Source organism: Phyllobates terribilis, unplaced genomic scaffold (assembly GCF_046119375.1).
Source record: "Phyllobates terribilis strain yellow unplaced genomic scaffold, ASM4611937v1 Scaffold_4__5_contigs__length_816908805, whole genome shotgun sequence".
NCBI lineage: Eukaryota > Metazoa > Chordata > Amphibia > Anura > Dendrobatidae > Phyllobates > Phyllobates terribilis.
In genome coordinates this window covers 791,958,173-792,246,530 of record NW_027362764.1, presented here as the reverse complement: position 1 = coordinate 792,246,530, position 288,358 = coordinate 791,958,173, and the positions used below count along the sequence as shown (strand labels likewise).

General features: G+C 49.1%; 1 protein-coding gene across 1 annotated transcript; it reads left to right on the top strand.

Annotated features, from left to right (window-relative positions):
- Positions 1 to 54,125: 54,125 nt before the first annotated feature.
- Positions 54,126 to 215,227, top strand: LOC141264727 (uncharacterized). Its single transcript, XM_073676988.1, has 13 exons — positions 54,126 to 54,224; positions 55,816 to 55,937; positions 57,105 to 57,202; positions 83,646 to 83,760; positions 90,606 to 91,279; positions 91,507 to 91,775; positions 103,324 to 103,471; positions 104,042 to 104,116; positions 130,864 to 130,924; positions 134,693 to 134,782; positions 145,920 to 146,017; positions 155,901 to 156,006; positions 211,127 to 215,227. The coding sequence occupies exons 2-13, from the start codon at positions 55,853 to 55,855 to the stop codon at positions 212,584 to 212,586; spliced, it is 3,279 nt and encodes a 1,092-aa protein (XP_073533089.1). The 5' UTR covers positions 54,126 to 54,224; positions 55,816 to 55,852; the 3' UTR covers positions 212,587 to 215,227.
- Positions 215,228 to 288,358: the final 73,131 nt, after the last annotated feature.

Sequence of the window (288,358 nt, the reverse complement as noted above, 5' to 3'; positions counted from 1 at the left end):
TCTCTGACAAAGACGGTGGTCCATACGGATGGCCAGAGACTTGGCCACCTCAAGGGAGACAGGAGTCTCATGCAGGCCAAAGGCATTCTTTACCCTTACAGATAACCCTTGATAGCACTGGCTACGAAGTTTGGGGTCATTCCACTTAGTATCGGTGGGCCACCTCCGAAACTCGGACCAATACTCCTCCACCGGCCGGTCTCCCTGCCAAAGCTGACGTAGTGTAGACTCGATCAGGGAGATGCGGTCGGGGTCGTCGTATATGTGACCCAGCACCTGAAAAATTCCTCAACCATCCGAAGTGACTGAGAGTCGGCCGTAAGAGAAAATGCCCAGGCTTGAGGGTCACCCTAGAGGAGCGAAATCACGACCCTCACCTGTTGCTCCTCAGTTCCAGAGGAGTGAGGACGTAACTTAAAGTACAGTTTACAGGCCTCCCTGAACATGGACTTGTCTCGCCCCCCAGAGAACCTGTCTGGCAAAGCGATCTTGGGCTCCACCTGGGTTTGCTTGGGAGTAGCGTTCCCCAAACCAGCAGTGTTTTGGTGTTGTAAAGCAACAGAATGAAGATCTGCCACCTCCAGGCTAAGTTGCTGCACTTGCCCAGCCAGAGCAGTAATAGGATCCATGATGGATCAAAAATAGTATAGGCCAGTGTTAATGTCCCAACTCTGTTGTCAGATCTCCCAGGTCCAGGGGCTCCTCCACTATCTCTAACGCTAGGGGCGCCCTAGCTATCTCTACTTCCCAGATTACTTCTGATGGTGAAGATGCCGGGGCAGTGTACCTTGCTGAACTCCTGAATCAGCCCTATATCTGTCCCCCACCCAGGGGAGTGGGGAGTAATAGTGTATGACTATACAAAAACCAGACAAACAAGGGAAGACATACAGGGATAACTGAAAATACCAATCATACAAATATGCACTCACAGACAGGAACATCAGGGATAAAAGGAAGGAATACCAAATTGGAGAGTACAAGCATTTGCACAAAGCTGAAACACCAAGCAACAGTCACAGATCAACACTCCAAACGCCTCTACCATCACCTCCACTCCACACCAGGCAGTATGAAAAAAGTAAAACTGGCAATCCAGGTTGCCAAAGGCAATATATATATTTGAGAGGGGAGTGGCCAATACTGAACAGCTAAAGAAAAGTGTGCAAAATAGGGATCACCTATTTTAATATTTATTTATTGTACAAAAAATATCTATAAGCACAAAGCACATGATTAAAAACACTTAAAATTGAGCAACAAAGCTATATATTTTAATATATAAAATATATATATTTTGTCTGTTATTTAACCTGCATGTTGCATATTTGATGCACAGCACTGATAGAATAGGGAGGGCCATAGTCCTATTTTGGATCATTTGGTCTGTGTCTTGGAGCTTTTGTTGCTCAATTTTAAGTGTTTTTAATCATGTGGTTTGTGCTTATACATATTTTTTTGTACAATAAATAAATATTAAATAGGTGATCCCTATTGTTTGCACACTCTTTTTCCTTTGACTTATGGTATTTAGTATGCATTAGGCTGATCCCTAGATGATATGGTAGTGCCCACTGCTCTTGTTTCACAATACCGAACAGCTAAGATCATCCAGGAAAGATTCAGAGACTCTAATCTGAACAGTTTAATATGGAGAATTGCTTCTGATCAGTGTAGGAGTACGTGAGATCAGACGCTGCGTCTTCTGGCCCTTCTCTGTCGTGGTAAACCCGTGACACCCTGTAAGAGTGCGCTCCCATAAACCATCTAAACAGGGTGAGCACCGGACCCCCCAGTTTTCCCAGGAAACCTAAGATGGAAGGCCCTGACCAACCTCCCAGTGGATGGCCATGGAACAATGAGGTGGAATAAGATTCTACAGGTGAACAACTGGCTACGTCGATGGTGCCGTCAACAAGGATTTGGATTTCTGGATCACGGAATGAATTACCTATACGATGGACTACTTGCTAGAGATGGGGTGCACCTTACGAAGACTGGAAAACATGTATTTGGAAGTCGCCTTGCTACACTCATCAGAAGAGCTTTAAACTAGAACAATGTGGGAAGGGAAGCAAAAGGCCAGAAAAAGCCATACAGCTGACAAATACTATTGAGATCTCTGCTACTGGAAGTGGAAAGGAAGAACAAAGACAAAACAATTTAAATAATAAAAATATGGGAGGAAGAGAAACCAATCACAAACTAAAATGTTTTTATACAAATGCACAAAGCATGGGCAACAAACAAGGAGAATTGGAACTACTAATGCAGGAAAAGGAATATGATGTCATTGGAATCACTGAGACTTGGTGGGACGATACACATGATTGGAATAAAAGGCTAAAAGGATACAACTTATCTGCAAGAAACAGACTTGATAAACGAGGAGGAGGTGTCGCATTGTATGTTAGAAAAGCGTATATCTGCACAGAGATTGAAGCTTCAGAGACTGGGAGTTCTGTGGAAACTGTTTGGGTAAGAATACAAGGAGAGAACAACGGAAAGGACACCATTGTAGGCATTTACTACAGGCCACCTGGGCAAGCTGAAGATATGGATGAACTCTTTATGTATCAAATGACCAAGTTCTCCAAAAAATATGACGTAGTGGTCATGGGAGATTTCAACTATCCAGACATTTGTTGGGAATCTCTCTCAAGTAAAACTAACAGGTCAAGCAAATTCTTATCCTCTCTTGCTGACAACTTTATCTTCCAAAAGGTAGGGGAGAAAACAAGGGGATCTGCTACTTTGGATCTAATCCTTATAAACAGGGAGGAAATGGTTGAGGAGGTAAAGGTGGCTGGGACCCTAGGAGGCAGCGATCATGCTATTATAGAATTTTGGATAACTAGAGGAGGAAGACATGTGAAGACTCAAACTTCAAGGTTAGATTTTAGAAAGGCAGATTTTAAGAGACTCAGAAAGAGAATAGGAGGGATCCAATGGCTGGATGTCCTTAAGGACAAAAATGTCCAGGAAGGATGGGAAATTTTTAAAAATGAGATTCTCAAAGCACAATCGTTAACAATCCCGAAAAGTAGGAAGAATGGGAAGCATTTAAGGAAACCAGGATGGATGAACACAGAACTTAAACACATGCTAAAAAGAAAGAAAGAAATGTTTATTAAATGGAAAGAGGGAGGCATATCTAAAGAAGATTATAATACAGTCTGCAGATCCTGCAGGGCACGTATCAGGTTAGCTAAAGCTGACAATGAATTAAGGCTTGCAAGAGATGTCAAAAGCAATAAAAAAGGATTTTGGGGGTATGTCAAAAGTAAAAGAAAAGTCAAAGATGCTATAGGATTTTTACAGGATGAAAATGGAGAAATGGTAAGAGAGGATGTTGAGAAGGCCGAACTTTTTAATTCCTATTTTGCATCTGTTTTCTCTCAGAAAGAAAATGTAACATCAACTGATCTTCACTGTCCTTTTAAAGGAATAGAGGAATCCAAGTTATCTGTAAACAGAAAGATTGTGAGGGAATATTTAGCTAACATAAATGAGTTCAAGTCTCCAGGTCCAGATGAATTACACCCCAGAGTACTGAAGGAGATCGTAGAAGAAATTTTATAACCACTCTCCATAATCTTTGAAAATTCTTGGAGAACAGGAGAAGTCCCAGAAGACTGGAGAAGAGCAAATGTTGTTCCTGTCTTCAAAAAGGGGAAGAAGGTGGACCCAGGGAACTATAGGCCGGTGAGTCTGACTTCTATACCAGGAAAGATCTTTGAACAAATTATTAAACAACATGTATGTAAGTACATGGATAAGAATGAAGTGATTAACCAGAGTCAGCATGGGTTTGTAACTAACAAGTCATGTCAGACTAACTTAATTTCCTTCTATGACAGAATCACTGACTGGGTGGATCAGGGAAATGCTGTAGATATAGTATATCTTGACTTCAGCAAAGCATTTGACAAAGTATCTCACACCATCCTTATTGAAAAAATGACCAAGTATGCAATGGACCAGGCAACTGTTAGGTGGATTCATAACTGGCTTAGTGATCGGACTCAAAGGGTGGTTGTAAATGGCTTCACATCCAGCTGGATGAATGTCTCAAGTGGGGTACCACAGGGCTCCGTCCTGGGACCTGTATTGTTCAACATCTTTATCAATGATTTAGATGAAGAAATTGAGGGTAAACTGATTAAATTTGCTGATGACACAAAGCTAGGAGGGATAGCTAATACTAGAGAAGAGAGAGAGAGGATTCAAAAAGACCTAAATAAACTGGAGCAGTGGGCAGCAACCAACAGAATGGTTTATAACAAGGAGAAATGAAAAGTACTACATCTGGGCAATAAAAATGAAAAAAGCATATACAGAATGGGAGGAATAGAGCTAAGCAACAGTACATGTGAAAAAAGACTTAGGTATACTAATAGATCATAGACTGAACATGAGTCAACAGTGTGATGCAGCAGCAAAAAAGGCAAATACAATTCTGGGATGTATTAACAGAAGCATACAGTCTAGATCACGTGAAGTCATTATCGGTCTTTACTCCTCTTTGGTCAGACCTCATCTGGAATACTGTGTACAGTTTTGGGCACCACATTTTAAAAAAGACATAGACAAACTGGAGCAAGTTCAGAGAAGAGCGACCAGAATGGTGACCGGTCTGCAAACCGTGTCCTATGAGGAACGGTTGCAGGATTTGGGAATGTTTAGCTTGCAAAAAAGAAGACTGAGAGGAGACTTAATAGCTGTCTACAAATATGTCAAGGGCTGTCACATTGTAGATCTTTATTCTCATTTGCACAAGGAAAGACTAGAAGCAATGGGATGAAACTAAATGGGAGGAGACACAGATTAGATATTAGAAAAAACTTTTTGACAGTTAGGGTAATTAATGAGTGGAACAGGCTGCCACGAGAGGTGGTGAGTTCCCCTTCAATGGACGTCTTCAAACAGAGGCTGGACAGACATCTGTCTGAGATGATCTAGTGAATCCTGCTTTGAGCAGGGGGTTGGACCAGATGACCCAGGAGGTCCCTTCCAACTCTACCATTCTATGATTCTATGATAACCACCAATCGGTCTTCACAGAACAAGCCGGAACCCAGGATCTCTCCTCGGGTACGTATCCCCTCCAATGACCAAGATATTGGTTGGACTTTTGGAGCCTACAAGAATCCATGATCCTCTGCACCTTGTACTCTAAGGCTATGTGCCCACGATGCAGAAATGAAGCAGAAAATTTCTGCAGCATTTCTGCATCTCCCTGTCAGAAAAAACGCATGCAGATTGTGCATGCGTTTTTCCTGCAGAATACATGCGGATCCACATGCGGATTTACATGCGTTTCCGCATGCAGATTGACAAGCGCTTTCCAGGCGATAGCATCACTTGGAAAGTGCTTGACAACTAGGTCACACTATATAAATCCATGCAAACGGCATGGATTTATACAGTGTGAACCGTAAAAATTAAAACAAATAAAGCTATACTCACCCCCGATGCCCGGCGTGGCTGCAGCGCTCATTTCTGTCTGGTTCCCGGCTGCCGGCATATCGCGAGACAGAGCGGTGAAGGGCCTGCGGTCACATGACTGTGACGTCACCGCAGGTCCTCAAGCGATGCCGGCATTCAGAGAGAAGCCGCCGGACAGGTGAATATAATCTCTATTTATTATTTTATTCTTTTTTTACAGGTACAATGGTACCCAGGTCTGGATGTCTGGTCCTCTCCTCCAGAACTGGGTACCATCCGCACATAGAGACGCATAGAATTCGCTTGTAGAAATGTACAGACGCGCATGCTATGCGTCTCAATGCAAGTCAATGGCGGGATTTCCGCTGCGCTTCCGCAAAATTAAATGACATGCTGCGGATTTTTGTACGCAGCATAAACGCTGCGGAAAAATCCGCAGCGTGTGCATAGAACATGCGGAATCCCCTTGGGGACCATGGGGTGCAGATTACCTAGCGTTTCACAAGCGTTTACGGTGCGGAAATTCCGCAGCATAAACGCTTGAAAAACGCTACGTGGGCACCCAGCCTTAACCTCCATTGACAGAAACTGGAGGAGGCAGACAACAATGATGGTACAAGTTCTTTTAACAGGGATCTGTGGAACACATTTAGGAACACAAAAAGAGTGAGGAAGTTTTAATCTGAAATCAACTGGATTGACTACCTCCAGAGTCTCGTAAAGGCCAAGAAATTTAGAACCCAACTTCGCTGATGGTACTTTCAGCTTAATATTTTCGGAAGATAATCAAACCTTATCCCCTACTGTGAAGGCAGGATCTAGTGAACATTTCCTATCGGCATTCTGTATTTGACGAAGTTAAGTCACCTCAATATTCCTTTGAACATCTTACAGACATCCCTAAGTTTCTGTGTAGCCACTTCTACTCCAAGACACCCAAAACTCATCCTGGAAAATTAACCAAAATGAGGATGAAACCCATAGTTGCAAAAAAAAAGGCGAGATTCCATTGGACTGATTGACCCGACTGTTAATAGCGAACTCAGCAAGAGGTAAAAATGAGGACCAGTCCTCCTGTTGAGCCGCAACGAAACATCTTAAAACTTGTTCCAATGATTGATTTGTCCTGTCTGACTGTTGGTTTCAGGGTGGTAAGCAGAGGAGAATGACAAATCAATCCCCAATTTCTCACAAAACGCTCTCCAGAATTTGGAGACATATTGCATCCCACCTATCAGATACAATGTTCAAAGGAATACCATGCAATCTCACCACATAATTAATAAACAACCTGGAAAGCGTTTCATCATTAGGTAACCCCGACAATGGAACAAAGTGCGCCTGTTTACTGAATCGGTCAACTACCACCCAAATAACAATGTTCCCACAAGACCGAGGCAAATCATTAATGAAATCCATGGACATATAAGTCCACAATCTTTATGAAATTGGCGGTGGAGCTAATTCCCCAGCCAGCCGGTTATGACAGGCTTTAGCGCGTGCACAAGTTTCACAAGCGGATACAAAATTCTTAATATCATTATACATGGATGGCCACTTAATATGTGCTCCATGGACAATGCTACCAAGTGTGCGTCTTGTGAGATGTATGTGTAGCACCCTGAGGACTCGGCTGCTACAGGGGTATTACACCTCGACCCAGAGGTGTGGTATTCCACTCCCGGGTAAGGATGGAGTGTGGAACTGAGCTTAGTAGGCTGCATGCACTACATACATCCCATTTCCGGGGGACAGAACAACGGTACTCCCACCAGTATATGTGCAGGTACGACAGCGTCTGTCCCTGGCTGGAGTGGGAGGGGGGTGGAACATCCCAGTAGTGTAGGGGCAGATAGGGGGAGTAGTCTGGGTAAAGCTAGGAGCCCATTGGGTGCTGGTCACCTGGGTTCACACATAGAGGGAGTATATAAGGTGGGCACCATCTTAGAATAGGGTCTTTAGTCAGAGAGAGGAGGAGCAGAGCAGAGGAGCTCAGCCAGGAGGGCTGACAGGGAACTGTGGCTCCGGCTGGGCCCAGCTCCAGAGCAAAGCCTGCAGTGGAGAGAGGAGAGGAAGAAGGAAGGCCCAGAGACGCAGAAAAGAGGGAACCCTAAGATCCCAGAATCAGACCAGAAAGGGTGAAGGGTTGGCAGAAAAGGGCACCGGATCCCAAGCTGGCAGAGGCAGGAGTAACCCTTAACCAGGAACCGGAGGTCGTGGTCAAGTTTTGCCACGACCCTCACCATATCCACCAGGAAGGCACACCACGAGTAGGGCCAGGGAAGCCAGAGAAGGTTCAACCACTAAGAGGCCCGAGGGAGCTGGACAGAGGTGGATCCCTGGTGGGGACGGCCAGGAGAAAGAGAGTGAGAGGGAAGCTCAGGACCACGCTCCGGAACTGCCTGGGGGTTGGCCGAGTCCAGGACCTGGTGGACGCAGCACGGCTCGGGTGGTCACTCAAGGCCAGAGTGACTAAAGCAACATCAGTGAGTAAAAACCCTGAAACTGCATCTCCTGACTCTGCCTCTCCTTCCTGCATCATCACAACCCCCATCATCCACACCTGCTGCCCTGAGGCCATACCCCTCCCGTTGGGGGTTATACCATCACTGCTGCACATATACCACCGGCCTCAGCGGACTGCTCTGCAGCGGCGGCTTCAAAGCCGCACTCAACGGGTGGCGTAGTCGACACTTAAACAACATCTACAAAGACTGCCACACACTTAGTTTGACACCCTGGGCACGGACCGGGTCACCGCCACAAGGACTACTACCCCCATACAGATCCGGCTCCGGGTATCCCTTGAACATGGCCCAGGGGGCGCGTCAACTTTGGCGTAGTCGGCAGGATAACGTGCCCGCAACCACCGGGTACTGCGTGCCTGAAGAAAAGTTCATATTTACCGTAAAAAGAAGTCTCCCGCCAATTCCGGAGGGTCCCCGCCATCGGACGCCATCTCGGATCGGTTCCCGCCGTTTGCCCGCCATCTGCAGTCTTTTCCCCCCATCCACAGAGTTTCCCGCCATTGGGAAGCGGTTCCCGCCATCTGAGAAGATTTCCCGCCTTGGCAGAGCGGACGCCATTATGGGCGTGCCAGAGGGTGGCAAGAGGCCACCTCCCATCGTGGGCCAGGACCAAGAATGGCGCCAAAAACGAAGACCGCCCCCACCAGCAGAGACTGCAATGATTGAGATGTCCATCAGCGTGGGGGGTCTGCCCCTGGAACTGACAATCACCAAGTGGCCCCAGGACTGCCCTCAATGGGGGCGGAGAGAGAACAAAAGAGAGAAGATGGGAGCAGCTTGGAGGAGTCTAGAGAGAACACACCCGGAGATGGAGGGAGAGTCAGGCAGCACCGACCCTGTGGTCAGGAGCCTGTTGCAGGCCGCCACTCCAGAAGGCCTGCTGGAGATCCTGGCGCAGCTCCCCGGAGATCGGGAGCGTGCACAGACCGCGCTGGAGGGCCTCGCACGGAAGATGGCCCGGGTACAGCAGGAAGCGCTGGCGGAGTGGAGCAAGGAGATGGCCCAGCAGGCTGGAACCCGCCAGCGAAGCACGCCACCCACGACAAGGAGCATGTCCGCCTCTGAGGAAGGTGCAGGAGGGACGACGGCCGGAGACGACGCCGCGGAGGGAGTTGAAGAAAAGGGAGCAGGTAATTGGGACAACAACACCCCGTGCCCGATGGTCGCAAGCCTGCCCCAGCTCCCCGTCGCAGAGCCCGAGACCCCACTCACCACTCACGTTGCTGCATCGTCACCGCTCCGAGCTAGGCCTCAAGCGGCAGGAGCCGCGGCCACGCCCCCTGCTACGTCATGTGCCTCGACTCAGAGCGCGGCCAAGCAAGAAGCGCCCCCGGCCTGGTCGCAAGGCCAAGTACCCCCAGGCGCCGCCGTCTTCACAGCGCCCTCTACCTCCATCATGCCACCTGGCTGGTCGCAAGGCCTGGTAGACCCGGGCGCCGCAGCCTTTAAAGCGCCCTTTGTATTCAGACTACCTTCGGCCCGGACGCAAGGCCAGGAGCCCCTGGGCGCCGCAGACACCACAGCGCCCTCTGCCTCCACAGCACCCCGTCTGGGCGAAGACTGCTCCGCACAAAACACCACCCAGGACGGGCTGCTCTTCGTGTGGCCACCTGAATATATTCACCCTCGATTCCGGAGGGAACGGCCTCTGGATGAGCCTCTAATTCCGTCTCCTGCGCCCGCCAAACTCGATCCGCTTCCGTTGGAGGACACCCAATTTGAGTGGGACCCTACCGGTGAGGACCTGATGGGATTCACCGAGGAGACCCGGGCAGCCGCAGCCCAGCGTATGGAGTGCTGCCGGCAACAATTGGAGGTTTTTGCTAAGGAGCGACGAGAGAGGCGGGTCCGCGAGGAGCGGCTCCAAGTCCAGAGCGCCGAGCAAAAGCGCCGGGCCCGCAGAAACCCCTGTACTGCCCACGGTCCCCGTGCCAGCGGGACTGTAATAAAATTCCAAATGGAGCACGGGTGGGGTTTTATACGGGACCACAGAACCCCCGGCGACGTCTTTCTCACCCGCAGAGACGTAGAAAGCCATCTGCCGGAGGGACACAGAGGTCGTGACCTTTACCTGGGAGATGAGGTCACCTTCACCCGGCACCAGTGTGCCAAAGGACCCTATGCCCTTCATGTACATCGCCTGACTGAGGAGGAGCTGCAGTGTGAGGAGGAACAAGAGGACCCAGACGGGTCTGAAGATTACCCTCAGGCAGGAGCAGGAGGACGTCGCCACTGATGTACAGTAGGAGCACTGTAAATAGTTACCCGTGAAGGTACAATAACTGTTGCCAGTAAGATATAGTCCCCGTTGGGACCAGTGAACTGTTCCAGTGTGTCCCATCTCCCCACAGGCTGAGGACTGTGAACAGCCATTCCTTTTCCCCACTGGCCGAGGACTGAGAGCGGCCATATCCCTTGTAAATAGTTGCGCTTCTTAAAGCGCCCCCTACTGGTTTTATAGGAAACTGTTTTTTCTACCAGAGACTGTGGCACTTACCTGGTCGCAATTTGCACAAGTGGCCAGAGGTCAAAAATGTTTTATATGAAAAGTTTTATTATGATGAAAGAGTTAATATTATTTTATGATGTGTTCGTAACATTTTAAAAGAGAAGTACCTCCCATAAAGGGATGATTGAAGGTTACTGTTTATATATTTTATATGTAGTGCACTTTAAAAAGCTTGTATGTTTTATGTTTTTGCTCTTTTACAGCCCGAGGACGTGCTGTGATTTACCAGGGGGGAATGTAGCACCCTGAGGACTCGGCTGCTACAGGGGTATTACACCTCGACCCAGAGGTGTGGTATTCCACTCCCGGGTAAGGATGGAGTGTGGAACTGAGCTTAGTAGGCTGCATGCACTACATACATCCCATTTCCGGGGGACAGAACAACGGTACTCCCACCAGTATATGTGCAGGTACGACAGCGTCTGTCCCTGGCTGGAGTGGGAGGGGGGTGGAACATCCCAGTAGTGTAGGGGCAGATAGGGGGAGTAGTCTGGGTAAAGCTAGGAGCCCATTGGGTGCTGGTCACCTGGGTTCACACATAGAGGGAGTATATAAGGTGGGCACCATCTTAGAATAGGGTCTTTAGTCAGAGAGAGGAGGAGCAGAGCAGAGGAGCTCAGCCAGGAGGGCTGACAGGGAACTGTGGCTCCGGCTGGGCCCAGCTCCAGAGCAAAGCCTGCAGTGGAGAGAGGAGAGGAAGAAGGAAGGCCCAGAGACGCAGAAAAGAGGGAACCCTAAGATCCCAGAATCAGACCAGAAAGGGTGAAGGGTTGGCAGAAAAGGGCACCGGATCCCAAGCTGGCAGAGGCAGGAGTAACCCTTAACCAGGAACCGGAGGTCGTGGTCAAGTTTTGCCACGACCCTCACCATATCCACCAGGAAGGCACACCACGAGTAGGGCCAGGGAAGCCAGAGAAGGTTCAACCACTAAGAGGCCCGAGGGAGCTGGACAGAGGTGGATCCCTGGTGGGGACGGCCAGGAGAAAGAGAGTGAGAGGGAAGCTCAGGACCACGCTCCGGAACTGCCTGGGGGTTGGCCGAGTCCAGGACCTGGTGGACGCAGCACGGCTCGGGTGGTCACTCAAGGCCAGAGTGACTAAAGCAACATCAGTGAGTAAAAACCCTGAAACTGCATCTCCTGACTCTGCCTCTCCTTCCTGCATCATCACAACCCCCATCATCCACACCTGCTGCCCTGAGGCCATACCCCTCCCGTTGGGGGTTATACCATCACTGCTGCACATATACCACCGGCCTCAGCGGACTGCTCTGCAGCGGCGGCTTCAAAGCCGCACTCAACGGGTGGCGTAGTCGACACTTAAACAACATCTACAAAGACTGCCACACACTTAGTTTGACACCCTGGGCACGGACCGGGTCACCGCCACAAGGACTACTACCCCCATACAGATCCGGCTCCGGGTATCCCTTGAACATGGCCCAGGGGGCGCGTCATATGCATGCCTTGAACAGTCGTTTGAGGGTGAATATGTCTGCGCTCGATGTCAGCGAGTTACATGTTTGGAGGCCCATATACTGGACCTAAATGTGCAGCTAACAACACTCAGGAGCATTGCAAACCTGGAGAGGAGTTTACAGCTCACTGAGCTTGCATTGGCTGGGACCAGTGATAATGGAGGAGGGTGGAGGTGGGGAAGATCAGGACCCAGAAGTAGGTAACAGTTAAAAGAAGGGGTAGGGGGAAAAGTGCCAGGGAGCCCAGTCCTGATCTGGCAAAACCTAGTAAATATGCCTGTTTGGCTGATATTAGGAATGCAAGCCCAGGACTGGGATCACTGCAGCAGGACGTTGCTCCTAGCAACCAGGAAGACGACTGCTGTAGGAAGGAAGGAAAAAGGAGAGCAGCAAAGGCCAGACAGATGTTGGTGGTAGAGGACTCTATAATTAGGTGGACAGACAGGGTCATCTGCCGCTGAGACCGTGAATGCCAAACAGTGTGTTGTCTGCCGGGTGCTCGGGTTCGACATATTGTGGATCGAATGGACAGATTGCTGGGTGGGGCCAGCGGTGATGGTACACATCGGTACCAATGACAAAGTTAGAGGGAGGTGGAAGGTCCTTAAAAATCATTACAGGGAACTAGGAGAGAAGCTGAAGGCCAGCACCTCCAAGGTGGTGTTTTCAGAAATAAGGACGGTGCCATGTGTGTCACTAGAAAGACAGCGGGAGCTTAGGGAGATAAATAAGTGGCTTATAAATTGGTGCAGGAAGGAAGGGTTTGGGTTCATGGAGAACTGGGTCGACTTCGCTGTCGGCTACAGACTCTACAGTAGGGACGGGCTGCATCTCAATGGGGAGGGTGCAGATGTGCTGGGGGAAAAAATGGTCAGACAGATGAAGAAGCTTTTAAACTAAGATCTGGGGGAGGGAGGGTATTTGTGCTAATAAGGGGATAGAGTAGACAGAGAGAGTGGGACAGCAGGGGTTATAGAGGATCTAGGGGGGGCTGGGATACCCAAGGAAAGTAAGTAGCTGAGTAGGAGTAACAAATGTGCTAATAGCATTAAATGTTTGCTGGCAAATTAAAGAAGTCTCGCAAACAAAATGAATGAACTGGAGACTCTTATGTCGGTCACGAAATATGATGTGGTGGGTATTACGGAAACCTGGCTGGATGAAAGCCTTGACTGGGTGACAAATGTGAAAGGATATACTACATTTAGAAAGGACAGGGAAGACAAAAGGTGGAGGGGTGTGTCTTTTCAGAAGATCCAACTTAAAGCATGTGCTCAACGACAACATTGGGGGAAGCTGCGACAATGTCGAGTCAGTCTGGGTTAATTGTCATGGGGATGGCATTAATGGAAAGCTTTTAATGGGAGTTTGTTACAAGCCTGCTAATATAGCTGAACTGGTAGAGGATGAAATGCTGCAACAAATAAAAAATGCAGCAAATAATAATAGGGTCCTTATTATGGGGGATTTTAACTATGCAGATATTCAATGGGACATAGAATCGTCCAGTTGTGCTAAAAGCTGCAAGTTCTTATCCACAGTTCAGGACAATTATCTTTCTCAGCTGGTAGATGATCCCACCAGGGGAGGTAATCTGCTGGATCTGGTTCTGTCAAATAGACCAGAAACAATTTCAGATCTACAGGTCCAGGGGCATTTGGGAAACAGCGACCATAATATGGTAAGTTTCAATGTAATGTTCAATAAAACATTTCAAAAAGGAAATGGAAAAACCTGGAACTTTAGGAAAGCTGATTTCAACAAATTAAGGGAAGAGCTTAATCGAGTAGACTGGGAGCATGTCATGGTAACTGGAGATACCGAACATAAATGGGGCATGGTTAAGGAAATACTAAAAGAATCCTGTAGAAAATGTATATCCTCTGGTAATAAAATGTCCAGGAATAAAGAGAAACTATTATGGATAAATAAGACAGTACAAAGTTTAATAAGACAAAAACAAAGGGCATTCAAAATCTTGAAGGCCAAGAATACAGAAATAGCATTTCAGGAGTATAAAGATATAAATAAGAAATGTAAAAAAGAAATCAAGCTAGCAAAATTATCTACAGAGCAACAAATCGACAGCGACATTAAAATAAATCCCAAAAATTTTTATACATCAATGCCAAAAAGAAAAAATCAGATGGTATCGGCCCCTTAAAAGACAATAACAAGATAATTATAGAGGACAAAGAAAAGGCTGAGATATTAAACAGGCACTTTTCATCTATGTTCACCAACAAACCGTCTGTTCCAGGGATCTTTCAACAGGGCAAAAATCAAAGTTCACCACCTGATATAACTAGTTTAACACAAAAAGAAGTACGCCTGCGTCTGAGCAAATTAAACACTGAGAAATTTCTCGGCCCAGATGGTATTCATCCACGGATACTGAGGGAATTAAGCTCAGTAATTGACAAACTGCTGAATCTGATTTTCTTAGACTTCCTTGTAAGAGGGGTAGTGCCACAGGATTTGGAGGATAGCTGATGTGGTACCTATATTTAAGAAAGAAGGTGGAGCCAGGTAACCACCGTCTGGTAAGTCTGACATCAGTAGTGTGCAAAGTTTTTGAGGGTATCATAAGAGATGACCTGCAGAGTTATATAAAGAATAATATAATAAATGATAATCAGCATGGATTCATGAAAAATAGGTCATGTCTAACCAACATGTTGTGGTTCTATGAGGAGGTAAGTGCAGATCTGGATGTCGGTAATGCGGCTGATGTAATTTATCTGGACTTTGCAAAGGCATTTAATACTGTACAACATAGCAGCCTTATACTGAAGCTACAGAAGCCGGGACTGGGGGAACTATATGTAGATGGGTAAGGAATTGGCTAAATGATAGGAAACAAAGGGTCGTCATAATTGGTACATTCTCTAAATGGGATATAGTCAGCAGTGGGGACCGCAGGGATCTGTACTGGGAGCAGTGGGGACCACAGGGATCTGTACTGGGAGCAGTGGGGACCACAGGGATCTGTACCGGGAGCAGTGGGGACCGCAGGGATCTGTGCTGGGACCGATTCTTTATAACCTCTTTATTAATGACCTTGGGGATGGGATTGAGAGTAAAGTGTCAGTTTTTGCCAACGACACCAAACTATGTAGGATATTAAAATCTGATCTTGACATTACGATAATGCAGAATGATCTGGATAAGACGATTGAATGGGCAAACACTCGGCGGATGAGGTTAATGTAGATAAATGTAGAGTAATGCACCGAGGACGGAGTAATCCTATTGCTGCATACATATTAAATGGGAGGATACTCGGGACTACAGAACAGGAGAAGGACGGGGGATTCTGGTTACAAGTAAGCTGAGCAGCAGTACTCAATGTCAGGCAGCTGCCACAAACGCAAATAAGATTTTAGGATGTATAAAAAGAGAAATAAAATCCTGCGATCCCAATGTATTGTTACCCCTTTATAAATCACTGGTGAGGCCACATCTGGAATATTGGATCCAGTTTTGGACTCCACATTTTAAAAAGGATATTCAGAAGATAGAGCCAGTTCAAAGGTGGCAACTAGATTATTACAAGGGACGGAGGCCTCTCCTATGATGAGAGGTTGAAAAAGTTGAGCTTGTTTAGCTTAGAAAAACGACACCTCAGGGGGAATCTCATTTACATGTATAAATATATGTGTGTTCAGTACAGAGGACTTGCACATGACTTATTCCTTCCAAGGACCATACTAAGGACAAGGGGGCTCATTACAGGTGGAAGAAAGGCGATTCCGGCACCTAAACAGGAAAGGGTTCTTTACATTCGGACTGTGGAATGCCGACCACTCGAGATAGTGATGGCCGACACTATAACAGCTTTCAAAAAAGGGCCGGATGATTTCCTCGATACACAAAACACTGTGGGTTACAGTTAAATTAGACAAAATGTTACACCTATAGTAGTACATTTAATATGATAATAGTAATTACATAACTAGTATCATAATTAGGATGATCCGGGGTTCTAGGACTGATCGCCTTTTCTCGGGGTCAAGAAGGAATTTTTCCCCGTGATGCAAATTGGCTGAATGTGTCCTGGGGTTTTTGTAATACCATTATTAGAATCACAAGAGTAATACAAAAGATAAAACTAAGTAAAAAAAATTATAAACAGGTTAATTTTTAATTGTAATAGTGCAGCAATAATACAAATGGTAATATTGTGAGGCCAAGTCCCAATAAGTTAGTAAGTTAGTGCAGGGAGTACAATTGGGGGAGAAAGGTTGAACTGGATGGACCTAGGTCTTTATTCAACCTACGTTACTATGATACCATAGAGACCACAATACCGAGGAAAAATAGAGAATATGTATTCGTAACCACCCTTGCACCCCCACTTCCTGGTCACGTGCCTCTCAATATCTCTCTGCATGTACAGCCAGAAGAAACGTTCTCGGATCAAGTTGGTTTTCCTTTCCACTCCCAGGTGTCCCATGTTTTCATGGAGTTCTTTGAAGACCAACCTACGGAATACTCTGGGTAGTACCAACTGCTGGTTTTGTCCTCCTTTACGATACTGTCTTCACTGAGGTAGAGCTTCGTTCATTCGTTAACTAAAACAGATATTGCTGGTGACTCATTATCTCCCGTTTACTTGGAAACCGATTTTGGTCCACATAAAGTAGTATTCTACCAATTATCTGATCTTCCCGTTGTGCTCTATGGATTTTTCCTTTTGGTAGTTGTTGAATGGACAGGGGGTGATCTTGTTCTCTGGCTTTTATGGTGGTTTTCACCGTCAACGGACACCACAATGGTGTGTCTTCCTCTTGATAGGCTTGTACTGCTTGGGTAGTGCTCTTAATTGCTTCCAGACTGACTTCCTCCGAGCATTCTTGCATGAATTCCTCAGGCTCTAGTGGCATTCTCGACAATCCATCAGCATCCGCATTGCATTTTCCTGGCCTGTACTTGATGCTGAAATTGAAGTCAGCTAGTTCAGCGACCCATCTCTGACCCTTTGAATTCAGTTTGGCTGTAGTGAGGACATAGGTCAAAGGGTTGTTGTAAGTGTATACCTAAAACTCATTGCTGTAGTAGAGATAATCTCTAAATCGTTCACAGATAGCCCATTTCAATGCCAGGAACTCCAATTTTCCGGAATGTAGATGGTAATTCTTCTCGGCGTCAGTCAACGTTCTAGAACCATAACCGATGACTCTCAACTTCCCATCTTGATGCTGGGCAGCTCTCAGTCCAACTTGAGATGCGTCACAATGAAGAACAAATGGTAAGTTGAAATCAGGATATCCCAAGATGGGTGGTTTTACCAGGTAGTCTACTAGTTCTACTAGCCATTTCAAAGGTGGCAACTAGATTATTACAAGGGATGGGGGCCTCTCCTATGATGAGTTGAGCTTGTTTAGCTTAGAAAAACGACACCTCAGGGGGAATCTCATTTACATGTATAAATATATGTGTGTTCAGTACAAAGGACTTGCACATGACTTATTCCTTCCAAGGACCATACTAAGGACAAGGGGGCTCATTATGGGTGGAAAAAAGCTGATTCCGGCACCTAAACAGGAAAGGGTTCTTTACAGTCGGACTGTGGAATGCCGACTTCAAGAGGTAGTAATGGCCGACACTATAACAGCTTTCAAAAAAGGGCTGTATGATTTCCTCGATACACAAAACATTGTGGGTTACAGTTAAATTAGACAAAATGTTACACCTATAGTAGTACATTTAATTTGATAATAGTAATTACATAACTAGTATCATAATTAGGATGATCCGGGGTTCTAGGACTGATCGCCTTTTCTCGGGGTCAAGAAGGAATTTTTCCCCGTGATGCAAATTGGCTGAATGTGTCCTGGGGTTTTTGTAATACCATTATTAGAATCACAAGAGTAATACAAAAGATAAAACTAAGTAAAAAAAATTATAAACAGGTTAATTTTTAATTGTAATAGTGCAGCAATAATACAAATGGTAATAATACATTGTGAGGCCAAGTCCCAATAAGTTAGTATGTTAGTGCAGGGAGGACAATTGGGGGAGAAAGGTTGAACTGGATGGACCTACGTCTTTATTCAACCTACGTTACTATGATACCATAGAGACCACAATACCGAGGAAAAATAGAGAATGGCGGCTCCGGAAAAGAAACCGAATCAATGCGGAGAGATAAAGCGCCAGCCCTCACATTCTTGGATCCAGGCCTGAAAGTGAAAAATTGAAGCTAGAAAAGAATAAGGAACATCTGGCCTGTCTTGGGGTTAACCGTTTAGCTGATTCAGTATAGGCTAAATTTTTATGATCTGTCACCACCATGACTTGATGAACTGCCCCTCCAAAAAATGTCTCCATTATTCAAAAGCTAATTTAACCACGAGCATCTCGTAATTCCCAACATTTTGCAATGGCATGTAAAAGTTGGGCACCCCCTGGTCAAAATTACTGTTATTATGAACAGTTAAAGGGAACCGGGCACCAGAAATAATGCTGTTAACTTGCAGATATGTGGTTAATCTGCATGTTAATAGCATTATTATGCTGCCCGGCGCCTGCACGCAGCCAAATGCAGCGGGGAGAAAATTAACTTTAATTCTCCCCGCCAGCATTCGGATTCAGTCATGGGGGCGGGGGCAGCGCCGCAGATTCAGTCACCGCTCTGAAAATACAGAGTGGCCACTGTAACCGCGCCCCGACCCTGACTGACACTGGCTCTGCATTGCGGCTGACTGTCAGTCAGAGCTGGGAGATCGATTACAGCGGCCAGTCTGTATTTTCAAAGCGGTGACAGAACCAGCGCTGCCCCCACGACTGAATACCGAATGCTGGCAGGGAGCAGAGGAATCGTGACACTAGCTCTATTCAGTGTACTATGTCTCTATGACTGCACTGTGAGCTCCTCTCTCCTGTCTCTTCCTCCTCACATATCTGTATTCTCTGTACTATGTCCCTATGACTGCACTCTGAGCTCCTCTCTCCTGTCTCTTCCACTTTCCTCCTCACATACTATCTGTATTCTCTGTACTATGTCCCAATGACTGCACTCTGAGCTCCTCTCTCCTGTCTCTTCCTCTTTCCTCCTCACATATTATCTGTATTCTCTGTACTATTTCCCTATGACTGCACTGTGAGCTCCTCTCTCCTGTCTCTTCCTCTTTCCTCCTCACATACTATCTGTATTCTCTGTACTATGTCTCAATGACTGCACTCTGAGCTCCTCTCTCCTGTCTCTTCCTCTTTCCTCCTCACATACTATCTGTATTCTCTGTACTATGTCTCAATGACTGCACTCTGAGCTCCTCTCTCCTGTCTCTTCCTCTTTCCTCCTCACATATTATCTGTAGTCTCTGTACTATTTCTCTATGACTGCACTCTGAGCTCCTCTCTCCTGTCTCTTCCTCCTCACATACTATCTGTATTCTCTGCACTATGTCCCTATGACTGCACTCTGAGCTCTTCTCTCCTGTCTCTTCCTCCTCACATATCTGTATTCTCTGTACTATGTCCCTATGACTGCACTGTGAGCTCCTCTCTCCTGTCTCTTCCTCCTCACATATCTGTATTCTCTGTACTATGTCCCTATGACTGCACTCTGAGCTCCTGTCTCTTCCACTTTCCTCCTCACATACTATCTGTATTCTCTGTACTATGTCCCAATGACTGCACTCTGAGCTCCTCTCTCCTGTCTCTTCCTCTTTCCTCCTCACATATTATCTGTAGTCTCTGTACTATTTCTCTATGACTGCACTCTGAGCTCCTCTCTCCTGTCTCTTCCTCCTCACATACTATCTGTATTCTCTGCACTATGTCCCTATGACTGCACTCTGAGCTCTTCTCTCCTGTCTCTTCCTCTTTCCTCCTCACATATTATTTGTAGTCTCTGTGCTATGTCCCTGTGACTGCACTCTGAGCTCCTCCCTCACATAATGTCTGTATTCTTTGAACTATTTCCCTATTACTGCACTCTGAGCTCCTCTCTCTTCCACTTTCCTCCTCACATACTATCTGTATACTCTGTACTATGTCCCTATGACTGCACTCTGAGCTCCTCCCTCCTGTCTCTTCCACTTTCCTCCTCACATATCTGTATTCTCTGTACTATTTCTCTATGACTGCACTCTGAGCTCCACCCTCCTGTCTCTTCCACTTTGCTCCTCACATAATATCTGTATTCTCTGTACTATGTCTCTATGACTGCACTCTGAGCTCCTCTCTTCTGTCTCTTTCATCCCCACATACTATCTGTATTCTCTGTACTATTTCTCTATGTCGCTCCTGTCTCACACTACTTGTATCCTGTGGCCATCTGTAGTGGCTTTGAGCAGTCAGTCACCTTCGTTGTTAGTGGCTGATGTAAGGCATCTAGGGGAATGTTATACACACGCCGCTAGGTTCAGATAGGGTGAGATGGGTTTCATGAATTCTTTGGAATCCTGGGGGAACCATTACTCAGGGCGACCATAGGCTGCAGCTTCTCTCAGGCACACGATAGATTCAATTGCTGACCAGACACATCTGACAAGAGTCTCCTGACTTAGTTCTCATCTGACTTAGTTCACTCTCCTGAGGATAGTAAATCCCTCCCCTCGCCGGTCCAAGAAATACAACGGTGTGCTCTTCTTCATCGGAACTTTCAAGGTTCACCTTGGATGGATCCACCACCGGAGCTTCAATCTAGGGGCGGTCTCTTAGTCGATCTCGGTCGATGTCGGTCTGCTTCTGGGAAGTCTTGTGGTGGGAGATAATCACAGGGTAGTAATAAATTCCGATGGACTATTCTGGCTTTCTTGTCCCCGCTTTCCAATCGGATTTCATACTCTGGACTGGCATCGGCTTTCCTCTTTACGACCACATACACCTTGTCTTCCCAGTACGAACGAAGTTTTCCTGGACCACTTTTCTCACGTACGTTCTTGACTAGAACCCGGCTTCCCGGTGCCAATTCTGCACCATAACTTTTTCTATCATAGTACTCCTTACTCTTGCTCTGTCCTTGCTTAACCACTTTGGACGCTATGTTGTATGCCTCTGCCATCCGTTCCTTCCATTTCTGAACGTACTCCAGATACGTTCTGTAAGTCTCTGACAACGGAGTATTGAACATGATGTCACTTGCCAGTCTTGGCGATCGTCTATACAATAGGAAGAAGGGTGAGTAACGCATTGCATCGCTCTTTGTGCAGTTATAGGCATATACCACTTTTGACAGAGAATTCTTCCAGTCTTTCTTCTCGTCAGCTGTTAAAGTGCACATCATCGACAATAATGTCCAGTTAAAACGTTCCACTTGTCAATTACCCTCTAGGTGATAGGGCGTTGTGTGGGATCTTTGAATTATACAGTACTTTCCTAGCTTGGCAAAGAGCTAGTTTTCAAATTCTCTTCCTTGGTCGTGGTGTAACCTCGTAGGGAACCCAAACCTCAAAGCAAAATCATTGAAGATCTTCTCTGCCGCTGTTCGACCAGTTTTATTGGTGGTGGCATATTCTTGGGCAAATCGAGTAAAATGGTCCATCACTACCAATATGTATTCATAACCACCCTTGCACCCCCACTTCCTGGTCACGTACCTCTCAATATCTCTCTGCATGTATGGCCAGAAGAAACGTTCTCGGATCAAGTTGGTTTTCCTTTCCACTCCCAGGTGTCCCATGTTTTCATGGAGTTCTTTGAAGACCAACCTACGGAATACTCTGGGTAGTACCAACTGCTGGTTTTGTCCTCCTTTACGATACTGTCTTCACTGAGGTAGAGCTTCGTTCATTCGTTAACTAAAACAGATATTGCTGGTGACTCATTATCTCCCGTTTACTTGGAAACCGATTTTGGTCCACATAAAGTAGTATTCTACCAATTATCTGATCTTCCCGTTGTGCTCTATGGATTTTTCCTTTTTGTAATTATTGAATGGACAGGGGGTGATCTTGTTCTCTGGCTTTTATGGTGGTTTTCACCGTCAACGGACACCACAATGGTGTGTCTTCCTCTTGATAAGCTTGCACTGCTTGGGTAGTGCTCTTCATTGCTTCCAGACTGACTTCTTCCGAGCATTCTTGCATGAATTCCTCAGGCTCTAGTGGCATTCTTGACAATCCATCAGCATCCGCATTGCATTTTCCTGGCCTGTACTTGATGCTGAAATTGAAGTCAGCTAGTTCAGCGTCCCATCTCTGACCCTTTGAATTCAGTTTGGCTGTAGTGAGGACATAGGTCAAAGGGTTGTTGTCAGTGTATACCTAAAACTCATTGCTGTAGTAGAGATAATCTCTAAATCGTTCACAGATAGCCCATTTCAATGCCAGGAACTCCAATTTTCCGGAGTGTAGATGGTAATTCTTCTCGGCGTCTGTCAACGTTCTAGAATCGTAACCGATGACTCTCAACTTCCCATCTTGATGCTGGGCAGCTCCCAGTCCAACTTGAGAAGCGTCACAATGAAGAACAAATGGTAAGTTGAAATCAGGATATCCCAAGATGGGTGGTTTTACCAGGTAGTCTACTAGTTCTTCCAATACCTCCTGGTGGTCTGCTGTCCATTTGTATTTCCACATCCATTGCAGCTAGTGAGTTTTCTTTAGGGCTGGTCCCCTTTAACTGGTGTAGCAGAGTTGAATTGAGGTGCTTTGCTGCTGTGTTTTTCCAGACACTTTTCCTCTTCTCCCTCTACACGCTAATTGCCGCTCAGGATTACCCGTACAGGCCACCAATGGTAAACACACGCCGCTAGGTTAAGATAGGGTGAGACAGGTTTCATGAATAGTGTTGAGCCACCCCCGTAGTGTTCGGGTTCGGTTCGGTTCGTCGAACACCGGGATGTTCGAGGAACTGTTCGTCGAACACCTTAGAACACCGTCGAACACCGTTAAAACCAATGGCAGGCAAACAAAAACACATAGAAACACATAGAAAACACCTTCAAAGGTGTCCAAAAGCTGACAAACTGCTCAGAAGACGCTTTCTTTAAAAAAGCCGGCCGGCAATTCAGCAGCGGCATACACCGGTACCCGACAATTTAGACAAGAAGGAATAGAGCCTCACACATAGATTAGATAGATAGAAACATGTCAGTCACATATATATGAAGTACAGTGACAGTGTTGCTTACTGTACTTGTCATTTAGTGTAAAGGATTTATTAAAAAATATAATAGTGTTTTCATGCACTGTCTCTTTAAAAAAGCCGGCCGGCAATTCAGAATCTGTACCCGACAATTTATAACAGACAGAATAGAGCTTCACACATAGATTAGATAGATAGAAACATGTCAGTCACATATCTATGAAGTACAGTGACAGTGTTGCTTACTGTACTTGTCATTTAGTGTAAAGGATTTATTAAAAAAAATAATAGTGTTTTCATGCACCGTCTCTTTAAAAAAGCCGGCCGGCAATTCAGCATCTGTACCCGACAATTTATAACAGACAGAATAGAGCTTCACACATAGATTAGATAGATAGAAACATGTCAGTCACATATATATGAAGTACAGTGATAGTGTTGGTTACTGTACTTGTCATTTAGTATTAAAATAAAGGATTTATTATTAAAAAAAATTGGCGTGGGGTTCCCCTTAATTTTAGTCTCTAGCGGAGGTTAAGCAGACAGCTGGGGCAGATGTTTGAAGCCTGGGAAGGGGGTAATACCCACGGAGCTTCCCAGGCTACTAATATGAGCCCCCAGCTGAATACATAGCCTTTACTAGCTATTAAAATGGGGGACCCCCCCAAAAAAATGACGTGGGGTCCCCCCTAATTTAATAGCTAGCAAAGGCTAGGCAGACAGCTGGGGGCTGATATTAATAGCCCAGGAAGGGTGCCATGAATATTGGCCCCCTCCCAGGCTAGAAACACCAGCCGTCAGCCGCCTCAGAAATGGCGCATTCATAGGATGCGCCAATTCTGGCACTTAGCCTCGCTCTTCCACGTTGCCCTGTAGCGGTGGCAGGGGGTAATAGGGCTGGGGTTGATGTCAGCTTATAATGCCAGCTGACATCAAGCCCAGGTTAGTAATGGAGAGGCGTCTATAAGACACCCCCATTACTAACCCCATAGTCAAAGTTAAAAGAAAACACAAACACCCAGAATAAAGTCCTTTAATTGAAATAAAGACACAATCCTTTATTGTTCTAAATTAAACCATACTTACCATCACGCCCATTCCAGCTGAAGCCAACGATCTCCTGCAATAAAAGAAAAATAATAAAGCAACATCATCCTTACCTTTCCATGGTTCCCACGACAGCTTCAGCTCTGCTACATCGAGATGACAGGCTGGACCGCAGCAGAACGCTGCCATCCAGCCTGTCATCCCGCAGACACTGAGAAGCGCAGGCTTGCTTGCGCTCTGCAGTGTCTGGCTGTGACGGCATAAAGATGAGACGAGTTCATGTCCAATGAACTCGGCGCACCTCATGCACGTCACTGACAGCGTGGGAAAATTCTCACGCTGAAGCGCTGAGTGCAGGAGAATTCTCCCACGCTGTCAGTGACGTGCATAAGGTGAGCTCATGTCCAATGAACTCAGCTCACCTCCTGCACGTCACTGACAGCGTGGGAGAATTCTCCTGCACTCAGCGCTTCAGCGTGAGAATTCTCCCACGCTGAAGCGCTGAGTGCAGGAGAATTTTCCCACGCTGTCAGTGACGTGCATAAGGTGAGCTCATGTCCAATGAACTCAGCTCACCTCCTGCACGTCACTGACAGCGTGGGAGAATTCTCCTGCACTCAGCGCTTCAGTGTGAGAATTCTCCCACGCTGAAGCGCTGAGTGCAGGAGAATTTTCCCACGCTGTCAGTGACGTGCATGAGGTGAGCCGAGTTCATTGGACATTAACTCGGCTCATCTGGATGCCCTCACAGAGAGACACTGTGGAGCGCAAGCAAGCCTGCTCTTCTCAGTGTCTGCGGGATGACAGGCTGGATGGCAGCGTTCTGCTGCGGTCCAGCCTGTCATCTCGATGTAGCAGAGCTGAAGCTGTCATGGGAACCATGGAAAGGTAAGGATGATGTTGCTTTATTATTTTTCTTTTATTGCAGGAGATCATTGGCTTCAGCTGGAATGGGCGTGACGGTAAGTATGGTTTAATTTAGAACAATAAAGAATTGTGTGTTTATTTCAATTAAAGGACTTTTTCTGGGTGTTGTGTTTTTTTTAAATACTTTACTAGAAATTCATGGTGGTCATGTCTAATATTGGCGTGACCCCATGAATTTTGGGCTTAGGGCCAGCTGATAATGCCAAGCTGGCCCTAACCCCTTTATTACCCAGTGAGCCACCGCATCAGGGCCCTGGATGAGTTGGGTACAGCGCCAGAAGATGGCGCTTCTATGAACGCGCCATTTTCCGGGGTGGCTGCGGACTGCAATTTGCAGCGGGGGTGACCCAGAAAGCTTGGGCCTCCCTGCGCTGCGGATTCCAGCCCCCAGCTGCATAGTTGTACCTGGCTGGACACAAAAACAGGGCGAAGCCCCACGTCAATTTTCTTTAAATTATTTCATGAAATAATTAAGAAAAAAAGGGCTTCCCTATATTGTTGTGTCCGGCCAGGTACAAATAGGCAGCTGGTGGTTGGGGGCAGCCCGTTCCTGCCTGCTGCACCTGACTGGACACAAATATAGTGCGAAGCCCCACGTCAATTTTTTTTTAATTATTTCATGAAATAATTAAAAAAAAAATACGTGGGGCTTCGCCCTATTTTTGTGTCCGGCCAGGTACAACTAGGCAGCTGGGGGCTGGAATCTGCAGCGCAGGGAGGCCCAAGCTTTCTGGGCCACCCCCGCTGCAAATTGCAGTCCGCAGCCACCCCGGAAAATGGCACGTTCATAGAAGCGCCATCTTCTGGCGCTGTACCCAACTCATCCAGGGCCCTGGTGCGGTGGCTCACTGGGTAATAAAGGGGTTAGGGCCAGCTTGGTATTATCAGCTGGCCCCAAGCCCAAAATTCATGGGGTCACGCCAGTATTAGACATGACCGCCATGAATTTCTAGTAAAGTATTTAAAAAAAACACAACACCCAGAATAAAGTCCTTTAATTGAAATAAACACACAATTCTTTATTGTTCTAAATTAAACTATACTTACCATCACGCCCATTCCAGCTGAAGCCAACGATCTCCTGCAATAAAAGAAAAATAATATACCAACCTCATCCTTACCTTTCCATGGTTCCCACGACAGCTTCAGCTCTGCTACATCGAGATGACAGGCTGGACCGCAGCAGAACGCTGCCATCCAGCCTGTCATGCCGCAGACACTGAGAAGAGCAGGCATGCTTGCGCTCCTCAGTGTCTCGCTGTGACGGCATCCAGATGAGCCAAGGTCATGTCCAATGAACTCGGCTCACCTCATGCACGTCACTGACAGCGTGGGAAAATTCTCACGCTGAAGTGCTGAGTGCAGGAGAATTCTCCCACGCTGTCAGTGACGTGCATGAGGTGAGCTCATGTCCAATGAACTCAGCTCACCTCATGCACCTCACTGACAGCGTGGGAAAATTCTCCTGCACTCAGCGCTTCAGCGTGAGAATTCTCCCACGCTGTAAGTGACGTGCATGAGGTGAGCCGAGTTCATTGGACATGACCTCGGCTCATCTTTATGCCGTCACAGAGAGACAATGTGGAGCGCAAGCATGCCTGCTCTTCTCAGTGTCTGCGGGATGACAGGCTGGATGGCGGCGTTCTGCTGCGGTCCAGCCTGTCATCTCGATGTAGCAGAGCTGAAGCTGTCGTGGGAACCATGGAAAGGTAAGGATGAGGTTGCTTTATTATTTTTCTTTTATTGCAGGAGATCGTTGGCTTCAGCTGGAATGGGCGTGACGGTAAGTATGGTTTAATTTAGAACAATAAAGAATTGTGTCTTTATTTCAATTAAAGGACTTTATTCTGGGTGTTTGTGTTTTTTTTAACTTTGACTATGGGGTTAGTAATGGGGGTGTCTTATAGACGCCTCTCCATTACTAACCTGGGCTTGATGTCAGCTGGCATTATAAGCTGACATCAACCCCAGCCCTATTACCCCCTGCCACCGCACCAGGGCAGCGTGGAAGAGCGAGGCTAAGTGCCAGAATTGGCTCATCCTATGAATGCGCCATTTCTGGGGCGGCTGACGGCTGGTGTTTCTAGCCTGGGAGGGGGCCAATATTCATGGCTCCCTTCCTGGGCTATTAATATCAGCCCCCAGCTGTCTGCCTAGCCTTTGCTAGCTATTAAATTAGGGGGGACCCCACGTCATTTTTTTGGGGGGGTCCCCCATTTTAATAGCTAGTAAAGGCTATGTATTCAGCTGGGGGCTGATATTAGTAGCCTGGGAAGCTCCGTGGGTATTACCCCCTTCCTAGGCTTCAAACATCTGCCCCAGCTGTCTGCTTAACCTCCGCTAGAGCCTAAAATTAAGGGGAACCCCACGCCAATTTTTTTAATAATAAATCCTTTATTTTAATACTAAATGACAAGTACAGTAACCAACACTATCACTGTACTTCATATATATGTGACTGACATGTTTCTATCTATCTAATCTATGTGTGAAGCTCTATTCTGTCTGTTATAAATTGTCGGGTACAGATGCTGAATTGCCGGCCGGCTTTTTTAAAGAGACGGTGCATGAAAACACTATTATTTTTTTTGATAAATCCTTTACACTAAATGACAAGTACAGTAATCAACACTGTCACTGTACTTCATATATATGTGACTGACATGTTTCTATCTATCTAATCTATGTGTGATTCTCTATTCCTTCTATTCTAAATTGTCGGGTACCGCTGCTGAATTGCCGGCCGGCTTTTTTAAAGAGACGGTGCATGAAAACACTATTATTTTTTTTGATAAATCCTTTACGCTAAATGACAAGTACAGTAAGCAGCACTTTCACTGTACTTCGTATATATGTGGCTGACATGTTTATATCTATCTAATCTATGTGTGAAGCTCTATTCTTTCGGTTCTAAATTGTCGGGTACCGGTGTATGCCGCTGCTGAATTGCCGGCTTTTCATGTTTCACTGTTGGCACTGTTCCCATCGATTTGGGCAATCACTGTAATGCCACAACCACCATGGCTGTGGCATTACAGTGAGTGGCAGACAATCCCTGCATGATTGGTGCTCTAAATAGCACCAGACATGCAGGACACGCTTTTGGTGCACGAACAGTTATCGAACATAACCTCGAACAGCCGAATTTTTTGCAAATCGTTCGGGTTCGTCGAACAACTCGAACACCGCCCAAAACAGCTCGAATTTGAGATTGGCGAACAGTTCTAGTCGAACACCGCTCATCTCTATTCATGAACTCTTTGCAATCTTGGGGGAACCGTTACTCAGGGCGAACATAGGCTGCAGCTTCTCTCAGGCACACAATAGATTCAATTGCTGACCAGACACAGCTGACAAGAGGCTTTTTCAACAGTTTAACAGTGGAATTTAATCTGAAGCATGGCCAGTGCAATTCAGAGATATTACAGCAACAATCTTCAGTACGATACAGTCTGAGTTTCTTGAGCAACCGGCTCCAGTAACAATACAGTAGTTTCTTCACAAGGCACAGTATTACAGTCTCTTCAGTAGCATAATTCAGCACAGATTAGATCTCTTAGCAGCACAATTCTATGCAAACACAACCACAGGCTTTTCCTTCACAAGGACACAATAGTACACAGCATTCTTTATCCTGCTGGAGATGGGGGGGAGTTGATGAAGCAGATGATCCCTGTGACACAATTCCTTCCAGTCCTTATCTTCCTGCCTGATAATACTCTGCACTGTTAGTTCATAGAGTTTATCTGACCTGTGTTTAGTTTCTCTCCTGATCTGAATCCTGTTCAGTTGCCTCCTGTCAGATCCAGATAACACAATACCTTTCTCTTCGGATTCAGCCAGACTACAATAACAAGTTCCCTACAATCCCCCTGGGGCTCTGCTAAAACTCTCCCTGTCTCCTGTGACTGTGTTAACCCCTCTAGTTGCTGGATGCTTTTGGAGCACAACACTTCCTGTCTCTTGTGACTGTGTGCTGACTCTTATAGTTGCTGGATGCTTTTGAAGCAACAGCACTACTTATGCATGTCACAGGAAGCCATCGGACCACTATCAAGATGAAGTGATCAGTAATCACTATCTGATGCTCTCTGTAACATGGTAGCAGCCAATTTAGGCTCTGCAGATTAGGAATCCATTCACTAATGTGTACGGGGAGAAGGGTCTGTATACGGGAAGGGTCTGTTTACAGGGAGAAGGGTCTGTATATGGGGAGAAGGGTCTATATACAGGGAGAAGGGTCTGTATACAGGGAGAAGGGTCTGTATACGGGGAGGAGGTTCTGTATATGGGGAGAAGGGTCTGTATACAGGGAGAGGGGTCTGTATACAGGGAGAGGGGTCTGTATACGGGGAGGGGGGTCTGTATACGGGGAGGGGGGTCTGTATACGGGGAGGGGGGTCTGTATACGGGGAGAGGGGTCTGTATACGGGGAGAAGGGTCTGTATATGGGGAGAAGGGTCTGTATACGGGGAGGGGGGTCTGTATACGGGGAGAAGGGTCTGTATACGGGGAGAAGGGTCTGTATACGGTGTGAGGGGTCTGTATACGGGGAGGGGGGTCTATGTGGGGAGGGAGGTCTGTATGCGGGGAGGGGTTCTGTATGCGGGGAGGGGGGTCTGGATACGGGAAGGGGGGGGTCTGTATTCGGGGAGAAGGGTCTGTATACGGGGAGGGGGGTCTGTATACAGGGAGGGGGTCTGTATACGGGGAGGGGGTCTGTATATGGGAAGGGTCTGTTTACAGGGAGAAGGGTCTGTATACGGGGAGAAGGGTCTGTATACAGGGAGAAGGGTCTGTATACGGGGAGGGGGTTCTGTATACGGGGAGAAGGGTCGGTATACGGGGAGGGGGGTCTGTATACGGGGAGAGGGGTCTGTATACGGGGAGGGGGGTCTGTATACAGGGAGAAGGGTCTGTATACGGGGAGGGGGGTCTGTATACGGGGAGAGGGGTCTGTATACGGGGAGGGGGGTCTGTATACGGGGAGAGGGGTCTGTATACGGGGAGAGGGGTCTGTATACGGGGAGGGGGATCTGTATACAGGGAGAAGGGTCTGTATAAGGTAAGATAATAAGATAAGATATACTTTATTTATCCCGGAGGAAATTGCGGTATCAAAGCAGCAGAACACAGATCTCGAACATGACACATATGATAACATAACATTTGGAATGCTTTAGACATTGCTTTTCAGACATTTGTTAAACACCCCCATAGCTGTTGGAACAAACGATCTCCTGTATTTTTCCTTTTTACACCTGAGTTGTATTAGGCGATTGCTGAATGTGCTCTTCTGTTTCGCAAACAGTTCATAAAGCGGGTGTGTGTTGTTGCCCATTATAGCTCTGCACTTCTTCTTAATCCTATCCTCTACCACCTCTTCAAAAGTCCCAAGCTGTAGGCCCACCGTCGCGCTAGCCTTCTTTATAAGTTTGTTGAGCTTGTTGGCGTCAGCAACACGCACACTGTTACCCCAGCAAATTATTGCCGCAAAGGTGGCACTAGCCACAATGGATTGGTAGAACACCTCAAGCATTTTGCCACACACATTAAAAGACCTTAACTTCCTTAGGAAGTACAATCTACTCATCCCTTTCTTGTAGACCTTCTCCATGTGGCACTTCCAGTCTAGCTTGCTATCCAGGTAAACCCCCAAATATTTTAAACTGTCCACCATCTCCACATCCTGACCGTCAATGGTAACAGGTAGGCATACCTTCTTGCACCTTCCATAGCTCAACAGGGAGGGGGGTCTGTATACGGGGAGAAGGGTCGGTATACGGGGAGGGGGGTCTGTATACGGGGAGAGGGGTCTGTATACATGGAGGGGGGTCTGTATACGGGGAGGGGGTCTGTATACGGGGAGAAGGGTCTGTATACAGGGAGAAGGGTCTGTATACGGGGAGGGGGTTCTGTATACGGGGAGAAGGGTCGGTATATTGGGAGGGGGGTCTGTATACGGGGAGAGGGGTCTGTATATGGGGAGAGGGGTCTGTATACGGGGAGAAGGGTCTGTATATGGGGAGAAGGGTCTGTATACAGGAAGAAGGGTCTGTATACAGGGAGAAGGGTCTGTGTGCGGGGAGAAGGGTCTGTGTGCGGGGAGGGGGGTCTGTGTGCGGGGAGAAGGGTCTGTATACGGGGAGAAGGATCTGTATACGGGGAGAAGGGTCTGTATACAGGGAGAAGGGTCTGTATACGGGGAGGGGGTTCTGTATACGGGGAGAAGGGTCGGTATACGGGGAGGGGGGTCTGTATACGGCGAGAGGGGTCTGTATACGGGGAGAGGGGTCTGTATACGGGGAGGGGGGTCTGTATACGGGGAGGGGGGTCTGTATATGGGGAGAAGGGTCTGTATATGAGAAGGGTCTGTATACGGGGAGAAGGGTCTGTATACGGGGAGAAGGGTCTGTGTGCGGGGAGAAGGATCTGTGTGCGGGGAGGGGGGTCTGTGTGCGGGGAGGGGTCTGTATGCAGGGAGAAGGGTCTGGATACGGGGAGGGGGGTCTGTATACGGGGAGAAGGGTCTGTATACGGGGAGGGGGGTCTGTATACGGGGAGGGGGGTCTGTATACGGGGAGGAGGGTCTGTATACGGGGAGAAGGGTCTGTATACGGGGAGAAGGGTCTGTATACGGGGAGAAGGGTCTGTATACGGGGAGGGGGGTCTGTATACGGGGAGAAGAGTCTGTATACGGGGAGAAGGGTCTGTATACAGGGAGAAGGGTCTGTATACGGGGAGGGGGGTCTGTATACGGGGAGGGGGGTCTGTATGCGGGGAGGGGGGTCTGTATGCGGGGATGGGGGTCTGTATGTGGGAAGGGGTTCTGTATGCGGTCAGGGGGGTCTGTATACGGGGAGGGGGGTCTGGATACGGGGAGAAGGGTCTGTATACGGGGAGGGGGGTCTGTATACGGGGAGAAGGTTCTGTATACGGGGAGAAGGGTCTGTATACGGGGAGAAGAGTCTGTATACGGGAGGGGGGTCTGTATACGGGGAGAAGAGTCTGTATACGGGGAGGGGGGTCTGTATACAGGGAGGGGGGTCTGTATACGGGAAGAAGGGTCTGTATACGGGGAGGGGGGTTTGTTTACGGGGAGAAGGGTCTGTATGCGGGGAGGGGGGTCTGTATGCGGGGAGGGGGGTCTGTATGCTGGGAGGGGGGTCTGTATACGGGGAGGGGGGTCTGGATACGGGGAGAAGGGTCTGGATACGGGGAGAAGGGTCTGGATACGGGGAGGGGGGTCTGTATACAGGGAGAAGGGTCTGTATACGGGGAGAAGGGTCTGTATACGGGGAGAAGGGTCTGTATATGGGGGGGTCTGTATACGGGGAGAAGGGTCTGTATACGGGGAGGGGGGTCTGTATACGGGGATGGGGGTTGTATACGGGGAGAGGGGTCTGTATACGGGAAGGGTCTGTTTACAGGGATAAGGGTCTGTATACGGGGAGAAGGGTCTGTATACAGGGAGAAGGGTCTGTATACAGGGAGGGGGTTCTGTATACGGGGAGAAGGGTCGGTATATTGGGAGGGGGGTCTGTATACGGGGAGAGGGGTCTGTATATGGGGAGAGGGGTCTGTATACGGGGAGAAGGGTCTGTATATGGGGAGAAGGGTCTGTATATGGGGAGAAGGGTCTGTATACAGGAAGAAGGGTCTGTATACGGGGAGAAGGGTCTGTGTGCGGGGAGAAGGGTCTGTGTGCGGGGAGGGGGGTCTGTGTTTCGGGGAGAAGGGTCTGTATACGGGGAGAAGGATCTGTATACGGGGAGAAGGGTCTGTATACAGGGAGAAGGGTCTGTATACAGGGAGGGGGTTCTGTATACGGGGAGAAGGGTCGGTATACGGGGAGGGGGGTCTGTATACGGCGAGAGGGGTCTGTATACGGGGAGAGGGGTCTGTATACGGGGAGGGGGGTCTGTATACGGGGAGGGGGGTCTGTATATGGGGAGAAGGGTCTGTATATGAGAAGGGTCTGTATACGGGGAGAAGGGTCTGTATACGGGGAGAAGGGTCTGTGTGCGGGGAGAAGGATCTGTGTGCGGGGAGGGGGGTCTGTGTGCGGGGAGGGGTCTGTATGCAGGGAGAAGGGTCTGGATACGGGGAGGGGGGTCTGTATACGGGGAGAAGGGTCTGTATACGGGGAGGGGGGTCTGTATACGGGGAGGGGGGTCTGTATACGGGGAGGAGGGTCTGTATACGGGGAGAAGGGTCTGTATACGGGGAGAAGGGTCTGTATACGGGGAGAAGGGTCTGTATACGGGGAGGGGGGTCTGTATACGGGGAGAAGAGTCTGTATACGGGGAGAAGGGTCTGTATACAGGGAGAAGGGTCTGTATACGGGGAGGGGGGTCTGTATACGGGGAGGGGGGTCTGTATGCGGGGAGGGGGGTCTGTATGCGGGGATGGGGGTCTGTATGTGGGAAGGGGTTCTGTATGCGGTCAGGGGGGTCTGTATACGGGGAGGGGGGTCTGGATACGGGGAGAAGGGTCTGTATACGGGGAGGGGGGTCTGTATACGGGGAGAAGGTTCTGTATACGGGGAGAAGGGTCTGTATACGGGGAGAAGAGTCTGTATACGGGAGGGGGGTCTGTATACGGGGAGAAGAGTCTGTATACGGGGAGGGGGGTCTGTATACGGGAGGGGGGTCTGTATACGGGGAGAAGAGTCTGTATACGGGGAGGGGGGTCTGTATACAGGGAGGGGGGTCTGTATACGGGAAGAAGGGTCTGTATACGGGGAGGGGGGTTTGTTTACGGGGAGAAGGGTCTGTATGCGGGGAGGGGGGTCTGTATGCGGGGAGGGGGGTCTGTATGCTGGGAGGGGGGTCTGTATACGGGGAGGGGGGTCTGGATACGGGGAGAAGGGTCTGGATACGGGGAGAAGGGTCTGGATACGGGGAGGGGGGTCTGTATACAGGGAGAAGGGTCTGTATACGGGGAGAAGGGTCTGTATACGGGGAGAAGGGTCTGTATATGGGGGGGTCTGTATACGGGGAGAAGGGTCTGTATACGGGGAAGGGGGTCTGTATACGGGAAGAAGGGTCTGTATACGGGGAGGGGGGTCTGTATACGGGGAGGGGGGTCTGTATATGGGGAGAGGGGTCTGTATACGGGGTGAGGGATCTGTATACGCTGAGAAGGGTCTGTATACAGAGAGAGGGGTCTGTATACGGGGAGAGGGATCAGTATACGCTGAGAAGGGTCTGTATACAGAGAGAGGGGTCTGTATACGGGGAGAGGGATCTGTATACAGGGTGAGGGATCTGTATACGCTGAGAAGGGTCTGTATACAGAGAGAGGGGTCTGTATACGGGGAGAAGGGTCTGTATTCGGGTTGAGGGATCTGTATACGCTGAGAAGGGTCTGTATACAGAGAGAGGGGTCTGTATACGCTGAGAAGGGTCTGTATACGGGGAGAGGGGTCTGTATACGGGGAGAGGGATCTGTATACGGGGAGAGGGGTCTGTATACGGGGAGAGGGGTCTGTATACTGGGAGGGGGTTCTGTATACGGGGAGAGGGGTCTGTATACGGGGAGAGGGGTCTGTATACAGGGAGGGGGTCTGTATACGGGGAGAAGGGTCTGTATACGGGGAGAGGGGTCTGTATACGAGGAGAGGGGTCTGTATACGGGGAGAAGGGTCTGTATACGGGGAGAAGGATCTGTATACGGGGAGGGGGGTCTGTATACGGGGAGAAAGGTCTGTATACGGGGAGGGGGTTCTGTATACGGGGAGAGGGGTCTGTATACGGGGAGAGGGGTCTGTATACGGGGAGGGGGGTCTGTATACGGGGAGAAGGGTCTGTATACGGGGAGGGGGGTCTGTATACGGGGAGAAGGGTCTGTATACGGGGAGGGGGTCTGTATACGGGGAGAAGGGTCTGTATACGGGGAGGGGGGTCTGTATACGGGGAGAAGGGTCTGTATACGGGGAGAGGGGTCTGTATACGGGGAGGGGGATCTGTATACGGGGAGGGGGGTCTGTATACGAGGAGAGGGGTCTGTATACGGGGAGAAGGGTCTGTATACGGGGAGGGGGGTCTGTATACGGGGAGGAGGGTCTGTATACGGGGAGGAGGGTCTGTAAACGGGGAGAGGGGTCTGTATACGGGGAGAGGGGTCTGTGTACGGGGAGAGGGGTCTGTGTACGGGGAGAGGGGTCTGTGAACGGGGAGAAGGGTCTGTATACGGGGAGGGGGGTCTGTATACGGGGAGAGGGGTCTGTATACGGGGAGAGGGGTCTGTATACGGGGAGAGGGGTCTGTGTACGGGGAGGGGGGTCTGTGTACGGGGAGGGGGGTCTGTGTACGGGGTGAAGGGTCTGTGTACTGGGAGAAGGGTCTGTGTACGGGGAGAAGGGTCTGTGTACGGGGAGAAGGGTCTGTGTACGGGGAGAAGGGTCTGTATACGGGGAGAGGGGTCTGTATACGGGGAGAAGGGTCTGTATACGGGGAGGGGGGTCTGTATACGGGGAGAAGGGTCTGTATACTGGGAGAAGGGTCTGTATACTGGGAGAGGGGTCTGTATACGGGGAGAGGGGTCTGTGTACGGGGAGAGGGGTCTGTGTACGGGGAGAGGGGTCTGTGAACGGGGAGAAGGGTCTGTATACGGGGAGGGGGGTCTGTATACGGGGAGGGGGGTCTGTATACGGGGAGAGGGGTCTGTATACGGGGAGAGGGGTCTGTATACGGGGAGAGGGGTCTGTGTACGGGGAGGGGGGTCTGTGTACGGGGAGGGGGGTCTGTGTACGGGGTGAAGGGTCTGTGTACTGGGAGAAGGGTCTGTGTACGGGGAGAAGGGTCTGTGTACGGGGAGAAGGGTCTGTGTACGGGGAGAAGGGTCTGTATACGGGGAGAGGGGTCTGTATACGGGGAGAAGGGTCTGTATACGGGGAGGGGGGTCTGTATACGGGGAGAAGGGTCTGTATACGGGGAGAAGGGTCTGTATACTGGGAGAAGGGTCTGTATACTGGGAGAGGGGTCTGTATACGGGGAGAGGGGTCTGTATACGGGGAGAAGGGTCTGTATACAGGGATGGGGGTCTGTATACGGGGAGAAGGGTCTGTATACGGGGAGAAGGGTCTGTATACGGGGAGGAGGGTCTGTATACGGGGAGGAGGGTCTGTATACGGGGAGAAGGGTCTGTATATGGGGAGGGGGGACTGTATACGGGGAGAAGGGTCTGTATACGGGGAGAAGAGTCTGTATACGGGGAGAAGGGTCTGTATACGGGGAGAAGGGTCTGTATACGGGGAGGGGGGTCTGTATACGGGGAGAAGGGTCTGTATGCGGGGAGGGGGGTCTGTATGCGGGGAGGGGGGTCTGTATGTGGGAAGGGGTTCTGTATGCGGTCAGGGGGGTCTGTATACGGGGAGGGGGGTCTGTATACGGGGAGAAGGGTCTGTATACTGGGAGAAGGGTCTGTATACTGGGAGAGGGGTCTGTATACGGGGAGAGGGGTCTGTGTACGGGGAGAGGGGTCTGTGTACGGGGAGAGGGGTCTGTGAACGGGGAGAAGGGTCTGTATACGGGGAGGGGGGTCTGTATACGGGGAGGGGGGTCTGTATACGGGGAGAGGGGTCTGTATACGGGGAGAGGGGTCTGTATACGGGGAGAGGGGTCTGTGTACGGGGAGGGGGGTCTGTGTACGGGGAGGGGGGTCTGTGTACGGGGTGAAGGGTCTGTGTACTGGGAGAAGGGTCTGTGTACGGGGAGAAGGGTCTGTGTACGGGGAGAAGGGTCTGTGTACGGGGAGAAGGGTCTGTATACGGGGAGAGGGGTCTGTATACGGGGAGAAGGGTCTGTATACGGGGAGGGGGGTCTGTATACGGGGAGAAGGGTCTGTATACGGGGAGAAGGGTCTGTATACTGGGAGAAGGGTCTGTATACTGGGAGAGGGGTCTGTATACGGGGAGAGGGGTCTGTATACGGGGAGAAGGGTCTGTATACAGGGATGGGGGTCTGTATACGGGGAGAAGGGTCTGTATACGGGGAGAAGGGTCTGTATACGGGGAGGAGGGTCTGTATACGGGGAGGAGGGTCTGTATACGGGGAGAAGGGTCTGTATATGGGGAGGGGGGACTGTATACGGGGAGAAGGGTCTGTATACGGGGAGAAGAGTCTGTATACGGGGAGAAGGGTCTGTATACGGGGAGAAGGGTCTGTATACGGGGAGGGGGGTCTGTATACGGGGAGAGGGGTCTGTATACGGGGAGAGGGGTCTGTATACGGGGAGAGGGGTCTGTGTACGGGGAGGGGGGTCTGTGTACGGGGAGGGGGGTCTGTGTACGGGGTGAAGGGTCTGTGTACTGGGAGAAGGGTCTGTGTACGGGGAGAAGGGTCTGTGTACGGGGAGAAGGGTCTGTGTACGGGGAGAAGGGTCTGTATACGGGGAGAGGGGTCTGTATACGGGGAGAAGGGTCTGTATACGGGGAGGGGGGTCTGTATACGGGGAGAAGGGTCTGTATACTGGGAGAAGGGTCTGTATACTGGGAGAGGGGTCTGTATACGGGGAGAGGGGTCTGTGTACGGGGAGAGGGGTCTGTGTACGGGGAGAGGGGTCTGTGAACGGGGAGAAGGGTCTGTATACGGGGAGGGGGGTCTGTATACGGGGAGGGGGGTCTGTATACGGGGAGAGGGGTCTGTATACGGGGAGAGGGGTCTGTATACGGGGAGAGGGGTCTGTGTACGGGGAGGGGGGTCTGTGTACGGGGAGGGGGGTCTGTGTACGGGGTGAAGGGTCTGTGTACTGGGAGAAGGGTCTGTGTACGGGGAGAAGGGTCTGTGTACGGGGAGAAGGGTCTGTGTACGGGGAGAAGGGTCTGTATACGGGGAGAGGGGTCTGTATACGGGGAGAAGGGTCTGTATACGGGGAGGGGGGTCTGTATACGGGGAGAAGGGTCTGTATACGGGGAGAAGGGTCTGTATACTGGGAGAAGGGTCTGTATACTGGGAGAGGGGTCTGTATACGGGGAGAGGGGTCTGTATACGGGGAGAAGGGTCTGTATACAGGGATGGGGGTCTGTATACGGGGAGAAGGGTCTGTATACGGGGAGAAGGGTCTGTATACGGGGAGGAGGGTCTGTATACGGGGAGGAGGGTCTGTATACGGGGAGAAGGGTCTGTATACGGGGAGGGGGGACTGTATACGGGGAGAAGGGTCTGTATACGGGGAGAAGAGTCTGTATACGGGGAGAAGGGTCTGTATACGGGGAGAAGGGTCTGTATACGGGGAGGGGGGTCTGTATACGGGGAGAAGGGTCTGTATGCGGGGAGGGGGGTCTGTATGCGGGGAGGGGGGTCTGTATGTGGGAAGGGGTTCTGTATGCGGTCAGGGGGGTCTGTATACGGGGAGGGGGGTCTGTATACGGGGAGAAGGGTCTGTATACTGGGAGAAGGGTCTGTATACTGGGAGAGGGGTCTGTATACGGGGAGAGGGGTCTGTGTACGGGGAGAGGGGTCTGTGTACGGGGAGAGGGGTCTGTGAACGGGGAGAAGGGTCTGTATACGGGGAGGGGGGTCTGTATACGGGGAGGGGGGTCTGTATACGGGGAGAGGGGTCTGTATACGGGGAGAGGGGTCTGTATACGGGGAGAGGGGTCTGTGTACGGGGAGGGGGGTCTGTGTACGGGGAGGGGGGTCTGTGTACGGGGTGAAGGGTCTGTGTACTGGGAGAAGGGTCTGTGTACGGGGAGAAGGGTCTGTGTACGGGGAGAAGGGTCTGTGTACGGGGAGAAGGGTCTGTATACGGGGAGAGGGGTCTGTATACGGGGAGAAGGGTCTGTATACGGGGAGGGGGGTCTGTATACGGGGAGAAGGGTCTGTATACGGGGAGAAGGGTCTGTATACTGGGAGAAGGGTCTGTATACTGGGAGAGGGGTCTGTATACGGGGAGAGGGGTCTGTATACGGGGAGAAGGGTCTGTATACAGGGATGGGGGTCTGTATACGGGGAGAAGGGTCTGTATACGGGGAGAAGGGTCTGTATACGGGGAGGAGGGTCTGTATACGGGGAGGAGGGTCTGTATACGGGGAGAAGGGTCTGTATATGGGGAGGGGGGACTGTATACGGGGAGAAGGGTCTGTATACGGGGAGAAGAGTCTGTATACGGGGAGAAGGGTCTGTATACGGGGAGAAGGGTCTGTATACGGGGAGGGGGGTCTGTATACGGGGAGAAGGGTCTGTATGCGGGGAGGGGGGTCTGTATGCGGGGAGGGGGGTCTGTATGTGGGAAGGGGTTCTGTATGCGGTCAGGGGGGTCTGTATACGGGGAGGGGGGTCTGGATACGGGGAGAAGGGTCTGTATACGGGGAGGGGGGTCTGTATACGGGGAGAAGGTTCTGTATACGGGGAGAAGGGTCTGTATACGGGGAGAAGAGTCTGTATACGGGAGGGGGGTCTGTATACGGGGAGAAGAGTCTGTATACGGGGAGGGGGGTCTGTATACAGGGAGGGGGGTCTGTATACGGGAAGAAGGGTCTGTATACGGGGAGGGGGGTTTGTTTACGGGGAGAAGGGTCTGTATGCGGGGAGGGGGGTCTGTATGCGGGGACGGGGGTCTGTATACGGGGAGGGGGGTCTGGATACGGGGAGAAGGGTCTGGATACGGGGAGAAGGGTCTGGATACGGGGAGGGGGGTCTGTATACAGGGAGAAGGGTCTGTATACGGGGAGAAGGGTCTGTATATGGGGGGGTCTGTATACGGGGAGAAGGGTCTGTATACGGGGAGGGGGGTCTGTATACGGGTAGGGGGGTCTGTATACGGGGAGGGGGGGTCTGTATATGGGGAAGGGGGTCTGTATACGGGGAGGGTGGTCTGTATATGGGGAGAGGGGTCTGTATACGGGGAGAGGGATCTGTATACGCTGAGAAGGGTCTGTATACAGAGAGAGGGGTCTGTATACGGGGAGAGGGATCAGTATACGCTGAGAAGGGTCTGTATACAGAGAGAGGGGTCTGTATACGGGGAGAGGGATCTGTATACAGGGTGAGGGATCTGTATACGCTGAGAAGGGTCTGTATACAGAGAGAGGGCTCTGTATACGGGGAGAAGGGTCTGTATTCGGGGTGAGGGATCTGTATACGCTGAGAAGGGTCTGTATACAGAGAGAGGGGTCTGTATACGCTGAGAAGGGTCTGTATACGGGGAGAGGGGTCTGTATACGGGGAGAGGGATCTGTATACGGGGAGAGGGGTCTGTATACGGGGAGAAGGGTCTGTATACTGGGAGGGGGTTCTGTATACGGGGAGAGGGGTCTGTATACGGGGAGAGGGGTATGTATACGGGGAGAGGGGTCTGTATATGGGGAGAAGGGTCTGTATACGGGGAGGCGGGTCTGTATACGGGGAGAGGGGTCTGTATACGAGGAGAGGGGTCTGTATACGAGGAGAGGGGTCTGTATATGGGGAGAAGGGTCTGTATACTGGGAGGGGGTTCTGTATACTGGGAGAGGGGTCTGTATACGGGGAGAGGGGTCTGTATACGGGGAGAGGGGTCTGTATATGGGGAGAAGGGTCTGTATACGGGGAGGCGGGTCTGTATACGGGGAGAGGGGTCTGTATACGAGGAGAGGGGTCTGTATACGGGGAGAAGGGTCTGTATACGGGGAGAAGGATCTGTATACGGGGAGGGGGGTCTGTATACGGGGAGAAAGGTCTGTATACGGGGAGGGGGTTCTGTATACGTGGAGAGGGGTCTGTATACTGGGAGGGGGTTCTGTATACGGGGAGAGGGGTCTGTATACGGGGAGAGGGGTCTGTATACGGGGAGAAGGGTCTGTATACGGGGAGGCGGGTCTGTATATGGGGAGAGGGGTCTGTATACGGGGAGAAGGGTCTGTATACGGGGAGAAGGATCTGTATACGGGGAGGGGGGTCTGTATACGGGGAGAAAGGTCTGTATACGGGGAGGGGGTTCTGTATACGTGGAGAGGGGTCTGTATACGGGGAGAGGGGTCTGTATACGGGGAGGGGGGTCTGTATACGGGGAGGGGGGTCTGTATACGGGGAGGGGGGTCTGTATACGGGGAGAAGGGTCTGTATACGGGGAGGGGGACTGTATACGGGGAGAAGGGTCTGTATACGGGGAGGGGGGTCTGTATACGGGGAGAAGGGTCTGTATACGGGAAGAGGGGTCTGTATACGGGGAGGGGGATCTGTATACGGGGAGGGGGGTCTGTATATGGGGAGGGGGGTCTGTATACGGGGAGAAGGGTCTGTATACGGGGAGGGGGGTCTGTATACGGGGAGGGGGGTCTGTATACGGGGAGGGGGGTCTGTATACGGGGAGAAGGGTCTGTATACGGGGAGAAGGGTCTGTATACGGGGAGGAGGGTCTGTATACGGGGAGGAGGGTCTGTATACGGGGAGAAGGGTCTGTATATGGGGAGGGGGGACTGTATACGGGGAGAAGGGTCTGTATACGGGGAGAAGAGTCTGTATACGGGGAGAAGGGTCTGTATACAGGGAGAAGGGTCTGTATACGGGGAGGGGGTCTGTATACGGGGAGAAGGGTCTGTATGCGGGGAGGGGGGTCTGTATGCGGGGAGGGGGGTCTGTATGTGGGAAGGGGTTCTGTATGCGGTCAGGGGGGTCTGTATACGGGGAGGGGGGTCTGGATACGGGGAGAAGGGTCTGTATACGGGGAGAAGGGTCTGTATACGGGGAGGGGGGTCTGTATACGGGGAGAAGGTTCTGTATACGGGGAGAAGGGTCTGTATACGGGGAGAAGAGTCTGTATACGGGAGGGGGGTCTGTATACGGGGAGAAGAGTCTGTATACGGGGAGGGGGGTCTGTATACAGGGAGGGGGGTCTGTATACGGGAAGAAGGGTCTGTATACGGGGAGGGGGGTTTGTTTACGGGGAGAAGAGTCTGTATGCGGGGAGGGGGGTCTGTATGCGGGGACGGGGGTCTGTATACGGGGAGGGGGGTCTGGATACGGGGAGAAGGGTCTGGATACGGGGAGAAGGGTCTGGATACGGGGAGGGGGGTCTGTATACAGGGAGAAGGGTCTGTATACGGGGAGAAGGGTCTGTATATGGGGGGGTCTGTATACGGGGAGAAGGGTCTGTATACGGGGAGGGGGGTCTGTATACGGGTAGGGGGGTCTGTATACGGGGAGGGGGGGTCTGTATACGGGGAAGGGGGTCTGTATACAGGGAGGGTGGTCTGTATATGGGGAGAGGGGTCTGTATACGGGGAGAGGGATCTGTATACGCTGAGAAGGGTCTGTATACAGAGAGAGGGGTCTGTATACGGGGAGAGGGATCAGTATACGCTGAGAAGGGTCTGTATACAGAGAGAGGGGTCTGTATACGGGGAGAGGGATCTGTATACAGGGTGAGGGATCTGTATACGCTGAGAAGGGTCTGTATACAGAGAGAGGGCTCTGTATACGGGGAGAAGGGTCTGTATTCGGGGTGAGGGATCTGTATACGCTGAGAAGGGTCTGTATACAGAGAGAGGGGTCTGTATACGCTGAGAAGGGTCTGTATACGGGGAGAGGGGTCTGTATACGGGGAGAGGGATCTGTATACGGGGAGAGGGGTCTGTATACGGGGAGAAGGGTCTGTATACTGGGAGGGGGTTCTGTATACGGGGAGAGGGGTCTGTATACGGGGAGAGGGGTATGTATACGGGGAGAGGGGTCTGTATATGGGGAGAAGGGTCTGTATACGGGGAGGCGGGTCTGTATACGGGGAGAGGGGTCTGTATACGAGGAGAGGGGTCTGTATACGAGGAGAGGGGTCTGTATATGGGGAGAAGGGTCTGTATACTGGGAGGGGGTTCTGTATACTGGGAGAGGGGTCTGTATACGGGGAGAGGGGTCTGTATACGGGGAGAGGGGTCTGTATATGGGGAGAAGGGTCTGTATACGGGGAGGCGGGTCTGTATACGGGGAGAGGGGTCTGTATACGAGGAGAGGGGTCTGTATACGGGGAGAAGGGTCTGTATACGGGGAGAAGGATCTGTATACGGGGAGGGGGGTCTGTATACGGGGAGAAAGGTCTGTATAAGGGGAGGGGGTTCTGTATACGTGGAGAGGGGTCTGTATACTGGGAGGGGGTTCTGTATATGGGGAGAGGGGTCTGTATACGGGGAGAGGGGTCTGTATACGGGGAGAAGGGTCTGTATACGGGGAGGCGGGTCTGTATATGGGGAGAGGGGTCTGTATACGGGGAGAAGGGTCTGTATACGGGGAGAAGGATCTGTATACGGGGAGGGGGGTCTGTATACGGGGAGAAAGGTCTGTATACGGGGAGGGGGTTCTGTATACGTGGAGAGGGGTCTGTATACGGGGAGAGGGGTCTGTATACGGGGAGGGGGGTCTGTATACGGGGAGGGGGGTCTGTATACGGGGAGGGGGGTCTGTATACGGGGAGAAGGGTCTGTATACGGGGAGGGGGACTGTATACGGGGAGAAGGGTCTGTATACGGGGAGGGGGGTCTGTATACGGGGAGAAGGGTCTGTATACGGGAAGAGGGGTCTGTATACGGGGAGGGGGATCTGTATACGGGGAGGGGGGTCTGTATATGGGGAGGGGGGTCTGTATACGGGGAGAAGGGTCTGTATACGGGGAGGGGGGTCTGTATACGGGGAGGGGGGTCTGTATACGGGGAGGGGGGTCTGTATACGGGGAGGGGGGTCTGTATACGGGGAGAAGGGTCTGTATACGGGGAGAAGGGTCTGTATACGGGGAGGAGGGTCTGTATACGGGGAGGAGGGTCTGTATACGGGGAGAAGGGTCTGTATATGGGGAGGGGGGACTGTATACGGGGAGAAGGGTCTGTATACGGGGAGAAGAGTCTGTATACGGGGAGAAGGGTCTGTATACAGGGAGAAGGGTCTGTATACGGGGAGGGGGTCTGTATACGGGGAGAAGGGTCTGTATGCGGGGAGGGGGGTCTGTATGCGGGGAGGGGGGTCTGTATGTGGGAAGGGGTTCTGTATGCGGTCAGGGGGGTCTGTATACGGGGAGGGGGGTCTGGATACGGGGAGAAGGGTCTGTATACGGGGAGGGGGGTCTGTATACGGGGAGAAGGTTCTGTATACGGGGAGAAGGGTCTGTATACGGGGAGAAGAGTCTGTATACGGGAGGGGGGTCTGTATACGGGGAGAAGAGTCTGTATACGGGGAGGGGGGTCTGTATACAGGGAGGGGGGTCTGTATACGGGAAGAAGGGTCTGTATACGGGGAGGGGGGTTTGTTTACGGGGAGAAGGGTCTGTATGCGGGGAGGGGGGTCTGTATGCGGGGAGGGGGGTCTGTATGCTGGGAGGGGGGTCTGTATACGGGGAGGGGGGTCTGGATACGGGGAGAAGGGTCTGGATACGGGGAGAAGGGTCTGGATACGGGGAGGGGGGTCTGTATACAGGGAGAAGGGTCTGTATACGGGGAGAAGGGTCTGTATACGGGGAGAAGGGTCTGTATATGGGGGGGTCTGTATACGGGGAGAAGGGTCTGTATACGGGGAGGGGGGTCTGTATACGGGGATGGGGGTTGTATACGGGGAGAGGGGTCTGTATACGGGGAAGGGGGTCTGTATACGGGAAGAAGGGTCTGTATACGGGGAGGGGGGTCTGTATACGGGGAGGGGGGTCTGTATATGGGGAGAGGGGTCTGTATACGGGGTGAGGGATCTGTATACGCTGAGAAGGGTCTGTATACAGAGAGAGGGGTCTGTATACGGGGAGAGGGATCAGTATACGCTGAGAAGGGTCTGTATACAGAGAGAGGGGTCTGTATACGGGGAGAGGGATCTGTATACAGGGTGAGGGATCTGTATACGCTGAGAAGGGTCTGTATACAGAGAGAGGGGTCTGTATACGGGGAGAAGGGTCTGTATTCGGGTTGAGGGATCTGTATACGCTGAGAAGGGTCTGTATACAGAGAGAGGGGTCTGTATACGCTGAGAAGGGTCTGTATACGGGGAGAGGGGTCTGTATACGGGGAGAGGGATCTGTATACGGGGAGAGGGGTCTGTATACGGGGAGAGGGGTCTGTATACTGGGAGGGGGTTCTGTATACGGGGAGAGGGGTCTGTATACGGGGAGAGGGGTCTGTATACAGGGAGGGGGTCTGTATACGGGGAGAAGGGTCTGTATACGGGGAGAGGGGTCTGTATACGAGGAGAGGGGTCTGTATACGGGGAGAAGGGTCTGTATACGGGGAGAAGGATCTGTATACGGGGAGGGGGGTCTGTATACGGGGAGGGGGGTCTGTATACGGGGAGAAAGGTCTGTATACGGGGAGGGGGTTCTGTATACGGGGAGAGGGGTCTGTATACGGGGAGAGGGGTCTGTATACGGGGAGGGGGGTCTGTATACGGGGAGAAGGGTCTGTATACGGGGAGGGGGGTCTGTATACGGGGAGAAGGGTCTGTATACGGGGAGGGGGTCTGTATACGGGGAGAAGGGTCTGTATACGGGGAGGGGGGTCTGTATACGGGGAGAAGGGTCTGTATACGGGGAGAGGGGTCTGTATACGGGGAGGGGGATCTGTATACGGGGAGGGGGGTCTGTATACGAGGAGAGGGGTCTGTATACGGGGAGAAGGGTCTGTATACGGGGAGGGGGGTCTGTATACGGGGAGGAGGGTCTGTATACGGGGAGGAGGGTCTGTAAACGGGGAGAGGGGTCTGTATACGGGGAGAGGGGTCTGTGTACGGGGAGAGGGGTCTGTGTACGGGGAGAGGGGTCTGTGAACGGGGAGAAGGGTCTGTATACGGGGAGGGGGGTCTGTATACGGGGAGGGGGGTCTGTATACGGGGAGAGGGGTCTGTATACGGGGAGAGGGGTCTGTATACGGGGAGAGGGGTCTGTGTACGGGGAGGGGGGTCTGTGTACGGGGAGGGGGGTCTGTGTACGGGGTGAAGGGTCTGTGTACTGGGAGAAGGGTCTGTGTACGGGGAGAAGGGTCTGTGTACGGGGAGAAGGGTCTGTATACGGGGAGAGGGGTCTGTATACGGGGAGAAGGGTCTGTATACGGGGAGGGGGGTCTGTATACGGGGAGAAGGGTCTGTATACGGGGAGAAGGGTCTGTATACTGGGAGAAGGGTCTGTATACGGGGAGAGGGGTCTGTATACGGGGAGAGGGGTCTGTATACGGGGAGAAGGGTCTGTATACAGGGATGGGGGTCTGTATACGGGGAGAAGGGTCTGTATACGGGGAGAAGGGTCTGTATACGGGGAGGAGGGTCTGTATACGGGGAGGAGGGTCTGTATACGGGGAGAAGGGTCTGTATATGGGGAGGGGGGACTGTATACGGGGAGAAGGGTCTGTATACGGGGAGAAGAGTCTGTATACGGGGAGAAGGGTCTGTATACGGGGAGAAGGGTCTGTATACGGGGAGGGGGGTCTGTATACGGGGAGAAGGGTCTGTATGCGGGGAGGGGGGTCTGTATGCGGGGAGGGGGGTCTGTATGTGGGAAGGGGTTCTGTATGCGGTCAGGGGGGTCTGTATACGGGGAGGGGGGTCTGGATACGGGGAGAAGGGTCTGTATACGGGGAGGGGGGTCTGTATACGGGGAGAAGGTTCTGTATACGGGGAGAAGGGTCTGTATACGGGGAGAAGAGTCTGTATACGGGAGGGGGGTCTGTATACGGGGAGAAGAGTCTGTATACGGGGAGGGGGGTCTGTATACAGGGAGGGGGGTCTGTATACGGGAAGAAGGGTCTGTATACGGGGAGGGGGGTTTGTTTACGGGGAGAAGGGTCTGTATGCGGGGAGGGGGGTCTGTATGCGGGGACGGGGGTCTGTATACGGGGAGGGGGGTCTGGATACGGGGAGAAGGGTCTGGATACGGGGAGAAGGGTCTGGATACGGGGAGGGGGGTCTGTATACAGGGAGAAGGGTCTGTATACGGGGAGAAGGGTCTGTATATGGGGGGGTCTGTATACGGGGAGAAGGGTCTGTATACGGGGAGGGGGGTCTGTATACGGGTAGGGGGGTCTGTATACGGGGAGGGGGGGTCTGTATATGGGGAAGGGGGTCTGTATACGGGGAGGGTGGTCTGTATATGGGGAGAGGGGTCTGTATACGGGGAGAGGGATCTGTATACGCTGAGAAGGGTCTGTATACAGAGAGAGGGGTCTGTATACGGGGAGAGGGATCAGTATACGCTGAGAAGGGTCTGTATACAGAGAGAGGGGTCTGTATACGGGGAGAGGGATCTGTATACAGGGTGAGGGATCTGTATACGCTGAGAAGGGTCTGTATACAGAGAGAGGGCTCTGTATACGGGGAGAAGGGTCTGTATTCGGGGTGAGGGATCTGTATACGCTGAGAAGGGTCTGTATACAGAGAGAGGGGTCTGTATACGCTGAGAAGGGTCTGTATACGGGGAGAGGGGTCTGTATACGGGGAGAGGGATCTGTATACGGGGAGAGGGGTCTGTATACGGGGAGAAGGGTCTGTATACTGGGAGGGGGTTCTGTATACGGGGAGAGGGGTCTGTATACGGGGAGAGGGGTATGTATACGGGGAGAGGGGTCTGTATATGGGGAGAAGGGTCTGTATACGGGGAGGCGGGTCTGTATACGGGGAGAGGGGTCTGTATACGAGGAGAGGGGTCTGTATACGAGGAGAGGGGTCTGTATATGGGGAGAAGGGTCTGTATACTGGGAGGGGGTTCTGTATACTGGGAGAGGGGTCTGTATACGGGGAGAGGGGTCTGTATACGGGGAGAGGGGTCTGTATATCGGGAGAAGGGTCTGTATACGGGGAGGCGGGTCTGTATACGGGGAGAGGGGTCTGTATACGAGGAGAGGGGTCTGTATACGGGGAGAAGGGTCTGTATACGGGGAGAAGGATCTGTATACGGGGAGGGGGGTCTGTATACGGGGAGAAAGGTCTGTATACGGGGAGGGGGTTCTGTATACGTGGAGAGGGGTCTGTATACTGGGAGGGGGTTCTGTATACGGGGAGAGGGGTCTGTATACGGGGAGAGGGGTCTGTATACGGGGAGAAGGGTCTGTATACGGGGAGGCGGGTCTGTATATGGGGAGAGGGGTCTGTATACGGGGAGAAGGGTCTGTATACGGGGAGAAGGATCTGTATACGGGGAGGGGGGTCTGTATACGGGGAGAAAGGTCTGTATACGGGGAGGGGGTTCTGTATACGTGGAGAGGGGTCTGTATACGGGGAGAGGGGTCTGTATACGGGGAGGGGGGTCTGTATACGGGGAGGGGGGTCTGTATACGGGGAGGGGGGTCTGTATACGGGGAGAAGGGTCTGTATACGGGGAGGGGGACTGTATACGGGGAGAAGGGTCTGTATACGGGGAGGGGGGTCTGTATACGGGGAGAAGGGTCTGTATACGGGAAGAGGGGTCTGTATACGGGGAGAAGGGTCTGTATACGGGGAGGGGGTCTGTATACGGGGAGAAGGGTCTGTATGCGGGGAGGGGGGTCTGTATGCGGGGAGGGGGGTCTGTATGTGGGAAGGGGTTCTGTATGCGGTCAGGGGGGTCTGTATACGGGGAGGGGGGTCTGGATACGGGGAGAAGGGTCTGTATACGGGGAGAAGGGTCTGTATACGGGGAGGGGGGTCTGTATACGGGGAGAAGGTTCTGTATACGGGGAGAAGGGTCTGTATACGGGGAGAAGAGTCTGTATACGGGAGGGGGGTCTGTATACGGGGAGAAGAGTCTGTATACGGGGAGGGGGGTCTGTATACAGGGAGGGGGGTCTGTATACGGGAAGAAGGGTCTGTATACGGGGAGGGGGGTTTGTTTACGGGGAGAAGAGTCTGTATGCGGGGAGGGGGGTCTGTATGCGGGGACGGGGGTCTGTATACGGGGAGGGGGGTCTGGATACGGGGAGAAGGGTCTGGATACGGGGAGAAGGGTCTGGATACGGGGAGGGGGGTCTGTATACAGGGAGAAGGGTCTGTATACGGGGAGAAGGGTCTGTATATGGGGGGGTCTGTATACGGGGAGAAGGGTCTGTATACGGGGAGGGGGGTCTGTATACGGGTAGGGGGGTCTGTATACGGGGAGGGGGGGTCTGTATACGGGGAAGGGGGTCTGTATACAGGGAGGGTGGTCTGTATATGGGGAGAGGGGTCTGTATACGGGGAGAGGGATCTGTATACGCTGAGAAGGGTCTGTATACAGAGAGAGGGGTCTGTATACGGGGAGAGGGATCAGTATACGCTGAGAAGGGTCTGTATACAGAGAGAGGGGTCTGTATACGGGGAGAGGGGTCTGTATACAGGGTGAGGGATCTGTATACGCTGAGAAGGGTCTGTATACAGAGAGAGGGCTCTGTATACGGGGAGAAGGGTCTGTATTCGGGGTGAGGGATCTGTATACGCTGAGAAGGGTCTGTATACAGAGAGAGGGGTCTGTATACGCTGAGAAGGGTCTGTATACGGGGAGAGGGGTCTGTATACGGGGAGAGGGATCTGTATACGGGGAGAGGGGTCTGTATACGGGGAGAAGGGTCTGTATACTGGGAGGGGGTTCTGTATACGGGGAGAGGGGTCTGTATACGGGGAGAGGGGTATGTATACGGGGAGAGGGGTCTGTATATGGGGAGAAGGGTCTGTATACGGGGAGGCGGGTCTGTATACGGGGAGAGGGGTCTGTATACGAGGAGAGGGGTCTGTATACGAGGAGAGGGGTCTGTATATGGGGAGAAGGGTCTGTATACTGGGAGGGGGTTCTGTATACTGGGAGAGGGGTCTGTATACGGGGAGAGGGGTCTGTATACGGGGAGAGGGGTCTGTATATGGGGAGAAGGGTCTGTATACGGGGAGGCGGGTCTGTATACGGGGAGAGGGGTCTGTATACGAGGAGAGGGGTCTGTATACGGGGAGAAGGGTCTGTATACGGGGAGAAGGATCTGTATACGGGGAGGGGGGTCTGTATACGGGGAGAAAGGTCTGTATAAGGGGAGGGGGTTCTGTATACGTGGAGAGGGGTCTGTATACTGGGAGGGGGTTCTGTATACGGGGAGAGGGGTCTGTATACGGGGAGAGGGGTCTGTATACGGGGAGAAGGGTCTGTATACGGGGAGGCGGGTCTGTATATGGGGAGAGGGGTCTGTATACGGGGAGAAGGGTCTGTATACGGGGAGAAGGATCTGTATACGGGGAGGGGGGTCTGTATACGGGGAGAAAGGTCTGTATACGGGGAGGGGGTTCTGTATACGTGGAGAGGGGTCTGTATACGGGGAGAGGGGTCTGTATACGGGGAGGGGGGTCTGTATACGGGGAGGGGGGTCTGTATACGGGGAGGGGGGTCTGTATACGGGGAGAAGGGTCTGTATACGGGGAGGGGGACTGTATACGGGGAGAAGGGTCTGTATACGGGGAGGGGGGTCTGTATACGGGGAGAAGGGTCTGTATACGGGAAGAGGGGTCTGTATACGGGGAGGGGGATCTGTATACGGGGAGGGGGACTGTATACGGGGAGAAGGGTCTGTATACGGGGAGGGGGGTCTGTATACGGGGAGAAGGGTCTGTATACGGGAAGAGGGGTCTGTATACGGGGAGGGGGATCTGTATACGGGGAGGGGGATCTGTATATGGGGAGGGGGGTCTGTATACGGGGAGAAGGGTCTGTATACGGGGAGGGGGGTCTGTATACGGGGAGGGGGGTCTGTATACGGGGAGGGGGGTCTGTATACGGGGAGGGGGGTCTGTATACGGGGAGAAGGGTCTGTATACGGGGAGAAGGGTCTGTATACGGGGAGGAGGGTCTGTATACGGGGAGGAGGGTCTGTATACGGGGAGAAGGGTCTGTATATGGGGAGGGGGGACTGTATACGGGGAGAAGGGTCTGTATACGGGGAGAAGAGTCTGTATACGGGGAGAAGGGTCTGTATACAGGGAGAAGGGTCTGTATACGGGGAGGGGGTCTGTATACGGGGAGAAGGGTCTGTATGCGGGGAGGGGGGTCTGTATGCGGGGAGGGGGGTCTGTATGTGGGAAGGGGTTCTGTATGCGGTCAGGGGGGTCTGTATACGGGGAGGGGGGTCTGGATACGGGGAGAAGGGTCTGTATACGGGGAGGGGGGTCTGTATACGGGGAGAAGGTTCTGTATACGGGGAGAAGGGTCTGTATACGGGGAGAAGAGTCTGTATACGGGAGGGGGGTCTGTATACGGGGAGAAGAGTCTGTATACGGGGAGGGGGGTCTGTATACAGGGAGGGGGGTCTGTATACGGGAAGAAGGGTCTGTATACGGGGAGGGGGGTTTGTTTACGGGGAGAAGGGTCTGTATGCGGGGAGGGGGGTCTGTATGCGGGGACGGGGGTCTGTATACGGGGAGGGGGGTCTGGATACGGGGAGAAGGGTCTGGATACGGGGAGAAGGGTCTGGATACGGGGAGAAGGGTCTGGATACGGGGAGGGGGGTCTGTATACAGGGAGAAGGGTCTGTATACGGGGAGAAGGGTCTGTATATGGGGGGGTCTGTATACGGGGAGAAGGGTCTGTATACGGGGAGGGGGGTCTGTATACGGGGAGGGGGGTCTGTATACGGGGAGGGGGGGTCTGTATACGGGGAAGGGGGTCTGTATACGGGGAGGGTGGTCTGTATATGGGGAGAGGGGTCTGTATACGGGGAGAGGGATCTGTATACGCTGAGAAGGGTCTGTATACAGAGAGAGGGGTCTGTATACGGGGAGAGGGATCAGTATACGCTGAGAAGGGTCTGTATACAGAGAGAGGGGTCTGTATACGGGGAGAGGGATCTGTATACAGGGTGAGGGATCTGTATACGCTGAGAAGGGTCTGTATACAGAGAGAGGGCTCTGTATACGGGGAGAAGGGTCTGTATTCGGGGTGAGGGATCTGTATACGCTGAGAAGGGTCTGCATACAGAGAGAGGGGTCTGTATACGCTGAGAAGGGTCTGTATACGGGGAGAGGGGTCTGTATACGGGGAGAGGGATCTGTATACGGGGAGAGGGATCTGTATACGGGGAGAGGGGTCTGTATACTGGGAGGGGGTTCTGTATACGGGGAGAGGGGTCTGTATACGGGGAGAGGGGTATGTATACGGGGAGAGGGGTCTGTATATGGGGAGAAGGGTCTGTATACGGGGAGGCGGGTCTGTATACGGGGAGAGGGGTCTGTATACGAGGAGAGGGGTCTGTATACGAGGAGAGGGGTCTGTATACGGGGAGAAGGGTCTGTATACTGGGAGGGGGTTCTGTATACTGGGAGAGGGGTCTGTATACGGGGAGAAGGGTCTGTATACGGGAAGAGGGGTCTGTATACGGGGAGGGGGATCTGTATACGGGGAGGGGGGTCTGTATACGGGGAGGGGGGTCTGTATACGGGGAGGGGGGTCTGTATACGGGGAGAAGGGTCTGTATACGGGGAGGGGGGTCTGTATACGGGGAGGGGGGTCTGTATACGGGGAGAGGGGTCTGTGTACGGGGAGAGGGGTCTGTGTACGGGGAGAAGGGTCTGTGTACGGGGAGGGGGGGTCTGTATACGGGGAGAGGGGTCTGTATACGGGGAGGGGGGTCTGTATACGGGGAGAGGGGTCTGTATACGGGGAGAGGGGTCTGTATACGGGGAGAGGGGTCTGTATACGGGGAGAAGGGTCTGTATACGGGGAGGGGGGTCTGTATACGGGGAGAGGGGTCTGTGTACGGGGAGAAGGGTCTGTGTACGGGGAGAAGGGTCTGTGTACGGGGAGAAGGGTCTGTGTACGGGGAGAAGGGTCTGTGTACGGGGAGAGGGGTCTGTATTCGGGGAGAGGGGTCTGTATACGGGGAGAAGGGTTTGTATACGGGGAGGGGGGTCTGTATACGGGGAGGGGGGTCTGTATACTGGGAGAAGGGTCTGTATACGGGGAGAGGGGTCTGTATACGGGGAGAGGGGTCTGTATACGGGGATGGGGGTCTGTATACGGGGAGGGGGGTCTGTATACGGGGAGAAGGGTCTGTGTACGGGGAGAGGGGTCTGTGTACGGCGAGAAGGGTCTGTGTACGGGGAGGGGGGTCTGTATACGAGGAGAGGGGTCTGTATACGGGGAGAAGGGTCTGTATACGCGGAGAAGGGTCTGTATACGGGGAGAGGGGTCTGTGTACGGGGAGAGGGGTCTGTGTACGGGGAGAAGGGTCTGTATACGGGGAGAGGGGTCTGTGTACGGGGAGAGGGGTCTGTGTACGGGGAGAAGGGTCTGTATACGGGGATGGGGGTCTGTATACGGGGAGGGGGGTCTGTATACGGGGAGAAGGGTCTGTATACGGGGAGAAGGGTCTGTATACGGGGAGAGGGGTCTGTATACGGGGAGAGGGGTCTGTATACGGGGAGGGGGGTCTGTATACGGGGAGAAGGGTCTGTATACTGGGAGAGGGGTCTGTATACTGGGAGAGGGGTCTGTATACGGGGAGAAGGGTCTGTATACTGGGAGAGGGGTCTGTATACTGGGAGAGGGGTCTGTATACGGGGAGAGGGGTCTGTATACGGGGAGAGGGGTCTGTATACGGGGACAAGGGTCTGTATACTGGGAGAGGGGTCTGTATACGGGGAGAGGGGTCTGTATACGGGGAGGGGGGTCTGTATACGGAGAGAAGGGTCTGTATACGGGGAGAGGGGTCTGTATACGGGGAGAAGGGTCTGTGTACGGGGAGAGGGGTCTGTATACGGGGAGAAGGGTCAGTATACGGGGAGAAGGGTCAGTATACGGGGAGAGGGGTCTGTATACGGGGAGAGGGGTCTGTATACGGGGAGAAGGGTCTGTATACGGGGAGAGGGGTCTGTATACGGGGAGAAGGGTCTGTGTACGGGGAGAGGGGTCTGTATACGGGGAGAAGGGTCTGTATACGGGGAGAGGGGTCTGTATACGGGGAGAAGGGTCTGTATACGGGGAGAAGGGTCTGTGTACGGGGAGAGGGGTCTGTATACGGGGAGAAGGGTCTGTATACGGGGAGAGGGGTCTGTATACGGGGAGAAGGGTCTGTGTACGGGGAGAGGGGTCTGTATACGGGGAGAAGGGTCAGTATACCCAACCCATACTCCTCCCCCATATGGATAAGGCTTCACACAGGCCCCGCCCCTAGCAACATGTAACACCAAGGCAACAGGTCCTGCACCAGAGCTCATCCCGTCTCCTGCTGAGCTCCGCCCCCTCACGTGAGGGTAACATCACCACAACCTGTTATATACGCTTCACTGATAAACCCCGCCCTGATGTCTGGTCACATGTGAGTGACGTCAACACAGGTCCTTAGTGTACTCAGATTAACAGCAGCAGGTCAGACAGGAAATAAACAGATAAGGAAGGAGGTAACGACAGGAGATATAGGGGAGCTGTGGGAGGATATTGGTGTGGGGGGCACTGGAGATACAGGGGGCTGTGGGAGGTTAGCGGTGTGGGGGGCACTGGAGATACAGGGGGCTGGGGGAGGATAGCGGTGTGGGGGGCACTGGAGATACAGGGGGCTGTGGGAGGTTAGCGGTGTGGGGGGCACTGGAGATACAGGGGGGCTGTGGGAGGATAGCGGTGTGGGGGGCACTGGAGATACAGGGGGCTGTGGGAGGTTAGCGGTGTGGGGGGCACTGGAGATACAGGGGGGCTGTGGGAGGATAGCGGTGTGGGGGGCGCTGGAGATACAGGGGGGCTGTGGGAGGTTAGCGGTGTGGGGGGCACTGGAGATACAGGGGGCTGTGGGAGGATATTGGTGTGGGGGGCACTGGAGATACAGGGGGCTGTGGGAGGTTAGCGGTGTGGGGGGCACTGGAGATACAGGGGGCTGTGGGAGGATAGCGGTGTGGGGGGCACTGGAGATACAGGGGGCTGTGGGAGGTTAGCGGTGTGGGGGGCACTGGAGATACAGGGGGGCTGTGGGAGGATAGCGGTGTGGGGGGCACTGGAGATACAGGGGGCTGTGGGAGGTTAGCGGTGTGGGGGGCACTGGAGATACAGGGGGCCTGTGGGAGGTTAGTGGTGTGTGGAGCACTGGAGATACAGGGGGGCTGTGGGAGGTTAGCGGTGTGGGAGGTTAGCGGTGTGGGGGGCACTGGCGATACAGGGGGCTGTGGGAGGTTAGCGGTGTGGGGGGCGCTGGAGATACAGGGGGGCTGTGGGAGGTTAGCGGTGTGGGGGGCGCTGGAGATACAGGGGGCTGTGGGAGGTTAGCGGTGTGGGGGGCGCTGGAGATACAGGGGGCTGTGAGAGGTTAGCGGTGTGGGGGGCGCTGGAGATACAGGGGGCTGTGAGAGGTTAGCGGTGTGGGGGGCGCTGGAGATACAGGGGGCCTGTGGGAGGTTAGCGGTGTGGGGGGCGCTGGAGATACAGGGGGCTGTGGGAGGATAGCGGTGTGGGGGCACTGGAGATACAGGGGGCTGTGGGAGGTTAGCGGTGTGGGGGGCACTGGAGATACAGGGGGGCTGTGGGAGGTTAGTGGTGTGTGGAGCACTGGAGATACAGGGGGGCTGTGGGAGGTTAGCGGTGTGGGGGGCGCTGGAGATACAGGGGGCTGTGGGAGGATAGCGGTGTGGGGGGCGCTGGAGATACAGGGGGGCTGTGGGAGGTTAGCGGTGTGGGGGGCACTGGAGATACAGGGGGGCTGTGGGAGGTTAGCGGTGTGGGGGGCACTGGAGATACAGGGGGGCTGTGGGAGGTTAGCGGTGTGGGGGGCACTGGAGATACAGGGGGGCTGTGGGAGGTTAGCGGTGTGGGGGGCACTGGAGATACAGGGGGGCTGTGGGAGGTTAGCGGTGTGGGGGGCACTGGAGATGCAGGGGGGCTGTGGGGTGGTGGTAATGATTGAGTGCTCTCTTTCTCTCTTCTCCACCACACTTCCCCCTATGCTTGGACATTATACAGGACCAGCACTGGAGGATTCTGGGTAATGATGGTATCCTTGTCTGTCAGGTTCCTGTAAGGTGTCAGGACGTCACCGTCTTTCTCCATGGAGGAGTGGGAGTATCTAGAAGGACACAAGGATCTGTACGAGGACGTCATGATGGAGGGCGAGCAGCCCCGCACATCACAGGGTAAGAGGAGACTTGTATGCTGTGATCGTACTATGAGCCGCCCTTGTTATATGTAATGGAGGATGGATATAACTTTCTGTGTAGCTGGCGTCATAGTACAGATATGTTCCTCCAGACGTTCAGTGGTTAATGCTTTCCTTAGTGCCAGTTTATCCCGACATCCAGGATAACCGATATCATCACATGGAACGTTTCCCTCCCACTTGGATCTTTATCACAGATATCTGCACCAGCAGGTTTTGAGGCTTTCGTCATCAGACCTTCAGTGTGGGGCTTAAGGCCCTGTCACACTAAGCGATGCAGCAGCGATCCCGACAACGATATGACCTGTCAGGGATCGTTGCTGCATCACTAATACATCGCTGGTGAGCTGTCAAACAGGCAGGCTCACCAGCGATCAGGGGAGCAGCGATATCGTGGAAAGAATCTTTCCACGATGTCCTGCTCCCGGTTACCAGCCTGCTGCTGAAGCAGGAGCAGGCTCGTAACCATGATAAACATCGGGTTACTAAGTGCGCGTGTGCCCCTAGTAACCCGATGTTTACCATGGATACCACTCTGCTACGGTGCGCGGGAGGTTACCGTTCACCTTAGCAGAGTCGTATCCATGATAAACATCGGGTTACTAGGGGCACACGCGCACTTAGTAACCCGATGTTCATCATGGATACGACTCTGCTAAGGTGAACGGTAACCTCCCGCGCACCGTAGCAGAGTGGTATCCATGGTAAACAGCAGGTTACTAAGTGCGCGCGTGCCCCTAGTAACCCGATGTTTACCATGGATACCAGCCTGATCGTTGGTCCCGCTGGTCACACACAGCGATGTGTGCTGGCCAGCGGGAGGCCAACGACCAAAAAATGGTCCAGGACACTTTGCAGCGATCAGCGACCTCACAGCAGGGGCCTGATCGCTGCAAAGTGTCACACATAGCGACATCGCTGGTGAGGTCGCTGTTGCGTCACCAAAACGGTGACTCAGCAGCGATCTCGCTAGCGATATCGCTATGTGAGACGGGGGCTTTACTGTATGAGCCTGGCATATTTAGAAGCTCAGCATTGTTCTAAAACCCTGATAACCCAGGATCAGGAATTGATGAGTGAAGTGTCTGATTCAGATCTCCAGTCGATCATGGATTCCACCACTGTGTCCTTGTTTCACCCACAGATGGATCCAGTAGGAGAAATCCACCCGAGAGATGTCCCCGTCCTCTGTATTCTCAGGACCGTCCAGAGGAAGATCACAACGTCCGGAAGAATCATCAGGTAGATGGCTCTGAGCTCTATGTACAGGCTGTATGGGGATGTTTTGGTCCTGTAGTCATACATAAATTATTGGTGGTCTCCCATAGATGAGGGTCACGCTCGTGGTAAGGCGATGGATTGTAAGGTTTTGAACATACAAGGACAAAATGTAATAACGTTTTACGGTTTAATATGAACGGTGCAGAGTGTAATAATACACAGAGGAATCCTGGCGTCATTAAAATTAAACCCAGCCCCACTGTTCAGAAAAGCAGAAATGGTCACCTTATTTTTGCCCAGATGGATTGCGGCCGGTAGGAAAAATTTACACAGAGGAAATATGTACACCCGATTGTTATCTTCCCCGCAACCCGGACTCCTTAATTTTCCAGTGGCTGTTTACGTTGAGGTAAGGAAGGACAAGCACGAACGTAATGATCCTTCCTCCCACAATAAAAACATACTCCCCCCCCCCCCCTTTATGCCAAACTCCAGTTTGATCCCCAGAACGAGTTGCCCCACCCAACTGCATGGGCTCCTCAGCTGACTCAGAGAAAGGTTCCCTTGGCCCTTGACCTCCCGCATATTGTGGTGTTTCTTTATGTCTCTGGTGAAGACGGCAATCCACCCTGATCGCTAGAGACATGGCCGCTTCAAGAGAAACTGGAGTGTCATATAATGCAAGGGCATCCTTCACCCTTGCAGGTAGCCCTTGACAAAATTGGCTACGGACTGTGGGGTCATTCCACTTAGTGTCAGTGGACCATCTCCAAAACTCGGAGCAATGCTCCTCTGCTGGCCGGTCTCCCTGCTGAAGCTGACGTAGCATGGACTCAGCCAGGGAGACGCAGTTGGGGTCGTTGTATATATGACCCAGTGCTAGAAAAAATTCGTCCATCATCCAGAGCGACTGGAAGTCCGGCGGGAGAGAAAATGCTCATGCTTGGGGGTCAACCTGAAGGAGTGAGATTACTATACTCAACCGTTGCTCCTCGGTTCCTGAGGAGGTAGGACGTAACTGGAAGTACAGTTTACAGGCTTCCCTGAAAACTACAAATATGTCGCCCCCCAGAGAACCTGTCAGGCAAAGCAATCTTGGGCTCCACTGGGGGTTGTCTTGGAGTAACTGTCCTCAAACCAGATGGGTTAGGGTTCTTCAAAACTACAGTGCATAAGTATGCCACCTCGAGGCTGAGTTGTTGCAGTTGCCCTGCCAGAGCTGAGATAGAATCCATGATGGATCAGAAACCTGCTTCGGCCAGAGCTAATGTCACGACTCTGTTATCGGGTATCCCGGGGCCAGGGGCTCCTTCCCTGTCCCTAACGCTAGGGGGGCCTTAGCTGGCCCTGTTCCTCGGATTACTTCTGAAGGTGAAGACGCCGGGGCAACGGTTCTTGTCTGAGCTCCCCAATCCGTCCTCAGTCTGTTCCCTTCCCTCACCCAGGGAAGAGGGGAGTAGTAGTGTATGGCAATACACCAGCCAGACTAACAAGGTAATACAAACAGGGCTAAAGGAAAATACAAATCCTACAAATACACACTACCGTTCAAAAGTTTGGGGTCATTTAGAAATTTCATTATTTTTGAAAGAAAAGCACATTTTTTTTCAATGAAGCTAAAATTAAATGAATCAGAAATACCCTCTATACATTGTTAATGTGGTAAATGACTATTCTACCTGCAAACGTCTTGTTTTTATTGCAATATCTACATAGGTGTATAGAGGCCCATTTCCAACAACCACCACTCCAGTGTTTTAATGGTACATTGTGTTTGGTAACTGTGTAAGAAGGATAATGGATGTTTAGAAAATCCTAGAAAACCCTTGCACAAGTATGTTAGCCCAGCTGAAAACGGTTTGGCTGATTTGAGAAGCTATAAAATTGACCTTCCTTTTGAGCTAGTTGAGAATCTGGAGGATTACATTTGTTTGTTCTATAAAACTCTCAAAATGGCCAGAAAAAGAGAACTTTCACGTGAAACTCGACAGTCTATTCTTGTTCTTAGAAATGAAGGATTTTCCATGCGAGAAGTTGCCAAGAAACTGAAGATTTCCTACAACGGTGTGTACTACTCCCTTCAGAGGAGAGCACAAACAGGCTCTAACCAGAGTAGAAAGATAAGTGGGAGACCCCGCTGCACAACTGAGCAACAAGACAAGGACATTATAGGAGAGCACAAACAGGCTCTAACCAGAGTAGAAAGAGAAGTGGGAGACCCCGCTGCACAACTGAGCAACAAGACAAGGACATTAGAGTCTCTAGTGTGAGAAATCGACGCCTCACAGCTGCTCAACTGGCAGCTTCATTAAATAGTACAGGCAAAACGCCAGTGTCAACGTCTACAGTGAAGAGGCGACTCCGGGATGCTGGCCTTCAGGGCAAAGTGGCCAAGAAAAAGCCATGTCTGACACTGGCTAATAAAAGGAAAAGATTAATATGGGCAAAAGAACACAGACATTGGACAGAGGAAGAATGGAGAAAAGGTTTATGGACAGACGAATCAAAGTTTGAGGTGTTTGAATCACACAGAAGAACATTTGTGAAACGCAGAACAACTGAAAAGATGCTGGAACAGTGCCTGACGCCATCTGTCAAGCATGGTGGAGGTAATGTGATGGTCTGGGGTTGCTTTGGTGCTGGTAAAGTGGGAGATTTGTACAAGGTACAGTTAGGTCCATATATATTTGGACAGAGACAACATTTTTCTAATTTTGGTTCTAGGCATTACCACAATGAATTTTAAACAAAACAATTCAGATGCAGTTGAAGTTCAGACTTTCGGCTTTCATTTGAGGGTATACACATTACAATTGGATGAAGAGTTTAGCAGTTTCAGCTCCTTAACATGTGCCACCCTGTTTTTAAAGGGACCAAATGTAATTGGACAATTGACTCCACGGCTATTTCATGGACAGGTGTGGGCAATCCCTTCGTTATGTCATTCTCAATTAAGCAAATAAAAGGCCTGGAGTTGATTTGAGGTGTGGTGCTTGCATTTAGAAGGTTTTGCTGTGAAGTAAACATGCGGTGAAAGGAGCTCTCCATGCAGGTGAAACAATCCATCCTTAAGCTGCAAAAACAGAAAAAACCCATCCGAGAAATTGCTACAATATTAGGAGTGGCAAAATCTACAGTTTGATACATCCTGAGAAAGAAAGCACTGGTGAACTCATCAATGCAAAAACACCTGGGCGCCCACGGAAGACAACAGTGGTGGATGATCGCAAAATAATCTCCATGGTGAAGAGAAACCCCTTCACAACAGCCAACCAAGTGAACAACACTCTCCAGGAGGTAGGCGTATCAATATCCAAATCTACCATAAAGAGAAGACTGCATGAAAGTAACTACAGAGGGTTCACTGCACGGTGCAAGCCACTCATAAGCATCAAGAAGAAAAAGGCTAGACTGGACTTTGCTAAAAAACATCTAAAAAAGCCAGCACAGTTCTGGAAGAACATTCTTTGAACAGATGAAACCAAGATCAACCTCTACCAGAATGATGGAAAGAGAAAAGTATGGCGACGGCGTGGTCCAGCTTATGGTCCAAAGCATACCACATCATCTGTAAAACATGGCGGAGGCAGTGTGATGGTTTGGGCACCTGACCCACTCAGCTGATTTCCCCGTCCATACTTAATTGATCCCCCGTCCATACTTAACTGATCCCGCGCCAATATCTAATCAATACACTTGAACATCCCTAATTGATTCTCGTCCATACACCTATATATAAATAATTGTGTTTTGTACTTGTACATATATACTGACTGTATCCCCATATTTAGAATGATGTCCATGTTGGCCAGAGCCGTGCAGTGTACATCTTGCGCAATGTATGCATTCCCTGAGCTACCGCTCAGGGATCCATATCGCTGCGAGAGATGTGAGCATATCGTGCACTTGGAAGCCCAAATCCTGGATCTAAGTGCTCAGATAGCGGTACTGAGGAGCATCGACAACATGGAACGGAGTTTGCTGCTCACCGAGCAGACACTCAATGGGTCAACACTGGGGGTGGAGCATAGTGGGGAAGTGAAGGCTGAACAGGCAGGGAGCTGGGTAACAGTTAGAAGGGATAGAGGGAAGAAGTATAGGAAGGCTGGTTCAGAACCGGCATTATTGGAGCATGACAGATCCTCTGACCGCCGGGGGAGTGTATGCTCCAGTAATGAGGGGGAGGGGGGAAGTGTAGGGCCGGCTAGACAGGTCCTGTTAGTGGGTGACTCTATTATTAGGGGGACAGACAGGGCAATCTGTCACAAAGACCGGGATCGCCGAACGGTGTGCTGCCTCCCTGGCGCTCGAGTCCGGCACATCGCGGATCGGGTTGACAGGTTACTGGGAGGGGCTGGCGAAGACCCAGCGGTCATGGTCCACATTGGCACCAATGACAAAGTGAGTGGTAGATGGAGGGTCCTTTAAAAATGATTTCAGGGATCTAGGTAGGATGCTTAGGGCAAGGACCTCCAAGGTAGTTTTCTCAGAAATACTACCAATCCCGCGAGCCACACAGGAGCGCCAACGGGAAGTTAGGGAGGTGAATAAGTGGCTAAAGAGTTGGTGTAAGGCAGAAGGGTTTGGGTTCATGGAGAACTGGGCCGACTTCACGGTCGGCTACAGGCTCTACCGTAGGGACGGGCTGCACCTCAATGGGGGGGGGGTGCAGCGGTGCTGGGGAAGAAGAAAGCTAATTGGTTGGAGGAGTATTTAAACTAGAGACGGGGGGGGAACCAAGGAAATAGGTGGGATGTGAGGCAAGCAAGGGGGAAGGGGATAAGTGAATATAATGAGGGTGGAGAGGGGGGTGGGGATAGCACAGTTAGATCATTAGAGAAGAGTAGGATGCTAAATAACCCCAAAGTTTTATCTTGCATGCTGACCAATGCAAGAAGCCTGACCAATAAGGCGGATGAGCTGCAGGCGCTTATATCGGAGGAGAGGTATGACATCGTAGGTATAACAGAGACTTGGCTAGACGATAGCTACGACTGGGCGGTAAATTTATTAGATTATAGTTTATTTAGAAGGGACCGGAAACAGGGGAAAGGCGGAGGAGTCTGCTTATATGTAAAGTCATGTCTAAAGCCCAGACTAAGGGAAGATATAGGAGAGGGAGAAGAGGGGGTCGAGTCCATGTGGGTAGAGATAGAGGGGGCAAAAAATAATAATAAAATATTACTGGGGGTCTGCTATAAGCCACCCAATATAACAGAGGAGAATGAGAATCTGCTATTAGGACAAATAGACAAAGTAGCAAAACATAATGAAGTGATTGTAATGGGGGATTTCAACTACCCGGATATTGACTGGGAAACAGAAACCTGTAGATCTCAGAAAGGAAAAAGGTTCTTGACAAATATTAAGGATAATTATCTCTCCCAAGTAGTGCAGGAACCAATGAGAGGGAAGGCCGTGTTGGACTTAATATTGACTAATAGGCCTGATAGAATAACTGAGGTACAGATAGGGGGGCACCTAGGTAATAGCGACCATAATATTATCGACTTCAAAATGCCCTTCAGTAGGGTTATCAATAAGGGAACAACAAAAACATTCAACTTTAGGAGGGCGAAGTTTGATCAGCTGATAGAAAACCTTCAACTTATAGACTGGGACAAAGTTCTTAATCAAAGGAATACGAATAGTAAATGGGAAACCTTCAAAAGAATTCTGAATACTCAGTGCGAGAGGTATATACCGTATGGGAATAAAAGGGCCAGAAATAAGAGGAAACCAATATGGTTGAACAAGAACGTAAAAGGGGCGTTAAATAGCAAAAAAGAGGCATTCAAGAGATTAAAACAGGAAAACAGCAAGGAGGCACTAATGTGTTACAAGGAAAAAACGAGAACCTGTAAAAAACAAATAAAAATAGCAAAGGAGGAAACAGAGAGACGTATTGCTAGGGAAAGTAGATCAAATCCCAGACTGTTCTTTACGTATATAAATAGTAAAAGGATTAAATCGGATAATATTGGACCGATAAAAAGTGAGGAAGGCAAAATCATAGAGAAAGATGAGGATAAAGCTAATCTATGAAATAATTTTTTTTCGACAACTTTCACAAAGGAAATCGAACTAACAGGAGAAATGAGAAGTGACAAACTTAATCCTCCACTAAGTATGACAAATCTAACCCAAGCTGGGGTACAGAAACGCCAGGACCTGATGGCATACACCCACGGGTACTAAGGGAACTAAGTAATGTGATAGACAGACCGTTATATCTTATATTTAAGGACTCTGTTGAGACTGGGTCTGTACCACTTGATTGGCGACAGGCGAATGTAGTGCCAATATTCAAAAAGGGAGCGAAAAGTGACGCCGGAAACTATCGGCCGGTGAGTCTGACGTCCGTTGTGGGCAAAATTTTTGAAGGCTTTATTAATGAGGCGATTACGGAGCATCTTGACGCTAATAATCTATTAACCCCGAACCAACATGGATTCATGAGGAATCGCTCCTGCCAAACAAACCTGATTGACTTCTACGAGGAGGTGAGCTCTCGAGTAGATCAGGGGGAACCAGTGGATGTCGTGTATCTCGACTTCTCAAAAGCGTTCGATAGCGTGCCACATAATAGGTTGGTATACAAAATGAGAATGATGGGGCTGGGGGAAAATGTCTGCAAGTGGGTAGCTAACTGGCTAAAGGATAGAAGGCAGAGGGTGGTTATAAATGGAATATACTCAGATTGGGTAAGCGTCACTAGTGGGGTACCACAGGGGTCTGTACTAGGCCCAATGTTATTTAATATCTTTATTAACGACATAGTCAACGGGATAAATAGTAAAATATCAATATTTGCAGATGACACAAAGTTATGTAAAACAATTAATACAAAAGAGGACAGTGCAGACCTACAGAGGGATTTGGATAAGCTGGGTAGGTGGAGCATTAAATGGCAAATGAGGTTTAACGAGGAGAAATGTAAGGTCATACATATGGGAAGGAAAAATGGAAGTCACCAGTACTCACTGAATGGGAAATCATTGGGGCATTCAGAGATGGAGAAGGACTTGGGCATCTTGATTGATAGCAAACTAAATTGGAGTGCCCAAAGTCAGGCCGCTGCTGTAAGGGCAAACAGGGTAATGGGATGTATCAGAAGAGGTATAGCTGCAAAGGATGAGAACATTGTTCTTCCACTGTACAAAGCACTGGTCAGACCACACTTGGAATACTGTGCTCAGTTATGGGCCCCAATATATAGAAAGGATATAAATGAGCTTGAAAAGGTACAAAGGAGGGCAACAAAATTAATAAGGGGAATGGAGGGACTGCAATACCCAGAGAGGTTGGCAAAACTAGGACTATTCAGCCTGGAAAAGAGAAGGTTGAGGGGGGACATAATAAATGTGTACAAATATGTTAGGGGACAGTATAGAGACCTTGCCCGGGATTTGTTCAAAAGGAGGGATATTACGGTAACAAGAGGGCACTCACTAAGACTGGAAGAGAAAAGGTTTCAGCACCAGCATAGGAAGGGGTTCTTCACGGTAAGAGCAGTGAGAATATGGAATTCACTGAGTGAGGAGACGGTAATGTCGGATTCACTAAACCAGTTCAAGCGGGGACTGGATGCATTTCTAGATACCAGGCAGATTTCAGCGTATACTTAAACATAGAATAAAATAGTAAGTTGATACAGGGATTTATTCTGACTGCTGGTTTCAGAGTCGGGAGGGAATTTTTCCTCAGGTGAAGATTGGCCAAATCATTTGAGTTTTTTGCCCTCCTCTGGATCAACTTTAGCAACCACATAACTTACAGGTCGAACTTGATGGATGCAAGTCTTTATTCGGCCTTACTTTACTAACTATGTATGCATGGCTGCCAGTGGCACTGGGTCACTAGTGTTTATTGATGATGTGACACAGGACAGAAGCAGCTGAATGAATTCTGATGTACTCAGAGCCATACTGTGTGCTCAGATCCAGCCAAATGCAGCCAAACTGATTGGTCGTCGTTTCATACTACAGATGGACAATGGCCCAAAACATAAAGCCAAAGCAACCCAGGAGTTTATTAAAGCAAAGAAGTGGAATATTCTTGAATGGCCAAGTCAGTCACCTGATCTCAACCCAATTGAGCATGCATTTCACTTGTTAAAGACTAAACTTCAGACAGAAAGGCCCACAAACAAACAGCAACTGAAAACCAGCGCAGTGAAGGCCTGGCAGAGCATCAAAAAGGAGGAAACACAGCGTCTGGTGATGTCCATGAGTTCAAGACTTCAGGCAGTCATTGCCAACAAAGGGTTTTCAACCAAGTACTAGAAATGAACATTTTATCTGCAATTATTTAATCTGTCCAATTACTTTTGGTCCCTTTAAAAACAGGGTGTCACATGTTAAGGAGCTGAAACTCCTAAACCCTTCATCCAATTTTAATGTGGATACCCTCAAATGAAAGCTGAAAGTCTGAACTTCAACTGCATCTGAATTGTTTTGTTTAAAATTCATTGTGGTAATGTCTAGAACCAAAATGAGAAAAATGTTGTCTCTGTCCAAATATATATGGACTTAACTGTAAATGGGATTTTGAATAAGGAAGGCTATCACTCCATTTTACAACGCTATGCCATACCCTGTGGACAGCGCTTGATTGGAGCCAATTTCATCCTACAACCGGACAATGACCCAAAGCACACCTCCAAATTATGCATTAACTATATAGGGAAGAAGCAGGTGACGCGCCCCCTGGGCCAGTGTTGTTTGGGGGATACCCGGAGCCGGATCAGATGGGGGTTGTAGTCTCCGAGTGGCGGTGACCCGGTCCGTGCCCAGGGTGTCAAGCTCAGTGTGTGGCAGTCCTACAGATGTTGCTGGATGTTCTTTAGTGTCGACTACGCCACCCGTTGATTTGCGGTCAATACGGCCGCCGCTGCAGCAGGGTCCGCTGAGGCTGGTGGTGTGTGTGCAGCTTCTGGTGGTATAACCCCCAACGGTAGGGGTATAGCCTCAGGGGGTCAGTTGTAGAGGGTGGTGGTTGTGGTGGTGCAGTGAGGATGGTATTAAGACTCAGAGTCGGGCTGTGCAGTTCAGGGTGTTTACTTACTGCTGTTGTTCTGGTCACTCCAGCCTTGAGTGACCGCCCGAGCCGTGCTGCGTCCACCAGGTCCTGGACTCGGCCAACCCCCAGGTAATTCTGGAGCGTGATCCTGAGCTCCCTCTCTGACGTTCCTTTTCTCTGGCCTTCCCCACCAGGGATCCACCTATGTCCGGCTCCCTCGGGTCTCTTGGTGGGTACACCTCTTCTGGGTTCCCTGACCCTATGCTTGGTCTGCCTTTCAGGTGGACTTAGTGGGGGGTCGTGGCAGATCCTGCCCACAACCTCCGGTCTCTGGCTGAGGATTAGTGCCCTCCACCAGCTTGGGATCCGGTACCCTTGTGCCAACCCTTCACCCTGTTGCTTGTATTTGGGCTCTTGGGGTTCCCTCTTCTTCCCCTCTGGGTCCTTCTGACTCCTCTCTCTCTTCCTTCAGGACTGCTTGACCCTCTACAACAGACTGACTAGTTGCTGTCTGCCTGTCTGACCCTGATCTAAGATGGTTCCCACCTTATATACTCCCTCTATGTGTGAGCTCAGGTGACCAGCACCCAATGAGCTCCTAGCATTACCCAGACTGCTCCCCCTATCTGCCCCTACACTACTGGGATGTTCCACCCCCCTCCCACTCCAGCCAGGGACAGACACTGTCGTACCTGCACATTTCTCTAGTGGGAGTACCATTGGTCTGTCCCTCGGAAATGGGATGTGTGTAGTGCATGCAGCCTACTGAGCTCAGTTCCACACTCCATCCTTACCCGGGAGTGGAATACCACACCTCTGGCTTGAGGTGCAATACCCCTGTAGCAGCCGAATCCTCAGGGTGCTACACAGGCAGCTGGTATTCTATCTGTAATGGAGTGGCCAGCGCAGTCACCAGATCTCAACCCCATTGAGCTGTTGTGGGAGCAGCTTGACCGTATGGTACGCAAAAAGTGCCCATCAAGCCAATCCAACTTGTGGAGGGGCTTCAGGAAGCATGGGGGGAAATGTCTCAAGAAACCTCAGCAAATTAACAGCTAGAAGCCAAAGGTCTGCAATGCTGTAACTGCTGCAAAGGAGCATTCTGTGACCAAAGCAAAGTGTGAAGGAGAAAATAATTCTTTCTAATAAAAATCATTATTTCTAACCTTGTCAATGTCTGGGCGATATTTTCGAATCATTTTGCAACTCATTTGATAAATAAAAGTATGAGTTTTCATGGAAAACACAAAATTGTCTGGGTGACCCCAAACTTTTGAACGGTAGTGTATGCACACAAACAACAGAAAAACAAAGACAAACACAATACCCTGCAATATATAATCTTCAGGTTTTTATACAAACAGAGGTTAATACCAGGGAGTGGAGAATGGGGAAAAAAACAAAATAGAAGAGGATTACACACAACCGAAACGACACAACAGTCTTAGCTTAAATCCTCCAAACACCTTCTTAAACAACAACACAACACACTCCTAGAACCATGCAGTATAGGCTAGCTCTTGCGAGGACTCCAAGCCAAAGCCCAGAATATATAGGAGCGGGGAGTGGCTAACACTGGACAGCTGAGAGCCTAAACACAAGTAAGCTTCCAGGAGCTCACAACTGAGCAGATTCCTCCCTGCACTGCTGAAAGAAACCTGCACCGTTTAATATGAAGATGAAAGGCTTCTAGTGAGTGCATGAGAGGGAGGAATCAGACGCTGCGGTCTTCGGGCTCCTCTGTGTCGCAGTAAACCCTTGACAAATTCTATGTATGGACCTCTTTTACTGTGCAGCATTTTTCCTCACCTGCCTAAAACTTCTGCACAGTATAGTTTGTTTTCTCCTTCCCCATGAAAGCACCACGGAGAGAGGGGATCTACCCTTCAAGGACAGGAAACCTACAGAATAAAAGGGCAGTACCTCTTCCTCGCATCAGTGGGCATACCTGAAGTTAGAAGAAAGAAGATGGATGTCGTTTCCAGACTTGGCCAGGGATGCCCCTGTCTCAGCTGGTGCAGTGCCCTGAAGCGCCACCACTGGGTCCAGGGGGCCATCATGGGTGTGCGAAGGAGCACAGGCGCAGCACCACACTTGTGGTGCCGGCTTCCTGGCGTCCTGTCTACGCATGCACGGGGACACACTGGAGGCGCTTCTTGATGACGCACTCGTGGGGGTAACATGACCAGAAGTAGTTTCTGGCAATGGAGGCGGGAAACTTTGGAGGGACACGCCTGAGGTTGCTTTGCCTTAAAAAGGCGGTTGAAACACCAGGAAGGCGTTCTGTGGTCCCTTCTGAGTATGAAGGTATCCCAGGAGCCGGAGGAACAACTGCAACAGCAGCAGCAGAATCAGCGGCAGCAGCAGCAGGAGGTGCGGCAGCACAAAGAGACATCCCGTCATCATGAGCGTGGTAGCGGACGTTCCGGAGGCAGCAGGTCTACTCAGCACAGCAAAGGCTCCAGCGTGGTGGACAAATCTCCGGCCTCCAGAGGAGATCTATCTGCTGATATGTTCCCTCCTAAACCGGTACCCCTGTTTGCATCTGATTGGTAAGTGATCTTCGTGAAAGTTCACTTTGTAATTGGGTCCCTTTTCTTCTCATTTATTTTAGGGAAGAAAGTGTCTAACAAAGGCCAAACACAGGAATAGTGCACTCTGTAACGGAAGAGTTGCCTGCTACCTGGGTGAAAAAACTCTGCCAGTCATGCATTGAGCAGATGTTATGTGAGGAAATCACAAAGTTCGGCGATCCATAGTTAAAATGGAAGTCAAGAACACCTTTACACTGTGTTCCAAATTATTATGCAAATAATATTTTCCCAAATTACCTATATGAATTGCAGTCATTGTAATTTTCCAGTCAAATAACTATTAGAGTTCAATTGAAAGGTTTTTGTACAAACTGCCTATGATAACAGGATATTTTTTTAAAACAAAAAACTCAAACTGCACTCAAAATGCATGTTCCAAATTATTATGCACAGCAGAGTTGTCAACCTTTTCATTTTAATAAAGAACAAAAAATGGTCATTTTTGAAATTATAAGCATTAGCAGGTTATTACACACTGAAATCAAACAGTTTTAAACTCAAAACGTTATTCTAGGTGATGTTACAATTGCACATAGGACCCCTTGTTGGAAAGGAGCTTCTGAACTCTCTCGTCCATTAAATTTGTCAGGTTTTGGATGGTTTCTGCTTCAATTGTTTTGCATGATGACAGAATACCCTCCCAGAGCTGTTGCTTAGATGTGAACTGCCTCCCGCCATCATAGACGCTCCTTTTGATGATGCTCCAGAGGTTCTCAATGGAGTTGAGGTCAGGGGAGCATGGGGGTCACACCATAAGTTTGTCCCCTTTTATGCCCATAGCAGCCAGAGATGCAGATGTGTTATGTGCAGCATGAGACGGGGCACACTACAGTACCCCCCCCTTTAGGCCCCCCCTTTTTTAGGCCAGAGAGAAATTTATCAAGGATGAGAGGGGCATGGATGTTCTCCCGGGGCTCCCACGTTCTCTCCTCAGGACCAAACCCCTTCCAATCTACCAGAAAAAAGGTTTTTCCTCTTACCCTTTTGGTGGCCAGAATGTTCTCTACCTCAAACTCGTTCTCAGCGGAAACCGGAGCAGGAGGCGTACCTGTAGACTTGGAAAAAGAGTTAAGCACCACGGGTTTGAGGAGAGATACATGGAAGGAGTTAGGGATCCATAAGTTGGCCGGGAGTTTCAATTTATAGGCCACCGGGTTGATCTGTTTGATAACTTCCAGTGGGCCGATGAACCGAGGCCCTAACTTGTAGGAAGGAATCTTGAGCCGGACATATTTGGACGAGAGCCAGACTTTATCTCCAGGACGGAATTGTGGAGGATCCAGGCGTTTCTTGTCAGCATGTTTTTTCATCCGCTTGGACGACTGAAGGAGTGCGGATCGGGTACTCTCCCAAATGGAGGAGAATTCGCTAACGAGAGATTCCGCAGCCGGATTGTCCACCGAGGTGGAGACGGGAAATGGGATCCGAGGATGCTGACCGAAGACTACAAAAAACGGGGATTTGGAGGAAGATTCGCTCTCGTGATTAGTGTAAGAGAACTCGGCCCATGGTAGGAGATCCACCCAGTCCGAATGGTGGGCATTAACGAAGTGCCGGAGGTAACTGGTCAGGTTCTGATTGATCCGCTCCACTTGACCATTGGACTGTGGATGGTAAGCGGAGGAGAAGTCCAGAGTGACGTCAAGCAACTTACATGTGGCTCTCCAGAAGCGTGAGGTGAACTGAACCCCACGATCTGACACGATGTGGAGGGGCAGGCCATGGAGACGGAATATGTGGCGGATAAAGTCTTTAGCCAGTTCGGGTGCAGACGGGAGACCCGGCAGGGGAATGAAGTGCGCCATCTTGGAGAAGCGATCAGCGACCACCCAAATGACCGTACAACCGGCAGAGACAGGAAGATCCGTTATAAAGTCCATAGCAATATGCTGCCACGGGGCAGCAGGTCCTGGAAGAGGAAGAAGGCGACTGGCTGGCAGGGGTCCGGAACTTTGTTGCGGGCGCAGGACACACAGGCAGAAACAAAGTCTATTACATCCTTGTGCAGGGTAGGCCACCAGTAATGCCGGGTAATGAGCTGGAGGGTCTTTTTCTGACCGGCGTGGCCAGCTAGCTTAGACGAGTGACCCCAGTGTAGGACCTTCTTCCGATTAGGTACTGTTACGAACGTCTTACCGGGAGGGAGACGATTTAGATTCACGGGAGCCACTTGCATTACTCTGGCGGGATCAATGATGTGCTTAGGCTCCTCCTCTAGATCAGACACCAGGAAGGATTGGGACAAGGCATCAGCTTTGATGTTTTTGTCTGCCGGGCGAAAATGAAGAACAAAATCAAAGCGGGCAAAAAACAAGGACCACCGGGCTTGGCGCGGGTTAAGTCTCTGGGCGCTCTGAAGGTAAGCCAAGTTCTTGTGGTCCGTGTAAATTATTACCGGGTGAAGAGCCCCCTCGAGCAGGTAACGCCACTCCTCCAGTGCCAGCTTAATGGCTAACAATTCTCGGTCTCCAATAGAATAGTTGCGCTCAGAAGAGGAGAAGAGTTTGGAGAAAAAAACGCAGGTTACCATTCTTCCGGAAGATGACTTTTGGGTAAGTACCGCCCCGGCTCCGGAGGAGGAAGCGTCAACTTCTAGGAAGAATTGTTTGTTGCTGTCCGGACGATGCAGCACCGGGGCGGAGGAGAAGGCCTGTTTTAAGGAAAGAAAGGCCTCCTCAGCTTCGGGCGGCCATCTTCTGGGATTAGTACCCTTACGGGTGAGCGCAGAGATAGGGGCAGTCCGGGAAGAGAAGTGCGGTATGAAGAGGCGGTAATAGTTGGCGAAGCCCAGGAATCGCTGAATAGCCTTCAACCCCTCTGGTCGGGGCCACTTCTGGATGGCAGACAGTTTCTCAGGATCCATTTGTAGGCCGGTCTGAGAGATTATGTAGCCCAGAAATTGAAGAGAGGTCTGCTCAAAGATGCACTTCTCATATTTAGCGTAGAGGTGGTTCTGCCTGAGCCTGAGCAGGACCTGACGAACATCCCTCCGGTGAGTAGGAAGGTCCGGAGAGAAGACCAAGATGTCGTCCAGTTACACCACCACGCAGGAGTAGAGAAGGTCACGGAAGATGTCATTGACCAACTCTTGAAAGACGGCAGGAGCGTTACAGAGACCGAAGGGCATTACAAGGTACTCATAGTGGCCGTCCCGGGTGTTGAATGCCGTCTTCCACTCATCCCCCTGACGGATACGGACCAGGTTATACGCCCCACGGAGATCCAGTTTGGTGAAGATTCTAGCCCCCCTCAGGCGGTCAAATAATTCAGGAATGAGCGGGAGGGGGTATTTATTCTTCACTGTAATCTGGTTAAGGCCTCTATAATCTATACATGGACGGAGTGAGCCGTCCTTCTTATTGACGAAGAAGAAGCCTGCTCCCGCTGGGGAGGTAGATTTCCGGATAAATCACCGGGCCAGATTCTCCTCAATATATTCTGACATGGACCGGGTCTCTGCTGCGGACAAAGGGTATATATTCCCACGGGGAGGAGTAGAGCCGGGTATCAGATCGATTGGACAATCGTATGGTCTATGAGGGGGTAATGTCTCTGCTTCTTTTTTATTGAAGACATCCGCATAAGACCAATAGAGAACCGGTAGACCGGGTAGATTGACTGGGGTAGGAGAAGGACGAGCAGGATGAACGGGAACTAGACAAGTCTTATGGCAGTCCTGTCCCCAGCGAAGGACTTCTCCGGTCTGCCAGTCAAGCACGGGTGCATGTTTCTGGAGCCAAGGTAGGCCTAACAAGAGTGTGTGAGAGAGTCCAGGCAGAACATGAAAGGAGATGCTCTCAGAATGCAGCATTCCCACCTGCAGAGTTATGGATTCGGTGATGAGTTGGATGGGATGTGGTAAGAGGCCCCCATCCACGGCGGCGACAGATAAAGGTACGGCCAGAGGTTTGGTGGGAATGCGGTATTTCTCTACCAGAGACTGAGAAATGAGATTTCCAGCAGCTCCTGAGTCAAGTTGAGCCAGTTCGAAATAGCGGTTCTCTCCGCAGGTGACAGAGACTGACAGCATCAGGGATGGAGAGGGTTTACTTTTGTCTAGGGCGACCTCTCTGAGCGATCCTAGACACAGGCGTTTCCCGACCTCTCTGGGCAGGAACGGATCCGGTGCTCCTTACTGCCACAGTAGAAGCAGCTCCCCTCGGCACGGCGTAACTCTGGACGGGTTTTGACCATCTTGGTCTGGTCGACCTGCATAGGCTCAGGTGAGTGTGCCTGGGGAGTAACGGAGGGAGTGACGGGTTTCTGGAAGGTGGGGGCTAGACGTGGAAACCTCCTCTCACGGGTGACCTCTTTGGCGCGCTCCTGGAATCGGATGTCAATCCGGGTGGCAAGAGTTATTAAGTCGTCGAGAGTGGTAGGAATGTCCCGACCGGCGAGTTCATCTTTAATACGGCCGGACAGACCCTCCCAGAAGACAGACACCAGAGCGTCGTTATCCCAGGCCAGCTCCGAAGCAAGGGTACGGAACCGTATGGCATATTGGCCCACGGTGAGATCTCCTTGACGGAGGCGTAGCAGAGACGATGCGGATGAGGTCTTCCGTCCGGGTTCGTCGAAGACTTTCCGGAAAGCCGTGAGAAAGGCTGGCAGGTCGGACACCAGGGGATCTCCTCTCTCCCACAGAGGATTTAGCCAAGCCAGAGCCTCCCCCGTGAGGTGGGACATGATAAAGGCTACTTTGGACCGGTCGGAGATAAACTAGTGGGACAAGAGTTCAAAGTGCAGGGTGCACTGGTTTATGAAGCCCCGAGCTTGAGCGGAGTCACCTCCGAAGCGAGGAGGTGCAGAAAACCGGGGTCCGGGACAGGATACCATGGTATTGGTGGGCAGCGGCGCTGCCGGGTTGCGAGTCATGACACTAGCGGTGGTTGCTGGTGGAGCAGACAGAGTGTTCAGGTGAGAGTTGACACTCCGCAGGTGACTCAGGATGGACTCCTGTTGGGACCTCTGACGGGACAGTTCATGACATATGTCCGAGAGCGAGGGAGCTTGGGTGCCACCGGATTCCATGGCCCGAGCAAACTGTAACGGGTCTGGGAGGCGGAACCTCTGAGCAACTATACAAGGGGGCGGTCCTTGTAAGGAAGCGGGTGGCTCCCAGGGAAGACGGGCAGGTAGTCACGGCAAGTGACAGGGACAGTCTCTGGGTAGAAGGGCAGGTAGTCACGGCAAGTGACAGGGACAGTCTCTGGGTAGAAGGACGGGTACTCACGGCAAGTGACAGGGACAGTCTCTGGGTAGAAGGACAGCAGGCAGGTGGCTGGTGAGCGCTCCCAGGTGAGCGGGCGAGAGTCTTTGGACAGGCAGGTGGTCACGGCAAGTGACGGCAGAGCCTCCAGGTAGGCTAGCAGGCAGGTAGCAGGTGAGTGCTCCCAGGTGAGCAGGCAAGAGTCTCTGGACAGGCAGGTGGTCACGGCAAGTGACGGCGGAGCCTCCAGGTAGGCTAGCAGGCAGGTAGCAGATGAGCGCTCCCAGGTGAGCGGGCAGGCTGGTCCATAGACAGACTGACAGGTGTCGGAAGGCAGACCGTCGGACCGCAGGCTTGCAAGCAGGTAAACGGATATCAGGCAGGTATCAAGCAGGAATCTGACAGGTGACTGGCAGGCAACTGGTAACGGGACCTGAGGTCTGAAGCAGAGTGAAGGCTTTGCAACAACATTGCTCGGGCACCTCCATTTTGGAGGAGGTGCCTTATATATGGTGAAGTCCTCCGGCCATTGGCCGGGGACTCCTTAGGACGGCGTGCGCTGCCCCTTTTAAGAGAGGGGAAGCGCGCGTGCGCGCGCCCTAAGCACCGTGGCCGGGAAGCAGCACGCGCTGCCAGCAGAGCGGGAGGAAGACGCCGGGCACGGAGCGGAGAGGTGAGGGGAACAGCGTCCCTGCCTAGCAGGAGGCAGGGACGCCGACGCTACAGATTGAACTCCCTTAATACGGTGGGGGCTGCAGCATTCCTGGCAGATGCTTCTGCCGATTCGGTTAGATCAGCAGCTTAAATGTTGGCCGGAGGATCTTCAAACAAAATCTAAATTATGCTCCATTCCCTGTGTAGGTGAATTTTTTTTGTTAGGACCTACATTGGATGATATCCTTTAAAAGGCAGGTGATAGACAAAAGGGATTCCCCAGCCTCTCTATCCCCGCATATAAAAAGTATTTTCAGAGCAGGAAATTTAATCGCAGAAGATCCTCCCCAGAGAACAGGACAAGTGGGAGGATAGAAAGAAGAAAGGCAGTGGTTTTCGGTTCAGGGCCCCCTCCCATGACAATAGAAAGCCTTCCCAGTAATGGTTTTCCGCAGGTGGGGGAAAGGCGGCTATCTCTCTTTTTCCCGGCCTGGGAAAGGATTTCCAGCAGCGCCTGGATATTGGGCTTAATTAAAGTCAGGCCTAAAATTGGAGTCTCTCACAGTTCCCCATCCAAACTTCAACATGATGTGTCCCGCCCAAGCCACCAACACGCGATCCTCACCAGAAGAACAACTAGCCCTAGAACACAAAGTACTAAGCCTAGCAGACAAAACCGTCCTCCAGGAGATTCTCCTCTTGAAAAAAGGTGAAGGATTTTACCCCTCGCTGTTTCTAGTAAAAAAGCTGAACAGATTCTTGAGGACTCAAACCTTCAAAATGGAGTCAATAAAGACAACTGTTAAAATTATTTTTCCAGATTGCTTTATGACAGTCCTATACCTGAAGGGTGCATATTATCATATTCCCATACACAAAGCCTATTGGAAGTTCCTCAGTGTAGCGGTCTCCATCCGAGAGATAATCAGACACTTCCGTTTGGCCTAGCAATAGCCCCTCGGGTGTTTACCAAACTGACTGCAGAAGCAGTGGCACACCTGAGAGAGCAGGATATCCTGATTATTGCCTACCTAGACGACTTTTTGGTAGTAGATAGTTTGGTCCAGCACTGCGGAGGTCAGCTGGAAAGAGTCATGACTTCCTTAACAAGCTTAGGATGGCTCTTAAACTTAAAAAAAAAATACAAAAGTTGAACCAAAAAATGTACAGAAATTCCTCGGACTCATATTGAACTCGGGGGTTGTGGGGGGGGGGGGGACCGAACAGGAATGTCGCTGTCACAAATCATTAGGGAATTCGTGGCATATCTGGGTATGCTGGAATTTAAGATTTTATCGCTTTAAACGGCTTTACTAGTGGCATCAACATCGGCCCGCAGGGTTAACGATTTTCAGGCCCTATGTGCAGGCCCTCCTTCACTCAAATTCTAGAGGATAGAGTCATTCTTAGGCTGGGTCTGGTTTATCTACCTAAGGTTGTGTCACGTTTCCATAGATCCTAGGAGGTAGTCCAAACCCAAAAATACAATGGAAGGAAAACATCATACAGTCATGGCCAAAAGTTTTGAGAATGACACCAAAATTATATTTTCACATGATCTGCTGGCCTCTGGTTTTTATTAGTGTTTGTCTGATGTTTATATCACATACAGAAATATAATTGCAATCATATTATGAGTACCAATAGGTTATATTGACAGTTAGAATGAGTTAATGCAGCAAGTCAATATTTGCAGTGTTGCCCCTTCTTCTTCAAGACCTCTGTAATTCTCCCTGGCATGCTCTCAACCAACTTTTGGACCAAATCCTGATTGATAGCAGTCCATTCTTGCATAATCAATGCTTGCATTTTGCCAGAATTTGTTGGTTTTTGTTTGTCCACCCGTCTCTTGATGATTGACCACAAGTTCTCAATGGGATTAAGATCTGGGGAGTTTCAAGGCCATGGACCCAAAATCTCTATGTTTTATTCCATGAGCCATTTAGTTATCACCTTTGCTTTATGGCAAGGTGCTCCATCATGCTGGAAAAGGCATTGTTGGGCGCCAAACTGCTCTTGGACGGTTGGGAGAAGTTGCTCTTGGAGGACATTCTGGTACCATTCTTTATTCATGGCTGTGTTTTTAGGCAAGACTGTGAGTGAGCCGATTCCCTTGGCTGAGAAGCAACCCAACACATGAATGGTTTCAGGATGCTTTACAGTTGGCATGAGACAAGACTGGTGGTAGCGCTCACCTCTTCTTCTCCGAATAAGCTGTTTTCCAGATGTCCCAAACAATCGAAAAGGGGATTCATCAGAGAAAATGACTTTGCCCCAGTCCTCAGCAGTCCACTCCCTGTACCTTTTGCAGAATATCAGTCGGTCCCTGATGTTTTTTCTGGAGAGAAGTGGCTTCTTTGCTGCCCTCCTTGAAACCAGCCCTTGCTCAAAGAGTCTCCGCCTCACAGTGCGTGCAGAAGCACTCACACCAGCCTGCTGCCATTCCTGAGCAAGCTCGGCACTGCTGGTAGTCCAATCCCGCAGCTGAAACAGTTTTAAGATACGGTCCTGGCGCTTGCTGGTCTTTCTTAGGCGCCCTGGAGCCTTTTTGACAACAATGGAAGCTCTCTCCTTGAAGTTCTTGATGATGCGATAGATTGTTGACTGAGGTGCAATCTTTGTAGCTGTGATACTCTTTCCTGTTAGGCCATTTTTGTGCAGTGCAATGATGGCTGCACGTGTTTCTTTAGAGATAACCATGGTTAACTGAAGCGAAACAATGATACCAAGAACCAGCCTCCTTTTAAAGTGTCCAGTGATGTCATTCTTACTTAATCATGACTGATCGCCAGCCCTGTCCTCATCAACACTCACACCTGTGTTAATGGATCAATCACTAAAACGATGTTAGCTGCTCCTTTTAAGGCAGGACTGCAATGATGTTGAAATGTGTTTTGGGGGTTAAAGTTCATTTTCTGGGCAAATATTGACTTTGCAAGTACAGTAATTGCTGTTAAGCTGATCACTCTTTGACATTCAGGAGTATATGCAAATAGCCATTACAAAAAATGAAGCAGTAAACTTTGGAAAAATTACTATTTGTCTCATTCTCAATACTTTTGGCCATGACTGTACATTAGACATAAGAGGTTGTCTGGTTCAGTACTTATCAGCCACTCAGAATTGTAGGAAGGATTGGTCTCTATTTGTCTGTTTTCAGGGACCTAGAAAGGGGCTTAAGGCCTCAAAAGGCACATTAGCAAGATGTATTAGGGAGGCCATCTCTCTAGCCTACTGATAATGTCGTCCCGGAGGGATTAAGAGCTCACTCAACAAGAGTGGTCGCACCCTCCTGGGTGGAGAAATCAGATGTTTCCATAGAGCAAATCTGTAAGGTTGTGACATGGTAATCTCCCTCTACCTTCTGCAAACCCTATCGGTTGGATCTAGCCTCTTCCTCTGATCTCACCTTTGGGAGAAGGGTTCTGCAGGCTGTGGTCCCTTCCTAAACTGTAATACTCTGCATTTCTCTCCTTGGTGCTGTCATGGGGGAAGGAGAAAGACGTAGTTACTTACCGGTAACAGAATTTCTCAGAGCCCATAACAGCACCCTTAAATTACCTCCCGTCACGTGTGGGTGAGCACACTTTTTTTTTTTGTTGTTTATGTGTAGATCTCAGGGTGTTTTTTTTTTTATTTTTATAAGCATTATAATTATGATGTTCATTGTTATAACTTTGGAAGTCCTCTCGTGCCCTGTAAACCAACTTATGCGAGGGAGAGGTACTGCCCTTTTTATTTTGTTGGTTTCCTGTCCTTGAAGGGCGGATCCCTTCTCTCCGTTGTGCTGTCAGGGGCTCTGAGAAATCCCGTGACCAGTAAGTAACTATGTCTGTTACTGGTCCGGGTGGTGGAACCTCTGTGCCGAGGTGCAAGGAGGAACCCAGAGGGGCGTGACTAAGTATCCACCCGAACCGACCCTGGTCGTACGGCAGCTAACGACACCGTGACCAGGGAGGATCCGGGCTTAGGGACCAGGTGCTACTCTGGGGACGACCTTGTAAGAGAGCAGGTGGCTCCCACGGGTCAGACGGCTGGGACTGACCGGTATGGCGGATGGACACGACAAGCAGGCGGAAGTCTCTGGTAGCTGACAGGTGGTCACAGTTCGAGAAAGCAGGGCAAGTAGCAGTCTTTAGGTTTACCAGAAAGGTGGTCACAGCCAGTGACGGTAGGGTCTCCAGGCAGGCTGGCAGGAAACAGGCGGGTGCTCCCAGGTGAGGGGGCAGACAGACGAGGCAGGTAACTGGTGGGTGCTCCCAGGTGAGCGGTCTGACGGACACAGCAGGTAACAGGCGGGTGCTCCCAGGTGAGCGGACTGACAGCCAAGGCAGGTAACAGGCAGGTAACAGGTGAGCGCTCCAGGTGAGCAGGCTGGCAGGCTCGGCAGGTAATGGGCAGATAACAGGCTGGCAGGCAGGACGAGGAGTCAGGCTAGCAGCGGGACCTGAGGGCTGAAGCAAAGATCAGACACAGTGCAAACAACTTTGCTCGGGCACCTCCATTTTGGAGGAGGTGCCTTATATATGGGAGGTCCTCCGACAATTGGCCGGGGACTCCTTAGGACGGCGCGCGCGCGCCCTAAGCACACTGCCGGGGAAGGAGCGCGCGCCGGGAGCAGCGGGGAGAGAAGCGCTGGAGGACGCCGCGCCAGGAGCGGGGAGGTGAGAGGGACGGCGTCTCTGCCTAGCAAGGGGCAGAGATGCCGATGCTACAGTACCCCCCCCCCCGTCCTTAGGCCCCCTCTTTTTTTGGGCAGAAAGAAATTTTTCAAGGAGAAGCGGGGCGTTGATGTTCTCCCTGGGTTCCCAAGTTCTCTCCTCAGGACCAAACCCCTCCCAATCTACTAGAAAAAAGGTCTTTCCTCTTACCCTCTTGGTGGCCAGAATACTCTCTACCTCAAAGACGTCTTCAGCGGAAACCGGAGCAGGGGAGCACCTGATTGTTGGAAAAAGAGTTAAAGGCAATGGGTTTGAGGAGAGATACGTGGAAGGAGTTGGGAATCCGTAAGGTGGCAGGGAGTTTTAACTTGTAGGCCACTGGATTAATTTGCTTGAGGATTTCGAAAGGGCTGATGAAGCGAGGGTATCTTGAGCCGCACATGTTTGGAGGAGAGCCAAACCTTGTCTCCCGGACGGAATTGAGGCGGATCCAGACGTCTTTTGTCAGCAAATCTCTTCATCCGCTCGGAGGACTGAAGAAGTGCGAACCTAGTACTCTCCCAAATGGTAGAAAACTCGCTGACAAGAGACTCTGCGGCAGGATTGTCCACAGAAGCGGAGACGGGAAACGGAATCCGGGGGTGTTGGCCATAGACAATAAAGAATGGGGACTTGGAAGAGGATTCGCTCTCGTGGTTATTATAAGAGAATTCCACCCAAGGAAGGAGGTCCACCCAATCAGAATGGTGGGCATTAACAAAGTGCCGGAGGTAGTTGGTAAGGTGGTAAGGATCTGATTGATCCTCTCCACTTGACCATTGGACTGAGGGTGGTAAGCGGAGGAGAAGTCCAGGGTGACGTCCAGCAGTTTACATGTGGCTCTCCAGAAGCGTGAGGTGAACTGAACCCCTCGATCCGACACGATGTGGAGGGGTAGGCCATGGAGACGGAAGATATGACGGATAAAGTCCTTAGCCAGCTCAGGTGCAGACGGGAGACCAGGCAGGGGAATGAAGTGAGCCATTTTAGAAAAGCGGTCCGCGACCACCCAAATGACAGTACACCCGGCAGAAACAGGGAGATCGGTAATGAAGTCCATAGCGATGTGTTGCCACGGGGCAACAGTTATGGGAAGCGGCAGGAGATGACCGGCTGGTAAGTGTCTGGGAACTTTGTTGCGGCCACAAGATGAACAGGCAGAGACTAAGTCTACCACATCCTTACGCAGGGTAGACCACCAGTAATGCCGGGAAATGAGCAGAAAAGTCTTCTTTTGGCCGGCATGGCCAGATAGTTTAGAAGAATGACCCCAGGGAAGATCCTTCTCACGGTCAGGAACCGCCACGAACGTCTTGCCGGGTGGAAGGCGAGTCAAATCCAAGGGGGCCACATTTATCACCTTGGAGGGGTCGATAATGTGCATAGGCTCCTCCTCTTGGTCGGAGGACAGGAAGGATCGAGACAAGGCATCAGCTTTGACATTCTTGTCCGCCGGGCGGAAATGAAGGATGAAATCGAAGCGGGCAAAAAACAAAGACCACCGGGCCTGACGTGGATTAAGTCTCTGGGCATTTTGGAGATATGCCAGATTTTTGTGATCCGTGTAGATGATCACCGGGTATAGAGCCCCTTCAAGCAGATAGCACCACTCCTCCAGCGCCAATTTGACGGCCAGCAGTTCTCGGTCTCCTATGGAATATTTGCGCTCAGAGGAGGAGAAGATTTTGGAGAAAAAGCCACAGGTTACCATTCTCCCGGATGAAGACTTTTGGGTGAGCACAGCTCCGGCTCCAGAGGAGGAAGCATCAACCTCCAGGTAGAACTGTTTGTTGCAGTCCGGACGGTGCAGCACAGGGGCAGAGGAGAAGGCTTGCTTCAGGGAAAGGAAGGCCTCCTCAGCTTCGGGTGGCCATACCTTGGGATTTTCTCCCTTACGGGTGAGCGCAGATATGGGAGCAGTCCGAGATGAGAAGTGTGGAATGAAGAGACGATAGTAATTAGCGAAGCCCAGGAATCGCTGTATCGCCTTCAACCCCTCTGGACGGGGCCACTTTAGGACAGCAGAGAGCTTCTCGGGATCCATTCGCAAGCCTGTCTGGGAGATAACATAGCCCAGGAATGGAAGAGAGGTCTGCTCAAATAGACACTTCTCGTATTTGGCATAGAGGTGGTTCTGCCTGAGCCTAAGCAGGACCTGACGAACATCCCTCCGGTGTGTGGGAAGATCCGGAGAGAAGACCAAGATGTCGTCCAGGTATACCACCACGCAGGAGTAAAGAAGGTCACGGAAGATGTCGTTGACCAGTTCTTGGAAGATGGCGGGAGCATTGCAGAGGCCGAAGGGCATCACACGGTACTCAGTGTCCGTCCCGGATATTAAATGCCGTTTTCACTCGTCTCCTTGACGGATACGGACCAGGTTATACGCTCCACGTAGATCCAGCTTGGAGAAGATCCTGGCGCCTTTAAGGCGATCAAATAACTCAGAGATGAGCGGAAGGGAGTATTTATTTTTAACCGTGATCTGATTGAGTCCTCTATAGTCAATACAGGGGCGTAGCGAGCCATCCTTTTTTTTGACAAAGAAGAATCCGGCTCCAGCCGGGGAAGTAGACTTCCAGATGAATCCCCTAGCCAGATTCTCCTCTATGTACTAGGACATGGCCCGGGTTTCAGCTGCAGACAATGGATAAATACGCCCACGGGGGGGAGTGGTGCCAGGTACCAGGTCGATCGGGCAATCATATGGCCTATGAGGTGGCAATGTCTCTGCTTCCTTTTTACCGAAGATGTCAGAATAGGGCCAGTAAGGAGCCGGAAGACCGGATAAATTAGCTGGGGTAGGTGGTGGACGAACCGGACGAACCGGAACCAGGCAGGTCTGATGGCAGGCCGGCCCCCACCGGAGTACTTCACCGGAATGCCAGTTCAACACGGGTTCATGTGTCTGGAGCCAAGGTAGGCCTAGCAATAGGGAGTGGGAGAGTCCGGGGAGCACATGGAAGGAGATTACCTCAGAGTGCAGCATTCCCACCTGCAGGGTTATGGGTTCCGTGACGAGCAGGATGGTCACCGGAAGGAGTCTTCCATCCACGGAGGCGACTGACAATGGTTCAGCCAGAGACTTGGTGGGAATACGGTATTTCTCAACCAGGGACTGGGAGATGAGGTTACCAGCGGATCCAGAATCTGGGTAGCCGGCGACGGCTCCCACGGGTCAGACTTCTGGAACTGACCGGTATGGCGGATGGACACGGCAAGCAGGCGGAAGTCTCTGGTAGCTGACAGGTGGTCACAGTTCGAGAAAGCAGGGCAAGTAGCAGTCTTTAGGTTTACCAGGAAGGTGGTCACAGCAAGTGACGGTAGGGTCTCCAGGCAGGCTGGCAGGAAACAGGCGGGTGCTCCCAGGTGAGGGGGCAGACAGACAAGGCAGGTAACTGGCAGGTAACTGGTGGGCGCTCCCAGGTGAGCGGTCTGACGGACTCAGCAGATAACAGGCGGGTGCTCCCAGGTGAGCGGTCTGACGGACACAGCAGATAACAGGCGGGTGCTCCCAGGTGAGCGGACTGACAGCCAAGGCAGGTAACAGGCAGGTAACAGGTGAGCGCTCCAGGTGAGCAGGCTGGCAGGCTCGGCAGGTAATGGGCAGATAACAGGCTGGCAGGCAGGACGAGGAGTCAGGCTAGCAGCGGGACCTGAGGGCTGAAGCAAAGATCAGACACAGTGCAAACAACTTTGCTCAGGCACCTCCATTTTGGAGGAGGTGCCTTATATATGGGAGGTCCTCCGGCAATTGGCCGGGGACTCCTTAGGACGGCGCGCGCGCGCCCTAAGCACACTGCCGGGGAAGAAGCGCGCGCCGGCAGCAGCGGGGAGAGAAGCGCTGGAGGACGCCGCGCCAGGAGCGGGGATGTGAGAGGGACGGCGTCTCTGCCTAGCAAGGGGCAGAGACGCCGGTGCTACAATGTCTAGATTTTGTATTTATTAGGAATACAAATGTCATCAGTTGAGACGATGCCAATAATTTATAGTTTGTGTTTCATTCTTTCATAATGTCAAGAAAATCTTTGTAAGGGAAAAAAAAATTGGTACAAGAGATAGGAAATTGTCAGTCTTTGAGGTTGTAAAATGATTCCTCGGTTTGGGTAAATGTCCATTTGTCCATCTCTTAAGAGGTCGAGGTGGTAAGTTGTTCACGGATGGAAACAAACGCTTATAGAGAACAAGAGGGTGACCTATTTACAGACCACTTCCATTACACTTATTCTGATCTTTTCTCCATCTCAATGCCATATTGTACTGACATGTTACACATGGTGCATCAGGGGGAAGATATGACCGTTTTTAAAGTGGAGGTTAAAGAAGAAGCTGATGAGATGACGATTGATCCACCGAGTATGAACGAGGTGAAAAAGGGAATTCTCGTAGATGATTCCGCAGGTATGTAATATGGAACTTGGAACGAGAACTCGGCCGTTTAAGGTCAGGTTCCACCATTGTGTTACTGTAAAGTAACGTTTTGTGCAGTGATGTGCTAGACCTAAGGAAACAGTAAATGCCTAAAAAAATTCTCTGCAAGATCTTAGATAAAACCCATCATGATAACACTTGGCATTAGATTCTTATGGGAAAAATGACTGCACCGACAACTAGAGTAATGCTAGAGCTAAGAGAGGTGTAATCTAACAGAGACCGTGAATTTTATGAAGGGGAAGGGATTAAGGTCTATTAGAGACTTCTGCAAATTAAATGAATTGAACTAACAACCTTCAATGCCCATGAAACAGCTTCTTAAGGCTGGAATCACACACGCACTGTGGCAATTTTGGTGCAGTTTTTAAGCCAAAGAAAGGAGTGGATTCAATAGGAATAGAAAATATAAAGGAAGGGCTTGTCCTTCTACCAAATCCGTTTCTGACTTTGCCTCTAAAAAATGTATAAACCTGCTTGTTTCCAGCTTCCTGACCAGGCGCATTTTCAGGTTTTTTTCATATATGCGGTTTGAAGAGCTGTAAAAAAGAAAAAAATAAAGAAAAAAATGAAAAAATAAATGAAAGAAAATGAAAAATACAAAATGCTGGACTGGAGGATACTTGAGAATTTGTAATCTAGAATGGAATGTGACAGGGTACTGAACACTACTTCGTGCATTGAGATGAATATGATACGATAGCCCAGAAATAAGGATGCCCAGAGTTATAGGAGCACCTACAGACCCTCCATCGTGTTTTATGATAAACATTTGGAAGAGAAGGGGGGGTTATTAGTCATGTCATATTCAAGAATCACTGAGAAGACCGTGAGATCAAAGTCTCTATTAAGACCCTTTAGGTTCTAATGTTTTTAAGTGGTGTATCCAAAATGCTTTGCATCTTTTAAGTTGTGTAACTCTGTCTCCTCCTTGCCTACTTGTCTGGATCTTCTCAATCACTTGATATTTTAGTTGAGAGATGTTGTGACCCCTTTGCTTAAAATGATATGGAAGTGATAAAGACACATCCCAGGTTACCAATATGGTGTCATTATGTAATTCCCCTAAGGTCTTAATTTCATGTAAAGAGGCCCCTGTGTCAAGTAGAAACGAAGTTGTTCCTTTGGTTATTGCAGTAAGTACTAAGCGTCAGAAATTTCTCAGAGACACCGAGAACTATCTCAAGTCTATACACGTCTATCACACATGAAATGGGCATCCGGGCCGTACATAATCTTCTCGATCAATCAGGTACACATAGGATGGTGATAGACTTCTGTACTGACCTGAAATTTTTTTTTTCTTTCAAGACACCTTCTACCTACAGGTACAAGGCACAGCGATGGGTCCAATGTGGCCCCAGCCTACGCAAATTGCTATATGGCCTCATTTGAGGACCAATTCATGTATCCACATGACTTATTTACCATACATTGTAGATTATGGCGTCGCTACATAGATTACCTCTTTTGCATATGGGTTGGCTCATTGGACTCTTTGCTAGCCTTCAATCAACTCATAAATGGGATTTGACCAACGTTGAAACTCGAAATGCAACATAGTGAAACCAAAATTAATTTCTTGGACACTATTGTTATGAAAAGGGATTGATGGCAAACTCACCACCGACCTATTTGTTAAGTCTACGGACAGGAACAACTTGTTGCATTTTTCATGTTGTCATCCATTAGCAACTAAGATATCGATACCCATCACCCAGTTTCAGAGGGTAAAAAGGATTGTTACTGACCTCAATATTAGAAACACTCGATTAGACGAAATGTCTGACAAATTCAGAATTAGAGGTTATCCGGATGAAATTCTCAAACAAGGGAGACCATACCAGAGATAAACATGGAACACCTCAGACCAGAGAATGGCCTTTGTACATACATTCCACCCATACGCAGACAAGATACACAGTGCCATCAGAAAACACTTGGCCATTCTCACTAAGGGTTATACACAAACAATCAAATTTCAAAGCCCATTCATGCCATGCTTCCGGTGGGCATCTAACTTGAAGAACAAACTGATTCAAGCAGACTTAGGCTCGCAGATGAAATTAGACACCCATCCTTCCTCAGAACGCAAAAGAAGGGTACTTTCCCATGTCGGAACTGCTTACAGGTCAGTAATGTCCTTAAAGGCGGGGTCCTATACCACCCAGATACAGGTAAAGGGATTGAGATTAAAGGCTTTTACACCTGTGAATCTACCCACATAGTTTACATTATCTACTGTATGTGGGGGTAAACCACACAACAGGTGAAAGAGAGAATCTCACAACACAAATCCACCATTAGATGTGAACGTTTATCTTTTAAGCAAAGGGGTCACAACATCTCTCAACTAAAATATCAAGTGATTGAGCAGATCCAGACAAGTAGGCGAGGAGGAGACAGAGCTACACAATTTAAAAGACGCAAAGCATTTTGGATACACCACTTAAAAACATTAGAACCTAAAGGGTCTTAATAGACACTTTGATCTCACGGTCTTCTCAGTGATTCTTGAATATGACATGACTAATAACCCCCCCTTCTCTTCCAAATGTTTATCATAAAACATGAAACACGATGGAGGGTCTGTAGGTGCTCCTATAACTCTGGGCATCCTTATTTCTGGGCTATCGTATCATATTCATCTCAAATCATGAACTAGTGTTCAGTACCCTGTCACATTCCATTCTAGATTACAAATTCTCAAGTATCCTCCAGTCCAGCATTTTGTATTTTTTCTTTTCTTTTTCATTTTTATTACCTTTTTTACTTCATTTTTTTCATTATTTTTTATTATTTCTTTCCCCATTTTTTTCTTTATTTCTTCATTTTATTTTTTATTTTTCTGTCTTCTTTTTACTTTTCTTTGTTTTTCTCCACCCCCCCTTTTTTGTTTTTATTTTTATTTTTTTCTTTATTTTCATTTTCATTCAGCTTTACCATATATTTATATTCAGCTCTTCTCCTTGTTTCCCCCTTCTTACATGTCTTCTCTCCCCCCCTTTCCCTTTTCACCCATATCTCCCTATTCCCTCCTTTTGGCCAAATCCTGTCCATGTCTCAACTAATCTGCAATACACGCTGACATGAGTTTGAATGGCTACTAAAGTTAACATCCTCACCTGTGATCTGTTTGTTTGTAATGAGTATGTGTGCATAAAAGCTGAGTGAGTTTCTGGGATCCAGACAGACTCTTGCATCTTTCATCCAGCCACTGACGTTTCTGAATTGTGAGTCATGGGGAAAGCAAAAGAATTGTCAACGGATCTACGGGAAAAGGCAGTTGAACTATATAGCACAGGAAAGAGATACAAAAAAATATCCAAGGAATTGATAATGCCAGTCAGCAACTTTCAAACTGTGATTAACAAATGGAAAATCAAGGGCTCTGTAAAAACCAAACCACAGTCAGGTAGACCAACAAAAATTTCGGCCACAACTGCCAGGAAAATTGTTCGGGATACAACGAAAAACCCACAAATAACATCAGCTGAAATTCAGGACTCTCTGAAAACAAACGGTGTGGCTGTTTCAAGATGCTCAATAAGGAGGCAATTGAAGAAAAATGGGCTGCATGGTCGAGACGCCAGAAGAAAGCCATTACTGCGCAAATGCCACAAAGAATCTCGCCTACAATACGCAAAACAGCACAGAGACAAGCCTCAAAACTTCTGGAACATGGTAATTTGGAGTGATGAGACCAAAACTGAACTTTTTGGACACAACCATAAATGTTACATTTGGAGAGAGGTCAACAAGGCCTATGATGAAAGGAACACCATTCCTACAGTAAAGCACGGAGGTGGATCGCTGATGTTTTGGGGATGTGTGAGCTACAAAGGCACAGGAAACTTGGTAAAAGTTGAAGGAAAGATGAATTCAGCACGTTATCAGCAAATACTGGAGGCAAATGTGCACTCATCAGCCCGGAAGCTGCACATGGGACGTACTTGGACGTTCCAACATGACAACGATCCAAAACACAAAGCCAAGTCCACCTGTCATTGCCTACAGCAGAACAAAGTGAAGGTTCTGGAGTGGCCATCTCAGTCTCCTGACCACAATATCATTGAGCCACTCTGGGGAGATCTCAAGCGCGCAGTTCATGCTAGACAGCCCAGGAATTTACAGGAACTGGAGGATTTTTGCCAAGAAGAATGGGCAGCTTTACCATCTGAGAAAATAAAGAACCTCATCCACAACTACCACAAAAGACTTCAAGCTGTCATTGATGTTAGAGGGGGCAATACACGGTATTAAGAACTGGGGTATGTGAACTTTTGATCAGGGTCATTTGGATGTTTTTGGTTGTCATTAAGATTTAAAAAGAGAAAACACAGTAGTTTGACAATAAATGGCTTCACCCAACCAATAACCATGAGTGGAGGAAAAGGTTTTTTATCATTCATATTCTCTGAAACAAGACCAAGAATGGAAAAATTCTGTTGGGGTATGTAAACTTTTTAGCACAACTGTATATACAGGGTGGGTCATTTATATGGATACACCTAAATAAAATGGGAATGGTTGGTGATATCAACTTCCTGTTTCTGGCACATTAGTATATGGGAGGGGGAAAACTTTTCCAGATGGGTGGTGACCATGGTGGCCATTTTTAAGTCGGCCATTTTGGATCCAACTTTATTTTTTTCAATGGGAAGAGGGTCATGTGACACATCAAACTTATGAAATTCTCAATAAGAAGAACAGTGGTGTGATTGGTTTTAACGTAACTTTATTCTTTCATGAGTTTTTTACAAGTTTATGACCACTTATAAAATGTGTTCAAAGTGCTGCCCATTGTGTTGGATTGTCAATGCCGCCCTCTTCTCCCACTCTTGACACTGATGGCAACACCGCAGAAGAAATGCTGGCACAGGCTCCCAGTATCCGTTGTTTCAGATGCTGCACATCTAGTATCTTCACAACATAGACAATTGCCTTCAGATGACCCCAAAGATAAAAGTCTAAGGGGGTCAGATCGGGAGACCTTGGTGGCCATTCAACTGGCCCACGACGACCAATCCACTTTCCAGGAAACTGTTCATGTAGGAATGCTCGGACCTGACACCCATAATGTGGTGGTGACCATCTTGTTGGAAAAACTCAGGGAACGTGCCATCTTCAGTGCATAAAGAGGGCAACACATCATCATGGTGCAATTTCAGATATCCAGTGGCATTGAGGTTTCCATTGATGAAGAATGGCCCCATTATCTTTGTACCCCATACACCACACCATACCATCAAGTTTTGTGTTCCAACAGTCTTGAAGGGATTTCTCCACTGTGGGTTAGTGTCAGACCAATAGCGGTGGTTTTGTTTTTTAACTTCACCATTCACAAAGTCTGCCTCATCACTGTACATAATGTTCTGTGTAAACTGAGGGTCCTTTTCCAATGTTTGTTTTGCCCATTCTGCAAATTTAGTGCGCGGATCTGGGTCATCCTCGTTGAGATGCTGCAGCAGCTGGATTTTGTAAGGTGCCATTTGTGAGTAGCTAATATCCGCCGAAGGGATGATGGACTGATGCCGCTCTCTGGTGACATGCAGCGAGTTCTACGCTGTGGGCTCTCGCTGAATGAAGCTAGGACTGCCACTGATGTTTCTTCATTACTGACAGTTTTCTTGGTTCCACATTTTGGCAAATCCAACACTGAACCTGTTTCACGAAATTTGGCAAGCAGTTTGCTAACTGTATCATGGGAGATGGGTGGTCTCGTGGGGTGTCTTGCATTGAAATCTGCTGCAATGACCCGGTTACTGCGTTCACCAGACATCAACACAATTTCTATCCGCTCCTCACGTGTTTACCTCTGCGACATGTCAATGGCTGCAAACAAAGAGAAACTTGTAAATAACTCATAAAAGAATAAAGTTACGTTAAAACCAAGCACACCATTGTTTTTCTTATGAAATTCTCAATAAGTTTGATGTGTCACATGACCGTCTTCCCATTTAAAAAAAATAAAGTTGGATCCAAAATGGCCAACTTCAAAATGGCCGCCATGGTCACCACCCATCTGGAAAAGTTTTCCCCCTCCCATATACTAATGTGCCACAAACAGGAAGTTGATATCACCAACCATTCCCATTTTATTTAGGTGTATCCATATAAATGGCCCCACCTTGTATATATACACACCTATGTTCTGCTGCATGGAATATTATCTGCTGGATATTGTGGTTTCGCCATAAGCTCTTTGTTTCGTTTGCTTTAATTGTATTTCATTTCTGCATTTTGAATATGCATATTATTCTTTTTTTCCAGTGTATGTTCGGAGGGAGGTCTTTGTGACCGAAACATTTAAATAATTTTTCATATACTATTCTTTATACTTTAATTCTAAATAGATCTTCAAGAGTGCCAGAGTCCACGTTTTTTGTATTGTAAGGTTTGGGACCCTGTCCATGCACCTGATACACAATAAGGCGTGCCATACCTCCCTCTCGGGCATATTTTTAATGTTTTGATTTTCCACATTGTGCCCCATAAGGTAATGGAGAAGGCACAGACAGTAAAAAACCTATCCAGAGGAGGTTGTAATTGCTTATGACACCTTTCATGCAGGCTTATAGAAAAATTGCGTCTTTATTATTTCCTCATCATTATTGCATTGTTAGTAGCTCGTCTATTGAGTCTTTGGTCACACTAAGATGATAGGATACTAATCAAAAAACGCAAACTCCGCTCTGATGATGACATCCTAATTACCGTGGCATCACCACCTTTTATAAATGCTCTCTGTGTAAGTTATACAGTTTTAGAATTTCTTAGCATATTGATATGTTTCTATATATATTTTTTTTCAGATATACCTCGTTCTTGCATTAACAAAGCGGATAGTTTTTGCTACATATGCGGAGAAGTAATTTTTGCTTCACAAAGGCGAAACATGACTACCATGATAAGGAAAGCCTACAACCTGTATTTTGGCTGCAGAATAGGAGATCAGGACAAGAGTTGGGCTCCACACATATGCTGCAATACATGTGCATCACATCTTACGCAGTGGTTGCATGGGAAGAGGCAATCTATGCCTTTTGCAGTCCCAATGATCTGGAGAGAACCGACCAATCACACTACCAATTGCTATTTCTGCATGGTGCCCCCCATTAGGAAAGGAGTTTCAAGGAAGAAGAAGTGGACTTTACAGTATCCAAACCTTCCATCTGCAATACGCCCAGTACCACATACAGAAAAACTGCCTGTTCCAAAAGCACCAGAAACGTTTTCAGTCGAGTCAAGTGAGGAAGAAGAGGGTGCCTGGTGTCATGAAGCATCTTCTTCTCACGACCCAGACTTTCTGTCAGCAACCTCAACTGAACCACACCTTATAACACAAAGTGACCTGAATGATCTTGTTAGCGATTTGGATCTGCCCAAGATTAAGGCTGAGCTCTTAGGTTCCCGACTACAGCAGTGGAATCTCCTGGCAAGCAATGATCTTCATCAATTCGTCCAAAGCAATCCTAAAAGCCGTCTCGCTGAATAATGGCAAATGGCAGTGGAGAAACCGTACACCTGATCAAAATGTGGGGGTTGCTTTCCAGATGAACCACATCTTATTACACACGAGCAAGGTCACACAGGAGAGACGACATATTCATGTTCTGAATGTGGGAAATTTTTTACAAAATAATCAAATCTTGTTAGTCATCAGAAATTTCACACAGGCGAGAATCTATATTCATGTGCAGAATTTGGAAACAGGACACAGGGGAAAGGCCATTTCCATGTTCAGCATGTGGGAAATGTTTTATAACTAAATATAATCTTGTTAAACATGAGAGAACTCACACAGGAGAGAAGCCGTATTCATGTTCTAAATGTGGGAAGTGCTTTAAAAATAGAACTAGTCTTGGTATTGTACATGAGAGAAGCCACACAGGAGAAAAACCATTTCCATGTTCAGTATGTGGAAGACGTTCTAAATATAATTCAAATGTTGCACATGCGAAAACGCATACAGGAGAGAAGCCGTATTCATGTACTGAATGTGGGAAATGTTTTACAACAAAGATACTAGGTAAGTACAATAGGAGATTTGCTGGGAAAGACAGTCTGAGATTAATTTAGGCAGAGGCTGGGAAGTATACTTCAAAACCAAAGAGCTTTCTCTGATCAAAGCTCAGCTGTCTAGACCTTTTGGAGCCGGTGATCAGGGATGAATAATTGGGGTCTGATATTTATGAGGAATGTATTTTCGGTTTTGTAGCGAAGGCACGAACATAAGGCATTCACTCACATCACTGTAAGGCCATTCTAACCCCTTCAACTTAATAACGGCCCGATGGATGATGCTATACAGGCCATGTTTCATCTCTCTATAAAGGTAAAATGTGATAATAAGCATGATAATAATATCTACCACTTGGGACCTCCAAAGGCGAATATATCCTGTAAGTTGGGTATCTCCTACAAGACACAGCATATCCTACAGTCAGTCCCCACATGGGGAGGTATGTGGGCATAACCTTGATCTAATTAAAAGCAGATTATGGGTTTGGTCATTTGTGAATACCGGAAGGTATAGCTTGCTGTGGTTCTGTCTGTATTGCTAAGGAATAATTCCTTCGCTAAGCTCAGAGCCATTTCCATGACACAGGTTTAGTCATTTTCTTCTCTTATTATATCTTTTTTATTTTATGTAATTGTATTTACTATATTGTTTTGTTTCCATTTTGTATGATCTTTGTTTAATTTTTTTATAAACATTTCCTACCTTTCCATAACTCTGGCCCATTTGCTCTGTAAACTGCACCCCTGAAACTATATGCTGTCTGTAACTGGTGTCGAATCGACCTGTATAAACGATTGGTGGTGGCAGCTAGTAGTTGTGTTATTGTGGAGTTGGCAGTGACTTGCGAAAGTATTCAACCCCTTGGCTTTTTACATATTTTGTTACATTTTAACCTGTGTTTAAATATGTTTGTAATCCGATTTGTGTGTGATGCTAAGTTGTTGAACTGAAGTGAAAAAAATATAAACATAAATTTATGGGATCAAATAACTAAAAATTGGCATGTACATATGTATTCACCTCTTTTTGCTATGAAGCCCCTAAAAATTTCCCGTGCAAGCAATTCTCTTCATAAGTCACATGTTTAGTTAAAGGAAGTCCACCTGTGTGCAATCCAAGTGTCAAGTGGGCTGTCAGTGTACACACCTTTTCTGAAAGGCAACCAGCAACATTAAGCAAGAGGCACCACTAACCAAACAACACCATGAAGACCAAGGAAGTCTCCAAACAAGTCAGGGAAAAAGTTGTTGAGAAGTCCAAGTCAGAGTTGGGTTATATAAAAAAATATATATATATATCGTAATCTCTGATGATCACCCGGAGCACCATCAAATCCATTATGATCAAAGAATAAGAACCTTGTACCACAACAATCCTGCCAATACAAGGGCCGCTCATCAAAAACTCTCAGCCCAGGCATGGAGAGCATTAATCAGAGAGGCAGCACAGAGACCAAAGGTAACCCTGAAGGAGCTGCAGAGTTCCCAAGCAGAGAATGGAGTATCTGGCCATACGACTACCATAAGCTGTACACTTCATAGAGGTGGCCCTTATGGAAGAGTGGGCAAAAAAAGCCTTTACTTACACAAAAATTGTAAGTTTGGTTTTGAGTTTGCCAAAAAACGTGGTAGACTCCCCAAATGTATGGAGAAAGGTGCTTGGGTCAGCTGAGACCAAAATTTAACTTTTTAGCCACCAAGGTAAATGCTACGTCTGGAACCGAACCAAAACAGGTCATCGCCCCAAGAACAACATACCCACAGTGTAACATGGTGGTGGCAGAATCATGCTATGGGGATGTTTTTCAGCAGCAGGGACACGGAAAATGGTTCGAGTTGAGGGGAAGATGGATGGTATGAAACACAGGGATATTCTTGAGCAAATCCTGTTTCAGTTTGTCAGTGATTTGAGACTTGGGCATCAGTTCACCTTCTAACAAGACAACGACCCAAAGCATACTGCTAAATCAACACTCGAGTGTTTTAAGGGGAAATGTCTAAATGTTTTGGAGTGGCCTAGTCAAAGCCCATACCTTAATTCAATTGAGAATCTGTGGTCAGACTTCAAGTTTGCTGTTTACCAGAGCAAACAATCTAACTTGAAATAGCTGGAGTAGTTTTGCCTTGAGGAATGCGTAAATATTCCAGTGGCAAGATGTGGAAAGCTCATGGAGACTTATCTAAATCAACTTGCAGCTGTAATTGCCGCAAAAGAAGGCTTGACAAAGTACTGACTTTAGGGAGGTGAAAAGTTATGCTCACTGAAGTTTTCAGTTATTTTGCCTTATTTGTTGTTTGCTTCACAATAAAACAGAAAACCAAATGTTCACAGTTGTCGGCAGGTTCTTTACATGAACTGATGCAAACCCTAAAAAAAAACCATTGAAATTCCAGGTTGTGAGGTAGCAAAACATGGAAAATGCCAAGGGGGTAAATACTTTCACAAGCCACTGTATGTATGTATGTATGTATGTATGTGTATAGATAGATAGATAGATAGATACAGTACAGACCAAAAGTTTGGACACACCTTCTCATTTAAAGATTTTTCTGTATTTTCATGACTTTGAAAATTGTACATTCACACTGAAGGCATCAAAACTATGAATTACCACATGTGGAATTATATACTTAACAAAAAAGTGTGAAACAACTGAAAATATGTCTTATATTCTAGGTTCTTCAAAGTAGCCACCTTTTGCTTTGATGACTGCTTTGCACACTCCTGACATTCTCTTGATGAGCTTCAAGAGGTAGTCATCGGAAATGGTCTTCCAACAATCTTGAAGGAGTTCCCAGAGATGCTTAGCACTTGTTGGCCCTTTTGCCTTCATTCTGCGGTCCAGCTCACCCCAAACCATCTCGATTGGGTTCAGGTCAGGTGACTGTGGAGGCCAGGTCATCTGGCGTAGCACCCCATCACTCTCCTTCTTGGTCAAGTAGCCCTTACACAGCCTGGAGGTGTGTTTGGGGTCATTGTCCTGTTGAAAAATAAATGATGGTCCAACTAAACGCAAACTGGATGGAATAGCATGCCGCTGCAAGATGCTGTGGTAGCCATGCTGGTTCAGTATGCCTTCAATTTTTAATAAATCCCCAACAGTGTCACGTGCAAAGCACCCTCACACCATCACACCTCCTCCTCCATGCTTCACGGTGGGAACCAGGCATGTAGAGTCCATCCGTTCACCTTTTCTGCGTCGCGCAAAGACACGGTGGTTGGAACCAAAGATCTCAAATTTGGACTCATCAGACAAAAGCACAGATTTCCACTGGTCTAATGTCCATTCCTTGTGTTCTTTAGTCCAAAAAAGTCTCTTCTGCTTGTTGCCTGTCCTTAGCAGTGGTTTCCTAGCAGCTATTTTACCATGAAGGCCTGCTGCACAAAGTCTCCTCTTAACAGTTGTTGAAGAGATGTGTCTGCTGCTAGAGCTCTGTGTGGCATTGACCTGGTCTCTAATCTGAGCTGCTGTTAACCTGTGATTTCTGAGGCTGGTGACTTGGATAAACTTATCCTCAGAAGCAGAGGTGACTCTTGGTCTTCCTTTCCTGGGGCGGTCCTCATGTGAGCCAGTTTCTTTGTAGCGCTTGATGGTTTTTGCAACTGCACTTGGGGACACATTCAAAGTTTGCCCAATTTTTCGGACTGACTGACCTTCATTTCTTAAAGTAATGATGGCCACTCATTTTTCTTTACTTAGCTGCTTTTTTCCCCTCCCCCATGACAGCACACCTTGAGAGAGAGGATCCACCCCACCAAGGACAGGAAACCATCTGAAATAAAAGGGCGGCACCTCTCCCTCACTTCAGTTGGTTTCCTGTCCTTGATGGGGAACCTGTCTGGAAGAAAGAAGACTTACCTGGGGCTGTCCCGGTGTGGAAGAGCGGGCACTGGCCTGTGCACCGGGTTCAGTATCCCAGAAGCGCCGTCCGCAGCTTCCCCTGGGAAGGCGCATGCGGTGAGGCAGGCTCTGTCCTCCCGGAGACCGCGGCGCCGTCCTCCCCCTGCAGTGGAACGCTTCCGGGTGTGACGCGCCTGACGTCACGGCGCAGGGCACGCTGGGAGCGGCGTGCTGGGTGACGTCAGGATGCGGCGCCGATTCAAGATGGCGGCGCCCATCGAAGCGTTCCAGGCCGTTTTTTTTCGACGGAGCCCCGGCCTGAGGAAGGGGGAGGGCCCACAGACCGGAGGAGGCTGGATGGCCCTATTTTTAAGGGGGGGAGCTATCCTGGAAGCGTGGTGCGCTTCTGAAACATGGCTGATCTGGATAGCCAGGAGCAGCAGCTTACCCCCGCCCCCCCTCAGCAACAGAAAAAGCAGAGGGATGCATCGCATACAGACAGCCGCTCGAGTAATTGTAGCGGTAGCCGCAGGAGTAAGGCTTCAAGTGCCTCAGGACCATCCAGAATGGAATCATCAGTTCCGCGGCAGCCTCCGAATCCGGTACCCGTTTGTGACCTCCGGGGGTGAGTGAGCTTCGTGAATGTCACTGGTTAGTAACGGGAAGTCTCTTATGTGCTTTCTTTTTTTAGGAGCATAAGAAGAATAGTGCCAAGCAAAAGCATAGAATGTGTGCCCTTTGCCAAGCTTCTCTCTCAGTAGAGTGGCAGAAACCATTTTGCCAGAGCTGTGTGACCCAAACCATAGCTGAGAATTCCCGGGATTTTGCTGCAAATTTAAAGTCCATAGTACATGCAGAAGTTCAGGGGTCCCTGAAAGGGTTCCTTAGAGGGAAGAAAAGACCCCGTAGAGAGGTTTCCTCCGTCTCTGATTCCTCCCAGTCCGAGGAGCAGTGGGATTCATCGTCCTCTTCCTCATCGGGGGGCGGTCGACCCTGCTTCCCCATTGAGAATACAGACAGACTGGTTAGGGCAGTAAGATCAACCATGGGTCTGGAGGAAGAGAGAGCATCTAAATCCCGGGAGGACATCATGTTTGCGGGCTTGGGAGAGAAAAAGAGACGCTCATTTCCGGTTAACAGTAAGATTCAGGGCCTCATTGACCGGGAGTGGAGGAGACCAGAGAGATCAGGGGCTTTACCCTCCTTCTCCAAAAGAAGGTACCCCTTCGAAGAGAAGGATGCGGAACCTTGGGATAAGATCCCCAAGGTGGACGGGACTGTGGCAAGGTCATCGAAAAGATCTTCCCTGCCCTTGGAGGACTCTGGCGTCCTAAAAGATGCCCTGGATAAAAGAGCTGACTCCTTCCTGCACCACACGTGGGAGGCGGCGGCAGGCGGCCTAAAACCAGCGGTGGCTAGCACCTGTGTGGCGAGGTCCTTGATGGTGTGGCTCCAACAGCTGGAAGACCAGCTTAAAGATAAAAAGGTCTCCAGACAGGCAATACTTGTGGATCTACCTCTAATACAAACAGCATCGGCCTTCCTGGCCGACTCTTCAGCAGACTCGGTCAGACTGTCAGCTAGGGCAGCGGGACTATCCAACGCAGCCAGGCGGGCCTTGTGGCTCAAAGGTTGCCCAGGCGACCTACCTTCGAAACAGAAGCTGTGCTCCCTCCCGTGTGACGGTAGACTCCTGTTTGGCCAAAAGTTAGAAGACCTGTTAGAAAAAGCAGGCGATAAAAGCAAAGGGTTCCCGGGATTTTCGGGGGAACCAAGAAGATTTAGTTTTCGGAGGAGGAAATTTAACCGAGGTCGTCCTCCGGGAGACAAAAGGAGATGGGAAGCCAAGTCCAAAAAAGAGTCGTGCTACATGTTTGGAGGACCATCCTCGAGTTCGAAGAGATCCTCCCAATGACGCCAGGCTGGAAGTGGGTGGAAGGCTTTCCCACTTTCTTCCAGCTTGGAACGCGATAACAAACCCCTGGATTCTGAAAATTATCAGTGGGGGCCTGAAGATCCGGTTCAGCCAGACCCCCTGGCGGACCTTTGTGGTTACCCCCCTACGAAAGGTCCAGGAAGAACAGTTAGCCCTGGAAACAGAAGTGTTAGAGTTAGTAGGAAAGCAGGTCCTTCTCGAAGTACCAGCACCACAAAGAGGGAAGGGGTTCTATTCCCCACTATTCATGCTAAAAAAAACAAACGGGTCCTTAAGGACCATCATCAACCTCAGGAGTCTGAACCAAGTAGTAGAAAACCAGACTTTCAAGATCGCGTCAGTAAGCTCGGCAGTGAAGCTCTTACATCGCAACTGCTTTATGGCTGTAATAGACTTGAAGGACGCATATTATCACGTCCCAATCCATCCGGAGTATCAGAAGTATCCGAGGGTAGCCCTGTTTATTCAGGGGAAGCTGAGGCATTTTCAGTTTGCTGCCCTACCCTTTGGCCTCTCCATTGCCCCGAGAATATTTACGAAACTAATAGCAGAAGTGACAGCCTTCCTACCGATCAAGAATGTAGTGATCGTGCCATATTTAGACGACTTCTTGATAATAGGGAAAACAGAAGCCCACTGCTCCAGTCAGCTCCTAGTGGTCACGGAAGTGTTGCATCAGCTGGGGTGGTTAGTGAATTTCCAAAAATCAAGAATAACCCCCTCCAGGACTCAGACCTTTCTGGGTCTAATCCTAGACTCTCATCACCAAACCTGCTTCCTCCCAGAGGACAAAATCTGCAGGTTGATTGCATTAGTCTCGAAGGCCATTCAAGCTCCAGAGATGTCTCTGAGAGAGGCAATGTCCCTCCTGGGTTCTATGACAGCCTGTCTCCCAGCAGTAATGTGGGCCCAGGGGCATATGAGGCTGCTTCAGTGGGAGGTTGTAATGCACACGCCCGGGCTGAGCTGCGTGTGCGTGTGATTCCACTGGACCGTACCGGAGAGTGAATGCCTGGAGGGGCGTAACTAGGTATTCACCCGATCCGACCAGGGTCGCACGACGGCATACGACGCCAGTGCACCAAGGAGGAACCGAGCAGAGGGACCAGGTGCTACTCCAGGACAGACCCCGGACACGGCTGTTGACCCACACAGGGGAATACAGGAACAGACTGGTTAGGCTAGCACACAGACTGGTGGGAATAAGCAGGCACGACTGGTATGCAGGCAGGGGGGTACAGGCAAGCATGGCTAGAGTGCAGACAGGAAGGCACTAGCAGGTAGGAACACAGGCGGGATAGGACCCAGTACACACTGGGACTCTGGAACAGAACCACAGATGTGGCGGACAAACACAGCAGAGTGAGGCTGCCCAGAGAGGTGAGCGAGAGCAGGGCAGGACGAGACCGCCCGGAGCGGTGAGCAAGAGCAGGGCAGGACGAGACCGCCTGGAGAGGTGAGCAGGAGCAGGGCAGGACGAGACCGCCTGGAAGGGTGAGCAAGAGCAGGGCAGGACGAGACCGCCTGGAGCGGTGAGCAAGAGCAGGGCAGGACGAGACCGCCTGGAGTGGTGAGCAAGAACAGAGCAGGACGAGACCGCCTGGAGCGGTGAGCAAGAGCAGAGCAGGACGAGACCGCCTGGAGCGGTGAGCAAAAGGGTCAGAGCGGAGCAAGGCTGCCGGAGCAGTGAGCAAAAGGGTCAGAGCGGAGCAAGGCTGCCGGAGCAGTGAGCAAGGAGTCAGAGCAGGACGGACAGGGCTCTGTTCACACGGAACAGACAGGAAGGGAAAGGCAGAGCCAGATACCCACAGTGAAGTAGCAAGTGGACCACAAACTCACAAACGGGAGTACAGAGACAACAAGCAGGAGTTAGGTTCGAGTTCAGACTCTGCAGAAAAAGGAAAGGAACGGACATAGAGAAAAAACAGGTAAAAGATAGGAGAGTGTACAGACTGGAACTGAGTGTATGGAGGAGACCGTCACTGCAGCGGGATACAGGAGCGGGTCTGGGAATACGGCCCCCAGAGAGGCGGGACGAACAGGCAAGGAGCGTGTTCAGACAGGACAGACAAGATACAGGAGCGGGTCTAGGTAATCGGGCCCCTAGAAGGCAGGAGGAACAGGCTAGGAGCGAGTTCAGACAGGACAGACAAGATACAGGAGCGGGTCTAGGTAATCGGCCCCTAGAAGGCGGGAGGAACAGGCTAGGAGCGTGTTCAGACAGGCCTGGAAATACAGCCTCCAGGATAGGCAGGCAAGAGAACACAGAACGGGACCTGGCACCTTCAGAGTGCAAGCACACACTGAATGAAGCACAATGCTCAGGCAGGGATTGATTGGAGCAGCTGGGTTATATACCAGGTGACAGACAGCAATAGGCTGAGGACGCACAAGGGGTGTGACCCACAGCAGGTACAAAAAGCAGGAAGTGATCGGGCGCCGCCCTTAAGCAGCAGAAACAGACAGCATGGAGGGAAGCTAGAGAGACATTCTGGACTGGAGATCAAGTGCGCGCTCTTGCACAGTGGGAGATGGACCACTATGCAAGGACGCCGCCAGGTATGTTACAGAGGTCCTGTCAGCACAGAGGTCCTACAACGGGCATTTAGAAGGCAGGCTCTCTCTCTCCCCAGAAGTAGTAGATTCACTTTCGTGGTGGACAGTCAGGGGAAATCTGACCGCAGGCGTTCAGTGGTCCAGACCAGTAGATCGGGTAATTGCGACCGACGCAAGCAGTTCTGGATGGGGGGGTCATCTGGCAGAACTCTCATTACAGGGTCACTGGGCTTACCACGAGAGGGGAGCATCCTCAAACATAAAGGAGCTTTGGGCAGTAGAAAGATCCCTCAGGGGCTTCCTCCCTCACATCCAAAATCACCATGTCCAGGTCAGGTCCGACAACCGGAGAGCAGTAGCGTATGTGAATCACCAGGGAGGGACAAGGTCACGGCCTCTGATGGTGGTGGCAGACAGGATCCTTTGTCTAGCAGAGCGAAACCTCCCATCCCTCAGCGCCCTTCACATAAAGGGGGTAGAAAACGTGAAAGCAGATTTTCTAAGCCGCCATACCCTAAGACAGGGGGAGTGGGGTTTAAACCCGGAGGTCTTCCATCAGATTGTCCTGTTATGGGGGCAGCCAGACATAGACCTGTTCGCCACAAGGGCAAACAGGAAGGTGCAGAGACTTTGCTCCCTAAATCCGGCAGAAAATCCCCATGCCGTAGATGCCCTCCAGATTCCTTGGGGGTTCAGGAAGGCCTATGCCTTTCCGCCATTAGTGATGATTCCAGTAGTGGTGAGGAAGATCCGGGAGGAAGGCGCCAGGGTGATTTTGATAGCCCCTTTTTGGCCCAAGAGGCCTTGGTTCTCTCTGCTTCGGCTAATGTCGGTGTCAGATCCCTGGATTCTACCAGAGAGGCCGGACCTTCTCATGCAGGGACCAGTATTCCATGCCCAGGCCAGGGGGTTCCATCTTTCGGCATGGAATTTGAGAGGTCACTATTGAGTAGCAAGGGATTTTCACCAGGCTTAGTTTCTACTTTATTGGGGAGCAGAAAACCAATTACAACTAAGATTTATAGCAGGGTTTGGGGTAAATTCCTAGAGTTTATAGATATCCCGCTATCGAGCAAACCTCCGATCAGAGGGATCCTGGAATTTCTGCAAAAGGGGCGGGACCTGGGTCTAGCTACAGGGACCCTTAAGGTTCAAGTTTCAGCGTAGGGAGCACTCTACAATTGTAATCTGGCTGGGAATAGGTGGATCTCGAGGTTTATCAAGTCCTGTGCCAGAGCAGGACCGGTTAGGTCCATGGGTGTTCCTCCTTGGGACCTGAATTTAGTCTTGAACGCTCTTACTAGTGAACCATTCGAACCCCTACACAAGGTCTCTCCAAAAATTCTCACCCTTAAGACCATCCTCCTAGTGGCCTTAACGTCAGCCCGTAGGGTGAGTGATCTGCAGGCCCTCTCGGTTAATCCTCCTTACACACAAATCTTTGAGGATAGGGTCACCTTGCGGCTAGATCCAGCATACCTTCCCAAGGTGGTATCTAGATTTCACCGTAGTCAGGAGATTGTGCTACCCTCATTCTGCAGCAGACCCCAAGAACCCAGGGGAAGTCAGGTTCCATAGCCTAGATGTTAGGAGGTCCCTGCTACAGTACATTCACATGACTAGTCTGTGGAGGAAAGACTATTCTTTGTTCCTGGCCTTTCAAGGGTATAGGAAAGGTCACGGGGTGTCCAAGGGTACCATCTCTAGGTGGCTCAGGGAGGCCATTTGCTTAGCCTATACTTCCACAGGGGTTCCAGCCCCGGACAATGTGAGGGCTCATTCCACCAGAGCCGTCGCAACCTCCTGGGCAGAGAGAGCAGACGTCTCGATCGAGCAGATATGTAGGGCTGCTACTTGGTCTACACCATCCACCTTCTTTAAGCACTATCGATTGGATCTATCCTCTTCTGATCTCACCTTTGGGAGAAGGGTACTTCAGGCTGTGGTCCCTCCCTAGGGTGCTCATAAATTCTTCAAAATTCTCTCAAGGTGCGCTGTCATGGGGGAGGGGAAAACACCAAGGCTACTTACTGGTAGCCGTTTTTTCCTGAGCCCATGACAGCACCCGTAGTTTTCCCTCCCTATTTTTTCTGTTTCTCACACCCTGGTGTGCACTGTTTTGGGTGTTATATATATGTATATATATTGTAGGTGTTGGTTATATGCCTAACCTGTTTAGGGAGGTCCTCTCAATGCTCTATAAACAAGTGAAGCGAGGGAGAGGTGCCGCCCTTTTATTTCAGACGGTTTCCTGTCCTTGGTGGGGCGGAACCTCTCTCTCAAGGTGTGCTGTCATGGGCTCAGGAAAAACCGGCTACCGGTAAGTAACCTTGGTGTTTTCTTGCCATAATACAAATTCTAACAGTCTATTCAGTAGGACTATCAGCTGTGTATCAACCAGACTTCTGCACAACACAACTGATGGTCCCAACCCCATTTATAAGGTAAGAAATCCCACTTATTAAACTTGACAGGGCACACCTGTGAAGTGAAGACCATTTCCGGTGACTACCTCTTGAAGCTCATCAAGACAATGCCAACAGTGTGCAAAGCAGTCATCAAACCAAAAGGTGACTACTGTGAAGAACCTAGAATATAAGACATATTTTCAGTTGTTTCACACTTTTTTGTTAAGTATATAATTCCACATGTGGTAATTCATAGTTTTGATGCCTTCGGTGTGAATATACAATTTTCAAAGTCATGAAAATACAGAAAATCTTTAAATGAGAAGGTGTGTCCAAACTTTTGGTCTGTACTGTATATATATTTACTCATATTCCATGCATTGAAATCTCAGGTGTATATATCATACGCTCACTGTGAGTTCCCAAATAACCGGCCTAGTAGTGGAAGCGGTCTCGTCCATTACTCGTCAGTCAATTGCGAAATTGCCCTGACGATTGAAGGCAGCAAAGTTGCGTCCCCTAGCAAACTGGTGACAGCTGTGGGATAAGTGATCTCCCTGGTGTCATCCCTGACACACTTGTAACAGTGGTGGGATCTGCGTGACTCCCCCTGCTGTTATCTTTGACACAACTCTTATTGTACATGAGAGAACACACCAAGGAGGGAAACCATATTCCTGCTCACTATGTGGAAAAGGTGTTATAGTTTTGTTAGTCATGAGAGAACACACACAGGAGATAATCCATATTCATTTTCACTTTGTAGGAAATGCTTTACAGGTAAACAAAGTCTCGTTAAATATGAAAGACGCCATAGAGAGAAACCGCATTCATGTACACTATATGAGAAGTGCTTTGTAGATAGCTCAGGTCTTAGTATCATAGAAAACATTAAGATCCATAACCTAGCTCCAGTGAGGGGGCATTCACCCCTCCCTCCTCTCTCGCACCAAATTTCAAGGAGGAAGAGCTGGCAATCCAAGAGTCTCTTTGAAATAAAATTGCATAGTTGACATATGGGAAGTGAGGACATTACATATAGCTGAGAAGGGTCAAAGCTAATTAAAACTCCTTTTGAAGCCCAGACTCCCTGTAGTGCCCAGGTGACTGAAAGAGGATATCTATTGTGGGGAAGCAGCCATAGAGTCTAATATTTGAAAGGAAGGAAAGCGAATATCGAACACCTTTTAGAAGTCACTATTGTTACCTCAGAGGAAACTGGATGTCTGCAACTAGTCAGTTCGGTGCCGATTTGAAGGTTATGAATATTGGTGTTTGTATAGATCAGATATATTTATGAGATATAGATTTTTTACGTCGTTGCAAGGGTACGGACATGACACACTCACTGTGCTGTGGGTTTACTAGAATCCCTCAAATTAAATAATCATCTGATACTTGGTGTGAACCGGGTCATGTTTGATCTCTGGGTAAAGGTAAAAAGTAAAAATATGACGTTGCTATATCCCGCCTTTGACCCTCAGGGGCGGAAATATTCTGGAAATTGGAAATCTCCTAATTGCCTGAAACTGAAGCCACATCCGATAACCAACCCTGTTGTGAGTCATCAAGAGGGGGTGATCTTGGTTCCTGCAGAGAGATACTGTGACGATACAGCTTATAATAATAATAATAATATAATAGTTTTTATTTTTATAGCACCAACATATTCCGCAGCGCTTTACAAATTTTAGGGGGGACATATACAGACAATACAGAATAAGCATATCTCATATCGAAAGGTGTGAAGGCCCTGCTCGCAAGCTTACAGTCTATGAGGAAATGGGGGAGACACAAAAGGTAAAAAGTACATATATTGTATAATGCAGCCTTGATATACTGAATAGGATAAATAATAATACATGGACTGGTCGCCAGCCAGTATGTGTGCAGTCCTGACAGAGGCTTTTATGTGCATGGTTGGTGTGAACCTGAAGTTGAAGAAGATTTTAATATGGGGGAAAACTGAGACGGACAGATAGTGTGTTTAGGCGATACACCAGTCTAAAGAAATGTGTTTTTATGGTTTGCTTGAAACTGTGGGTATTGGGAATTAATCGAACTGTCCTGGGTAGTGCTTTCCAAAGAATTGGCGCAGCACACGAGAAATCTTGGAGACGGGAGTGGGAGTGGGCTTATAATCTTAATTAGCCAGACGTTTAGATTTGTTAATCTAAGAGAAATACCCTATTATCTTTGTGTATTTGTGTCTGGTCAATAAGAACAGACCAGTATTTGTATAACCTTGAATGGTGAATTCTATTCCTTTGGAAACTATCATGTTTACTATGCGAATGACAAATTGTACTAAAAGCCAGCTATTTACAACAGCCCCTATGATACAAACTATATAAATAGATTATCTCAAACAGTAATAGCTGAGCCTTGCACCTTTACCTCTTACCTGTGCCTGATGACCTCACACAGATGTAAATATAAACAGGGATATCTGTAGTGCTGGAGACAGAATGAGACTTTGGGCAGAGATTCAAGGAGCATCAGAAAGACTTTACAAAGAGAATGAGGAGCATCCTTCAGGACAGCAGATGGCTTGCATGGCATCCAAAGAGACACAGATTTGTATTCTGCATAATTCTAGCCTAAGGGTACCGGCCCTGACTGGAAAGATGCGGATCTGCTCCATTAACCATCAGAGAGACATGGATACATTTTGGGGAGTCCAGGAGAGGACGAAGAAGTCACCTGGCCCCATGGATATGTTGTTTTCTGGTTGCTAGGAGGGACCCACCATTCTCCTAGAACCCATGGAGACATTTGGAGTTTCCAGGAGGGACCCACCGGTCGACTCGCCCCATGGAAACTCTCGGAGAGGCCAGATTTGGACCCTTGGGTCTCCTGGTCTTGTACCTCGATGGACTGCTAGCTTCCTAAGCTTGCCGCTACCTTCTCTCTGTGGGGGCCCGCCAGAAGCAGGGGGCCACTGGTTGAGGTAGTCGGGTAGTCTGCCCTGGAAGTTTCCAAAGTTGCAGCTGTTCTATCCCAGGAGGGCAGAGTGGAAGGGTGAGGCTGTGTATTGTTGTACCATCTTGGGTATTTGCTGGGACTGTTCTATGTGTTTATTGTGGTTCAATAAAGTATTGCCACACTGTTTTACCATCACCCTGTGTTGTCTGAGTAGCGTTACGCCCACGGAAGACCCCGGGTCTTCACAGATACATATCAGTGTATTCATGATTCCCGTTCACTGGACGTTTCCAGTCGAAGTGCTCTCCTTTGCTAGCTGAGCCATGTGTGATCAGCGTAGTAAGTTCCTTTTGTTTCTCCTTTTTATTTTGTGTAATTGTATATACTGTATACCTTTGTTCCCTTTGTAAAATCTTTTGTATATATTTTTTATAAACACTGCCTATCGTTCTGGATTAAATATAAAATATAATGGTTGTGTTCCTTTTGTTCTGTAAACCACACTCCAGAAAGCCATACGCTACCAGAACCAAGGCGTCCAATCAGCCTGTAAAAAACGATTGGGGGTGGCAGCCAGTAGTTCTTGGGTTATCGTGGAGTTAGCAGTGACCGTACCTGGGTGTGTGTATATGTATGTATGTGTGTGTATATATTTATATATATATATATATATATATATATATATATATATATATATATATATATATATATATAATGTGTGTGTGTGTGTATATGTATATATACAGTTATATGAAAAAGTTTGTGCACCCCTATTAATCTTAAGCTTAATGTTTTCTTAAAATTGGTGTTTTTGCAGCATCTCTTTCAGTTTGATCTATGTAATAACTGTTGGACACAGTAATGTTTCTGCCTTGAAATGAGGTTTATTGTACTAACAGAAATGTGCACTGCCACCAGGTGGGATCTGCCTGGTGGCAGTGGTGGGATCTGCCTGGTGGCAGTGGTGGAATCTGCCTGGTGGCAGTGGTGGGATCTGCCTGGTGGCAGTGGTGGGATCTGCCTGGTGGCAGTGGTGGAATCTGCCTGGTGGCAGTGGTGGAATCTGCCTGGTGGCAGTGGTGGGATCTGCCTGGTGGCAGTGGTGGGATCTGCCTGGTGGCAGTGGTGGGATCTGCCTGGTCTCTCCGGAGTCATCCTCGACAGTTAGCATCAAAAAAGTCAACTGTAGAGAAGCTGCTATGATCAATGTGCGGAAATGTTTTACAAATCATATCTTTTCAGAGAATTTACATTTATAAGAAACTGTATTCTTTTTGGGATGGGGGAAATGCAAAATAAATGCGATAAGCAAAAAATATTAAACACCCAAATTTATAATTACCCGAGTTCAGCTGTGACCAGGATTCTTGGAGAAAATTATTTTGGCCATAAAGAAGAAAAGAAGAGCCTTGTTTAGTTTGTAAGCAATGAGGCTGAACTGTCCCCACTGGGGCTCAGAACTTTGCTAATATTTACCTTACTTATTTTACTCCCATATATAGCACCAGTAATCCACAGCACTGTAGACAACATCACTGCCCCCATTGGGGCTCACAATGTAAATCTAATATGTCTTTGGAGTGTGAGAGGAAACCGCGGTACCACCAGGTAACCCATGAAACACAAGAACTTGTAGACTCCTCGGAGATCTTCTCCTTTGTGTGATTTTTTAACCCAGGACCTCAGCGCTGCAAAACTACATTGCTCACCACTGACCAACCGTGCTGTAATCATAAATTCATCTACACTGCAAGAGAATATAGACAGTGAAAAAGGTAAGGAATTCGAAGCAAAAGACCATTGCCACATCCGAATGATCAATAATTCATAACATGTTGAAAGTTTTATGTTTGACGACGCATTTCGGAGTTGATCTGTTTTTTTTTCAGATAGAAACAGCAGCAAACAACCATTGACCTTTAATTCTAAACAGCAGAGTCGTAGTATTACAATCGCATCCTTTATTCAGCTGTATACTAATACTAATTAATTTTCATAAAAATGTTCTATTATAAAAATAGCAAAATAACAAAAAAATGTGCTTATGGATAAGAAAACTATTAAGGCCATCACCATGAAAACGTTCTATTCGAATGAAGATATTATGACCGATACTAATACACCACAAGATGTTGGCGTCTGGGCTAAATCATCCTTTTATCCTCCTGAAAGAGTCTCCATAAGCTTATCTTAATACATTAGCAGGATGAAACCTGAATCTAGGAAAGATGATTAACTATTAATGAACAGAAAGTCTTTTTATTTTTGAAAAACAATCAGATTGTGATACGAGCCGCAGATAAAAGTAATCTTGGACCGTTCTGCATATATCAAAGAAGCGACACGAATTCTAGGAGATGCACAATACTATCAGATGCTCTACAGACACCCTTAAACTATATTTTAAAAACTATAATCAATTAACAGGAAACAGGGTTTTTTTTTTGCATTAAAGATTTTTAGTTACCTTTTTATTTTTTTTTTTACCAAAAATTCACGAGTTTTTTTATGTTGTCTTGTAATTTCAGGGGTGTGAGCTACTACTTCACATTTATCACATATTGCATTATTTCTTCAACAAACTGTTCTCAATTTCACTTTCCTTACATCGGATGTCACGTCTCTGTACTCTAATATTGACTGCACTTTAGGATTACTGACAGCTAAACTTTATCTTATCTGGCAATAGTTCAATTCCTCAGAAACAAATTCAATTCCTTTTACTAGATAATTGATTTCATATACAACCCCTGGCAGAAATTCTGGAATCACCTGGCTCGGAGGATGTTCATTCAGTTGTTTAATGTTGTTGAAAAAAAGCAGATCACAGACATGGCACAAAACTAAAGTCATTTCAAATGGCAACTTTAGGGCTTTAAGAAACACTAAAAGAAATCAAGAAAAAAAATGTGGTACTCGGTAAGGGTAATTTTTTTCAGACCAAGCAGAGGGAAAAAATTATGGAATCACTCAATTCTGAGGAAAAAATTATGGAATCATGAAAAACAAACACACAAAAGAACACTCCAATACATCACTAGTGTTTTGTTGCACCACCTCTGGCTTTAATAACAGCTTGCAGTCTCTGAGGCATGGACTTAATGAGTGACAAACAGTACTCTTCATCAATCTGGCTCCAACTTTCTCTGATTGCTGTTGCCAGATCAGCTTTGCAGGTTGGAGCCTCGTCATGGACCATTTTCTTCAACTTCCACCAAAGATTTTCAATTGGATTGAGATCCCGACTATTTGCAGGCCATGACATTGACCTTATGTGTCTTCTTTCAAGGAATCTTTTCACAGTTTTTGCTCTATGGCACGATGCATTATCATCTTGAAAAATGATGTCATCATCCCCAAACATCCTTTCAATTGATGGGATAAGAAAACTGTCCAAAATATCAATGTAAACTTGGGCATTTATTGAAGATATAATGACAGCCATCTCCCCAGTGCCTTTACCTGACATGCAGCCCCATATCATCAATGACTGTGGAAATTTGCATGTTCTCTTCATGCAGTCATCTTTATAAATCTCATTGGAACGGCACCAAACAAAAGTTCCAGCATCATCACCTTGCCCAATGCAGATTCGCGATTCATCACTGAATATGACTTTCATCCAGTCATCCACAGTCCACGATTGCTTTTCCTTAGTCCATTGTAACATTGTATGTTTGCCTTTAACAACCTTCCCATGTTGTTTGTATTTGGTCCAGATTTTAGACACAGCTGACTGTGAACAACCAACATCTTTTGCAACATTGCGTGATGATTTACCTTCTTTTAAGAGTTTGATAATCCTCTCCTTTGTTTCAATTGACATCTCTCGTGTTGGAGCCATGATTCATGTCAGTCCATTTGGTGCAACAGCTCTCCAAGGTGTGATCACTCCTGTTTAGATGCAGACTAACGAGCAGATCTAATTTTATGCAGGTGTTAGTTTTGGAAATGAAAATTTACAGGGTGATTCCATAATTTTTTCCTCAGAATTGAGTGATTCCAGAATTTTTTCCCTCTGCTTGGTCTGAAAAAAATTACCCTTACTGAGTACCACATTTTTTATCTTTGATTTCTTTTAGTGTTTCTTAAAGCCATAAAGTTGCCATTTGAAATGACTTTAGTTTTGTGCCTTGTCTGTGATCTGCTTTATTTCAACAACATTAAATAACTGAATGAACATCCTCCGAGTCCGGTGATTCCATAATTTTTTGCCAGGGGTTGTATACACTTTTTTTTTTACTTAGAACGTTTTTTAAGAAAATCTTTTGAACAACTATATGTAAAGAGTCTTCCAAAAGTATTAATACTCCATGGACTTTTCCACAATTTTTCATGCCATGACTACAAACTTAAATGTATTTTACTGGGATTTTATGTGATATACCAACACAAAAATAGCAATTATTTAAGAAGTGTAAAGGAAATGATGCTTAACTTTCTAAATATTTAAAAAATCTAAATCTGAAAATTGTGATGTGTATTTATATTCAGTCCCTTGTATTCTGATACCCCTAAATGAAAATCCTGAGTGACCAATCGCCTCCAGAAGTCACATAATTGGTAAATTGAATCCACCAGGGTTAGGTTATAAAAAAATAGCCCAAGCTCTAAACATCTCATCCAGCACTTTTCACTCCATCATTCAAAAATGGAAGGCGCATGGAAAAACTGCAAACCTACCAAGACACGGCTGTCCACCTACTGTAAACTGTTATCCCAAGCAAGGAGAGGACTAATTAGAGAAGTAGCCAAGAGGTCCATGGTCAATTGAAGAGCTACAGAGATCCACAGCTGGGGGGGGAGAGAATCTGTCCACAGCACAACTATTAGGCCACAGCCCCACTATCAGTATTTGGTCAGTATTTTTTCTCAGCAGTGGGAGCCAAAACCAGGTGAGGAACAATAAGAGAAAAGGTATAATAGAAACAAGTCACCAATTCTGCATTTATCGTTATCACCCACTTCTGGTTTTGGCCCCCACTCCTGAGAATGAATACTGACCAAATACTGATAAAGGGGCCGTGGCCTTTGTCGTAGACTCCACAAATCTGGACTTTATGGAAGAGTGAGAAGAAAGTCATTGTAGATTGTGAGCCCTCGCGGGCAGGGTCCTCTCTCCTCCTGTACCAGCCACTATGTGTGGCAGAAAACAAATACTGCCCATCACCCTGAAAACACCATACCCACCATCACACATGGTGGTGGCAGCATCATGTTGTGGGGAGGCTTTTCTTCAGCAGTGACAAGGAAGCTGGAAGTTGATAGGAAGATGGATGAAGCTAAATACAGGGAAATCCTGGAGGAAAACCTGTTAGAGGCTGCAAAAACTTGAGACTGGGGCTTAGATTCACCTTCCAGCAGGGCAACAACCCTAAACATCCTGCCAGAGCTACAATGGATAGTTTAGATCACAGCACATTCATGTGTGTGAACGGCATTGTCACAGTCCAGACCTAAATCCCAGTGAATCTGTGACAAGACGTGAAAATTCCTGATCACAGACATCTCCGTCCAATCTGAGCGAGAGCGAGTATGCAAAGAAGAGGGGGCAAAAATGTCACCTCTAGATGAGTAAAGCTGATAGACCTTAAATGACTGCCGCAGTAATTGCAGCGAAAGGTGGTCCTAAAAAGTACTGATTCATGGGGGTTGAATACAAATGCACCTCACAATTTTCAGATATATATTTTTACAATACTTACAAAACTTTGTATCATTTCTTTTACACCTCACAAATACTTGCTACTTAATGTTGGTATCACATAAAATCACAATAATATACTGTATTTTTCGAATTATAAGACACACTTTTTCCCCCCAAATTTGGAGGGAAAATGGGGGTGCAACTAATCATCCTACCTTTAGCTTACCGGCGTTGGTGGAGCGGGGGTGTCCCAGGGTTGCTCCTGCCGGAAGCTTCTGCCTTCCGGCAGAGGCAGGAGTCGAGAGATGGCTGTGGGCCCCATGCTTCTAGTAGGAGGTGTTCAGTGGTGCAGGGGCTCTGCCAACATTTTGTAAAAGCTGGAGCCCCGCACCTTCCACACTCTTCTATGCGTTGGACTCCAAGAAAATAGCCACCGGAGGCGTGACGTGACATCAGTAACGGGTCACGTGATGCCTCTGAGCGGCCAGCGATAGCGCCGCTCAGAGGCAGAAAAGGTTCCACAAGGAATTTACAAAAACACTTCTGGGCCCCGAGGGGGATACATTGGGGGGTTCATATAAAGTAGTGGACAACTTCTTTAACATTTTTTTATGGTATAAAAATGAAAAATTATTATTATTATTATTGCAAGATGTTCGATGTTGCGATCACTATGCAAACATTTCATTCACATTTCTCGTCCTGTATAAACACTGTAGTGCGGCGGTGTTCACACTGTGCGGTAATGAGGCAGTGACCCAGTAAAGTTCAAATTAAATGTCTATATTTTCCAAAAACTCACAAAGTAAAGGTAAACAGTATTCTCCAGATCAGAATTGGGTCGTAACACAGTCCGTCTCCAAACCCGTTATCGTGGGCGACTGCACCGCTGTGTTGCGCTGAGGTGCGCCAGGAGTTTTGCTTTCCTTGGCTCTGTGTTCTCTTCACACAGACCCGTGTTGCAGGCCACCTGCTCTGCAGCTTGCAGACAAAACACTGACACCCAAACCTTTGCTGCAGGTTTTTAAATGGAATCTGTGGCCATGAGCCACTTGTAAGACTCGGCTGGAGGGAGTGAATCGCCCCACTGCCATCCTGTAGTTCACTCCCAAAGTAAAAGCCCATGCCGGGTTGTCTTAAAGGGAATCTGTCACCACTTTGGAGTTATCTATACTTTTCTATACCCTGTATGCCCATAGTAGAGGTCAGATATCTCCCAGGGGGGACAGACTCCCATCAGACCTCTACTATGGGCCATACAGGTAGGTATAGAGTTACATTTCTATCACCTGTATGCCCATAGTAGAGGTCAGATATCTCCCAGGGGGGACAGAATCCCATCAGACCTCTACTATGGCCATACAGGTAGGTATAGAGTTACATTTCTGTCACCTGTATGCCCATAGTAGAGGTCAGATATCTCCCAGGGGGGACAGACTCCCATCAGACCTCTACTATGGGCCATGCAGGTAGGTATAGAGTTACATTTCTATAACCTGTATGCCCATAGTAGAGGTCAGATATCTCCCAGGGGGGACAGACTCCCATCACACCTCTACTATGGGCCATGCAGGTAGGTATAGAGTTACATTTCTATAACCTGTATGCCCATAGTAGAGGTCAGATATCTCCCAGGGGGACAGATTCCCATCAGACCTCTACTATGGCCATACAGGTAGGTATAGAGTTACATTTCTATCACCTGTATGCCCATAGTAGAGGTCAGATATCTCCCAGGGGGGACAGATTCCCATCAGACCTCTACTATGGCCATACAGGTAGGTATAGAGTTACATTTCTATCACCTGTATGCCCATAGTAGAGGTCAGATATCTCCAAAGTGGTGACAGATTCCCTTTAAATCCAACTTAGCCAAATAACTTGACCAAGTTTAAACTTTACTTTTATTCTGCACTGCAATCACAGCTGTGTCTGTGATTGTAGTGCACTACAGCAGGTTTAATATGCCTCTAAGCACATCCTAGAAGACACATACTGTCCCTCGCATATGATCCCTCACATATCTCACATAAGTGAGAGTGTCACTTATCTTAACCTCACCCCCGGCCGCGTCCATGGCCAGTGATAGAGGGTTCCCAGACGGTACAACCGGAGTCGCATCTGTAATAAAACATTCCCGTTCCTTCCAGGCTTTTAGCAGGTTCACATGATACAGTTGTTCCGGTTTTCTCTTTCCGGGCTGGTACACTCTCTAATTCACTTAGCCTACCTTTTCCCATACTTGATATGGCCCTTGCCACTTGGCCATGAGTTTGCTCTCTGCTGTGGGCACTAACACTAACACCCGATCCCCTTCTTTAAAGGACCTGACCGTGGCTCTTTTATTATACGTGCAACTCTGCGCTGCCTGGGCATCGATTAGATGCTCTTTTACTATAGGCATGACTACCGCTATCCGATCCTGCATGCTTGTCACGTGCTCAATTACACTCCTGTGCGGAGTTGGCTCCTGTTCCCACGTCTCCTTGGCTATGTCCATACAATAGCTCAAAGGGTGAGAAGCCTGTGGTACCTGGCGGACAGCGAACATCAAGTAGGGCAGTAATATGTCCCAATCCCTCCTGCCCTTGGAGACCACCTTTTTTTAAGATAGATTTAAGTGTCTTGTTAAATCTTTCCACTAATCCATTGGTCTGTGGGTGGTACACCGATGTGTGCAACTGTTTAATCCAGAGCAGCTTACAAAGTTCCCTTGTCATCTTGGACATAAAAGGAGTCCCCATGAGCTGTAATGATCTCCTTAGGTAGCCCAAGGCGACAGAACATGGCAAACAGCTCGCGGGCGATAAGTTTTGCTGAAGTGTGGCAAAGTGGTATTGCCTCTGGGTAACAGGTGGCATAATCTATGACCACCAGTATGTGTTGGTGGCCACGAGCTGACTTTACAATGGGTCCCACCAAATCTATCGCAATCAGTTCAAAAGGTACTTCTATAACAGGCAGAGGTACCAATGGGCTACGGAAGCTTGCGGTGGGTGTGGTCAGCTGACATTCTGGGCAAGACTCACAATGCATCTATTACCCTTTCACGGGCTCGGGTAAAGGTAGGATTCTGCAGCTGAGCTGTCCCAAAAGTTCCCCTATGGAACATGTCCAGCTCTGGAATCGATGGGGTCTCCTCAACCTCTCCTGTCAATACCTCTAGGGGAAACCTATCTGGGTTACACTCTGTCCGTAGGTTGGTGACCCCTACGGCAGGTATCCCTGACTCAGGATCTTCGGGTTCCACACCCGGAATGACATTTACCCTGGGAGGGTTAATTCTATTTTTCCACGGGGACCAGAACAGGAGCAAGTCTATTCCCAAAACAGTCCCATAAGGCAGGATCTTCCCCACTCCCAATACACATGTTCCACCTCCCCACACGGAGTGGAAAAAGTAACATCCGCAGTCGAGTATTCTTGGAGGTCCCCATGTATGTAAACAACCCCGACTTTCTGTCCACTGGGGTTGTCCCCGGCAACCAGTGACCCATAGACCAGAGTCACTAGGCTCCCTGAGTCCAAGAGAGCCTGCGTCTGGTACTCGTTGACTTGTACCTAGCACTGTCGGGGTTCGCTGCATGCGGTGTCTGCAGTTGCGGTGCAGACTGTCTGGGCATACATCGAGACTCTGCGCGTAAACCCCCAGTCAATAGGTTCCGCCGTCAGTGGGCAGTTGGCAGCCATGCGTGGAAAAACAGTCTCTGTACCCGGTTGCTGAGCCACCCCATTTACCTGTATCTTGTCAGTGGGCTTGGGCTGCAGGGTGGCAGGCCTAATGACAGACATGCAGCTGGCATATGCCTCAGTTCACACTGCCTGCATTCTCCACCAAATTGTAGTGCGGCGGTGTTCACACTGTGCGGTAATGAGGCAGTGACCCAGGAAAAGTTTAAATCAAATGTCTTTATTCTCCAGAAACGCACAAAGTAATGGTAATTGGTATCCTCCGGATCGCAGCCGGGCCGTCAAAGTACAGGCCGTTTCCGCGGGCGACTGCACCACCGTATCACTCTGAGGTGCGTCAGTGTTTTGCCTTCTTGGGCTCTGTGTTCCTGTCACACAGGCCAGTATTTCAGAGCCTCCAGGTCTGCAGCTTGCAAACACAAAACTAGCACACCGAAATCTTTGTTGCAGGTTTTTAAATGAAAACTGTGGACATGAACCACTGGTAAGACCTGGCTGGAGGGAGTGAACCGCCCCACTGCCATCGTGGAGTCCACTCCAAGAATAAAAGCCCATGCCGGGTTTTACTAAATCTTCCTTGGTCAAATAGCTTGACCAAGTCCAAACTTACTTTTATTCTGCACTCCAACCACAGCTATTTCTGTGATTGTAATGCACTCCAGCGGGTTCAATATGCTTCTATGCGCATCCTGGGGGATACATACCGTCCCTTGCATATAATTCCCCTCACTGCCTCATACCCTTTCTCGTGCCCAGGCTAGAGTGGGATCCTGGAGCTGAGCTGTCCCAAACGTACCAGGTGACACTTCCAGCTCTGGAATCGACGGGGTCTCCTCAACCTCTCCTGCCAACACCTCTGGGGGAAACCTATCGGGTTACACTCTGTCCTTAGGTTGGCGATCCCTACGGCAGGTATTCCTGACTCGCGATCTTCAGGTTAATTTTGTTCTCCCACAGGGACCAGAACAGGGGCAAGTCTCTTCCCAACACAGTCCCATAAGGAAGGATCTTCACCACTCCCACCACATGTTTCATCTCTCCACATAGGGTGGAAAAAGTAACCTCTGCTGTCGAGTACTCTCGGAGGTTTCCATGTATGCAAACAACCCCAACTTTCCGACCATTGGGGCTGTCCTCGATAACCAACGCCGCATGGACAAGCGTCATCAGGCTCCTTGAGTCCAAGATGCCTCCGTCGGGTACCCGTTGATGTGTACCTGGCACAGTTGGGGTTCACTGCGCATCGTGTCTGCACTCATGGTGCAGACTGTTTGGGCATACATGGACACCCGGCAAGTAAACCTGCAGTCCATGGGTTCTACAGTCAGGGGGCAGTTAGCAGCCACATGTCCAGGCCCTTGGCATCGCTGTAACGGGTCTGGGAGGTGGAACCTCTGAGCAACGATACAAAGGGGCAGTCCTTGTAAGGAAGCGGGTGGCTCCCAGGGTAGGCGGGCAGGTAGTCACGGCAAGTGACGGGGACAGTCTCTGGGTAGAAGGGCAGGAGGTCACGGCAAGTGACGGGGACAGTCTCTGGGTAGAAGGGCAGGAGGTCACGGCAAGTGACGGGGACAGTCTCTTGACAGGCGGGTGGTCACGGCAAGTGACGGCTAAGCCTCCAGATAGGCTAGCAGGCGGGTAGCAGGCGGACGCTCCCAGGTGAGCGGGCAAGAGTCTTTGGACAGGCAGGTGGTCACAGTAAGTGACGGCTAAGCCTCCAGATAAGCTAGCAGGCAGGTAGCAGGTGGACGCTCCCAGGTGAGCGAGCAAGAGTCTCTGGACAGGCAGGTGGTCACAGCAAGTGACGGCTAAGCCTCCAGATTGGCTAGCAGGCAGGTAGCAGGTGGACGCTCCCAGCAGAGCGGGAGGAAGACGCCGGGCACGGAGAGGTGAGGGGAACAGCGTCCCTGCCTAGCAGGAGGCAGGGACGCCGACGCTACAGTACCCCCCCCTTTAGGCCCCCCCTTTTTTAGGCCAGACAGAAATTTATCAAGGATGAGAGGGGCATGGATGTTCTCCCGGGGCTCCCACGTTCTCTCCTCAGGACAAAACCCCTTCCAATCCACTAGAAAAAAGGTCTTTCCTCTTACCCTTTTGGTGGCCAGAATGTTCTCTACCTCAAACTCGTTTTCAGCGGAAACTGGAGCAGGAGGCGTACCTGTAGACTTGGAAAAAGAGTTAAGTACCACGGGTTTGAGGAGAGATACATGGAAGGAGTTAGGGATCCGCAAGTTGGCCGGGAGTTTCAATTTATAGGCCACTGGGTTGATTTGTTTGATGACTTCCAGTGGGCCGATGAATCGAGGCCCTAACTTGTAGGAAGGAATCTTGAGCCAGACATACTTGGACGAGAGCCAGACTTTATCTCCAGGACGGAATTGTGGAGGATCCAGGCGTTTTTTGTCAGCGTGTTTTTTCATCCGCTCGGACGACTGAAGGAGTGCGAATCGGGTACTCTCCCAAATGGAGGAGAATTCGCTAACGAGAGATTCCACAGCCGGATTGTCCACCGAGGTGGAGACGGGAAATGGGATCCGAGGATGCTGACCGAAGACTACAAAAAACGGGGACTTGGAGGAAGATTCGCTCTTGTGATTATTGTAAGAGAACTCGGCCCATGGTAGGAGATCCACCCAGTCCGAATGGTGGGCATTAACGAAGTGCCGGAGGTAACTGGTCAGGATCTGATTGATCCGCTCCACTTGACCATTGGACTGTGGGTGGTAAGCGGAGAAGTCCAGGGAGACGCCAAGCAGCTTACATGTGGCTCTCCAGAAGCGTGAGGTGAACTGAACCCCACGATCCGACACGATGTGGAGGGGCAGGCCATGAAGACGGAAGATGTGGCGGATAAAGTCTTTAGCCAGCTCGGGTGCAGACGGGAGGCCCGGCAGGGGAATGAAGTGAGCCATCTTGGAAAAGCGGTCAGCGACCACCCAAATGACCGTACAACCGGCAGAGACAGGGAGATCCGCGCATGACACACAGGCTGAAACAAAGTCTATTACGTCCTTGTGCAGGGTAGGCCACCAGTAATGCCGGGTAATAAGCTGGAGGGTCTTTTTCTGACCGGCGTGGCCAGCTAGCTTAGACGAGTGACCCCAGTGTAGGACCTTCTTCCGATCAGGTACTGTTACGAACGTCTTACCGGGAGGGAGACGATTTAGATTCACGGGGGCCACCTGCATTACTCTGGCGGGATTAATGATGTGCTTAGGCTCCTCCTCTAGATCAGACACCAGGAAGGATCGGGACAAGGCGTCAGCTTTGATGTTTTTGTCTGCCGGGCGAAAATGAAGAACGAAATCAAAGCGGGTAAAAAACAAGGACCACCGGGCTTGGCGCGGGTTAAGTCTCTGGGTGCTCTGGAGGTAAGCCAAGTTCTTGTGGTCCGTGTAAGTAATTACCGGGTGAAGAGCCCCCTCAAGCAGGTAACGCCACTCCTCCAGTGCCAGCTTAATGGCCAATAACTCTCGGTCTCCTATAGAATAATTGCGCTCAGAAGGGGAGAAGAGTTTGGAGAAGAAGTCGCAAGTTACCATTCTTCCGGAAGACGACTTTTGGGTAAGTACCGCTCCGGCTCCAGAGGAGGAGGCGTCCACTTCCAGGAAGAATTGTTTGTTGCCGTCCGGACGATGCAGCACCGGGGCGGAAGAGAAAGCCTGTTTTAAGGAAAGAAAGGCTTCCTCTGCTTCGGGCGGCCATTCTCTGGGATTAGTGCCCTTACGGGTGAGCGCAGAGATTGGGGCAGTCCGGGAAGAGAAGTGCGGTATGAAGAGGCGGTAGTAGTTGGCGAAGCCCAGGAACCGCTGAATAGCCTTCAACCCCTCTGGTCGGGGCCACTTCTGAATGGCAGACAGTTTCTCAGGATCCATTCGTAGGCCGGTCTGAGAGATTATGTAGCCCAAAAACGGAAGCGAGGTCTGCTCAAAGAGGCACTTCTCATATTTAGCGCAGAGGTGGTTCTGCCTGAGCCTGAGCAGGACCTGACGAACATCCCTCCAGTGAGTGAGAAGATCCGGAGAGAAGACCAAGATGTCGTCCAGGTACACCACTACGCAGGAGTAGAGAAGGTCCCGGAAGATGTCATTGACCAACTCTTGAAAGACGGCGGGAGCGTTACAGAGACCGAAGGGCATTACCAGGTATTCATAGTGGCCGTCCTGGGTGTTGAATGCCGTCTTCCATTCATCCCCCTGACGGATACGGACCAGGTTATACGCCCCACGGAGGTCCAGCTTGGTGAAGATTCTAGCCCCCCTCAGACGGTCAAATAATTCCGGAATGAGCGGAAGGGGGTATTTATTCTTCACCGCGATCTGGTTAAGGCCTGTATAGTCTATACAGGGACGGAGTGAGCCGTCCTTCTTTTTGACGAAGAAGAAGCCTGCTCCCGCCGGGGAGGTCTATTTCCGGATAAATCCCCGGGCCAGATTCTCCTCAATATATTCAGACATGGACCGGGTCTCAGCAGCGGACAAGGGGTAAATACGCCCACGGGGAGGAGTAGCGCCGGGTATCAGGTCGATTGGGCAGTCGTATGGTCTATGAGGGGGTAATGTCTCTGCCTCCTTTTTATTAAAGACGTCCGCATAAGACCAATAGGGAACCGGAAGACCAGGTAGATTGGCTGGGGTAGGAGAAGGACGGACAGGATGGACGGGAACTAAAGTCTTATGGCAGTCCTGTCCCCAGCGAAGGACTTCTCCGGTCTGCCAATCAAGCACGGGTGCATGTTTCTGAAGCCAAGGTAGGCCTAGCAAGAGGGCGTGAGAGAGTCCAGGCAGAACATGAAAGAAGATGCTCTCTGAGTGCAGCATTCCCACCTGCAGGGTTATAGATTCGGTGATGAGTTGGATGGGATGTGGTAAGAGGCCCCCATCTACGGCAGCGACAGATAAGGGTACAGCTAGAGGTTTGGTGGGAATGCGGTATTTCTCTACCAGGGACTGAGAAATGAGATTTCCGGCACCTCCAGAGTCAAGTTGGGCTAGTTCAAAATAACAGTTCTCTCCGCAGATGATAGAGACCGACAGCAACAGAGATGGAGAGGGTTTACTCTTATCTAGGACGACCTCTCTGAGCGATCCTAGACACAGGCGTTTCCAGACCTCTCCGGGCAGAAACGGATCCGGTGCTCCTTACTGCCACAGTAGAAGCAGCTCCCCTCGGCTCGGCGTAACTCTTGACGGGTCTTGACCATCTTGGTCTGGTTGACCTGCATAGGCTCGGGTGAGTGCGCCTGGGGAGTAACGGGAGAAGTGACGGGTTTCTGGAAGGTAGGGGCTAGACGTGGAAACCTCCTCTCACGGGTGACCTCTTTGGCGCGCTCCTGGAAGCGGATGTCAATCCGGGTGGCAAGAGTTATTAAGTCTTCGAGAGTGGTAGGAATGTCCCGACCGGCGAGTTCATCTTTAATACGGCTGGACAGACCCTCCCAAAAGACAGACACCAGGGCGTCGTTATCCCAGGCAAGCTCCGAAGCAAGGGTACGGAACCGTATGGCATATTGGCCCACGGTGAGATTTCCTTGATGGAGGCGTAGCAGAGATGATGCGGATGAGGTCTTCCGTCCTGGTTCGTCGAAGACTTTCCGGAAAGCCGTGAGAAAGGCTGGCAGGTTGGACACCAGGGGGTCTCCTCTCTCCCATAGAGGATTTAGCCAAGCCAGTGCCTCTCCCGTGAGATGGGACATGATGAAGGCTACTTTGGCTCGGTCGGTGGAAAACTGGTGTGCCAACAGTTCGAAGTGCAGAGTGCACTGGTTAATGAAGCCCCGTGCCTGGCTGGGATCTCCGCCAAAACGAGGAAGAGCGGAGAGGCGGGGACCGGGAAGAGATACCATGGTGTTGATGGGCTGCGGCGGTGCCGGGGTAGTAAGTGTGCATGTGGAGGCAGCTCCCGAAGAGGTAGACAATGTGTCCAGGCTGGAGTTAACACTACGCAGATGACTCAGGATGAACTCCTGTTGGGACCTCTGACGGGAAAGTTCATGACACAAGTCCGAGAGTGAGGGAGCTTGGGTGCCACCGGGTTCCATGGCCCGAGCAAACTGTAACGGGTCTGGGAGGTGGAACCTCTGAGCAACGATACAAAGGGGCAGTCCTTGAAGGGAAGCGGGTGGCTCCCAGGGTAGGCGGGCAGGTAGTCATGGCAAGTGACGGGGACAGTCTCTGGGTAGAAGGGCAGGAGGTCACGGCAAGTGACGGGGACAGTCTCTGGGTAGAAGGGCAGGAGGTCACGGCAAGTGATGGGGACAGTCTCTTGACAGGCGGGTGGTCACGGCAAGTGACGGCTAAGCCTCCAGATAGGCTAGCAGGCGGGTAGCAGGCGGACGCTCCCAGGTGAGCGGGCAAGAGTCTCTGGACAGGCAGGTGGTCACAGCAAGTGACGGCTAAGCCTCCAGATTGGCTAGCAGGCAGGTAGCAGGTGGACGCTCCCAGGTGAGCGGGCAAGAGTCTCTGGACAGGCAGGTGGTCACAGCAAGTGACGGCTAAGCCTCCAGATAGGCTAGCAGGCAGGTAGCAGGTGGACGCTCCCAGGTGAGCGGGCAAGAGTCTCTGGACAGGCAGTTGGTCACAGCAAGTGACAGCTGAGCCTCCAGGTAGACTAGCAGGCAGGTAGCAGGTGGATGCTCTCAGGTGAGCGGGCAAGAGTCTCTGGACAGGCAGGTGGTCACAGCAGGTGACGGCAGAGCCTCCAGGTAGGCTAGCAGGCAGGTAGCTGGCGGACGCTCCCAGGTGAGCAGGTAAGAGTCTCTGGACAGGCAGGTGGTCACAGCACGTGACGGCAGAGCCTCCAGGTAGGCTAGCAGGCAGGTAGCAGATGAGCGCTCCCAGGTGAGCGGGCAATCAGATCCATAGACAGACTGGCAGGGCTGGTAGGCAGACTCTTGGACCGCAGGAATGTAAGCAGATAGACAAGTATCAGGCAGGTATCAAGCAGGAATCTGGCAGGTATCTGGTAACGGGACCTGAGGGCTGAAGCAGAGTGATAGGCTATGCAACAACATTGCTCGGGCACCTCCATTTTGGAGGAGGTGCCTTATATATGGTGAGGTCCTCCGGTCATTGGCCGGGGACTCCTTAGGACGGCGCGCGCGGCCCCTTTAAGAAAGGGGGAGCGCGCGCCCTAAGCACAGTGGCCGGGAAGCAGCGCGCGCTGCCAGCAGAGTGGGAGGAAGACGCCGGGCACGGAGCGGAGAGGTGAGGGGAACAGTGTCCCTGCCTAGCAGGAGGCAGGGACGCCGACGCTACAATCGCCAGCACCTAATAGTGGAGGCACTGTTAGTCCTTATGACCGTTTTAGGGGAAATAGGTCTCCTGCCACCCTCGGTGCTGACTGTCCCCAGGAGAGGAACGCGACCCTTTCCCCGGCTCCTGGGCTTGCAGGGTCCGGCGTGACAGCCACAATGGGGCAGAGTCCCATATGAAGTCCTAAGTGACAGTGTACCGCTCGATCAGGCCAACCACCTGGTCTAGAGTGCCCGGGTCCCCTTACCACACCCAATGCTGTATAGCGGCTGGCAGAGTTCTCACCAGCCCGTCGACCACCATCTGGGCCGGAGTCAAGGTCTCAGGCTGGAGCCACCTTTTTACTAGCTGCAGCAAGTCATATGCCTGAGACCTGGCGTGTCAGGCCTCCACAAAGGTCCATGAAAACACCCGTTGGGTGCTCACATATGTATTAACCCCTAGTCGGGCAAGGATCTCACCTTTCAGCTTCCCATAGTCCTGGGCATCCTCCCGACTGAGGTCAAAGTAGGCCTTCTCCTTGTCGCCCATCAGGAACGGAGCTACCACTTCAGCCCACTGGGAGGTTGGCAAGTTCTCCCACTCCGCTGTGCGCTCATAGACGGTGAGGAAAGCTTCCACGTCATCCTCCGGACTCAACTACCTCAATGCGGAACGGACCTTGTCCCGGGCCTCATGACGTTCCAGGGTCGGTGATGGTGTCGCCTCTCGCTAAGCCACAATCTGCTGCACAATCAGTTCATTGGTGCATTGCTGCTGCTGGAACTGCTCCTGCTGTTGCCGCTGAGTAAGGACCAATTGCCTTAGCACTGCCTCCATTTTGTCTGCGGGTCTGGGCTGCAATGTGGCAGCTAGCATTGGGGTATGCCTCAGTTCACAGTGCCTGCATTCTCCACCATATTGTAGTACGACGGTGTTCACACTGCGGTAATGAGGCAGTGACCCAGTAAAGTTCAACTTAAATGTGTTTATTTTCCAAAAACTCACAAAGTAAAGGTAAACAGTATCCTCCGGATCGCAGCTGAGTCGTAACACAGTCCATCTCCAAACTCGTTACCTTGGGCGACTGCACCGCCAAGTTGCGCCATGAGTTTTGCTTTCCTTGCCTCTGTGTTTGCTTTACACAGACCCGTTTTGCAGAGCCAACTGCTCTGCAGCTTGCAGACAAAACAGTGACACACCCAAACCTTTGCTGCAGGTTTTTAAATGGAATCTGTGGCCATGAGCCACTTGTAAGACCCGGCTGTAGGGAGTGAACCGCCCCACTGCCATCCTGTAGTTCACTCCCAAAATAAAAGCCCATGCCGGGTTTTCTTAAATCCAACTTAGCCAAATAGCTTGACCAAGTTCAAACTTTACTTTTATTTTGCACTGCAACCACAGCTGTGTCTGTGATAGCAATTCTCTCCAGCGGGTTCAATATGCTTCTATGTACATTCTGGGAGACACATACCATCCCTCGCATATGATCCCTCTCACTGCCAGGCACAATTATCTGACATTGCTTGCTAGTCTTGAGTTACGATCACATTGTTCATATGATGATCTGCTTCTGTAAATGAAACAGACTGGATTTAGTAGACGTCACAGCTTTTAAGGTATTATTTATTATGTTTGCTTATATAGCGCTATCATATTCTGCAGCGCTTTTACAGACATCATCATCACTGTCCCCATTGGGGATCACAATCTAAATTCCATGTCAGTATGTCTGTGGAGCGTAGGAGGAAATCAGAGAACCATGCAAACATGGGGAGAACATACAAACTCTTTATAGATGTTGTTTTGGTGGGCTTTGAACTCTTGAACCCAGCACTGCAAGGCAACAGTGTTAACCACTGAGCCACCTTGCTGCCCAATTATGCAATTGGAAAATTCTTAGCCCCACTAGTGATGTTGTCTCTGATCACCTTATGGGCTGTCTTTGTTTCTCACTGGATTTCGTAGATATCAGAGCTGAGAAGGTGTCATCTACAATGAAGCCCCTATTTACCCTGGTCACAGTGTTTCCCTATGGGCTGTTGCCTGATCCTCTGATCAGATGGCCTAAATCAATGTAGTTGCTATCTCTACATTAACCCCTTTACCCCCGAGGGTGGTTTGCACGTTAATGACCAGGCCAATTTTTACAATTCTGACCACTGTCACTTTATGAGGTAATTACTCTGGAACGCTTCAACGGCTCCCCCTGATTCTGAGATTGTTTTTTCGTGACATATTGTACTTCATGATTGTGGTAAAATTTCTTCTATATCATTTGCGTTTATTTGTGAAAAAAATGGAAATTTGGCGAAAATTTAGAAAATTTTGCAATTTTCAAAATTTGAATTTTTATGACCTTAAATCAGAGAGATATGTCACACAAAAGAGTTAATAAATAACATTTCCCACATGTCTACTTTACATCAGCACAATTTTGGAACCAAATTTTTTTTTTCCGTTAGGGAGCTATAAGGGTTAAAAGTTGACCAGCGATTTCTTATTTTTCCAACAAAATTTACAAACCATTTTTTTAGGGACCACATCACATTTGAAGTCACTTTGAGAGGTCTTTATGACAGAAAATACCCAAAAGTGACACCATTCTAAAAACTGCAACCCTCAAGGTGCTCAAAACCACATTCAAGAACTTTATTAACCCTTCAGGTGCTTCACAGGAATTTTTGGAATGTGGAAGAAAAAAATGAACATTTAACTTTTTTCACAAAAATGTTACTTTAGACCCAATTTTTTTTATTTTCGCAGGGGTAACAAGAAAAAATGGACCCCAAAATATGTTGTGCAATTTCCCCTGGGCACGCATATACCCCATATGTGGGGGAAAACAACTGTTTGGGCGCACGGCAGGGCTCGGAAGGGAAGGAGCACCATTTGACTTTTTGATTGTAAAATTAGCTTGAATAATTAGCAGACCATGTTGCGTTTGGAGAGCCCCTGATGTGCGTAAACAGTGGAAACCCCCCACAAGTGACCCCATTTTGGAAACTAGACCCCCCAAGTCACCTATCTAGATGCACAGAGAGAACTTGGAACCCCTAGGTGCTTCACAAATTGATTCGTAAAAATGAAAAAGGGAAAAAAAAAACACTTTCATTTTTACGAATCAATTTGTGAAGCACCTGGTGGTTCCAAGTGCTCACTATGCATCTAGATAGGTGCCTTGCGGGGTCTAGTTTCCAAAATGGGGTCAATTTTGGGGGAGCTCCAATGTTTAGGCACACAGGGGCCCTCCAAACGCAACATGGTGTCCACTAACAAATTGAATGGAAAATCGGCTCAAATTGTTAGCGGACACCATGTTGCGTTTGGAGAGCCCCTGTGTGCCTAAACATTGGAGCTCCCCCACAAGTGACCCCATTTTGGAAACTAGACCCCGCAAGGCACCTATCTAGATGCATAGTGAGCACTTGGAACCACCAGGTGCTTCACAAATTGATTCGTAAAAATGAAAAAGTGGAAAAAAAAAAACACTTTTTCATTTTACGAATCAATTTGTGAAGCACCTGGGGGTTCCAAGTGCTCACTATGAATCTAGATAGGTGCCTTGGGTGGTCTAGTTTCCAAAATGGGGTCACTTGTGGGGGAGCTCCAATGTTTAGGCACACAGGGGCTCTCCAAACGCAGCATGGTGTCCTCTAACAATTTGAGCCGATTTTCCATTCAATTTGTTAGCGGACACCATGTTGCGCTTGGAGTGCCCCTGATGTGCCTAAACAGTGGAGCTCCCCCACAAGTGACCCCATTTTGGAAACTAGACCCCTCAAGGATTTTATTAAAGGGTATAGTGAACATTTTGAACCCAGAGGTACGACACAGAATTTGATAACATTAGGTCATCATATTGAATAAGTTGTCATTACTCTTGAGCGCAAGTGCTCGCTACTTGAGTTTGCATCGGGTACTCAGGTATGCACCATGTATCACGGGTGCTCAAGTGAAATGCTCGAGTCCCCGCCCGCAAGTTTCACGGTTATTAGACACCCAAAAACAAAACATGCGGGGATCGCTCGTGCATGGCAGGCAATCACCGCGAGGTTTTTTGGGCCGCGAAGCATATGGGGCGGAGACTCAAGCACCCACGATACTCAGTGCATACCCGAGCACCCGATGCAAACTCAAGTAGCGAGCACTTGCGTTCAACACTAGTTGCCATATCGTAATCTTTTCTTTTTACTTTTGAAAAAAACACCAACCCTAACCCCAACCCTAACATTAGCACAACCCCAACCCCAGCCCTAGCGTTTATTTTTTACGCCGTTCCTAGTGCGGTATAAGTGATTAGACGACCTTATTCTTCGGGTCGGTACGATTACAGAGATACCAGAATGATATCGGATTTTTATGATTGACAGCTGTCACACACTAAAAGAAACATATTTTGTAAAATCTAGTTTTTGCATCGCCATATTTTGGCCGACAGAGTCATGTGATGGCTTGTTTTTTGCGGGATGAGTTGACGTTTTTATTGGTGCCATTTTCAGACACGTGATATTTTTTGATCGCTTTCTATTCCAGCTTTTGGGAGGCAGAATAAACAAAAAACAACAATTCAGGAATTGTGTTTTTTTACATTTTTTTATTCTGCTCCGGCTGTCGTAAAATTGATAAGGCAGCTTTATTTTTCGGGCCAGTACGTTTACAGCGGTACCACATTTATATTGTTTTTCTATGTTTTGGCACTTTTACACAATAAAAGCTATTTTATAGAAAAAATTATTTTTTTTACATCGCTTTATTCTGAGAGCTGTAACTTTTTGATTTTTCAGATGATGGAGCTGTATGGTGGCTTGTTTTTGCGTGACAAGATGACGTTTTCAGCGGTACCATTTTTATTTATATTCGTCTTTTTGATCGCGTGTTATTCCATTTTTTGTTTGGCGGTATGATGATAAAGCATTGTTTTTTGCATCGTTTTTTATTTATTTTTTTTACCGTGTTCACTGAAGGGGTTAACTAGTGGAACAGTTTTATAGGTCAGGTCGTTACGGACGCGGAGATACCAAATATGTGTACTTTTATTGTTTTTTTTTCATAATATATTTATTGATGGGTACATCATATTTTTATTTTTAGTAGATTATTATTATTTTTTTTTTAAAATATTTTTACAATTTTTTAAAAAACATTTTTTTCACTTTCTGAGAGTTTTTACTTTTTTACTTTGTTCCACTGTGGGACTTTCGCTTTTTTTATTCTGATCGCCTGCATAGCATAGGGATGGAGCACCATACCTGTACCATGCAGGCTGTCAGCGCTGGACAGGGAGAAGATAGTTTGGAGATGCACTGCGCATGACCAAACAATCTGTCTGGTGACCCGGATGTTGTCATGACGACAGCGGGTCGTTATGGCAACACCCGGGAAGCCGCGGCAGACAGCGCTGGAGGCCGGAAGAGGAGGTGAGTATACCGATCACCTCCCCTTAGCTACCGCAATGCTGCGATCGACTTCGATCGCAGCATTGCGGGGGTTAATGTGCCGGGAGCAGTGCGGGACAGCGCCCTGCACATAGTACCGGGTGTTAGCTGTGACAATCAGCTGACACCCAGCGGCGATCGCGCCCGCACAGCCTGTGTGCACGCGCGATGACGTACTAATACGGGTCAGGCTCTTAAAGCCCAGGGCACAGACGCGTATTAGTACGTCATGGGCTTTAAAGGGGTTAAAATGACTTTGCTTTTGACCATCATCTTCCAAAGAACAGAATTCTTGTCAATAACAATCCTGAGATCCGACACTGAAATGTGTCATGGAAATTCCCTTTAGGGAGACACAAGGGGTCGCACACATTGCCAGTGTTGGTCAAATCATAGCGCCGACCGATCGGAGACAAGAGCGTACACGTGTCTGTGTACAAGGACTCTGACCCAACTCAAAAGGGCAGAGAGTTTATATTGTATTCGCAGAAAAGAGGAAGTTTCATTATTTTACCACAAATAGATAAATAACTTATAACAAAAAGCTGACTCCTGAAGAATGGTACAAACCGGCTTCCAACGTTTTCAACAGTTCTCAGTGAACCAATAGCCTATCTTTTTGAATTCATAAATAAAACTAGTACTTAGCATACAAAACACAAAGCTATTAAAGGTAGTTAGGTCCAAAAATATGTGGACAGTGATACAAGTTTTGGCATTTTAGCTCTTTACCAAAACATATTCAAGATATGGTTATACAGTCATGGCCAAAAGTGTTGACACCTTTGAAATTGTTGCAGAAAATTAATTATTTCTCCCACAAAATTATTGCAATTCCACGTGTTTTGTTATACACAGGTTTATTTCATTTGTCTGTATTGGAACAACACAACACAGAAAAAGGATATAAAAAGGGAAAACTGGACATTATTTCAGACAAAATCCCTAAAATGGGACGGACAAAATTGTTCGCACCCTCAATTTAAAGGGGTTTTCCCACGAACAAAAGTTGATTTTAATCAATTGATCTAGGAATAATAATAACTTCCACAATTGGATGAGTTTACATTAAATGTTCCTGTGCCGAGATAATCTTATAAATGTGCCCCTGCTGTGTACTGTGTAATGGCCGTGTCTGACTGTACAGGAACATGGTCTGATCATACCACAGCTCCTGGGCGGGAAACTATACAGACATTACACCCGGGATCACAGCTGATACTTTCTTTGAGGTAAAACATTGTTTAGAAAGAAGCAGGTACGTTTTATCTCACAGATATAATCAGCTGTGATCCCGGCTGTACTGTCTGTATACTCTTTTGCTCTCTCCCCTGCTGTCTTGTCTGTATACGCTTTTGCTCCCCCCCCCTGCCCAGGAGCTGTGGTATGATCAGACCATGTCCCTGTACGGTCAGACACAGCCATTACACAGTACACAGCAGGGGCACATTTATAGGATTATCTCAGCACAGGAACATTATATGTAAACACATCCAATTGTGGAAGTTATTATTATTCCAAGATCTATTGATTAAAATCAACTTCTGTTCATGGGAAAACCCTTTTAATATTTGTTTGCGCCCTTTGGAATAGATAACTGCAATCAATTGCTTCCTATAACCATCAACAAGCTTCTTATTGGACAGTCCTTATTTTGTAATCGTCTCCAGGTCTCTCATATGTGAAGACGTCTTCTCCCAGCAGCCATTGTAAGATCTCTCCACAGGTGTCAATGAGATTTAGATCCGGACTCATTGCTGTCACCTCAGGACTCTCCAGCACTTTGTTTCCATCCATTTCTGGGGGCTTCTTGAACTATGTTTGGGGTCACTGTCCTGCTGGAAGACCCTTGAACTAGGACACACACCCAGATTTCTGACACTGGACACTACATTACCACCCACAATCCTTTGGTAATCTTCAGATTTCATGATACCTTGTACACAGCAAGGTCCCCAGTGCCAGAGGCAGCAGAACAACTCCGAAACATCTTTGAACCTCCACCATATCTGACTGTAGGTACTGTGCTCTTTTCTTTGTAGGCCTCCTTTAATTTTTAGTAAACAGTAGAATGATGTGCTTCACCAGAAAGCTCTCATGTACATTTTGGCAAACTGCAATCTAGCTTTCAATGTTTCTGTGTCTGTGGGGTCATCCTGTGTCTCTTGTCATAGCATTACATTTCATTCACATGTGGACGGATAGTCCGCTCTGACACCGATGCACCCTGAGCCTGCAGGACAGCTTGGATTTCTCTATAACTTGATAGGGGCTGATTATCCACCATCTGGACTATCCTGTGTTGCAACCTTAAATCAATTTTTCTCTTCCATCCACATCCAGGGAGATTAGCTGCAGCACCATGGGGTGTTAACTTCTTGATTATGTTGCGCACCGTGGACAAAGGAACATTATGATCTCTGGAGATGGACTTGTAACCTTGAGATTGTTGATATTGTTCATCAATTTTGGTTCTCAAGTCCTCAGACCGTTCTCTTCTCCTCTTTCTGTTCTCCATGCTTAGTGTGGCACACATTCACACAATGCAGAGAAGGAGTCAACTCCCGTTATTATCAGGTTTCAGGTGTGATTTTCATCTTGCACACACCTGTTGCTTGCCCCGTTGCGGAGCTCGGGGGTCAGCTTTGCACCAGTCCCATCCGCCCCCACGACATGAGCAGCTGGAAGTGCAGCGGTCCGGATGTCGTCAGGCGGTTGGTGTCGGTGATCTGCGTCCGCTCGCAGCCTCCTCCGGCAGCTCTCTGCCTCCTCCAGCCGCTCTCAGCCTCCTCCGGCCGCTCTCAGCCTCCTCCGGCCGCACACACTGGATCCGACTCGTCTTCTCTCTAGATTTCCAGTTACTGCAATGGGAGCGACTGGGGTAGAACCAGCTACAAATGCAGCTCATGGCCCTTTACACTGGTAAAAGGTGGGAACTACAAGCCCCAGAACATCCAACCAACCTGTGCTATCAAAGGACATTACAGGAAGAGAATTAAAGCGAGAACTACAACTCCCAGCATGTTCAGCCTGTTATTCTATGATATGAGAAGACAACACTACAACTCCCAGCATGTTCAGCCTGTTATTATATGATATGAGAAGACAACACTACAACTCCCAGCATGTTCAGCCTGTTATTCTATGATATGAGAAGACAACACTACAACTCCCAGCATTTCCTTGCTCTCTATGGGTGAAGGGAGCCCTCAGCCGCCATCACTTCTCCACACAGCACAAGCTCCTCCCCTCAGGTCACATGGTCACCATACAGGTCCTGCATCCACCACTTACAGTGTCTACTGCTGAGCTCCGCCCACTCACGTGGCTGGTCACATGGTGATGACATCATCACAGGTCCTTCAGTTACTTAGATTACAAGCTGCAGATCAGACAGGAAAATCCACAGAGAAGAGGAAGAAGCGGAGAGAAGAGGTAATGGAGGGAGGATAGCGGTGTGGGGGGCGCTGGAGATACAGGGGGGCTGCGGGAGGTTAGCGGTGTGGGGGGCACTGGAGATACAGGGGGCTGTGGGAGGTTAGCGGTGTGGGGGGCACTGGAGATACAGGGGGGCTGTGGGAGGATAGCGGTGTGGGGGGCGCTGGAGATACAGGGGGGCTGTGGGAGGTTAGCGGTGTGGGGGGCACTGGAGATACAGGGGGGCTGTGGGAGGTTAGCGGTGTGGGGGGCGCTGGAGATACAGGGGGGCTGTGGGAGGTTAGCGGTGTGGGGGGCACTGGAGATACAGGGGGCTGTGGGAGGATAGCGGTGTGGGGGGCACTGGAGATACAGGGGGCTGTGGGAGGTTAGCGGTGTGGGGGGGCGCTGGAGATACAGGGGGGCTGTGGGAGGTTAGCGGTGTGGGGGGCGCTGGAGATACAGGGGGCTGTGGGAGGTTAGCGGTGTGGGGGGCACTGGAGATACAGGGGGCTGTGGGAGGTTAGCGGTGTGGGGGGCGCTGGAGATACAGGGGGGCTGCGGGAGGTTAGCAGTGCGGGGGGCACTGGAGATACAGGGGGGCTGTGGGAGGTTAGCGGTGCGGGGGGCACTGGAGATACAGGGGGGCTGTGGGAGGTTAGCGGTGTGGGGGGCACTGGAGATACAGGGGGGCTGTGGGAGGTTAGCGGTGTGGGGGGCACTGGAGATACAGGGGGGCTGTAGGAGGATAGCGGTGTGGGGGGCACTGGAGATACAGGGGGGCTGTGGGAGGTTAGCGGTGTGGGGGGCGCTGGAGATACAGGGGGGCTGTGGGAGGTTAGCGGTGTGGGGGGCACTGGAGATACAGGGGGGCTGTGGGAGGTTAGCGGTGTGGGGGGCGCTGGAGATACAGGGGGGCTGTGGGAGGTTAGCGGTGTGGGGGGCACTGGAGATACAGGGGGGCTGTGGGAGGTTAGCGGTGTGGGGGGCACTGGAGATACAGGGGGGCTGTGGGAGGTTAGCGGTGTGGGGGGCACTGGAGATACAGGGGGGCTGTGGGAGGTTAGCGGTGTGGGGTCACTGGAGATACAGGGGGGCTGTGGGAGGTTAGCGGTGTGGGGGGCACTGGAGATACAGAGGGCTGTGGGAGGATAGCGGTGTGGGGGGCACTGGAGATACAAGGGGCTGTGGGAGGTTAGCGGTGTGGGGTCACTGGAGATACAGGGGGGCTGTGGGAGGTTAGCGGTGTGGGGTCACTGGAGATACAGGGGGGCTGTGGGAGGTTAGCGGTGTGGGGGGCGCTGGAGATACAGGGGGCTGTGGGAGGATAGCGGTGTGGGGGGCACTGGAGATACAGGGGGCTGTGGGAGGTTAGCGGTGTGGGGGGCACTGGAGATACAGGGGGGCTGTGGGAGGTTAGCGGTGTGGGGGGCGCTGGAGATACAGGGGGCTGTGGGAGGTTAGCGGTGTGGGGGGCGCTGGAGATACAGGGGGCTGTGGGAGGTTAGCGGTGTGGGGGGCGCTGGAGATACAGGGGGCTGTGGGAGGATAGCGGTGTGGGGGGCGCTGGAGATACAGGGGGCTGTGGGAGGTTAGCGGTGTGGGGGGCGCTGGAGATACAGGGGGCTGTGGGAGGTTAGCGGTGTGGGGGGCGCTGGAGATACATGGGGGCTGTGGGGAGGATAGCGGTGTGGGGCGCACTGGAGATACAGGGGGGCTGCGGGAGGTTAGTGGTGTGGGGCGCACTGGAGATACAGGGGGGCCGTGGGAGGTTAGTGGTGTGGGGGGCACTGGAGATACAGGGGGGCTGTGGGAGGTTAGCGGTGTGGGGGGCACTGGAGATACAGGGGGGCTGTGGGGAGGATATCGGTGTGGGGGGCGCTGGAGATACAGGGGGCTGTGGGAGGTTAGCGGTGTGGGGGGCGCTGGAGATACAGGGGGCTGTGGGAGGTTAGCGGTGTGGGGGGCGCTGGAGATACAGGGGGGCTGTGGGAGGTTAGCGGTGTGGGGGGCGCTGGAGATACAGGGGGGCTGTGGGAGGTTAGCGGTGTGGGGGGCGCTGGAGATACAGGGGGGCTGTGGGAGGTTAGCGGTGTGGGGGGCGCTGGAGATACAGGGGGGCTGTGGGAGGTTAGCGGTGTGGGGGGCACTGGAGATACAGGGGGGCTGTGGGAGGATAGCGGTGTGGGGGGCACTGGAGATACAGGGGGGCTGTGGGAGGTTAGTGGTGTGTGGAGCACTGGAGATACAGGGGGGCTGTGGGAGGATAGCGGTGTGGGGGGCACTGGAGATACAGGGGGGCTGTGGGAGGATAGCGGTGTGGGGGGCACTGGAGATACAGGGGGGCTGTGGGAGGATAGCGGTGTGGGGGGCACTGGAGATACAGGGGGGCTGTGGGAGGTTAGCGGTGTGGGGGGCACTGGAGATACAGGGAGGCTGTGGGAGGTTAGCGGTGTGGGGGGCACTGAAGATGCATGGGGGCTGTGGGAGGTTAGCGGTGCGGGGGGCACTGGAGATACAGGGGGGCTGTGGGAGGTTAGCGGTGTGGGGGGCACTGGAGATACGTGGGGGCTGTGGAGGGTTAGCGGTGTGGGGGGCACTGGAGATACAGGGGGGCTGTGGGGGGTTAGCGGTGTGGGGAGCACTGGAGATACAGGGGGCTGTGGGGGGCACTTGAGATGCATTGGGTCTGTGGGGTGGTGGTAATGATTGAGTGCTCTCTTTCTCTCTTCTCCGCCCCACTTCCCCCTATGCTGGGATATTATACAGGACCCAGGGCTGTGGAGTCGGAGTCATGACACTGGAGTCCATTTTGGTGAAGTCGATATAAAATGGACCGACTCCTAAAATATATAATAAATTGGGTACAGTACTTCAATGCAGTTTGTGGGGAATATTTTTTTCATAAGAATTTGGGAACGACTTTTAGCTGAAATGAATCTGTGCTGTGGGAGGTTAGTGGTGTGTGGAGCACTGGAGATACAGGGGGGCTGTGGGAGGATAGCGGTGTGGGGGGCACTGGAGATACAGGGGGGCTGTGGGAGGTTAGCGGTGTGGGGGGCACTGGAGATACAGGGGGGCTGTGGGAGGTTAGCGGTGTGGGGGGCACTGGAGATACGTGGGGGCTGTGGAGGGTTAGCGGTGCGGGGGGCACTGGAGATACAGGGGGGCTGTGGGAAGTTAGCTGTGTGGGGGGCACTGGAGATACAGGGGGGCTGTGGGAGGTTAGCGGTGTGGGGGGCACTGGAGATACGTGGGGGCTGTGGAGGGTTAGCGGTGTGGGGGGCACTGGAGATACAGGGGGGCTGTGGGGGGTTAGCGGTGTGGGGAGCACTGGAGATACAGGGGGCTGTGGGGGGCACTTGAGATGCATTGGGTCTGTGGGGTGGTGGTAATGATTGAGTGCTCTCTTTCTCTCTTCTCCGCCCCACTTCCCCCTATGCTGGGATATTATACAGGACCCAGGGCTGTGGAGTCGGAGTCATGACACTGGAGTCCATTTTGGTGAAGTCGATATAAAATGGACCGACTCCTAAAATATATAATAAATTGGGTACAGTACTTCAATGCAGTTTGTGGGGAATATTTTTTTCATAAGAATTTGGGAACGACTTTTAGCTGAAATGAATCTGTGCTACAGTAAATTCATCACTTAAACATGACCCATGTATGAGGGAGTCGGAGTCGTGGAAATTGAGGAGTTGGAGGTTTGGCTTACTAACTCCTTAGCCTTGACGGTACCGGCACTGGGGGATTCTGGGTAATGACACTATCATTGTGTGTCAGGTTCCTATAAGGTGTCAGGACATCACCGTCTTTCTCCGCGGAGGAGTGGGAGTATCATGATGGAGGACGACCAGCCTCGCACATCACAGGGTAAGAGGAGACTTGTATGCCGTGATTGTACTATGAGCCGTCCCTGTTATATGTAATGGAGGATGGATATAACTTTCTGTGTAGCTGGCGTCATAGTACAGATATGTTCCTCCAGACGTTCAGTGGTTAATGCTTTCCTTAGTGCCAGTTTATCTCGACATCCAGGATAACCGATATCGTCACATGGAACGTTTCCCTCCCACTTGGATCTTTATCACTGATCTCTGCAGTTTCCGTACACCGGGATAACTGCATTGTGGAGTTACATTGAGGAACATCTTTTACTGGTTTTCCACAATGTGGTAATGGAGGAAAAGGGGAATCGTTACCAAACAGATTTAGAAAACCTTTATCAGGTGTTTCTTGCCATCCGCTGCAGATAACGCAGTCACTGCCGTATAGTCTGTTTGCAATGGTTAATATACACTACTCAAAAAAATAAAGGGAACACTTAAACAACACAATGTAACTCCAAGTCAATCACACGTCTGTGAAATCGACCCGTCCAGTTATGAGGCGACGCTGATTGTGAATCCATTTCTCCTGCTGTTGTGCAAATGGAACAGACAACTGCTAGAAATGATCGGCAATTAGCAAGATACCCCCTATAAAGGAGCGGTTCTACAGGTGGGGACCACAGACCATTTCTCTGCTCTCATCCTTTTTGACTGTTGTTTTGGTCACTTTTTAATTTTGCCATTGCTCTCACCCCTAGAGGTACAGTAGCATGAGGCGGTGTCTACAGTACAACCCACAGAAGTTGCTCAGGTAGTGCAGGTCATCCAGGATGGCACATCAGTGCGAGCTGTGGCAAGAAGGGTAGCTGTGTCTGTCAGCACAGTGTCCATAGCATGGAGCAGATACCAGGAGACGTGGAGGGAGCCATAGGAGGGCAACAACCCAGCAGCAGGACCGCTACCTCCGCCTTTGTGCAAGGAGGAACAGGAGGAGCACTGCCAGAGCCCTGCAAAATGACCTCCAGCAGGCCACAAATGTGCATGTGTCTGCACAAACCGTTAGAAACTGACTCCATGAGGGTGGTATGAGGGTCCGACGTCCACAGATGGGGGATGTGCTCACAGCCGAACACCGTGCAGGACGCTTGGCATTTGCCACAGAACACCAGGATTGGCAAAGTCGCCAATGGCGCCCTTTGCTCTTCACAGATGAAAGCAGGTTCACACTGAGCACATGTGACAGACGTGACAGAGTCTGGAGACGCCGTGGAGAGCGATCTGCTGCCAGCAACATCCTTCAGCATGACCGGTTTGGCAGTGGGTCAGTAATGGTGTGGGGTGGCATTTCTTTGGAGGGCCGCACAGCCCTCCATGTGCTCGCCAGAGGTAGCCTGACTGCCATTAGGTACCGAGATGAGATCCTCAGACCCCTTGTGAGACCATCTGCTGGTGCGGTTGGCCCTGGGTTCCTCCTAATGCAGGACAATGCCAGACCTCATGTGGCTGGAGTGTGTCAGCAGTTCCTGCAAGATGAAGGCATTGAAGCTATGGACTGGCCGCCCGTTCCCCAGACCTGAATCCGATTTAGTACATCTGGGACATCATGTCTCGCTCCATCCACCAACGTTGCACCACAGACTGTCCAGGAGTTGGCGGATGCTTTAGTCCAGGTCTGGGAGGAGATCCCACAGGAGACCATCCGCAACCTCATCAGGAGCATGCCCAGGCGTTGTAGGGAGGTCATACAGGCACGTGGAGGCCACACACAATACTCAGCCTCATCAGGAGCATGCCCTGGCATTGTAGGGAGGTCATACAGGCACGTGGGGGCCACACACAATACTCAGCCTCATCAGGAGCATGTCCAGGCGTTGTAGGGAGGTCATACAGGCACGTGGAGGCCACACACAATACTCAGCCTCATCAGGAGCATGCCCAGGCGTTGTAAGGAGGTCATGCAGGCACGTGGAGGCCACACACAATACTCAGCCTCATCAGGAGCATGCCCAGGCGTTGTAGGGAGGTCATACAGGCACGTGGAGGCCACACACAATACTCAGCCTCATCAGGAGCATGCCCAGGCGTTGTAGGGAGGTCATACAGGCACGTGGAGGCCACACACAATACTCAGCCTCATCAGGAGCATGCCCAGGCGCTGTAGGGAGGTCATACAGGCACGTGGAGGCCGCACACAATACTCAGCCTCATCAGGAGTATGCCCAGGCATTGTAGGGAGGTCATACAGGCACGTGGAGGCCACACACAATACTCAGCCTCATCAGGAGCATGCCCAGGCGCTGTAAGGAGGTCATACAGGCACGTGGAGGCCACACACAATACTCAGCCTCATCAGGAGCATGCCCAGGCGCTGTAGGGAGGTCATACAGGCACGTGGCGGCCGCACACAATACTCAGCCTCATCAGGAGCATGCCCAGGCGTTGTAGGGAGGTCATACAGGCACGTGGAGGCCGCACACAATACTCAGCCTCATCAGGAGCATGCCCAGGCGTTGTAGGGAGGTCATACAGGCACGTGGAGGCCACACACAATACTCAGCCTCATCAGGAGCATGCCCAGGCGTTGTAGGGAGGTCATACAGGCACGTGGAGGCCACACACAATACTGAGCCTCATCAGGAGCACGCCCAGGCGTTGTAGGGAGGTCATACAGGCACGTGGAGGCCACACACAATACTCAGCCTCATCAGGAGCATGCCCAGGCGTTTTAGGGAGGTCATACAGGCACGTGGAGGCCACACACAATACTGAGCCTCATCAGGAGCATGCCCAGGCTTAGTAGGGAGGTCATACAGGCACGTGGAGGCCACACACAATACTGAGCCTCATCAGAAGCATGCCCAGGCGTTGTAGGGAGGTCATACAGGCACGTGGAGGCCACACACAATACTCAGCCTCATCAGGAGCATGCCCAGGCTTAGTAGGGAGGTCATACAGGCACGTGGAGGCCACACACAATACTCAGCCTCATCAGGAGCATGCTCAGGCGTTGTAGGGAGGTCATACAGGCACGTGGAGGCCACACACAATACTCAGCCTCATCAGGAGCATGCCCAGGCGTTGTAGGGAGGTTATACAGGCACGTGGAGGCCACACACACTACTCAGCCTCATCAGGAGCATGCCCAGGCGTTGTAGGGAGGTCATACAGGCACGTGGAGGCCACACACAATACTCAGCCTCATCAGGAGCATGCCCAGGCGTTGTAGGGAGGTCATACAGGCACGTGGAGGCCACACACAATACTCAGCCTCATCAGGAGCATGCCCAGGCGTTGTAGGGAGGTCATACAGGCACGTGGAGGCCACACACAATACTCAGCCTCATCAGGAGCATGCCCAGGCGTTGTAGGGAGGTCATACAGGCACGTGGAGGCCACACACAATACTCAGCCTCATCAGGAGCATGCCCAGGCGTTGTAGGGAGGTCATACAGGCACGTGGAGGCCACACACAATACTCAGCCTCATCAGGAGCATGCCCAGGCGTTGTAGGGAGGTCATACAGGCACGTGGAGGCCACACACAATACTCAGCCTCATCAGGAGCATGCCCAGGCGTTGTAGGGAGGTCATACAGGCACGTGGAGGCCACACACAATACTGAGCCTCATCAGGAGCATGCCCAGGCGTTGTAGGGAGGTCATACAGGCACGTGGAGGCCACACACAATACTGAGCCTCATCAGGAGCATGCCCAGGCGTTGTAGGGAGGTTATACAGGCACGTGGAGGCCACACACAATACTCAGCCTCATCAGGAGCATGCGCAGGCGTTGTAGGGAGGTTATACAGGCACGTGGAGGCCACACACAATACTCAGCCTCATCAGGAGCATGCCCAGGCGTTGTAGGGAGGTCATACAGGCACGTGGAGGCCACACACAATACTCAGCCTCATCAGGAGCATGCCCAGGCGTTGTAGGGAGGTCATACAGGCACGTTGAGGCCACACACAATACTCAGCCTCATCAGGAGCATGCCCAGGCGTTGTAGGGAGGTCATACAGGCACGTGGAGGCCACACACACTACTCAGCCTCATCAGGAGCATGCCCAGGCGTTGTAGGGAGGTCATACAGGCACGTGGAGGCCACACACAATACTCAGCCTCATCAGGAGCATGCCCAGGCGTTGTAGGGAGGTCATACAGGCACGTGGAGGCCACACACAATACTCAGCCTCATCAGGAGCATGCCCAGGCTTAGTAGGGAGGTCATACAGGCACGTGGAGGCCACACACACTACTCAGCCTCATCAGGAGCATGCCCAGGCGTTGTAGGGAGGTCATACAGGCACGTGGAGGCCACACACAATACTCAGCCTCATCAGGAGCATGCCCAGGCGTTGTAGGGAGGTCATACAGGCACGTGGAGGCCACACACAATACTCAGCCTCATCAGGAGCACGCCCAGGCGTTGTAGGGAGGTCATACAGGCACGTGGAGGCCACACACAATACTGAGCCTCATCAGGAGCACGCCCAGGCGTTGTAGGGAGGTCATACAGGCACGTGGAGGCCACACACAATACTCAGCCTCATCAGGAGCATGCCCAGGCGTTTTAGGGAGGTCATACAGGCACGTGGAGGCCACACACAATACTGAGCCTCATCAGGAGCATGCCCAGGCTTAGTAGGGAGGTCATACAGGCACGTGGAGGCCACACACAATACTGAGCCTCATCAGGAGCATGCCCAGGCGTTGTAGGGAGGTCATACAGGCACGTGGAGGCCACACACAATACTCAGCCTCATCAGGAGCATGCCCAGGCTTAGTAGGGAGGTCATACAGGCACGTGGAGGCCACACACAATACTCAGCCTCATCAGGAGCATGCTCAGGCGTTGTAGGGAGGTCATACAGGCACGTGGAGGCCACACACAATACTCAGCCTCATCAGGAGCATGCCCAGGCGTTGTAGGGAGGTCATACAGGCACGTGGAGGCCACACACACTACTCAGCCTCATCAGGAGCATGCCCAGGCGTTGTAGGGAGGTCATACAGGCACGTGGAGGCCACACACAATACTCAGCCTCATCAGGAGCATGCCCAGGCGTTGTAGGGAGGTCATACAGGCACGTGGAGGCCACACACAATACTCAGCCTCATCAGGAGCATGCCCAGGCGTTGTAGGGAGGTCATACAGGCACGTGGAGGCCACACACAATACTCAGCCTCATCAGGAGCATGCCCAGGCGTTGTAGGGAGGTCATACAGGCACGTGGAGGCCACACACAATACTCAGCCTCATCAGGAGCATGCCCAGGCGTTGTAGGGAGGTCATACAGGCACGTGGAGGCCACACACAATACTCAGCCTCATCAGGAGCATGCCCAGGCGTTGTAGGGAGGTCATACAGGCACGTGGAGGCCACACACAATACTCAGCCTCATCAGGAGCATGCCCAGGCGTTGTAGGGAGGTCATACAGGCACGTGGAGGCCACACACAATACTGAGCCTCATCAGGAGCATGCCCAGGCGTTGTAGGGAGGTCATACAGGCACGTGGAGGCCACACACAATACTGAGCCTCATCAGGAGCATGCCCAGGCGTTGTAGGGAGGTTATACAGGCACGTGGAGGCCACACACAATACTCAGCCTCATCAGGAGCATGCGCAGGCGTTGTAGGGAGGTTATACAGGCACGTGGAGGCCACACACAATACTCAGCCTCATCAGGAGCATGCCCAGGCGTTGTAGGGAGGTCATACAGGCACGTGGAGGCCACACACAATACTCAGCCTCATCAGGAGCATGCCCAGGCGTTGTAGGGAGGTCATACAGGCACGTTGAGGCCACACACAATACTCAGCCTCATCAGGAGCATGCCCAGGCGTTGTAGGGAGGTCATACAGGCACGTGGAGGCCACACACAATACTCAGCCTCATCAGGAGCATGCCCAGGCGTTGTAGGGAGGTCATACAGGCACGTGGAGGCCACACACAATACTCAGCCTCATCAGGAGCATGCCCAGGCGTTGTAGGGAGGTCATACAGGCACGTGGAGGCCACACACAATACTCAGCCTCATCAGGAGCATGCCCAGGCTTAGTAGGGAGGTAATACAGGCACGTGGAGGCCACACACAATACTCAGCCTCATCAGGAGCATGCCCAGCCGTTGTAGGGAGGTCATACAGGCACGTGGAGGCCGCACACTATGCTCAGCCTCATCAGGAGCATGCCCAGGCGCTGTAGGGAGGTCATACAGGCACGTGGAGGCCGCACACAATACTCAGCCTCATCAGGAGCATGCCCAGGCGTTGTAGGGAGGTCATACAGGCACGTGGAGGCCGCACACAATACTCAGCCTCATCAGGAGCATGCCCAGGCGTTGTAGGGAGGTCATACAGGCACGTGGAGGCCGCACACAATACTCAGCCTCATCAGGAGCATGCCCAGGCATTGTAGGGAGGTCATACAGGCACCGTGGAGGCCGCACACAATACTCAGCCTCATCAGGAGCATGCCCAGGCGTTGTAGGGAGGTCATACAGGCACGTGGAGGCCGCACACAATACTCAGCCTCATCAGGAGCATGCCCAGGCGTTGTAGGGAGGTCATACAGGCACGTGGAGGCCACACACAATACTCAGCCTCATCAGGAGCATGCCCAGGCGTTGTAGGGAGGTCATACAGGCACGTGGAGGCCACACACAATACTCTGCCTCATCAGGAGCATGCCCAGGCGTTGTAGGGAGGTCATACAGGCACGTGGAGGCCACACACAATACTCAGCCTCATCAGGAGCATGCCCAGGCGTTGTAGGGAGGTCATACAGGCACGTGGAGGCCACACACAATACTCAGCCTCATCAGGAGCATGCCCAGGCGTTGTAGGGAGGTCATACAGGCACGTGGAGGCCACACACAATACTCAGCCTCATCAGGAGCATGCCCAGGCTTAGTAGGGAGGTCATACAGGCACGTGGAGGCCACACACAATACTCAGCCTCATCAGGAGCATGCCCAGGCGTTGTAGGGAGGTCATACAGGCACGTGGAGGCCACACACAATACTCAGCCTCATCAGGAGCATGCCCAGCCGTTGTAGGGAGGTCATACAGGCACGTGGAGGCCACACACAATACTCAGCCTCATCAGGAGCATGCCCAGGCGTTGTAGGGAGGTCATACAGGCACGTGGAGGCCACACACAATACTCAGCCTCATCAGGAGCATGCCCAGGCGTTGTAGGGAGGTCATACAGGCACGTGGAGGCCACACACAATACTCAGCCTCATCAGGAGCATGCCCAGGCGTTGTAGGGAGGTCATACAGGCACGTGGAGGCCACACACAATACTCAGCCTCATCAGGAGCATGCCCAGGCGTTGTAGGGAGGTCATACAGGCACGTGGAGGCCACACACAATACTCAGCCTCATCAGGAGCATGCCCAGGCGTTGTAGGGAGGTCATACAGGCACTTGGAGGCCACACACAATACTCAGCCTCATCAGGAGTATGCCCAGGCGTTGTAAGGAGGTCATACAGGCACGTGGAGGCCACACACAATACTCAGCCTCATCAGGAGCATGCCCAGGCGTTGTAGGGAGGTCATACAGGCACGTGGAGGCCACACACAATACTCAGCCTCATCAGGAGCATGCCCAGGCGTTGTAGGGAGGTCATACAGGCACGTGGAGGCCACACACAATACTCAGCCTCATCAGGAGCATGCCCAGGCGTTGTAGGGAGGTCATACAGGCACGTGGAGGCCACACACAATACTCAGCCTCATCAGGAGCATGCCCAGGCGTTGTAGGGAGGTCATACAGGCACGTGGAGGCCACACACAATACTCAGCCTCATCAGGAGCATGCCCAGGCGTTGTAGGGAGGTCATACAGGCACGTGGAGGCCACACACAATACTCAGCCTCATCAGGAGCATGCCCAGCCGTTGTAGGGAGGTCATACAGGCACGTGGAGGCCACACACAGTACTCAGCCTCATCACGAGCATGCCCAGGCGTTGTAGGGAGGTCATACAGGCACGTGGAGGCCACACACAATACTCAGCCTCATCAGGAGCATGCCCAGGCGTTGTAGGGAGGTCATACAGGCACGTGGAGGCCACACACAATACTCAGCCTCATCAGGAGCATGCCCAGGCGTTGTAGGGAGGTCATACAGGCACGTGGAGGCCACACACAATACTCAGCCTCATCAGGAGCATGCCCAGGCGTTGTAGGGAGGTCATACAGGCACGTGGAGGCCACACACAATACTCAGCCTCATCAGGAGCATGCCCAGGCGTTGTAGGGAGGTCATACAGGCACGTGGAGGCCACACACAATACTCAGCCTCATCAGGAGCATGCCCAGGCGTTGTAGGGAGGTCATACAGGCACGTGGAGGCCACACACAATACTCGGCCTCATCAGGAGTATGCCCAGGCGTTGTAGGGAGGTCATACAGGCACGTGGAGGCCACACACAATACTCAGCCTCATCAGGAGCATGCCCAGGCGTTGTAGGGAGGTCATACAGGCACGTGGAGGCCACACACAATACTCAGCCTCATCAGGAGCATGCCCAGGCTTAGTAGGGAGGTCATACAGGCACGTGGAGGCCACACACAATACTCAGCCTCATCAGGAGCATGCCCAGGCTTAGTAGGGAGGTCATACAGGCACGTGGAGGCCGCACACTATACTCAGCCTCATCAGGAGCATGCCCAGGCACGTGGAGGCCGCACACAATACTCAGCCTCATCAGGAGCATGCCCAGGCGTTGTAGGGAGGTCATACAGGCACGTGGAGGCCGCACACAATACTCAGCCTCATCAGGAGCATGCCCAGGCGTTGTAGGGAGGTCATACAGGCACGTGGAGGCCGCACACAATACTCAGCCTCATCAGGAGCATGCCCAGGCGTTGTAGGGAGGTCATACAGGCACCGTGGAGGCCGCACACAATACTCAGCCTCATCAGGAGCATGCCCAGGCGTTGTAGGGAGGTCATACAGGCACGTGGAGGCCGCACACAATACTCAGCCTCATCAGGAGCATGCCCAGGCGTTGTAGGGAGGTCATACAGGCACGTGGAGGCCGCACACAATACTCAGCCTCATCAGGAGCATGCCCAGGCGTTGCAGGGAGGTCATACAGGCACGTGGAGGCCACACACAATACTCAGCCTCATCAGGAGCATGCCCAGGCGTTGTAGGGAGGTCATACAGGCACGTGGAGGCCACACACAATACTCAGCCTCATCAGGAGCATGCCCAGGCGTTGTAGGGAGGTCATACAGGCACGTGGAGGCCACACACAATACTCAGCCTCATCAGGAGCATGCCCAGGCGTTGTAGGGAGGTCATACAGGCACGTGGAGGCCACACACAATACTCAGCCTCATCAGGAGCATGCCCAGGCGTTGTAGGGAGGTCATACAGGCACGTGGAGGCCACACACAATACTCAGCCTCATCAGGAGCATGCCCAGGCGTTGTAGGGAGGTCATACAGGCACGTGGAGGCCACACACAATACTCAGCCTCATCAGGAGCATGCCCAGGCGTTGTAGGGAGGTCATACAGGCACGTGGAGGCCACACACAATACTCAGCCTCATCAGGAGCATGCCCAGGCGTTGTAGGGAGGTCATACAGGCACGTGGAGGCCACACACAATGCTCAGCCTCATCAGGAGCATGCCCAGGCGTTGTAGGGAGGTCATACAGGCACGTGGAGGCCACACACAATACTCAGCCTCATCAGGAGCATGCCCAGGCGTTGTAGGGAGGTCATACAGGCACGTGGAGGCCACACACAATACTCAGCCTCATCAGGAGCATGCCCAGGCGTTGTAGGGAGGTCATACAGGCACGTGGAGGCCACACACAATACTCAGCCTCATCAGGAGCATGCCCAGGCGTTGTAGGGAGGTCATACAGGCACGTGGAGGCCACACACAATACTCAGCCTCATCAGGAGTATGCCCAGGCGTTGTAGGGAGGTCATACAGGCACGTGGAGGCCACACACAATACTCAGCCTCATCAGGAGCATGCCCAGGCTTAGTAGGGAGGTCATACAGGCACGTGGAGGCCACACACAATACTCAGCCTCATCAGGAGCATGCCCAGGCGGTGTAGGGAGGTCATACAGGCACGTGAAGGCCACACACAATACTCAGCCTCATCAGGAGCATGCCCAGGCGTTGTAGGGAGGTCATACAGGCACGTGGAGGCCACACACAGTACTCAGCTTCATCAGGAGCATGCCCAGGTGTTGTAGGGAGGTCATTACAGGCACGTGGAGGCCACACACAATACTCAGCCTCATCAGGAGCATGCCCAGGCATTGTAGGGAGGTCATACAGGCACGTGGAGGCCACACTCAATACTCAGCCTCATCAGGAGCATGCCCAGGCGTTGTAGGGGGGTCATACAGGCACGTGGAGGCCACGCACAATACTCGGCCTCATCAGGAGCATGCCCAGGCGTTGTAGGGAGGTCATACAGGCACGTGGAGGCCACACACAATACTCAGCCTCATCAGGAGCATGCCCAGGCGTTGTAGGGAAGTCATACAGGCACGTGGAGGCCACACACAATACTCAGCCTCATCAGGGTCATGCCCAGGCGTTGTAGGGAGGTCATACAGGCACGTGGAGGCCACACACAATACTCAGCCTCATTGTGACTTGTGTTAAGGACATTACATCACAGTTGGATCAGCCTGTAGTGTGTTTTCCACTTTAATTTTGGGGGTGACTCCAAGTCCAGGCCTCCATTGGGTAATAAATGTGATTGCCATTGATGATTTTTGGGTGATTTTGTTGTCAGCACATTCAGCTTCTACAGAACAAAGTATTCAATGAGAAGATTTCATTCATTCAGATCTAGGAGGGGGGATTTCAGTTTTCACTTTATTTTTTTGAGCAGTGTATTTAACGGTTGAGCAAATCAACATCAATTGGGATCATTTCATGGTAAAACCAAGTAATGGGGGATTGTTGTTCCCCTTGTGAATAAGGCCCGTGTATGAATGCATTGGCAGGTTTTGAGGCACCTGTCAGACCTTCAGTGCGGGGCTTACTGTATGAGCCTGGCGTATTTAGAAGCTCAACACCGTTATAAGACCCTGATAACTCAGGAACAGGAGGTGATGAGAGAAGCGTCTGATTCAGATCTCCAGTCGATCATGGATTCCACCACTGTGTCCTTGTGTCACCCACAGATGGATCCGGGAGGAGAAATCCACCCGAGAGATGTCCCCGTCCTCTGTATTCTCAGGACCGTCCAGAGGAAGATCACAACGTCCCGGGGAATCATCAGGTAGATGGCGCTGAGCTCTATGTACAGGCTGTATGGGGATGGTTTAGTCCTGTAGTCATACATAAATTATTGGTGGTCTCCCATAGATGAGGGTCACGCTCGTGGTAAGGCGATGGATTGTACATTTTTGAAAGTACAAGGAAAAAATGTAATAAAGTTTTGCACTTTAATATGAAAGGTGCAGAGTGTAATAATACAGAGACGAAACCGAGCAACATAAAGAAAGTACAGACTTATAGGACGTGTTATGAGCAGAAAGGGGGGTTGGTAACTGAGGGGGCTTTATTATGGTCGCTGATTGGCTGCAGGTTTTCCTGTTCAGTCCGAGTATCACTAGTCCATCCTTCTGTAGGAATAAGTAGCCATTGTTCTTGGCAGCGCAGCTTACACAGGACAATGCGCTGATGAGGACAAGTTAATTTCTCCCGATGAAGAAGCATTTTGCTTGTTCGTTGGGTGATCAGGAAACGAGCCGTACCTGAGAATGCTGATGGGGAATCTGGATTGTGGGAGCCAATGGGGACAGTGATGATGATGATGTCTGTAAAGCGCTGTGGAATTAATGGCGCTGTTTAAGTGAGGAAAATAAATGAATAAAATTCACTATAACATGTTTAGCGATAAGCACATCAGTTTGCAGGACCCTGATCCGTTGTTCTAGACATGTGGTTGTGAATCCTGCGATTGGCCTTCTACCGGCCTGCGTTGCAGACTCCTCTTGTGATTAGCCATCTTGGTGCAGCATTGTGTGGGCATCACACCGCAACAATGACGTCATGGCGGGCTGGCTAATCGGGAGGAATCGGGGATGCTGGCTCGTAGGAGGCAGTTTGTCTCCCATCCAGCGGTTGCAGAAGACAGACGGCCGTTGGTTCAGGGTACCGAAAATCAATTTACGCAATACAAAATCTTGGACCCCCTGTTCATGCATTGGTTTTCCTTGTTCGAATTGGAATGTGCACATTGTATATTCAGACTGAAGGCCGTAAAATCGCGAGGGAATACTTAAGGAAACGAAAATGCGTGAGACAAACAAGGATATGTGATGCACAGGTATTAAATTCATCATAGTACCCCCCTTACCCTTTTAGTCCAATGTCAGCCTTGGCATTCCTTCATCAGGCCGTTGCCTGGAATGGCTTCTAATGAAAAGGATCCTGTCACGTGAAAAAACGCAGAGCCCTCCTGTTGGGAAGGTAATTAACTTTACTCCCCCCCAGCAACATTTGGCGTTCAGTAATGCGGATGAGGCCAGCGCGGCTTCAGTCACTGCTCTGTGTATAGAGCGGTGACTGTAACCGCACCCTCCGCACTGACTGACAGCTCTCACAGCATTAGGACCAGCTGTCAGTCAGGGCTGTTAAAGCCGCCGCTCTCTACACGGAGTGGTGACTGAACCCTCACCGGCCCCACTCTCATGACTGAAACAGAAACAATGTCAGGAGGAATTAAAGTTAATTTCCACCCAGCAGTGAGGTTGAGTGCAGGCGCCTGGGAAGGTTCAGAACGCTATTGACCTGCATAGCCTTTTTTTTCACATGACCCGTTCCCTTTAACAGCTTTGCCTTGTTGGCGACCATCAGATGTTTTTTGCAGAGGCAGTGTTGGTACACCGCTCCATACAGTGCTGAGCCTATTCCACAAGTCACAACATGGTGAGAACTACTCAAGTAAGTTAAGAGAAACTACCGTCCTTTTTTACTGCAAGACAGGAAGGTCAATCTGGAAAATTGACGGTATCCTCAAGTCCAGTCGTGAAAACTATCAATTGATATGAGGAGACTGTCTGTTATGAGGACTGACCCAGGAAAGAAGGCCAAGAAATTACATCTGCTGCAGAGGATAAGTTCATCAGAGTTTCCAGCCTCAGAACCTGCAAAGTGGTAGCACCTCAGATAACAGCCCTCATAAATGATGCTCAGACATCAATTAGCAGTTACATTTCAACATCAGCTGTCCAGGGGAGACTGAGAGAAGGCGCCCTTTATGGATGACTTGCTGCAAAGAAGATGCTACTGAGGGCCACAAACAAGAAGAGACTTGTCCGTTCCTTTTGTTGCTTGGCCTAAACATTAGATCAGTGGAAATCTGTATTGTGCCCGGAGATTGGAAAATTTGTGTTTTTTGTTACCAGCTGCTATGTTTTTGTGAGTCGTCTAAAAGGTGAGTGGATGGTTTCATGTGTGGTGCCCAATTTGAAGCATGATGGAGGAGGTGTGATTGTTGTGGGTGCTTGCTGGTGACACTTTAGGTGATTTATTATTACAAATTCTAGGCACACTGACCCAGCATTATTACTACAGCATTCTCTAGTGACCGACATCCCGTCTAGGTTGCGATCCATGGGACAGTCATTTCTGGTACAACAGGACAATGGCCTCCATGTGAGGAAAGTGCTATATGACCAAGAAGGAGAGGTATGAATGCTGCATCAGATGACATGACCAGAACCCAATGCCGAGTGAAGGCAAAGCAGGCGACAAGTGCTGAGCATCTCTGCGAACCACTTCAGGACTGTTGGTAGCCATTACAGGTGCTGACCTGATGCAGCTCCAGGAGATAATGCCAAGATCGTGTAAGGCTGTCTTCAGAGTAATGCTGTACATGAAGAATCTACGGTGTAACATACTCTGGTTTGTTTCACATCTTCTTGTCTTCCCTTCAAATATGACCGCATCCATGAGAGAAAATTTTGCCCGATCAGAGGACATAAAGTCAAGAGCAAAAGATAAAAAGGCAACTCCCGCTTCCTCCTTCAGTGGTTTCCTGTCCTTTTTTGGAGCTGTGAATGATGGAACTCCCTTTAATATGTTCTAATACAACCTGTTTATTAACAATTGCAGTGGGTACATTGGTCCAATCAGGCACTAGAATGTTAACATCAACGTCAAGAAATCTAGGTATCGGGCCTCCAGTACCTACTGCCTCATGTTTTGTGGTTGATGTGGGAACGGCGGCCTCCTGTTTGACCTGCCGTCTTATGTCTTCTTCTTGACCTGCCTCGTGTTTTTTTTTGGCCTGCTCTCTCTGCCACTTGGCTTGATGTAGCCTATGGCCGGGTGTGACCTTTTTTTGATTTGCATTAATTTTGCCAACTGCCTCACTGTCCTAAGGAATGGGAAGCCAAGTCAGTCCTAGCCTCAATAAAATGCAGTCCAGCGGAAAGTCCCCCAAATTTCCAGCCTATCCCTCCTACTGTGCATATGACACTATATCAAATGAAACCATCCTAAGCCCCAGTCTGTCCTTACTCTGGAGTCATGAGTTGGACTTGTTGGCGTTTAAGTTGGTAAATGATCAATGTTCCAGTTTATCCTCCTATTTGGAGTGGCAAGATGAACATGGTTACACTAAGCCACATTAAACCATTGTAAGTCCAGTTACTCCTCCTAACACCCGATCAGGTCAAAAAAGTATAGATGCACAAATTCGATAAAAAGATTTTGAAACTTTTATTGAATTATTTTAAAAGAACTTTAAAAAAACACACATAAAGGAGAAGTGAACCAATGAAGGTGCCTGCAGTGCTAAAACAAGGGTAATCAATCATTTATTCTGTTTAACAAGACTAACAAAAGGAGATCATATCAATGGACCCAGTGATAAATATATGAAGAAATAAATAAATAAAGGATCAGTATCCAAAATTCATTCATCTAGTAAGCATTAGTGGATTACAAGTACCCACCTTAAAGTATCCAGCATAAAAAATGTAGTCAAAATCCTTTGTGTGTTTTTTTTTTTTTTTTTTTTTTTAATTTTTTTTAAAATAATTCAATAAAAGTTTCAAAATCTTTTTATCGAATTTGTGCATCTATACTTTTTTGACCTGATCGGGTGTTTGTTGAATAGAAGTAGTGTACCTAATAGGCTTTTCTCTTTTTGGATTAACTGTTACTCCTCCTAGTCTGGCGTCATAAAACAGACTTGTCTACGTTAAGTTGGCAAACCATCAGCGTTCCAATCTTCGTACCTTGATGTGGTAAGATGGACATGATTTTGTTCGTTTGGTGGCACCAGTCTGCCCTCCAAGTCTGAACTTGCAATTTGCACTTCGTATTAAGTTGGTAAACCAACAATATTCGGATCTATCCTTCTAGCTATATGACAAATATCGGTATATTAAATCTAAAATATTTCAATTCCAATGAATCTTCCTAGTTGGAGTTGAAAGGCGGGCACATTAGGATGAAGTTGGCTAAGCCAATATACGTAGTCAGCAGTCGTAAAACTACTAAACTAAACGAAATCTGGTGAGACCATTAAAGGTCCAGTTGATGTTCCTTTTGGAGTCCTAGAACGGCAAGTCTGCCATAAGCCTATAAGTAGAAGAGGCTAAGTCCTTCTGTGACAAACTCCTTTAGCAAAGGATGAACACATTGTCAAGATGAATGCCTTTGTCTTGAGGGAAGAATTATTACACGGGAACAGGTTGAAACATCCATTAGGTTGAGGATATAAGGTTCTAATATCCTGATACTAAGCCCATCTGAGCTTTCACCCATGCCACTTGAGGTCTTTATCTCTCTCACTACCCGAGTCGCTTCCCCCTGTGAAAGAATAGGCTGAATGGTTGGTTCTGTCGTTGAGTAATAGACAAAAAAACAAGGAATTCTAATAGAATAGATAAAGTGTCAATACGTCAGCAGGGTAGAAATTTTAAAACCTAACTTTTTAACGTATAGTGTTTAAAAAGCAATAAAGCTTAAAATAGACACAACAAGCATACAGATCCTCATGCAATTGGGTAACTCCAAAAATTACAAAGAATTGTTTATAAAAAATATAAACCATTACCAGTTGGAAAAATCTCACTGTATTCAGGTGGTGGTCTGGTAGGTAGTCATCCAGAGTGGACTGGAAAGGGGACGGGGTGGGCACCATTTCAGAAAGCTACATATTACCCCACACGAGTCCAAGGGATCTAAGATGTAGGTTCCCCATAGTGCTCCCGACGCGTTTCATATTAAAGTCATCAGGGGGGGGAAATGCCCAGAAGGCTGAATACAACAAATACTTCACCAGAGATCTATAATGTAACCTGGTGCCGTAAAGGCGTCGCGATATCTTTTAATTCGTTTTGGCGCGCAAGTAGTGGTGCCGGATATGGCGTCACATCCAATGCACTCATGGAACACACCGGTGAAATGTAAGTGTCACCATCCAGGCGTCCGGCGGTAGAGCGCATAGAAAGGACGTTACATTCGGGGTGTCCCGTGGAATAGATGGATGGAACGCAGATGTCACTTCCGGTGCTCGGGGAAAATGAATCCTTTGTAATTTTTGGAGTTACCCGAATGCATGAGGATCTGTATGTTTGTTGTGTCTATTTTAAGACGTATTGCTTTTTAACACTATACGTTAAAGCAGGGGAGGAGAACTTCAGGCCCGTGGGCCGTTTTACGCCCTTGATTAACTTTTATCCAGCCCCGGGTCAGATTGTCGGGGACCGCAGTGCTTGGGCCGGCTGCTGTATTGTGACGGCCGCCTATTGTCCTTAGGGTTAGTATGTGTGAAGGTTATCTCCTGCTTTCACGGTCTCATTGTTGTTGGGAATTATTCTAATCTACTCCAAGCATGTAGCCAGGGAAGGTCCATAAATATAGGTCCTCTCCTCAATAAAATAAAGTTCTGGTTATAAGCTGTGCGGATTACTACTTTAGCAGGTCCCGTGTCTCCAGTGAGATTGCAGGCACTTTTTAGTTGGAGCTCCTAATTAAAGCAGCTTTGTATTCTTTGGATCTTTCCTTCACAATAAGACATTACAACAGGTGTTTCCTCTTTATCAGGTTGTTGCTTTCTTTAACCTCTCTCAGGTGCTGTCATGAGTGATTAGAAAAAATGATAACTTGCCTATAATTAGATTTTCCAGAAACTTGTGACACCCCCCCCCCCCCTACTTATTCCCTCCTCTTTGCTTGTGGTTGGTTGAGGTTTTTTCTGTCTTTTTTTTTTTCTCATGGTGAAGAAGTGTATAACTAATAAGAATGATGATGATGGTGGTGGTCATATACTTGGGTGACTCCTACTTGACTACTTGGAAACCACTGAAGGAGGAAGGAATTCGTAGTTGCCTTTTTATTTTTTGCTCTTGGCTCCCTGTTCAGTGTTTGGGCAGATCCCCCCTCTCGTGGTTGCTATCCTGAAATTCCTGGAAAAGTAAATTGCTGGTAATTAAGCAGGTGGGACAGTAAGAAGCTTTTAAAAATGTAAGGCTATGTGCCCACGATGCAGAAATGCTCCGGATTTTTCCTGAACGTTTCTGCATCTCCCTGACAGAAAAAACGCATGCGGATTGTACATATGGATTGTACATGCGGATTGCGCGTGCGGATTGTACGTGCGGATTGTACATTCGTTTTTCCTGCTAGGGACATGCGGATGTGAAGCGTTCTTCACTTGTATTTCCGCATGCGGGTTATCAAGCGATTTTAGCATCACTTGGAAAGTGCTTGACAACTTGGTCACACTATATAAAGCCATGCAACCGGCAACCGGCATATATAGTGTGACCCGAGAGAATGGTAAAAAATAAAAAATAATATATACTTACCTTCCGATGGCCCCCACAGTCTTTATTCGCTTCATCCTGGCTCCCGGCAGCTCGCGGTACACTGAAGGACCTGCCGTCACATGACTATGACGTCAGCGCAGGTCCTTCAGTCCACCGCGAGCTGCCGGCAAGCGAAGACATTGAGACTGGGGGCCATCAGAAGGTGAGTATATATTTATTTTTTATTTTATTCTTTTTTTTACAGGTTCTACGGTACCTGGGTCAGGAGGAGAGTCTCCTGTCCTCCACACCCGGGTACCATCCGCACATTGAAACTCATGGAATCCGCATGTACAGACGCAGTGATGCGGATTCCATGCGTTCCAATGCAAGTCAATGGCGGCGAAAACGCAAAATAATTGGTAGTGCTGCGTTTTTTTTCCGCAATGATAATCCGCAGCAGAAATCTCCGCAGCATGTGCACAGCACATGCGGATTATCATTGGGGAACATGGCAGACCTTCTACCAAGCGTTTTTTAAGCGTTTCTGCAGCATTTTTGCCGCTGCGGAAACGCTTAAAAAACGCAACGTGGGCACACAGTCTATGGGTTGGTAATTGATAAAAATGCAACATGAATGCTCAAAAGAGAAATGTAAATCGCATCAGTATCTGGTGACCGCCCATCACCTCTACCATCAGTATCTGGTGACTGCCCGTCACCTCTACCATCAGTATCTGGTGACCGCCCGTCACCTCTACCATCAGTATCTGGTGACCGCTCGTCATCTCCATCATCAGTATCTGGTGACCGCTCGTCATCTCCATCATCAGTATCTGGTGACCGCCCATCACCTCTACCATCAGTATCTGGTGACTGCCCGTCACCTCTACCATCAGTATCTGGTGACCGCCCGTCATCTCCATCATCAGTATCTGGTGACCGCTCGTCATCTCCATCATCAGTATCTGGTGACCGCCCGTCACCTCCATCATCAGTATCTGTTGACTGCCCGTCGCCTCCATCATCAGTATCTGTTGACTGCCCGTCTCCTCCATCACTTCTCTGTCACTTGCACACAGTTTATGAAGGATTCTTGCAGGAGGTTTTTCCAAACATCTTGGAGAGCTGACGCCAGATCTGCTGTATATGATGCTTGTACATATCCTGTCTCTTACCGTGACCCCAGACAGACAGTATGATGTGGGATCAGGGCTCTGTGGGGCTTGATCATCATTTCTAGTTCTCGTCATTCTTAATTACATTGGCTGGATGTTTGGGGTCATTGTTTGGCTGCAGAAGAATAAATGTTGGGCCAATCAGACTGCTCCTTGATGGTATTACATGATGGGTATTTATCTACTTAATTCTGGACACCATAAATCTTGAAGAAATTCCCAACTCAATTTGCTGAAAAGCCGCCTACAAGCTTGCAGGACTTTCCACCTGCATCACTGCTCCTGCAGACCCTTATTAGTGTGTCGCCCTTTGGGAACACACTGACTTCTTCTGCAGTCGAATTGATATTTTGAGGCTTCGGTCAAGGGCACCTGCTGCCATTTTTCTGCTCCCCGGTTCCTATGTTTTCGTGCAGCATTGAGTTGCTCAGCTTTGTAGAAGGCTTGGACTTTTTAGCTGCAATTCTTCCCTGAAGACAACTTCTCCTAACAGAAGATGGGATTCAGTAATTGATGATTGCACTGCTGGACGTCTTATGATCTTGAAGGGTTCCTTGGCCGACCAATGTCCTGAATGTTGCCAATTTCTTGGTGTTTATCATGCAATACCATCAACCAGGAGTCTAGTTGGGTCCAAGCAGATTCTGCAGCCGGACAACGACCTCAAACATCAAGCTAATATAATTAAGAACAATCTTCAGTATTAAAAAAAAAAAAAAATGAGGAGACCTGGAATTCATGATCCGGCCCCACAGAGCCCTGATCTCCCATCATCCCGTCTGTCTGGGGTCACATGAAAAGATAGACGGATCCCCACCAGCCTCATACACAGAAGATCTGGGTTTACCTCTTCTGTGGAGTTCCTTCAGAAACTTTTAGAAACTATGTAAGTGACGAGAAGAAGTACGATATGTTTTGTATTTATTAGGAAGAAAAATGTCATCTGTTGAGATGATACCAACAATTTATAGTTTTAGTTTCTTGCCTTCATAATTTTAAGAAAAATCTTTGTTAGGCTATGTGCCCACGATGCAGAAATGCTCCGGATTTTTCCTGAACGTTTCTGCATCTCCCTGGCAGAAAAAACACATGCGGATTGTACATGCGGATTGTACGTGCGTTTTTCCTGCCAGGGACAACTGTAATTGACGCGTTTTGATCATGTGATTTCGCATGCGGGTTGACTAGCGCTTTCCAAGCGTTTTTAGCACCATTTGGAAAGTGCTTGACAACTTGGTCACACTATATAAATCCATGCAACCGGCATATATAGTGTGACCGAAAGAATGGTAAAAAATAAATATTATACTTACCTTCTGATGGCCCCCGGTGTCCTTATCTGATCCATCCTGGCTTCCCGGTGTCTCGCGGTTGTGTAAAAGGACCTGCCATGATGTCATTTAGTCATGTGACGGGTCACGCGACCGCCGACGTCAGCGGCTGCGTGACCCGTCACATCACTAAATGACGTCATGGCAGGTCCTGTTAGACCATCGCGAGCTGCCGGGAAGCCAGGACGGATCACTATGGAGACCGGGGGCCATCAGAAGGTAAGTATAATGTATATTTTTTTTTATTTTAATTCTTTTTTTTTTTTTACAGGTACTATGGTACCCGCGTCTGGATGAGAGTCTCCACTTCTCCAGACCCGGGTACCATCCGCACATTGAATCGCTTAATATCCGCATGTGCACATGTAGTCATACGGATATTATGCGATTCAATGCAAGTCAATGGCGGCAAAAATGCAGCGATTACACAAAATAATTGGTAGTGCTGCGGATTTTTCCGCAATGATAATCCGCAGTGGAAATTTCCGCAGCATTTGCACAGCACACGCGGATGATCATTGGGGAACATGGCAGACCTTCTACCAAGCGATTTTTAAGAGTTTGTGCAGCGGAATTGCTTAAAAAACGCATCATGGGCACACAGCCTAAGGGAAAAAAAAAATTCGTACAGGAGGCAGGTAATTGTCAGTCGTTGAGGGGGTAAAATGATTTCCCGGTTTGGGTAAATATATGTCCATTTGTCCATCTCCTAAATTTTGTCCTAACGAGGTCAAAGGTGGTAAGGTGTTCACTGCCGGAAACAAACGCTTATAGAGAAGAAGAGGGTGACCTATTTACAGACCACTTCCATTACCTTTATGCTGATTTGTTTCTCCGTGTCACTGCCATATTGTACTGACGTGTTACACATGGTGCATCAGGGGGAAGATCTCACTATTATTAAAGTGGAGGTTAAAGAAGAAGCTGATGAGATGAGGATTGATCCACCGAGTATGAACGAGGAAATTCCCGTAGATGATTCTGCAGGTATGTAATACGGAACTGGGAAAGAGAACTCGGCCGTTTGTTAAAGGGTTTTTCCCACGAAAGAAAGTTGATTTTAATCAATAGATCTCGGAATAATAATTTCCACAATTGGATGTTTAAATAAAATGTTCCTGTGCTGAGATAATCTTATAAATGTGCCCCTGCTGTGTACTGTGTAATGGCCGTGTCTGACCGTACAGGAATATGGTCTTATCATACCACAGCTCCTGGGCAGGGGGGGGGGAGCAAAAGAGTATACAGACAAGACAGCAGGGGAGAGAGCAAAAGAGTATACAGACAGGACAGCCGGGATCACTGCTGATTCTTTTTGTGAGGTATAACATTTCCCTGCCTGTTTTTAAACGATGTTTTACTTCAAAGAATGAATCAGCCACGATCTCCTGCTGTAATGTCTGTATACTCTCCTGCTGTAATGTCTGTATACTCTCCAGCGCCCTCCTCTGCTGTAATGTCTGTATACTCTCCTGCGTCCTCCTCTGCTGTAATGTCTGTATACTCTCCTGCTGTCCTGTCTGTATACTCTCTTGCGTCCTCCCCTGCTGTAATGTCTGTATACTCTCCTGCGTCCTCCCCTGCTGTAATGTCTGTATACTCTCCTGCGTCCTCCCCTGCTGCAATGTCTGTATACTCTCCTGCGTCCTCCTCTGCTGTAATGTCTGTATACTCTCCTGCGTCCTCATCTGCTGTAATGTCTGTATACTCTCCTGCGTCCTCCCCTGCTGTAATGTCTGTATACTCTCCTGCGTCCTCCCCTGCTGTAATGTCTGTATACTCTCCTGCGTCCTCCCCTGCTTTAATGTCTGTATACTCTCCTGCGTCCTCCTCTGCTGTAATGTCTGTATACTCTCCTGCGTCCTCCCCTGCTGTAATGTCTGTATACTCTCCTGCGTCCTCCCCTGCTGTAATGTCTGTATACTCTCCTGCGTCCTCCCCTGCTGTAATGTCTGTATACTCTCCTGCGTCCTCCCCTGCTGTAATGTCTGTATACTCTCCTGCGTCCTCCCCTGCTGTAATGTCTGTATACTCTCCTGCGTCCTCCCCTGCTGTAATGTCTGTATACTCTCCTGCGTCCTCCCCTGCTGTCCTGTCTGTATACTCTCCTGCGTCCTCCCCTGCTGTAATGTCTGTATACTCTCCTGCGTCCTCCCCTGCTGTCCTGTCTGTATACTCTCCTGCGTCCTCCCCTGCTGTAATGTCTGTATACTCTCTTGCATCCTCCCCTGCTGTAATGTCTGTATACTCTCCTGCGTCCTCCTCTGCTGTAATGTCTGTATACTCTCCTGCGTCCTCCTCTGCTGTAATGTCTGTATACTCTCCTGCGTCCTCCTCTGCTGTAATGTCTGTATACTCTCCTGCGTCCTCCTCTGCTGTAATGTCTGTATACTCTCCTGCGTCCTCTGCTGTAATGTCTGTATACTCTCCTGCGTCCTCCTCTGCTGTAATGTCTGTATACTCTCCTGCGTCCTCCTCTGCTGTAATGTCTGTATACTCTCTTGCGTCCTCCCCTGATGTAATGTCTGTATACTCTCCTGCGTCCTCCTCTGCTGTAATGTCTGTATACTCTCCTGCTGTCCTGTCTGTATACTCTCTTGCGTCCTCCCCTGCTGTAATGTCTGTATACTCTCCTGCGTCCTCCCCTGCTGTAATGTCTGTATACTCTCCTGCGTCCTCCCCTGCTGTAATGTCTGTATACTCTCCTGCGTCCTCCCCTGCTGTAATGTCTGTATACTCTCCTGCGTCCTCCTCTGCTGTAATGTCTGTATACTCTCCTGCTGTCCTGTCTGTATACTCTCTTGCGTCCTCCCCTGCTGTAATGTCTGTATACTCTCCTGCGTCCTCCCCTGCTGTAATGTCTGTATACTCTCCTGCGTCCTCCCCTGCTGCAATGTCTGTATACTCTCCTGCGTCCTCCTCTGCTGTAATGTCTGTATACTCTCCTGCGTCCTCCTCTGCTGTAATGTCTGTATACTCTCCTGCGTCCTCCCCTGCTGTAATGTCTGTATACTCTCCTGCGTCTTCCCCTGCTTTAATGTCTGTATACTCTCCTGCGTCCTCCTCTGCTGTAATGTCTGTATACTCTCCTGCGTCCTCCCCTGCTGTAATGTCTGTATACTCTCCTGCGTCCTCCCCTGCTGTAATGTCTGTATACTCTCCTGCGTCCTCCCCTGCTGTAATGTCTGTATACTCTCCTGCGTCCTCCCCTGCTGTAATGTCTGTATACTCTCCTGCGTCCTCCCCTGCTGTCCTGTCTGTATACTCTCCTGCGTCCTCCTCTGCTGTAATGTCTGTATACTCTCCTGCGTCCTCCCCTGCTGTCCTGTCTGTATACTCTCCTGCGTCCTCCCCTGCTGTAATGTCTGTATACTCTCCTGCGTCCTCCCCTGCTGTAATGTCTGTATACTCTCCTGTGTCCTCCTCTGCTGTAATGTCTGTATACTCTCCTGCGTCCTCCTCTGCTGTAATGTCTGTATACTCTCCTGCGTCCTCCTCTGCTGTAATGTCTGTATACTCTCCTGCGTCCTCCTCTGCTGTAATGTCTGTATACTCTTCTGCGTCCTCCCCTGCTGTAATGTCTGTATACTCTCCTGCGTCCTCCCCTTCTGTAATGTCTGTATACTCTCCTGCGTCCTCCCCTGCTGTAATGTCTGTATACTCTCTTGCGTCCTCCCCTGCTGTAATGTCTGTATACTCTCCTGCGTCCTCCCCGGCTGTAATGTCTGTATACTCTCCTGCGTCCTCCTCTGCTGTAATGTCTGTATACTCTCCTGCGTCCTCCTCTGCTGTAATGTCTGTATACTCTCCTGCGTCCTCCCCTGCTGTCCTGTCTGTATACTCTCCTGCGTCCTCCCCTGCTGTAAGGTCTGTATACTCTCCTGCGTCCTCCTCTGCTGTAATGTCTGTATACTCTCCTGCGTCCTCCTCTGCTGTAATGTCTGTATACTCTCCTGCGTCCTCCCCTGCTGTCCTGTCTGTATACTCTCCTGCGTCCTCCCCTGCTGTCCTGTCTGTATACTCTCCTGCGTCCTCCTCTGCTGTAATGTCTGTATACTCTCCTGCGTCCTCCTCTGCTGTAATGTCTGTATACTCTCCTGCGTCCTCCCCTGCTGTAATGTCTGTATACTCTCCTGCGTCCTCCCCTGCTGTAATGTCTGTATACTCTCCTGCGTCCTCCCCTGCTGTAATGTCTGTATACTCTCCTGCGTCCTCCTCTGCTGTAATGTCTGTATACTCTTCTGCGTCCTCCCCTGCTGTAATGTCTGTATACTCTCCTGCGTCCTCCCCTGCTGTAATGTCTGTATACTCTCCTGCGTCCTCCCCTGCTGTAATGTCTGTATACTCTCTTGCGTCCTCCCCGGCTGTAATGTCTGTATACTCTCCTGCGTCCTCCCCGGCTGTAATGTCTGTATACTCTCCTGCGTCCTCCTCTGCTGTAATGTCTGTATACTCTCCTGCGTCCTCCCCTGCTGTCCTGTCTGTATACTCTCCTGCGTCCTCCCCTGCTGTAAGGTCTGTATACTCTCCTGCGTCCTCCTCTGCTGTAATGTCTGTATACTCTCCTGCGTCGTCCTCTGCTGTAATGTCTGTATACTCTTCTGCGTCCTCCCCTGCTGTAATGTCTGTATACTCTACTGCGTCCTCCCCTGCTGTAATGTCTGTATACTCTCCTGCGTCCTCCCCTGCTGTAATGTCTGTATACTCTCTTGCGTCCTCCCCGGCTGTAATGTCTGTATACTCTCCTGCGTCCTCCCCGGCTGTAATGTCTGTATACTCTCCTGCGTCCTCCCAGGCTGTAATGTCTGTATACTCTCCTGCGTCCTCCTCTGCTGTAATGTCTGTATACTCTCCTGCGTCCTCCCCTGCTGTCCTGTCTGTATACTCTCCTGCGTCCTCCCCTGCTGTAAGGTCTGTATACTCTCCTGCGTCCTCCTCTGCTGTAATGTCTGTATACTCTCCTGCGTCCTCCTCTGCTGTAATGTCTGTATACTCTCCTGCGTCATCTCCTGCTGTAATGTCTGTATACTCTCCTGCGTCCTCCCCTGCTGTAATGTCTGTATACTCTCTTGCGTCCTCCCCGGCTGTAATGTCTGTATACTCTCCTGCGTCCTCCCCGGCTGTAATGTCTGTATACTCTCCTGCGTCCTCCTCTGCTGTAATGTCTGTATACTCTCCTGCGTCCTCCCCTGCTGTCCTGTCTGTATACTCTCCTGCGTCCTCCCCTGCTGTAAGGTCTGTATACTCTCCTGCGTCCTCCTCTGCTGTGATGTCTGTATACTCTCCTGCGTCCTCCTCTGCTGTAATGTCTGTATACTCTCCTGCGTCATCTCCTGCTGTAAGGTCTGTATACTCTCCTGCGTCCTCCCCTGCTGTTATGTCTGTATACTCTACTGCCTCCTCCTCTGCTGTAATGTCTGTATACTCTCCTGCGTCCTCTCCTGCTGTCCTGTCTGTATACTCTCCTGCGTCCTCTCCTGCTGTCCTGTCTGTATACTCTCTTGCGTCCTCCCCTGCTGTAATGTCTGTATACTCTCCTGCGTCCTCCCCTGCTGTAATGTCTGTATACTCTCCTGCGTCCTCCCCTGCTGCAATGTCTGTATACTCTCCTGCGTCCTCCTCTGCTGTAATGTCTGTATACTCTCCTGCGTCCTCCTCTGCTGTAATGTCTGTATACTCTCCTGCGTCCTCCCCTGCTGTAATGTCTGTATACTCTCCTGCGTCTTCCCCTGCTTTAATGTCTGTATACTCTCCTGCGTCCTCCTCTGCTGTAATGTCTGTATACTCTCCTGCGTCCTCCCCTGCTGTAATGTCTGTATACTCTCCTGCGTCCTCCCCTGCTGTAATGTCTGTATACTCTCCTGCGTCCTCCCCTGCTGTAATGTCTGTATACTCTCCTGCGTCCTCCCCTGCTGTAATGTCTGTATACTCTCCTGCGTCCTCCCCTGCTGTCCTGTCTGTATACTCTCCTGCGTCCTCCTCTGCTGTAATGTCTGTATACTCTCCTGCGTCCTCCCCTGCTGTCCTGTCTGTATACTCTCCTGCGTCCTCCTCTGCTGTAATGTCTGTATACTCTCCTGCGTCCTCCCCTGCTGTAATGTCTGTATACTCTCCTGCGTCCTCCCCTGCTGTAATGTCTGTATACTCTCCTGCGTCCTCCCCTGCTGTAATGTCTGTATACTCTCTTGCGTCCTCCCCTGCTGTAATGTCTGTATACTCTCCTGCGTCCTCCCCGGCTGTAATGTCTGTATACTCTCCTGCGTCCTCCCCGGCTGTAATGTCTGTATACTCTCCTGCGTCCTCCTCTGCTGTAATGTCTGTATACTCTCCTGCGTCCTCCTCTGCTGTAATGTCTGTATACTCTCCTGCGTCCTCCCCTGCTGTCCTGTCTGTATACTCTCCTGCGTCCTCCCCTGCTGTCCTGTCTGTATACTCTCCTGCGTCCTCCCCTGCTGTCCTGTCTGTATACTCTCCTGCGTCCTCCCCTGCTGTCCTGTCTGTATACTCTCCTGCGTCCTCCTCTGCTGTAATGTCTGTATACTCTCCTGCGTCCTCCTCTGCTGTAATGTCTGTATACTCTCCTGCGTCCTCCCCTGCTGTAATGTCTGTATACTCTCCTGCGTCCTCCCCTGCTGTAATGTCTGTATACTCTCCTGCGTCCTCCCCTGCTGTAATGTCTGTATACTCTCCTGCGTCCTCCTCTGCTGTAATGTCTGTATACTCTCCTGCGTCCTCCTCTGCTGTAATGTCTGTATACTCTTCTGCGTCCTCCCCTGCTGTAATGTCTGTATACTCTCCTGCGTCCTCCCCTGCTGTAATGTCTGTATACTCTCCTGCGTCCTCCCCTGCTGTAATGTCTGTATACTCTCTTGCGTCCTCCCCGGCTGTAATGTCTGTATACTCTCCTGCGTCCTCCTCTGCTGTAATGTCTGTATACTCTCCTGCGTCCTCCTCTGCTGTAATGTCTGTATACTCTCCTGCGTCCTCCCCTGCTGTCCTGTCTGTATACTCTCCTGCGTCCTCCCCTGCTGTAAGGTCTGTATACTCTCCTGCGTCCTCCTCTGCTGTAATGTCTGTATACTCTCCTGCGTCCTCCTCTGCTGTAATGTCTGTATACTCTCCTGCGTCATCTCCTGCTGTAAGGTCTGTATACTCTCCTGCGTCCTCCCCTGCTGTAATGTCTGTATACTCTCTTGCGTCCTCCCCTGCTGTAATGTCTGTATACTCTCCTGCGTCCTCCCCGGCTGTAATGCCTGTATACTCTCCTGCGTCCTCCTCTGCTGTAATGTCTGTATACTCTCCTGCGTCCTCCCCTGCTGTCCTGTCTGTATACTCTCCTGCGTCCTCCCCTGCTGTAATGTCTGTATACTCTCCTGTGTCCTCCTCTGCTGTAATGTCTGTATACTCTCCTGTGTCCTCCTCTGCTGTAATGTCTGTATACTCTCCTGCGTCCTCCTCTGCTGTAATGTCTGTATACTCTCCTGCGTCCTCCTCTGCTGTAATGTCTGTATACTCTCCTGCGTCCTCCCCTGCTGTAATGTCTGTATACTCTCCTGCGTCCTCCCCTGCTGTAATGTCTGTATACTCTCCTGCGTCCTCCCCTGCTGTTATGTCTGTATACTCTCCTGCGTCCTCCTCTGCTGTAATGTCTGTATACTCTCCTGCGTCCTCTCCTGCTGTCCTGTCTGTATACTCTCCTGCGTCCTCTCCTGCTGTCCTGTCTGTATACTCTCCTGCGTCCTCCCCTGCTGTCCTGTCTGTATACTCTCCTGCGTCCTCCCCTGCTGTAATGTCTGTATACTCTCTTGCGTCCTCCCCTGCTGTAATGTCTGTATACTCTCCTGCGTCCTCCCCGGCTGTAATGTCTGTATACTCTCCTGCGTCCTCCTCTGCTGTAATGTCTGTATACTCTCCTGCGTCCTCCCCTGCTGTCCTGTCTGTATACTCTCCTGCGTCCTCCCCTGCTGTAATGTCTGTATACTCTCCTGTGTCCTCCTCTGCTGTAATGTCTGTATACTCTCCTGTGTCCTCCTCTGCTGTAATGTCTGTATACTCTCCTGCGTCCTCCCCTGCTGTAATGTCTGTATACTCTCCTGCGTCCTCCCCTGCTGTAATGTCTGTATACTCTACTGCGTCCTCCTCTGCTGTAATGTCTGTATACTCTACTGCCTCCTCCTCTGCTGTAATGTCTGTATACTCTCCTGCCTCCTCCTCTGCTGTAATGTCTGTATACTCTCCTGCGTCCTCTCCTGCTGTCCTGTCTGTATACTCTCCTGCGTCCTCTCCTGCTGTCCTGTCTGTATACTCTCCTGCGTCCTCCCCTGCTGTCCTGTCTGTATACTCTCCTGCGTCCTCCCCTGCTGTAATGTCTGTATACTCTCTTGCGTCCTCCCCTGCTGTAATGTCTGTATACTCTCCTGCGTCCTCCCCGGCTGTAATGTCTGTATACTCTCCTGCGTCCTCCTCTGCTGTAATGTCTGTATACTCTCCTGCTGTCCTGTCTGTATACTCTCTTGCGTCCTCCCCTGCTGTAATGTCTGTATACTCTCCTGCGTCCTCCCCTGCTGTAATGTCTGTATACTCTCCTGCGTCCTCCCCTGCTGCAATGTCTGTATACTCTCCTGCGTCCTCCTCTGCTGTAATGTCTGTATACTCTCCTGCGTCCTCCTCTGCTGTAATGTCTGTATACTCTCCTGCGTCCTCCCCTGCTGTAATGTCTGTATACTCTCCTGCGTCTTCCCCTGCTTTAATGTCTGTATACTCTCCTGCGTCCTCCTCTGCTGTAATGTCTGTATACTCTCCTGCGTCCTCCCCTGCTGTAATGTCTGTATACTCTCCTGCGTCCTCCCCTGCTGTAATGTCTGTATACTCTCCTGCGTCCTCCCCTGCTGTAATGTCTGTATACTCTCCTGCGTCCTCCCCTGCTGTAATGTCTGTATACTCTCCTGCGTCCTCCCCTGCTGTCCTGTCTGTATACTCTCCTGCGTCCTCCTCTGCTGTAATGTCTGTATACTCTCCTGCGTCCTCCCCTGCTGTCCTGTCTGTATACTCTCCTGCGTCCTCCCCTGCTGTAATGTCTGTATACTCTCCTGCGTCCTCCCCTGCTGTAATGTCTGTATACTCTCCTGCGTCCTCCTCTGCTGTAATGTCTGTATACTCTCCTGCGTCCTCCTCTGCTGTAATGTCTGTATACTCTCCTGCGTCCTCCTCTGCTGTAATGTCTGTATACTCTCCTGCGTCCTCCTCTGCTGTAATGTCTGTATACTCTCCTGCGTCCTCCTCTGCTGTAATGTCTGTATACTCTCCTGCGTCCTCCTCTGCTGTAATGTCTGTATACTCTCCTGCGTCCTCCTCTGCTGTAATGTCTGTATACTCTTCTGCGTCCTCCCCTGCTGTAATGTCTGTATACTCTCCTGCGTCCTCCCCTGCTGTAATGTCTGTATACTCTCCTGCGTCCTCCCCTGCTGTAATGTCTGTATACTCTCTTGCGTCCTCCCCTGCTGTAATGTCTGTATACTCTCCTGCGTCCTCCCCGGCTGTAATGTCTGTATACTCTCCTGCGTCCTCCCCGGCTGTAATGTCTGTATACTCTCCTGCGTCCTCCTCTGCTGTAATGTCTGTATACTCTCCTGCGTCCTCCCCTGCTGTCCTGTCTGTATACTCTCCTGCGTCCTCCCCTGCTGTCCTGTCTGTATACTCTCCTGCGTCCTCCCCTGCTGTCCTGTCTGTATACTCTCCTGCGTCCTCCTCTGCTGTAATGTCTGTATACTCTCCTGCGTCCTCCTCTGCTGTAATGTCTGTATACTCTCCTGCGTCCTCCCCTGCTGTAATGTCTGTATACTCTCCTGCGTCCTCCCCTGCTGTAATGTCTGTATACTCTCCTGCGTCCTCCCCTGCTGTAATGTCTGTATACTCTCCTGCGTCCTCCTCTGCTGTAATGTCTGTATACTCTTCTGCGTCCTCCCCTGCTGTAATGTCTGTATACTCTCCTGCGTCCTCCCCTGCTGTAATGTCTGTATACTCTCCTGCGTCCTCCCTTGCTGTAATGTCTGTATACTCTCTTGCGTCCTCCCCGGCTGTAATGTCTGTATACTCTCCTGCGTCCTCCTCTGCTGTAATGTCTGTATACTCTCCTGCGTCCTCCTCTGCTGTAATGTCTGTATACTCTCCTGCGTCCTCCCCTGCTGTCCTGTCTGTATACTCTCCTGCGTCCTCCCCTGCTGTAAGGTCTGTATACTCTCCTGCGTCCTCCTCTGCTGTAATGTCTGTATACTCTCCTGCGTCCTCCTCTGCTGTAATGTCTGTATACTCTCCTGCGTCATCTCCTGCTGTAAGGTCTGTATACTCTCCTGCGTCCTCCCCTGCTGTTATGTCTGTATACTCTACTGCCTCCTCCTCTGCTGTAATGTCTGTATACTCTCCTGCGTCCTCCTCTGCTGTAATGTCTGTATACTCTCCTGCGTCCTCCCCTGCTGTCCTGTCTGTATACTCTCCTGCATCCTCCCCTGCTGTAAGGTCTGTATACTCTCCTGCGTCCTCCTCTGCTGTAATGTCTGTATACTCTCCTGCGTCCTCCTCTGCTGTAATGTCTGTATACTCTCCTGCGTCATCTCCTGCTGTAAGGTCTGTATACTCTCCTGCGTCCTCCCCTGCTGTTATGTCTGTATACTCTACTGCCTCCTCCTCTGCTGTAATGTCTGTATACTCTCCTGCGTCCTCCTCTGCTGTAATGTCTGTATACTCTCCTGCGTTCTCTCCTGCTGTCCTGTCTGTATACTCTCCTGCGTCCTCTCCTGCTGTAATGTCTGTATACTCTCTTGCGTCCTCCCCTGCTGTAATGTCTGTATACTCTCCTGCGTCCTCCCCGGCTGTAATGTCTGTATACTCTCCTGCGTCCTCCTCTGCTGTAATGTCTGTATACTCTCCTGCGTCCTCCCCTGCTGTCCTGTCTGTATACTCTCCTGCGTCCTCCCCTGCTGTAATGTCTGTATACTCTCCTGTGTCCTCCTCTGCTGTAATGTCTGTATACTCTCCTGTGTCCTCCTCTGCTGTAATGTCTGTATACTCTCCTGCGTCCTCCTCTGCTGTAATGTCTGTATACTCTCCTGCGTCCTCCTCTGCTGTAATGTCTGTATACTCTCCTGCGTTCTCCCCTGCTATAATGTCTGTATACTCTCCTGCGTCCTCCCCTGCTGTAATGTCTGTATACTCTACTGCGTCCTCCTCTGCTGTAATGTCTGTATACTCTCCTGCGTCCTCCTCTGCTGTAATGTCTGTATACTCTCCTGCGTCCTCCCCTGCTGTAATGTCTGTATACTCTCCTGCGTCCTCCCCTGCTGTAATGTCTGTATACTCTCCTGCGTCCTCCTCTGCTGTAATGTCTGTATACTCTCCTGCGTCCTCCTCTGCTGTAATGTCTGTATACTCTCCTGCGTCCTCCTCTGCTGTAATGTCTGTATACTCTCCTGCGTCCTCCTCTGCTGTAATGTCTGTATACTCTCCTGCGTCCTCCTCTGCTGTAATGTCTGTATACTCTCCTGCGTCCTCCTCTGCTGTAATGTCTGTATACTCTCCTGCGTCCTCCCCTGATGTAATGTCGTCTGTATACTCTCCTGCGTCCTCCTCTGCTGTAATGTCTGTATACTCTCCAGCGCCCTCCTCTGCTGTAATGTCTGTATACTCTCCTGCGTCCTCCTCTGCTGTAATGTCTGTATACTCTCCTGCTGTCCTGTCTGTATACTCTCTTGCGTCCTCCCCTGCTGTAATGTCTGTATACTCTCCTGCGTCCTCCCCTGCTGTAATGTCTGTATACTCTCCTGCGTCCTCCCCTGCTGCAATGTCTGTATACTCTCCTGCGTCCTCCTCTGCTGTAATGTCTGTATACTCTCCTGCGTCCTCCTCTGCTGTAATGTCTGTATAGTCTCCTGCGTCCTCCCCTGCTGTAATGTCTGTATACTCTCCTGCGTCCTCCCCTGCTGTAATGTCTGTATACTCTCCTGCGTCCTCCCCTGCTTTAATGTCTGTATACTCTCCTGCGTCCTCCTCTGCTGTAATGTCTGTATACTCTCCTGCGTCCTCCCCTGCTGTAATGTCTGTATACTCTCCTGCGTCCTCCCCTGCTGTAATGTCTGTATACTCTCCTGCGTCCTCCCCTGCTGTATTGTCTGTATACTCTCCTGCGTCCTCGCCTGCTGTAATGTCTGTATACTCTCCTGCGTCCTCCCCTGCTGTAATGTCTGTATACTCTCCTGCGTCCTCCCCTGCTGTCCTGTCTGTATACTCTCCTGCGTCCTCCCCTGCTGTAATGTCTGTATACTCTCCTGCGTCCTCCCCTGCTGTCCTGTCTGTATACTCTCCTGCGTCCTCCCCTGCTGTAATGTCTGTATACTCTCTTGCGTCCTCCCCTGCTGTAATGTCTGTATACTCTCCTGCGTCCTCCTCTGCTGTAATGTCTGTATACTCTCCTGCGTCCTCCTCTGCTGTAATGTCTGTATACTCACCTGCGTCCTCCTCTGCTGTAATGTCTGTATACTCTCCTGCGTCCTCCTCTGCTGTAATGTCTGTATACTCTCCTGCGTCCTCCTCTGCTGTAATGTCTGTATACTCTCCTGCGTCCTCCTCTGCTGTAATGTCTGTATACTCTCTTGCGTCCTCCCCTGATGTAATGTCTGTATACTCTCCTGCGTCCTCCTCTGCTGTAATGTCTGTATACTCTCCTGCGTCCTCCTCTGCTGTAATGTCTGTATACTCTCCTGCTGTCCTGTCTGTATACTCTCTTGCGTCCTCCCCTGCTGTAATGTCTGTATACTCTCCTGCGTCCTCCCCTGCTGTAATGTCTGTATACTCTCTTGCGTCCTCCCCGGCTGTAATGTCTGTATACTCTCCTGCGTCCTCCTCTGCTGTAATGTCTGTATACTCTCCTGCGTCCTCCTCTGCTGTAATGTCTGTATACTCTCCTGCGTCCTCCCCTGCTGTAAGGTCTGTATACTCTCCTGCGTCCTCCCCTGCTGTAAGGTCTGTATACTCTCCTGCGTCCTCCTCTGCTGTAATGTCTGTATACTCTCCTGCGTCCTCCTCTGCTGTAATGTCTGTATACTCTCCTGCTGTCCTGTCTGTATACTCTCTTGCGTCCTCCCCTGCTGTAATGTCTGTATACTCTCCTGCGTCCTCCCCTGCTGCAATGTCTGTATACTCTCCTGCGTCCTCCTCTGCTGTAATGTCTGTATACTCTCCTGCGTCCTCCTCTGCTGTAATGTCTGTATACTCTCCTGCGTCCTCCCCTGCTGTAATGTCTGTATACTCTCCTGCGTCTTCCCCTGCTTTAATGTCTGTATACTCTCCTGCGTCCTCCTCTGCTGTAATGTCTGTATACTCTCCTGCGTCCTCCCCTGCTGTAATGTCTGTATACTCTTCTGCGTCCTCCCCTGCTGTAATGTCTGTATACTCTCCTGCGTCCTCCCCTGCTGTAATGTCTGTATACTCTCCTGCGTCCTCCCCTGCTGTAATGTCTGTATACTCTCCTGCGTCCTCCCCTGCGTCCTCCCCTGCTGTAATGTCTGTATACTCTCCTGCGTCCTCCCCTGCTGTAATGTCTGTATACTCTCCTGCGTCCTCCCCTGCTGTAATGTCTGTATACTCTCCTGCGTCCTCCCCTGCTGTCCTGTCTGTATACTCTCCTGCGTCCTCCTCTGCTGTAATGTCTGTATACTCTCCTGCGTCCTCCCCTGCTGTCCTGTCTGTATACTCTCCTGCGTCCTCCCCTGCTGTAATGTCTGTATACTCTCCTGCGTCCTCCCCTGCTGTAATGTCTGTATACTCTCCTGCGTCCTCCCCTGCTGTAATGTCTGTATACTCTCCTGCGTCCTCCTCTGCTGTAATGTCTGTATACTCTCCTGCGTCCTCCTCTGCTGTAATGTCTGTATACTCTCCTGCGTCCTCCCCTGCTGTAAGGTCTGTATACTCTCCTGCGTCCTCCTCTGCTGTAATGTCTGTATACTCTTCTGCGTCCTCCCCTGCTGTAATGTCTGTATACTCTCCTGCGTCCTCCCCTGCTGTAATGTCTGTATACTCTCCTGCGTCCTCCTCTGCTGTAATGTCTGTATACTCTCCTGCGTCCTCCTCTGCTGTAATGTCTGTATACTCTCCTGCGTCCTCCTCTGCTGTAATGTCTGTATACTCTCCTGCGTCCTCCTCTGCTGTAATGTCTGTATACTCTCCTGCGTCCTCCCCTGCTGTAATGTCTGTATACTCTCCTGCGTCCTCCCCTGCTATAATGTCTGTATACTCTCCTGCGTCCTCCCCTGCTGTAATGTCTGTATACTCTCTTGCGTCCTCCCCTGCTGTAATGTCTGTATACTCTCCTGCGTCCTCCCCGGCTGTAATGTCTGTATACTCTCCTACGTCCTCCCCGGCTGTAATGTCTGTATACTCTCCTGCGTCCTCCTCTGCTGTAATGTCTGTATACTCTCCTGCGTCCTCCTCTGCTGCAATGTCTGTATACTCTCCTGCGTCCTCCCCTGCTGTCCTGTCTGTATACTCTCCTGCGTCCTCCCCTGCTGTCCTGTCTGTATACTCTCCTGCGTCCTCCTCTGCTGTAATGTCTGTATACTCTCCTGCGTCCTCCTCTGCTGTAATGTCTGTATACTCTCCTGCGTCCTCCCCTGCTGTAATGTCTGTATACTCTCCTGCGTCCTCCCCTGCTGTAATGTCTGTATACTCTCCTGCGTCCTCCCCTGCTGTAATGTCTGTATACTCTCCTGCGTCCTCCTCTGCTGTAATGTCTGTATACTCTCCTGCGTCCTCCTCTGCTGTAATGTCTGTATACTCTCCTGCGTCCTCCTCTGCTGTAATGTCTGTATACTCTTCTGCGTCCTCCCCTGCTGTAATGTCTGTATACTCTCCTGCGTCCTCCCCTGCTGTAATGTCTGTATACTCTCCTGCGTCCTCCCCTGCTGTAATGTCTGTATACTCTCTTGCGTCCTCCCCGGCTGTAATGTCTGTATACTCTCCTGCGTCCTCCTCTGCTGTAATGTCTGTATACTCTCCTGCGTCCTCCTCTGCTGTAATGTCTGTATACTCTCCTGCGTCCTCCCCTGCTGAAAGGTCTGTATACTCTCCTGCGTCCTCCCCTGCTGTAAGGTCTGTATACTCTCCTGCGTCCTCCCCTGCTGTAAGGTCTGTATACTCTCCTGCGTCCTCCTCTGCTGTAATGTCTGTATACTCTCCTGCGTCCTCCTCTGCTGTAATGTCTGTATACTCTCCTGCGTCCTCTCCTGCTGTCCTGTCTGTATACTCTCCTGCGTCCTCCCCTGCTGTTATGTCTGTATACTCTACTGCCTCCTCCTCTGCTGTAATGTCTGTATACTCTCCTGCCTCCTCCTCTGCTGTAATATCTGTATACTCTCCTGCGTCCTCCCCGGCTGTAATGTCTGTATACTCTCCTGCGTCCTCCCCTGCTGTTATGTCTGTATACTCTCCTGCGTCCTCCCCTGCTGTCCTGTCTGTATACTCTCCTGCGTCCTCCCCTGCTGTAATGTCTGTATACTCTCCTGTGTCCTCCTCTGCTGTAATGTCTGTATACTCTCCTGTGTCCTCCTCTGCTGTAATGTCTGTATACTCTCCTGCGTCCTCCTCTGCTGTAATGTCTGTATACTCTCCTGCGTCCTCCCCTGCTATAATGTCTGTATACTCTCCTGCGTCCTCCCCTGCTGTAATGTCTGTATACTCTACTGCGTCCTCCTCTGCTGTAATGTCTGTATACTCTCCTGCGTCCTCCTCTGCTGTAATGTCTGTATACTCTCCTGCGTCCTCTCCTGCTGTCCTGTCTGTATACTCTCCTGCGTCCTCCCCTGCTGTAATGTCTATACTCTCCTGCGTCCTCCTCTGCTGTAATGTCTGTATAGTCTCCTGCGTCCTCCTCTGCTGTAATGTCTGTATACTCTCCTGCGTCCTCCTCTGCTGTAATGTCTGTATACTCTCCTGCGTCCTCCTCTGCTGTAATGTCTGTATACTCTCCTGCGTCCTCCTCTGCTGTAATGTCTGTATACTCTCCTGCGTCCTCCCCTGCTGTAATGTCTGTATACTCTCCTGCGTCCTCCCCTGCTGTAATGTCTGAATACTCTCCTGCGTCCTCCCCTGCTGTCCTGTCTGAATACTCTCCTGCGTCCTCCCCTGCTGTCCTGTCTGAATACTCTCCTGCGTCCTCCCCTGCTGTCCTGTCTGTATACTCTCCTGCGTCCTCCCCTGCTGTAATGTCTGTATAATCTCCTGCGTCCTCCCCTGCTGTAATGTCTGTATACTCTCCTGCGTCCTCTCCTGCTGTAATGTCTGTATACTCTCCTGCGTCCTCCACTGCTGTAATGTCTGTATACTCTCCTGCGTCCTCCCCTGCTGTAATGTCTGTATACTCTCCTGCGTCCTCCCCTGCTGTAATGTCTGTATACTCTCCTGCGTCTTCCCCTGCTGTAATGTCTGTATACTCTCCTGCGTCCTCCCCTGCTGTAATGTCTGTATACTCTCCTGCGTCCTCCCCTGCTGTAATGTCTGTATACTGTCCTGTGTCCTCTCCTGCTGTAATGTCTGTATACTCTCCTGCGTCCTCCTCTGCTGTAATGTCTGTATACACTCCTGCGTCCTCCCCTGCTGTCCTGTCTGTATACTCTCCTGTGTCCTCCTCTGCTGTAATGTCTGTATACTCTCCTGCGTCCTCCTCTGCTGTAATGTCTGTATACTCTCCTGCTGTCCTGTCTGTATACTCTCCTGCGTCCTCCTCTGCTGTAATGTCTGTATACTCTCCTGCCTCCTCCTCTGCTGTAATGTGTGTATACTCTCCTGCGTCCTCCTCTGCTGTAATGTCTGTATACTCTCCTGCGTCCTCCCCTGCTGTAATGTCTGTATACTCTCCTGCGTCCTCCCCTGCTGTAATGTCTGTATACTCTCCTGCGTCCTCCCCTGCTGTAATGTCTGTATACTCTCCTGCGTCCTCCTCTGCTGTAATGTCTGTATACTCTCCTGCTGTCCTGTCTGTATACTCTCTTGCGTCCTCCCCTGCTGTAATGTCTGTATACTCTCCTGCGTCCTCCCCTGCTGTAATGTCTGTATACTCTCCTGCGTCCTCCCCTGCTGCAATGTCTGTATACTCTCCTGCGTCCTCCTCTGCTGTAATATCTGTATACTCTCCTGCGTCCTCCTCTGCTGTAATGTCTGTATACTCTCCTGCGTCCTCCCCTGCTGTAATGTCTGTATACTCTCCTGCGTCTTCCCCTGCTTTAATGTCTGTATACTCTCCTGCGTCCTCCTCTGCTGTAATGTCTGTATACTCTCCTGCGTCCTCCCCTGCTGTAATGTCTGTATACTCTCCTGCGTCCTCCCCTGCTGTAATGTCTGTATACTCTCCTGCGTCCTCCTCTGCTGTAATGTCTGTATACTCTCCTGCGTCCTCCCCTGCTGTCCTGTCTGTATACTCTCCTGCGTCCTCCCCTGCTGTAATGTCTGTATACTCTCCTGCGTCCTCCCCTGCTGTAATGTCTGTATACTCTCCTGTGTCCTCCTCTGCTGTAATGTCTGTATACTCTCCTGCGTCCTCCTCTGCTGTAATGTCTGTATACTCTCCTGCGTCCTCCTCTGCTGTCATGTCTGTATACTCTCCTGCGTCCTCCTCTGCTGTAATGTCTGTATACTCTCCTGCGTCCTCCTCTGCTGTAATGTCTGTATACTCTTCTGCGTCCTCCCCTGCTGTAATGTCTGTATACTCTCCTGCGTCCTCCCCTGCTGTAATGTCTGTATACTCTCCTGCTGTAATGTCTGTATACTCTCCTGCGTCCTCCCCTGCTGTAATGTCTGTATACTCTCTTGCGTCCTCCCCTGCTGTAATGTCTGTATACTCTCCTGTGTCCTCCCCGCCTGTAATGTCTGTATACTCTCCTGCGTCCTCCCCGGCTGTAATGTCTGTATACTCTCCTGCGTCCTCCTCTGCTGTAATGTCTGTATACTCTCCTGCGTCCTCCCCGGCTGTAATGTCTGTATACTCTCCTGCGTCCTCCTCTGCTGTAATGTCTGTATACTCTCCTGCGTCCTCCCCTGCTGTCCTGTCTGTATACTCTCCTGCGTCCTCCCCTGCTGTAATGTCTGTATACTCTCCTGTGTCCTCCTCTGCTGTAATGTCTGTATACTCTCCTGTGTCCTCCTCTGCTGTAATGTCTGTATACTCTCCTGCGTCCTCCTCTGCTGTAATGTCTGTATACTCTCCTGCGTCCTCCTCTGCTGTAATGTCTGTATACTCTCCTGCGTCCTCCCCTGCTATAATGTCTGTATACTCTCCTGCGTCCTCCCCTGCTGTAATGTCTGTATACTCTACTGCGTCCTCCTCTGCTGTAATGTCTGTATACTCTCCTGCGTCCTCCTCTGCTGTAATGTCTGTATACTCTCCTGCTGTCCTGTCTGTATACTCTCCTGCGTCCTCCCCTGCTGTAATGTCTGTATACTCTCCTGCGTCCTCCTCTGCTGTAATGTCTGTATACTCTCCTGCGTCCTGCTCTGCTGTAATGTCTGTATACTCTCCTGCGTCCTCCTCTGCTGTAATGTCTGTATACTTTCCTGCGTCCTCCCCTGCTGTAATGTCTGTATACTCTCCTGCGTCCTCCCCTGCTGTAATGTCTGTATACTCTCCTGCGTCCTCCTCTGCTGTAATGTCTGTATACTCTCCTGCGTCCTCCTCTGCTGTAATGTCTGTATACTCTCCTGCGTCCTCCTCTGCTGTAATGTCTGTATACTCTCCTGCGTCCTCCCCGGCTGTAATGTCTGTATACTCTCCTGCGTCCTCCCCTGCTGTAATGTCTGTATACTCTCCTGCGTCCTCCTCTGCTGTATTGTCTGTATACTCTCCTGCGTCCTCCTCTGCTGTAATGTCTGTATACTCTCCTGCGTCCTCCCCTGCTGTCCTGTCTGTATACTCTCCTGCGTCCTCCCCTGCTGTCCTGTCTGTATACTCTCCTGCGTCCTCCCCTGCTGTAATGTCTGTATACTCTCCTGCGTCCTCCTCTGCTGTAATGTCTGTATACTCTCCTGCGTCCTCCCCTGCTGTAATGTCTGTATACTCTCCTGCGTCCTCCCCTGCTGTAATGTCTGTATACTCTACTGCCTCCTCCTCTGCTGTAATGTCTGTATACTCTCCTGCCTCCTCCTCTGCTGTAATGTCTGTATACTCTCCTGCGTCCTCTCCTGCTGTCCTTTCTGTATACTCTCCTGCGTCCTCCCCTGCTGTAATGTCTGTATACTCTCCTGCGTCCTCCCCTGCTGTAATGTCTGTATACTCTCTTGCGTCCTCCCCTGCTGTAATGTCTGTATACTCTCCTGCGTCCTCCCCTGCTGTAATGTCTGTATACTCTCCTGCGTCCTCCCCTGCTGCAATGTCTGTATACTCTCCTGCGTCCTCCTCTGCTGTAATATCTGTATACTCTCCTGCGTCCTCCTCTGCTGTAATGTCTGTATACTCTCCTGCGTCCTCCCCTGCTGTAATGTCTGTATACTCTCCTGCGTCTTCCCCTGCTTTAATGTCTGTATACTCTCCTGCGTCCTCCTCTGCTGTAATGTCTGTATACTCTCCTGCGTCCTCCCCTGCTGTAATGTCTGTATACTCTCCTGCGTCCTCCCCTGCTGTAATGTCTGTATACTCTCCTGCGTCCTCCTCTGCTGTAATGTCTGTATACTCTCCTGCGTCCTCCCCTGCTGTCCTGTCTGTATACTCTCCTGCGTCCTCCCCTGCTGTAATGTCTGTATACTCTCCTGCGTCCTCCCCTGCTGTAATGTCTGTATACTCTCCTGTGTCCTCCTCTGCTGTAATGTCTGTATACTCTCCTGCGTCCTCCTCTGCTGTAATGTCTGTATACTCTCCTGCGTCCTCCTCTGCTGTCATGTCTGTATACTCTCCTGCGTCCTCCTCTGCTGTAATGTCTGTATACTCTCCTGCGTCCTCCTCTGCTGTAATGTCTGTATACTCTTCTGCGTCCTCCCCTGCTGTAATGTCTGTATACTCTCCTGCGTCCTCCCCTGCTGTAATGTCTGTATACTCTCCTGCTGTAATGTCTGTATACTCTCCTGCGTCCTCCCCTGCTGTAATGTCTGTATACTCTCTTGCGTCCTCCCCTGCTGTAATGTCTGTATACTCTCCTGTGTCCTCCCCGGCTGTAATGTCTGTATACTCTCCTGCGTCCTCCCCGGCTGTAATGTCTGTATACTCTCCTGCGTCCTCCTCTGCTGTAATGTCTGTATACTCTCCTGCGTCCTCCCCGGCTGTAATGTCTGTATACTCTCCTGCGTCCTCCTCTGCTGTAATGTCTGTATACTCTCCTGCGTCCTCCCCTGCTGTCCTGTCTGTATACTCTCCTGCGTCCTCCCCTGCTGTAATGTCTGTATACTCTCCTGTGTCCTCCTCTGCTGTAATGTCTGTATACTCTCCTGTGTCCTCCTCTGCTGTAATGTCTGTATACTCTCCTGCGTCCTCCTCTGCTGTAATGTCTGTATACTCTCCTGCGTCCTCCTCTGCTGTAATGTCTGTATACTCTCCTGCGTCCTCCCCTGCTATAATGTCTGTATACTCTCCTGCGTCCTCCCCTGCTGTAATGTCTGTATACTCTACTGCGTCCTCCTCTGCTGTAATGTCTGTATACTCTCCTGCGTCCTCCTCTGCTGTAATGTCTGTATACTCTCCTGCTGTCCTGTCTGTATACTCTCCTGCGTCCTCCCCTGCTGTAATGTCTGTATACTCTCCTGCGTCCTCCTCTGCTGTAATGTCTGTATACTCTCCTGCGTCCTGCTCTGCTGTAATGTCTGTATACTCTCCTGCGTCCTCCTCTGCTGTAATGTCTGTATACTTTCCTGCGTCCTCCCCTGCTGTAATGTCTGTATACTCTCCTGCGTCCTCCCCTGCTGTAATGTCTGTATACTCTCCTGCGTCCTCCTCTGCTGTAATGTCTGTATACTCTCCTGCGTCCTCCTCTGCTGTAATGTCTGTATACTCTCCTGCGTCCTCCTCTGCTGTAATGTCTGTATACTCTCCTGCGTCCTCCTCTGCTGTAATGTCTGTATACTCTCCTGCGTCCTCCTCTGCTGTAATGTCTGTATACTCTCCTGCGTCCTCCTCTGCTGTAATGTCTGTATACTCTCCTGCGTCCTCCCCTGATGTAATGTCTGTATACTCTCCTGCGTCCTCCTCTGCTGTAATGTCTGTATACTCTCCAGCGCCCTCCTCTGCTGTAATGTCTGTATACTCTCCTGTGTCCTCCTCTGCTGTAATGTCTGTATACTCTCCTGCTGTCCTGTCTGTATACTCTCTTGCGTCCTCCCCTGCTGTAATGTCTGTATACTCTCCTGCGTCCTCCCCTGCTGTAATGTCTGTATACTCTCCTGTGTCCTCCCCTGCTGCAATGTCTGTATACTCTCCTGCGTCCTCCTCTGCTGTAATGTCTGTATACTCTCCTGCGTCCTCCTCTGCTGTAATGTCTGTATACTCTCCTGCGTCCTCCCCTGCTGTAATGTCTGTATACTCTCCTGCGTCCTCCCCTGCTGTAATGTCTGTATACTCTCCTGCGTCCTCCCCTGCTTTAATGTCTGTATACTCTCCTGCGTCCTCCTCTGCTGTAATGTCTGTATACTCTCCAGCGCCCTCCTCTGCTGTAATGTCTGTATACTCTCCTGCGTCCTCCCCTGCTGTAATGTCTGTATACTCTCCTGCGTCCTCCTCTGCTGTAATGTCTGTATACTCTCCTGCGTCCTCCTCTGCTGTAATGTCTGTATACTCTCCTGCGTCCTCCTCTGCTGTAATGTCTGTATACTCTCCTGCGTCCTCCTCTGCTGTAATGTCTGTATACTCTCCTGCGTCCTCCTCTGCTGTAATGTCTGTATACTCTCCTGCGTCCTCCTCTGCTGTAATGTCTGTATACTCTCCTGCGTCCTCCCCTGATGTAATGTCTGTATACTCTCCTGCGTCCTCCTCTGCTGTAATGTCTGTATACTCTCCAGCGCCCTCCTCTGCTGTTATGTCTGTATACTCTCCTGCGTCCTCCTCTGCTGTAATGTCTGTATACTCTCCTGCTGTCCTGTCTGTATACTCTCTTGCGTCCTCCCCTGCTGTAATGTCTGTATACTCTCCTGCGTCCTCCCCTGCTGCAATGTCTGTATACTCTCCTGCGTCCTCCTCTGCTGTAATGTCTGTATACTCTCCTGCGTCCTCCCCTGCTGTAATGTCTGTATACTCTCCTGCGTCCTCCCCTGCTGTAATGTCTGTATACTCTCCTGCGTCCTCCCCTGCTTTAATGTCTGTATACTCTCCTGCGTCCTCCTCTGCTGTAATGTCTGTATACTCTCCTGCGTCCTCCCCTGCTGTAATGTCTGTATACTCTCCTGCGTCCTCCCCTGCTGTAATGTCTGTATACTCTCCTGCGTCCTCCCCTGCTGTAATGTCTGTATACTCTCCTGCGTCCTCCCCTGCTGTCCTGTCTGTATACTCTCCTGCGTCCTCCCCTGCTGTAATGTCTGTATACTCTCCTGCGTCCTCCCCTGCTGTCCTGTCTGTATACTCTCCTGCGTCCTCCCCTGCTGTAATGTCTGTATACTCTCTTGCGTCCTCCCCTGCTGTAATGTCTGTATACTCTCCTGCGTCCTCCTCTGCTGTAATGTCTGTATACTCTCCTGCGTCCTCCTCTGCTGTAATGTCTGTATACTCTCCTGCGTCCTCCTCTGCTGTAATGTCTGTATACTCTCCTGCGTCCTCCTCTGCTGTAATGTCTGTATACTCTCCTGCGTCCTCCTCTGCTGTAATGTCTGTATACTCTCCTGCGTCCTCCTCTGCTGTAATGTCTGTATACTCTCTTGCGTCTTCCCCTGATGTAATGTCTGTATACTCTCCTGCGTCCTCCTCTGCTGTAATGTCTGTATACTCTCCAGCGCCCTCCTCTGCTGTAATGTCTGTATACTCTCCTGCGTCCTCCTCTGCTGTAATGTCTGTATACTCTCCTGCTGTCCTGTCTGTATACTCTCTTGCGTCCTCCCCTGCTGTAATGTCTGTATACTCTCCTGCGTCCTCCCCTGCTGTAATGTCTGTATACTCTCCTGCGTCCTCCCCTGCTGTAATGTCTGTATACTCTCCTGCGTCCTCCCCTGCTGTAATGTCTGTATACTCTCCTGCGTCCTCCCCTGCTGTAATGTCTGTATACTCTCCTGCGTCCTCCCCTGCTGTCCTGTCTGTATACTCTCCTGCGTCCTCCTCTGCTGTAATGTCTGTATACTCTCCTGCGTCCTCCCCTGCTGTCCTGTCTGTATACTCTCCTGCGTCCTCCCCTGCTGTAATGTCTGTATACTCTCCTGCGTCCTCCCCTGCTGTAATGTCTGTATACTCTCCTGTGTCCTCCTCTGCTGTAATGTCTGTATACTCTCCTGCGTCCTCCTCTGCTGTAATGTCTGTATACTCTCCTGCGTCCTCCTCTGCTGTAATGTCTGTATACTCTCCTGCGTCCTCCTCTGCTGTAATGTCTGTATACTCTTCTGCGTCCTCCCCTGCTGTAATGTCTGTATACTCTCCTGCGTCCTCCCCTGCTGTAATGTCTGTATACTCTCCTGCGTCCTCCCCTGCTGTAATGTCTGTATACTCTCTTGCGTCCTCCCCTGCTGTAATGTCTGTATACTCTCCTGCGTCCTCCCCGGCTGTAATGTCTGTATACTCAACTGCGTCCTCCCCGGCTGTAATGTCTGTATACTCTCCTGCGTCCTCCTCTGCTGTAATGTCTGTATACTCTCCTACGTCCTCCCCTGCTGTCCTGTCTGTATACTCTCCTGCGTCCTCCTCTGCTGTAATGTCTATACTCTCCTGCGTCCTCCTCTGCTGTAATGTCTGTATACTCTCCTGCGTCCTCCCCTGCTGTAATGTCTGTATACTCTCCTGCGTCCTCCCCTGCTGTAATGTCTGTATACTCTCCTGCGTCCTCCCCTGCTGTAATGTCTGTATACTCTCCTGCGTCCTCCTCTGCTGTAATGTCTGTATACTCTCCTGCGTCCTCTCCTGCTGTCCTGTCTGTATACTCTCCTGCGTCCTCTCCTGCTGTCCTGTCTGTATACTCTCCTGCGTCCTCCCCTGCTGTAATGTCTGTATACTCTCTTGCGTCCTCCCCTGCTGTAATGTCTGTATACTCTCCTGCGTCCTCCCCGGCTGTAATTTCTGTATACTCTCCTGCGTCCTCCCCTGCTGTAATGTCTGTATACTCTCCTGCGTCCTCCTCTGATGTAATGTCTGTATACTCTCCTGCGTCCTCCTCTGCTGTAATGTCTGTATACTCTCCTGCGTCCTCCTCTGCTGTAATGTCTGTATACTCTCCTGCGTCCTCCTCTGCTGTAATGTCTGTATACTCTCCTGCGTCCTCCTCTGCTGTAATGTCTGTATACTCTCCTGCGTCCTCCCCTGCTGTAATGTCTGTATACTCTCCTGCGTCCTCCCCTGCTGTCCTGTCTGAATACTCTCCTGCGTCCTCCCCTGCTGTCCTGTCTGTATACTCTCCTGCGTCCTCCCCTGCTGTAATGTCTGTATAATCTCCTGCGTCCTCCTCTGCTGTAATGTCTGTATACTCTCCTGCGTCCTCTCCTGCTGTAATGTCTGTATACTCTCCTGCGTCCTCCACTGCTGTAATGTCTGTATACTCTCCTGCGTCCTCCCCTGCTGTAATGTCTGTATACTCTCCTGCGTCCTCCCCTGCTGTAATGTCTGTATACTCTCCTGCGTCTTCCCCTGCTGTAATGTCTGTATACTCTCCTGCGTCCTCCCCTGCTGTAATGTCTGTATACTCTCCTGCGTCCTCCCCTGCTGTAATGTCTGTATACTCTCCTGTGTCCTCTCCTGCTGTAATGTCTGTATACTCTCCTGCGTCCTCCTCTGCTGTAATGTCTGTATACTCTCCTGCGTCCTCCTCTGCTGTCCTGTCTGTATACTCCTGTGTCCTCCTCTGCTGTAATGTCTGTATACTCTCCTGCTGTCCTGTCTGTATACTCTCCTGCGTCCTCCTCTGCTGTAATGTCTGTATACTCTCCTGCTGTCCTGTCTGTATACTCTCCTGCGTCCTCCTCTGCTGTAATGTCTGTATACTCTCCTGCCTCCTCCTCTGCTGTAATGTCTGTATACTCTCCTGCGTCCTCCTCTGCTGTAATGTCTGTATACTCTCCTGCGTCCTCCCCTGCTGTAATGTCTGTATACTCTCCTGCGTCCTCCCCTGCTGTAATGTCTGTATACTCTCCTGCGTCCTCCCCTGCTGTAATGTCTGTATACTCTCCTGCGTCCTCCCCTGCTGTAATGTCTGTATACTCTCCTGCGTCCTCCTCTGCTGTAATGTCTGTATACTCTCCTGCGTCCTCCCCTGCTGTAATGTCTGTATACTCTCCTGCGTCCTCCTCTGCTGTAATGTCTGTATACTCTCCTGCGTCCTCCCCTGCTGTAATGTCTGTATACTCTCCTGCGTCCTCCCCTGCTGTCCTGTCTGTATACTCTCCTGCGTCCTCCCCTGCTGTAATGTCTGTATACTCTCCAGCGCCCTCCTCTGCTGTAATGTCTGTATACTCTCCTGCGTCCTCCCCTGCTGTAATGTCTGTATACTCTCCTGCGTCCTCCTCTGCTGTAATGTCTGTATACTCTCCTGCGTCCTCCCCTGCTGTAATGTCTGTATACTCTCCTGCGTCCTCCCCTGCTGTCCTGTCTGTATACTCTCCTGCGTCCTCCCCTGCTGTAATGTCTGTATACTCTCCTGCGTCCTCCCCTGCTGTCCTGTCTGTATACTCTCCTGCGTCCTCCCCTGCTGTAATGTCTGTATACTCTCCTGCGTCCTCCTCTGCTGTAATGTCTGTATACTCTCCTGCGTCCTCCTCTGCTGTAATGTCTGTATACTCTCCTGCGTCCTCCTCTGCTGTAATGTCTGTATACTCTCCTGCGTCCTCCCCTGCTGTAATGTCTGTATACTCTCCTGCGTCCTCCCCTGCTGTAATGTCTGTATACTCTCCTGCGTCCTCCCCTGCTGTAATGTCTGTATACTCTCTTGCGTCCTCCCCTGCTGTAATGTCTTTATACTCTCCTGCGTCCTCCCCGGCTGTAATGTCTGTATACTCTCCTGCGTCCTCCCCTGCTGTAATGTCTGTATACTCTCCTGCGTCCTCCTCTGCTGTATTGTCTGTATACTCTCCTGCGTCCTCCTCTGCTGTAATGTCTGTATACTCTCCTGCGTCCTCCCCTGCTGTCCTGTCTGTATACTCTCCTGCGTCCTCCCCTGCTGTCCTGTCTGTATACTCTCCTGCGTCCTCCCCTGCTGTAATGTCTGTATACTCTCCTGCGTCCTCCTCTGCTGTAATGTCTGTATACTCTCCTGCGTCCTCCCCTGCTGTAATGTCTGTATACTCTCCTGCGTCCTCCCCTGCTGTAATGTCTGTATACTCTACTGCCTCCTCCTCTGCTGTAATGTCTGTATACTCTCCTGCCTCCTCCTCTGCTGTAATGTCTGTATACTCTCCTGCGTCCTCTCCTGCTGTCCTTTCTGTATACTCTTCTGCGTCCTCCCCTGCTGTAATGTCTGTATACTCTCCTGCGTCCTCCCCTGCTGTAATGTCTGTATACTCTCTTGCGTCCTCCCCTGCTGTAATGTCTGTATACTCTCCTGCGTCCTCCCCGGCTGTAATGTCTGTATACTCTCCTGCGTCCTCCCCTGCTGTAATGTCTGTATACTCTCCTGCGTCCTCCTCTGCTGTAATGTCTGTATACTCTCCTGCGTCCTCCTCTGCTGTAATGTCTGTATACTCTCCTGCGTCCTCCTCTGCTGTAATGTCTGTATACTCTCCTGCGTCCTCCTCTGCTGTAATGTCTGTATACTCTCCTGCGTCCTCCCCTGCTGTAATGTCTGTATACTCTACTGCGTCCTCCTCTGCTGTAATGTCTGTATACTCTCCTGCGTCCTCCTCTGCTGTAATGTCTGTATACTCTCCTGCGTCCTCTCCTGCTGTCCTGTCTGTATACTCTCCTGCGTCCTCCTCTGCTGTAATGTCTGTATACTCTCCTGCGTCCTCCTCTGATGTAATGTCTGTATACTCTCCTGCGTCCTCCTCTGCTGTAATGTCTGTATAATCTCCTGCGTCCTCCTCTGCTGTAATGTCTGTATACTCTCCTGCGTCCTCCCCTGCTGTAATGTCTGTATACTCTCCTGCGTCCTCCCCTGCTGTCCTGTCTGTATACTCTCCTGCGTCCTCCCCTGCTGTCCTGTCTGTATACTCTCCTGCGTCCTCCCCTGCTGTCCTGTCTGTATACTCTCCTGCGTCCTCCCCTGCTGTAATGTCTGTATACTCTCCTGCGTCCTCCTCTGCTGTAATGTCTGTATACTCTCCTGCGTCCTCCTCTGCTGTAATGTCTGTATACTCTCCTGCGTCCTCCTCTGCTGTAATGTCTGTATACTCTCCTGCGTCTTCCCCTGCTGTAATGTCTGTATACTCTCCTGCGTCCTCCCCTGCTGTAATGTCTGTATACTCTCCTGCGTCCTCCTCTGCTGTAATGTCTGTATACTCTCCTGCGTCCTCCCCTGCTGTAATGTCTGTATACTCTCCTGCGTCCTCCCCTGCTGTCCTGTCTGTGTACTCTCCTGCGTCCTCCCCTGCTGTAATGTCTGTATACTCTCCTGCGTCCTCCCCTGCTGTCCTGTCTGTATACTCTCCTGCGTCCTCCTCTGCTGTAATGTCTGTATACTCTCCTGCGTCCTCCTCTGCTGTAATGTCTGTATACTCTCCTGCGTCCTCCCCTGCTGTAATGTCTGTATACTCTCCTGCGTCCTCCCCTGCTGTAATGTCTGTATACTCTCTTGCGTCCTCCCCTGCTGTAATGTCTTTATACTCTCCTGCGTCCTCCCCGGCTGTAATGTCTGTATACTCTCCTGCGTCCTCCCCTGCTGTAATGTCTGTATACTCTCCTGCGTCCTCCTCTGCTGTATTGTCTGTATACTCTCCTGCGTCCTCCTCTGCTGTAATGTCTGTATACTCTCCTGCGTCCTCCCCTGCTGTCCTGTCTGTATACTCTCCTGCGTCCTCCCCTGCTGTCCTGTCTGTATACTCTCCTGCGTCCTCCCCTGCTGTAATGTCTGTATACTCTCCTGCGTCCTCCTCTGCTGTAATGTCTGTATACTCTCCTGCGTCCTCCCCTGCTGTAATGTCTGTATACTCTCCTGCGTCCTCCCCTGCTGTAATGTCTGTATACTCTACTGCCTCCTCCTCTGCTGTAATGTCTGTATACTCTCCTGCCTCCTCCTCTGCTGTAATGTCTGTATACTCTCCTGCGTCCTCTCCTGCTGTCCTTTCTGTATACTCTCCTGCGTCCTCCCCTGCTGTAATGTCTGTATACTCTCCTGCGTCCTCCCCTGCTGTAATGTCTGTATACTCTCTTGCGTCCTCCCCTGCTGTAATGTCTGTATACTCTCCTGCGTCCTCCCCGGCTGTAATGTCTGTATACTCTCCTGCGTCCTCCCCTGCTGTAATGTCTGTATACTCTCCTGCGTCCTCCTCTGCTGTAATGTCTGTATACTCTCCTGCGTCCTCCCCTGCTGTCCTGTCTGTATACTCTCCTGCGTCCTCCCCTGCTGTAATGTCTGTATACTCTCCTGCGTCCTCCTCTGCTGTAATGTCTGTATACTCTCCTGCGTCCTCCTCTGCTGTAATGTCTGTATACTCTCCTGCGTCCTCCTCTGCTGTAATGTCTGTATACTCTCCTGCGTCCTCCTCTGCTGTAATGTCTGTATACTCTCCTGCGTCCTCCCCTGCTGTAATGTCTGTATACTCTACTGCGTCCTCCTCTGCTGTAATGTCTGTATACTCTCCTGCGTCCTCCTCTGCTGTAATGTCTGTATACTCTCCTGCGTCCTCTCCTGCTGTCCTGTCTGTATACTCTCCTGCGTCCTCCTCTGCTGTAATGTCTGTATACTCTCCTGCGTCCTCCTCTGATGTAATGTCTGTATACTCTCCTGCGTCCTCCTCTGCTGTAATGTCTGTATACTCTCCTGCGTCCTCCTCTGCTGTAATGTCTGTATACTCTCCTGCGTCCTCCCCTGCTGTAATGTCTGTATACTCTCCTGCGTCCTCCCCTGCTGTCCTGTCTGTATACTCTCCTGCATCCTCCCCTGCTGTCCTGTCTGTATATTCTCCTGCGTCCTCCCCTGCTGTCCTGTCTGTATACTCTCCTGCATCCTCCCCTGCTGTAATGTCTGTATACTCTCCTGCGTCCTCCTCTGCTGTAATGTCTGTATACTCTCCTGCGTCCTCCTCTGCTGTAATGTCTGTATACTCTCCTGCGTCCTCCTCTGCTGTAATGTCTGTATACTCTCCTGCGTCTTCCCCTGCTGTAATGTCTGTATACTCTCCTGCGTCCTCCCCTGCTGTAATGTCTGTATACTCTCCTGCGTCCTCCCCTGCTGTAATGTCTGTATACTCTCCTGCGTCCTCCCCTGCTGTAATGTCTGTTTACTCTCCTGCGTCCTCCCCTGCTGTAATGTCTGTATACTCTCCTGCGTCTTTCCCTGCTGTAATGTCTGTATACTCTCCTGCGTCCTCCCCTGCTGTAATGTCTGTATACTCTCCTGCGTCCTCCCCTGCTGTAATGTCTGTATACTCTCCTGTGTCCTCTCCTGCTGTAATGTCTGTATACTCTCCTGCGTCCTCCTCTGCTGTAATGTCTGTATACTCTTCTGCGTCCTCCCCTGCTGTAATGTCTGTATACTCTCCTGCGTCCTCCCCTGCTGTAATGTCTGTATACTCTCCTGCGTCCTCCCCTGCTGTAATGTCTGTATACTCTCTTGCGTCCTCCCCTGCTGTAATGTCTGTATACTCTCCTGCGTCCTCCCCGGCTGTAGTGTCTGTATACTCTCCTGCGTCCTCCCCGGCTGTAATGTCTGTATACTCTCCTGCGTCCTCCTCTGCTGTAATGTCTGTATACTCTCCTGCGTCCTCCTCTGCTGTAATGTCTGTATACTCTCCTGCGTCCTCCCCTGCTGTCCTGTCTGTATACTCTCCTGCGTCCTCCCCTGCTGTAACGTCTGTATACTCTCCTGCGTCCTCCTCTGCTGTAACGTCTGTATACTCTCCTGCGTCCTCCTCTGCTGTAATGTCTGTATACTCTCCTGCGTCCTCCTCTGCTGTAATGTCTGTATACTCTCCTGCGTCCTCCCCTGCTGTTATGTCTGTATACTCTACTGCCTCCTCCTCTGCTGTAATGTCTGTATACTCTCCTGCGTCCTCCTCTGCTGTAATGTCTGTATACTCTCCTGCGTCCTCTCCTGCTGTCCTGTCTGTATACTCTCCTGCGTCCTCTCCTGCTGTCCTGTCTGTATACTCTCCTGCATCCTCCCCTGCTGTCCTGTCTGTATACTCTCCTGCGTCCTCCCCTGCTGTAATGTCTGTATACTCTCTTGCGTCCTCCCCTGCTGTAATGTCTGTATACTCTCCTGCGTCCTCCCCGGCTGTAATGTCTGTATACCCTTTTCTGCGTCCTCCCCTGCTGTAATGTCTGTATACTCTCCTGCGTCCTCCTCTGCTGTAATGTCTGTATACTCTCCTGCGTCCTCCCCTGCTGTCCTGTCTGTATACTCTCCTGCGTCCTCCCCTGCTGTAATGTCTGTATACTCTCCTGTGTCCTCCTCTGCTGTAATGTCTGTATACTCTCCTGCGTCCTCCTCTGCTGTAATGTCTGTATACTCTCCTGCGTCCTCCTCTGCTGTAATGTCTGTATACTCTCCTGCGTCCTCCTCTGCTGTAATGTCTGTGTACTCTCCTGCGTCCTCCCCTGCTATAATGTCTGTATACTCTCCTGCGTCCTCCCCTGCTGTAATGTCTGTATACTCTACTGCGTCCTCCTCTGCTGTAATGTCTGTATACTCTCCTGCGTCCTCCTCTGCTGTAATGTCTGTATACTCTCCTGCGTCCTCTCCTGCTGTCCTGTCTGTATACTCTCCTGCGTCCTCCCCTGCTGTCCTGTCTGTATACTCTCCTGCGTCCTCCCCTGCTGTAATGTCTGTATACTCTCCTGCGTCCTCCTCTGCTGTAATGTCTGTATACTCTCCTGCGTCCTCCTCTGCTGTAATATCTGTATACTCTCCTGCGTCCTCCTCTGCTGTAATGTCTGTATACTCTCCTGCGTCCTCCTCTGCTGTAATGTCTGTATACTCTCCTGCTGTCCTGTCTGTATACTCTCCTGCGTCCTCCCCTGCTGTAATGTCTGTATACTCTCCTGCGTCCTCCTCTGCTGTAATGTCTGTATACTCTCCTGCGTCCTGCTCTGCTGTAATGTCTGTATACTCTCCTGCGTCCTCCTCTGCTGTAATGTCTGTATACTTTCCTGCGTCCTCCCCTGCTGTAATGTCTGTATACTCTCCTGCGTCCTCCCCTGCTGTAATGTCTGTATACTCTCCTGCGTCCTCCTCTGCTGTAATGTCTGTATACTCTCCTGCGTCCTCCTCTGCTGTAATGTCTGTATACTCTCCTGCGTCCTCCTCTGCTGTAATGTCTGTATACTCTCCTGCGTCCTCCTCTGCTGTAATGTCTGTATACTCTCCTGCGTCCTCCTCTGCTGTAATGTCTGTATACTCTCCTGCGTCCTCCTCTGCTGTAATGTCTGTATACTCTCCTGCGTCCTCCTCTGCTGTAATGTCTGTATACTCTCCTGCGTCCTCCCCTGATGTAATGTCTGTATACTCTCCTGCGTCCTCCTCTGCTGTAATGTCTGTATACTCTCCAGCGCCCTCCTCTGCTGTAATGTCTGTATACTCTCCTGTGTCCTCCTCTGCTGTAATGTCTGTATACTCTCCTGCTGTCCTGTCTGTATACTCTCTTGCGTCCTCCCCTGCTGTAATGTCTGTATACTCTCCTGCGTCCTCCCCTGCTGTAATGTCTGTATACTCTCCTGTGTCCTCCCCTGCTGCAATGTCTGTATACTCTCCTGCGTCCTCCTCTGCTGTAATGTCTGTATACTCTCCTGCGTCCTCCTCTGCTGTAATGTCTGTATACTCTCCTGCGTCCTCCCCTGCTGTAATGTCTGTATACTCTCCTGCGTCCTCCCCTGCTGTAATGTCTGTATACTCTCCTGCGTCCTCCCCTGCTGTAATGTCTGTATACTCTCCTGCGTCCTCCCCTGCTTTAATGTCTGTATACTCTCCTGCGTCCTCCTCTGCTGTAATGTCTGTATACTCTCCAGCGCCCTCCTCTGCTGTAATGTCTGTATACTCTCCTGCGTCCTCCCCTGCTGTAATGTCTGTATACTCTCCTGCGTCCTCCTCTGCTGTAATGTCTGTATACTCTCCTGCGTCCTCCTCTGCTGTAATGTCTGTATACTCTCCTGCGTCCTCCTCTGCTGTAATGTCTGTATACTCTCCTGCGTCCTCCTCTGCTGTAATGTCTGTATACTCTCCTGCGTCCTCCTCTGCTGTAATGTCTGTATACTCTCCTGCGTCCTCCTCTGCTGTAATGTCTGTATACTCTCCTGCGTCCTCCCCTGATGTAATGTCTGTATACTCTCCTGCGTCCTCCTCTGCTGTAATGTCTGTATACTCTCCAGCGCCCTCCTCTGCTGTTATGTCTGTATACTCTCCTGCGTCCTCCTCTGCTGTAATGTCTGTATACTCTCCTGCTGTCCTGTCTGTATACTCTCTTGCGTCCTCCCTGCTGTAATGTCTGTATACTCTCCTGCGTCCTCCCCTGCTGCAATGTCTGTATACTCTCCTGCGTCCTCCTCTGCTGTAATGTCTGTATACTCTCCTGCGTCCTCCCCTGCTGTAATGTCTGTATACTCTCCTGCGTCCTCCCCTGCTGTAATGTCTGTATACTCTCCTGCGTCCTCCCCTGCTTTAATGTCTGTATACTCTCCTGCGTCCTCCTCTGCTGTAATGTCTGTATACTCTCCTGCGTCCTCCCCTGCTGTAATGTCTGTATACTCTCCTGCGTCCTCCCCTGCTGTAATGTCTGTATACTCTCCTGCGTCCTCCCCTGCTGTAATGTCTGTATACTCTCCTGCGTCCTCCCCTGCTGTCCTGTCTGTATACTCTCCTGCGTCCTCCCCTGCTGTAATGTCTGTATACTCTCCTGCGTCCTCCCCTGCTGTCCTGTCTGTATACTCTCCTGCGTCCTCCCCTGCTGTAATGTCTGTATACTCTCTTGCGTCCTCCCCTGCTGTAATGTCTGTATACTCTCCTGCGTCCTCCTCTGCTGTAATGTCTGTATACTCTCCTGCGTCCTCCTCTGCTGTAATGTCTGTATACTCTCCTGCGTCCTCCTCTGCTGTAATGTCTGTATACTCTCCTGCGTCCTCCTCTGCTGTAATGTCTGTATACTCTCCTGCGTCCTCCTCTGCTGTAATGTCTGTATACTCTCCTGCGTCCTCCTCTGCTGTAATGTCTGTATACTCTCTTGCGTCTTCCCCTGATGTAATGTCTGTATACTCTCCTGCGTCGTCCTCTGCTGTAATGTCTGTATACTCTCCAGCGCCCTCCTCTGCTGTAATGTCTGTATACTCTCCTGCGTCCTCCTCTGCTGTAATGTCTGTATACTCTCCTGCTGTCCTGTCTGTATACTCTCTTGCGTCCTCCCCTGCTGTAATGTCTGTATACTCTCCTGCGTCCTCCCCTGCTGCAATGTCTGTATACTCTCCTGCGTCCTCCTCTGCTGTAATGTCTGTATTCTCCTGCGTCCTCCCCTGCTGTAATGTCTGTATACTCTCCTGCGTCCTCCCCTGCTGTAATGTCTGTATACTCTCCTGCGTCCTCCCCTGCTTTAATGTCTGTATACTCTCCTGCGTCCTCCTCTGCTGTAATGTCTGTATACTCTCCTGCGTCCTCCCCTGCTGTAATGTCTGTATACTCTCCTGCGTCCTCCCCTGCTGTAATGTCTGTATACTCTCCTGCGTCCTCCCCTGCTGTAATGTCTGTATACTCTCCTGCGTCCTCCCCTGCTGTCCTGTCTGTATACTCTCCTGCGTCCTCCCCTGCTGTAATGTCTGTATACTCTCCTGCGTCCTCCCCTGCTGTCCTGTCTGTATACTCTCCTGCGTCCTCCCCTGCTGTAATGTCTGTATACTCTCTTGCGTCCTCCCCTGCTGTAATGTCTGTATACTCTCCTGCGTCCTCCTCTGCTGTAATGTCTGTATACTCTCCTGCGTCCTCCTCTGCTGTAATGTCTGTATACTCTCCTGCGTCCTCCTCTGCTGTAATGTCTGTATACTCTCCTGCGTCCTCCTCTGCTGTAATGTCTGTATACTCTCCTGCGTCCTCCTCTGCTGTAATGTCTGTATACTCTCCTGCGTCCTCCTCTGCTGTAATGTCTGTATACTCTCTTGCGTCTTCCCCTGATGTAATGTCTGTATACTCTCCTGCGTCGTCCTCTGCTGTAATGTCTGTATACTCTCCAGCGCCCTCCTCTGCTGTAATGTCTGTATACTCTCCTGCGTCCTCCTCTGCTGTAATGTCTGTATACTCTCCTGCTGTCCTGTCTGTATACTCTCTTGCGTCCTCCCCTGCTGTAATGTCTGTATACTCTCCTGCGTCCTCCCCTGCTGTAATGTCTGTATACTCTCCTGCGTCCTCCCCTGCTGTAATGTCTGTATACTCTCCTGCGTCCTCCCCTGCTGTAATGTCTGTATACTCTCCTGCGTCCTCCCCTGCTGTAATGTCTGTATACTCTCCTGCGTCCTCCTCTGCTGTAATGTCTGTATACTCTCCTGCGTCCTCCTCTGCTGTAATGTCTGTATACTCTCCTGCGTCCTCCTCTGCTGTAATGTCTGTATACTCTCCTGCGTCCTCCCCTGATGTAATGTCTGTATACTCTCCTGCGTCCTCCTCTGCTGTAATGTCTGTATACTCTCCAGCGCCCTCCTCTGCTGTTATGTCTGTATACTCTCCTGCGTCCTCCTCTGCTGTAATGTCTGTATACTCTCCTGCTGTCCTGTCTGTATACTCTCTTGCGTCCTCCCCTGCTGTAATGTCTGTATACTCTCCTGCGTCCTCCCCTGCTGCAATGTCTGTATACTCTCCTGCGTCCTCCTCTGCTGTAATGTCTGTATACTCTCCTGCGTCCTCCCCTGCTGTAATGTCTGTATACTCTCCTGCGTCCTCCCCTGCTGTAATGTCTGTATACTCTCCTGCGTCCTCCCCTGCTTTAATGTCTGTATACTCTCCTGCGTCCTCCTCTGCTGTAATGTCTGTATACTCTCCTGCGTCCTCCCCTGCTGTAATGTCTGTATACTCTCCTGCGTCCTCCCCTGCTGTAATGTCTGTATACTCTCCTGCGTCCTCCCCTGCTGTAATGTCTGTATACTCTCCTGCGTCCTCCCCTGCTGTCCTGTCTGTATACTCTCCTGCGTCCTCCCCTGCTGTAATGTCTGTATACTCTCCTGCGTCCTCCCCTGCTGTCCTGTCTGTATACTCTCCTGCGTCCTCCCCTGCTGTAATGTCTGTATACTCTCTTGCGTCCTCCCCTGCTGTAATGTCTGTATACTCTCCTGCGTCCTCCTCTGCTGTAATGTCTGTATACTCTCCTGCGTCCTCCTCTGCTGTAATGTCTGTATACTCTCCTGCGTCCTCCTCTGCTGTAATGTCTGTATACTCTCCTGCGTCCTCCTCTGCTGTAATGTCTGTATACTCTCCTGCGTCCTCCTCTGCTGTAATGTCTGTATACTCTCCTGCGTCCTCCTCTGCTGTAATGTCTGTATACTCTCCTGCGTCCTCCTCTGCTGTAATGTCTGTATACTCTCTTGCGTCTTCCCCTGATGTAATGTCTGTATACTTTCCTGCGTCGTCCTCTGCTGTAATGTCTGTATACTCTCCAGCGCCCTCCTCTGCTGTAATGTCTGTATACTCTCCTGCGTCCTCCTCTGCTGTAATGTCTGTATACTCTCCTGCTGTCCTGTCTGTATACTCTCTTGCGTCCTCCCCTGCTGTAATGTCTGTATACTCTCCTGCGTCCTCCCCTGCTGTAATGTCTGTATACTCTCCTGCGTCCTCCCCTGCTGTAATGTCTGTATACTCTCCTGCGTCCTCCCCTGCTGTAATGTCTGTATACTCTCCTGCGTCCTCCCCTGCTGTAATGTCTGTATACTCTCCTGCGTCCTCCCCTGCTGTAATGTCTGTATACTCTCCTGCGTCCTCCCCTGCTGTCCTGTCTGTATACTCTCCTGCGTCCTCCTCTGCTGTAATGTCTGTATACTCTCCTGCGTCCTCCCCTGCTGTCCTGTCTGTATACTCTCCTGCGTCCTCCCCTGCTGTAATGTCTGTATACTCTCCTGCGTCCTCCCCTGCTGTAATGTCTGTATACTCTCCTGCGTCCTCCTCTGCTGTAATGTCTGTATACTCTCCTGCGTCCTCCTCTGCTGTAATGTCTGTATACTCTCCTGCGTCCTCCTCTGCTGTAATGTCTGTATACTCTTCTGCGTCCTCCCCTGCTGTAATGTCTGTATACTCTCCTGCGTCCTCCCCTGCTGTAATGTCTGTATACTCTCCTGCGTCCTCCCCTGCTGTAATGTCTGTATACTCTCTTGCGTCCTCCCCTGCTGTAATGTCTGTATACTCTCCTGCGTCCTCCCCGGCTGTAATGTCTGTATACTCAACTGCGTCCTCCCCGGCTGTAATGTCTGTATACTCTCCTGCGTCCTCCTCTGCTGTAATGTCTGTATACTCTCCTACGTCCTCCCCTGCTGTCCTGTCTGTATACTCTCCTGCGTCCTCCTCTGCTGTAATGTCTGTATACTCTCCTGCGTCCTCCTCTGCTGTAATGTCTGTATACTCTCCTGCGTCCTCCCCTGCTGTAATGTCTGTATACTCTCCTGCGTCCTCCCCTGCTGTAATGTCTGTATACTCTCCTGCGTCCTCCCCTGCTGTAATGTCTGTATACTCTCCTGCGTCCTCCTCTGCTGTAATGTCTGTATACTCTCCTGCGTCCTGCTCTGCTGTAATGTCTGTATACTCTCCTGCGTCCTCCTCTGCTGTAATGTCTGTATACTTTCCTGCGTCCTCCCCTGCTGTAATGTCTGTATACTCTCCTGCGTCCTCCCCTGCTGTAATGTCTGTATACTCTCCTGCGTCCTCCTCTGCTGTAATGTCTGTATACTCTCCTGCGTCCTCCTCTGCTGTAATGTCTGTATACTCTCCTGCGTCCTCCTCTGCTGTAATGTCTGTATACTCTCCTGCGTCCTCCAATGCTGTAATGTCTGTATACTCTCCTGCGTCCTCCCCTGATGTAATGTCTGTATACTCTCCTGCGTCCTCCTCTGCTGTAATGTCTGTATACTCTCCAGCGCCCTCCTCTGCTGTAATGTCTGTATACTCTCCTGTGTCCTCCTCTGCTGTAATGTCTGTATACTCTCCTGCTGTCCTGTCTGTATACTCTCTTGCGTCCTCCCCTGCTGTAATGTCTGTATACTCTCCTGCGTCCTCCCCTGCTGTAATGTCTGTATACTCTCCTGTGTCCTCCCCTGCTGCAATGTCTATATACTCTCCTGCGTCCTCCTCTGCTGTAAAGTCTGTATACTCTCCTGCGTCCTCCTCTGCTGTAATGTCTGTATACTCTCCTGCGTCCTCCCCTGCTGTAATGTCTGTATACTCTCCTGCGTCCTCCCCTGCTGTAATGTCTGTATACTCTCCTGCGTCCTCCCCTGCTTTAATGTCTGTATACTCTCCTGCGTCCTCCTCTGCTGTAATGTCTGTATACTCTCCAGCGCCCTCCTCTGCTGTAATGTCTGTATACTCTCCTGCGTCCTCCCCTGCTGTAATGTCTGTATACTCTCCTGCGTCCTCCTCTGCTGTAATGTCTGTATACTCTCCTGCGTCCTCCTCTGCTGTAATGTCTGTATACTCTCCTGCGTCCTCCTCTGCTGTAATGTCTGTATACTCTCCTGCGTCCTCCTCTGCTGTAATGTCTGTATACTCTCCTGCGTCCTCCTCTGCTGTAATGTCTGTATACTCTCCTGCGTCCTCCTCTGCTGTAATGTCTGTATACTCTCCTGCGTCCTCCCCTGATGTAATGTCTGTATACTCTCCTGCGTCCTCCTCTGCTGTAATGTCTGTATACTCTCCAGCGCCCTCCTCTGCTGTTATGTCTGTATACTCTCCTGCGTCCTCCTCTGCTGTAATGTCTGTATACTCTCCTGCTGTCCTGTCTGTATACTCTCTTGCGTCCTCCCCTGCTGTAATGTCTGTATACTCTCCTGCGTCCTCCCCTGCTGCAATGTCTGTATACTCTCCTGCGTCCTCCTCTGCTGTAATGTCTGTATACTCTCCTGCGTCCTCCCCTGCTGTAATGTCTGTATACTCTCCTGCGTCCTCCCCTGCTGTAATGTCTGTATACTCTCCTGCGTCCTCCCCTGCTTTAATGTCTGTATACTCTCCTGCGTCCTCCTCTGCTGTAATGTCTGTATACTCTCCTGCGTCCTCCCCTGCTGTAATGTCTGTATACTCTCCTGCGTCCTCCCCTGCTGTAATGTCTGTATACTCTCCTGCGTCCTCCCCTGCTGTAATGTCTGTATACTCTCCTGCGTCCTCCCCTGCTGTCCTGTCTGTATACTCTCCTGCGTCCTCCCCTGCTGTAATGTCTGTATACTCTCCTGCGTCCTCCCCTGCTGTCCTGTCTGTATACTCTCCTGCGTCCTCCCCTGCTGTAATGTCTGTATACTCTCTTGCGTCCTCCCCTGCTGTAATGTCTGTATACTCTCCTGCGTCCTCCTCTGCTGTAATGTCTGTATACTCTCCTGCGTCCTCCTCTGCTGTAATGTCTGTATACTCTCCTGCGTCCTCCTCTGCTGTAATGTCTGTATACTCTCCTGCGTCCTCCTCTGCTGTAATGTCTGTATACTCTCCTGCGTCCTCCTCTGCTGTAATGTCTGTATACTCTCCTGCGTCCTCCTCTGCTGTAATGTCTGTATACTCTCCTGCGTCCTCCTCTGCTGTAATGTCTGTATACTCTCTTGCGTCTTCCCCTGATGTAATGTCTGTATACTCTCCTGCGTCCTCCTCTGCTGTAATGTCTGTATACTCTCCAGCGCCCTCCTCTGCTGTAATGTCTGTATACTCTCCTGCGTCCTCCTCTGCTGTAATGTCTGTATACTCTCCTGCTGTCCTGTCTGTATACTCTCTTGCGTCCTCCCCTGCTGTAATGTCTGTATACTCTCCTGCGTCCTCCCCTGCTGTAATGTCTGTATACTCTCCTGCGTCCTCCCCTGCTGTAATGTCTGTATACTCTCCTGCGTCCTCCCCTGCTGTAATGTCTGTATACTCTCCTGCGTCCTCCCCTGCTGTAATGTCTGTATACTCTCCTGCGTCCTCCCCTGCTGTCCTGTCTGTATACTCTCCTGCGTCCTCCTCTGCTGTAATGTCTGTATACTCTCCTGCGTCCTCCCCTGCTGTCCTGTCTGTATACTCTCCTGCGTCCTCCCCTGCTGTAATGTCTGTATACTCTCCTGCGTCCTCCCCTGCTGTAATGTCTGTATACTCTCCTGTGTCCTCCTCTGCTGTAATGTCTGTATACTCTCCTGCGTCCTCCTCTGCTGTAATGTCTGTATACTCTCCTGCGTCCTCCTCTGCTGTAATGTCTGTATACTCTCCTGCGTCCTCCTCTGCTGTAATGTCTGTATACTCTTCTGCGTCCTCCCCTGCTGTAATGTCTGTATACTCTCCTGCGTCCTCCCCTGCTGTAATGTCTGTATACTCTCCTGCGTCCTCCCCTGCTGTAATGTCTGTATACTCTCTTGCGTCCTCCCCTGCTGTAATGTCTGTATACTCTCCTGCGTCCTCCCCGGCTGTAATGTCTGTATACTCTCCTGCGTCCTCCTCTGCTGTAATGTCTGTATACTCTCCTACGTCCTCCCCTGCTGTCCTGTCTGTATACTCTCCTGCGTCCTCCTCTGCTGTAATGTCTGTATACTCTCCTGCGTCCTCCTCTGCTGTAATGTCTGTATACTCTCCTGCGTCCTCCCCTGCTGTAATGTCTGTATACTCTCCTGCGTCCTCCCCTGCTGTAATGTCTGTATACTCTCCTGCGTCCTCCCCTGCTGTAATGTCTGTATACTCTCCTGCGTCCTCCTCTGCTGTAATGTCTGTATACTCTCCTGCGTCCTCTCCTGCTGTCCTGTCTGTATACTCTCCTGCGTCCTCTCCTGCTGTCCTGTCTGTATACTCTCCTGCGTCCTCCCCTGCTGTAATGTCTGTATACTCTCTTGCGTCCTCCCCTGCTGTAATGTCTGTATACTCTCCTGCGTCCTCCCCGGCTGTAATTTCTGTATACTCTCCTGCGTCCTCCCCTGCTGTAATGTCTGTATACTCTCCTGCGTCCTCCTCTGATGTAATGTCTGTATACTCTCCTGCGTCCTCCTCTGCTGTAATGTCTGTATACTCTCCTGCGTCCTCCTCTGCTGTAATGTCTGTATACTCTCCTGCGTCCTCCTCTGCTGTAATGTCTGTATACTCTCCTGCGTCCTCCCCTGCTGTAATGTCTGTATACTCTCCTGCGTCCTCCCCTGCTGTCCTGTCTGAATACTCTCCTGCGTCCTCCCCTGCTGTCCTGTCTGTATACTCTCCTGCGTCCTCCCCTGCTGTAATGTCTGTATAATCTCCTGCGTCCTCCTCTGCTGTAATGTCTGTATACTCTCCTGCTGTAATGTCTGTATACTCTCCTGCGTCCTCCACTGCTGTAATGTCTGTATACTCTCCTGCGTCCTCCCCTGCTGTAATGTCTGTATACTCTCCTGCGTCCTCCCCTGCTGTAATGTCTGTATACTCTCCTGCGTCTTCCCCTGCTGTAATGTCTGTATACTCTCCTGCGTCCTCCCCTGCTGTAATGTCTGTATACTCTCCTGCGTCCTCCCCTGCTGTAATGTCTGTATACTCTCCTGTGTCCTCTCCTGCTGTAATGTCTGTATACTCTCCTGCGTCCTCCTCTGCTGTAATGTCTGTATACTCTCCTGCGTCCTCCTCTGCTGTCCTGTCTGTATACTCCTGTGTCCTCCTCTGCTGTAATGTCTGTATACTCTCCTGCGTCCTCCTCTGCTGTAATGTCTGTATACTCTCCTGCTGTCCTGTCTGTATACTCTCCTGCGTCCTCCTCTGCTGTAATGTCTGTATACTCTCCTGCGTCCTCCTCTGCTGTAATGTCTGTATACTCTCCTGCGTCCTCCCCTGCTGTAATGTCTGTATACTCTCCTGCGTCCTCCCCTGCTGTCCTGTCTGTATACTCTCCTGCGTCCTCCCCTGCTGTAATGTCTGTATACTCTCCAGCGCCCTCCTCTGCTGTAATGTCTGTATACTCTCCTGCGTCCTCCCCTGCTGTAATGTCTGTATACTCTCCTGCGTCCTCCTCTGCTGTAATGTCTGTATACTCTCCTGCGTCCTCCCCTGCTGTAATGTCTGTATACTCTCCTGCGTCCTCCCCTGCTGTCCTGTCTGTATACTCTCCTGCGTCCTCCCCTGCTGTAATGTCTGTATACTCTCCTGCGTCCTCCCCTGCTGTCCTGTCTGTATACTCTCCTGCGTCCTCCCCTGCTGTAATGTCTGTATACTCTCCTGCGTCCTCCTCTGCTGTAATGTCTGTATACTCTCCTGCGTCCTCCTCTGCTGTAATGTCTGTATACTCTCCTGCGTCCTCCTCTGCTGTAATGTCTGTATACTCTCCTGCGTCCTCCCCTGCTGTAATGTCTGTATACTCTCCTGCGTCCTCCCCTGCTGTAATGTCTGTATACTCTCCTGCGTCCTCCCCTGCTGTAATGTCTGTATACTCTCTTGCGTCCTCCCCTGCTGTAATGTCTTTATACTCTCCTGCGTCCTCCCCGGCTGTAATGTCTGTATACTCTCCTGCGTCCTCCCCTGCTGTAATGTCTGTATACTCTCCTGCGTCCTCCTCTGCTGTATTGTCTGTATACTCTCCTGCGTCCTCCTCTGCTGTAATGTCTGTATACTCTCCTGCGTCCTCCCCTGCTGTCCTGTCTGTATACTCTCCTGCGTCCTCCCCTGCTGTCCTGTCTGTATACTCTCCTGCGTCCTCCCCTGCTGTAATGTCTGTATACTCTCCTGCGTCCTCCTCTGCTGTAATGTCTGTATACTCTCCTGCGTCCTCCCCTGCTGTAATGTCTGTATACTCTCCTGCGTCCTCCCCTGCTGTAATGTCTGTATACTCTACTGCCTCCTCCTCTGCTGTAATGTCTGTATACTCTCCTGCCTCCTCCTCTGCTGTAATGTCTGTATACTCTCCTGCGTCCTCTCCTGCTGTCCTTTCTGTATACTCTTCTGCGTCCTCCCCTGCTGTAATGTCTGTATACTCTCCTGCGTCCTCCCCTGCTGTAATGTCTGTATACTCTCTTGCGTCCTCCCCTGCTGTAATGTCTGTATACTCTCCTGCGTCCTCCCCGGCTGTAATGTCTGTATACTCTCCTGCGTCCTCCCCTGCTGTAATGTCTGTATACTCTCCTGCGTCCTCCTCTGCTGTAATGTCTGTATACTCTCCTGCGTCCTCCCCTGCTGTCCTGTCTATATACTCTCCTGCGTCCTCCCCTGCTGTAATGTCTGTATACTCTCCTGCGTCCTCCTCTGCTGTAATGTCTGTATACTCTCCTGCGTCCTCCTCTGCTGTAATGTCTGTATACTCTCCTGCGTCCTCCTCTGCTGTAATGTCTGTATACTCTCCTGCGTCCTCCTCTGCTGTAATGTCTGTATACTCTCCTGCGTCCTCCCCTGCTGTAATGTCTGTATACTCTACTGCGTCCTCCTCTGCTGTAATGTCTGTATACTCTCCTGCGTCCTCCTCTGCTGTAATGTCTGTATACTCTCCTGCGTCCTCTCCTGCTGTCCTGTCTGTATACTCTCCTGCGTCCTCCTCTGCTGTAATGTCTGTATACTCTCCTGCGTCCTCCTCTGATGTAATGTCTGTATACTCTCCTGCGTCCTCCTCTGCTGTAATGTCTGTATAATCTCCTGCGTCCTCCTCTGCTGTAATGTCTGTATACTCTCCTGCGTCCTCCCCTGCTGTAATGTCTGTATACTCTCCTGCGTCCTCCCCTGCTGTCCTGTCTGTATACTCTCCTGCGTCCTCCCCTGCTGTCCTGTCTGTATACTCTCCTGCGTCCTCCCCTGCTGTCCTGTCTGTATACTCTCCTGCGTCCTCCCCTGCTGTAATGTCTGTATACTCTCCTGCGTCCTCCTCTGCTGTAATGTCTGTATACTCTCCTGCGTCCTCCTCTGCTGTAATGTCTGTATACTCTCCTGCGTCCTCCTCTGCTGTAATGTCTGTATACTCTCCTGCGTCTTCCCTGCTGTAATGTCTGTATACTCTCCTGCGTCCTCCCCTGCTGTAATGTCTGTATACTCTCCTGCGTCCTCCTCTGCTGTAATGTCTGTATACTCTCCTGCGTCCTCCCCTGCTGTAATGTCTGTATACTCTCCTGCGTCCTCCCCTGCTGTCCTGTCTGTATACTCTCCTGCGTCCTCCCCTGCTGTAATGTCTGTATACTCTCCTGCGTCCTCCCCTGCTGTCCTGTCTGTATACTCTCCTGCGTCCTCCTCTGCTGTAATGTCTGTATACTCTCCTGCGTCCTCCTCTGCTGTAATGTCTGTATACTCTCCTGCGTCCTCCCCTGCTGTAATGTCTGTATACTCTCCTGCGTCCTCCCCTGCTGTAATGTCTGTATACTCTCTTGCGTCCTCCCCTGCTGTAATGTCTTTATACTCTCCTGCGTCCTCCCCGGCTGTAATGTCTGTATACTCTCCTGCGTCCTCCCCGGCTGTAATGTCTGTATACTCTCCTGCGTCCTCCTCTGCTGTATTGTCTGTATACTCTCCTGCGTCCTCCTCTGCTGTAATGTCTGTATACTCTCCTGCGTCCTCCCCTGCTGTCCTGTCTGTATACTCTCCTGCGTCCTCCCCTGCTGTCCTGTCTGTATACTCTCCTGCGTCCTCCCCTGCTGTAATGTCTGTATACTCTCCTGCGTCCTCCTCTGCTGTAATGTCTGTATACTCTCCTGCGTCCTCCCCTGCTGTAATGTCTGTATACTCTCCTGCGTCCTCCCCTGCTGTAATGTCTGTATACTCTACTGCCTCCTCCTCTGCTGTAATGTCTGTATACTCTCCTGCCTCCTCCTCTGCTGTAATGTCTGTATACTCTCCTGCATCCTCTCCTGCTGTCCTTTCTGTATACTCTCCTGCGTCCTCCCCTGCTGTAATGTCTGTATACTCTCCTGCGTCCTCCCCTGCTGTAATGTCTGTATACTCTCCTGCGTCCTCCCCTGCTGTAATGTCTGTATACTCTCTTGCGTCCTCCCCTGCTGTAATGTCTGTATACTCTCCTGCGTCCTCCCCGGCTGTAATGTCTGTATACTCTCCTGCGTCCTCCCCTGCTGTAATGTCTGTATACTCTCCTGCGTCCTCCTCTGCTGTAATGTCTGTATACTCTCCTGCGTCCTCCCCTGCTGTCCTGTCTGTATACTCTCCTGCGTCCTCCCCTGCTGTAATGTCTGTATACTCTCCTGCGTCCTCCTCTGCTGTAATGTCTGTATACTCTCCTGCGTCCTCCTCTGCTGTAATGTCTGTATACTCTCCTGCGTCCTCCTCTGCTGTAATGTCTGTATACTCTCCTGCATCCTCCTCTGCTGTAATGTCTGTATACTCTCCTGCGTCCTCCCCTGCTGTAATGTCTGTATACTCTACTGCGTCCTCCTCTGCTGTAATGTCTGTATACTCTCCTGCGTCCTCCTCTGCTGTAATGTCTGTATACTCTCCTGCGTCCTCTCCTGCTGTCCTGTCTGTATACTCTCCTGCGTCCTCCTCTGCTGTAATGTCTGTATACTCTCCTGCGTCCTCCTCTGATGTAATGTCTGTATACTCTCCTGCGTCCTCCTCTGCTGTAATGTCTGTATACTCTCCTGCGTCCTCCTCTGCTGTAATGTCTGTATACTCTCCTGCGTCCTCCCCTGCTGTAATGTCTGTATACTCTCCTGCGTCCTCCCCTGCTGTCCTGTCTGTATACTCTCCTGCGTCCTCCCCTGCTGTCCTGTCTGTATACTCTCCTGCGTCCTCCCCTGCTGTCCTGTCTGTATACTCTCCTGCGTCCTCCCCTGCTGTAATGTCTGTATACTCTCCTGCGTCCTCCTCTGCTGTAATGTCTGTATACTCTCCTGCGTCCTCCTCTGCTGTAATGTCTGTATACTCTCCTGCGTCCTCCTCTGCTGTAATGTCTGTATACTCTCCTGCGTCTTCCCCTGCTGTAATGTCTGTATACTCTCCTGCGTCCTCCCCTGCTGTAATGTCTGTATACTCTCCTGCGTCCTCCCCTGCTGTAATGTCTGTATACTCTCCTGCGTCCTCCCCTGCTGTAATGTCTGTTTACTCTCCTGCGTCCTCCCCTGCTGTAATGTCTGTATACTCTCCTGCGTCTTTCCCTGCTGTAATGTCTGTATACTCTCCTGCGTCCTCCCCTGCTGTAATGTCTGTATACTCTCCTGCGTCCTCCCCTGCTGTAATGTCTGTATACTCTCCTGTGTCCTCTCCTGCTGTAATGTCTGTATACTCTCCTGCGTCCTCCTCTGCTGTAATGTCTGTATACTCTTCTGCGTCCTCCCCTGCTGTAATGTCTGTATACTCTCCTGCGTCCTCCCCTGCTGTAATGTCTGTATACTCTCCTGCGTCCTCCCCTGCTGTAATGTCTGTATACTCTCTTGCGTCCTCCCCTGCTGTAATGTCTGTATACTCTCCTGCGTCCTCCCCGGCTGTAATGTCTGTATACTCTCCTGCGTCCTCCCCGGCTGTAATGTCTGTATACTCTCCTGCGTCCTCCTCTGCTGTAATGTCTGTATACTCTCCTGCGTCCTCCCCTGCTGTCCTGTCTGTATACTCTCCTGCGTCCTCCCCTGCTGTAACGTCTGTATACTCTCCTGCGTCCTCCTCTGCTGTAATGTCTGTATACTCTCCTGCGTCCTCCTCTGCTGTAATGTCTGTATACTCTCCTGCGTCCTCCCCTGCTGTTATGTCTGTATACTCTACTGCCTCCTCCTCTGCTGTAATGTCTGTATACTCTCCTGCGTCCTCCTCTGCTGTAATGTCTGTATACTCTCCTGCGTCCTCTCCTGCTGTCCTGTCTGTATACTCTCCTGCGTCCTCTCCTGCTGTCCTGTCTGTATACTCTCCTGCATCCTCCCCTGCTGTCCTGTCTGTATACTCTCCTGCGTCCTCCCCTGCTGTAATGTCTGTATACTCTCTTGCGTCCTCCCCTGCTGTAATGTCTGTATACTCTCCTGCGTCCTCCCCGGCTGTAATGTCTGTATACCCTTTTCTGCGTCCTCCCCGGCTGTAATGTCTGTATACTCTCCTGCGTCCTCCTCTGCTGTAATGTCTGTATACTCTCCTGCGTCCTCCCCTGCTGTCCTGTCTGTATACTCTCCTGCGTCCTCCCCTGCTGTAATGTCTGTATACTCTCCTGTGTCCTCCTCTGCTGTAATGTCTGTATACTCTCCTGCGTCCTCCTCTGCTGTAATGTCTGTATACTCTCCTGCGTCCTCCTCTGCTGTAATGTCTGTATACTCTCCTGCGTCCTCCTCTGCTGTAATGTCTGTATACTCTCCTGCGTCCTCCCCTGCTATAATGTCTGTATACTCTCCTGCGTCCTCCCCTGCTGTAATGTCTGTATACTCTACTGCGTCCTCCTCTGCTGTAATGTCTGTATACTCTCCTGCGTCCTCCTCTGCTGTAATGTCTGTATACTCTCCTGCGTCCTCTCCTGCTGTCCTGTCTGTATACTCTCCTGCGTCCTCCCCTGCTGTCCTGTCTGTATACTCTCCTGCGTCCTCCCCTGCTGTAATGTCTGTATACTCTCCTGCGTCCTCCTCTGCTGTAATGTCTGTATACTCTCCTGCGTCCTCCTCTGCTGTAATGTCTGTATACTCTCCTGCGTCCTCCTCTGCTGTAATGTCTGTATACTCTCCTGCGTCCTCCTCTGCTGTAATGTCTGTATACTCTCCTGCGTCCTCCTCTGCTGTAATGTCTGTATACTCTACTGCGTCCTCTCCTGCTGTCCTGTCTGTATACTCTCCTGCGTCCTCCTCTGCTGTAATGTCTGTATACTCTCCTGCGTCCTCCTCTGATGTAATGTCTGTATACTCTCCTGCGTCCTCCTCTGCTGTAATGTCTGTATACTCTCCTGCGTCCTCCTCTGCTGTAATGTCTGTATACTCTCCTGCGTCCTCCTCTGCTGTAATGTCTGTATACTCTCCTGCGTCCTCCCCTGCTGTAATGTCTGTATACTCTCCTGCGTCCTCCCCTGCTGTTCTGTCTGAATACTCTCCTGCGTCCTCCCCTGCTGTCCTGTCTGTGTACTCTCCTGCGTCCTCCCCTGCTGTCCTGTCTGTATAATCTCCTGCGTCCTCCTCTGCTGTAATGTCTGTATACTCTCCTGCGTCCTCTCCTGCTGTAATGTCTGTATACTCTCCTGCGTCCTCCACTGCTGTAATGTCTGTATACTCTCGTGCGTCCTCCCCTGCTGTAATGTCTGTATACTCTCCTGCGTCCTCCCCTGCTGTAATGTCTGTATACTCTCCTGCGTCTTCCCCTGCTGTAATGTCTGTATACTCTCCTGCGTCCTCCCCTGCTGTAATGTCTGTATACTCTCCTGCGTCCTCCCCTGCTGTAATGTCTGTATACTCTCCTGTGTCCTCTCCTGCTGTAATGTCTGTATACTCTCCTGCGTCCTCCTCTGCTGTAATGTCTGTATACACTCCTGCGTCCTCCCCTGCTGTCCTGTCTGTATACTCTCCTGTGTCCTCCTCTGCTGTAATGTCTGTATACTCTCCTGCGTCCTCCTCTGCTGTAATGTCTGTATACTCTCCTGCTGTCCTGTCTGTATACTCTCCTGCGTCCTCCTCTGCTGTAATGTCTGTATACTCTCCTGCCTCCTCCTCTGCTGTAATGTGTGTATACTCTCCTGCGTCCTCCTCTGCTGTAATGTCTGTATACTCTCCTGCGTCCTCCCCTGCTGTAATGTCTGTATACTCTCCTGCGTCCTCCCCTGCTGTCCTGTCTGTATACTCTCCTGCGTCCTCCCTTGCTGTAATGTCTGTATACTCTCCTGCGTCCTCCTCTGCTGTAATGTCTGTATACTCTCCTGCGTCCTCCCCTGCTGTAATGTCTGTATACTCTCCTGCGTCCTCCTCTGCTGTAATGTCTGTATACTCTCCTGCGTCCTCCCCTGCTGTAATGTCTGTATACTCTCCTGCGTCCTCCCCTGCTGTCCTGTCTGTATACTCTCCTGCGTCCTCCCCTATTGTAATGTCTGTATACTCTCCAGCGCCCTCCTCTGCTGTAATGTCTGTATACTCTCCTGCGTCCTCCCCTGCTGTCCTGTCTGTATACTCTCCTGCGTCCTCCCCTGCTGTAATGTCTGTATACTCTCCTGCGTCCTCCCCTGCTGTAATGTCTGTATACTCTCCTGCGTCCTCCTCTGCTGTAATGTCTGTATACTCTCCTGCGTCCTCCTCTGCTGTAATGTCTGTATACTCTCCTGCGTCCTCCCCTGCTGTAATGTCTGTATACTCTCCTGCGTCCTCCCCTGCTGTAATGTCTGTATACTCTCTTGCGTCCTCCCCTGCTGTAATGTCTTTATACTCTCCTGCGTCCTCCCCGGCTGTAATGTCTGTATACTCTCCTGCGTCCTCCTCTGCTGTAATGTCTGTATACTCTCCTGCTGTCCTGTCTGTATACTCTCCTGCGTCCTCCTCTGCTGTATTGTCTGTATACTCTCCTGCGTCCTCCTCTGCTGTAATGTCTGTATACTCTCCTGCGTCCTCCCCTGCTGTCCTGTCTGTATACTCTCCTGCGTCCTCCCCTGCTGTCCTGTCTGTATACTCTACTGCGTCCTCCCCTGCTGTAATGTCTGTATACTCTCCTGCGTCCTCCTCTGCTGTAATGTCTGTATACTCTCCTGCGTCCTCCCCTGCTGTCCTGTCTGTATACTCTCCTGCGTCCTCCCCTGCTGTAATGTCTGTATACTCTCCTGCGTCCTCCTCTGCTGTAATGTCTGTATACTCTCCTGCGTCCTCCCCTGCTGTAATGTCTGTATACTCTACTGCCTCCTCCTCTGCTGTAATGTCTGTATACTCTCCTGCCTCCTCCTCTGCTGTAATGTCTGTATACTCTCCTGCGTCCTCCCTGCTGTAATGTCTGTATACTCTCCTGCGTCCTCCCCTGCTGTAATGTCTGTATACTCTCTTGCGTCCTCCCCTGCTGTAATGTCTGTATACTCTCCTGCGTCCTCCCTGGCTGTAATGTCTGTATACTCTCCTGCGTCCTCCCCTGCTGTAATGTCTGTATACTCTCCTGCGTCCTCCTCTGCTGTAATGTCTGTATACTCTCCTGCGTCCTCCCCTGCTGTCCTGTCTGTATACTCTCCTGCGTCCTCCCCTGCTGTAATGTCTGTATACTCTCCTGCGTCCTCCTCTGCTGTAATGTCTGTATACTCTCCTGCGTCCTCCTCTGCTGTAATGTCTGTATACTCTCCTGCGTCTCCTCTGCTGTAATGTCTGTATACTCTCCTGCGTCCTCCTCTGCTGTAATGTCTGCATACTCTCCTGCGTCCTCCCCTGCTGTAATGTCTGTATACTCTACTGCGTCCTCCTCTGCTGTAATGTCTGTATACTCTCCTGCGTCCTCCTCTGCTGTAATGTCTGTATACTCTCCTGCGTCCTCTCCTGCTGTCCTGTCTGTACACTCTCCTGCGTCCTCCTCTGCTGTAATGTCTGTATACTCTCCTGCGTCCTCCTCTGATGTAATGTCTGTATACTCTCCTGCGTCCTCCTCTGCTGTAATGTCTGTATACTCTCCTGCGTCCTCCTCTGCTGTAATGTCTGTATACTCTCCTGCGTCCTCCCCTGCTGTAATGTCTGTATACTCTCCTGCGTCCTCCCCTGCTGTCCTGTCTGAATACTCTCCTGCGTCCTCCCCTGCTGTCCTGTCTGTATACTCTCCTTCGTCCTCCCCTGCTGTAATGTCTGTATACTCTCCTGCGTCCTCCTCTGCTGTAATGTCTGTATACTCTCCTGCGTCCTCCTCTGCTGTAATGTCTGTATACTCTCCTGCGTCCTCCTCTGCTGTAATGTCTGTATACTCTCCTGCGTCTTCCCCTGCTGTATTGTCTGTATACTCTCCTGCGTCCTCCCCTGCTGTAATGTCTGTATACTCTCCTGCGTCCTCCCCTGCTGTAATGTCTGTATACTCTCCTGCGTCCTCCCCTGCTGTAATGTCTGTTTACTCTCCTGCGTCCTCCCCTGCTGTAATGTCTGTATACTCTCCTGCGTCTTTCCCTGCTGTAATGTCTGTATACTCTCCTGCGTCCTCCCTGCTGTAATGTCTGTATACTCTCCTGCGTCCTCCCCTGCTGTAATGTCTGTATACTCTCCTGTGTCCTCTCCTGCTGTAATGTCTGTATACTCTCCTGCGTCCTCCTCTGCTGTAATGTCTGTATACTCTCCTGTGTCCTCCTCTGCTGTCCTGTCTGTATACTCTCCTGCGTCCTCCTCTGCTGTAATGTCTGTATACTCTCCTGCGTCCTCCTCTGCTGTAATGTCTGTATACTCTCCTGCTGTCCCTCCACTGCTGTCTGTATACTCTCCTGCGTCCTCCTCTGCTGTAATGTCTGTATACTCTCCTGCGTCCTCCTCTGCTGTAATGTCTGTATACTCTCCTGCGTCCTCCTCTGCTGTAATGTCTGTATACTCTCCTGCGTCCTCCTCTGCTGTAATGTCTGTATACTCTCCTGCGTCCTCCTCTGCTGTAATGTCTGTATACTCTCCTGCGTCCTCCTCTGCTGTAATGTCTGTATACTCTCCTGCGTCCTCCTCTGCTGTAATGTCTGTATACTCTCCTGCGTCCTCCACTGCTGTAATGTCTGTATACTCTCCTGCGTCCTCCTCTGCTGTAATGTCTGTTTACTCTCCTGCGTCCTCCTCTGCTGTAATGTCTGTATACTCTCCTGCGTCTTCCTCTGCTGTCCTGTCTGTATACTCTCCTGCGTCCTCCTCTGCTGTAATGTCTGTATACTCTCCTGCGTCCTCCTCTGCCGTCCTGTCTGAATACTCTCCTGCGTCCTCCCCTGCTGTCCTGTCTGTATACTCTCCTGCGTCCTCCCCTGCTGTCCTGTCTGTATACTCTCCTGCGTCCTCCCCTGCTGTAATGTCTGTATACTCTCCTGCGTCCTCCCCTGCTGTAATGTCTGTATACTCTCCTGCGTCCTCCCCTGCTGTCCTGTCTGAATACTCTCCTGCGTCCTCCCCTGCTGTCCTGTCTGTATACTCTCCTGCGTCCTCCCCTGCTGTAATGTCTGTATACTCTCCTGCGTCCTCCTCTGCTGTAATGTCTGTATACTCTCCTGCGTCCTCCTCTGCTGTAATGTCTGTATACTCTCCTGCGTCCTCCTCTGCTGTAATGTCTGTATACTCTCCTGCGTCCTCCCCTGCTGTAATGTCTGTATACTCTCCTGCGTCCTCCCCTGCTGTAATGTCTGTATACTCTCCTGCGTCCTCCCCTGCTGTAATGTCTGTATACTCTCCTGCGTCCTCCCTGCTGTAATGTCTGTATACTCTCCTGCGTCCTCCCCTGCTGTAATGTCTGTATACTCTCCTGCATCTTCTAATGTCTGTATACTCTCCTGCATCTTTCCCTGCTGTAATGTCTGTATACTCTCCTGCGTCCTCCCCTGCTGTAATGTCTGTATACTCTCCTGCGTCCTCCCCTGCTGTAATGTCTGTATACTCTCCTGTGTCCTCCTCTGCTGTAATGTCTGTATACTCTCCTGTGTCCTCCTCTGCTGTCCTGTCTGTATACTCTCCTGTGTCCTCCTCTGCTGTAATGTCTGTATACTCTCCTGCGTCCTCCTCTGCTGTAATGTCTGTATACTCTCCTGCTGTCCTGTCTGTATACTCTCCTGCGTCCTCCTCTGCTGTAATGTCTGTATACTCTCCTGCGTCCTCCTCTGCTGTAATGTCTGTATACTCTCCTGCTGTCCTGTCTGTATACTCTCCTGCGTCCTCCTCTGCTGTAATGTCTGTATACTCTCCTGCGTCCTCCTCTGCTGTAATGTCTGTATACTCTCCTGCGTCCTCCTCTGCTGTAATGTCTGTATACTCTCCTGCGTCCTCCTCTGCTGTAATGTCTGTATACTCTCCTGCGTCCTCCTCTGCTGTAATGTCTGTATACTCTCCTGCGTCCTCCTCTGCTGTAATGTCTGTATACTCTCCTGCGTCCTCCTCTGCTGTAATGTCTGTATACTCTCCTGCGTCCTCCTCTGCTGTAATGTCTGTATATTCTCCTGCGTCCTCCTCTGCTGTAATGTCTGTATACTCTCCTGCGTCCTCCTCTGCTGTAATGTCTGTATACTCTCCTGCGTCCTCCTCTGCTGTAATGTCTGTATACTCTCCTGCGTCCTCCTCTGCTGTAATGTCTGTATACTCTCCTGCGTCCTCCTCTGCTGTAATGTCTGTATACTCTCCTGCGTCCTCCACTGCTGTAATGTCTGTATACTCTCCTGCGTCCTCCTCTGCTGTAATGTCTGTATACTCTCCTGCGTCCTCCCCTGCTGTAATGTCTGTATACTCTCCTGCGTCCTCCACTGCTGTAATGTCTGTATACTCTCCTGCGTCCTCCCCTGCTGTAATGTCTGTATACTCTCCTGCGTCCTCCCCTGCTGTAATGTCTGTATACTCTCCTGCGTCTTCCCCTGCTGTAATGTCTGTATACTCTCCTGCGTCCTCCTCTGCTGTAATGTCTGTATACTCTCCTGCGTCCTCCTCTGCTGTCCTGTCTGTATACTCTCCTGCGTCCTCCTCTGCTGTAATGTCTGTATACTCTCCTGCGTCCTCCTCTGCTGTAATGTCTGTATACTCTCCTGCGTCCTCCTCTGCTGTAATGTCTGTATACTCTCCTGCGTCCTCCTCTGCTGTAATGTCTGTATACTCTCCTGTGTCCTCCTCTGCTGTTATGTCTGTATACTCTACTGCGTCCTCCTCTGCTGTAATGTCTGTATACTCTCCTGCGTCCTCCTCTGCTGTAATATCTGTATACACTCCTGCGTCCTCCCCTGCTGTCCTGTCTGTATACTCTCCTGTGTCCTCCTCTGCTGTAATGTCTGTATACTCTCCTGCGTCCTCCTCTGCTGTAATGTCTGTATACTCTCCTGCTGTCCTGTCTGTATACTCTCCTGCGTCCTCCTCTGCTGTAATGTCTGTATACACTCCTGCGTCCTCCCCTGCTGTCCTGTCTGTATACTCTCCTGTGTCCTCCTCTACTGTAATGTCTGTATACTCTCCTGCGTATTCCTCTGCTGTAATGTCTGTATACTCTCCTGCTGTCCTGTCTGTATACTCTCCTGCGTCCTCCTCTGCTGTAATGTCTGTATACTCTCCTGTGTCCTCCTCTGCTGTAATGTCTGTATACTCTCCTGCGTCCTCCTCTGCTGTAATGTCTTTATACTCTCCTGCGTCCTCCTCTGCTGTAATGTCTTTATACTCTCCTGCGTCCTCCTCTGCTGTAATGTCTGTATACACTCCTGCGTCCTCCCCTGCTGTAATGTCTGTATACTCTCCTGCGTCCTCCCCTGCTGTAATGTCTGTATACTCTCCTGCGTCCTCCTCTGCTGTAATGTCTGTATACTCTCCTGCGTCCTCCTCTGCTGTAATGTCTGTATACTCTCCTGCGTCCTCCTCTGCTGTAATGTCTGTATACTCTCCTGCGTCCTCCCCTGCTGTAATGTCTGTATACTCTCCTGCGTCCTCCCCTGCTGTAATGTCTGTATACTCTCCTGCGTCCTCCCCTGCTGTAATGTCTGTATACTCTCCTGCGTCTTCCCCTGCTGTAATGTCTGTATACTCTCCTGCGTCCTCCCCTGCTGTAATGTCTGTATACTCTCCTGCGTCTTTCCCTGCTGTAATGTCTGTATACTCTCCTGCGTCCTCCCCTGCTGTAATGTCTGTATGCTCTCCTGTGTCCTCTCCTGCTGTAATGTCTGTATACTCTCCTGTGTCCTCCACTGCTGTCCTGTCTGTATACTCTCCTGCGTCCTCTCCTGCTGTCCTGTCTGTATACTCTCCTGCGTCCTCTCCTGCTGTCCTGTCTGTATACTCTCCTGCGTCCTCTCCTGCTGTCCTGTCTGTATACTCTCCTGCGTCCTCCTCTGCTGTAATGTCTGTATACTCTCCTGCGTCCTCCCCTGCTGTAATGTCTGTATACTCTCCTGTGTCCTCTCCTGCTGTCCTGTCTGTATACTCTCCTGCGTCCCCCTCTGCTGTAATGTCTGTATACTCTCCTGCGTCCTACCCTGCTGTAGTGTCTGTATACTCTCCTGCGTCCTCCCCTGCTGTAATGTCTGTATACTCTCCTGCGTCCTCCCCTGCTGTCCTGTCTGTATACTCTCCTGCGTCTTCCCCTGCTGTAATGTCTGTATACTCTCCTGCGTCCTCCCCTGCTGTAATGTCTGTATACTCTCCTGCGTCTTCCCCTGCTGTAATGTCTGTATACTCTCCTGCGTCCTCCCCTGCTGTAATGTCTGTATGCTCTCCTGTGTCCTCTCCTGCTGTAATGTCTGTATACTCTCCTGCGTCCTCCCCTGCTGTCCTGTCTGTATACTCTCCTGCGTCCTCCCCTGCTGTCCTGTCTGTATAATCTCCTGCGTCCTCCCCTGCTGTCCTGTCTGTATAATCTCCTGCGTCCTCCCCTGCTGTAATGTCTGTTTACTCCCCTGCTGTAATGTCTGTATACTCTCCTGCTGTAATGTCTGTATACTCTCCTGCGTCCTCCTCTGCTGTAATGTCTGTATACTCTCCTGCGTCCTCCTCTGCTGTAATGTCTGTATACTCTCCTGCGTCCTCCCCTGCTGTAATGTCTGTATACTCTCCTGCGTCCTCCCCTGCTGTCCTGTCTGTATACTCTCCTGCGTCCTCCCCTGCTGTCCTGTCTGTATACTCTCCTGCGTCCTCCCCTGCTGTAATGTCTGTATACTCTCCTGCGTCCTCCCCTGCTGTAATGTCTGTATACTCTCCTGCGTCCTCCCCTGCTGTAATGTCTGTATACTCTCCTGCGTCCTCCCCTGCTGTAATGTCTGTATACTCTCCTGCGTCCTCTCCTGCTGTAATGTCTGTATACTCTCCTGCGTCTTCCCCTGCCCAGGAGCTGTGGTATGATCAGACCATATTCCTGTACGGTCAGACACAGCCATTACACAGTGCACAGTATTGGCACATGTATAAGATTATCTCAGCACAGGAACATTTTATTTAAACATCCAATTGTGGAAGTTATTATGACAAGATTTATTAATTAACATGAACTTTTGTTTATGGTAAAACCCCTTTAAGGTCCGGTTCCACCATAGTGTTACTTTTTAAAGTAAATGCCTATTGAAATTCTCTCCATGATCTTAGAGAAAACCCATCATGATAACACTTGGCATTAGATTCTTATGGGAAAAATGACTGCACCGACAATTAGAGTAATGCTAGAGCTAAGAGAGGTGTAATCTAACAGAGACCGTGAATTTTATGAAGGGGAAGGGATTAAGGTCTATTAGTTCAATTCATTTCAATTTGCAGAAGTCTCTAATAACCTTCAATGCCCGTGAAACAGCTTCTTAAGGCTGGAATCACACTCGCACTATGGCCATTTTGGTGCAGTTTTTTGAGCCAAAGAAAGGAGTGGACTCTGTCGGAATATAAAGGAACGGGCTTGTCCTTCTCCAACCGAATCCTCATGTAACTTGGCTCTAAAAATGTATAAAACTGCTTGTTACCAGCTGAAGCCTGACCCATTTCCCCAGTTCCTGACCAGATACAGTTTCAGGTTTTTTTCATACATGCAGTTTAAAGAGCTATAAAAAAAAAAAAAAATTAAGATATTCAAGAAGTTTTTGTCTTTTTTTTTTTTTTTTTGCAATACATGGTTTTTACACCATATATAGAGGAAATTAATAAGTGGTTGTACAATAACAGTTGATCCCCTTTATATGATTGCTTATAAGTTTGTCTATTTTATGGTTTAAACAGACTTGACAAATATATCTTGAATCTTAACAGAACTCCCCAGCAGAAATTCGAAGGAAATCTTTGTGTTATCGCGAAATTATAAAGTAGAAGATGAAGATATCATGCAGCGCTCCTCAGGAGAAAGCCTTAATGTACATCCAGGGCTTCCCAGTACAGAGAATTCCTTTAATAATGAAGAATCTTCTCCCGCTCACTCACAGATTGTAAGAATTCTCCCAGTGGAGAAACCGTTCACCTGCTCAAAATGTGGGAAGTGCTTTCCAGATAAATCACGTCTTCTAAAACACGAGAAAAGTCACACAGGAGAGAAGTCGTATTCATGTTCCGAATGTGGGAAATTTTTTACAACAAAATCAAATCTTGTTAGTCATCAGAAAATTCACACAGGCGAGAATCTATTTTCTTGTGCAGAATGTGGAAAGTGCTTTACAAAAAGAACAAATCTTGTTATACATGAGAGATACCACACAGGGGAAAGGCCATTTCCATGTTCGGCATGTGGGAAATGTTTTATAACTAAATATAACCTTGTTAAACATGAGAGAACTCACACAGGAGAGAAGCCGTATTCATGTTCTGAATGTGGGAAATGTTTTGTAAGTAAATTTAATCTGGTCGCGCATCAGAAAATTCACACAGGAGAAAGACCGTATTCATGTTCCGAATGTGGTAAATGTTTTATAAGTAAAGTTAATCTGGTCGCACATCAGAAAATTCACACAGGAGAGAAGCCATATGCATGTTCAGAATGTGGGAAGTGCTATAAAGATAGAACTAGTCTTGCCTCGCATGAAAGAATTCACACAGGAGAGAAGCCGTATTCATGTTCAGAATGTGGGATGTGCTTTAAAGATAGAATTAGCCTTGGTATACATGAGAGAAGCCACACAGGAGAGAAGCCGTTTCCATGTTCAATATGTGGAAGACGTTTTAAATATAATTCAAATGTTGTTGCCCATGCGCGAACACATACAGGAGAGAAGCCGTATTCATGTAACGAATGTGGGAAAGGTTTTAAAACAAAATCAAATCTCGTCATTCATCAGAAAATTCACACTGAAGAGAAGCCGTATTCATGTCCGCTATGTGGGAAATCTTTTAAAGGGAAGGCAAATCTTGTTTCTCACAATAGAACTCATTCCGGAGAGAAGCCGTTTTCCTGTTCAGAATGTGGGAAAAGCTTTACAAACAAAACAAGTCTTATTGTACATGAGAGAACCCACACAGGAGAGAAGCCGTATTCCTGCTCACTATGCGGAAAAGGTTTTATAGTTAAATCGAGTCTTATTAGTCATGAGAGAACACATACAGGAGAGAAGCCGTATTCATGTTCAATTTGTGGGAAATGCTTTACAGGTAAACAAAGTCTTGATAAACACGAAAAACGTCACAGAGAGAAACCGTATTCATGTTCACTATGTGGGAAATGCTTTATAGATGGCTCAGGTCTTAACAAGCATCAAAAAAGTCACACCGTAGAGAAGCTCTGATCTATATGTGGAAAGGTTTTACAAATAAATTATAACTTTTTAGAGAATTCACATTGATAAGACACTCTTCTTTTTTGGATGGGGAAATTTGATAAGCAAAATAAATTTTAATAGAATTTTTGGTCTCGATCTCCCAGACACACAAATTACAATTACTTGAGACCAGGATTCTTCGAGAAAATTATTTTGGCCATAAAGAAGAAAAGAAGAGCCTTGTTTAGTTTGTAAGCAATGAGGCTGAACTGTCCCCACTGGGGCTCAGAACTTTGCAAATATTTACTTGCGTATATAGCACCATTAATCCATAGCACTGTACACTACATCACTGTTCCCACTGAGGCTCACAATCTAAATCTAATACGCCAAATGTGAGAGGAACCTGTGGTCCCCGTAGGAAACCCACGAAACAGGAGCAGAACTTCGACTCCTTGCAGATCTTGTCCTTTGTGTGATTTTTAAGCTATGAACTCAGCGGTGCAAAGCTACATTGCTAACCACTGACCCACCGTGCTACATTCATACATTTTATCTATCTGGCAATAGTTCCATTCCTCAAAAACAAAATTCAATTCCTTTTTCAAGGTATTGATTTCATATGTACACTTTTTTTTATTTTTTATTTTAGAACCTTTTTATGAAAATCTTTTGAGCAAGTATAGGTACGGCGCCTTTCAAAAGTATTCATACCTTGTGGACTTTTCCACCTTTTTTTTTTTTTTTTTTACGTCTCAAACTTAAATGTATTTTATTGAGATTTTATTTGATGCTAACACAAAGTAGCATTTATGAAGTGTAAAGGAAATGATGCTTAGTTTTCTAAATGTTTAAAAAAAAATCTAAATCTGAAAATTGACGTACATTAGTATTCAGCCCCCCGGAAGTCTGATACCCCTAAATCAAATCCTGAGTGACCTATTGCCTCCAGAAGTAGCTTAAGCTCTGGACATCTTACCCAGCACTGTTAAATCAATCATCTAAAAATGTAAGGAGCTTGGCACAACTGCAAACCTACCAAGGCATGACCATCTATCTAAACTGATATCCTAAGCAATGAGAGCACTAATTAGAGAAGCAGCCACGAAGCCCATTGTTACTGCGGAAGAGCAGCAGAGATCCACAGCTCAGGGGGGAGAATCGGTCTACAGGACAACTATTAGCCATAGTCTTCGCAAAAGATAATACTGCACATTACCCTGAAAACACCATCCCCACCGTCACACATGGTGGTGGCAGCACCATACTGTGGGGAGGTTTTTCTTCAGCAGTGACAAGGAAGCTGGACAGAGTTGATTGGAAGATGGAAATCTTAGAAAATAATCGGTTGGAGGCTGCAAAAAGTGTGAGACTTTGATGTAGGTTCATCTTCCAGCAGGACAACGACCCTAAACATCCTGCCAGAGCCACAATGGAGGGTTTAGATCAAAGCATATTCATGTGTGTGAACGGCCCAGTTACACTCCAGACCCAAATCCCAGAGAATCTGTGACAAGACGTGAAAATTGCTCATCAGACATTGCATCCAATATCACTGAGAGAGAGCGAGTGTGCAAAGAAGAAGGGGCCAAATGTCACCTCCTAGATGTGCAAAGCTGGAGAGACAGCCCCCAAAAGACTGCAGAGAAAGCTGGGAGAGACAGCCCCCAAAAGACTGCAGAGAAAGCTGGAGAGACAGACCCCAAAGGACTGCAGATAAAGCTGGGAGAGACAGCCCCCAAAAGACTGCAGAGAAAGCTGGAGAGACGGACCCCAAAAGACTGCAGAGAAAGCTGGGAGAGACAGCCCCCAAAAGACTGCAGAGAAAGCTGGAGAGACAGACCCCAAAAGACTGCAGAGAAAGCTGGGAGAGACAGACCCCAAAAGACTGCAGAGAAAGCTGGGAGAGACAGACCCCAAAAGACTGCAGAGAAAGCTGGAGAGACAGACCCCAAAAGACTGCAGAGAAAGCTGGGAGAGACAGCCCCCAAAGGACTGCAGAGAAAGCTGGGAGAGACAGCCCCCAAAAGACTGCAGAGAAAGCTGGAGAGACGGACCCCAAAAGACTGCAGAGAAAGCTGGAGAGACAGACCCCAAAAGACTGCAGAGAAAGCTGGAGAGACAGCCCCCAAAAGACTGCAGAGAAAGCTGGAGAGACAGACCCCAAAAGACTGCAGCAGTAATTGCAGTGAAAGGTGGTCCTACAAAGTACTGACTCAGTAGGCCGAATACAAATACACCTCACAATTTTCAGATAGTTTTTTTTTAAGCATTTTAAAAATATATAATTCCAAATTGTACCATTTCCTTTACACTTCACAAATACTTGCTACTTAATGCTGGTATCACACAAAATCCCAATAATAAACTTTTAAGTTTATTGGTTTTAATGTGAAAAAAACGTGGAAAAGTTCACAGGGTATGAATACCTTTTTCAAGGCGCTGTATCTCTCCTTACAGACGTTTTTGTTTTCTCTTTTTTTATTTTTTTTCCACTTTTTTTTTTTTTATATTAATGTTAATTGTAGTGATGAAAGGAAATGTGTCCTCCAAAAAACTTTTTTTGCAACAGTTGAAAAAATATAAAGTTTTTGGTTTAATTAAAAAAAAAAAGTTTCATTGTATAAAAATTAAAAATAACAGATATGCAAAATTATTGTTTATCAATTTTTTTTTCCAATCCAATGACTGATTCATGTTTTCTTACGCTCTGATTTAATAAAAAAACATTTCTATTTTTAATCATAGATTTGGATTTTGCACAAAATAACGTGTGAAATTGAGTACAAAGCGAGATGAACAAGAAAAATCTTTATTGTAGCCAAAAAATGTACACAATTTTATATATAAAAATGTATTGAACATTTCATTTTGCAACTTTATTGGAAATTCATTCTTGCGTCTCTTCCTTTTCTTTTCAAAGCTTCTCTTTTCTTGTAGAGAAGGCCTGGGGATCTTCTGGTGAAATCTTTCACTTTGCTCTTCGCTAACAGCAACAAGGTTTTTAGGAAAGTAGTCAAAATAGGAATGTAAAAAATGTAACTTCAAATTCATCAAACAACCCAAGGCTTTGAAACGTTTCAGCATGTTCTCCACAATGTACTTAAAGAAGTTGTCCGCTACTTTTACATTGATGCCCCATCCGTGCATCAATGTCTGATCCGCCGGCGTCAGGCACCCCCGCCGATCAGCTGTTATTGGTGCTGGTGGCGTCAACCGCTAGCCGGAAGTACTTGCAAAGCTTTGCTGTCTAGTTGTAGTGGCCGCCACTGGGTACTGCACATCTGCCTCCTATTCAATGGGAGTCGAATGTGCAGTACCCCGTGGCCACCACTACAATTAGACGGACAAGCTTAGCTAATCGGCGGGGTTGCCAGGTGCGGGACCCCGGCCAATCAGACATTGATGCCCTATCCTACGGATGGGGCATCAGTGTGAAAGTAGTGGACAACTTCTTTAAATTTTGGATCTTTGTTGTTACCTAGAAATTTCTTCACGACTCCTTTAAAAATAAATTCCTAGCTCTTTTCTGAACAGCTTTTATTTTTGTTTTGAACACGTCGTTCTTCACGAGTTGCCGAATATCCGGACCCACAAAAAATGCTTTCCTTCAGTTTTGCTTCAGACAGTCCCTGAAACTTGGTACGCTATGTAGTACAGCAATATTCACACAGTGCGGTAAACAGGCAGTGACCCCAAGAAAGTTCAACTTAAATATCTTGATTTTTAAAACTCACAAAGTAAAGGCAAAAGTTATCCTCCAGATCGCAGCCAGATCATCCAAATAGTCTGCGTCAAAGCCTGTTGCCATGGTCGACTGCACCACCATATCGCTCTTGGGTTTTTCAGAAGCTTTGCTTTCCTTGGCTCTGTGTTCGACCTCACACAGGCCTGTATTGCACAGAGCCTCCTGCTCTGCAGCTAGCAAACAATACACTGACACAACCAAAGCTTAACTGCAAATTTAAATGTGAATCGTGGACATGAGCCACTCCTAAACCCGGAGTAGAGAGAGATTCGCCCCACTACCAAACCTGCAAATCTCTCCAAAAATGAAAGCTCATGTCGAGTTTTTCTAAAATCTGACTTTGTCAAATAGTTTGACCAAATCCACACTCTTTTTTTTTTTTTTTATTCTGCATTGTAATCACATGGCTCTTCAGCGGGTTTAATATGCGCACCCTAGGGAACACATACCGGTCCTCGTATATAATTCCCCTCACTGCCTCACATACCCCCCTTATGTTCAAACTTGGGGGGTTGAACACCTCTCACCATACAGGGTGTCCGTGAGCCTTCACCGCTCAATGTTCCACCATGAAGCTAAAATTTTGCAGTGACCAGAACCATCTGTTGACTCGAGCATTCCTCTTCTTGGCATTTCTCATCCAGACCAAGGGTGAATGGTCCATTACCAAGTGAAACTGTCGCCCAAGCAAAAAATAATGTGGGGACTCCAAGGCCCACTTAATGGCCAACCACTCCTCCACTACGCTATAATTTTTTTCTGCTGGGATTAGTTTCTTACTCAAGTAGGTGACTGGATGTTCTTCTCCGTTCACCTCCTATGACAGAACCGCTCCAAAGCTACATAAGGGGCATTAGTTTGTACGATAAAGCCATTCTTGAAGTTGGGGCTGGTGAGGAAAGGCTGTCCATACAATGCCAACTTCATGGATTGGAATTCTTCCTCCGCCGGAGGGTTTATACCACACCATGGCCGACTTCTTTCCCTCTAAGAGATCAGTCAGGCGTGCCGACCTCCCAGCAAAATTAAAGGTGCTTCTCACAAAATTAGAATATCATCAAAAATTTAATTTATTTCAGTTCCTCAATATAAAAAGTGAAACTCCTGTATTATATAGAGTCATTACACACAGAGGGATCTATTTCACGTGTTTATTTCTGTTAATGTTGATGATTATGGATTACAGCCAATGAAAACACAAAAGTCATTAACTCAGTAAATTAGAATAATTAACAAAAAACACCCGCAAAGGCTTCCCAAGCTTTTAAAAAGGTCCCTTAGTCTGTTTCAGTAGGCTCCAAAATCATGGGGAAGACTGCTGACTTGACAGATATCCAGAAGGCAGTCATTGACACACTCCACAAGGAGGGTAAGCCACAAAAAGTCATTGCTAAAAAATCTGGCTGTTTGAAGACTGCTGTAGCCGAGCATATTAATGGAAGGTTGAGTGGAAGAAAACAGTGGTAGAAAAAGATGCACAAGCAACCGGAATAACCGCAGCCTTGAAAGAATTGTTAAGAAAAGGCCAATCAACAATTTGGGGGAGATTCACAAGGAGTGGACTGCTGCTGGAGTCATTGCTTCAAGAGCCACCACACACAGACGTATCCAGGACATGGGCTACAAGTGTCGCATTCCTTGTGTCAGGCCACTCATCACCAATAGACAACGCCAGAAGCGTCTTACCTGGGCCAAGGAGAAGAAGACCTGGACTGTTCTCAGTGGTCCAAGGTGTTGTTTTCAGATGAAAGTAAATTTTGCATTTCATTTGGAAATCAAGGTCCCAGAGTCTGGAGGAAGAGTGGAGAGGCCACAATCCAAGCTGCTGGAGGTCTAGTGTGAAGTCTCCACAATCAGTGATGGTTTGGGGGCCATGTCATCTGCTGGTGAAGGTCCACTGTGTTTTATCAAGACCAAAGTCAGCACAGTCGTCTACCAGGAAATTGTAGAGCACTTCATGCTTCCCTCTGCCGACAAGCTTTATGGAGATGGAAATGTCATTCTCCAGCAGGACTTGGCCCCTGTCCACACGGCCAAAAGTACCAACACCTGGTTTACACACAACAGTATCACTGTGCTTGATTGTCAGCAAACTCGCCTGACCTTAACCCCAATAGAGGATCTATTATAGAGAATCTATGGGGTATTGTCAAGAGGAAGATGAGACCCCAGACCCAACAATGCAGATGAGCTGAAGGCTGCTATCAAAGCCACCTGGGCTTCCATAACCCCTCAGCAGCCACAGGCTGATCACCTCCATGCCACAGGCTGATCGCCACATTGCCGCATTGATGCAGAAGGAGCCCCGACCAAGTATTGAGGGCATTTACTGAACAGACATTTCAGTAGGACAACATTTCGGATTTTAAAATCATTTTTCAAGCTGTTGTTATAAAGTATTCTAATTTACTGAGATAATGACTATTGTGTTTTCATTGGCTGTAAGACATAATCATCAATATTAACAGAAATAAACACTTGATATAGATCCCTCTGTGTGTAATGACTCTATATAATAGATCCCTGTGTGTAATGACTCTACATAATAGATCCCTCTGTGTGTAATGACTCTATATAATAGATCCCTCTGTGTGTAATGACTCTACATAATAGATCCCTCTGTGTGTAATGACTCTATATAATAGATCCCTCTGTGTGTAATGACTCTATATAATAGATCCCTCTGTGTGTAATGACTCTACATAATAGATCCCTCTGTGTGTAATGACTCTATATAATAGATCCCTCTGTGTGTAATGACGCTATATAATAGATCCCTCTGTGTGTAATGACTCTACATAATAGATCCCTCTGCGTGTAATGACTCTATATAATAGATCCCTCTGCGTGTAATGACTCTATATAATAGATCCCTCTGTGTGTAATGACTCTATATAATAGATCCCTCTGTGTGTAATGGCTCTATATGATAGATCCCTCTGTGTATAATGACTCTATATAATAGATCCCTCTGTGTGTAATGACTCTTTATAATAGATCGCTCTGTGTGTAATGACTCTATATAATAGATCACTCTGTGTGTAATGACTCTATATAATAGATCCCTCTGCGTGTAATGACTCTATATAATAGATCCCTCTGTGTGTAATGACTCTATATAATAGATCCCTCTGTGTGTAATGGCTCTATATGATAGATCCCTCTGTGTATAATGACTCTATATAATAGATCCCTCTGTGTGTAATGACTCTTTATAATAGATCGCTCTGTGTGTAATGACTCTATATAATAGATCACTCTGTGTGTAATGACTCTATATAATAGATCCCTCTGTGTGTAATGACTCTATATAATAGATCCCTCTGTGTAATGACTCTATATAATAGATCCCTCTGTGTGTAATGACTCTATATAATAGATCCCTCTGCGTGTAATGACTCTATATAATAGATCGCTCTGCGTGTAATGACTCTATATAATAGATCGCTCTGCGTGTAATGACTCTATATAATAGAACCCTCTGCGTGTAATGACTCTATATAATAGATCCCTCTGCGTGTAATGACTCTATATAATAGATCCCTCTGCGTGTAATGTCTCTATATAATAGATCCCTCTGTGTGTAATGACTCTATAATAGATCCCTCTGCGTGTAATGACTCTATATAATAGATCGCTCTGCGTGTAATGACTCTATATAATAGATCCCTCTGCGTGTAATGACTCTATATAATAGATCCCTCTGCGTGTAATGACTCTATATAATAGATCACTCTGCGTGTAATGACTCTATATAATAGATCCCTCTGCGCGTAATGACTCTATATAATAGATCCCTCTGTGTGTAATGACTCTATATAATAGATCCCTCTGCGTGTAATGACTCTATATAATAGATCCCTCTGTGTGTAATGACTCTATATAATAGATCCCTCTGCGTGTAATGGCTCTATATAATAGATCCCTCTGTGTGTAATGACTCTATATAATAGATCCCTCTGCGTGTAATGACTCTATATAATAGATCCCTCTGCGTGTAATGACTCTATATAATAGATCCCTCTGCGTGTAATGACTCTATATAATAGATCGCTCTGCGTGTAATGACTCTATATAATAGATCGCTCTGCGTGTAATGACTCTATATAATAGATCCCTCTGCGTGTAATGACTCTATATAATAGATCCCTCTGTGTGTAATGACTCTATATAATAGATCCCTCTGTGTGTAATGACTCTATATAATAGATCACTCTGCGTGTAATGACTCTATATAATAGATCCCTCTGCGCGTAATGACTCTATATAATAGATCCCTCTGCGTGTATTGACTCTATATAATAGATCCCTCTGTGTGTAATGACTCTATATAATAGATCCCTCTGTGTGTAATGACTCTATATAATAGATCGCTCTGTGTGTAATGACTCTATATAATAGATCCCTCTGTGTGTAATGACTCTATATAATAGATCCCTCTGTGTGTAATGACTCTATATAATGTAGGAGTTTCACTTTTTGTATTGAAAAACTGAAATAAATTACATTTTTGATGATATTCTAATTTTGTGAGAAGCACCTGTATTTCTAAGCCGTCGGTAATACCCAATGATGCCGAGGAAAGCTCTTACCTGTTTAGTACTAAGAGGCAGGGGCCAGTTTTGAATGTCCTCAATTTTGTTTATTTGGGGTTTGATGACCACACGGCCAATCACGTACCCAAAGTACAGGGCTTCCTTGAGACCTATCGTACATTTTTTTGGGGTACCCTGTCAAGCCCGCAGTTCTGAGTGAATTCACTATCACTTGTACCCGGGATAAGTGGGTATGCCAATCAGTATTAAAGATAATATCCAAATATGCTGACGCACACTTCTGATGCGGCTCTTACACTATGTCCATCAGCCTATGGAATGTGGCCGGGACACCATGTAACCCCAAAGGCAAGACGACACAGTGATAGAGACCCTCCCGCGTTATAAAGGCGGTCTTTTCTTTCGCTGACTCTGTCAGAGGCACGTGCCAGTAACCCTTTGTCAGATCGAGTGTCATGAAGTACTGGGCCTGCCCCAGTCTCTAAATCAGCTCGTCCACTTGGGGCATTGGATAAAGGTCAAATTCATAACGACAAATTCGTAACAACCTATCTGGCTTCGGAATCAGTACTATGGGGCTAGCCCACTCACTCCTGGACTCCTCAATAACTGCTAGCTGGAGCATTTGTTTTACCTCCACCGCGATGGCTTGTGTCCGGGCCTCTGGCACACAGTATGGTTTTATTCCATCCCTTACCTGAGGCTCGGTGACAATTTCATGTAGAGGATCACAGATGTACCGCCGGGCAGTTCCAAGAATACATCAGTATTCTGCTGCACTAATTTCTGAGCCTCGCGTCTGCTGTGTTAGAGAGGGAGTTGCTTATCTTACATCTCTCCCGGCCAAGCATCGGAGGGACCACAGACGACACGACCGGAGTCGCATCCATAATCATACATTCCCAGTCGTTGCATGCTTTTAGCAGATTTACATAGTATATTTGTTCAGGTTTTCTCTTCCCAGGTTGGTATACTCTGTAATTCACCTCTCCAACATTTTCCCGTACTCCACATGGCCCTTGCCACTTTGCCATGAGCTTACTGTCTGCTGTGGGCACTAAGACTAATACCCATCCCCTTCTTTAAAGGACCTGACCATGGCCTTTCTAATATATGTTCGGCTCTGTGCTGCCTGGGCACCCATTAGATGTTCTTTCACTATAGGCATGATCCGGTCCTGCATATGTTCCACGTGCTCTATTAAGATTTTATGGGGAGTAGCCTCCTGTTCCCACGTCTCCTTGGCTATGTCCAGCAGTCCCCTATGTTGCCTGCCATACAATAGCTCAAAGGGTGAAAACCCCGTTGAAGTCTGCGGTAACTTGTGGACGGCAAACATTAAATAGGGCAGTAACATGTCCCAATCCCTACCATCCTTGCAAACTACCTTTTTTTGCATGGATTTAAGGGTTTTGTTAAATCTTTCAACTAACCCATCAGTCTGTGGATGATACACTTATGTGCACAACTGTTTTATCTGGAGCAGCTTGCACAGTTCCTTTGTCACCTTGGACATAAAAGAAGTTTCCTGATCCATAATGATCTCCTTAGGCAGCCCAAGGCAGCAGAACATGACAAACAGCTTAAGGGCAATAAGTTTAGCTGAAGTGTGGCGAAGCGGAATTGCCTCCGGGTAACGGATGGCATAATCTACTACCACCAACATTTGTTGGTGGCCACGACTGGTTTTTACTATTGGCCACACCAGATCCATAGCGATTAGCTCAAAACGTACTTCTATAATGGACAGAGGTACCAATAGACTATGGAAGCTTGCGGTGGGTGTGGTAAGTTGACACTCTGGACACGACTCACAAAACCTCTGTACCTCAGCGTAAACCCCGGGCCAAAAGAACTGTTGTAAAATATGTTTTTGCATCTTTTTAACCCCTGGGTGCCCACCCAGCATGTGTGTGAGCCATCTCGAGCACTGCCCAATGGTAGGATTGGGGCACTACCAGCTGTTCCGCTTCATCCCGGATTTTGTCAACTCTATATAGTAAATTATGGTTGACCGCCATGCACAGAAAAACTGCCTCTGCACCCGGTTGCTGAGCCACCCCATTTATCTCTATCACCCTTTCCCTTGCCTGGGTTAGAATGGGATCCTGGAGCTAAGCTGTCCCAAAAGTCCCCAGGGGCACTTCCAGCTCCGGAATTGATGTGGTCTCCTTGACCTCACCTGCCAACACTTCTACAAGAAACTCGTTGGGTTCACACTCTTTCCCTATGTGGGTGACTCCTACAGCAGGTATCCCTGATTCGGGATTTTTCAGTTCCGTGCTGGAAAGACATTTACCCTGGGAGGGTTAATTTTATTCTCCTAGTCCTAGAACAGGGGCAAGTCTCTTCCCAAAACAACCCTGTAAGGAAGGGTCTTCACCACTGCCACCACATGTTTAACCTTCCCGCATGGAGTGGAAAATATAACCTCTGCCATCAGATACTTGCAAAATTCACCATGAATACATATGACACAGACTTTCGTCCCAGTGGGTTCTAACCCAAAGATTAATGACCCATACACAAGAGTCATTAGGCTCCCAGAGTCCAAGAGAGCCTCTGCCTGGTGTCCATTGAAGCGCACATGACACAGATTGGGTTCACCCTCTGGAGTGACAGCATCCGCGATGTAGATGGCCTGGGCATACATTGATACCCAGCGAGTGTACCCTCAGTCCATGGGTTCAGCAGTCAGGGGGCAGTAGACAGACACTTGTCCTGACCCTTGGCATCGCCAACACCTGATAGCAGCACCGCTAGTCATAGAGACTGGTTTAGGTGAAACTGGTCTCCTGCCACCCTCACTCCGGGATACCCCTTCAGTACAGTCTCGGTCCTCACTGACCCCAGCAGAGGGTCGTGTCCCTTTCCCAGCTCCTGGACTTGCAGGGTCCGGCGTGATAACTGCAGTGGAGCAGAATGCTGTATGAAGTCCTGGGTGGCCATATTCTGGTCGATCAGGCTAACCACCTAGTCTAGCTTGCCCTGGTCCCCTTGCCCCACCCAATGCTGTATGGTGGGTGGGAGAGATCTCACAAGCCGGTTAACCACTACTTTATCATCTGGGTTGGGGTCAAGGTCTCAGGTTGGAGCCATTTTTTTATCAGGTGTAATAAGTCATACGCTTGAGACCTAGCGGGTCGGGCCTCCACAAATGTCCACTGATATACCCACAGCGCCCATGCATAGATGTTGACCCTCATCTGAGCAAGGATCTCACCTTTTGAGGCAACCATAGTCCCGAGCTTCCTTGCAGCTGAGGTCGAAAGATGCCTTCTTGGCATCTCCCATCAGAAATGGAGCCACCACTTCAGCCCGCTGATTGATTGGCAAGTTTTCCTGTCCCGTGGTTCTTTCAAAGACAGTGAGGAAGGCTTCCGAGTAGTCCTCTTGCCTCATTTTGCTGAACGCCACTCAGACTTTGTACCAGGCCTCGGGACGTACCGAGGTCTGTGATGGGGGGCGTACTTCGCAGGGCCGCAATCTGCTGCTGCAGTAACAGGTTATTCGTCTGCTGCTGCTTCTGCAGTTCGTGCTGCTCCTGTTGTTGCCACTAAAACTGCAGCTGCTGCTGTGTGAGGACCAACTGTTTCAGGATTTCCTCCATCTTGTTGGTGGTCCTGGGCTGCAATGTTGCAGGCTTAATGAGTTATACAAAAAAATAGAGAGGAGTGTAACCAAGGTCCACTAGGATGTATATGGAGGACACCACAACAACAAGTATAAACATATTGTGAGCGACTGATGTAAGAGGCCAAACTAGGGGTAGAATGGAAATAGCCTAAGGGAAAAAGAGACCATTTCACCAACAGCAGAGTATCCACACCAAGCATGCCCGGATATATATTCAGACAAGCACAAAGTAACTTGTGTCCCACTTGTAAGAGAGAAACCAGAGCTATATGCATAAAGCTCAAAAGCCTCAAGGACATTCAGTGACGATCTTGAGAATATATGCAAGATGTCTTGACATTGTTCAGTGTATACAGATCTGATACTGAAAAACATTACCTTGAGACATATTAGTCAGAAGTGTGGAGAAGCTGCTGTGGATGAAAGGATAGCGTGCCTCAACGCGCGTTTCGCCTGCATGGTTTCGTCAGGAGGCGTGGCTATGACTGTAGATATATGGGGGATCAACAATGTCCAGCCAATGGGCGCATCTCGAGTCACGGCGCCACACCCCCTCAGGCGTCCAGGTGGGTCCGAGCATGCCGAGCACAGCAGGAAGGAGGAACACGTCATCCCTCCCGCTGCCAACGCAACCCAGGAACCACCCACGATGCCCAGGACGCGCGGCAGCGCATGTACGGAGCACCAAGGCAATGGTAAGTAGGGAGGATAGTGCTGATATAGGTTGTGGTCGTGAATGCATCATCTGTTGCCAAATGGGTGGCCAGTCCATATGCAACCGGAGTGCTATTCCGATCCTCCAACTGTCAATCTGAGTGAAAGGATGCACTGTAGAAAAAAGTGAGACCTCAATATAGTTAGGGAATCTACGTATATTAGTCTATATATAAAAGAAGGTACATATGTTAAGGGACATACAGAAAAAGGAAAACAGTTTATAGGTTACAGAATAACCCAACATAACATATGCATGTCCATATATCCCTAAAGTGGTCATCATGCATAAATACAGGTTATATAACATGCTGGTCTTATTTGCACAAATTACATCAAATGTAAAAAGTAATATAAGACACAGTTAACAGTCATATTAATATGCATGAATAGTAGAAAAGAGGACTTTAAAGCCACATTAGCAGGGCATACGTCATATCAGTGGTAAAGCGCTGGTGTGGGGTTTTTTTGGTGTTAGATTATGGTATGAAGCTATTCTTATAGGTTTAAATGTTATCGACTTTATTGTGGTTACAGAGACCTTAACAGGGTATATGGATTATAGAAAACGTGACAGATCTGGGTTAACCAACTTGGGGAGGTCTTTGGCGAGAGGCCGACTAGCGAAAAAGAGACCTGTGATACTAAGGACTTGAAACTCAAAATGCGGGAGCTACTTAAAAGACGGGTTAAATTATGGTGGAATAAGGCCGCCTTGGAGAATTACCTTCAGAAAGAAACTTTACCAAGAGGCCTATGCATTCAGTTATTCCCGACATTGGAAATCGATGACCCTATATTTATCAATAAATGGGAAGAAACACTAAATGCTCCCGAACACTTCTGGAGCTCCTAATAGGTCTTGCCAAAAAGGCTCTAGAACCATTAGAAAAAGAGATTGATTGCATTCGTGATAAATTACATACCTCCCTAACATCTGAAGAATGCAAAAACTTTGACAAACTTCTAGAGGAAGACCTCAATAAATGGGAAAGTGAAATTTAAGAATTAAAGACTAAAAAATATGTACGTGATGTAGGAGACTATCAATCCAATAATATATATCGGTGGAAAACCAAAGGCAAAATAAGACCACGTGTGCACTCTTTGTCAAGTACTTCTACTATCTCAGAGGAAGAATGTGGCGGTGGAGCAGAGCGTTTTTTAGGCAAACGCCCCCCACCAAATCCAGAGGACACTCCCATTCAGCCCCATTTGCACGTAAGAACTCCTACAAAAGTGAGAAATCATCCGTACAATTTCATTGAGAAAAGAGCCAAGAAATTCTGAAGGTAATAAATCTTTCAAAAATTTCTCTATCTGGAGCGCAAATTGATGTACCTTCGAGGGGGCTTTCTTTTTCACCTGTAGAAAGATTTGATTATTTCACGGCGGTAAAGGATTTGGAGCTGTTTGCTAGAAAGTTAATTTTTAAGAAACATTTTAACTCCACTACAGTAGCCACTCTATCCACATCGGAAGCACAGGCTTTGAGGGACTTAGAGTCACTGGAAGAGGAACAAATGGCACTGCCGTCTCTCAATAGTCCCGTGTATCTCCATTGGCGTTCCCATGCCTTTCCGCCCTTGTCCGCCTGTCCACAGATAGATAGATATATTTGTTAAGCTTGTCCGAGAGGATTTGCTTAATTTAAATTCTAAAATTGATTATGATAATCTCCCATTATCATCAAGATATGCAAAACGTGAACTACAACAGATGAAGAACATAGTCATCAAGAGAACGGACAAGGGCGGCAATGTAGTGGTTTGGCCGGTGGAGATGTATGAGGCAGAGGCATTCAAACAGCTTCGTTGTACCCAGAAACATAAAAGACTGCAAAACATTCCATTAAATTCCTTTAAGAAAGAACTTAAGGACTTGATCGATGATGGTATGGAATCCTCTGTCATTACATTCAAAATGGGAGAGGCTCTTATGCCCGACTTCCTTGTGAACCCCACCTTCTATTTGCTGCCCAAGGTTCACAAGGACTCCCTCTGCGCACTGGGCAGACCCATTGTCTTGGGCATGGGGGGTCTTTGTGAACCTATATGCAAATTTGAGGATTTCTTTCTACAACAATGCGTGGAGACCCTTCCCTCCTTTTTAAAAGATACCACTGATGTCCTTAAAAAGCTAGATGGTGTGGTACTTGAGTATGATATGTGGCTGGTTATCTGCGACGTGGAGTCCCTCTGCACGTCGATACGGCACAACCAGGGGATAAAAGCTGCAAAATTCTTTTTGAATATGACCAATCTAGAATTTGAGACAATTGAATTTATATTGAAACTTTTAAGATTTATTTTGACTCACTATTTTGTGTTCAAGGACCGCCCCTTCCTGCTGCTCCAGGGCACGGCGATGAGGGCGTCCTGTGCGCCCTCATACGCCAACCAGTTCCTGGGGCTGTGGGAGAGGGATACGGTCCTGAACACTCCGGGACATGAAGCGGTTGTCCTCTGGTCGCGTTACATCGACGATGTATTTTTCATCAGGCAGGGCTCCACGTCGCAATTGGAGAACTTCTTGGCCTGTCTAAACACTAATGATTTGAATGTTAGACTTACATGGAAATACAGTCAGAAGCAGATCAATTTCTTAGCTCTACTTATCGCCAGGAACTTGGATGGTAGCCTGGAGACGGATATTTTCCGAAAGGAGACCTCAACCAATTCTCTGTTGCACTATGCCTCGCCTCACCCCCCCAAAATTAAAAAATTCCATACCTATAGGTCAGTTCCTGAGAGCTCGTCGTATCTGTTCCAATGAGAACAAGTTCTTGGACTAAGCACAGGAACTGACAACTCGATCTCGTGATAGAGGGTACAGACATCAGGACATTAACAGAGGATTTGTTAGGGCTTTACATACTGACAGACAAATTTTGCTGAGCAAACCACAACAACCGTACTGTAGAAAAAGAAACACTCAATCTAATTCGACCCCTCGATTTATTTCTACGTTTAACGCCAACTGGTCAGCTATGAAAGCAATTATCTCTAGACACTGGCCTATCCTCCTTACGGATAAGGACTTACGTTTCAATCTGACAGCTCATCCAACTATCACTTGGCGTAAATCTAAAACAGGGGATCTACTTTCCAGGAGTCACTACATACCACCAAACAAAGTAGCACTCTGTAACGCTGAGTATGTAAATATGAAGTATGAAATATGAATAGCATTACTGCTGTAGAATATAGAAATAAATGAGAAATCTTAGCACATAAATTGGCCAATTCATGTGTACTTGACATCCGCGATAAGGCGTTTCTCGATGTCAGGACCTAACAATGTGAATACCTCTCTAAGGGACATCCGTCTGCTTATGTGTGGGAAAGTAAGATCCTGATGCAATTAAAACCACCTGCGGCATGGGGGTGGAGTGCTCAGTTAAAGCTTAAATCTAGTAACAAAGAAAATGACAGCACTTCCACTACAAGAAATAGGTGTGAACAGGTGCTTACTATTTCACACCTTTGGTACACATGAATTGGCCAATTTATGCGCTAAGATATCTCATTTATTCTATATTCTACAGCAGTAATGCTATTCATATTTCATACTTCATATTCACATACTCAGCGTTACAGAGTGCTACTTTGTTTGTTCATTGTACATGGAGGTAGCTCCTCTTAGTAAAACATAACATACAGCACAGTCCATGTTGTTTCGCCACCCGCTCAGGAGAACAACCATCCACTGGTTCAGCTTTTCCTTCTCAGGACACAAAGCGCTGGAGTTCCTCTCTCCAGCCCTACTGAACACTGAATACCTTAGAAGGCCGTCTATATATATCCAAGTCCTCACCCAGGGGTGGAGATATGGTGAATGACCTCCCAACTCGCTCTATGTTTGTTCACAAGAACCTAGCCCTTAAAATGGCCAATTAACCCCTTTCAACACATAGTGTGCTGCAGCAAAACTTCTGAGTTTCAAATCACTGAAGCTAATAGCCTCAGTGAAACATATATATATATATATATACAGTACAGACCAAAAGTTTGGACACACCTCATTTAAAGATTTTTCTGTATTTTCATGACTATGAAAATTGTACATTCACACTGAAGGCATCAAAACTATGAATTACCACATGTGGAATTATATACTTAACAAAAAAGTGAGAAACAACTGAAAATATGTCTATATATATAGTATATATTCAGCATATTATATATACATACATATTACAAGCATACTGTATATATCCTTTTAAAAGCAGAAGTGTTAAATTATTTTTATCAATTAATATAGTGCAGAGTAAAGTTTGATGGATGAAAAAAATTGTCAGTAATAATAATTGTAATTTTTTTTATTAATAATAGGATAGAAGGAAGGGACAAAACCAGGAACAGAATCAGTAGGCAAACTCATAGTCAGGAGGTCAGCCGGGGTCAGATAGCAGGTGATCAGTAACCGCCACATCTGCGAGCAGTATGAATACCGCGGAGCCTGATGACAGAGGTGATACTGAGACATGTCCGGGTGGAGATGTAAGAGTCAGAAGGCCACCGGTAGATGGTGAAGGTCCTTCTGTACAGCTCCAGCAGTGATGGTGGATCTGCTGGACTTCAGGGCGCTGGATGCGGAGGTTCCCGTCTTTTAGATGTCTCTAGGGGAACAGTGACAACACGCAAATACGCGAGCAGCCCTGGATAATCCACGCCGGCAGGATGATAAGATTCGGCGGAAGATGGAACCTATGAGAAGAGAAGGAAATATAATGTAAGAGATGGGACTCCATATATCATGATACTACTGTGCGGTCACTGTGGCCGGACGGCAGAGGAATCTCATCACACAGAGGACAGGGGTCATTGTCAGCCATCATACATGTGACAATCCCATCTCCAACAGAGGACATCTGCTCCACATGAATTATTCTCACTGACAACATCACACAACATGGAGATGACTCTCACACTTACCTCGTCTCTTTTTCCCCTTTTCTGATTTTTCGTCATCAGCTGGAAATTCTGATCAGAAAGAAGAAAAAACAACAACTCAAAAACAACAACTCACTAAAGACATATTGTTCTGGGATCTGCTTTGTATCTGTCCTGTATATAGTATATAGATTGTTCTAGTCCTGTCCCCTATAGTCCTGATAATCTGGTATTACACAATAGGGCAGAATAAGTCCTATATACTGGACATGACCTCATCTGAGGGGCATTAGATGTGTCACTAATATGGAGCAGTAAGCACCCTGTGTGCCGCCATGTGGTGCATCACTAATGAGCGATATTCTACTATAGGAGACAATGTCTCATTATGATGGCAGAGGTTACTGGATGCTACAACGTATCTGTAGCGTCGGCGTCCCTGCCTCCTGCTAGGCAGGGACGCTGTTCCCCTCACCTCTCCACTCCGTGCCCGGCGTCCTCCTCCCGCTCTGCTGGCAGCGCGCGCTGCTTCCCGGCCACTGTGCTTAGGGCACGCGCGCGCGCTCCCCCTCTCTTAAAGGGGCCACGCGCGCCGTCCTAAGGAGTCCCCGACCAATGGCCGGAGGGCCTCACCATATATAAGGAACCTCCTCCAAAATGGAGGTGCCCGAGCAATGTTGTTGCAAAGCCTTCACTCTGCTTCAGCCCTCAGGTCCCGTTGCCAGTTACCTGCCAGTCACCTGCCAGATTCCTGCCTGTTACCTGCCAGTCACCTGCCAGATTCCTGCCTGTTACCTGCCAGTCACCTGCCAGATTCCTGCTTGATACCTGCCTGATATCCGTTTACCTGCTTGCAAGCCTGCGGTCCGACGGTCGGCCTTCCGACACCTGTCAGTCCGTCTATGGACCAGCCTGCCCGCTCACCTGGGAGCGCTCATCTGCTACCTGCCTGCTAGCCTATCTGGAGGCTCCGCCGTCACTTGCCGTGACCACCTGCCTGTCCAGAGACTCTTGCCTGCTCACCTGGGAGCGCTCACCTGCTACCTGTCTGCTAGCCTACCTGGAGGCTCTGCCGTCACTTGCCGTGACCACCTGCCTGTCCAGAGACTCTTGCCTGCTCACCTGGGAGCGCTCACCTGCTACCTGTCTGCTAGCCTACCTGGAGGCTCTGCCGTCACTTGCCGTGACCACCTGCCCGTCCAGAGACTCTTGCCCGCTCACCTGGGAGCGCTCACCTGCTACCTGCCTGCTTATAGCATCGTCTCTAGCAGATTCAGGAAAAGATCCTTTCTGCCTGTTAGGAAGAAGAAAAATGAGTAAATCAGAAGTAAATTCAGTATAAAAGGGACTGTCTCACTAGAAGAACCCCGACTATAAGGCCTAATAGGATATATGAAAGTCATAGTGGGGAAGTCTCCTGCTCAAAACTACCTTCTATGGAGCAGAGCGGAAACAACTACCAACAATGGCCGGCATGTAATACTACATCTGTCCTACAATGTGGGCAAAACTAACAATGCCTGACCAGCAGCAATTATGGGCTGTTGTCTCCAGCGGATTCTGAAGCCAAAAGCCAATGACCTCTCAACATGGGGCGGTGGATGCTGCATTCGATATGATGGTATTTGTGTCCTGTATTTGGTGCTGTGCACATATATTAGCCTGGAGCTCCCAATAATGACCCTATAATCTACTCACATTTCTGAGATGTTTCTGCTGGATGCTGGGGTACACTCTGGAGGGGACTTGATAGCGGTGGTACAGAGCTAAAAACAGACAAAAATAAGATATACATTTCTATTTTTTACTTTAAGGGGTCTTTTTTACATATTCTGGATTTATTGATCACATACTTACTTTAGAAAGCCTTTCAGAGGATGATGTAAAATTTTGGAAGAACAGGCTCTCATTATCCTCACTCGTGTCCTCCTCCTCTGAGACAATAGGCTTGTCTGTATCAGCGTGATCTACAAGACATAGGTAATGATGTGTTATTAGCGGTTGTCAGTATAACACAGTCACCATTTAACACTAATATTAATGGGAACCGATTGTCACATATTAAGGAAGACGAGACAAACAGCTGCTCAGTCTAGATGACGGCTCCTTCTACTTACTGATAAATAAGCTGGTGTCCACCTCTGACACAAGCCGAGGAATGTACTCCGGCTTCTGACTTAGAAGGGTTTCAAATTCTAAGTTACTCAGGAATGGATAACTCTTGATCTCAAATGCTCCTCCTGGAAAAAGAAAATCAAAAGTTGAGCAGACATTGTCAGAGATTGCTCCATATCTGAACAGTTTATCTTAATCTAAACTAATGACATAACCAAAGGAAATAGTCTGAAAGTCATAGTACGGAGAAATAGAAATAGGCAAGCAGAAAGAGAAGTGCTGATCCTCATGGACAGGAGCGATGAGTCCTCATTGTAAAAAGTGAATATTAATACTAATACAGTATATCAGTTACCTGTCCCAAGTCTTTGTACAGGATTTGTTCTGAGCAGGTCATTAATGAGGTCCTGAGCATCGGGGGGAGGAGCGCGATCCCAATCCCAAATTATGTCTCCTGTTATATAGAAAATGACAGAACATAAAACCTCTGTTTTGGACTGTAAGATAAATCAAACGAAATAACTAAATTCATGTAACCAGTCAAAGCAATGATCGGATTATTCTACTTACCAGTGACAATATTTTTATAGAGCTCAGATAGGGAATCCCCATGAAATGGTACATATCCCACCAGAAACTCATGCAGGATGATCCCCATTGACCATCAGTCTGCAGGTCTTCCATAGCCTTTCTTCAGGATGATTTCTGGGGCCATGTAAAGCGGGGTGCCACAGTCCTGGAAACCGACATAAGGTAGAAATGAGAATCGATGAAATTATTATTATGACAAGTTCGCGGCATAAAAACACAATGACAGAAAATAAAATATCAGTGGAAAAGTTCTCTAGAAATGAAGAACGTAGAGAAGAGACAATAGTGTAATGAGATTTGTAAAGAAGAAGCTAAGTTCCTGTAAGTAAGTGATGCCAACCTCATGGTCCTGGAACTCTCTGGCGATGTCCTCCAATGATTCCTTGTGGGTGTTGGTTTCTGGTATCATGACACCAACTTTTGAAATCCCAAAATCGGCGACTTTAATGTGTCCAGCCGGTGTAATCAGGAGGCTGTGAAAGAGAAGATGGTTTTAGTCTCACAGGCCGTGTGGTAATAAATGATAACTTTCCCCCCTTTATTATACTACAGGGGGCACTTACTTCTCTGGCTTCAGGTCTCTATGCAACACACCATAGCTGTGCAGGTATTCCACAGCAAGAAGCGCTTCTGCAAAGTACAGGCGGGCCAAGGGGACAGATAAACGACCCCTGGTGCTTAGGAGGGTCGCACAGTCTCCACCTATAGAAGAAAGGAAATATGGCCGGTAAGGGGTTTATACAGCAGACCACCACGATGTATCATGAGAAGTGAGCGGAGACATTGGGGCAGGAGAGGATATATACAGATATAATGTATAGTGCACAGAATATTAGTCTGAGGTCATGGTGAGTGTAGTGCCGGCGTCCCTGCCCTCTGCTAGGCAGGGACGCTGTTCCCCTCACCGCTCTGCTCCGTGCCCGGCGTCCCTCTCCCGCTCTGCTGGCAGCGCGCGCTCCTTCCCGGCCACTGTGCTTAGGGCGCGCGCGCGCACCCTCCCTCCCTCTTAAAGGGGCCGCGCGCGCCGTCCTAAGGAGTCCCCGGCCAATGGCCGGAGGACTTTACCATATATAAGGCACCTCCTCCAAAATGGAGGTGCCCGAGCAATGTTGTTGCACCGTTCTACTCTGCTTCAGCCCTCAGGTCCCTTGCCAGTTACCTGCCAGTTACCTGCCAGATTCCTGCCAGCTTGCTGTCCTAATCCTGCCTGATTTCCTGTTACCTGCCTGCCTGCCTGAGGTCCGACGGTCTGCCTTACAACTCCGGTCAGTCTGTCTATGGACCAGCTTGCCCGCTCACCTGGGAGCGCTTCTCCGCTACCTGCCTGCTTGCCTGCCCGGAGGCTCCGCTGTCACGTGCTGTGACCACCAGCTATTCCAGACTCTTGCCCGCTCACCTGGGAGCGCTTCTCCGCTACCTGCCTGCTTGCCAGCCCGGAGGCTCCGCTGTCACGTGCTGTGACCACCAGCTATTCCAGACTCTTGCCCGCTCACCTGGGAGCGCTTCTCCGCTACCTGCCTGCTTGCCTACCTGGAGGCTCCGCCGTCACGTGCTGTGACCACCTGCTATTCCAGAGACTCTCGCTTGCTCACCTGGGAGCACACATCCTCCATCTGCCTTGCTAGCCTACCTGGAGGTTCAGCCATCACAGGTCGTACCTACCCTTTACCTAGAGACTGCCCCGGTCACTTGCCGTGACCTCCAGCCCGTTCTTCCAGAGACTGCCCCGGTCACTTGCCGTGACCTCCAGCCCGTTCTTCCAGAGACTGCCCTGATCACTTGCCGTGACCTCCTGCCCGTACACCCAGAGACTGTCCCGGTCACCTGCTGTAACTGCCTGCCTGGTCGCCACCCGCTCCCTTACAAGGACCGCTCCCTTGTATAGTAGCCCAGAGGTTCCGCCTCCCAGACCCGTTACAGTTTGCTCGGGCCATGGAACCCGGTGGCACCCAAGCTCCCTCGCTCTCGGAACTGTGTCATGAACTGTCCCGTCAGAGGTCCCAACAGGAGTCCATCTTGGGTCACCTGTGGAATGTCAATACTCGCCTGGACACTCTGACTGCTCCACCAACAACCTCCGCCAGTGCCATGTCTCGCAATCCGGCAGCTCCGCTGTCCACTAACACCATGATATCCTACCCCGGACCTCGGCTTTCTGCACCTCCTCGCTTCGGAGGCGACTCAGCCCAGGCTCGGGGCTTCATAAATCAGTGCACCCTGCACTTTGAACTATTGTCCCACCAGTTTAACTCCGACCGAGCCAAAATTGCATTCATCATGTCCCATCTCACCGGGGAGGCCCTGGCCTGGCTAAATCCTCTATGGGAGAGAGGAGACCCCCTGGTGTCCAACTTGCCTGCTTTTCTCACGGCTTTCCGGAAAGTCTTCGACGAACCCGGACGGAAGACCTCATCCGCATCATCGTTGCTACGCCTCCGTCAGGAAAGTCTCACCGTGGGCCAATATGCCATACGGTTCCGTACCCTTGCCTCGGAGCTGGCCTGGGATAACGACGCTCTGGTTTCCGTCTTCTGGGAGGGTCTGTCCGGCCGTATTAAAGATGAACTTGCCGGTCGGGACATTCCTACCACTCTCGATGACTTAATAACTCTTGCCACCCGGATTGACCTACGGTTCCAGGAGCGTGCCAGAGAGGTCACCCGTGAGAGGAGGTTACCACGTCTAGCTCCTACTTTTCAGAAACCCATCACTCCTTCTGTCTCTAACCAGGTACACCCTCCTGAGCCTATGCAGGTCGACCAGACCAAGATGGTCAAGACCCGTCAGGACTTACGCCGTGCCGAGGGGACCTGCTTCTACTGTGGCAGTAAGGAGCACCGGATCCGTGCCTGCCCGGAGAGGTCGGGAAACGCCTGTGTCTAGGTTCGCTCAGAGAGGTCCACCTAGACAAGAATAAATCCTCTCCATCCCTGCTGTTGTCAGTTTCAATCGTCTACGGGGAGAACCGTTATTTCGAACTAGCCCAACTGGACTCTGGAGCAGCCGGGAATCTTATTTCACAGTCCCTGGTAGAGAAATACCGCATCCCCACCAAACCTCTGGCTGTACCCTTGTCTGTTGCTGCCGTGGATGGGGGGCTCTTACCACGCCCCATCCAACTCATCACCGAATCCATTACTCTGCAGGTGGGAATGCTGCATTCTGAAAGTATCTCCTTCCATGTTCTGCCTGGACTCTCTCACGCCCTCTTGCTAGGCCTACCTTGGCTCCAGAAACATGCACCCGTTCTTGACTGGCAGACCGGAGAAGTCCTTCGCTGGGGACAGGGCTGCCATAAGACCTGTCTGGTTCCCGTTCATCCCGTCCGTCCTTCTCCTACCCCAGCTAATCTACCTGGACTTCCGATTCCTTATTGGTCTTATGCTGATGTCTTTAATAAAAAGGAGGCAGAGACACTACCCCCTCATAGACCATACGACTGCCCTATCGACCTGTTACCTGGTACTTCTCCTCCCCGTGGGCGTATTTATCCATTATCCGCTGCTGAGACCCGGTCGATGTCCGAATATATTGAGGAGAATCTGGCCAGGGGATTCATCCGGAAATCTACCTCCCCGGCGGGAGCAGGCTTCTTTTTCGTCAAAAAGAAGGACGGCTCTCTCCGTCCCTGTATAGACTATAGAGGCCTTAACCAGATCACGGTGAAGAATAAGTACCCCCTTCCGCTCATTCCGGAGTTATTTGATCGTCTGAGGGGGGCTAGAATCTTCACCAAACTGGACCTCCGTGGGGCGTACAACCTGGTTCGTATCCGTCAGGGGGATGAATGGAAGACGGCATTCAACACCCGGGACAGCCACTATGAATATCTGGTAATGCCCTTTGGCCTCTGTAACGCTCCTGCCGTCTTTCAAGAGTTGGTCAATGACATCTTCCGGGACCTTCTCTACTCCTGCGTAGTGGTGTACCTGGACGACATCTTGGTCTTCTCTCCGGATCTCCAGACTCACCGGAGGGATGTTCGTCAGGTCCTGCTCAGGCTCAGGCAGAACCATCTCTACGCTAAATATGAGAAGTGCCTCTTTGAGCAGACCTCGCTTCCGTTTCTGGGCTACATTATCTCTCAGACCGGCCCACAAATGGATCCTGAGAAACTGTCTGCCATCGAGAAATGGCCCCGACCAGAGGGGTTGAAGGCTATTCAACGGTTCCTGGGCTTCGCCAACTATTACCGCCTCTTCATCCCGCACTTCTCTTCCCGGACTGCCCCAATTTCCGCGCTCACCCGTAAGGGTACTAATCCCAAAGAGTGGCCGCCCGAAGCAGAGGAGGCCTTTCTTTCCCTAAAACAGGCCTTCTCTTCCGCCCCGGTGCTGCATCGCCCGGACGGCAACAAGCAGTTCTTCCTGGAAGTTGACGCCTCCTCCTCTGGAGCCGGAGCGGTACTTACTCAAAAATCATCTTCCGGGAGAATGGTAACTTGTGGCTTCTTCTCCAAACTCTTCTCCTCTTCTGAGCGCAACTATTCCATAGGAGACCGAGAGTTATTGGCCATCAAACTGGCGTTGGAGGAGTGGCGTTACCTACTCGAGGGGGCTCTTCATCCGGTAATAATTTACACTGACCACAAGAACTTGGCTTACCTCCAGCATGCCCAGAGACTTAACCCGCGCCAAGCCCGGTGGTCCTTGTTTTTTGCTCGCTTTGATTTTGTTCTTCATTTTCGCCCGGCTGACAAAAACGTCAAAGCAGACGCCTTGTCCCGATCCTTTCTGGTGTCCGATCTCGAGGAAGAACCTAAACATATCATCGATCCCGCCAGAGTAATGCAGGTGGCTCCCGTGAGTCTAAATCGTCTCCCTCCCGGTAAGACGTTTGTTTCAGTACCTGATCGGGAGAAGATCCTACACTGGGGCCATTCGTCTAAACTAGCTGGCCACGCCGGTCAGAAAAAGACCCTCCAGCTTATTGCCCGGCACTATTGGTGGCCTACCCTGCACAAGGACATAATAGACTTTGTTTCTGCCTGTGTGTCCTGCGCCCGCAACAAAGTCCCGAGACATCTGCCAGCCGGACGCCTCCTTCCGCTTCCTGTACCTGCTGCCCCCTGGCAGCATATAGCAATGGACTTTATAACTGATCTCCCCGTCTCTGCCGGTTGTACGGTCATTTGGGTGGTCGCTGACCGCTTTTCCAAGATGGCTCACTTTATTCCCCTGCCAGGCCTTCCGTCTGCACCCGAGCTGGCTAAAGACTTTATCCGCCACATCTTCCGTCTTCATGGCCTGCCCCTCCACATCGTGTCGGATCATGGGGTACAGTTCACCTCACGTTTATGGAGAGCCACTTGTAAACTACTAGACGTCACCCTGGACTTCTCTTCCGCTTACCACCCACAGTCCAATGGTCAAGTGGAGCGGATCAATCAGAACCTGACCAGTTACCTCCGGCACTTCGTTAATGCCCACCATTCTGACTGGGTGGATCTCCTACCATGGGCCGAGTTCTCTTATAATAATCACGAGAGCGAATCCTCCTCCAAATCCCCGTTTTTTGTAGTCTTTGGTCAGCATCCTCGGATTCCTTTTCCTGTCTGCACCTCTGTGGACAACCCGGCTGCGGAATCTCTCGTTAGCAAATTTTCCTCCATATGGGAGAGTACCCGGTCCGCACTCCTTCTGTCATCCGAGCGTATGAAAAGACACGCTGACAAAAAACGCCTGGATCCTCCACAATTTCGTCCAGGAGATAAAGTCTGGCTCTCATCTAAATATGTTCGACTCAAGATACCTTCTTACAAGTTAGGACCTCGGTTCATCGGTCCTCTGGAGGTCATCAGTCAGATCAACCCGGTGGCCTATAAATTGAAACTCCCGGCCAACTTACGGATCCCTAACTCCTTCCATGTATCTCTCCTCAAACCCGTGGTGCTTAACTCTTTTTCCAAGTCTACAGGTACGCCTCCTGCTCCGGTTTCTGCTGAGGACGAGTTTGAGGTAGAGAACATTCTTGCCACCAAAAGGGTAAGAGGAAAGACCTTTTTTCTGGTAGATTGGAAGGGGTTTGGTCCTGAGGAGAGAACGTGGGAGCCCCGGGAGAACATCCATGCCCCTCTCATCCTAGCTAAATTTCTATCTGGCCTAAAAAAGGGGGGGCCTAAAGGGGGGTGTACTGTAGTGCCGGCGTCCCTGCCCTCTGCTAGGCAGGGACGCTGTTCCCCTCACCGCTCTGCTCCGTGCCCGGCGTCCCTCTCCCGCTCTGCTGGCAGCGCGGGCTCCTTCCCGGCCACTGTGCTTGGTGCGCGCGCGCGCGCCCTCCATCCCTCTTAAAGGGGCCGCGCGCCGTCCTAAGAAGTCCCCGGCCAATGGCCGGAGGACTTTACCATATATAAGGCACCTCCTCCAAAATGGAGGTGCCCGAGCAATGTTGTTGCACCGTTCTACTCTGCTTCAGCCCTCAGGTCCCTTGCCAGTTACCTGCCAGTTACCTGCCAGATTCCTGCCAGCTTGCTGTCCTAATCCTGCCTGATTTCCTGTTACCTGCCTGCCTGCCTGAGGTCCGACGGTCTGCCTTACAACTCCGGTCAGTCTGTCTAAGGACCAACTTTCCCGCTCACCTGGGAGCGCACATCAGCTACCTGCCTGCTTGCCTGAGGTCCGACGGTCTGCCTTACAACTCCGGTCAGTCTGTCTATGGACCAGCTTGCCCGCTCACCTGGGAGCGCTTCTCCGCTACCTGCCTGCTTGCCTGCCCGGAGGCTCCGCTGTCACGTGCTGTGACCACCAGCTATTCCAGACTCTTGCCCGCTCACCTGGGAGCGCTTCTCCGCTACCTGCCTGCTTGCCAGCCCGGAGGCTCCGCTGTCACGTGCTGTGACCACCAGCTATTCCAGACTCTTGCCCGCTCACCTGGGAGCGCTTCTCCGCTACCTGCCTGCTTGCCTACCTGGAGGCTCCGCCGTCACGTGCTGTGACCACCTGCTATTCCAGAGACTCTCGCTTGCTCACCTGGGAGCACACATCCTCCATCTGCCTTGCTAGCCTACCTGGAGGTTCAGCCATCACAGGTCGTACCTACCCTTTACCTAGAGACTGCCCCGGTCACTTGCCGTGACCTCCAGCCCGTTCTTCCAGAGACTGCCCCGGTCACTTGCCGTGACCTCCAGCCCGTTCTTCCAGAGACTGTCCCGGTCACTTGCCGTGACCTCCTGCCCGTACACCCAGAGACTGTCCCGGTCACCTGCTGTGACTGCCTGCCTGGTCGCCACCCGCTCCCTTACAAGGACCGCTCCCTTGTATAGTAGCCCAGAGGTTCCGCCTCCCAGACCCGTTACAGTGAGATGTCCTACATGTCACTAATAAAGTGATGTCACGTCTCGTCTCCAGCTGGAGATACTGACGGGCTCAGTGCGGACATACAGGGAGATCACCATCAATGGCTTTCCATAATATCTATAGTAAATGCTCTGTAGGGATGTAACCGTCCACCTGGACAATCCTAATGATAAGATGTCAGCAGACATGGGCTGAATATAATACATGGACATGTCCTACCTCCTACATACTCCATCACCATACACAGGTGAGATCTCATAGGGAAGGAGCAGACCATGGAGACCACAAAGGGACAATCAGTGAATGTCAGGATGTCCCTCTCCAGATAGGCCCCTTCCACATGTTTTGGAGTATCCAGGTCCCGCTTGGCAATTTTCTTCATAGCGAAGATCTTCTGTGAGTTTTTATGGTGAACTAAGTGGACGGACCTGGAGAGAAGGAGAAACCATGGTTTATAGTGAATCCTTATTGTGCAGACTTCCCATAGGTGATAATGTGACCTGGGTGAGGGTCTGGCAGATGTGGTATTGTGCAGACCTCCCATAGATGGTCTATGTAGTATTATTTCAATATTATTTCAATACTTCTATAGAAGTCATTACATGATCTTCTGTACTAATGTTTAATACCAGAAGTCCGACCATTACTAGAAATCCACATCTAGAAATACATGAAATAATACTACATAGACCATCTATGGGAGGTCTGCACAATACCACATCTGCCAGACCCTCACCCAGGTCACATTATCACCTATGGGAAGTCTGCACAATGCCACGTCTGTCAGACCCTCATCCAGGTCACATTATCACCTATGGAAAGTCTGCACAATGCCATGTCTGCCAGACCCTCACCCAGGTCACATTATCACCTATGGAAAGTCAGCACAATGCCACATCTGCCAGACCCTCACCCTGGTCACATTATCACCTGTGGGAGGTCTGCACAATGCTACATCTGCCAGACCCTCACCCTGGTCACAATATCACCTATGGGAGGTCTGCACAATGCCACATCTGCCGGACCCTCACCCTGGTCACATTATCACCTATGGGAAGTCTGCACAATGCCACGTCAGCCAGACCCTCACCCTGGTCACATTATCACCTATGCGAGGTCTGCACAATGCCACGTCAGCCAGACCCTCACCCAGGTCACATTATCACCTATGGGAGGCTCTGATGGAGGAGGCAGTGTAAGGACCGATGAGGATCTGGTACAGACAAGTGTAATACATTAGATTCTTTTATTCCCTTTCCTTAACAATTTAATTTGTTACAGGCCAGTTTGCTCTACTGTTTATAACTGAGCTGAATAGTGACAATTAGAGGTGGACAGTGGACTCAGATCATGTCCCTATGATAACACTGCAGGGCAGAGCACAGAGGCTGAAGCCTTGTCATAGGGAACCCTGAGAAATGTGGATTATGCCAACTGAAATCTCACCCAAAAGATCCGCTGCTGATCAGCTTAGATGTTTCGTAGTCGCTCATACGCGGCTTTCTCGCCGGGATCAATGATTCCATCAAGTCCTTGAAAAGAAGAAGAAGAAGAAATGATATTAAGATCTAGAAGCTGCTGGAGAAAATCTCCAGATGCAGAAACGTCTCCTCCTATATTATGTCCCAGCTGATGTCACTGATCCGATAGGTGAGCAGAAACCTGCTGACGGATTCCCTATAATATAAACGCTATTATCTAATGCAATAGTGTCATCTCCTCTAATAATAGAGGCGCCCCCTGGTTATATGGGGGATAATACTGGACGGGTCATTCACACCCCGTGATCAGTGACGCACAGACATCTCCCTCTATAATACTTACCCCGGCAGGTTCCTGGATCTCCGGGATCTCTAAGATCACACTGTCAGGATCCAACAGCTCAGTTGTTTCTAAAATAGTGATAAAATGATGAAGAAATAAAATGTATTAGAGGATATTAATCCTACAGACATAATACAGCAATATAACGGAGAAATGACGAGACGTCTGTAAATGGGATTAATACTCGTTATATGGGAACGTGCGGGGCATCCATAGATAAATGTAATGTAAACGATGGAGGACCCCAATCACCACATGGATGAGGAACCCATCACCCTCGCTGTACATGTGATTGATGGGAAGAGAGCTGAAGCAAAGGAGCCATATGCAAATTAGCCAGGATGTGCACTGGGGCGTGTCACTGCACTCTGACTTCCTCCACGACCCCAGTGCACTTTCATCCTCATTTGTATATGATTTCTATGTTAGATTTCTCCTGACTGGCACACTGGATTTCTGCCGAAAATGCAAGAAAATGTCCTGTACAGTCCTCCCAATACTTCCACATGTAACATGTGCTGCCAGGTTCCCATTACACAATACGTGTCAAACTCTGGCCCACGGGGACATTTTATTTGGTCGCAACACCAGAAACACCACCCCTATGTAGCGCCATTATTCTGTATGGAGGACTATGTGGGGCCATTATACTGTATGGAGGACTATGTGGGGCCATTATACTGTATGGAGGACTATGTGGGGCCCATTATACTGTATGGAGGACTATGTGGGGCCCATTATTCTGTATGGAGGACTATGTGGGGCCCATTATACTGTATGGAGGACTATGTGGGGCCATTATACTGTATGGAGGACTATGTGGGGCCCATTATTCTGTATGGAGGACTATGTGGGGCCCATTATACTGTATGGAGGACTATATGGGGCCCATTATACTGCAGGTAGGACTATGTGGGGCCCATTATACTGTATGGAGGACTATGTGGGACCATTATTCTATATGGAGGACTATGTGGGGCCCATTATACTGTATGGAGGACTATGTGGGGCCCATTATTCTGTATGGAGGACTATGTGGGGCCCATTATACTGTATGGAGGACTATGTGGGGCCCATTATTCTGTATGGAGGACTATGTGGGGCCATTATACTGTATGGAGGACTATGTGGGGCCCATTATTCTGTATGGAGGACTATGTGGGGCCCATTATTCTGTATGGAGGACTATGTGGGGCCATTATACTGTATGGAGGACTATGTGGGGCCATTATACTGTATGGAGGACTATGTGGAGCCATTATACTGTATGGAGGACTATGTGGGGCCCATTATTCTGTATGGAGGACTATGTGGGGCCCATTATACTGTATGGAGGACTATGTGGGGCCCATTATTCTGTATGGAGGACTATGTGGGCCCATTATACTGTATGGAGGACTATGTGGTGCCCATTATACTGCATGGAGGACTATGTGGGGCCCATTATACTGTATGGAGCACTATGTGGGACCATTATTCTGTATGGAGGACTATGTGGGGCCATTATACTGTATGGAGCACTATGTGGGACCATTATTCTGTATGGAGGACTATGTGGGGCCATTATTCTGTATGGAGGACTATGTGGGGCCATTATTCTGTATGGAGGACTATGTGGGGCCATTATTCTGTATGGAGGAGTATGTGGGGCCATTATTCTGTATGGAGGACTATGTGGAGCCCATTATTCTGTATGGAGGACTATGTGGGGCCATTATTCTGTATGGAGGACTATGTAGGGCCATTATTCTGTATGGAGGACTGTGTGGGGCCCATTATTCTGTATGGAGGACTATGTGGGGCCATTATTCTGTATGGAGGACTATGTGGGGCCCATTATTCTGTATGGAGGACTATGTAGGGCCATTATTCTGTATGGAGGACTATGTGGGGCCCATTATACTGTATGGAGGACTATGTGGGGCCCATTATTCTGTATGGAGGACTATGCGGGCCCATTATACTGTATGGAGGACTATGTAGGGCCATTATTCTGTATGGAGGACTGTGCTGTGTGGGGCCCATTATTCTGTATGGAGGACTATGTGGGGCCATTATTCTGTATGGAGGACTATGTGGGGCCCATTATTCTGTATGGAGGAGTATGTGGGGCCCATTATTCTGTATGGAGGATTATGTGGGCCCATTATACTGTATGGAGGACTATGTAGGGCCATTATTCTGTATGGAGGACTATGTGAGGCCCATTATACTGTATGGAGGACTATGTGGGGCCCATAATACTGTATGGAGGACTATGTGGGGCCATTATACTGTATGGAGGACTATGTGAGGCCCATTATACTGTATGGAGGACTATGTGGGGCCCATAATACTGTATGGAGGACTATGTGGGGCCATTATACTGTATGGAGGACTATGTGGGGCCTATTATACTGTATGGAGGACTATGTGGGGCCATTATACTGTATGTAGGACTATGTGGGGCCCATTATACTGTATGGAGGACTATGTGGGGTCCATTATACTGTATGGAGGACTATGTGGGCCCATTATACTGTATGGAGGACTAAGTAGGGCTATTATTCTGTATGGAGGACTATGTGGGGTCAATTATACTGTATGGAGGGCTATGTAGGGCCAATATTCTGTATGGAGGACTATGTGGGACCATTATTCTGAATGGAGAACTATGTGGGGCCCATTATTCTGTATGGGGGACTATGTGGGGCCATTATTCTGTATGGGGGACTATGTGGGGCCCATTATTCTGAATGGAGGACTATGTGGAACCATTATTCTGTATGGAGGACTATGTAGGGCCATTATTCTGTATGGAGGACTATGTGGAGCCATTATACTGTATGGAGGACTATGTGGGGCCGTTATTCTGTATGGAGGACTATGTGGGGCCGTTATTCTGTATGGAGGACAATGTGGGACCGTTATTCTGTATGGAGGACTATGTGGGGACCATTATTCTGTATGGAGGACTATGTGGGGACCATTATTCTGTATGGAGGACTATGTGGTGCCCATTATTCTGTATGGAGGACTATGTGGGGACAAATATTCTGTATGGAAGACTATGTGGGGCCCATTATTCTGTATGGAGGACTATGTGGGCCCATTATTCTGTATGGAAGACTATGTGGGGCCCATTATACTGTATGGAGGACTATGTGGGGCCATTATTCTGCATGGAAGACTATGTGGGGCCCATTATACTGTATGGAGGACTATGTGGGGCCATTATTCTGTATGGAGGACTATGTGGGGCCCATTATTCTGTATGGAGGACTATGTAGGCCCATTATTCTGTATGGAGGACTATGTGGGGCCCATTATTCTGTATGGAGGACTATGTGGGGCCAAATATTCTGTATGGAAGACTATGTGGGGCCCATTATTCTGTATGGAGGACTATGCGGGGCCCATTATTCTGTATGGAAGACAATGTGGGGCCCATTATACTGTATGGAGGACTATGTGGGGCCATTTTTCTGTATGGAAGACTATGTGGGGCCCATTATACTGTATGGAGGACTATGTGGGACCATTATTCTGTATGGAGGACTATGTGGGGCCCATTATTCTGTATGGAGGACTATGTGGGCCCATTATTCTGTATGGAGGACTATGTGGGGCCCATTATTCTGTATGGAGGACTATGTGGGGCTGTTATTCTGTATGGAGGACTATGTGGGGACCATTATTCTGTATGGAGGACTATGTAGGGCCGTTATTCTGTATGGAGGACTATGTGGGACCCATTATTCGTTATGGAGGACTTTGTGGGATCCATTATTCTGTATGGAGGAGTATGTGGGGCCCATTATTCTGTATGGAGGACTATGTGGGGCTATTATACTGTATGGAGGACTATGTGGGGCCCATTATACTGTATGGAGGACTATGTGGGGTCCATTATGCTGTATGGAGGAATATGTGGGCCCATTATACTGTATGGAGGACTAAGTAGGGCCATTATTCTGTATGGAGGATTATGTGGGGCTATTATTCTGTATGGAGGACTATGTGAGGCCCATTTAACTGTATGGAGGACTATGTGGGGCCATTATACTGTATGGAGGACTATGTGGGGCCATTATACTGTATGGAGGACTATGTAGGGCCAATATTCTGTATGGAGGACTATGTGGGACCATTATTCTGAATGGAGAACTATGTGGGGCCCATTATTCTGTATGGGGGACTATGTGGGGCCATTATTCTGTATGGGGGACTATGTGGGGCCCATTATTCTGAATGGAGGACTATGTGGGGCCATTATTCTGTATGGAGGACTATGTGGGGACCATTATTCTGTATGGAGGACTATGTAGGGCCATTATTCTGTATGGAGGACTATGTGGGGCCATTATACTGTATGGTGGACTATGTGGGGCCGTTATTCTGTATGGAGGACTATGTGGGACCGTTATTCTGTATGGAGGACTATGTCGGGACCATTATTCAGTATGGAGGACTATGTGGGGACCATTATTCTGTATGGAGGACTATGTGGTGCCCATTATTCTGTATGGAGGACTATGTGGGGCCAAATATTCTGTATGGAAGACTATGTGGGGCCCATTATTCTGTATGGAGGACTATGCGGGGCCCATTATTCTGTATGAAAGACTATGTGGGGCCCATTATACTGTATGGAGGACTATGTGGGGCCATTATTCTGCATGGAAGACTATGTGGGGCCCATTATACTGTATGGAGGACTATGTGGGGCCATTATTCTGTATGGAGGACTATGTGGGGCCCATTATTCTGTATGGAGGACTATGTGGGCCCATTATTCTGTATGGAGGACTATGTTGGGCCCATTATTCTGTATGGAGGACTATGTGGGCCCATTATTCTGTATGGAGGACTATGTGGGGCCCATTATTCTGTATGGAGGACTATGTAGGGCCGTTATTCTGTATGGAGGACTATGTGGGACCCATTATTCGTTATGGAGGACTTTGTGGGACCCATTATTCTGTATGGAGGAGTATGTGGGGCCCATTATTCTGTATGGAGGACTATGTGGGGCTATTATACTGTATGGAGGACTATGTGGGGCCCATTATACTGTATGGAGGACTATGTGGGGTCCATTATACTGTATGGAGGACTATGTGGGCCCATTATACTGTATGGAGGACTAAGTAGGGCCATTATTCTGTATGGAGGATTATGTGGGGCTATTATTCTGTATGGAGGACTATGTGAGGCCCATTTAACTGTATGGAGGACTATGTGGGGCCATTATACTGTATGGAGGACTATGTGGGGCCATTATACTGTATGGAGGACTATGTAGGGCCAATATTCTGTATGGAGGACTATGTGGGACCATTATTCTGAATGGAGAACTATGTGGGGCCCATTATTCTGTATGGGGGACTATGTGGGGCCATTATTCTGTATGGGGGACTATGTGGGGCCAAATATTCTGTATGGAAGACTATGTGGGGCCCATTATTCTGTATGGAGGACTATGTGGGCCCATTATTCTGTATGGAAGACTATGTGGGGCCCATTATACTGTATGGAGGACTATGTGGGGCCATTATTCTGCATGGAAGACTATGTGGGGCCCATTATACTGTATGGAGGACTATGTGGGGCCATTATTCTGTATGGAGGACTATGTGGGGCCCATTATTCTGTATGGAGGACTATGTGGGCCCATTATTCTGTATGGAGGACTATGTGGGGCCCGTTATTCTGTATGGAGGACTATGTGGGCCCATTATTCTGTATGGAGGACTATGTGGGGCACATTATTCTGTATGGAGGACTATGTAGGGCCATTATTCTGTATGGAGGACTATGTGGGACCCATTATTCGTTATGGAGGACTTTGTGGGACCCATTATTCTGTATGGAGGAGTATGTGGGGCCCATTATTCTGTATGGAGGACTATGTGGGGCTATTATACTGTATGGAGGACTATGTGGGGCCCATTATACTGTATGAAGGACTATGTGGGGTCCATTATACTGTATGGAGGACTATGTGGGCCCATTATACTGTATGGAGGACTATGTAGGGCCAATATTCTGTATGGAGGACTATGTGGGACCATTATTCTGAATGGAGAACTATGTGGGGCCCATTATTATTCTATGGGGGACTATGTGGGGCCATTATTCTGTATGGGGGACTATGTGGGGCCCATTATTCTGAATGGAGGACTATGTGGGGCCATTATTCTGTATGGAGGACTATGTGGGGACCATTATTCTGTATGGAGGACTATGTAGGGCCATTATTCTGTATGGAGGACTATGTGGGGCCATTATACTGTATGGAGGACTATGTGGGGCCGTTATTCTGTATGGAGGACTATGTGGGACCGTTATTCTGTATGGAGGACTATGTGGGGACCATTATTCAGTATGGAGGACTATGTGGGGACCATTATTCTGTATGGAGGACTATGTGGTGCCCATTATTCTGTATGGAGGACTATGTGGGGCCAAATATTCTGTATGGAAGACTATGTGGGGCCCATTATTCTGTATGGAGGACTATGTGGGCCCATTATTCTGTATGGAAGACTATGTGGGGCACATTATTCTGTATGGAGGACTATGTAGGGCCATTATTCTGTATGGAGGACTATGTGGGACCCATTATTCGTTATGGAGGACTTTGTGGGACCCATTATTCTGTATGGAGGAGTATGTGGGGCCCATTATTCTGTATGGAGGACTATGTGGGGCTATTATACTGTATGGAGGACTATGTGGGGCCCATTATACTGTATGGAGGACTATGTGGGGTCCATTATACTGTATGGAGGACTATGTGGGCCTATTATACTGTATGGAGGACTAAGTAGGGCCATTATTCTGTATGGAGGATTATGTGGGGCTATTATTCTGTATGGAGGACTATGTGAGGCCCATTTAACTGTATGGAGGACTATGTGGGGCCATTATACTGTATGGAGGACTATGTGGGGCCATTATACTGTATGGAGGACTATGTAGGGCCAATATTCTGTATGGAGGACTATGTGGGACCATTATTCTGAATGGAGAACTATGTGGGGCCCATTATTCTGTATGGGGGACTATGTGGGGCCATTATTCTGTATGGGGGACTATGTGGGGCCAAATATTCTGTATGGAAGACTATGTGGGGCCCATTATTCTGTATGGAGGACTATGTGGGCCCATTATTCTGTATGGAAGACTATGTGGGGCCCATTATACTGTATGGAGGACTATGTGGGGCCATTATTCTGCATGGAAGACTATGTGGGGCCCATTATACTGTATGGAGGACTATGTGGGGCCATTATTCTGTATGGAGGACTATGTGGGGCCCATTATTCTGTATGGAGGACTATGTGGGCCCATTATTCTGTATGGAGGACTATGTGGGGCCCGTTATTCTGTATGGAGGACTATGTGGGCCCATTATTCTGTATGGAGGACTATGTGGGCCCATTATTCTGTATGGAGGACTATGTGGGGCTGTTATTCTGTATGGAGGACTATGTGGGGACCATTATTCTGTATGGAGGACTATGTAGGGCCGTTATTCTGTATGGAGGACTATGTGGGACCCATTATTCGTTATGGAGGACTTTGTGGGATCCATTATTCTGTATGGAGGAGTATGTGGGGCCCATTATTCTGTATGGAGGACTGTGTGGGGCTATTATACTGTATGGAGGACTATGTGGGGCCCATTATACTGTATGGAGGACTATGTGGGGTCCATTATGCTGTATGGAGGAATATGTGGGCCCATTATACTGTATGGAGGACTAAGTAGGGCCATTATTCTGTATGGAGGATTATGTGGGGCTATTATTCTGTATGGAGGACTATGTGAGGCCCATTTAACTGTATGGAGGACTATGTGGGGCCATTATACTGTATGGAGGACTATGTGGGGCCATTATACTGTATGGAGGACTATGTAGGGCCAATATTCTGTATGGAGGACTATGTGGGACCATTATTCTGAATGGAGAACTATGTGGGGCCCATTATTCTGTATGGGGGACTATGTGGGGCCATTATTCTGTATGGGGGACTATGTGGGGCCCATTATTCTGAATGGAGGACTATGTGGGGCCATTATTCTGTATGGAGGACTATGTGGGGACCATTATTCTGTATGGAGGACTATGTAGGGCCATTATTCTGTATGGAGGACTATGTGGGGCCATTATACTGTATGGTGGACTATGTGGGGCCGTTATTCTGTATGGAGGACTATGTGGGACCGTTATTCTGTATGGAGGACTATGTCGGGACCATTATTCAGTATGGAGGACTATGTGGGGACCATTATTCTGTATGGAGGACTATGTGGTGCCCATTATTCTGTATGGAGGACTATGTGGGGCCAAATATTCTGTATGGAAGACTATGTGGGGCCCATTATTCTGTATGGAGGACTATGCGGGGCCCATTATTCTGTATGAAAGACTATGTGGGGCCCATTATACTGTATGGAGGACTATGTGGGGCCATTATTCTGCATGGAAGACTATGTGGGGCCCATTATACTGTATGGAGGACTATGTGGGGCCATTATTCTGTATGGAGGACTATGTGGGGCCCATTATTCTGTATGGAGGACTATGTGGGCCCATTATTCTGTATGGAGGACTATGTTGGGCCCATTATTCTGTATGGAGGACTATGTGGGCCCATTATTCTGTATGGAGGACTATGTGGGGCCCATTATTCTGTATGGAGGACTATGTAGGGCCGTTATTCTGTATGGAGGACTATGTGGGACCCATTATTCGTTATGGAGGACTTTGTGGGACCCATTATTCTGTATGGAGGAGTATGTGGGGCCCATTATTCTGTATGGAGGACTATGTGGGGCTATTATACTGTATGGAGGACTATGTGGGGCCCATTATACTGTATGGAGGACTATGTGGGGCCCATTATACTGTATGGAGGACTATGTGGGGTCCATTATACTGTATGGAGGACTATGTGGGCCCATTATACTGTATGGAGGACTAAGTAGGGCCATTATTCTGTATGGAGGATTATGTGGGGCTATTATTCTGTATGGAGGACTATGTGAGGCCCATTTAACTGTATGGAGGACTATGTGGGGCCATTATACTGTATGGAGGACTATGTGGGGCCATTATACTGTATGGAGGACTATGTAGGGCCAATATTCTGTATGGAGGACTATGTGGGACCATTATTCTGAATGGAGAACTATGTGGGGCCCATTATTCTGTATGGGGGACTATGTGGGGCCATTATTCTGTATGGGGGACTATGTGGGGCCAAATATTCTGTATGGAAGACTATGTGGGGCCCATTATTCTGTATGGAGGACTATGTGGGCCCATTATTCTGTATGGAAGACTATGTGGGGCCCATTATACTGTATGGAGGACTATGTGGGGCCATTATTCTGCATGGAAGACTATGTGGGGCCCATTATACTGTATGGAGGACTATGTGGGGCCATTATTCTGTATGGAGGACTATGTGGGGCCCATTATTCTGTATGGAGGACTATGTGGGGCCCATTATTCTGTATGGAGGACTATGTGGGCCCATTATTCTGTATGGAGGACTATGTGGGGCCATTATTCTGCATGGAAGACTATGTGGGGCCCATTATACTGTATGGAGGACTATGTGGGGCCATTATTCTGTATGGAGGACTATGTGGGGCCCATTATTCTGTATGGAGGACTATGTGGGCCCATTATTCTGTATGGAGGACTATGTTGGGCCCATTATTCTGTATGGAGGACTATGTGGGCCCATTATTCTGTATGGAGGACTATGTGGGGCCCATTATTCTGTATGGAGGACTATGTAGGGCCGTTATTCTGTATGGAGGACTATGTGGGACCCATTATTCGTTATGGAGGACTTTGTGGGACCCATTATTCTGTATGGAGGAGTATGTGGGGCCCATTATTCTGTATGGAGGACTATGTGGGGCTATTATACTGTATGGAGGACTATGTGGGGCCCATTATACTGTATGGAGGACTATGTGGGGTCCATTATACTGTATGGAGGACTATGTGGGCCCATTATACTGTATGGAGGACTAAGTAGGGCCATTATTCTGTATGGAGGATTATGTGGGGCTATTATTCTGTATGGAGGACTATGTGAGGCCCATTTAACTGTATGGAGGACTATGTGGGGCCATTATACTGTATGGAGGACTATGTGGGGCCATTATACTGTATGGAGGACTATGTAGGGCCAATATTCTGTATGGAGGACTATGTGGGACCATTATTCTGAATGGAGAACTATGTGGGGCCCATTATTCTGTATGGGGGACTATGTGGGGCCATTATTCTGTATGGGGGACTATGTGGGGCCAAATATTCTGTATGGAAGACTATGTGGGGCCCATTATTCTGTATGGAGGACTATGTGGGCCCATTATTCTGTATGGAAGACTATGTGGGGCCCATTATACTGTATGGAGGACTATGTGGGGCCATTATTCTGCATGGAAGACTATGTGGGGCCCATTATACTGTATGGAGGACTATGTGGGGCCATTATTCTGTATGGAGGACTATGTGGGGCCCATTATTCTGTATGGAGGACTATGTGGGCCCATTATTCTGTATGGAGGACTATGTGGGGCCCGTTATTCTGTATGGAGGACTATGTGGGCCCATTATTCTGTATGGAGGACTATGTGGGGCACATTATTCTGTATGGAGGACTATGTAGGGCCATTATTCTGTATGGAGGACTATGTGGGACCCATTATTCGTTATGGAGGACTTTGTGGGACCCATTATTCTGTATGGAGGAGTATGTGGGGCCCATTATTCTGTATGGAGGACTATGTGGGGCTATTATACTGTATGGAGGACTATGTGGGGCCCATTATACTGTATGAAGGACTATGTGGGGTCCATTATACTGTATGGAGGACTATGTGGGCCCATTATACTGTATGGAGGACTATGTAGGGCCAATATTCTGTATGGAGGACTATGTGGGACCATTATTCTGAATGGAGAACTATGTGGGGCCCATTATTCTGTATGGGGGACTATGTGGGGCCATTATTCTGTATGGGGGACTATGTGGGGCCCATTATTCTGAATGGAGGACTATGTGGGGCCATTATTCTGTATGGAGGACTATGTGGGGACCATTATTCTGTATGGAGGACTATGTAGGGCCATTATTCTGTATGGAGGACTATGTGGGGCCATTATACTGTATGGAGGACTATGTGGGGCCGTTATTCTGTATGGAGGACTATGTGGGACCGTTATTCTGTATGGAGGACTATGTGGGGACCATTATTCAGTATGGAGGACTATGTGGGGACCATTATTCTGTATGGAGGACTATGTGGTGCCCATTATTCTGTATGGAGGACTATGTGGGGCCAAATATTCTGTATGGAAGACTATGTGGGGCCCATTATTCTGTATGGAGGACTATGTGGGCCCATTATTCTGTATGGAAGACTATGTGGGGCCCATTATACTGTATGGAGGACTATGTGGGGCCATTATTCTGCATGGAAGACTATGTGGGGCCCATTATACTGTATGGAGGACTATGTGGGGCCATTATTCTGTATGGAGGACTATGTGGGGCCCATTATTCTGTATGGAGGACTATGTGGGCCCATTATTCTGTATGGAGGACTATGTGGGGCCCATTATTCTGTATGGAGGACTATATGGGGCCAAATATTCTGTATGGAAGACTATGTGGGCCCCATTATTCTGTATGGAGGACTATGTGGGGCCCATTATTCTGTATGGAAGACTATGTGGGGCCCATTATACTGTATGGAGGACTATGTGGGGCCATTATTCTGTATGGAAGACTATGTGGGGCCCATTATACTGTATGGAGGACTATGTGGGGCCATTATTCTGTATGGAGGACTATGTGGGGCCCATTATTCTGTATGGAGGACTATGTGGGCCCATTATTCTGTATGGAGGACTATGTGGGGCCCATTATTCTGTATGGAGGACTATGTGGGGCTGTTATTCTGTATGGAGGACTATGTGGGGACCATTATTCTGTATGGAGGACTATGTAGGGCCATTATTCTGTATGGAGGACTATGTGGGACCCATTATTCGTTATGGAGGACTTTGTGGGACCCATTATTCTGTATGGAGGAGTATGTGGGGCCCATTATTCTGTATGGAGGACTATGTGGGGCTGTTATTCTGTATGGAGGACTATGTGGGGACCATTATTCTGTATGGAGGACTATGTCGGGCCGTTATTCTGTATGGAGGACTATGTGGGACCCATTATTCGTTATGGAGGACTTTGTGGGACCCATTATACTGTATACTGATTGGCCCGTGACTTTTTTAAAGTTTTTCATATTGGCTCTCTGTATGTTTTATTACACAGAGTGGAAAGAGTAAATGTGACATTATCCCCTGTTCTCTATAATCTCCGGATATTTCCTGTAGAAGGTTGTGTGATCGGCTCACCTGTAATCAGATCGCTGCTCGGCCCCGGCTGACTCGTATTAAGGTCAGGGGTTTCTGGGGTCACATTTTGCTCATCTTCGGTGTCGCCTTCTGGTGTCTCCTGATTGATAGAATATATAGAATTAACACGAGGAACCTTCCACTAAATCACCAAATCCACAAATCAGGAAGGACTAAACCTGCATTTACAGACGCACCAACTGTAACTCTACAGATCAGCCGCCATCATGAGGACTTTTATCAGATAAAATGGATTAAGATGAGGTAACATTGCAAAAACATTAATATGGATAATAGAGGGAGACAGAGGCGGAAATATAGACTTCCCACCACTGAGCTGTGACTCCATCAGCAGAATACAGACTGCCATCAGAGACGATGGAGCAGCAGAGACAGGCGGCCATATTACCTCCTGTGCTTGCCAGGGGCTGACAGGGAGGCCGATAAGATCTAACACTAGATCTTCTGATATCTGACTGGTGATCTGGAGAAGATCAGAAAACAAGGACGTGTGATAGAGAAGATGATGGATCCTTACCGGGCGTTCCGATGAGCGGGCCGGACCTTCCAGTACACACAGGACTTTTTCGGCCAGTTCTTTAAGAAAAGACAAATCTCCATATTGAGATCTTTTTTCAGCCTATAAAGAAGAAAAGGAACAAAAATTTAAATTCTGAGATGAGAAAGATCACAATGGAGGCAGCCATTCTATGTGACGTCTGCTCGTCTCTGCAGATACAATGACTACATATCTGGGGTCTTGTCCTGTTTTATATTGGAAGAAAGAAGAAGCTTCTATCTCACCGTTATTATCCATTATTGTGGAGAAGATTTGTGCGGAGCGTCCACCATTTACCTGCTGTAGTAATATCCTGATGTTCTGAGGTAAATCCGTCAGATACTCTGAGGTGAGATAACCTCAGTGGTATTTGGTCAGGCAGTCCCTTACTAGCTCCATCACCAGCCGGTGAGTGAAGCTGAGGACGCCATTGGGTGGTAGAAGCACAATCTCAGGGCAATTGGTGGTAAGAATCTCCCATAGTGCTTCTACCTGAACATTGTCCAGAAGTGATTCAGCCATAGCGAGAAACTGCAAGTGCTCAGTCACTATGGAGCCAACAAAGGCAGCCGTGACCCTGTGTACATTGTGTACATTGACTGTGAGCTCTGATGTCATAATGGCCGACAATCACTAGTGATGTTATCATGGAATCTTGTGATGGAAACTTATAGAGGCGACTCTGCACAAATACATGTTGCCAAGCAATATTTAAAGTGTGTCGAGGTTCATGTTGTATATAGTGGGCTATGTGAGGGTTCATTCTCTATATTTGCGGCTATGTGAGAGCTTGGCTGTATATATTGGACTATGTGATGGCTCATGCTGTATATAGGAACTATGTGAGGGCTCATACTGAATATAGGGGGCTATGTGAGGGCTCATTCTGAATATAGGGAGCTATGTGAGGGTTCATACTGAATATAGGGGCTATGTGAGGGCTCATACTTTATATAGGAGGCTGTGTGTGGGCTCATACTGTACATTGGGGCTATGTATAGGCTCTTACTGTATATAGGGGACTGTGTGTGGGCTTTTACTGTATATAGGGGCTGTGCGTGGGCTCTAACTGTATGTAGAGGGCTGTGTTTGGGCTTATACAATATTTAGGGGCATGTCAATTCACTTAATTCTGCTCAATATTAAGTGAAACAGTTAATAATATAAAATAATTATAATTAATATGTTAATATTGAGCAGAATTCATTTCAGCCTATTGGTTCGGCCTCCACAACAGTCACATTTCTCATGTGGCCCCTCAGTAATATTACTTTCCCACCCCTACTCTATTATGTATGGCGCTCTGTTATGTGTAGTGCACCCGAGCACCTGCATGTTAATCGCGTGACTTATCACATGATCTATCAAAGGCAATCTTGTGACATGTCATGTGATACATTGGGTGCTGGGGGCCCACGGCTCCTAAACTGCCCAGGGCCCTGGCTACTCTTAATCCACAACTGCTTCTATCCCTCCATTATTACCCATTATTGAGAAGTGTTATGCGGAGCTTCCGCCACTTACCTGCTGTAGTAATGTCCTGATGTTCTGAGGTAAATCCGTCAGATACTCTGAAGTGAGATGACCTCGGTGGTATTTGGTCAGGCAGTCTCTTACTAGCTCCATCACCAGCCGGTGAGTGAAGCTGAGGACGCCATCGGGTGGTAGAAGCACAATCTCAGGGCGATTGGTGGTAAGAATCTCCCATAGAACTTCTACTTGAAGATTGTCCAAAATTAATTCAGCCATAGAAGGTGCAAGTGCGATCAGTCACTATATATAATAGTGAGAAACTGCAAGTGCGCTCAGTCACTATGGAACAGCGAGAAACTGCAAGTGCGATCAGTCACTATAGAATAGCGAGAAACTGCAAGTGACCTGTGATGTCATCATGGAATCTTGTGATGGAATCTTCAAGCGGTGGCTCTACACACATACATGCTGCCTAACAATATGCTTTTTTGGCCGTTCTCTTTTATTTCCAACTACAACACAACCAGGATAAGGGAATGTGCACACGTTTCATTTTTGCAGCATTTTTTTCTGCATCAAAAACCAGGTTGTACGCCGGAAAAACGCTGCATACAATCCACACTTATTTGCTCTCTTTTTGCAGTGTTCATACTTGTGGGTTTTTGTTTATTCATTTGAATGGGTGAAAAATGCTGCAAAACCCCTGAAAGAATTAACATACTGCAATTTTTTTTAAAAAACACAAGAAAAAAATTGCAGCATGTGAATGAGACTTTAAAAATCTTCATTCACCAAGCTGGTACTGAAAAAAAGCAGGTGAAAAAACGCTACTTGTGAACAGTCCCCAAAGATATACTCAGTGATATTATGGGAAATATTGTGTATATTTATTCCTCACGTGTCTTTTTTTTTTACCATAGAACATTTAATTTACCTCATTGGTTGCAGAGATTACGATTAACAAATGTGACAAATATTGAAGAATTAATGATAAGTGACCCAAGTGATCAACCATTTATTACGTCATTAACATTAATGTTTTTTTTTTGTAAACTTCCATCCTTTACCGTGTGGGTTCAGGTGGTGATCGTGCAGCTGCAGGAGCGGAGAGCCGCTGTCAGACACGGCCAGACTCCCTAGAAATATGGTTTATTACATCAAAACAGTCAGAAAAAGACAAGAAACACATAATACAAACTGATACATTGTATTGTAATATACAACGAACATGACACAGATCAGCTGCGCAGCAGAGGCCGAAGGCTGAAATTGTTCATATCCAACCCTAGTTACAGGGGAAATCAGCACTGATAAGCATGTATTTAGATGGTGAAATGCCCCTCTTTTATGTCCTTATGGTCGGCACAATGTGTGGAATAAATAAAAAAAAAACAAGAGAGAAACAAAAAGTAGGAAGAGTTATAGATTTTTTAAAAAATGAAACAAAATTTTAAAAAATTAAGGTCACTGCCAGTACAAACTGCTGTTTCTCATCCCACCCCATAAAAACATATGTCCCATATATAACAATAATTGTTATGAAAAGAGTAATACAGTTTCACATGTATGTTAGTGGGTAGAGTCCGACCCTCTCAGCTAAACTCCATCCATAGTTTTAGTAATGTGACGTGAGTAGCAGATAAAAGTCACAAATTGCTCAAATTTTCACATGTTTATGGCAATCACTAAATAATATCTGCCAATAGGTTTCATCTACATTAGGAATAGAGAAATCCTATAGTTATATGGGGGATAATATTGGACATGTACAGTTGTGCTCAAAAGTTTACATGCCCCGGCAGAATTCTTCCTTTCTTGGCCTTGTTTCAGAGAATATGAATGATAGCAAAAAAACTTTTCCTCCACTCATGGTTATTGGTTGGGTGAAGCCATTTATTGTCAAACTACTGTGTTTTCTCTTTTTAAATCTTAATGACAACCAAAAACATCCAAATGACCCTGGTCAGAAGTTCACATACCCCAGTTCTTAATACCGTGTATTGCCCCCTCTAACATCAATGACAGCTTGAAGTCTTTTGTGGTAGTTGTGGATGAGGTTCTTTATTTTCTCAGATGGTAAAGCTGCCCATTCTTCTTGGCAAAAAGCCTCCAGTTCCTGTAAATTCCTGGGCTGTCTACATGAACTGCGCGCTTGAGATCTCCCCAGAGTGGCTCAATGATATTGAGGTCAGGAGACTGAGATGGCCACTCCAGAACCTTCACTTTGTTCTGCTGTAGCCAATGACAGGTCGACTTGGCCTTGTGTTTTGGATCGTTGTCATGTTGGAACGTCCAAGGACATCCCATGCGCAGCTTCCGGGCTGATGAGTACAAATTTGCCTCCAGTATTTGCTGATAATGTGCTGCATTCATCTTTCCTTCAAATTTTAACAAGTTTCCTGTGCCTTTGTAGCTCATACATCCCCAAAACATCAGCGATCCACCTCCATGCTTTACCGTAGGAATGGTGTTCCTTTCATCATAGGCCTTGTTGACCTCTCTCCAAATGTAACGTTTATGGTTGTGGCCAAAAAGTTAAATTTTGGTCTCATCACTCCAAATTACCTTGTTCCAGAAGTTTTGAGGCTTGTCTCTGTGCTGTTTGGCGTATTGTAGGCGAGATACTTTGTGGCATTTGCGCAGTAATGGCTTTCTTATGGCGACTCGACCATGCAGCCCATTTTTCTTTAATTGCCTCCTTATTGTGCATCTTGAAACAGTCACACCGCTAGTTTTCAGAGAGTCCTGAATTTCATCTGAAGTTATATGTCGGTTTTTCTTTGCATCCCGAACAATTTTCCTTGCAATTGTGTCCGAAATTTTTGTTGGTCTACCTGACCATGGTTTGGTTTTTACAGAGTCCCTGATTTTCCATTTGTTAATCACAGTTTGAACGCTGCTGACTGTCATTATCAATTCCTTGGATATCTTTTTGTATCCATTTCCTGTGTTATATAGTTCAACTACCTTTTCCCGTAGATCCGTTGACAATTCTTTTGCTTTCCCCATGACTCACAATCCAGAAACGTCAGTGGCTAGATGAAAGATGCAAGAGTCTGTCTGGATCCCAGAAACTCACTCAGCCTTTATGCACACACACTGATTACAAGTAAACAGGTCACAGGTGAGGATGTTACCTTTAGTAGCTATTCAAACTCATTTGTGTCAAATTCTGTGCATGTTATCAGGCCAAAATCACCAGGGTATGTGAACTTTTGATCAGGGTCATTTGGATGTTTTTGGTTGGCATTAAGATTTACAAAGAGAAAACACAGTAGTTTGACAATAAATGGCTTCCCCCAACCAATAACCAGGAGTGGAGAAAAAGTTTTTTGTTATCATTCATATTCTCTGAAACAAGGCCAAGAAAGGAAAAATTCTGCCGGGGTATGTAAACTTTGGAGCACAACTATAATTCATACACAGTTATCTGGTGATATGCAGTCATCTCCCTCTATGACACCGGCAGATTCATGGATCTCTGGGGTCGCAGGTTTTCCAATATCAGTATTTACCAGTTGTAAATATCTGAGGTTGTGGGTTGTAAGTAATCACCTAGGCAGGTTAACCGTGCAACAATATTTTATTAATCACATCCATGGTAATACCGTAATTCCTGGTAAATTGCCAAAATACAGTTCTCTCAGTCCTCAAGTTCCCAACCTGGGATCAGTAGTTCCACTGGCTTTGTATCAGGCCATACTCACTGTCTCCCAACTTTTGGTTGGCCCACAGATTTCGTATCTCCAGCCAGTATATTCTGTAGCCACAGTCCATGATCCCCCAGACAACAGATAAAATGATGAAAGCACAGATATCCAGTAGCAACAGTCATTAGGAAAGTTCATCAAATCCAGATGACATATCCACACTGTAGCACGCTTATCCAGCCCAGTCGGTACTGATCTCCATATCCCATCGATCCATTCATGGTCCAGAGCCACAGTCTCCCTCCTATTCCTTCGATGTCCTTCAACACACTCCCTCACTAAAACATGTATCCGTTTTCCTCCCTGGGGTCAGCCCCCCTCCAAAGGTCAGAAGTGATGACACCCTCCCCTTTAAGCATTTACTTTAGCTGAAACAATGAAGAATATTCCAAGAGCCTTCACCTGAGATTGCATGTGAGACCTCCTGTGGTGACGGCTCCACTGTGTCCACAATCAACACTCACCCCATGGGCTTATTCACTTTTGGAACAATGGTTAGAGGCTCCTGAGATACTGGTGAGATTAGTGGAAAGTTGGACACTTTACACGTAAAATTAGTGAACATAAACTGACGAGCAAGTAGAACATTAATAAAACACAGCCAGCAAATGAATAAAACACAATAATAATATTGACGAAAATGGGTGCTCGATGCAGGAATAGTATTTAGTAAGTGGCCAGTTCCTCACACCAGTACATTCATTCCTAAAATATTAATACAATAATAAATTAATGTAATATATTAGACTGCATCATTCCTGAATATCTAAGGTGATCTGACCTTGCATAACACATCCATATATGGAAAGATGTACCATAAATGAATGATTATATGGGGTCCCACGACCCTCCCCTCATGTTGCTTCTGCTCAACGGGCCCAAGGGGCAGGAATCGGCCCATTCAGTAACTTAATCGGAAAAGCCTGTGGTTGTGTATGCATAGAAGTGTGCTGCTAAGAGATCTAATCTATGCTGAACTGTGCTACTGAAGAGACTGTAATACTGTGCCTTGTGAAGAAACTACTGTATTGTTACTGTTGCCAGTTGCTCAAGAAATTCAGACTGTATTGTAATGAAGATTGTTGCTGTAATATCCCTGAATTGCACTGGCCGTGCTTCAGATTAAATTCCACTGTTAAACTGTTGAAAAAGACTCTTGTCAGATGTGTCTGGTCAGCAATTGAATCTATCGTGTGCCTGAGAGAAGCTGCAGCCTATGTTCGCCCTGAGTAACGGTTCCCCCAAGATTCCAAAGAGTTCATGAAACCCGTCTCGCCCTATCTGAACCTAGCGGCGTGCGTGTAACACGAACATGGGACTAAATTTCAAAAAACATCACAGAAAAAGATAAAGCCTTAGCAACACCAGATCAGATTACCAATGCACCAGCAGAATACAGCAGGCCCCCATGATAAAGGCGGGGGCAGCCCGTGCAAAATACTGATGCAAACAGCCGCTCACTGACCTACCAATTCATGGAGGTGGTGGCTGTGTAGTATTATACATGCACACAGATGGGGCTTGCATAGGATGGGAGAACATATAGTGCCAGGATGGGAGAACATATAGTGCCAAGATGGGTATTCATATGGGGGCTGGATGGTGACTTATGGTGTCAGTATGGGAGAAAATATGGGGGCAGTATGGAGACATATGGGACCAGGATGGGAGTTCATATGGGGCCAGGATGGAGACATATGGGACCAGGAAGGGAGAACACATGCGGGCAGGATGGGAGGACATATGGGGCCAGGATGGAGACATATGGGGCCAGCATAGCAGAACATATGGGGGCAGGACAAAGACACATGGGGCCAGGAATGAGACACATGGGATCAGGAATGAGACACATGGGGCCAGGAATGAGACACAAGGGGGCCAGGATGTGGGACATTATTACTGTAGAGGCTAATTAAGGGATATTATTACTGCTGTGATGTATTTTATTTTTGAGGATACCTTTTCTTCAGTGGGGTGATCCAGTTGCTCTGCAGAGCGACACTATGTCACTTTTTTTGTCATCTGGTGTAGTGTAGAAGTCAGTGAAAAATTGGGGAATGTTCTCTGGAAGTTGCTCTAGATAACTGTTTGTTATTTTCCGCAGAGATGAGTCCTGGCTGGAAGAAGTGATGGCGGTCTGCGCTGGATAAAGAAGAAAAGCAAAGATGAAGGACTTCAACTGGAGACGTCACTGTTGAGTCACTGTATTACCTGTACACTTACACTATACACTATATACTTTATACAGAGCTCCTGTTTATAATGTAACTGGTGATCACTGTATTACCTGTACAGTATATACTATATACAGAGGTCTTGTGTATAATGTCACTGGTGAGTCCCTGTATTACCTGTACACTGACAATATAACTGAGTTAATTTTTTTTTTAATTCTGTGGAAGCAGAAAAGCAATGTCTGACTTTCATTTGTTCATTTTCATAGATTTTTAATTTATTATTACTTTTGTCAGATTCAAGTTATTTCAGTGACCATTGTGGGTTTTTCTTTCATTAGATGAGGGGTACCAACAATTTTGACCACGTGTGTACAGAGCTCCCATGTATAATATCACTGGTGATCACTGTATTACTATCATGGGTGTCTCAGAGGTGACAGACAGTCGCCCTGCAGTGGTTTGCAGGAGATCTCTACTTTTGGCATTGCAGACAGCTTCATAGATAAGAGGCTGTGTTTAGGACCGAGCGGCTACCTCTGTCTTGCTAATTAGCTCTCTGGCCTGGGTGTATATATACCTGGTGTGTCTGAGAGGGAGTCGCCAGCTATATTCATTTCTACTTGTGAAGCTTAGCAGGAGCAGTACTTTGTCCTCTCTGGAGCTTGAGGCCGTGTGCTTATTTGGATTTCATCTAAAGCTAAGCCATTTTCCCCTGTTTTGTTTACCCTTGTTGTCTATAGAGTTTAATGGAGGTTGACTAGTGCTCATCTCCTCCCATCCCTAGCCGTAGCCATACGCCAGAGAGAGCAGGACAAGGCACCCGTGCAGCGATTGCTGAGGAGGCAATATAGGGACGGTAGTTGAGACAGGGTGACGCCAGATCAGACTAGGAGGTCTCCACTTCCCTATTTCCCTTTTCCCTCTGTGTTGCACTAAGTCTTTCCCCATACCTGGCGTGACAGGTTGCAGGAGATCTCTACGTTAGGCATTACAGACATCTTCTTAGATGAGAGGCTGTCTCTAGGACCTAGCAGCTACCTCCCTCCTGTAATTAGCTCCGGCTATATTCATTTCTACTTGTGAAGGCTTAACAAGAGCAGTGCTTTGTCCTCTCTGGAACTTGAGGCCGAGTTCGCATTTGCGTGGAGTCGTCTAAAGCTAAGCATTCTCCCCCTCTTTGTCTACCCTTGTTGTCTATAGAGTTTAGTGAAGATCGAGGCACGCGTATGGCGATTGCTGAAAAGGCAATTTAGGGACGGTAATTGAGACAGGGTGACCCTAGACCAGACTAGGAGGTCTCCACTTCCCCCTTTCCTAGTGTCTGGGCTCCATTTACATCTTGCCTCTGTGTTGCACTAAGTCTTTCCCACACCTGGCATGATAATAAGACTGAGCGTGGGGCCCCTTAATTATGAAGTAATTCCTTGTTATGTTCTGGAGGGTCTTCCCACTCCTGTTGTACTGGTTCTACCCTGGTTGGTGAAACATAATCCAGTAGTGGATTGGCAATCCAGGGAAATTGTTGAATGGGGAGATTATTGTCATGTAAACTGCTTAAACACTTCTCTTTCTTCATTCTCTGTGGAGATTTTACCTACATTTCTGTCTGGTATTGAGGACGTTTTTTCTGAGAAGGGGTGTCAGGATTTGCCTCCTTATCGTGCGTATGACTGTCCCATTAACCTGATTCCTGGAGCTAAACTACATAAGTCTAGACTGTATAATCTTTCTGGTCCTGAGAAACAAGGATTTCATTGCTGATAGTCTGGAGAAAGGACATATCAGGCAGGGTTCTTCTTCGTTAAGAGGAAAGATGGGGTCTCCGTTCCTGTTTAGATTTCCGGGAATTCAATCAAATTACCGTCCGAGATCTGTATCCTCTTCCTCTGATTCCGGATTTATTCACCCAAATTGTGGGAGCTAAAGTGTTCTCCAAGTTGGATTTTAGGGTAGCCTACAATCTGGTTAGAATCAGAGAAGGGGATGTGACTCGCCCCCTGGGCCGTGGGGCACTCGGATCCGGGCAATAGGGAGATGATGGGGGTAGTAGTGGCGACCCGGTTCCGTGGCTCAGGGTGGTCAGGCCAATGATAGTCTGCTACGTTCTGCTGATAATGTCCGACTACGCCACCCGTGGATTTGCGGTCATTAGGTACCGCCGCTGCAAGGCAGACCGCTGGGACTGATGAGGTGTGCAGCTGGGATGGTGTGACTCCCCACAGGAAGAGTGCTGCCCCAGGGCAGTGTAGTGGATGGTGGGAGTGATGGTGGTGAGAGTCCCAGTACCGGTAGTGCTGGAGGCGCGAAGGAGCACATAGACAATAGGTTGCAGTCCAGGGTCTTTACTGAAACAGGTAAACTGACCCATAAAGAGTCCCAGCTAGGAGGGGACCTGGATGTCTGAGAGCAACGGGGAAATTGGCCCTGGTCAGGGTGAGGGTGTAGGCCTACCGTGCTTTCTGCACTCCTTCTGGCTATCTCCTCGTTATAGGGTAACAGCCCATGTTTCCGAGCTTTCCGTGTATTCTCGCCTGTATGGCCTGCGACATGGGTTCCTTTCTGCTCCCAGCCTTGTACGGCTTTACTGGTTCCTTCGGTTGTGGCAGGGCCTCCAGGCTTCTTAGGCCAAGGAACATACAGTTCCGTGCGAACTGGTTATCTGCTGGAGGATGTAGAATCCTCCCAGCCTCAGACACCAAAGTCTGGTAAAGTAAGTCTTTTATCTGCCAAGACAGGCTCTCTTCGCCTCTTGTCTCTGGCTTGTGGCTCTCCTCCTGCCACACTTCCTCTTAGGTGCAGTGCAACTGTCTGTCCCTGCTCTGCTCTGGGACAAGTCTCAGTGCTGAGACAGGCCATCAAGTTCTCTCTAACCCTGCCCCCAGCACCAGCTTTTATAGGGGCAGCCTGCTCCCCCTACTGGCCTGAGACAGGAGGTACTGCATGCTAATGTTCCCCTGACTAGAGAACCTCCCCCTTGCTCTCAGACACAGCTTTATTACATTTTGTGGTATCCAGGCCAGGGTGACACATTCCCCCCTAGTAAAATTTAGTACTCTGGGACTAAACAGTAAACAAAGATAATATACATGACTATAAAACATTAATAGACAAACGACGCACAGATTGAGTTCTTAAGGTCACAGTGTGGTCTGTGACCGGGTGTCCATATCACCAATACAACGGGGAGCCTTAACCAGGTGGGGGTCTGTCCTACCCCAAGTCCTTCACAGTCTTAGTTCATTCCTGGGTTAGGCTCCGAATGCAGTCCATACAAGGTCCTGGTTATAAAAAGTACATAACCTGTGAGTCCTTACGGTAGCTGCAAGAAACTGAAACACAGAATTACCAAACATGCATGTAACTTTGCAAACATTTCAACATTTGGCAACAGGGTCATTTACAATTTTAGTACACTCTATATTCTCCAGCCAGCGGGTATCTGCCCTTTTGTGCTCCTGGTTGACCTCCTCAACCCACTGTCTGGTGGTGGACTGACTTGGCTTTCCCCACTAGCGTTAGGGGTGCAGCTACCAGCTGGGTGTACAGGTAGGGCAGGCAGCTGTCTGCGGGTCCTTTGGCTTACCGCAGGCACGGCAGGCTCACTGTCAGCAGAGGGCCGACTCTCCTGGGCTGCTGGGACAGGCTCCTCCGCCTCTGGAACCGCTTGCTCCTCTTCACCCTCCGGCTCTGGTGTTGGTTGTTGCTGTGCCGGTTGCAGGAAATGCAGGACGGATACCACTATGGCATCATTTATGCGAGTTCAGGACTGAGGGAACTCTCCGAGAATGGTGCTGATCATTTCTTCCTTGTCCTCTGCGGGTTCAAGGTCACTCTGATCCTCTTCTGCACTACGGAGTCGCTCGGGGCATCTTTTGAGGTGGTCTCTGGAGACGGTGCTAGTGGTTTCTCCTCCGTCCTTGGTGATTACGCACACCTTTGGGTTGTCGTGGTCAGACTGCAGTACGGTGTAGGGTTCCCTTTCCCACTGGTCGTCCAACTTATGTAGCCTTCTCCTCCGCTTCAGGACTTGCTCACCAGGTTCTAGGGGACCAGCAGGGGCGTGTTGATTGAAGAGTTTTTCTTGCCTCTCTCTCACCTGGGCCAGGCTCTTCTCCACACTCTCCTGTACCTTTTTGTACTGCAGTTGTCTTTCCGTATCCCAGTCCGCATCCGGGGAGGTGTCCTCAGGTATTAGGACTCCCATCTCCAGGTCTACGGGCAGCTTACCTGGTCTAGCTCGCATCAGGTAAGCCGGGGTGCAGTTTGTAGCATTCACCGGGATATTGTTGTATAGGTCTATCAGGTCCGGCAGTTTTTCTGGCCACAGGCTGCGTTCCTCCAGGGGCAACGTCTTCAGGAGATCAATGACTATATTGTTCATCTTCTCACACATCCCGTTGGTTTGTGGGTGGTAAGGCGTTGTACGAATTTTCTTACAGCCATAGAGGTTGCAGAATTCCTGGAAGATTTCAGCCTCGAACGCTGGACCCTGGTCTGTCAGGACCTGTTCCGGATACCCGTGTGGACGGCAGAAATATTGCTGGAAGGCTCTGGCCGCTGTTTGGGCTGTCAAGTCCTTTACCGGGACCACCACTAGAAAACGGGAATAGTGGTCCACGATTGTCAGGGCATAGATGTATCCAGACCGGCTTGGAGCCAATTTGACGTGGTCCAGAGCTACCAGCTCAAGAGGCTGCGTGGTGACGATGGGCCTCAAGGGTGTCTTCTGGCTGGTGCGGTCCTTCCTCCTCAGGTGACAAGGGCCACAGTCTCTGCACCACTTTTCTACAGCTCCTCTCATGCCGACCCAAAAGAACCTTCCTCTTAGCAGGAACTCCAGTTTCTTCCAACCGAAGTGTCCCGCTCTGTCATGGTAAGCCCCCAGGACCATAGCTGCATCCCGCCTTGGAACCACGACTTGCCAGGTCAGCTCGTGCGTCCGGTGGTTGACAATCCTTCTGCACAACTTGCCTTCGTAGAGGAACAGCTTGCTCTTCTCTTTCCATAGCTGCTTGGCTTCTTCTGGAGCATCCGGATCTATGCGGGCATCTTCCTGGGTCAGCAGATCTTTCACCAGGCGGATGGCAGGGTCACTATCTTGGGTCTCGGCCCAGCTGTGGTGAGGTAGGGGATTTATCATCACGGTTGTTAGATCCTCCTCCTTCACGTGGTGGGAGTATTGAGCGGCTCCATACCGGTGAAACGCGGGGAGTTCTACCTCCTCCAGCTCTTCTGGGTCTTCGTCACCTTCAGGTAAGTGAGGCATTCTTGATAGGGCGTCTGCGTTGGCATTGGTTTTGCCTGCCCGGTACTTGATCACGAAGTCATAGTTGGGGAGACGGGCCATCCACCGCTGTTCTAGGGCACCCAGTCTTGCATTGTCCAGGTGTGTCAACGGGTTGTTGTCCGTGTACACGGTGAACTTTGCAGAGGCCAGGTAATGCTTGAAGCGTTCCGTCACGGCCCACACCACCGCCAAGAATTCTAGCTTGAAGGAGCTGTAATTCTCCGGGTTCCTCTCGGTGGGTCTCAGCTTCCGGCTGGCGTACGCGATCACCCTTTCTCTGCCCTGTTGGTTTTGGGACAGTACGGCTCCCAGTCCCACATTACTGGCGTCTGTGTGAAGGATAAATGGCTGGCCATAATCAGGGTAGGCCAGGATCTCATCCCCCGTGAGGGCCATCTTCAACTGGCGGAAGGACTCCTCTTCCGGTTTATCCCACTTGAAGGGTGGCTTTTGACTTCTGGACTTAGACTGTCCGATCAGGAGGAAAAGAAAATCCCGGCACTCACGTGTTGATAATCAGTTGATTTATTCCACAACTCACACAAGACGTTTCAGCCTGTCCAAGGCTTTTTTCAATTGTGGTTAAATACATTCAGTCAAGATATTTATAAACAAATCCACGGAAATGACACAATTCTCATTAACATAAAAAAAAGAGTAGACCAAAAAAAGAAATTATATATAACAGAATTTACAACAACATACAAAAATTAAGCAATAATAAACTCAAGTTGCATAATAAAAAAGAACAAGTGAATTCATATATTTAAATAATCCCCGACTACACATAAAACCATATACATCGCAGACTGTAAAATTTATTGCATGCATATACCACATTATATCTTTATTTCTCCATATTCTTTTAGCTAAAAATATGTAACATTTCATAATTTTTCCAGAAAAGATCCTTAATGTTTTTAAGATTTTTTAATATTTCCCATGGAATCAAATATATCAATGACAAGTAAATTCATATATCTAAATAATCTCCAACCAAATATGAGAATATAAATCCTAAAACATGGATTCCATTTCATAAATGTATCAAAGATATTCCCATCTAAATTTCTCAATGTTCTTTTTATTAAACACATTCAACATTATATAATTTTTCTGGAAAAAATTCCTTATTATTTTTAGATTTTTTCAAAAAGATTTTTATTAGAACAATACTGTTTATTAGATTTGTATATACAACTGATTCCTCATGAACAGCCTGCAACAAGTGACTAAATCTATCTTTTATTCTCTTGCCCTTTATAATTCTATTAGTAAATACCTTATAAAGAGATCAGTATACTGCCATATTCCCATAGATCCCAATTCACATAGTAGAAAAAATTCATCATATTATTTCTATATCACTTTATATCTCGTTATAAATTGTAACTACATACAAAGCTACTGCTGAAGGAACAATCACAGACATACGGGAATAGGGAACATCTATGTCCTAAGTGATTCCCACCTCCCCCAGATCGTTGTCTGAGATAAGAGTGACTTTTTAAATTTATCCTTTGTTATCCTCTATTCCCTAAATTAGACCTTATTTATTTCGTTAAAGGTGACAGTATAATTAACGGTCCACCCGTAATTCCTAGAGATACATAGGGAAGCCGTCCAGCCTACATCATGTCTTATCTCCGCATTCAATCTTATTTAACCCGACAAAATGTGGCAAGTACAATATGCATCCCATTTATTCCTATGCAGATACTTCAGGATTTCATCGCATCTGAGATGTCTAGAAAGAAAAATAGGATGTATATATTACTCATTATCCTAATCACATAATACCACTGACATCATATTCTCGATTCAGGCCATTCGGATATAAAGTTCCCAAAGCATAAATCCAAAAGGCTTCTCTGCGTAAAAGGATTTTTTGGATACTGCCTCCTCTTCTAGGTGTATCTATTTGTTCTAACACCTGATATTTCAATTGGGCTATTGAATGTCCTTTTTCCTTAAAATGTAATGGAAGGGGAAGCGAAGTATCTCCACACCTGATAGTGGATTTATGTTTATTAACCCGTGTTCCTACTGACTGCATTGTTTCTCCAATATATGAAAAGCCGCACGGACATTTTATCTGGTAAACCACATTTGTAGATTTACACGTGTAGAAGCCCTTAATATTAAATCTTTTACCTGTCCTAGGATGACTAAAATATTCCCCCTTAATTACATTATTACATTGAGCACAATTCAGACAGGGATACGTTCCTTTATTTTTTATTGAAAGAAAAGTTTGTCTTGGAATTATTGCATCGCTCCCCACATCCGCCCGTATTAGTTTATCCTTCACATTGGGCAATCTCTTGTTACAGATAAGGGGAGGTATATTAAATTCCATCACACTCGGATATGCCTGCCCTAGAATATGCCAATATTTCTTTATAATCTGATCTACTTTTAAATTGACCGGATGATATTCCCTCACAAAGCATATACGTGATTCATCCCTTCTACGTGTTTTTTCATCAGTAACCACCTCTCTCAATGCCCCATCTAGAATACGTTGGGGATAGTCTCTCAATCTAAAATTTTCACACATTTCCTCAATTCTTTTTGAACAGGTGGAGGGGTTGGTAACAATCCTAGTCACTCGCTGAAACTGTGATTTGGGGATAGCCTTTATAACAGAATATGGGTGTGCACTCCTAAAATGTAAGATACTATTCCTGTCCGTATCTTTTTTATATAAATCTGTCTCAAAGTCCCCTTTCTCATTCCTAATTACCATAGTGTCCAAAAAATGTATCCTCTCAGTGCTATATGAAATGGTAAATTTTAGTTCACTCCATACACTATTCAAATCATCATAGAATGTCATTAGGGTTTCTTGTGGTCCCTCCCATACGCAAAAAATGTCATCTATGAACCTAAACCAGGCTCTTCCATGTATCTTGAATAGAGGATGTTCATAGACATAATGCTCCTCAAAAAATGACATATATGTATTTGCGTATGGGGGGGCCACATTCGCACCCATTGCCGATCCCCTCTTCTGTTTATAATATACATCCTGGAACAAAAAAATAGTTCTCATACAGAACCACCTTTAGTAACTCCATCACTATATCTCTTTGAACCCCTGGAAATTCATTAATCTCAAGAAGCCACCTCACTGCGTTTAATCCTTTTTCATGTTCTATTGATGTATATAAACTTGTAACATCTATTGTAGTAATGATGGCATCTGCAGATATATTGTGAATGGTTTTAATTTTTTCCAAAAAATCTCCTGTATCTAATAAAAAAGATTTATTTTTCTTTACTAGAGGGGTCAAAATGTGTTCCAATGTTATAGATAGAGGGGATAATACTGACTCTGTGGACGCCACAATTGGTCTGCCTGGAGGATCAATTAAAGTTTTATGCACTTTCGGTAATATATAAAATACTGGGGTGATAGGATCATCTTTAATCAAAAAGTCAGCCAACTTTGAATCAATGTTACCCCCTAATTTATATCTATCTATCATTATCTCAATTTTCCTTTGTATATCTTTCAATGGGTTCCCTTTTAATGGTTGATAAGTTGTAGAATCTGATAATTGTCTCATTATCTCCCCAATATATCTCTCCCTATCCATTATTACAATTGATCCCCCTTTGTCAGCGGGCTTTATCTCTATCGTCTTATCATCCTGTAAAAGTTTAAGGGCTTCCCTTTCTTTCATGGTTAGATTACTATTGTAAGAAAAACCTCCTAGTTGTGTCCGATTTAATAAGGATTCAACTTCTCTCGTAACAAAGCTAATATATGTTTCTGTCGGGTGATAAATCTTAGGTGGCGAAAAACTGCTCTTAATTCTCAAATTTAAATCTGCTAACTTCAAACACTCCTCCTTATCTACAACAGATCTAACCGGTGCCGGTGGTGGTATAGTGGAGAAATGTGTTTTTAACCTTACATTTCTAAAGAAATGATTTAAGTCCAGATCTAATTGAAAACCATTAAGTTTAGACATAACACCAAAAGATAAACCTTTCTGTAGCAGTTCTATTTGTGACGGTTGTAAAGTCTTAGAGGAAATATTAATAACTAGCATGTCCTTAGTACCTGCGACCTTGTTGTCATCGCTGGAGTAGTTCCTCCTGTGATGACGACCGGCTCTCCTCGATTTCTTCTGAAATGTCGTCCTCTTCCTCTCCTGAAAAAAGGGCGCTGCGAGTTCCAAGATCCTGAAGTATCACTCCCAGAATCCGAAGAATATTGACTGCTGCGGAAAAAAGTTCTGGAGTATTTTTCATAACCAAAAGCCGGGTCCCGCCACTTGTAGACCTTATTCATAAGATAATCCTCTGTGTCTCTAGCAAACTTTCGGCGTTTTCTTTCCTGTAGATCCTTACGAAAATTATCCATGGAGATATTCAGAGAATCTTTCAGGGCAGTCAATTCATCCACTTTTAAGCAAGTACTCAATTGAGTCTCGATATTATTAATTTCAGTCCCCAAATCAGTAATAGCTTTTTGTAATCTATCAATTGTCAGGAGAATTAAATCCAGTGAACACTTATTTATAATCTGTTCAAATCCGTCACAAAAAGCCAAATCGTCTCAACCCTCGTGGCATTCGTTTCTCTTTGTAGTATTCAGTTAATGTTGCTGCATGGAGTTCATAAGAAACCAGCCTTTTCATCTCTTTTTCCAGATCTCGTCTTTTAAATTCACTTGTAGGTATCTTAAGAAATTCTGTCGAAATTGTGGATAACGAAATAATCTTTGCAGCCTCCTCTTCATTAAAAGTTTTGCTTACCGCTGCCATCAGGAAAGACGTGTGCTCGTACTTCAAACGATCAGTATCAAAAAGGAATAGTCGGCACTCCGTATAGCTAGAGTGGTGCACGTGGAAAACAATGTCTGTAGGAAAAGAAAATCCCGGCACTCACGTGTTGATAATCAGTTGATTTATTCCACAACTCACACACGTGCACCACTCTAGCTACACGGAGTGCCGACTATTCCTTTTTGATACTGATCGTTTGAAGTACGAGCACACGTCTTTCCTGATGGCAGCGGTAAGCAAAACTTTTAATGAAGAGGAGGCTGCAAAGATTATTTCGTTATCCACAATTTCGACAGAATTTCTTAAGATACCTACAAGTGAATTTAAAAGACGAGATCTGGAAAAAGAGATGAAAAGGCTGGTTTCTTATGAACTCCATGCAGCAACATTAACTGAATACTACAAAGAGAAACGAATGCCACGAGGGTTGAGACGATTTGGCTTTTTGTGACGGATTTGAACAGATTATAAATAAGTGTTCACTGGATTTAATTCTCCTGACAATTGATAGATTACAAAAAGCTATTACTGATTTGGGGACTGAAATTAATAATATCGAGACTCAATTGAGTACTTGCTTAAAAGTGGATGAATTGACTGCCCTGAAAGATTCTCTGAATATCTCCATGGATAATTTTCGTAAGGATCTACAGGAAAGAAAACGCCGAAAGTTTGCTAGAGACACAGAGGATTATTTTATGAATAAGGTCTACAAGTGGCGGGACCCGGCTTTTGGTTATGAAAAATACTCCAGAACTTTTTTCCGCAGCAGTCAATATTCTTCGGATTCTGGGAGTGATACTTCAGGATCTTGGAACTCGCAGCGCCCTTTTTTCAGGAGAGGAAGAGGACGACATTTCAGAAGAAATCGAGGAGAGCCGGTCGTCATCACAGGAGGAACTACTCCAGCGATGACAACAAGGTCGCAGGTACTAAGGACATGCTAGTTATTAATATTTCCTCTAAGACTTTACAACCGTCACAAATAGAACTGCTACAGAAAGGTTTATCTTTTGGTGTTATGTCTAAACTTAATGGTTTTCAATTAGATCTGGACTTAAATCGTTTCTTTAGAAATGTAAGGTTAAAAACACATTTCTCCACTATACCACCACCGGCACCGGTTAGATCTGTTGTAGATAAGGAGGAGTGTTTGAAGTTAGCAGATTTAAATTTGAGAATTAAGAGCAGTTTTTCGCCACCTAAGATTTATCACCCGACAGAAACATATATTAGCTTTGTTACGAGAGAAGTTGAATCTTTATTAAATCGGACACAACTAGGAGGTTTTTCTTACAATAGTAATCTAACCATGAAAGAAAGGGAAGCCCTTAAACTTTTACAGGATGATAAGACGATAGAGATAAAGCCCGCTGACAAAGGGGGATCAATTGTAATAATGGATAGGGAGAGATATATTGGGGAGATAATGAGACAATTATCAGATTCTACAACTTATCAGCCATTAAAAGGGAACCCATTGAAAGATATACAAAGGAAAATTGAGATAATGATAGATAGATATAAATTAGGGGGTAACATTGATTCAAAGTTGGCTGACTTTTTGATTAAAGATGATCCTATCACCCCAGTATTTTATATATTACCGAAAGTGCATAAAACTTTAATTGATCCTCCAGGCAGACCAATTGTGGCGTCCACAGAGTCAGTATTATCCCCTCTATCTATAACATTGGAACACATTTTGACCCCTCTAGTAAAGAAAAATAAATCTTTTTTATTAGATACAGGAGATTTTTTGGAAAAAATTAAAACCATTCACAATATATCTGCAGATGCCATCATTACTACAATAGATGTTACAAGTTTATATACATCAATAGAACATGAAAAAGGATTAAACGCAGTGAGGTGGCTTCTTGAGATTAATGAATTTCCAGGGGTTCAAAGAGATATAGTGATGGAGTTACTAAAGGTGGTTCTGTATGAGAACTATTTTTTGTTCCAGGATGTATATTATAAACAGAAGAGGGGATCGGCAATGGGTGCGAATGTGGCCCCCCCATACGCAAATACATATATGTCATTTTTTGAGGAGCATTATGTCTATGAACATCCTCTATTCAAGATACATGGAAGAGCCTGGTTTAGGTTCATAGATGACATTTTTTGCGTATGGGAGGGACCACAAGAAACCCTAATGACATTCTATGATGATTTGAATAGTGTATGGAGTGAACTAAAATTTACCATTTCACATAGCACTGAGAGGATACATTTTTTGGACACTATGGTAATTAGGAATGAGAAAGGGGACTTTGAGACAGATTTATATAAAAAAGATACGGACAGGAATAGTATCTTACATTTTAGGAGTGCACACCCATATTCTGTTATAAAGGCTATCCCCAAATCACAGTTTCAGCGAGTGACTAGGATTGTTACCAACCCCTCCACCTGTTCAAAAAGAATTGAGGAAATGTGTGAAAATTTTAGATTGAGAGACTATCCCCAACGTATTCTAGATGGGGCATTAAGAGAGGTGGTTACTGATGAAAAAACACGTAGAAGGGATGAATCACGTATATGCTTTGTGAGGGAATATCATCCGGTCAATTTAAAAGTAGATCAGATTATAAAGAAATATTGGCATATTCTAGGGCAGGCATATCCGAGTGTGATGGAATTTAATATACCTCCCCTTATCTGTAACAAGAGATTGCCCAATGTGAAGGATAAACTAATACGGGCGGATGTGGGGAGCGATGCAATAATTCCAAGACAAACTTTTCTTTCAATAAAAAATAAAGGAACGTATCCCTGTCTGAATTGTGCTCAATGTAATAATGTAATTAAGGGGGAATATTTTAGTCATCCTAGGACAGGTAAAAGATTTAATATTAAGGGCTTCTACACGTGTAAATCTACAAATGTGGTTTACCAGATAAAATGTCCGTGCGGCTTTTCATATATTGGAGAAACAATGCAGTCAGTAGGAACACGGGTCAATAAACATAAATCCACTATCAGGTGTGGAGATACTTCGCTTCCCCTTCCATTACATTTTAAGGAAAAAGGACATTCAATAGCCCAATTGAAATATCAGGTGTTAGAACAAATAGATACACCTAGAAGAGGAGGCAGTATCCAAAAAATCCTTTTACGCAGAGAAGCCTTTTGGATTTATACTTTGGGAACTTTATATCCGAATGGCCTGAATCGAGAATATGATGTTAGTGGTATTATGTGATTAGGATAATGAGTAATATATATGACGCGCCCCCTGGGCCATGTTGTGCAGCGTTGCGCATGCGGGGAATACCCGGAGCCGGATCTGATAGGGGTAGTAGTCCTCGTGGCGGTGACCCGGTCCGTGCCCAGGGTGTCAAACCAAGTGGCAGAACTTAGAATAAGATGTTATAGAGTTCGACTACGCCACCCGTTGAATGCGGTTATGAAACCGCCGCTGCAGGGCAGACCGCTGAGGCCAGTGGTACGGTTGTGCAGCGTGGATAGTATAACCCCCAACGGGAGGGGTATGGCCTCAGGGCAGCGGACGTGGATGATGGGGATAGCAGAATTGCACGCGGGCACCAGGAACCACTCAGAGACGGTGCGGTGTAATTCAGGGTCTTTACTGGTGGCAAAGGTAGACCCTCCCGGGAGTACTGGCTAGCGATCGGGGCCTGGTCAGTCTGTGAGCAGATAGGATCTCCCCTGGCCAGGCGGAGTTGTAGGCCTCCCCAACTATTGTACTCTTCCTGGCTACCTTGCTAGAAGCGGGTAGAAGTAGCCAACGTCCCTGAGTGTACCGTGTGGTGCTCACCCGTATGGCCGGTGACTCGGGGCCTTCTGGTAGCCTCCGCTCCACGCCAGCGTTGCTGGTCCCTTGCGTGTGACCGTGCCTTCGGGTTTCTTGGCCAGAGGACCTGAAATCCCCTGCCGGTCGGTTTCTGCTGCTGGGTATGGATCAGTCCCCACAGCCTCGGACTCCGTGTCCGGTGAGATCTCTTCAGTCAGGATGAGCTCTACAGCTTCCAGTGTCTGACCCCTTTTATCACTGCTCCCACAGAGCTCCTGATCTTGCTCTCCCTGTATCTGCTCCACTCCAGACCAGACTGTGTCTCTGTCTGGGACTCCTCTTCTTCCTCTCTAACCCTGCCTCAGCCCCCAGTTTTTATAGGGGAAGTTCTTCCCCTCCCAGGACTGGGCAGGAGGTGTGGCATGCTTAGGGCACCTGAACAGGAGACCTCCCACCTGCTCTCAGACGTAATATTGCTATTACTGTGGTAACCAGACCCCTGGGGTTCCACATTCCCCCCTAGTAAAATTTAGTACTCCGGGACTAAACATATTTTTGAAAACATAACAGGGTATAAACAGGAACAATACAATAAGGAAAAACACGTTAGGGTGGTCACGGCGTGTCCGCAACCGGGTGCAGTTTTTGAAGCAATAAGGGTGTCCATTTCACCAAAGAACAGGGAGCCGTAACCAGGTGGGGGTCTGTCCTACCCCGAGTCTTTAGCAGTCTTAGTCCATTCCTGGGTTACGCTCCAAACATATATACAAAGAATTCCGGTTAATCCACAAAAGACACCTATAAAATAACTGGAAAAACATAATTATTTACAAGCAACAGTAAACAGGTAAATACCAATAAAACAGTCTGAACACTTTAGATCCTCCAACGTACTGGCAACTGGCCTTTAGTGGCCCTAGTAGACCTACGGAGCTTACTGACCGGTCCTAAGCTACAGAGTGTAGGAGCTGTCAAAGGTAAGCTGGGCAGCTGTCTACGGGTTCTTTGGCTCACTAGGGGCATGGCAGGCTCACTATAAGCAGAGGGTCGATTCTCCTGGTCTGCTTGTGTGGGGTCTTCTGCCTCCTGGACCGGCTGCTCTTCCAGCTCTACCTGTTTTTCCGTAGGCACTTGGGATGCTGGCTGGAGGAAGGTGAGGACGGGTACCACAACAGCGCCATTTACTTGTGTCCAAGACCGAGGGAAGTCTCCAAGTACAGTACTGACCATTTCTTCCCTTTCCTCTGCGGGTCGAGGGTTTTCTTGATCTTCTTCAGGGTTTCGTAGCTGCTCGGGACACTTCTTCAGGTGATCTCGGGAGACAATGGCTGTGGTTTCTCCTCCATCCTTACTGATTGTGCAGACTTTTGGGTTTTCATGGCTCGATGGCAGTACGGTGTACGGGTCCTTCTCCCACTGGTCGTCCAACTTGTGGAGCCGTCTCTTCCTTTTCAAGACCTGCTCTCCAGGTACCAGGGGAACAGCGGGAGCATACTGGTTGTAAGTCTTCTCCTGTCTTTCTCTTGCTTGACAGAGACTTCGCTCAACGTTCTCCTGTACTTTCCGGTACTGCTGCTGCCTCTCTGTGTCCCAGTCTGCTTCTGGTGAAGTGTCCTCGGGTGTCAGGACTCCCATATCCAGATCAACAGGCAGCTTACCAGGTCTTGCTCTCATTAGGTAAGCCGGGGTACAGTTGGTAGAACCTACAGGGATGTGGTTGTATAGGTCCACCAGATCAGGCAGTTTCTCAGGCCACAGACTGCGTTCTTCCAGGGGCAACGTTTTCAGAAGGTCTATCACCACCTGGTTCATCTTCTCGCAGAGTCCATTGGTTTGCGGATGATAGGGTGTTGTTCTTATCTTCCGGCAGCCATACAGAGTGCAGAACTCCTGGAAGACTTCCGCTTCAAAGGCAGGCCCCTGGTCCGTCAGCACCTGCTCTGGGTATCCGTGTGGACGGCAGAAGTGCTGCTGGAAGGCTCTAGCTGCTGTTTGAGCCGTTAAGTCCTTGACGGGGACTACAACCAAGAACCGGGAGTAGTGATCCACGATGGTTAACGCATAGACGTAGCCACTTCTGCTGGGGGTCAGTTTTACATGATCCAAGGCTACCAGTTCCAACGGCTGCCTGGTGACGATGGACTGCAGGGGAGTCTTCTGGCTGGCACGGTCCTTCCTTCTTAGGCTGCATGGGCCACAGTCTCTGCACCACCTCTCGATGGTTCCTCTCATGCCTACCCAGTGGAACTGCCCGCGCAGCAGGAACTCCAGCTTCTTCCATCCGAAGTGCCCAGCCCCGTCGTGGTATGCCTCCAGTACCATAGCCGCGTCTCTTCTTGGCACCACTACTTGCCAGATCAGTTCATGCGTCCGGGAGTTAACCATTCTTCGGCACAACTTCCCCTTGTAAAGGAACAGTCGACTCTTCTCAGCCCACAGTTGCTTGGTTTCCTCCGGAGCGTCTGGGTCAAGGCGAGCATCTGGCTGAGTCAGCATCTCCTTCACCAGTCGGACGGCGGGGTCACTGTCTTGCGTTTCCGCCCAGTTGTAATGAGGTAAGGGGTTGAACGTAGCGGATTGCTTACCCCTTACACGGTGGGAATACTGGGTAGTCCCATGACGGTGGAACGCGGGGAGTTCAACTTCTTCCAGTTCCTCTGGATCTTCCCCTACGTCCGGTAGGTTCGGCATTCTGGACAAGGCATCCGCGTTGGTATTGGAGTGTCCTGCCCGGGATTTGATTGTGAACTCATAGTTGGACAGGCGGGCCATCCATCTCTGCTCCAGGGCACCGAGTCTTGCAGTGTCCAGATGTGTCAACGGGTTGTTATCCGTGTACACGGTGAACCGGGAAGAGGCGAGGTAGTGCCTAAAGCGTTCGGTGACTGCCCACACCACTGCCAGGAACTCTAGCTTGAATGAGCTGTAATTCTCAGGGTTTCTTTCGGTGGGTCGCAGTTTTCGGCTGGCGTAAGCAATTACCCGTTCTCTCCCCTGCTGGATCTGGGACAGTACGGCTCCTAGCCCGATGTTACTTGCGTCGGTGTAGAGGATAAAGGGCTGGCTGTAATCAGGGTATGCCAGGATTTCATCCCCCGTGAGGGCCATCTTCAGCTGGCGGAAGGACTCTTCTTCCAGCTTCTCCCATCTGAAGGGCGGCTTCTGGTTCTTGGCCTTCCTGGACTGGCCTATCAGGAGGTCCTGCATAGGAGCTGCCTTTTTGGTGAAACCGGGAATGAATCTTCGGTAGTAGCCTACCAACCCGAGGAACTGCGGTACTTCCCTTACGCTGGAGGGTCTTGGCCATTCCTTAATCGCGGTGATCTTATCAGGGTCGGGAGCCACTCCGTCAGCACTCACCACGTGTCCCAGGTACTGCACTTTTGGTTTTAGCAGGTGACACTTCGACGGTTTCACCTTCAGACCGTAGTTTGCCAGGGCTTCAAACACTTCAGCCAGGTGTTTCAGGTGGTCCTCGTAGGTTTTGGAATAAACTATAACATCGTCCAGGTACAGCAGGACCGTCTCAAAGTTCCGGTGTCCCAGACAGCATTCCATCAATCGTTGGAAGGTTCCTGGTGCGTTGCAGAGTCCGAACGGCATGCAGGTAAACTCGCTAAGTCCCATCGGGGTGGTGAATGCGGTCTTCTCCCGGTCCGCCTCTGCTACAGGAACCTGCCAGTACCCGCTAGTGAGATCCAAAGTCGAGAAGAAGTTAGCAGATTTTAAAGCAGCCAAAGACTCCTCTATCCTTGGTAAGGGGTACGCATCTTTGTGTGTGATACGGTTGATTTTCCGGTAGTCTACACACATTCTCATGGTGTTGTCTTTTTTTTTAACCAAGACTAGTGGAGCTGCCCAGGGGCTACAGCTATCCCTGATTACCCCAGCCTCCTTCATGTCTCTAAGCATCCCCTTGGCGTGTTGGTAGTGTGCAGGGGGTACGGGTCGGTATCTCTCCTTTATGGGAGGATGTTCTCCCGTGGGGATGTGGTGTTCTACCCCCTTTACTCGCCCGAAGTCTAACGGGTGTTTACTAAACACTCTCTCATACTCTTGAACCACCCGATAGACTCCCTGTTTCTGGTGTGAGGGAGTGGAGTCAGTACCCAAATGTAGTTGCTGACACCAGTCCTCCATTTGTTGCTTAGAGCCGTTACCTTCCTCTGGTTGAGATGGAGGCAAGGGTTCCACGGCCTGTACAGAATTCTGGTTTATGGTGAACAATTTGGCTAGCGTGGCATACCAGGGCAGGTGTACTTCTCTCTCCCCGATATTTATGATGCGAACGGGCACCCTCCCATGGCGTACATCGACCACCCCCCGTGCTGTCAAAATGGTGGGCCTACTGTCTGAGTAGACTGGTTCTACCATTGCCTGGTAATCTCTACCTCTCAGACCAATAGCTGCCCGGCACCAAATCATCATTTCACTTTTCGGGGGCATGGCAATAGGGAAAGGGTCACACATTCTCACGCTACCAATCTCACCACCGGAGAGTTCCACCTGTTGCCGTCGCATCAGTGCCCGGATCTCTTTCTGGAGCACTCGCTGCTGGCCGGAGCTGGCGTTCTTGGCAACCTGCTGTAAAATGAGAATCACCTCTGCAAGACAATTTTCAATCACATTAGTTCCTAGAGTTATCTTTGGGTGACTCTCGCGCTTGTCAATGTCCACAATGATCAGTCCCTGTGCTGCCAGTTCGACTTTACCGATTTTAATGGTCACCTCTTTAAATCCGATCTGTGGCACGGGCTGACCATTGCTGGCGATGATACTCAAGTCGTCGTCAGGGTAGCGAGTTATATCCGAGTCATTCCAGTACTGCTTGAAGAGCACGTACGGGATGGTGGTGACCTGTGACCCGGTGTCCAGTAGGGCACTCATAGGAATGCCATCCAGTACCACAGGCAAGACTGGACGTCCTCCCACATATTTGTCACGCCAGTTCGATGGGCCTGGTGATCTTATTCCTAGGGGTTGGCCCTCTACCCCAGGTTGTGCCAGTTTAAAGGACAGTACCTTGCCATATGTCCGGGTTGATTGCAGCGGCGGCAGATGGGTTGTCCGTCCTTGTTGTATCGGTCGCCGGGTCTTCCTCTGGCCGGTGGGGTCCTCCTTGGTCGTCGCCACGGGATATCCTCCGGTTCGGATGCCAGCTGAATCTTCCCTGGAGTAGAAACCTGTAAAGACTGCACAGTTCGGGTTAGCGCAGCAACGCTTTTAGTTAGCTCTTGGACCTGATGGTGCAGGTCTGTATCTGGGTCATTGTTTAAAGCCTGCGCATCAGCTCCCACAGGCCCTGCCGACAAGGGCGCCGTCTCCTGGTGGTAAGTGGTAGTAGGGCGTCTGTGGGTCACAGCGCCACCTGGTGCCGGTTCTCGGAGCACCCGGATGGCTCTGTCCTTGAACTGTGCAAAGTCCAGATGAGGGTCCTGTAAGGCCATTGCCCGCAACTGGGTTCGGTAGGCATTGCAATGTAGACCCTCTATAAATTGTTCAGTCAACAGCTTGTCTTCGTTTCCCATGCCGTCAGGGTCGGCCTGCTTAATGGCTCTCAGGGCCTCTTGTAGGTTTAGTGCATAGTCCCTTATATTCTCATGTGCTCGCTGCTTGCACCCGTAGAATCTAAGCTTGATCTCGGCTGAGGTACGGGTATCAAAGGTGTCCTTCAGCTGGGCTAGTATCTCTGCGACAGTCCTCCTCCTCCCGAGTGGCCAGGACTTTACCTCCCTTTGGGCTGCCCCTGTTAATTGAGCCACCAGGATGCTCACTTTTTGCTCCTCTGTGAGGGGGTACACCTGGAAGAGGCTATCCAGCCTTTCTCTGAAGTCATTTAGGGTATGTGACTCCCCTGAGTACTGGGGTAGCCAGGCTGCCCCCGGGATATAGGGCATAGTGAAAGGCATGACCGCAGCAGCGGTGGCGCTGGCGGTGGCTGTGGCAGTGAAGCTCTCCTCTGTATCCGACATCCTCCTCCCCCCTAGTGGACCGTGGCCTACCTTGCGATGATCCTCTTCCGTAGGCCGCGGCTCCGCAGTGGATCGTCAGGGTCGAGGACCTTCCGTCGCGCTCCTGTGACGTCGGCGTCTGCTGGGCTCCTTCCAGGACCATACGCAACGTCCGGACGTGAGGCGGAGCTTCAGTTCTCGCGCGCTTTCGGAGTCCACGCCCCTCTTCTTCCCACGCGGCGTCCTCAAGATGGCGTCCAATGGCGGGAAAACTCCACGGATGGCGGGAAGAAGGCAGAAGATGGTGTCGGATGGCGGGAAAACTCCACGGATGGCGGGAAGAAGGCAGAAGATGGCGTCGGATGGCGGGAATCTTCACCACAGGTAAGTTTAACAGTCTTTTTCAGGCACGCAGTACCCGGTGGTTGCGGGCACGAAATCCTGCCGACTACGCCAAAGTTGACGCACCCCCTGGGCCATGTTGTGCAGCGTTGCGCATGCGGGGAATACCCGGAGCCGGATCTGATAGGGGTAGTAGTCCTCGTGGCGGTGACCCGGTCCGTGCCCAGGGTGTCAAACCAAGTGGCAGAACTTAGAATAAGATGTTATAGAGTTCGACTACGCCACCCGTTGAATGCGGTTATGAAACCGCCGCTGCAGGGCAGACCGCTGAGGCCGGTGGTACGGTTGTGCAGCGTGGATAGTATAACCCCCAACGGGAGGGGTATGGCCTCAGGGCAGCGGACGTGGATGATGGGGATAGCAGAATTGCACGCGGGCACCAGGAACCACTCAGAGACGGTGCGGTGTAATTCAGGGTCTTTACTGGTGGCAAAGGTAGACCCTCCCGGGAGTACTGGCTAGCGATCGGGGCCTGGTCAGTCTGTGAGCAGATAGGATCTCCCCTAGCCAGGCGGAGTTGTAGGCCTCCCCAACTATTGTACTCTTCCTGGCTACCTTGCTAGAAGCGGGTAGAAGTAGCCCACGTCCCTGAGTGTACCGTGTGGTGCTCACCCGTATGGCCGGTGACTCGGGGCCTTCTGGTAGCCTCCGCTCCACGCCGGCGGTGCTGGTCCCTTGCGTGTGACCGTGCCTTCGGGTTTCTTGGCCAGAGGACCTGAAATCCCCTGCCGGTCGGTTTCTGCTGCTGGGTATGGATCAGTCCCCACAGCCTCGGACTCCGTGTCCGGTGAGATCTCTTCAGTCAGGACGAGCTCTACAGCTTCCAGTCTCTGACCCCTTTTATCACTGCTCCCACAGAGCTCCTGATCTTGCTCTCCCTGTATCTGCTCCACTCCAGACCAGACTGTGTCTCTGTCTGGGACTCCTCTTCTTCCTCTCTAACCCTGCCTCAGCCCCCAGTTTTTATAGGGGATGTTCTTCCCCTCCCAGGACTGGGCAGGAGGTGTGGCATGCTTAGGGCACCTGACCAGGAGACCTCCCACCTGCTCTCAGACGTAATATTGCTATTACTGTGGTAACCAGACCCCTGGGGTTCCACATTTACATCCTATTTTTCTTTCTAGACATCTCAGATGCGATGAAATCCTGAAGTATCTGCATAGGAATAAATGGGATGCATATTATACTTGCCACATTTTGTCGGGTTAAATAAGATTGAATGCGGAGATAAGACATGATGTAGGCTGGACGGCTTCCCTATGTATTTCTAGGAATCACGGGTGGACAGTTAATTATACTGTCACCTTTAACGAAATAAATAAGGTCTAATTTAGGGAATAGAGGATAACAAAGGATAAATTTAAAAAGTCACTTATCTCAGACAACGATCTGGGGGAGGTGGGAATCACTTAGGACATAGATGTTCTCTATTCCCGTATGTCTGTGATTGTTCCTTCAGCAGTAGCTTTGTATGTAGTTACAATTTATAATGAGATATAAAGTGATATAGAAATAATATGATGAATTTTTTCTACTATGTGAATTGGGATCTATGGGAATAGGGCAGTATACTGATCTCTTTATAAGGTATTTACTAATAGAATTATAAAGGGCAAGAGAATAAAAGATAGATTTAGTCACTTGTTGCAGGCTGTTCATGAGGAATCAGTTGTATATACAAATCTAATAAACAGTATTGTTCTAATAAAAATCTTTTCGAAAAAATCTAAAAATAATAAGGAATTTTTCCCAGAAAAATTATATAATGTTGAATGTGTTTAATAAAAAGAACATTGAGAAATTTAGATGGGAATATTTTTGATACATTTATGAAATGGAATCCATGTTTTAGGATTTATATTCTCATATTTGGTTGGAGAATATTTAGATATATGAATTTACTTGTCATTGATATATTTGATTCCATGGGAAATATTAAAAAATCTTAAAAACATTAAGGATCTTTTCTGGAAAAATTATGAAATGTTACATATTTTTAGCTAAAAGAATATGGAGAAATAAAGATATAATGTGGTATATGCATGCAATAAATTTTACAGTCTGCGATGTATATGGTTTTATGTGTAGTCGGGGATTATTTAAATATATGAATTCACTTGTTCTTTTTTATTATGCAACTTGAGTTTATTATTGCTTAATTTTTGTATGTTGTTGTAAATTCTGTTATATATAATTTCTTTTTTTGGTCTACTCTTTTTTTTATGTTAATGAGAATTATGTCATTTCCGTGGATTTGTTTATAAATATCTTGACTGAATGTATTTAACCACAATTGAAAAAAGCCTTGGACAGGCTGAAACGTCTTGTGTGAGTTGTGGAATAAATCAACTGATTATCAACACGTGAGTGCCGGGATTTTCTTTTCCTACAGACATTGTTTTCCACGTGCACCACTCTAGCTATACGGAGTGCCGACTATTCCTTTTTGATACTGTCCGATCAGGAGGTCCTGCATAGGAGCTGCCATCTTAGTGAACCCGGGGATGAACCTTCGGTAGTAGCCTACCAACCCGAGGAACTGTCTCACCTCTTTGATGTTCGAGGGGCTTGGCCAGCTCTTGATTGCCGTGACCTTGTCAGGGTCGGGTGCCACTCCTTCCGCGCTTACCACGTGCCCTAGGTACTGGACCTTTGGTTTCAGCAGGTGACACTTCGATGGTTTCACCTTCAGGCCATAGCCTGCCAGGGCTTCGAACACCTCGGCCAGGTGCTTTAGATGGTCCTCATAGGTCTTCGAATAGACGATCACGTCGTCCAGGTAAAGGAGGACCGTCTCGAAGTTTCGGTGCCCTAGACAGCATTCCATCAGCCGCTGGAAGGTCCCTGGTGTGTTGCAGAGCCCGAAGGGCATACAGTTGAACTTACTCAGTCCCATCGGGGTGGTGAAGGCGGTCTTCTCCTTGTCAGCCTCTGTCACAGGAACCTGCCAGTACCCGCTAGTAAGGTCCAAAGTAGAAAAGAAGTTAGCAGATTTTAGTGCGGCTAAAGACTCTTCTATTCTAGGCAGCGGATATGCGTCTTTGTGGGTGATACGGTTGATTTGTCTATAGTCGACGCACATTCTCATGGTGCCGTCTTTCTTTTTCACCAGAACCAAGGGGGCTGCCCAGGGGCTACAGCTGTCTCTAATGACCCCAGCTTCTTTCATTTCTCTTAGCATGCCCTTGGCGTTCTGATAATGTGCAGGGGGTACAGGTCGGTGTCTTTCTTTTATTGGTGGGTGGCTCCCTGTGGGGATGTGGTGTTCTATCCCTTTTACTCTGCCGAAGTCTAGCGGGTGCTTACTAAAGACTCTCTAGTACTCCTGTACCACCCGGTAGACTCCTTGTTTTTGGTGCAGGGGAGTGGAGTCAGCACCCACGTGGAGTTTCTGGCACCAGTCCTCCTTTTGTTTCTGGGAGCCATTACCCTCCGCCTGAGGAGATGGAGGCAAGGGTTCCACGGCCCTGATAGCTTTGTGTTCGACAACAAACAGTTTGGCGAGTGTAGCGTACCTGGGTAAGTGTACTTCCCTCTCCCCAATGTTGAGGATGCGGACGGGCACCCTCCCATGACGGACATCAACCACCCCCCTGGCTGTCAAAATGGTGGGCCTGCTGTCTGAGTACATGGGTTTTACCATTGCTTGGTAGTCTCTACCTCTCAACCCGATTGCAGTCCGACACCAGATCATCATTTCACTTTTGGGAGGCATGGAAATGGGGAATGGGTCACTCAGTCTTACGCTACCGATCTCACCACCATACAGTTCTACCTGCTGCCGTCTCATCAGGGCTTTTATCTCCTTGTTGAGGACTCTCTGTTGGCTGGAACTAGCATTCACCGCCACCTGTTGTAGAATTACAATTACCTCTGAAAGACAATTTTCAATTACGTTAGTACCCACAGTTATTTTAGGGTGACTTTCACGACGGTCAATGTCCACAATAATTACTCCCTGTGCCGGCAGTTCAACTTTACCAATTTTAATGGTCATCTCCTTGAACCCCATCTGCGGCACGGGTAAGCCATTACTGGCGATGATGCTCAAGTTACTGTCTGGATACCGTGTGATATCAGCATCAGTCCAATACTGCTTAAAAAGTACATAAGGGATAGTGGTTACTTGCGACCCAGTATCCAGCAAGGCGCTCATGGGGATACCGTCCAGCACCACGGGTAAAACCGGGCGCCCCCCAACGTACTTATCACGCCAATTATAAGGGCCTGGTGATCTTATGCCTGGGGGTTGGCCCTCTGCCCCAGGTTGGACCCGTTTAAATTACAGTACCTGGAAATGTGTCCGGGCTGGTTGCATCGACGGCAAATGGGCTGTCCATCCTCTGCGTAGCGGTCTGTGGGCCTCCCTCGGAACGACGGGATCCTCCTCTGTCGACGCCACGGGACATCCTCCGGACTTGAAGCCAGCTCGATGGGTCTTGACGGGTCCACTTGCAACGCCTGGACGGTCCTGGTCAACGCTGCGACGCTCTTGGTCAGCTCCTGGACTTGGTGGTGCAGGTCTTTCGACGGGGCTTGGTTCAGGGCCTGTGCATCAGCTCCCACGGGGTCCATAGAGGAGGGCGCCGCCTCCTGGTGGTAGGTGAGAGCAGGGCGCCGGGGGTTTATAGCGCCACTGGTTGCAGATTCACGGAGCACCCTTATGGCCCTGTCCTTAAATTGAGCAAAGGTCAGATCAGGGTTCTGAAAGAACATGAGGCACAGATGGGCCCTGTGGGCGCTGGACAGCAGACCTTCTATGAATTGTTCCGTTAGCAGCTTATCCATTTCCTGCACACTGCCAGGGTCAGCTTGTTGGATGGCCCTCAAGGCTTCCTGCAGATTTAGGGCATAGTCTCTGATGCTGTCCTGTGCCCGATGCTTACATCCATAGAACCTCATTTTAATCTCAGCGGAGGTACGTGTGTCAAAGGTACCCCGCAGCCGGGCCAGAATACCCTTCACAGTCCTTTTCTCCTCAGTGGGCCATGATTTTACCTCCCTTTGGGCTGCGCCACTTAACTGCCCTGTCAATATGCTGACCTTCTGTTCCTCTGTCAGGGGGTAAACCTGGAACAAACTGTACAGCCTTTCCTTAAAGTCAGTTAGGGCATGGGGCTCCCCTGAGTACTTGGGCAGCCAGGCCGCTCCAGGGATGTAGGGCAGGGAAAAGGGCATCACCGCTGCTGCAGCTGCGTTGGTGGTAGTGGGCGCCTCTGTGTCCGACATCTTCCTCCCCCCTAGTTAAGCGTGGCCTACCTTCCGACGATCCTCTTCTGTAGGCCGCGGCTCCGCTGCTGCTGCTATGGACGAGGACCTGGCGTCGCGTCCTGATGACGTCAGCGTCGCTCTCTCTCCCTTCTAGGACCTTGCGCAGCGTCGGTGCGTGGGGCGGAGCTTCGGATCTCGCGCGGTTTTGACGTCCACGCCCCTCTTCTTCCCGCGCGGCGTCCTGAAGATGGCGTCCGATGGCGGGAAACAGCTGCGGATGGCGGGAAGACGGCAGAAGATGGCGGGAAACGGTCCAAGATGGCGTCTGATGGCGGGAATCGGCTCCGGATGGCGGGAAACGACTCCGGACGGCGGGAAACTTCGCCACAGGTAAGTTACAAAAGTCTTTTTCAGGCACGCAGTACCCGGTGGTTGCGGGCACGAAATCCTGCCGACTACGCCAAAGCTGACTCGCCCCCTGGGCCGTGGGGCACTCGGATCCGGGCAATAGGGAGATGATGGGGGTAGTAGTGGCGACCCGGTTCCGTGGCTCAGGGTGGTCAGGCCAATGGTAGTCTGCTACGTTCTGCTGATAATGTCCGACTACGCCACCCGTGGATTTGAGGTCATTAGGTACCGCCGCTGCAAGGCAGACC

Bases quoted from the DNA above. Each gene is read 5' to 3' on its own strand.
- LOC141264727 (XM_073676988.1), top strand. From the start codon at position 55,853: ATGGAGGAGTGGGAGTATCTAGAAGGACACAAGGATCTGTACGAGGAC. The intron at 55,938-57,104 runs GTAAGAGGAGAC...TTTCACCCACAG, and splicing joins GCAGCCCCGCACATCACAGG to ATGGATCCAGTAGGAGAAAT. The intron at 156,007-211,126 runs GTATGTAATACG...GAATCTTAACAG, and splicing joins TCCCGTAGATGATTCTGCAG to AACTCCCCAGCAGAAATTCG.